This window comes from Brachycentrus maculatus, unplaced genomic scaffold (assembly GCF_059751285.1).
Source record: "Brachycentrus maculatus isolate JH-2025_06_01 unplaced genomic scaffold, ASM5975128v1 h1tg000063l, whole genome shotgun sequence".
NCBI lineage: Eukaryota > Metazoa > Arthropoda > Insecta > Trichoptera > Brachycentridae > Brachycentrus > Brachycentrus maculatus.
Window position 1 is genome coordinate 223637 of NW_028280817.1, and position 276364 is coordinate 500000.

Here is a 276364-nt window from a genome sequence, read left to right on the forward strand (position 1 = left end):
GCAGTGAGGAAATGCTAAGTTCCTAATTGGCCCACGCTAGATTATTCCTATTGTTCCCAACACAAATTTAAATGAAAACATATTTATTTAGTTAGAAGAAACAAAAATCCACCTAATGATCTATAAACCTTGTACATAAATGCAATTCCCATATTAAAAAAAACATGTAGTCTTTGTAAACTGATGGCCCGTGAAGGCAAGTACGGCCACCATATGCCAACTTGAGTGCACCAATAGCTGCACTGGTTGGTAGCTGATGGCTCATGAAAGCATATCCAGCCGCCATATGGATAATATACCATAGAAACACAAATAGTTCACTGCTCGGTAGATGATGCTCCGTGAAATTATATACGGTAAGAGCACCAGCTATTATCCTGTGCATCGAAGGTGTCCACATACCTACCGTTTTTGCATTCACAAACCATCAGCTAGCATACACTACAGCTGCAGCTGCGAACGTGCAAATATGGTTTAGGCTAATTCTTACTAAAGAATCAGCACAGCTCAACCAACTTAACTTAATAATAATAAAACCCTTATCCGCACCCCAATGGTGCATAGGGCACTGCGTCATATAAACGCAGTGTTATCTTGATCGTTTACACATGAAGGAAAGGTGATCAGCCCTCCGCTTCAGGTACCAGTCCAGGGTAATATTGAATAAATATGACAGTGAAAAAATCACTTATGTTTATTTTACCCCCCTTGGGAATCGAACCCGGGACCTCCAGAACGGTAGCCGAGCGTGCTGACCATTACACTACGGAGGCGGACAAAACTTAACTTACTCCCTTGATTTATTGAGAACTCCTCGAATATATAGTCGGTCCACCGAGAGAAACTCACGTATTTCCGCCGAAGGCCGTTCCCCCGCCAAAGCCTTTCGTTCTACCCACCGCGACGCACCTAAAAGGCGACAGTAGCGGTCTCTAGGGGTCACTGCGAGTGTTTTTGCCTAGAATTATCACTCATGAATTACATGAAATTATAGTAACTTTAAACATAAAGAGTAAATCCACTCACAAGTAGGCATAGGCTATGAAACATATAAAGTTGAAGCCTGAGTAGGGACATGATAAACGGTGTTGCATAAGCCGTAGCTAGATTTCAGAGTCACTTGGACGTTAGGTAATTAAAAAAAAAATTCTAGGGTTCAGTCGGGATACAGCTTTCGTGCCGGAATATTCTACTCGGCAAAGTAATATTTAATTCATATTTTCTGTAGTATGTATTTTATGATTTTCATTCACTATTCACATTACATTACACATACATTTAATTATAACCTACAGTAGCTACCCGCGAAAGTGAAACTGTTTTTTTTAAAGGATAGCATACCGTGTTAAATTACATTATAATCAACATGAGTTCTTTTTAAGGTGGAAACTGACCAGAACATTTCGTCGTAACGTAACTTCGTAACATCGTTCGCGGCGAGCATCCGAAACTATGGATAGAGCGCTCGGCTCGCTGCACTGACTATACGAATGCTCACATCGTAACGTGTTACGTTACGACGAAATGGCTTCGGTCAGTCCGTACCATCAGGACCACATTTTAAATTACAGCAAACTTTTTAAACTCTTATTTATATAATAATTTATATCCAAAATGGCGTAACTAACACTTCCTATCATCCCTTGAAGCGCCCTTGAGGTAGTATTTTACGAAAATGGCGATATTTAGATTAATTAAATTTATTATTATTTTCCCAATGTGGGATCCTTTGCTGCTACGACATCAGTTTGATAGTTGGTTCTGTGTAGATCTTTGAAGACCTCTAATACTTGGCGCTGCGGACTTGTCAATCTGCTCCTCTGGTCATCTCGATGATCCTTCCTCGTGGTCACTGGTTACGGGGAACAGCAGCGTCCTGGAATGACACCAGATTGCCGACGGCTAGTGAGGTGACCACTTCTGTGTTACCACTGTCTCTGTTACCACTTCTGTCGTTGAGCCGGGGCCTAATAACTCGACACTGGCTAGAACACTCAAGATGGGTGAAAAGCCATTAAAAAGAAGAAGAAGAGTTAGGGCCCTCCCTGGTGCAAATACCTTTGCACCAGAAGCATCATTCGGGATAGGGGGCATCTCGTCCATGAGATGTAGCCTTCTGGTTTATTTGATAAGAACATCAACAGCAGTAGCAGTCTCTGCACCACATGTCCTGACCCCATGTGTTTTCCACAAGCAGTATCTCCTTACATTATTTTTTGTGAACACTTAATAATCAAAATCTGGATGAGAATGGCTTTTATAAAGCAAGAGTTTACACGTATGCCTCTTATTTATCTTTTCGTACAATTATAATTATAATCAAAACACTTTTAATCTCACTCTGAACAAGAGAAGGGTTTCTCACTAGTGTGAGTTGAAATTATTTAATCATTTTCTGCGAGAGGGTGTTTTTTTACCAGTATGAGTCAATATATGTGTCTTTAAAGTCCTTTTCGCTGAACATTTATAATCACATTCTGAACAAGAGAATGGTTTTTCGCCAGTGTGAATTACCATGTGTCTCTTTAGTCCCCCTTTCACTGAGCATTTGTAATCACATTCTGAACAAGAAAAGGGTTTCTCGCCAGTGTGAGTCGCCATATGAATCTTTAAATGACCTTTCTGTGAACATATATAATCACACCGTGAACAAGAGAAGGGTTTCTCACCAGTATGAGTTAACATGTGTCTCTTTAATGTCCCTCTTATTGAACATTTATAATCACATTCTGAACAAACGTAGGGTTTCTCACCAGTGTGAGTTAACATGTGTTTCTTTAAAATATCTCTCTGGGAACAAACGTAATCACACTTTGAACAAGAGAATCGTTTTTCGCCAGTGTGTATTAACATGTGTGCGTTTAATGTGCCTTTCGATAAACATTTATATTCGCATTGTGAACAAGGATAGGGTTTATCACCGGTGTGAGTTGTTATGTGATACTTTAAATACCCTTTTGTTGAACATCTATAATCACATTCTGGACAGGAGAATGGTTTTTCACCTGTATGAGTCAACATGTGACTCTTTAAATACCATTTTCGTAAACATTTATAATCGCACTCTGGGCAAGAGAATCGTTTTTCACCAGTGTGAACTAACATGTGTGAATCTAAACTCTTTTTTAGGTAACACTTATAATCACACTCTGAGCAAAAAAATCGTTTGTTCTTTTCCTTTTTTGAGTGCAATGACTTCGTTTCCCCGACACTGTGTGAAGGGGAAATACTAGTGTTTTCCGAACTTCTATGTTTTTTAGCACTACTAAGCGAATCTGTAAACAAAAAAAAATATTGTAAGAAAAAACAACCCATATCTTTTCTTTTACTTAATTAAAAAACATTTATACTCAATCTGAACAGGAGAAGGGGTTCTCACCAAAGTGAGTTGAAACGGGATTATTTTAATATTTTTTGTGAGATTTTTTTTTAACCAGCATGAGTCCAATATGTATGGTACGATAAAACATATATTAAGTGGGAATTTGTATAGGTAGATCACAAGAAAAGTTCAATTTCCGAAAGTAGCTCACATCCTTATTGAGTTTGGAGACCACTGACTAGATAATAAAGTGTTACGTACCATAGTCGACATCAAGTGTGCTCGAAGATTGTACGCATTCCTGTTTGATGTCAGATTGATCGATCTCTATCTCGATAAAGTTCGAGGTATCGCTAGATTTAAGTGCATCAACTCCGGTCCCCGGTTCAGGCGTCTCCTCGCTCATGTATTCTTCAGCATGGTGAATGTCGTCATCACTTTCTGGTTCCCCTTTGATCATAGTATCATCTGGTTTGATAGTTTTGGAGTACAAGTCGCCATTACACTGTCGTAAATTAGAGGAATCCTCAAGAAGCGCCTGTTCTGCAGCAGAATGTTGGACAGTATCTTCTTCTACATCTCTCGGTTCATCCTTGATACGGTGTAATGTGGGCTCCATCTGTAAATTATATTCGTCCATATATATTAGTCATTTATTCGATCAAGTTAAGGCAGCAGCAGGCACCTCGGCGGTTGGTGAACTACGTGCAGCGCGTCAAGGGATAGCTGGAGAAGAAGCATTGCTTCCACAAGGGTCACAACCCTCAGTAATGAGGAATAAGACGAAGAATATATTTTACGAGTTTTGGCAAGAAAAAGTTCTATAAATCCTATAAATAAACTGAATTTTCATAATCAGTCTAAATAAACAGTCGTACTTCACACTAAAATACTAAAAACAATGATTGATTTGGCATTAAATATTTTAGAATTACAATACACATTCATATACCATATATTAAAAGAAAACATTAAAAAAATTTATTAAGTTTATTTATTTACACTACGAGTGACAGATTGTAGATAAATAATTATAAAACCATTAATATACATGTGTTTTATTTTTATATTTAAATCGATTCCAACACATTCTATTACCAAAACGATTTCAATATAAAGGTGTAGTACCCGAATCATATATCCGTTTACTTATTATATACATACTTATAATATGCATTTGGAAATGAAGAGACATCTATGGTTTCAATTTTGACAGTACGACTGGTGTAGTTAATTCTTCTCACGAATGTGGAATCATTCAGAATCATTGGAAACATTTTTTATCGAGACAACAAAAAAAGAAATATTGGATGAAATAAATAAAGGTTTTACTAACTTTCACTAAATTTCAAACTATAATAATAATTAAATGCGAAAACGACGCGCACAGTTAGTGAGAGCAGTACATAAACTATAATACTAATCATAGACAATATCGCATCAAGGTACCAAAGAGAAAATGATGAGTACCTACTTTTCCGATTCGGCCGAATCATATGGGTACTGAAAAAAAAGCAGAAACCGTTGGTTGCATTCGTAAGCATATGATAACCAATCGTTATTCACAGAGCGTCGTTAGATAGTTCAGATAGTTGCCCAATCGTTATTCACAGAGCGTTGGTCAACACCAACACCACTAAATGTTTCTGTTCGTGCACACAAGCCGTGTACCTAAATTCACGTAGCATCAACTAAACCATTGCATATATAGGTGAATACAAAATACCATATACACGTTTACAGCAGGACCCTTATAATCCAAACGCCGAAACTTTACCATCTGTTCTGTTCAGTGGAGCGTTCAGATTACAGTACAGAGTGGTGTGGCGGTCGATTCTCTCTGCCTACCCCTGCCGGGAAGTGGCGTGATGGTTAGATGGTTAGTTAGTTAGGAAACTGTAAGGTTTTTTTTTTTATCAAATAAAACAAATAAGTTTTGTGAATTTTAAATATTTATATATAGATATATATTTTACATATCTAACAATCTAACATAATCTTGTTGGTCAGCCAACAAGAACAATAAAATCGTTTTTAACCAGCGCGAACTGACGTGTCGCTTACTCCTTTCAACAAAGTTATACTGTGCAACAGATCTTTTAGGTAAAACCTGAATATTTATTCTCCATTTAAAAAATACTTAAAATACTAAATACATTTTCTGGGCATTCCGAAAACATGCATAATTGAAAATTTACTATTTTCGACATATGACGTTATTGAAAGGAGTGAGCGATGTGAACCTTTAAATTCCCTTTAACTGATCGTTTAAAATTACATTCTGAACAAGAAACGGGTTTTACACCTGTGTGAATGGACTTGTGAGACTTAAAATAAGCTTTCAGTGAACATTTATAATCACACTCCAAACAAGAGAAAGGTTTCTCATCAGTGTGAGTTGACATGTGCTTCATTAAATTACTTTTCTGCGAACATTTATAATTACAGTCTACACAAGAGAAGGGTTTCTCACCAGTGTGAATGATCATGTGTTTATTCAATGTCCCTATCGCTGAGCATTTATAATAACATTCTGAACAAGAAAAGGGTTTAACACCGTTATGAATCGGCATGTGAATCTTTAAATAATCTTTCTGTGAACATTTATACACACTCTGAACAAGAGAAGGGTTTCTCACCAGTGTGAGTTGACCATGTTTTTCTTCAATGTTCTTTTCGCAAAACATTTATTATCACATTATTAACAAGAGAAGGGTTTCTCACCACAGTGAGTCAATACAAGATACTTTAAATTTCCTTTTGCTGAACATTTATAATCACACTCTGGACAAGAAAATGGCTTTTCATCAGTTAACATGTGACTCTTTAATTGCCTTTCCGTGAACATTTATAACACACTCTGAACAAGAGAGTGGTTTTACAACAGTAACAACAGCCAAGATGTACCATTTAAAATACTTTTTCTGGAATCATTTATACTCGCATTCATAACGAGAGAATGGTTTTTCACTCGTATGGGTTTAAACCGGCTTTCCAGATACAATCATTATCACACTCTGATAAAGAAAATCGTTTATTCGTTTGTTTATCTGATTGCAATAATTTCATTTCCCAGAGACTGTCTAAAGGGGAATTATTAGTATTTTCCAAACCTGTACGTTTTATTGGACTATTATCTAAATGAAAACAAAAATATTAAGGTTTGTAAGAAAATCAACTCCTACCTACGATCTGAACTACAGAACTGATGACGGTTAACCAATAATATGTTCTGATCGCAAAGATAAATTATCAATATTTCATATGTTATTTTTGGAATTAGTGTCATTATTTAAACGTTCGTGGAGGAGTAAAATCTTCTTTATGTCGATAAAACAAAGTTTATTATTTAACAATATTTCTCTGCACAATAAAGTGTTACTTACTATAGTCGACATCATTTCTGCTCTAGGATTGCATACATTTTTGTTTGATATTAGGGTGATCGATATCTATCTTGGTGAAGGTGTCACTAGATATAAGAAGATCAGCTCTGGTCCCCAGTACAGGCGGTACTCGCTCATGTATTCTCCAGTATGGTGAATTTCGGCATCACTTTCTGGTTCTTCCTTGATATTATCTTCTGATTTAATAGTTATGGTGTACAATTCGCACAAAACACGGTCGTAAATTAAATCGAACCTCAAGTAGTGCCTCTTCCCGAACCGAATGTTGGAGAATATCTCTTTTCACAACTCTCGGTTCAGCCCTGACATGACGTAAAGCGGGATCCATCTTTGAATAAATATACAAGTCTAGTTTTAAGTCTCAAGAAAGTGGAACCATTAACACTTTTTATAACAAAACAAGAATTTCATGGAATTTAATATAAAATAGAACCAGCAAAAACGACAGAAGAGTAACATAAACAATAATACTATTCATAGACAATATCATACCATAAACTACAAACAGTAAATGATTAAGTACCTACCCAGATTTCTTGTTGGTCCACACCCTACAATGAGAAAATAAGCAGAAATAAAGGTGCATACAAGGTGATAGTTCCCATTTGGTTACCGCTCGCTCCGTAAATGATTACGGAGCGTGCGTACAAATTTCCTTATTGGTTACCATACATGCATTCACGGAGTATCAACTTATTCCTAATGCATACATACATTATACCCACATTACTACCATTCATCTATTCACAGTGAATCAGCCTCAACTCAAATCATATATGCGTGAAAAGTATGTACCAATATGGCTACCATTATGCGGTGACATGCATCAACTGGGCATCAGACTCTACACTTCTTCAACACAGTGTTTGCACAGAAGATGCCCATATGGCTACTCTACATGCTTTCACGAAGCTTCATCATCCATGCTGTGCATTTATATGCACTTTATAGTGCCCATATGGCTACCGTACGTGCAAAAATCATTAGTCAGAAACCACACCAGATATATGTACAAACAAAATTCCCATACGGTTATTGTTTGATTGAATAATAATAATAATGGCACTCATCTTGGATGATTTATAAGCGCCATTTTAATTAGATTTATATAGCGCAAGAAAATTTAAAAATATATTTATTAATGAAAAACGTCGTCAATCGGCTGAGTCTGAAGGCAGGAAAGTGGAGCCGCCGTATTGTTGCGCTTTCTTCTCGGTCTTCTTAGGCTGGAGCATGGCCAAGATGTTCGACAGGACGCCTCACAGTGTAATACAATATAGCAAGCTATCATGTTTTCACGGATCTTTTTACGCAGGAATGTGTGCATAAAAGTTTTCCGAATGACTACCGTACGTGTACTCAAGGATCATCAGCTTGCAATAAGTGCAGATATCGCTCACTCCTTTCAAGAACGTCATAAATAAAAAAAAAACTTGATTTTGCAGGAGAACGTTTTTAATGTTTAAAAATATAATACAATATATTAAAAATAGTGAACATTTACTTTGCAACAGATCTTTTTAGGTAAACCCTGAAGGTTTTTTCTCCATTTGAAAAATATTTAGTATATTTAAAAAAATAATTAAACAATACCTTTTCTTCAAAATGCAAAAACAGCACTTTCTGCCCTGTAGCGGATAAATATTAAGTTAAAAATATGCCTCTTTTGCTGGGATATAGTACATTTTCTGGGCATTCCGAAAACATGCACAATTGAAAATTGACGAATTTTCATTTATGACGTTCTTGAAAGGAGTGAGCGATATGTGTGCACACAAGGTGCCCGTATGACTACCGTACTTGCTTTCGTGAAACATCAGTCTCTACACTGTGCAACGGTGCGCGCATACAAGATGCCCATACCGTACATACATTCAAGGGATATCAACGTTTATTTAGTGCAATTATGTGTGCACACATATGAAGTTATATCACTCAAATGGCTTCCATACATGTGTTCATAAAGCAAAAGCCTCCACTTTGTGCAGCTATGTTTGAAATGTCATAAATATGAAATTTCCGTAATTGCTTAATTAGCTTATGGCTATATTTTGCAACGAATTTCCTCAAAGTGGCTCTAACGACGCAATGTCGCAAAATATTTCGACAATTTCTGAAAACAAGGAAACACGCTATGCTTTTGGGAGAATACTATTCGTCATCACTGTTTACACAACAGTCTAACTACGAGTATATACAGATTTTTCAGTTTAAATTGGACGTTTTTCAAACCAAATCGGCCAACTTACAAATAGGACATTTTTACAAACATATTGAACATTTCGCTCACTCCTTTCAACAACGTCATATATCAACGGCACAATTTTCAGTTGTACATGTTTTCGGAATGCCCAGGAAATGTATTATATCCCAACAAAAGCGGCATGTTTTTAACTAAATATTTACCCGCTACTGGGCAGAAAGTGTAGTTTTTGCATTTTGAAGAAAATGTATTGTTTAATTATTTTTTTAAATATACTAAATATTTTTCAAATTAAGAAAATACATTCAGGTTTTACCTAAATAGATCTGTTGCACAGTAAAAAGTTCAATGAGTGGCTTGATATTTATTTTTAATACATTGTATTATATTTTTAAACTTTAAAAACGATCTCCTGAAAAATCAAGTTTTTTGATATTTGACATTATTGAAAGGAGTGAGCGATTTTTCAAAACAAAACTAGGCGAATATTGTCTCCAAAGACATATTGGCGTGGCGTTCTATGCTCTAAGCGGTGTGACGGTTAGTTAGTCAGTTGGTTGATCAAAATAGCCAAATAGCCTATTTTCTATTACCTACCGTGGTAGTCGGATATCCGGCCGTGATGGCGCTCTGCAACATGGGGGAGGGAGGGGGGGGGGGCTGTGTCACGGTGACAGCCCATAGACAATGACATGTCCAACTAGACTAGCTATTTCGGGCTAGATGTCGCTTTCGGAGGCGATACCGTTTAATCGGCACGTTTGCCTAATTGGGCAACACTGTAAAGGATATGATAAATTGTTTTTCTTGCAAACACAATTTAAAACAACAAAAAAATGACTAATTATCATTGTAATCGATTACAGAAGATAACGCTTAGGGGGGTACTCCCAAACATACAATTTACTGAGCGATCGGCTGCGCAAGGGGTCAGACGAGTCGCCGCGCACTTTTTTATGATATAAGTATATGTTTTAATTTAAATTATTAGATTACATGTTCGAAACTTTTTTTTTTTTTAAAAACGCATCTATTATCTCTGCCTTCACGTAGCGACGTGATGGTTAGTTAGTTAGTTCTTCTTCATCTTCAAACCCTTATCCGCACCCCAATGGTGCATAGGGCACTGCATCATATAAACGCAGTGTTATCTTGATCGTTAACACATGAAGGAAATGTGATCAGGCCTCCACTTCAGGTACCAGTGCAGGTTAATATCGAATAATATTACAGTGAAAAAAATCACTTATATTTATTCGAATCCCCGGGAATCGAAACCTGTGACCTCCAGCACGGTAGCCGAGCGTGCTAACCATTCACTACGGAGGCGGAGTTAGTTAGTCAAAGTAATTATATATTTTTGACCAGTGAATACTAGGACGCATGTGTGACACGCTATTGGGAAATCTCTTTGTCTGCAAAGTGTCCTTCAATCTTTGTTCAAAAAATGTAAAATCAACATTTTGCATTTAAACGGAGTCATTTTTTTGTAATTAGGTACAATGCCGTCGGATTTCTATGATATTTGGGTTAGCGGTCGCCACGCGGAGGTGTCGGATTCGACGATTAGTTAGGCCAGATTTACATTGAGCCAGCAGCTGACTTGAAAAATGCAAGGCAAGTCAGTGCTGACTCGGTACTTTTTTTTTTTTTTTTTTAAGAAAAATATTTAATGTAATGACCCACCAAGCCACCTTGTTTGTCTTGTCGGTGGAGTTCTTTTTAAATATATTTTTTATCGTTTTTAACGATTTTCTTGACCTTTGCTTACATGAAGGCTAGGTGATCACCTCTGCTCTTCAGGGACCAGCCCAGGGTATTATCAAATAAATGTCAGGGTGTAAAATCATATTTTCACCCCTCCCTGAGAATCGAATCCGGGACCTCCAACACGGTAGCTAAACACGCTTTCCACGGAGGCAGATAATTAAAACTTGGGGGATATTTAAAATATTTATTGGTCATATTTATAGCTAAGTATGGAAATGAACAAAACAGTGTGAGGTTCGTCGATTATTGCGGAAATTTCATGTCAAGGATTTTGTGCATGAAGCGTTTTATGGTCTTCACGGTAGATGATCAGCTTCAGTTGCGTCATGTCCATACCTTACACATCAAAGGTCCATGCATTCCCGGTTCTGATAGACACCAAACTATTGCTAGCTCAAAACTATAATTCAAGGCAAGGGGAAGAGAGATAGGGAGTAGAAAGAAGACGGATGTAAAGCATTGGTGGCCAACCTTTTCAGCAGCTGGGCCAAATTTTAGAAATGAGATTTCCTATGGGGCTGTAAAACAAAAATACTTTTATTATTCAAAGCAAACGATAAATATGTATATCTGTTGTTTTTTTAAGAAGATATAACGAAAATATTTATATTTTATTGTATTTCAAACATATTTATTCGATCAGAGCTGGGCAATATTAAAAATAATGATAAAAAATAAACAAAATAAAATAAATTTTAGTGATAAGTCCAATTTTGTTTGTCAGAATTGTTTCGTTGATAACGATTCATCTTGTTGCAAACAGTTTTCCAAATGCTTCAAATAAAACAATTTTGGCACGGGTCGTGTGTGTTTATTAACACGGTTATGGTATATAGAAGAAATTGTCACGATAGTGAGATACTTCCATATATGGGATATGATACGAACTACGCACGATGGAATGTTCTTTTGGTGGTTTTATGTACACTTGAAGAAAAAAATGTGTGATATGCTCCGCGGGTCGCGGGTTGGCCACCCTTGATGTAAAGTTTAGGAGGCAAACATTTATTCAATGTCAAAAGGAATAAGAACCAGTATAGGACGATTAAAATAAAAATATAACTTAGCTTAAGGATCGTTTCATCTCTACGTCGCGAATAAACGAAACCGTGAATACGGAAAGACGCCATCAATTGAAAATGAAATCTTTTCTCCTATTGACGTCATTTTTGCTAAGCCAGACAACAAGATGGCGGATGTTGACTCGGCTGCGCCAACGGATAGTCAGCCAAAGGATTTGTGCAAAAAGTCGGGTTTTTCGTTCCCACAAAACAATAAAGCACACGCCATTACAATGGCTATAGAAATCCTCTCACGGCGAACAATACGACCGAATTTCGCAAAACATAGGCGGAGAGAACGCTTATGCGGCGGTGTGGGGTTTATTTGACCCCATCTTATTTCATTTCTCCTCAAGACTAAAACACGTTTAGATCAATCAGAACCTAGAATCTGGCGGTGTCAAAAGTCTGCGTGATCGGAGGGCATGTATGACAAGATGTATGGATGTGAAGGAGGCGAGGAGTGTATGTCAGGACAGAAGAGTGTAGCGTTCTAACGGCGTGAGGGTAGTAAATAGTAGTAGTAGTATCTCATTTCTTTTAGTTTTTTTAAACCTTTATCCGCACCCCAATGGTGCATAGAGCACTGTATATAAATGCAGTGTTTTTTTGATCCTCAACACATGAAGGGAAGGTGATCAGCCCTGCGCTTCAGGTCTAGGGTAATATTGAATAAATATTAGAGTGAGAAAATCACTTTTTTTTATTTAACCCCCCTCCCCTGGGAATCGAACCCGGGGCCTTCAGAACAGTGGCCAAGCGTGCTGACCATTACACTACGGAGGCGGACATTTCTTTTAGTTACAAAGTCTAATATCAAGTGCATTTCTTCTCTTCTTCTTCCTGGCTTCATCCCAACTTATCGTCTTTGTAGACTGCTGGGATCAGCTCTCCTCGTCCTCAGGCTGTAAGTCCATCTATCATGGACGACGTCACCTAGGCCATGTCTTCATATCATGTTTTCTTGCTGTAGCATCCATTAATTATTTAGTCTTCCTCGAATTCCGTTATTCCTTTCTTCCTGCGAATGGCCTTTGACCAGGCCTGCTGGTTTTCTTTGCTATTGGCAAGAAGAACAGCATTGTCAGCATACAAAAGGCAACAGACAGTCAAATTATTCATTATAGCTCCAATATTTAAATCTTTCAGTTCTTTTCAGTTAAAGTATTGTTTTACATACATAATTTTGAGTGTGTCCAAATACTTGTTCAAAAATCTGGATTATTTCTTATTTCGCCACATTCTACATCAGTGCCTCGTCGTTATAAAATTAGTAACAATAAATCATTTTTGTGAATATAAACCTAGTACTAAAATCTGTAATCTTAGTTATTTGTAAATAATTTTTGTGAATATAAACCTTTTGTTCGCCTCCGTAGTGTAATGGTCAGCACGCTTGGCTACCGTTCTGGAGGTCCCGGGTTCGATTCCCAGGGGGGGTAAAATAAATATAAGTATTATGAAGTACAATATTACCCTGGACTGGTATTTATTCAATATTACCCTGGAGGGCTGATCACCTTTCCTTCATGTGTAAACGATTGAGATAATACTGCGTTTATATGACGCAGTGCCCTATGCACCATTGGGGTGCGAATAAGGGTTTTATATTATATTATTTATGTACAAACCTTGTAGTAAAATCTGTAATCTTTGTTATTTGTAAGCATAATCTTTGTGAATATAAAACCGTGAATCATTCAAGTTAGTCTATTTATTAAATTTTCACCCATTAGTAAAATGAAACTTCTGAGGAGCAATAAATGGAGACGTGGATGCACGTAATTGGTGCAAAACACACATTTCCCCACATCTGGTAATCACGTCCTCCATAACATGAGTTATTTTTCATATTATTTTTTAACTTCGCAACATAAATAAAGAAATAATAATAGAATGAAAAGGATATTTTTTGGCGTTTCTCATGTATGTGATTATAATCCAGGATTCAGACCTCACATACAAATGACTTTTAGCTCAATGAAAAATTTATTCATCTCACCAATAAATAAAGCTTCATCTCTAGTAAAATTTTAGTGATTCAAGTACAATGTTTCGAAATTAAATCATGTATAAGTATACAGAAGTTCCAAGAATTTGAGTAGTGTGGTTGTCAATCATGGGTTGAATGTTACACGTGTGTAAAGTGACCACTTAAACCAGCCGTCATAGGCCGTCGTAAGCCCTGTAAATGCCCAGACTTCCGTATTATTATTTTACTCTTATATTACATACATTACAACCCCACGCGCCATTTTACGGTTAAACATGTAACAGCTATGTATTTGTTTCTATGTGCATTTTCAATGCATATTAACTATTCATTCACTAATTATGTACATATAATATAGAAAATCGTTTACCGCATTCAAGAAAATATTAAATTGTACAATAAATTGTACTTTTCAGCAAGTGTTTCTCACGAATTTTCCCTGATTTCCAAGGTAATTTTTTTCTAGGTGAATTAACATCCATTATCATCGTCTAGTCGAGATATCGAATCACTTTTACGCTCACCTTTTAACATCTCAACATAGACGAAGAAGGATATTGAAGTCTGTGTATTTTTTTTCTTCATTTCTTTAGTTAGCTTATATTACAACTAATTTAAAGTATTTTATTTATTGTTTGGGCATTAACTTTGTGGTAAGACATGTTACAATGATTAAAGAAAACACTTGTTTTTTACCACTTAGGTTTTATTATAGACTACATGTTACTACAGTTATTATACAGACCTGAATGATGGAAGTTTAACTTCTGAAACATGTAGTCTATAATAAAACTCAAGTGGTAAAAAAACAAGTGTTTTCTTTCATCATTGTAATTTAAAGTACAGTATTATTTACACTTAATTTACATCACATACTTATTTATATCTTCTTACAGTAAACAAAACATTTATTTTTAAAATCTTTCAGGCTCTTTTCATTCTTCATACATTCAGGCATCTCATCATACATTTTCAAACCCTTATACATTAAACAATTTTGCTACTCGGTTTTTTTAAACAATTGTGTTATTTTATCCTTATTTCTAGTGATTTGTTCATGAAAATTTTGGTAAAATCTATTTTATCTTTTAAATATTTAGGTAATTTATCGTTAATTTTTTTATGTATGCAGATCAGCATATTAAATTCCAGTCTCTTTTAATTAGATAACCGGTTAAGTTCTTCTCTCATTTTTTCTATTTTAATATATATATATTTTTCTTAAGTACTATAAGGCGAGTCTAAATGATAATTATTTACAGCATTTTGAGTATGCCTAAATACTTGCTTACAAAATCTGTATTATCTCCAATTACAGGAGTTATTTTCATTTTATTTTTTGACATCTCATCAAAGGGTTTTCAGGGAAGCTAAGTGATCACTTTACACACGTGCAACATTCACCATTCTATCCATGATTGAAACCAACACTACTCAATTTTTTCAACTACTACATATCACTAATCTCATGACAGTTTACAAGAGCCATCTATTGTTGGATTGAGAAAGCTTTTATAAGGCAAATACCCTTTTATTTAGATGTACGCAATATCCGATTATTTTACATACTGGGTGACATTATTTTCACATGTTCTTACATCTCAACATAGATGTAGAAGAATTTAGAAGATTGAGCATTTATAGGGCTTATGACCTGTCATAAGCTGGGCAAGTGATCACTTTACACATTCCACCCACGATTGACAACCACACTACTCATATTTTTGAAACTCCTAGATATTTCATTAATTTCATGACACAGTGCATGTGAGTTCTGAAAATCCATCTATATTGGATAATGAAAACCATATGTAGGAGTTCTAAAAATTGGAGTAGTGTGGTCATGTTGTCAATCATGGGTAGAATGGTGAATTTAGTAATGTGATCACTTGACCAGCCCATGACAGCCCTGTAAATAGCCAGACTTCCATATTCACTTTCAACTTTGCTGATTTGTGGAAAAAAAAAGTTTTTAATAAACAGTGGCTAAACCCAGATTTGTCAACAAGTATTGGGATACATAAAATGTTGATACAGTAAAACCTCAATATAACAGACCTCTATTCTACAAAATTCAGATATGACGCATTTTCCTAATTTTAGAGAGTTGATTGAAAAAATTATCTTAGTTCAAAAATGCAAACAAAACTTGATACCTTTTTCAAAGCGGGATTACCGAAAACAAGCGCGTCGATATCGAACAGCAACGTCACTTCACGACGAGTGTCCCAAGACAATAAATATAAATTTGTTTGTGTTTTGTATTGTTTATTTGTATCTCTTACGGAGGTTAGAGGTCAAAATAAAATATGGAATAAAGGCAAATAAAGAATACGAAAATGATCAACAGTTAATTCTATAAAAATTGTAAAAAAGTTTACATTCTTAATTTTGTCTCTCTTTTTTGTGTGTATATTAGGTTAAAATGGATTAAAACAATAAAAAATATATGTAAACAGAACACCACCGACAAGACACACAAGATGGCGCGGTGGGTCTTTGCAATTTAAAAAAATATATATATTTATAATTGTTCTTTAAATGAATTGTTCTTTAACGAAAAACATGGCACGATCAGGTATGCCAAATACTTGAAAGCGGTCAGGTTAGGAGATGCATGAACGTGGAAGAGGCGAAGAATGTTTGCAAAGACAGAATGGTGTGGCGTTCTATCGGGGGAAAACGGGGTGATGGTTAGTAAGTTAGTTAGTTAGATAGTCTTTTAATAAATGGATACAATTTGTGTAAATAAAAAATTCTGAATACAGTGTTCATATTTTCAATAAATGTTTTTTTTTTATTTTTAACCTATTTTTATACAACGGACTTTTTTCTTCCCCACTATTAGTCCGTTATATCGAGGTTTTACTGCATTGTTTGAATTAACTGAGCATTTTATGACGGCTTTATTTACTGGTAGCCTTATTCACTGATTGACCCTTGAACCATTCATTTAGCAACACCTCAGTAATTAGCTACCAGCTAACTCTTGTTTACAAAAATATATATGGCAGTGAATCATAGCTACCGCAACGGACCGTATCTTTTCCTGTTCATGATTTCCTGGTATTTTTTTTAAAGATGTTACAAATCTATTTATCCTGGCACCTGTCGCGTTGTACCGAAAGAAATTATGCAACAGTCCTTTGTAATCCTCAAGGGACCTCACCATTGCTGATATTCTCATTTTCCTACTCCATTTCCTTTCCAACAAATTAGTTAGACTTTCATTCTTCAGCGATTTCTGCATTGTTCAAATGCAGCATGTAGCCGATGACCTTCTAGAAACACCTAAATCCTTGGAATCCTAACTGTCCACAATCACATCATCCATCATTGGTTTTCATTATCTCGCCCCTCAACTCCTTTCCTGATCAAATTCTCATTGCCTTTGTTTTTTTTTATTAACATAAATTGTATACATTTATTTAAATAACAATTTTAAACCACCAAGCCACCTCAGCTGTCCAAACTTAAAACACAGTAAGGGAAATTTTTTGTAGTACGTTTTTTTCCATTTTTGGACTAAGTAAAATCCAAAAATGCAAAAAAACGTACTACAAAAAAATGTCCCTTACTGTGTTTTAAGTTTGGACAGCCGACCTTGTGTGTCTTGTCGGTGGAGTTCTTTTTACAATTTTTTTTACTGTTTTTATCCATTTTAACTTAATATACACACAAAAAGAGAGAGAAAATTAAAGATATAAACTATTTTATAATTTTCATAGAATTAACCCTTGATCTTATTTTTTGACATCTTCATCTTCATTCAATTCAATTCAATTCAATTTATTCAATAAAAAAATAATATATACATAACAAACAATATTCAAGGCGTATATATTAAAAATAAAAGTAAGCAAGAAGACTTAAAGGTGTAGAAGAATCCCGCTTCGGAAAACTCCTTCGGACACATGGAACAGATCAATATCCAATGTGATATTGTTCAACATAGCGGTAGCTCTTCCTACAGGCATAACCATCGGTAGGTTGGTCCTGTGTATAGGAATGTGAAACAATCTATGCCGACGCTGTCTTAGGTAACTATCGGGAACATACAGACCAATGCTCCGGACCATCTAAATAATATGAAAATAACTCCTGTAATTGGAGATAATCCAGATTTTGTAAACAAGTATTTGGACACACTCAAAATGTTGTAACTCTTGATAATTGACCCATTCCTTTATTTTGCCTTTGTTCCATATTTTATATATACTATAATTCTGATATAGAAGCGGTTAGCTTAAAAACCGGTAGACATTATAATTAAGTTAAATATTTATAGTGACTTTAAAACAAAGAAACATTTTAATTATAAAATGGAAAATCACAAAGTTAGTGCTTCAAATATAAATTATAAAAAAATCTTCACTTAACATCAGGTACAAAATCATTTCATCAAAAGCGAAACATTTTTCGTACATATTTTGCTTTTTTTTGTTGATAATTTTAAAATATATACAAATATAAAAAAAAAACTGTGATGTGAATTTATCGAATGTGATGCAAAGCCAGATGAAAAATTGTGTTCTAAAAAAAGTGTCCCAGTGAAGGTCAATACGGCTTTAGTTAGAAATATGATATGGATTTAATTATAAAATGGAAAATCACAATGTGAGTGCTTCAAATATACATTTTATTTTATTTAGACCTCTAACCTCCGGTATATATTTATATATTTACTGAATTATTAGAGTTGTTTCCAAAGCGGGCTAGAGAGTGTCTCGACTTCTAGCCGCTCGTCGCTCTCGGCGGAGCACCCACCGCCTCTCACCAGCCTCCGCCTCTATATAAGGCCCTCTCTCGGTCTGCCGCGGTCAGTCGGATACATCTCTCGCACTCCTCCGCTCCTGTGACTAGCTGCTCAGTTCTTCCCAGTTCTCTCCCGATATCCAGAATGAAGTCCAGCGCCGTGTTCCTGGTGGCCCTTGCAGTCGTCGCCCTGGTGAACTGCGAGGATAAGAAGAAAGACGAAAAGTCCGAGGAGAAAATCGTCGATGGAGTCAAGACTTACAGAAGGCTTATCCCAGCTGACGTACTGAGGGGTAAATATCTAACAATACTACCTTCAACATTTTGAACATGTCCAAATACTTGTTCACAAATCTGGATTATCTCCAATTATAGGAGTTATTTTTCATATTATTTTTTATGTGTAGTGTCCACCACATAAGAGGGTTTGGTATTTTAATATTTTTTTCATTTAAACCCTTTTCCGCACCCCAATGGTGTAAAGGGCACTGTGTCATATAAACGCAGTGTTATCTTGATCGTTTGCACATGAAGGAAAGGTGATCAGCTCTCCGCTTCAGGTACCAGACCATGTTAATATTTAATAAATATTACAGAGAAAAATCACTTTTATTTATTTTACTCCCTTTGGGAATCGAACCCGGGACCTCCAGAACGGCAGCCGAGCGTGCTGGCCATTACACTACGGAGGAGGACAGCCTACCTACGATTTATTTTCAATTGGTCTGGGTGTTTGTGATGTATTTTTCACATTTACCTTCCCTATCCTTACTATCCTACTTGCAGACAAGCCTCTAATAGAGGCTTTGCGGGTTATCCTTAAAAAAAACATTTTGAGTATGTCCAAATACTTCTTCACAAATCTGGATTATCTCCAATTATAGGAGTTATTTTTCATATTATTTTTTATGTGTAGTGAGTGTCACATAAGAGGGTCTGAAATGTAATATTCGAAGTTTTATTGAAGAGTTTTTGATATATTGGCAGAAAATTCAAATAAGTTATTATTTGTTCTTAAAATTAAATACTGTTTGAGGGTAAAACCGCAAATACTGTTTTGGTAAATAAATTATTTTACCATAAATTAATGGAATTTGGTGGACAATTTAATGTTTCAATTTAGACATACAATTATAATATGTATTCATTGTACAATTGCTTTAAACAATCAATCCATAGATTCTAATTTTACTTTATGGAGTGGAATGTGTACGAGGTTTATACAAGTAAAAATATTTCAAATAATTTGAGTGGTTAGAAATCCAAAAAAACCTAAATTCTAATAATCATTTATTAAATAGTATATTGTTTCAAAATTCTTCACCTTTGCTTTCCATTTTTCCTTTATTTTCAAACTCCGCCCCTTGACCAACCCCCTCCCCCTAACTTACCCCTCTCCTTATTTATAGAACAGTTATTATTTATTTTATATTTTAGTTATTATTCAGACCTGATGATGGAAATCTAGCTTCCGAAACTAGAAGTTATTAATAAACTAAAGTGGTATAAAAACAAGTGTTTCCTTAATCATTTTAACGATATTCTCACCTTCTTCTTCTTTTGGCTGCATCCCAACTTATCGTCTTTGTAGACTGTTGGGGTCAACTCTCCTATCCTCAGGTTGAATTCATTATTTTCAATTTATTCGGCTGTCATTTTGTGGCATAATTATTTAGTTTTTCCTTTATTTTCTAACAAGTAGATTATCTTGACCGTTTATTACATGACGCCAAGGTCCCGCGCTTCAGGCACCAGTTCAGGGTGACATTCAATCAAGATGAGAGTGAAACGTCATTTATATTTACCCCCTTCATCTGGAAATTGAACCCAGGACCTCCACTAGTCAAACACTCTTTTCTTATGAGGAACACAAACTACGATTTCCTTATGAGGAGAACAAAGCTGCAATTTTCGCGATTTTCCTATGAGGATGACCACAATATAAACGCAAAGATATGTAACTTATTTACTATTAATTATATTAATATTAATTTTATTATGTTTAGTAAATTTTATAATATATTCGAAAACATAATGTCGGGTTGTGGTCCCATGGCTAGTGTCGCTGACTCTTAAGTCAGAGTTTCTCGGTTCGAACCCACTCTACCACAATTTAATACCTATTTCTAATACTGATCCGCTTAAGCTCACAGAAATAGTATGAAATGGAAATATTTGTGTAAATAATAAAAAACACAAATATTTCTCTTTAAAAAAATCTTCATTCGAGTCATTTTGTGTGTGAATCAGTTATTTGTGTAATAGTAGTGCCAATAACTAGGATGAATTGATGTCAATAATTATCCTATTTATCTACTACAGTAAAAATATGTATTTTATTGACTTTTTTATACCCACCGTGTTGGCGTTGTGCGTCTTTAATGGTATTTTTTCTTAATTTTAACGTGTTATTGGCAACAATCCGAGTCAACTTTCAATTTCACTTTTGCAGTCTTTCACTTTACTTTCATTTGAATTTTACTCTCCTTTCCCGTCGATTGTTGTTCAAAGAAATAGCTTTCAAAATATTTTATTTATATTTTTAATATTTAAATAAAACTTGAGTCTGCTGAAATGTTTATTTTATTTTAAAACCATAAAAAGAATAATCCTTGTGACAACTGTTTCGCCTGGTTCAGGCATTCTCAATCTAATATTGTTAACAAGGCAATAAAATTGTCACCGGAATTTATGTTTTAATGTTTTTAAAAATAAAGTAAACAATTTGTAGACTCAAATCGGTGTTTGGCTTAAATACTTACAAAAATCTGCTTTTAATATATTAAGAAAAATTCGATAATGATATTAAAATATCATATAACATCCAATTATATTTGAAAGGCATTAAATTTTGTCCGCCTTCGTAGTGTAGTGTAATGGTCAGCACCCTCGGCTACCGTTCTGAAGGTCCCGGGTTCCTTTCCCAGGGGGGGTCAAATAAATATAAGTGATTTTTTCACTCTCATATTTATTCAATATTACCCTGGACCTGAATATACCCCAATATACCTGAAGCGGAGGGCTGATCACCTTTCCTTCATGTGTAAAAGATCGAGATAACACTGCGTTTATATGACACAGTGCCCTATGCACCATTGGGTTCGGATCAACACAACGCAGTGTTATCTTGATCGTTAATTGCATGAAGGCAAGGTGATCGCCCTGCGCTTCTTGTACCAGGCAAGGATGATATTAAATAAATATGAAATCGAAAATCACCCATATATATTTTGACCTCCCTGGGAATCGAACCCGGGACCTCCAGAATGGTAGCCGAGCGTGTTGACCATTACACTATGGAGGTGGACAAAATATGCCAGACATACTCATAGATAGTTTTTAATATATTATGAAGAAGCAGCATACTGCTTTTTGATTTTCCGGCCCTGATTTGTGCAGGGTATTTTGACCTCAAAATAAAAGCATTCATTATCCGACTATATTTTTACACTATGTGTATAATAGAATCTCCATAATATGCAGGCATACATAAACACATTCATGTCAAACAACACGGTGTCGAAAAACAATGTGATTCGCGACAAAATACGAAAAATAGCAAGTCACCATTAGGATCGACTCGCGAGCAGTGGCGAGCATTTCATATAGGCGTGTGCCTATAACCTACCCCAATGGAATGGAAAAAATTGGATACCTGTGATAATAATAATAATTTTCTAGGTTCAAAGTTTTCTCAGTTATTTTTCCGCGACAAAAGACGCATTATTATGAGTTTTGACAGATAAGTTTTTAAAAAAATATGTCAAACGCTATTTTTCTACTGCTTTCCCTGATTAAAACGTGCATACCACTGTTCACAAGGTAACATAATTCATGTGAATTCAAGTGAATACTGGGAACAATGTAAATTTTGCACTGAAATAAGTGAAATTATAGCAAATGAAAGTCTAATAGCGAAACTAAACTGATCAACCTTGTCAACCTTAATGTATAGAAGTGAAGCGTGCAGTTAGCAAAATAAGATATAAACATATGAACCGTTGCAGGATTCCTTTCGTATGTAAGTTGTGGAGGTCCTCACCAAAAAGTACATTTGAAATATTGCACAAAAATCCTTTAAATTCAAATCAGTTCTGTTTACTGTATTCTATCGAAATTTTAATTAAAATTGCGACATAACGTAACCAATCCTGTGTTAAACCAATATGAAATAATTAAATCGCACCAAAACGTAACAATTTTACAAGCTAGATTTCATGATTACTTAAAATCATTTATAATGGAAATGTAACGTATTCTCAATATTATTCATATTTAAAACATTTACTTTGTGGTTTACTTATTTATTTTTTTACAATATTTTTAATAATATTGATATATCGATGAGTGGTTATATCGTAGTCGTACAGGAGAAAGTGACCAACTAACAAAACGTAAAATGTTCAGGAGGGCCATTTAAGTCACTTTTGCTTGGCAAGGAAATAAACATCAATGCAGAAAATGATTTTTAACAAGTCAATATATTATACTTCTGAGTTTAAAATCCTTTGGGAATTTTTCAGCGCAATATTAAGCTAGTAAGACATCAAATAGTCAATGGTCACGTTTTTGTAAAACTAATATTATTAACATTTTGATAAAAAAAATAAGTAGAAATGTAACGTTTTGGTGTGGAACTCCACAGTTGTAATTACGATAGATGGGCACTGTTGTTTTGGGTCACCTTGTATATTTGCATGATTCACCAGTACGTACTGGGCATGTACATATGTAGTTGTATCTCGTGTGTGTTTCACTTCCCACACACGCTTTTGTCATCGAGCGGAAACACAGTTGAGTATACTCCATCCACACGTCAGCGCAGGTGTAAAGCTTCATGGATGAGTGAACTACATGCTGTGACCTTTCAAATTACGAGCGAAATAATTAAATTATGCATCCCATAAGCCAGGGTCTCCAAACCTTCAAAAATCCAAAAATCCAAAATCCATTTTTTTATTTATCCAACCGCAGCGGTTATAGAGTCTTGGGACACTCTTTGTCAGCTGAGCATAGAGGAATAATTTTAATTGATGTTTAATTCTTACCACTCTGTAGGCCAGACATTCTGGCCCGTATGATTCTAGTAGGCAGCTCCGTGGGCCACAATGTCTGGCCCGGCGCAGGTATAACTTTAATCACTGATTTCTCTATCACCCAACTATATTCTACCAAAAAATATTTCAGATAATTACAGTTCATCTTAATTGACATAGTCACACGAATTTCCAGACAGAGTATCCCAATATTAGGGAACCAAAATATTTATTTTAATGGTAGAAAAACGTCGCATTTTTTGATCAGAGTAGCTGATCAGTGATGAGAAAAAATGGTCAGAGTGGACAGATATTTTGAGTGTGTCCAAATACTTGTTAATTTATTTAACTTCAAGTTATTTTAAATAATTTTAAAGAAGAAGAATATGGAAGTCTAGGCACTTACGGAATACACACAAATGTTTGATTTTTTGCTTAAAAAGTTTCTTTTATCTCATCAGAGATGTCAGAATTTATTCAATATAATTAGAAGTTCCAAAAATTTGAGTTGTGTGGTTGTCAATTATGGGTAGAATTGGTGAATGTTATATGCGTGTGAAGTGATCACTTAAACCACCAGCGTATGACGTGAACTCGTAAATAAAATAAAAATGTTGAGATGAAAAAAAAATACTTACTTTAATGTTTAAACAAAAATTAAAGTTATTTCTTTAAAATAACTGATACGTCATATAAATATATATCCGCCTCCGTAGTGTAATGGTCAGCATGCTCGCCTACCGTTCTGGAGGTCCCGGGTTCGATTCCCAGGGGGGTTTAATAAATATAAGTGATTTTTTCACTCTAATATTTATTTAATATTACACTGGACTGGTACCTGAAGTGGAGGGCTGCTCACCTTTCCTTCATGTGTAATCGATCGAGATAACACTGCGTTTATATGAAGCAGTACCCTATGCACCATTGGGGTGTGGTAAGGGATTTATTTTTATTATTTTTATACTATCATATTTTTATAACATAATCACAGTCCTCCTTTTGAGATCGGTGGATATAAATAATATATAAAATAGATCGCTATTCGTGCAATAGAAAGTAGAACGAGTCGCGAGCAATTTCGTCTCAGACAAAGATATTTATTGTTTTCGTTTTATTTGCGACGTTAAGAGAACCAAATGCAAATAATGTGTTTACCAAGAGAAAATGGCAAAGGAGATGACGCCAGACGTTTCGAATGGAGAAATTAAGTGTGGGTTTGCCAAAATATTGATTTACGAGTACATATGTGTCAGAGACGTAATGTCATACGACATCTGTATTTGTCGCGGATTTCTTTTTATATCTGAAATTGATGATCGCCTATTTCTTTGTGGTAATATCCATTCCAATTCCATTAATTTAATTAAAATTTACTTGGTAAAAACCACTAAACATTTTAACGTGTTATCGTTGTTTGATAATGATGCTGAATGTATCGAAACACGTTCCATAATTTGAATAAAATATACAATAATAAAATTCAATACCAAACAATTCATACAAAACTTTTAATATTTTAATAATGTTTTTATCTCTCCAAATTTTCGTTTTATTCTTTTGTGTTTCTTTTCTTTATTTTTATTTTTATTTGTTTATTATTTTTAATTTAATTTTACAAAAAAATGTTGTAAAACATATATGGCTGACTAAGTATTGCACCACTTAGTCAAGCTGGAATAAAGAGTTATTATTATTATTATTATTAAATATTAAATGTTTTTTAAATACAAACAAATTTTCTTTAATTTTCTTAAATTTTCCTTGCTAAAAAATGAATTGAATGATTTACATGAACATGTCAATCTAAGAAAAGAAAAAGAACCCAAAAAATAATTATAATACAAATATTACCAACAAATATAAACAATAAATAATAAGTGTTAGTCCCTCTCCAAGCACAAGAGCTTAGTCTCTTTATTGGGGAGAAATGCGTTATTAATTTTAAGATGTAAAAGTAGAAATGTCTAGAAATTATTTTTTTTTTAAAATCTTTTATTACCATATAGAAAATATTTAAAAAATTTATATATATATATATATATATATATATATATATATATATATATATATATATATATATATATATATATATATATATATATATATATATATATATATATATATATATATATATATATATATATATATATATATATATATATATATATATATATATATATATATATATATATATATATATATATATATATATATATATATATATATATATATATATATATATATAGATAGCTCGCATCAAAACATATCTACGATTTTAAGACGGAACTGATAGTATTGTAGTATATATAAATAGATTATTTGGTAACATCTTCTAGATTGCAATTAAAGCATTCTAGCTACCGTATTCCGTATTTTCCCTTCTTACATTCTAGAACAATTCAATAAAAACATCGTAATTTTTCTTTATCAGGTTTGATCAGTTACCGCGCGTTGAAATATTTCCTATGGCATAAATTTCAGTTGTAAAGCTGAGGAAAAGATTTAATTATTTTTATGGTTTATTATGACTTCTAGTCTAGTCTTGCCTAGCCTCCCACAAGAATGATGGTGTCGGTAACGACGAAACCCGATCACTAGTCAAATAAAATAAATGTGGAAAAACTATATTTTTGTTATTTTATCATACAAAATGCAGTTCCACTAAGAAATGTCAGTATAAATATTACACCTTTTTTTTCCCGTATGTAAAAATAATTCGGGGTTCAGATCTTGCATACTTTCAAATAAAAGGATCTCTGCTAAATAAAAGCTTTTCCAAACAAATATAGATAGCTGTTGTGAACTCATATTTACTGTGTAGCGAGATTGAACAATATAATATGTAGGAGTTCTAAATTTTTAGTAATGTCGTTGTCCACCACGGGTTTCTACCATTCGTTGCACGTGTATAGAGTGAATTAACCAGCCTATGACGGTCGTAAGCCTTGTCAATATCCAGACTTCCATATTCATAGAATCAGCTTCACATACGGTGTTTGAAAATGATGCGGAAAACATCATAAAACTTTAATTAAAAATTTCATATTTTTCATCATAATATTTTTTGTTGAGATGTCAAAATGTAAAACTTTGTTGTAAAATTGTTGTAAAATTTTTTTGTTCAAAAATGCTGGTTTAAGTGATCACTTTATAAACGTAACATTCACCAATTCTATCCATTATTGTCAACCACACTACTCAAAATCTTAGAAGTTCTATATATGTACCAATTACGAAACATTGTTCTTGAATCATTAGAGGACTATAACTATAGGAGTTATTTTTCATATATATTTTTTGACATCTCATTAAAGATGAAGAAGAATATGGGATTTTGGGCATTTACGGGACTGACGACCGTCATAGGCTTGTCTTAGTGATCGCTTTACACACGTGTAACGTTCACCGATTTTCCATTATTGTCAATCACACTACTCAAAATCTTAGAAGTTCTATATATGTGAACCAATTTCAAAACGTTGTCCTTGAATAACTAGAACTTCACTAGAGACATCTATTGGTGAAATGAAAAGAAGCTTTTTTACTGAGCAGAAACTCATTTATTAGTATGTGAGGTCCGAATCCTGGATTATAATGACATACATGAGAAACGCCAGAAAATATCATTTTCATTTTTATTATTTTAGCTTATAATTTGACCAGTTAATTTATTTACAACATTTTGAGTGTGTCCAAATACTTGTTCACAAATCTGAATTTTCTCCAATTATAGTAGTTTTTCATATTATTTTTGAGATGTAAAAAGGTTAAACTATGTTTTATCAAAACCTGTTCAATTAAATGATTCACTTAAGAACTGGATTTTGGTTTACAGAATGTTTTAATATTTGAACAGATCTCTAGACGGTAACCGCATTCACCATCGGCTTCTGTCATAAGTCACCTCTGATCTATATTCTGGACAATTTCTCGTAAAACCGGTTCTCGGATATAGGAACTATATTGGAATCGAGAACTGGTTTTCTTAACAGCTCTTTTGGCTTAAAAAGTAAGCTCTTTATGAAATACTTGTCTGGTTTTTCCCTTCTTTTAAGTCTTTATTCTTCTTTATATTCCTTATTCTATGACGTGGGCTGCTAGATGTTTTCCAATCGCTTTCAATTGTAATTTTACCTGGTAAATACCACAATTTTTTTAGGTTATATTACCATAATAATGTTGTATTAATACAACTCAAAATTACCCACTGGCCGTCCACGATAGAGTTAAAACACGTTTTTAAAAAATAATGTGTATTGACGTTTGTTTTTGTTTCTGTTTTATGAAATATATATATGTAGAAAAAAATTGTTAATATTTTTAACTCTTAACCTTATTAAAAATTATATTTATTAAAAAAAAACTAATTTTTCAGTGATTTAAGAAAAAAAATAAATTACGTCAAACATAATAACGTGGTTTTAAAGAAAATTAAGTTACGATTTATCGTATGTTGGGCTTTGTCAAGAAAATGGTATAGAAAACAAGAAAAATGACATGATGAATACATTATTGGTGTAATTTCAGACAAGATATAATTTTTTTATTAATTGATTCGTCACTTTGTATATTATTTCGAGAAATAAAAATACTTTGTGTTCTGATCCACTCACATTTTTATTAACCAACTAGTTTCGGCAACAACCTGTTGCCCTCTTCAGGGTTACATGTAATAAATGTTGTTGCCGAAACTAGTTGGTTAATAAAAATGTGAATGGATCAAAACACAAAGTATTTTTATTTCTCGAAATAATATATCAAGATGATCCACAAAGTTAATGCTTTCAATATTCAAAACGTCACTTTGTGATTATAACTATACTATTTTTAATTTACTATTCACTTGGTAAATAACGCTATTTATTGAAATGTATTGCGACCTATGTTTCGATGCATTCCGCATTGATGTTTGAAAATAGTGTGAAAGTGGACTCAATATCAAAGGATATTGGATATTCAAAGTCCGTTAAATGTAGTTCCGTTATTTCGAGGTTTTTTTTATAGAGAAATACATATATGTGTTTTTATTTATTACAGAAATATTTCAATTTCATACTATTTCTGTGAGCCTAAGTGACTCATTATTAGAAATACGAGTAGGTATCAAATTGTAGTAGAGTGGGTTCGAACCGAGAAACTCTGACTTAAGAGTCCGCGACACTAACCACGGGATTACAACCAAATTTTACAGTACGTTCCACAAAAAATGCATAAATAATTATCAATCCCTATGTTTTTATGACCAATACAACATAAATTGTACCATCGTCGTGACCAGATAAATGTTCACATATTATGATTACTTTTAGTTGATTTTTTTATTATTTTTATATTATACGAAGATGGAGTATCGTAAAACACCGTTTTCACTGGCCAATCCCACCCGTAGAAAGTTGTTCGACCGCAAATTACTATCAAGTACATGTGTGTATATACCTATGTATATATATATATATTGAACACACACTCATATATACGTCCCCACGCAAACATACAGACAACAACCATACTATTATTTTTTTCATCGCAAAATGATTCCTCAAACCAAACGAATGAACGAAGATGCATTAACCCCTTCATGCCCTAATATTCAATTCAAATATTTAGTTTAAATATTTTTTTAAACATTTAAAACGAAACTAACTAACTAACCATCATACCGCTGCACCGTAGGTTAGGTAGGCATAGGGAACAAAACGCCACACCAGTTTGTATTTGCAAACGATCGGAAGACGAAGTGAACCCCTTGCACATTTTTGCTTTATTTTAAAACTTTTGCATTTTATAACATAATATAAATACGAGTACAAAAAAATAATATAAATACCAAAAATATCCCTAAAAGCATGGCCTGTGTGTGTGGGTATACATTATATTTTAGGTTATAGTAAAGGGCACTGGCAAGAATACAGTTGATATTATAAGAAGTAAAAATTAGATTAAAAGTGATAAAATAAATAACAAAGACTCGACTTAAACAGAAAATCAAAAATAATAAAGATGAAAAAGGAAAAAGTTAGGAAACACGTCATATATCTTTCAACGTCATTTATAAAAAAAATTGTCAATTTTCAGTTGTGTGTGCATGTTTTCGGAATGCCCAGAAAATGTACTATATCCCGGCAAAGGCGGCATATTTTTAACTTAATATTTACCCTCTACAGGGCAGAAAGTGTTGTTTTTACATTTTGATAAAAAGGTATTGTTAAATTATTTTTTAAGCATACTAAATATTTAAGGGGTATATATAGGTTTTTGTCCGCCTCTGTAGTGTAATGGTCAGCACGCTCGGCTACCGTTCTGGAGGTCCCAGGTTCGATTCCCAGGGGGGTCAAATAAATATAAGTGATTTTTTCACTGTAATATTTATTCAATATTACCCTGGACTGGTACCTGAAGCGGAGGGCTGATCACCTTTCCTTCGTGTGTAAACGATCAAGATAACACTGTGTTCATATGAAGCAGTGCCCTATGCACCATTGGGTTGCGGATAAGGGTTTTTATTATTATTTATTATATATAGGTTAATAAATATAGGGAAGGGGGGGGATTAAAGAACAAGATTTTTTGTAAATGGAAACATAGATAATAAAATGGTGAAGTATTTTGAAACAGTATATTATCAATTAACGTTTTATCTGCATTCATTTTTTTTATGTATTTCTAAATTTTCTAAATTATTTGTGACTTGACCTTTATTTGTATTGTATATATAATTAAAACTCATTAAAGTGGTATCTTCAAGTGTTTAATTTTAATAAAATAATCAACATGTAATTCCACAAAGTTAATGCCGAATCAATAAATAATACTATGAAAATGCCCGAGTCTTGATTTAAAAACAAAAGGGATTTCTAGTAAAACCTTCATTGATCTCCTCATACATACTTTTGTTTATTTATTTATTGTAAAGCCAACAGACAATTTAGTATAACATAAATATACATTCAATTAAGTAATATTTGTAATGTCCAATTACAGGCTTTAACATAATTGTTACAAATAAATACTCGTCGATTGTTCCGACTCCTGATAGTCCTGATCCGCTTTCATACAAATAGACTGTAAGGCTTATAGGGTTGCCAGAATGATTGCGAGATGCACAGACGTGTCGTGACGTGTTCCAGTCATGCCGACTCACATGCACAATAGTGCACTCTTACTTTCTGCACACACTCACTTCATGTGCAATAGTTTCTGCGTGTTATCTCTCTTTTACAAGCAATTACGAAGAAAACAAAATATTAGGTTTTTCAGTGCAACCTGTCACTTTCACTACTGTCTACATAAATTTGTTATATATATATATATATATATATATATATATATATATATATATATATATATATATATATATATATATATATATATATAACTATATATATATATATATTTATATATATATATATATATATAACTATATATATATATTTTGTCCGCCTCCGTAGTGTAATGGTCAGCACGCTCGGCTACCGTTCTGGAGGTCCCGGGTTCGATTCCCAAGGGGGGTAAAATAAATATAAGTGATTTTTTCACTGAAATATTTATTCAATACACTGGACTGGTACCTGAAGCGGAGGGCTGATCACCTTTCCTTCATGTGTAAAAAAACTATCAAGATAACACTGCGTTTAAATGACACAGTGCCCTATGCACCATTTGGGTGCGGATAAGGGTTTTATATATATATATATATATATATATATATATATATATATATATATATATATATATATATATATATATATATATATATATATATATATATATATATAATTTATTGTGCCACGTGTTCCGCATTGGTGTTTGAAAATAGTGTGCACAACTGAAAATTTACGATTTTTTATATATGACGTTGTTGAAAGGAGTGAGCCATATGTGGAGATGTCAAAAAATATAAAAATTGATATATAAATTTAAGAAATTTTAAAATCGTCTCGCAGCAGCGTTCAACACTGATTACAATAGACTTATTTTATTGTTAGTTTTATTGTGTATGGTTTTGTAAAGTAGCCACATATATTGGTCATGTCCATTTTAGAAAATCACCCCAGGAAACTCGTGGGCAGACCTTCAGTATCGCGTTATTATTTAGTAATAAATAATTCATTGAGAGAATGTCGCAATTAAGCGTTTTAATTAACTCATAAAAACCGTAATAAGTCGTGTGATTAATTTATTAGGAGCTCCAAGGATACAGGATGATCATTAAACTGTCATAACTTCCTTTCGTGAGAGCATTATTAGTGTTTTTATTTGCCATTGTTGGCAGAAAGAGGCAAAAAATCCCGTAGGATTGTTCGTGTCAACGATGAACGTGTAAAATCTTTGCAATCATTCATGTCATACTACGATTAATTTTCCGGGGTGTGAGGAAAAGCTTGATTGATATACGACTTTTGTGATTATTAAGTATAAAAATCTATACTATTTCGAGAAATAAAAATACTTTGTGTTTTGATCCACTCACGTTATTATTAACCAACTAGTTTCGGCAACAACCTTTTGCCCTCTTCAGGGTTTAATTTATGACTACAGTCATGAATTAATTATAGTCATAAATTATTTACAGTCATACAGGGCAACAGGTTGTTGCCGAAACTAGTTGGTTAATAAAAATGTGAGTGGATATAAAACAAAGTATTTTTATTTCTCGAAATAATATATCAATATGATCCACAAAGTTAATGCTTTCAAAATTCAAAACATAAAAATCTATTTTCATTAATTGATTCGGCAGTCACTTTGTGGTAAAATCTATCCATTTTAAATAAATGTTTTACTCAGCAAATACCACTATTTCTTAAAATCTACTGTGACACGTGTTTCGATGCATTCAGCATCATTTTCAAACACCGTTTGTGAAGCTAATTCTAAATTTTAGAGTTGGGTCCTTGGGACGATGAAGGTTGAAGAGGGGGTAGGACCCTTTACTTATTTTTATTTATTTATTTAATTTTTATTTTTATTTCTTATCAGTGGGAACATAGACAAAAGGGAGGAGGCTTTAGTCATTGTCATATTGTTAATTATGGGTTTATTGTTATTTATATTTTTTTGAATTTCCAATTTTTCAAAATGTTGCAGTTTATGGCTTTTCGTATTAATTATTTTTAAGATCTCCATGTTATCGTGGATAAATTTGTGATCATTTGCAAACACCGTATGTGAATTACAATAGCTTCACATACGGTGTTTGAAAATGATGCGGAATGCATCGAAACACGTGTCACAGCAGATTTTAAGAAATAGTGGTATTTACTCAGTAAAACATTAATTAAAAATAAAAAAAATCTAACGTATCATCACGTCAGTTCCTCGTAGGGGGAGGCAGAGAAGATAAATCGCCACACCACTCTATGTATATGCACACATATTCCTCCCGATTATTCATAATCCCTTTTAAATCTCGAGTATTTTAGACTAGAATTTTCACACAAAAATAACAAGAAATTATAGCGCATTTTGACCGCTTCCGTAGTGTAATGGTCAGCACGTTAGGCTAATAAATATAACACTCTCCTTACCATCCATTGTTTACTTTGTGTAATACCACCTTTTTTTTTAAAGTTGTATTATACAAAGTAAACAATGGATGGTAAGGAGAGTGTTTTATTACCATACCACAAAGTTATCAATGCTTTTAATATACAAAATATCTAATTCAATATTACCATGGACTGGTACCTGAAGCAGAGGGCTGATAACCTTTCCTTCATGTGTTAACGATCAAGACAACATCGTGTTTAAACAATGCAGTGCCCTGTACACCATTGGGTGCGGGTTTGAAGATGAAGATTTATGTTTTTTTTATTATATTTAATGAAAACTTTATTTTACACTTAATTTACTTCACAAAATATGATATTTTTAAATAAGATACCACTAAACCTGATGATACGAATACTGGGTATAAAGTGGTATGACTTCGTCAGGAATGACGATGTGAGGAGAAGAACTCAACAGCCCCTCATACTGGAAGTCCTGAAGAGAAGAAGGTGGACATGGTTGGGACATGTCCTTAGAATGCCACCTGAGGGCATCAACCCCTCATGTCTCTTCTTCCAACCCCGAGGATTCCGGCGCCCCGGAAGGCCGCTGACGACCATTCACCGACTATACTCAGCGGAACTTCGAGACGCCGGACTGACCTGGGAGGAAGCCAAGGAGATGGCGCGTGACAGAGTGACTTGGAGACGACTCGTGTTGGCCATATGCTCCACCTAGGGAGCGAACATGGAAAAAGAAGAAAAAAGAAGAAACCTGATAAATCTTTATGTCCTATTGCCTCAACAATTTTTTCTCCTTCTTCCTTATTTTTTCTTCTTAAATTGGACATATCCACACTAAATGAAGGACGTCTGGTGATGACGTCTCATCACAAAGTAGATATCATTGAATCGACTCGAGATACTGTTGCTTTTTTTTAATATTGTATTTAAATGAAACCACATTTGATTGATTCATTAAAAAAAATATAACCTTGGCTTTGACTAATGACAAAAGTAGGAAGTTGATTTTTCGTTAAAACAGTAGCGAGCTGATCAATTAGTGGTTTTTTTGTGAGTAAATTATGTAAGTAAATTGAAAAAAATGACCTTCAACACAACAACCAAGGTATAACTAAATTGTTAAGTAATATATCCAATATTTCGAGTCTGCCAAATACTTGTTCTCAAATCTGGATAATCTCCAATTATAGGAGTTATATGTGATTATAATCCAGGATTCGGACCTCACATACTAATAAAAGAGTTTCAGCTCAATAAAACAAGCTTCTTTTCATCCCACCAATAGATGCCTCTAGTGTAGTTCTAGTGATTCAAGAACAATGTTTCAAAATTGGTTCATATATATAGAACGTCCAAGAATTTGAGTATTGTGGTTGTCAATACTGGGTAGAATTGGTGAACGTTACACGTGTGTAAAGGGATCACTAAGACCAGCTTATGACGGTCGTCAGTCCCGTAAATGCCCAGACTGCCATATTCTTCTTCATCTTTAATGAGATGTCAAAAAATATATTTGAAAAATAACTCCTATAATTGGAGATAATTCAGATTTGGGAACAAGTATTTAGACACACTCAAAATATTGTAAAAAATATTAAGATGTTTTTATTTCTTGAATATTTGGCAGGATGTGTAGTCCGCTATATCGAGGTTCTACTGTACTTTTTCCGGATATTGTACCACGTGACCCTTGTCTAAGCGGTGATTCGATCTAGTTCCATCTGCGATTTCCCAAACCCACTTTCGCCGGCATTACATCATATAATTAAATAACTTGACGATTATCCAATGTTGGATTGATCACATACTGCTTAGCGCCCGCCGACACGCTTCTTGCATAACTCATGTTGCATCACACGAACAATTATCTTGAATTAATAAGCGCTTTCGTTATCCACTGACGATAATTCATAATTGAAGTAGCAAATGCATTCTGACGCAGCAGAAAAAGTTTTGCAATTAATACTTTAAAAAATTAAGCTATTGCTAATCATATTTTAGTCTAGTATGTGTTTCAACTCGAGATGAATCATCTATCATTTACATAAGAAAGTATTTTTTAAAACATATTACATACAAAAGTCACATATCACTCACTCCTTTCAACAACGACATATATCAAAAATCGTCAATTTTCAGTTGTACATGTTTTCAGAATGCCCAGAAAATGTACTATTTCCCAGCAAAAGCGGCATATTTTTAACATAATATTTACCCGCTACAGGGCAGAAAGTATTGTTTTTGCATTTTAAAGAAAAGGTATTGTTTAATTCATTTTTTAAATATAATAAATATTTTTAAATGGAGAAAAAACATTAGGGTTTTATCTAAAAAGATCCGTCGCACAGTAAAAAGTTCAATAAGTAGCTTGAAATTTATTTTTAATACATTTTATTATATTTTTAAACGTAAAAAAACGATCTCTTAAAAATCTATTTTTGACATATGAAGTTGTCTAAAGGAGTAAGCGATATGTCAGGCAGCTGGTTAATTTGGGTATAGGAAATATATTGCAAGGACTTTACTCCAAACTTTGTTGTGTTTATCGGCTCCACATGCATCTTATTATGTCCTCGTGAATTATGATGATCTCTATTATTATAAATTAGTGCAACTTAACTAAATTTTCTGATCAACTTGTGATATTTTTTTTTATGAAACCGGCTAGGATAAATTATGAATAATATACTCAACATTTGAGAGGCCTGTGTAATAATTATGCATATAGAATGGGTGTTTCTGTCACATAATTCATAAACCAAAGATTCTCAAACTTGTATCACTCAAACACATCTCAAAGGAGACATTTTAAGAGAGTTTTTTTGGAATGGAATATAAAAGTCTGTTCTTCAACTGGACTAAGATCTGTCGTCGGGTGATTTATTTGATCATTTTATACGCTGTAAAATGTTACTTTAATTGGTAGCGTGATGATATTCTTACATCATCTCTCTGAATTGTAGCAAAAAATATATATACATACAATACAAAAGTATTTATTAAAAAATACATATATGTATATGTAATAATAAAATAATAATAAAACCCTTATCCGCACCCCAATGGTGCATAGGGCACTGTGTCATAAAAAAGCAGTGTAAACTTGATCGTTTACACATGAAGGACAGGTGATCAGCCCTCCGCTTCAGGTACCAGTCCATGGTAATATTGAATAAATATTACAGTGAAAAAATCACTTATATTTATATTACCCCTCTTGGGAATCGAACCCGGGACCTCCAGAACGGTAGCCGAGCGTGCTGACCATTACACTACGGAGGCGGACAAAATGTATATATATGTACATAGGTACTTTATATAATAAAACAACTTTGTTTTAACCAATTTTTTATTATTAGTATACTTTAACCAACCGGTTTCGACAAGAACCTTGGCATCATCAGGGTTAATTAAATTCTAAAACATTACACACACAAACACTCTCAAACACATATTTTCTCTCATAAATACGTGTTCATTTGCTAGATCTACAGTAAATATATATAGTACTAATCTTTATGTTTCTGTGGTTAACTATAATTGGCTTGTTTAATGTATATCTTTTAATGTTTTGTTTTACATATGTTGCTGTTGTTAGCCCAAATTAAATAATAAAATAAAAAATAAAAGATAATAATAATAAGTAAGGTAAATAATAAATGTAACTCCCATCTAAAAAAAAGGTTGACGTCGCCCACCTTATCAAGCTGATATACCCTGGGAATATTAGAAAGAGGGGTAGGGAGATGAAAGAAAATTCTGCACAAAAAATATACTTAAATTAATTTAATTAAAAATATCAAAATTATATGAAAGCGACTGTAACTTAAACTTATCTTAAATTGCTATCTTAAATTAGCTTAAAGTTAATTAATCCTATCTTAAATTAAACTTATTCTAACCTTTGGTGAAAAAGACGCGCCATGATGCTGGGGTGGTCGTGATCCTTTGTGAAAAAGCTGCGCCGTTGGATGCTGGGATGAGGTTCTTCTTATGACGGGCCGCCGTGCGATGATTCTTGCTTCTTATCTTCTTCTTCTCCTAGTAGAGCTTCAGCTCTTAATTTGAAGGCTTATGACCCGGCGTGGGTCTGCCTTTCTCGCAGCGTTTTCTGCGTGGGATACTCCGGATGAGTAACTCCCCTTTTTTTCTATCTTCTTCCTCCCTGTGTAGAGCTCCCGCTCTTCTCCTCACTTAAGTCTTAAAACCTGGTGTAGGTATGCTCCTTCTAACTGATTTCTCCCGACTGCTCGATCCCCCTGATCTCTCCCGACTGCTGCTTACAACTCCTCGATCCCACTGATTTCCCGAATGCTCCTTCCAACTCTTCTTCTTCTCTGTGTCTTCTGACTGACCAGCCGTCCGACTGGTCGATCTCCTCTTACGACTTACTCCCTCCAACTGATCCTCCCAATTGTTGGCTTCCAAGTCTGACTTCCAAGTCCTGGCTTCTAAGTCCCCGACTTCCAAGTGATTATTCCGACCAGTCCGACTGGTCGGTCTTTCCTTTTACGACTGATTCCTCCCAACTGATCCTTCCAACTGTTGGCTTCCAAGAGCCTATTCCGACCAACTCTTTTCCGACCAACTGCTGGCTTCCAAGTCCCGGCTTCCAAGAGATCGATCCCACTGATTTCTTCCCGTTATATTCGGTTTCTCTCCTTGAAGATCACGCCCTCGAAACCATTTTTCATTGGCTGACGGTGCGCTTGTTTCCACCCCCAAAATTTTCAACGTCTAGACATCAATTAGCCTTAATTTTATTTATAATATAATAAAGAATGCTCTTAGGATAAATGACCGCCGGCAAACATCTATTATCCCTCAAAGGCCAGCGGGTTGGCGACAGTTTTTTTATGATTCAAACCTTTTAAATACATTTTAGTTTTATGACAGGTAAATTATAAAAGGTCGGAGTCATAAAAAATATTTGCGCGCACAGAAAAATTTTTTACCTAAGACTAATTAAATTAACGATTGATAATTGATTATTTTTGCCAGGCTAGAGGAGAAATGTGGTTTCACCACGTCAAGGTCTTACACATTTCTACGTAATATGTAAAATACTTTTTTATTTTATTTATTGTTTCGGCATTAACTTTGTGGTAAGACATGTTACAATGATGAAAGAAAACACTTGTTTTTTACCACTTGAGTTTTTTTATAGACTACATGTTTCAGAAGTTAAGCTTCCATCATTCAGGTCTGTATAATAACTAAAATATAAAATATAAAATTGTTCTATAAATAAGGAGAGGGGAAAGTAAGGGGAAGGGGTTAGTCAAGGGGCGGAGTTTGAAAACAAAGGAAAAATGGAAAGCAAATGTGATGAATTTTGAAACAATATATTATTTAATAAATTATTATTAGAATTTAGAACAATTTTATATTTTATATTTTGGTAATTATACAGACCTGAATGATGGAAGTTTAACTTCTGAAACATGTAGTCTATAATAAAACTCAATTGGTAAAAAACAAGTGTTTTCCTTAATCATTGTAAAATACTTGCCTATAGTTTTGTTGAAGGATTCTACATTTGAGAATCGCTGGATTATTGAATGTTGACGTATTGAAGGACATAGAAAAACGAGAATCGCCTACGGTTTTAAATTATATACCATTATACGAGACTGTGTGCATTCGATCCATTCACTTTTGCAACTACGAAATGCAGCTCAATGTTGCACCGCCTATATCCTTTGCATATTTAAAAAAAAAAACAATACAAATGCGATCTAAACATTTGTCATAAAAAGCAAAGAAAAATATCATGTACAAATGACGTTTACAGCATTTTGAGTGTGTCCAAATACTTGTTAACAAATCTGGAATATCTCCAATTATAGGAGTTATTTTTCATAAAAAAAATTGACATCTCATCAAAGATGAAAAAGAATATGAATATTTATTTTTATCTCACCATTAGTTTATGTTTAGTTTAGTTTATGTTTAGTTTTTAGTTAGTTTTTAGTTTAGATGTCTCTAGTGAAGTTCTAGTGATTCAAGAACAATGTTTCAAAATTGGTTCATGTATAAATATAACTTCCAAGAATTTGAGTAGTGTGGTTGTCAATAATGGGTGGAATTGGTGAATGTTACACGTGTCTAAAGTGATCACTTAAAGCAGCCTATGGCGGTCGTCAGCCCCGTAAATGCCAAGATTTCCATATTCTTTTTTTATTTTTGATGAGATGTCCAAAAATAATAGTAAACTCACGTGTAAATTATAAATAATTTTTCAAATATTCAATTCAATTCAATTCAATTCAATTCAATTTATTCAATAATTAATATATATATTACAAACAAACATTTAAGGCGTATACATTAAAAAAAAAACAAATTAAATTTTTTTAAGAAGACTCTTGTTAAATGTGTAGAAGAATCTCGCTTCGGAAAACTCCTTCGGACACATGGAACAGACAAGCACCCATACACAAGCCAGGCCATGCCTTTGTGGGATCTTTTTTGCGTTAATTTAATATAATATTTTGTACTTAAAATTATGTTGTTAAATGGCAAAAAATGATCTAGTAATAAAATGTACGTCTTCCGACAACGCCATCTTAGTATACACACACCACAGCGGAAATTATAGGTATCAGGGTTGCATAAACCATGAAGGAACTCGTAAAGCATTGTCTTCCTGTTTGAAAATGGGAAGTGAAACTTAACCTCAAATGGAATTGCGCAATTGGGATATGGCTTATGGCTGTAGAGCCTACATGCATCAGGGGTACTAAACATACAAAGAGAGATACTAAAAAGTAATACATACAGAGAGAGATACTAAACAGAGAGAGATACTAGAGAGATACTAAAAAGTAATACTACAGCCTTCTTCCTGGCTCCATTTATCAACTAGTCAAATAGACACCAACAATATTTGTCTTTAACGTATTAAAAGAAACATTATTGATGCCTATTTCATTAAGCATTACATTGCACATATCGCAGGCTCCATTTAAAAATGAATTTCGGTAGGACTTGGTGTGCATTTTAGGGATTTTAAATAAATTTTTGATTCGGGTCTGTGCTCCCGGGACTCTAAAATTGATGAGTGATAAAAGCTCTGGGCAATCTATATCGCTCACTCCTTTCAAGAACGTCATAAATCAAAAAACTTGATTTTTCAGGAGAACGTTTTTATAGTTTAAAAGTATAATATAATTTAATAAAAATAAATATCAAGCCACTTATTGAACTTTTTATTGTGCAACAGATCTTTTAAGGTAAATCCTGAAGGTTTTTTCTACATTTGAAAAATATCTAGTATATTTAAAAAAATAGTTAAACAATACCTTTTCTTCAAAATGCAAAAATAACACTTTCTGCCCTGTAGCGGGTAAATATTAAATTAAAAATATGCCGCTTTTGCTGGGATATAGTACATTTTCTGGGCATTCCGAAAACATCTATAATTGAAAATTGGCGATTTTTGATTTATGACGTTCTTGAAAGGAGTGAGCGATATATGCACTCACATGCACGAAAGTGCACGCACGAACCCGGGACCTCCAGAACGGTAACCAAGCGTGCTGACCATTACACTGCGGAGGCGAACAAAAAATATATACATAAATATATATATATATATATATATATATATATATATATATATATATATATATATATATATATATATATATATATATATATATATATATATATATATATATATATATATATATATATATATATATATATATATATATATATATATATATATGTATATATATATATGTGTACATATATATATTCTTATATAAAATAAATTTTATTGAAGGAAAAATGTTTTCTATGACTGGTCTGTTGTTTGAATTGTATGAAACTCGCATTTTAGTGGAAATTCAAGTTTAGCGTATAATACAGCAAGCGTGACTATCGGCCCAAAGATCAACGACACAAAGCATTGTTTATTGTGTAAATTAGTATAAAACTTCCCAACGACGAAACCACTCTGGCATGCTTTGTGTCAAAAACCAATACCAAGAAGAGAACGAACGAATAGCGAAACATGTTCGAGAAATACTAGTATGTTCATTTATTGATTCGGCGTTAACTTTGTGGAATGATATGTTTATAATTTTAAAATTTAAACACTTGTATTATATTACTTGTTGCGTTTTACCTCATTACACTCGTCTAGATTTGAAACCTGACGATGTTTTCGTCGACAGATGATTACAAAAACTAACAAGTAAAAAAATACTCAGGATATATAACTCAGGTTTATAGACAGGACTTTGTTAATGGGAATAAGACGATATTATCGTAGCCATACAGGAGAAAGTGACCAAGTGCATTGTTTACAAAAACCTGATCATCAACTATTTGATATCTTACTAGCTTAATATTGCACTGGAAAAATCAGAAAGGATTTTAAGCTTGGAAGTATGATATATTGACTTGTAAAAAAAGATTAACTGCATTGATGTTTATTTTCATGTCAAGCAAAAGTGACTTGAACGGCCCTCCAGAACATTTTACTTTTTTTTAGTTGATCACTTTCTCCTGTACGACTACGATATGTATTTTGGAAAAACATCTTGACGTTTGTAAGTGACTATATATTTTTTTTAAATAATATGAAAATAACTCCTGTAATTGGAGATAATCCAGATTTTGTGAACGAGTATTTGGACACACTCAAAATGTTGTAAGAGTCTTCTTGCTTACTTTTTAATTTGTTTTTTTAGTGTATACGCCTTAAATGTTAGTTTGTAATGTATATATTACTTATTGTTGGGGGTTTCTGGTCTGACCTGTGATTCTCTCTTGCAGACTTCCCCGGCATGTGCTTCGCGTCCACCCGCTGCGCCACCATGGAGCCCGGCACCTCGTGGGGGCTGGCCCCCTTCTGCGGGCGCTCCACCTGCGTGGTGTCCGAGGACACGCCCCCGCGCCTGCTCGAGCTCGTCGAGGACTGCGGCCCCCTGCCCCTAGCCAACCCCAAATGCAAGCTGGACACAGGTGAGCGCCTCACCTTCTGCGGATTCTGCTAGCCTGGTACCATAAACTAAGCTAGGAGACAGATATGATGGTAGCTGATGGTTCGTGAAGGGTTATCTGCAACCGATGGTGCATAGGGCACTGCATCGTATCAACGCAATGTGATATCGATCATTAATTACATGAAAGCAAGACAATTAGTCCTGCGGCTCTTGCAATGGTACAAAGTGATATCAAATAAATATATGAGTTAAAATCAATATATTTACAACATTTTGTGTGCCTTCTGCGGATTCTGCTAGCCTGGTACCATAAACCAATGCTAGGAGACAGAGATCGGCTGTCCAAACTTAAAACACAGTAAGGGACATTTTTGTAGTTGGTTTTTTTGCATTTTTGGACTTTGGCAGAATCTACTTAGTCCAAAAATGCAAAAAAAACGTACTACAAAAAAATGTCCCTTACTGTGTTTTGAGTTTGGATAGCCGAGATGATGGTAGCTGATGGTTCGTGAAGGGTTATCCGCACCTTCTGCGTCTTCTGCTGGCCTGGTACCATAAACCAATGCTAGGAGACAGAGATTATGGTAGCTGATGGTTCGTGAAGGGTTATCTGTACCCGATGGTGTATAGGGCACTGAATCGTATCAAAGCAGTGTAGTATCGATCATTAATTATATGAAAGCAAGACGATTAGCCCTTTGCGGTCCCTCAAAATTAAAAAAAAACAAATCTAGGTAGACAGTTGCATTCCAATTGGAAAAAAAAACTTTTGTCCTCTGCTCCACATAATGTTGTAATAAATTATATTAATGTTGAAAAAAAATGTCAAATAATATCGCCGTCTACCATCAATTATGCTGTCGGACCATCTCTTTGGGGTCTTCCGACGCCCTTTTCGCTCTCCCAATGTCTCCATCGTAGAATTCTTGGGGTTCATCATGTGGGGTCCTGTCTTCCAATATATATAGGCATTATATAGGAGGCGTTTGTTCTTAACTCGTTGCTAATTTTTTTTAATGTTCGTTGCAGAAAAAACCAACAAAACCGCACCGTTCCCAGTGTGCTGCCCAATCTTCACGTGCGAGGATGGTGCCAAGTTGGAGTACCCTGAGATCCCAACACCTCCTCCAGCCGAGGCGGCCGAAGAGAAGAAGCCCAAGGCCTAAAAACAAAAAGAAATCAACAACAATAAAACACGTACAAGCCAACAACCTTCAGAGACTCCTTAATCATATATAAATAAATATCTGACGAACAAACTCCTCTGGGTAAAGAAGAAATGTCAACATGATACAGAATTTTAAACGTTGATTTAGTCCAATACTGCAGTAATTTATGGCTAACTTTCAAACCATTTCATTAACATCCTTAATTGTGTCGCGTTCATCATTGTGTCAATTTGTATTCCATCTCTTCCAACATATTATACTGCATATAGCTTCAGCATCTCCAGGGTTTTTTTTTATGGAATTTTTTTACCAACACTCAGATATTCCAGAATCTTGCAGTAAGATCAAATGATGTTTTTAATGTCAAAATAAAGCATTTGATGCATACATAAACAAACGTAGTTAGAAGATTCAAGAGGGCCAAAGATGACGTATTGGTCCTGCAAAATGTGACATCTTATTTATTCCGAGGAGTCTGTTTTTCGTAATTTGTCAAATTTTGGTGTAATGATAATACAAGTATGATGTAAGAAGGATATCAAAGCGAAAAAATATAATTCCTGGCTTGTATGTGATTTTAAAATAATAATATAAAAACAATGAAATAGTGCTGTGTCTAATACAAATTATTGATCTTTTAATCGATTGATCATTTCTTCAACATTTTTTTGTTTGTAATTTGTATCTTTTTTTATATAAATAAACGCTTTCTTACTATTTTGTGTCTGATTTAATGTTTGAAACCGTTTTATACTTGAATTTGTTGTTTTCACTTGGGAGAAAGAGAAACTGGTGGTCAACAGAGCAGTACAATTTTATCTGATGTTTTCACCGTACTTTCTTGCACAAAAAATTAGAATATAGATTTAGGCATTTGGAAGTGAAACATGGACTATCGGGTAAGTAAAACGAGAGCGACTGGAGGCGTTTGAGATGTGATGCAAATATAAATTCCGAAATACAAGTTATACAAAATAGAGCTATTAGAAGTATAATAGCTCTATCTGTCCGCCTCCGTAGTGTAATGGTCAGCACGCTCGGCTACCGTTCTGGAGGTCCCGGGTTCGATTCTCAAGGGGGTTAAAATAAATATAAGTGATTTTTTCACTGTCATATTTATTCAATATTACCCTGGACTGGTACCTGAAGCGGAGGGCTGATCACCTTTCCTTCATGTGTAAACGATCAAGATAACACTGCGTTTATATGACGCAGTGCCTTATGCACCATTGGGGTGCAGATAAGGGATTTATTTTTATTTTATTAGAAGTATAATTCATCAACACCACTCATGTAAAAGACATTTATTTGAGCACTAACATAATACCTTTTGACATTCTACCAACTTATGAGATTACAAATACAATGTTTCAAATGATGTTTAAAACGACTCACAGTATACCATTACGATTTTTAACAAAGAACTTCATAATCATAATACACGAGGACATAACAAAATACACGTGGAGCCGATTAACACTACTAAATTTGGAGTAAGGTCCTTAAAATATATCGCCCATACCCAAATTAACCAGCTGCCTTTCACTCCTTTCAACAACGTCATATATCAAAAATCGACAATTTTCAGTAGTGCATGTTTTCGAAATGCCTAGAAAATGTAATATATACCAGCAAAGGGGCTTATTTTTAACTTAATATTTACCCGCTACAGCGCAGAGAGTGTTGTTTTTGCATTTCCAAGAAAAGGTATTGTTCAATTATTTTTTAAATATACTAAATATTTTTCAAGTGGAGAAAAAACCTTCAGGTTTTACCTAAAAAGATCTGTTGAACAGTAAAAAGTTCAATAAGTGGCTTGATATTTATTTTTAATACATTTCATTATATTCTTAAACATTGAAAACGATCTCCTGAAAAATCAAGTTTTTTTTTTAATTTATGACGTTGTTGAAAGAGTGACCGATTTGTTAAAAAAAGCAAAGAAAATTTTCATTTAAAAATGACGCATTTTTAAAGAAAAACAATTCAAAAACATTTGGGATTTTGATATGTTACGATTTTGTATTAGGTTGAGATGTTTACAACATTTTAAGTGTGTCCAAATACTATATTAAAAGCTGTCCCACCGCATGCCCAGATCTGATACAGAAGCATCTAGGCTTCCTGACAGATCTGCTCTTGCTGAGCAATTTTTTGTTTTTGAACTAAGCTGAGAAATTTATTGAAATGTGAAACAATATTCGTTCACAAATCTGGATTGTCTCCAATTATAGGAGTGAGCGGTATGACAGTCATCGTGAAGAAAGAGAAGACAAAAACACCCATAGCCGGTAGCATTACGCCATGCCATCTTACCCACACAGACAAAGATAAACACTCACTCGCTCGTCTGACATTTGAAACCACGAGTAACTCTGTTGACTTTTCACCGGTTGAATTGGAAGCGGTCATACTTTCAATTGGTCCGCATTGGATGATTCACCGCCATTCTCGCTTTCTTCAGCCGTTGCAACACCTTGCAACGAAATCGGGTCGACATTTTACGTAAGTGTGGCCGACATGTCTGTACAAACATACGATGCAGGTTTACTTTGTGCAGTGCCTCCCATATCGGGTTTGAGGCGTGTCTGAGGATTTGGCGACGACGTATCAGATGTTGCGCGCAAACCTGATTTCAGAGTTTGTCATGGCTGCTACATTTATTGTAACTGCCGACAGTTGGTAGAATTCCATATTGAATCGTTGGGTAATACATCCAAAATTAAACACGGTTATTGTATTGAATTCTACTTTTACTTACATATATGATATGTGACGCGTTTCGTCTTCAAAACCTTTTGATAATGTATTAATAAGACGAAACGCCTCACATATTATCAAACGTATAGCTCACTCTTTTCAACAACGTAAAATATAAAAAAAAACTTGATTTTTCAGGAGAACGTTTTTAAAAGTAAAAAGTTTAAAAATATAACAAAATGTATTTAAAATAAATATCAAGTCACTTATTGAACTTTTTACTGTGCAACAGATCTTTTTAGGTAAAACCTGAAGTTTTTTTTACATTTGAAAAATATTAATTAAAATTAAAAAAAATAATTAAACAATACCATTTCTTCAAAATGCAAAAACCACACTTTCTGCCCTGTAGCGGGTAAATATTAAGTTGAAAATAGGCCGCTTTTGCTGAATATAGTACATTTTCTGGCCATTCCGATAACATGCACAACTGAAAATTGAAGTGTATTATGTATATATATATATATATATATATATATATATATATATATATATATATATATATATATATATATATATATATATATATATATATATATCCACGAATTAATATTTTTTGTTCCTTACTGCGATATGTACGACCTAAAAAATTGTTGATTCAATTTGTTTTCGACTGTTTGTAATTTACCAAGAACCGTGGAAAGTGAAAATTAGTTGGTTTCACGCCCAATTTAACCGCATCGACCTTCGTGGCTAAGCGGTAAAGAGCGTGACTGCCAATCACAAGGCCACGATTCGATCTCTGGACACGTCAACTAGGCAACTAGAGCATCTCGTCAGTGTATGCTTAATACGGTTTTATGTGTTGTGAGAATGATCATTAAATTATTTTAAAAGGAATAAAAAAACCTGTCCAACAGATTTATTATTTTCAACACAAAAATAAAAACCATTAAAAAAAACAGCAATTCTTCACTTATTAAAGGTGAAATAACTAAGTAGCACAACTGCAAGCTAAAAGCTCACTAATTTCAACAACGTCATATACAAAAAAAAAGATTTTTCCGGAGATCGTTTTTTAGGTTTAAAAATATAATATAATGTATTAAAAATAAATATCAAGCCACTTTTTGAACTATTTATTTACAGATCTTTTTAGGTCAAACCTGAATGTTTTTCTCCATTTGAAAAATAATAAGTTTATTTTTAAAAAATGATTAAACAATACCTTTTCTTCAAAATGCAAAAACAACACTTTCTGCCCTGTAGCTGGAAATTATTAAGTTAAAATAGTACATTTTCTGGGCATTACGAAAACATGCTCAACTGAAAATGGACGATTTTTGATATATGGCGTTGTTGAAAGGAGTGAGCGATGTATAAGAAGTATCGGGAAGGCAACTGAACTGTATCAGCCTATAAACCTACTATACGCAACACTAAACATTCTTCTAGTGGAACGGAAGGTCTGCTGATGACAGTCAACAGTCCGCCTTCTCCTGAGGAGTGCAACGTGGTTTCCTTCCAGCAATGAGCAAATGCTGACAAGTTCCTATTTGACCCACACTAGATTATCCCTCCTGTTCCCAACACAGATTCAAATAAAAACATATTCAATTAGCTAGAAGAAACAAAAATCCACTCAATGATCTATAAACCTTGTACATGATAAGCAAGGTAAATAATAAATGCAATTCTCATCTAAAAAAAAAAAAACAATAAACATTGCTCATGGCAGACATCGTGCTTCTTGACAGTGCTGGCACTAATCGTTATCAAAGTTACATTGTTTTTTTTTTAATTAGTTTTTTTTTTTTAAATCTTTTTATGTTTATTTTGTTGTAATATTTTCATTAATACACAAGGATTATGAAATTAAACATTTTACAAATGAGTGCTTTTTTCTTTTCTTTTAAACCAGACTGAGCCGCAGCAGCGCGTGGTCGGGTACAGCTAGTAAATAATAAAGAATAAATTTGCACTGAAACAGGTTTTTATTAAAATTATGCACAACTAACCCCGCTCATCCTAGCAAACCCAACACACTTAAAATTGTCAAATATCAAAGTGTCAAATATCCAGAATTTATCGAATAATGTAAGTCAGGGATCGGCAAAGTATGGCTCCGGAGCCCATGATATTCTTTGACCTTTCAAGTGCGACTCCGTCACAAATATCCGTGGGAAGACTCTTCGACTCCACGTATTCATACGAACCATCTTTTCATATTTTTTTTGTATATTATTTTTATTCGGGAATTGTACAGCTTTACATTTCGTAAAAGTATATAATATAAAATAGTTACATTCATAAAAGAAAAAAGCCAATTACACAACTTCAAATTTATGTTATAATAACGATAAAAACATCACTAGTTAAAAAATAAAATATAAAAGAGCGGGAGTGTATTAAATGATGTTTGGTGAGTTTAGACGATGTGTGTAATAAAAATAAGAATACTAGATATTATTTTTTGACATCTTATCAAAGATGAAGAAGAATATGAAAGTCTGGTATTTACGCGGCTGACGACCGTCATAAGCTGGTTTAAGTGATCACTTTACACACGTGTAACATTCAGCCCCAGCCCCGTAAATGCCCAGACTTCCATATTCTTCTTCATCTTTGATGAGATGTCAAAAAATAATATGAAAATAACTCCTGTAATTGGAGATAATCCAGATTTTGTGTACCAGTATTTGGACACACTCAAAATGTTGTAAGAATACTAGAGTTGTTTGTGTTGAGTACAAGTGTAGTAGAAGTATAGGTATTTAAGAGAAGTGAGATTCGTCGTTTATTAAAAGCATTTTCTTCTTCTTCTTCCTTTCTATAGATCCTGAGATCTGTCGGTTCCGTTATCCGTCTCTTGTGATGTGGACTGTCAGCTGTCGCGTCTTTTCCTTGAAGGTCTTCAAGGTGGTCTTCTTCTTTAAGTATTGTCTTGAAGAGCGATTCGGGCCAGTCTATTTTCTTGATTTCTGTTGACATGGGTATTCTAGAATCGTCTTCGCTGTCTTCCCCATCTGACTATATCCTCTGTACTACACAATTTTCCCAATTTCCGTGTTCCTGATTATCTCTGTGTTTCAAGCAGTCTACAAAGACAATAATCTGGGATAACTCCAGGAAGAAGAAGAAGAAGATTCTTATCATATAGGTTTCCAGTGCTACTGATGCCAATTTCCTGATACTTGAACTCCATTACCTGATAAGTTCATTAATTGATTCGGCAATCACTTTGTGGTAAAATCTATTCATTTTTTTTATTATTGTTTTACTTTTTATTTATTGTTTACTTAGTAAATACCACTATTTCTTAAAATCTACTGTGACACGTGTTTCGATGCATTCTACATCATTTTCAAACACCGTATATCAATCTCCGCCACCGTAGTGTGATGGTCAGCACGCTCGGCTACCGTTCTGGAGGTCCCGGGTTCGATTCCCAAGGGGGGTAAAATAAATATAAGTGATTTTTTCACTGTCATATTTATTCAATATTACCCTGGACCTGAAGCGGAGGGCTGATCACCTTTCCTTCATGTGTAAACGATCAAGATAACACTGCGTTTATATGACGCAGTGCCCTATGCACCATTGGGGTGCGGATAAGGGTTTTATTATTATTGTTATTAGTATATCAATCTACATAATTCTAAATTTTAGAGTTGGGTCTCCTCTTCATATTTTACTATTTTATTAATAAGTTTGCCGACCACTGATGTTAGGCATTCTGATATATATATTTTACAATGATAAACGTTCGTGAAATTCGATATTCTCAACAAATTATTTTCTAGCAAAAACAATAAATCTTGCAAAGGCATTGTATCCAGTAAAAACATGGACAGGTACAAGCCTTTGGGCTTGTTTATTTATAACGATGATCATTTCGTTCTGCATGAAGTATGGTACAGCCTTAAAAAATGTACGATATATCTACCTAACAAAATTTGTCTCTTGTGTCTGCCTGGAAATTTTTTAATAACAAAATTCGCATAAAAAAACAGTTGAAGAATGATAATATTGATATCTCAACATAGATACAAAAAAATATGGAAGTCTGGGCTAAATCTGGGTTAAATTATCACTTCTCAACCTGTCATGGTAAAGATTCTAAAATATTCTACCTCAACTAACTGAATAATAGTAATAATAATATGGATAATATGTTAAGCGTCATTTTCGTAAAATACTACCTCAAGGGCGCTTATGAGGACATGGATAGTAATAATAATAATAGGATGATGATGATGATGATTTACAAAAAATAAATGGATTAAAACGTCGTCAATCGGTCTCGGGCCGTCGAGTCTGGAGCGGGGAAAAGGTGAGCCACAATTAAAACCTTAGCCGTCGAACGCGCTAATAATATATTTAAAAATAAAGAAGGTAACTTAATACTTTTTGTAAGTAGAAACTTTTAAATGGCAGAATTCAAATAAAAAACATTTAAACTGAGGCTAAAGTATTTTTCTTCGTATCGTCTCGTTTAAAGCTGCGCTGTCTTGTTTAGAGCGGGTGAAAACATGGCTGACGGCTAGAACAGCGCCAGCATTTAAAAATTACTGCTTTAGTTTATTCCTAGAAAAGATACATATTATTATCATTGTGGTTATACTAAACTGGTTTGATTTATATTCAAATCACGTCCTATCATTGTTTTGGTTCGCCTTGAACTTTTTCTGCGCCAGTGTAAAGCGATCCACATTGAAATGCAAATTAGCGCGAAAAAAAATATACGCGGGAGATCGAAATGACTCCAATTTCCACGAAGAGCCTTGTTTTTGTTTTTGAACAACAAAAAAGTTGATATAGAACGTTTTGGTGATCGTGAATTGATTAACGTTTAAAATTACTGGGGTGTGTCTATCCGACTGCGAAACTGACATAACGGGTTCGATTTCCGTCATACCAACATAAATTGATATATCGCTCACTCCTTTCAAGAATCATCAATTTCCAGTTGTGCAAGTTTTCGGAATGCCCATAAAATGCATTATATCCCAGCAAAAGAAGCATATTTTTAACTTAATATTTACCCGCTACAGGACAGAAAGTGATGTTTTTGCATTTTGAAGAAAAGGTATTGTTTAATTATGTTTTTTTAAATAAACTAGTTATTTTTCAAATGGAGAAAGAACATTCAGGTTTAACCTAAAAAGATCTGTTGCACAGTAAAAAGTTCGATAAGTGGCTTAATATTTATTTTTAATACATTGTGTTATATTCTTAAACTTTAAAAACGTTCTCCTGAAAAATCTAGTTTTTTTATTTATGACGTTCTTGAAAGGAGTGAGCGATATGTTATTTCAACTAGCTAGCATTTTTATGTATTCGTAGTATAATAATTCATAAATTAGATGGAAATATATGTTTTACTTACAGGTGTTTTAAGTAGGTATATGAACGAGTGTTTGTTCCTAGAATTTTTACTTATATTTACAACTAATACGAAAGAAATCCTACAACGATTCACATGTTTTATTATTTTTTGATTCGGCATTAACTTTGTGGAATAACATTTTTTTATTTTATTTTTTTTATTTTATTTACATGTTGATTATTTAAAAAAAAACTTAATCCCTTAAAATAAAACACTTAATGAGTTTTATTCTTATCATACACGACTTGTTTTGAAAACTTACAGATGTTTTCATCTACAGGTGACAATTAAAACTAATTAATTTAAAAAAAACTCTCCTTACCATCCATTAATTACTTAGTGTAATACCATTTTTTTTAAATAAGTGTTTTAAAAAGTGGTATTACACAAAGTAAACAATGGATGGTAAGGAGAGTGTTTTATTACCATACCACAAAGTTATCAATGTTTTTAATGTACAAAATATAATTAGTTTTGATTTTCACCTGTAGATGAAAACATCTGTAATTTTCGAAACTAGTAGTATATAATAAAAATGAAACTCATTAAGTGGTTTATTACAAGAGTTTAATTTTTTAAATATTATTCATATGTAAGTTTCTATCTTCAAGAAAATCACTAAAATCATACACCTAAGTGACTTCACTGCTAACATAGAACCACTAAACTGTATGAACAGAGTGTTTAGGCATATAATTTTCACACATGAATGACATAAAATTATAGTAACTTTAAACATTAAAGAGTAGGCAGAGGCTATAAAACATAAAAACTTGAAGCCTAAGTATGTATAAGTCATGATAAGCTGTGTCGCATAAGCCGTAGCTAGATTTCTGAGTCACTTGAACGTTAGGTAATACAAGATATGCCAAAACGTTTGAAAATTTGACAACACTCTGTGAATTTGATGAGACGTCATCACAAGATGTTACTCATTTAGTGTGGGTATGACCAATTTTTGAAAAAGAAAGATTTAAATTGAAAACAGAATTTGCAAAAGAAGGTATGCAGTTGACAAACATTGTTGAGGCCATAGGACATAAAGATTTATCAGATTCAGTTGTGTCTGTCCTATTTACAAAATATGACAATAAGACAAATAAATGAAATAAATCTTGATTGATACAAAATATTGAATCCATTGTATCTATTTTGATGTATTGTATCTATTGTATTGTTTCTAGGGAATCTAGGTATCTTTTTTATTATTTACCATACATTTTAAATAACGAGTTAGCTCTCTTATAAAGTTAAACGTACGTGTGTGTATATTAGTTTTTTTTAACCACATTTTTAGAACCCAATGAAACTTTATTTGGCTTAAAATGAACATTATCGGGACTTTTGATATTACGTTTTGTAATTTTTGTATAATTTATAAATGATAATGTAGATATTTAAAAAAATAAATACAGTTGAGACCTTTATTTTTTTAATGTAAATTAGGTTTTTAGGGTCCACGCATTAAATCCACAAAAAGTACGTATTGACTCCCTAACACCTTATGTGATAAAGTACGTATTGACTCCCTAGCTCTTTTTTTAAAGAGATATGTATGTGTTTTTATTATGCACATTAATATTTCAATTTCAAACTATTTTCGTGAGGATTATTAGAAATAGGTATCAAATTGTGGTAGAGTAGGTTCGAACCAAGAAACTCTGACTTCAGAGTCCGCGACACTAACCACCACAACCCGACAATATATCCTTCAGCAAAAAAAAATCGTCCTAACTGTAAGTTGGTACCTACCAATGACTTTTCCGTTTTCGGAATTTGGAATACTCGAAACCTGGCAACCATACTATAACACTAATCGCCTTAAAAATAATAAAAGAAGAAGACGCCGACTGCACTTTTGACATGTGTCAAATGTCAAAAAGTTTGTCTATAATCAGTGACTTCAGTTTTGTATTGATGTTTTCCCTTTAAAATTCTCAAACATGGTAAATTTTAACGATCATACTGCATATTTCATTTAAAATAGTGTACAACATTAATACGTTTACAATTATTTCACTGAGTAAAATTTAATATATTTATATTTGTATAAATGCGTGTCATTGTACAATTGACGCTATAATTGATATATTTTTAATACTGTTCAGGTAAAAAATGGCTTTAAAGGGTCTTGGTATGACATTCAATCAATAATTCAAAACTTTATACGAATTTTAAATCAGTTAAAATATGTATAAAGTTCTTTCAGTGATTAAAATTGAATATTTGTGTCATTATTTATATTTGTATAAATGCGTTTCACTGTACGATTTACGCCATAATTTATATCGCTCACTCCTTTCAAGAACGTCATAAGTCAAAAATCGTCAATTTTCAGTTGTGCATGTTTTCGGAATGCCCAGAAAATGTACTATATCCCAGCAAAAGATGCATATTTTAAGCTCAATATTTACCCGCTACAGGCTCTGGCCTGTAAAATTTTCTGAAATGTTGTTTTTGCATTTTGAAGAAAAGGTATTGTTTAATTATTTTTTTAAATATACTAAATGTTTTTCAAATGGAGAAATAACCTTCAGGTTTTACCCAAAAAGATCTGTTGCACAGTAAAAAGTTCAATAAGTGACTTGATATTTATTTTTAATGCATTGTGTTATATTTTTAAACTTTAAAAACGTTCTCCTGAAAAATCAAGTTTTTTGAATTATGACGTTCTTGAAAGGAGTGAGCGATATGTTTGAATACTTTCAATGTAAAAATGGCTTTGAGGGGTCTTGGTAAGATGTTGAATTAAAAATTAAAAACTTTATACGAGTTTTACAACAGCTTAAAATACATTAATTATTGAAAATGTTGTTTTGGCAAGTACTATGGAGGGAGTATGTTTACGATATATTGTGACTCATTCGCGAATCGTATTCAGATAAAATAACATTATTAACCGGATCCACGCGGCTCGCATAACCGTATGTGTTTTAATAAAACATGCCCCATACGCGGCTGACATAACCGTATGTGTTTTTACTTTGCTCCAAGTTTCGAACCTCAGTTCAACTTGGAGGGATTTTTTCATGGTGTTGAACTTTGGATAAAAATAATACGTCAATCCTTGGCCTTATGACATCTGTTGAAATATCTGACTAATAATTTGTAACATCACAAGGATAAATAAAAGAACAGATTCCTGATTTTTCTTGCTGTCGGTAATTAGTCCGCGCCATAATCATGCTTTATATCTGTCTCACTCTCGACGCTACGCATCGCCAGTGGGTAAGAGTGACACACGATGCGTGCTTTGATTTATTTATGTTACGATCTTATTTGTTTATATTATGACATATTTCATGAATATGTGACACAAGTGTATTATGGAGTACCAAAAAGGCACAATGAATCCCATTGAACGTTTTTGTTTAGGAAAATAAATCGTTTCTTAACTAAATACATGATAAAAGTAATCATTTTAAAGCAAAATTCCGCCATCGGGCGTCTCTCAGGAACAAAGTTGACGCGGTTAAAAGGTTAAATAAATTGACAAGTTTTTTTATATAATACAGGATGGTGCAAAATGAATCGGAGGTTGTTATAATTAATGTTATAATTTTTCCAAGTGGTGTCGTACGCCAATCATATTTAAAGTGATCATACGTCCCGTTTTTCCAACCACCAATTCTACCCATTATTGACAGCCACACTACTCAAATTCTTGGAAGTTCTATATTGTAGTCGTACAGGAGAAAGTGACCAACTAACAAAACTTAAAATGTTTAGTAGGGTCATTTAAGTCACTTTTGCTTGGCAAGAAAATAAACATCAATGCAGTTAGTCATTTTTCACGAGGCAATATATTAAACTTCCAAGTTTAAAATCGCTCTGGGCTTTTATCAGGAAATATTAAGCTAGTAAGATATCAAATAGTCAATGATTACGTTTTTGTAAAAAATACACTTGGTCACTTTCTCCTGTATGACTACGATATATATGACCCAATTTCAAAACATTGTTCTTGAATCACTAGAACTTCACTAGAGACATCTATTGGTGAGATGAAAAGAAGTAAGTGATTATAATCCAGGATTTGGACCTCACATACTAATAAAGGAGTTTCGCTCAATGATAAGCATCTTTTTATCTGTAGTGAAGATAGATATAGATGTCTCTAGTGAAGTTCTAGTGATTCAAGAACAACGTTTCGAAATTGGTTCACATATATAGAACTTCCAAGAATTTGAGTATTGTGTTTGTCAATCATGGGTAGAATGGTGAATGTTACACGTGTGTAAAGTGATCGCTTAAACAAGCCTGTGACGGTCGTAAACCCCGTAAATGCACAGACTTTTCATATTTTTCTTCATCTATGTTGAGATGTCAAAAATAATATGATAAATAACTCCTATAATAGGAGACAATCCAGATTTGTGAACAAGCATTTGGACATACTCAAAATGTTGTATTTTTATTTTTATTAAAACATTCTTAGCCTTCCTCTAAAAATTGGTAGTATCTAAAAATTACTTGGGATATGAAAGTCCGCTCAAAAATGGTTTTGAGAATATTCGAAAATCTATAGTATAGCTATCTTGCTTCCACACAGCTGTGGTGCACAGTACTTAAAAAAAACCTTTAACTTATTAACTAACCAACATAATCAAATAACATGTCATTTGTTTAGAATGAGGACGGAGGTTCTGTGCCTCCCAAACTGTGGACAATGGACGATTTACGGAAATCGTCCACTAATTGGTCGCTGGAAGGCGATGCTGCCCTCTTGGTAATATTGGAAAACATCCACAATGTAAGTTTATCATTTTTATTCTTAAGAGTTTCTGCCAATTAAAAAGCTTCTTTTATTCTCACCAATAGATGTCTCTAGTGAAGTTCTAGTGATTCAAGAACAACGTTTAAAAATTTGTTCATATTTATATATATATATATATAGAACTTCCAAGAATTTGAGTAGTGTGGTGCGAGTGTTTTTGCCTAGAATATTTACTCATGAATTATATGAAATTATAGTAACTTTAAACATAAAGAGTAAATCCACTCACAAGTAGGCATAGGCTATGAAACTTATATGGTTGAAGCCTGAGTAGGGACATGATAAACGGTGTTGCATAAGCCGTAGCTAGATTTCAGAGTCACTTGGATGTTAGGTAATTAAAAAAAAAAAAAAGTAAAGAGTAGTGTGGTTGTCAATAATGGATAGAATTGGTGAATGTTACACGTGTGTAAAGTGAATACTTAAACCAGCTTATGATGGTCGTCAGCCCCGTATATGCATAGACTTCCATATTCTTCTTCATCTTTGATGAGATGTCAAAAAATAATATGTATTTACTACAATTCGTCTTTTCAAATGAGAACATCAATATAAAATATAATAGATACGGGCTCACAATTTTTGTATTCCTCTGTCATATAATTATGTATCACATGAAAGTATTATAATATAAAGTTATTCATTTGCAGCGATGGATATATATTTTTTGTGAAAAAAATCTGTGATAAAATCACCAATACACAAACGTTTCTCAGTATGTGCGCGTGTGCCATGCTTTGTGTACACACGCATGTTGTAGCGTGTTTACTGCGCCAACAACCGTCGAAAGGCTGTTAGCCCTGTAAATGCCCAGACTTCCATATTCTTCTTCATCTATGTTGAAATGTCAAAAAATAATATGAAAAATAACTCCTTTAATTGGAGATTATCCAGATTTGTCAACAAGTATTTGGAGTGATCACTTTATTAATCTCGCCAATAGATGTCTCTTGTGAAAATTCTAGTGATTCTCGTACAACGTTTTGAAATCGGATCGCAATTTTAGATCTTCCAAGAGTTTGAGTAGTGTGGTTGTCAATCATGGGTAGAATTTACACATGTCGCTCACTCCTTTCAAGAACGTCATAAATCAAAAATCGATAATTTTCAGTTGTGCATGTTGTTAGAATGCCCAGAAAATGTGCTGCATCCCAGCAAAAGCGGCATATTTTTAACTTAATATTTACCCGCTACAGGGCAGAAAGTGTTGTTTTTGCATTTTGAAGAAAAGGTATTGTTTAATTATTTTTTTAAGGATATTAAATATTTTTCATATGGAGAAAAAACATTCAAGTTTTACCTAAAAAGATGTGTTGCACAGTAAAAATTTCAATATGTGGCTTGATATTTGTTTTTAATACATTGTATTATATTTTTAAACTTTAAAAGCGTTCTCCTGAAAAATCTTTTTTTTTGATTTATGACGTTCTTGAAAGGAGTGAGCGATTTGTGTAAAGTTATTACTTAACAAGCCTATGATGGTCGTGAGCCCTGTAAATGCCCAGACCTCCAAATTCTTCTTCATCTATGTTGAGATGTCAAAAAATAATATGAGAAGTAACTCCTATAATTGAAGATAATCCAGATTTGTGAACAAGTATTTGGACTCATTCAAAATGTGGTCTTTTATTTAGTCTAGTATTTAATATGCCGCGAATGTGTTGAATTGACGATATCTGTTTGATTTCAGAATATTATAACGCGTACCAAAAGTACGGCTAGCAAATTAGAACAGCTTAATACAGAAATGGGACGTGCTTCTGTATCTTTGAAAAATGTCAATAACAGGTACAAAATTCAACTTGTTTTAAAATTTATTTATTGATTTGGCGTTTAATAACGCCCTAACAAGGCGAAACAATTGTCACAATATAATTTTTTATGTGTTTTTGTTAATAAAATACAACTTAGTAGACTCAAAAAATCTGTGTTTGATTTAAAATTAGTACATAAATTGTTTTAAAATCACTATAAATATTTTATTATAACTTAATTATAATGTCTACCGGTTTCGAAGCTAACCGCTTCTTTATCAAGACTGATTAATACTAAAACACTATCTACTAAACAAAATTCAAAATATTTTGACAGTTATGCAATGGAGCTTGGGTAGATCATAAGTGGCTTTATTTTTTTGTCAAAATATTTTGAATTTTGTTTAGTGTATACTAGTTGTAATGTAAGCTAGTTTATCTATTATTTCTTCTTCTTCTTCTTCTTCTTCTTCTTCTTCTTCTTCTTCTTATTATAGGCCTTACGGCCTGTTTTTAAGAGGGCCTCCTGCGACGTCGATTCCCAGCTATCGGCCCATCTCTTTGGTGGTCTGCCCGGGAGTCGTCTACCATGGGGTTCGCCGTACAATGCGATGTTGGGGAGTCTGGATGGTTCCATTCTCCTCACATGGGCATACCATTGTCTTCTTCGTTGCCTTCCCCACCTAACGACCTCTTCGATCTCGCATATTTCCCTGATCTTGGCATTATTTATGTATTATCTATTATTTATGTATCTTTAATAAAACTCAAGTGGTATAAAAATAAGTGTTTCCTTAATCATTGTAAGAGATTGGTGCATGAAATTACCATTAATAATTTCTTCTTTTCTGGCTTTGAAACGAGGCCGGCGCAGAAGGTAAAAATACCCTTCCCGTCCTTAAGCATTCGACCCAACAGGTAGAAATAATTTTCCCGTCCGAGGTGTATTAATTAACTTTATAAAATAAAACAACTTTGTTTTAACCACTTTTTAAAATTTTTTATTATTAGTACACTTTTACCAACCGGTTTTGACAAGAACCTTGTCATCATCAGGGTTTATTAAATTCTAAAACATTAAAATACTCATAGTTAATTACATTATTTTACCAAAACTTCCACACTCCGTACACCATATGAAAATGTTATAATGTTTTTTAATGTTTTTCAGTATTTTAATGTTTTAGAATTTAATAAACCCTGATGATGACAAGGTACATGTCAAAACTGATTGGTGTAAGTGTACTAATAATGAAAATAAAATAAAAGTGGTTAAAACAAAAAAACAATAAACAAAAAAAAAACCTTATCCGCACCCAATGGTGCATAGGGCACTGCGTCATATAAACGCAGTGTTATCTTGATGGTTTACACATGAAGGAAAGATGATCAGCCGTCCGCTTCAGGAACCAGTCCAGGGTAATATTGAATAAATATTACAGTGAAAAAATCACTCATAATTATTTTACCTCCCTTGGGAATCGAACCCGGGACCTCCACAAAGTATCTGCGAAAAATTTTTAGAAATGTGTTAATTAAACTTATGTTTTTTTCTTTTAAATGATTATGATCATTAGCTATTTTTATTTATGTGCAGGTAGATTAAACTTTTTTATGTTTTTTTAAAGGTTTATGGGACTAAGCAACACTCAATTTATGGAGAGTTCAGTGCAAGAAGATGATACAGGAATTGAGAATGAGACTGTAAATAAAAGTGACAGTTTGACCATAAATGTAAGCAATATCTCCTAACTCCTCACACATACCCGCCAATTAGTCCGACTCCTGACCTGTATTATGCCTATGTATTTGAAATACTTGATCGTACCAAGTTTTCATCGTTCTTTCTCTGCCTCTATTATCAATCACATTGGCCTCATAAATTTGTTTTACTACATATATTTTTTTTACAAAAATGTTAGTAATATTAGTATATAACCGCTCACTGAGATTTTTATGTCTACCCGTTACAAACGTACCCGTCTCTCCGTCAGGACAATAACAGCTTGTAAAAATACTACCCTTCACTTCCATAGCACTAATTATACACTTAAAAAAAATCAAAAAACCCTTATCCGCACCCAATGGTGCATAGGGCACTGCGTCATATAAATGCAGTGTTATCTTGATTGTTTACACATGAAGGAAAGGTGATCAGCCTTCCGCTTCAGGTGCCAGTCCAGGGTAGTATTGAATAAATATTACAGTGAAAAAATCGCTTATATTTATTTTACCCCCCTCGGGAATCGAACCCTGGACCTCCAGAACGGTAGCCGAGCGTGCTGACCATTACACTACGGAGGCGGACAAATTGAGGCTGATTTTTTACTCTAATATTTATTATATATTACCCTGGACTGGTACCTGATGTGAAGGTTTGTTCACCTTTCCCTCATTTACTGATTTAATCGTTTATATATTTATTTTTTCTTTTATGTACATAAAAATTTACTTAAAATATTACATAAAACATATCGCTCACTCCTTTCAAGAACGTCATAAATCAAAAAACTTGATTTTTCAGGAGAGCGTTTTTAAAGTTTAAAAATATGATACAATGTATTAAAAATAAATATCAAGCCACTTATTGAACTTTTTACTGTGCAACAGATCTTTTTAGGTAAAACCTGAAGGTTTTTTCTTCATTTGAAAAATATTTAGTATATTTAAAAAAATAATTAAACAGTACCTTTTATTCAAAATGCAAAAACAACACATTCTGCCCTGTAGCGGGTAAATATTAAGTTAAAAATATGCTGCTTTTGCTGGGATATAGAACATTTTCTGGGCATTCCAAAAACATGCACAACTGAAAATTGACAATTTTTGATTTATGACGTTCTTGATAGGAGTGAGCAATATATTATAAGTTATTACATACACAGACACACACACACATACATACACATATATGTGTACATACATACATGCCTGTGTATGGACAGGTGGATAAAATAATAATTTAATACAGAAAATAGCTCTAAAATAAAGTGGACTGAGAGTTACATCAGAAGTAATATTATCCTCTTAAATGCATCCTCGCCGACGTGAGGAAAATATGTGTTAACTATCCAGATAAAACACTGTGTTTTTTAATAATGCAGTGCCCTATGCACCATCGGGTGCGGATAAGAGATGAAGAAGAAAATTTGGAAAAAAATGAAGAAGAAAAAGAAAAAACAAATGCCACTTGGTAAACGACTGTTTCTTTCAACTTATGGATTTTTTTTACTTAGCCACAGTCAACGCCTCCAAAGGACAAAAGCGCAGAAGAAATGGAGAGAAAGGAAGCATTGTTACAATATGTCAGCAAGAGTTGTACAAAGCTGGAAGGGCTCTGCGAGCGCATTCACATTTCTCCGGACAGTGATAGTGAATCGGACAGCGGTCCGGAAGACACTGCCCAAAGGTATATTTATTTATTTACTTACTCCCGTAATTCCTTTACTTATATAATATAAAAAATTAACTAACTTACCATCACGCCGCTTCCCCGCAGGGGTAGGCAGAGAGAATAGAACGCCACACCATTCTGTCTTTGCAAACATTCTTTGCCTCTTCCACGTTCATGCATCTCCTCATACACACCCGCCGATTGTTTCGACTCCTAACCTGACCGCTTTCAAGTATTTGGCATACCTGATCGTGCCAAGTTTTTCTCGGTCTTCCTCTGCTCCTTTTTCCAATTGCATTCGCCTCATAAATTTGTTTTACCGTTCTTTCCTCACTCATTCGTTGTACATGTCCAAACCTACTCAACACACCTTTCTTAATTATTTATAATATAATATAATAAAGAAATATAATAAAGAATTTTAATTATAATGTGATATTGTTAATATAATTGTCCGCCTCCAAATTTGAATGGCCAGCAGGCTCGGCTACCTTTCCGGAGGTCCCGGGTTTGATTCCCAGGGGGGGTCAAATAAATATTAGTGATTTTTTCACTACAATATTTATTCAATATTACCCTGGACTGGTACCTGAAGTAGAGAATCACCTTTCCTCTATGTGTTAATGATCAAGATAGCACTGCGTTTATATGACGCAGTGCCCTATGCACCATTGGGGTGCGGATAAGGGTTTTATTAATATTTTTATTTATTTATTTACAAATTTATATGTTATTTTTTATTTTTTAGATATATTTTGAGGCCCAAGGATTCGTATTCAGAAATACCTCTGCCATATCTTATTGGCTCAACAAAATGGCAAAAAAAATGGCACATTGGTATGTATTTTTGAATATGTATGCACCAATATAATGATAATATTCTTCTTCTTCTATTTTGGCAGTCATCTCTCCACTGCTGGATGTAGGCCTCTTCTAATTCCTTCCAGACTTCTCTCGTTTGGGATTTTTCAAACCAGTTACTGCCCGCGATGGGGACAATATCATCGCACCATCTTTTCTGCGGAGTGGGGTTGTTATTAAAAGGTCAATAATAAAACCACTCTGTAGAAGTTAGTATATTGGTATGACTTCCAGAAAATTCAAAACAAGAATCAGGGAACATGAATTAATTAAATAATTAAACCATATCCGCTCCCTAGGTGGAGCATACGGAGTCTACAAACTGTCTCCAGGCTTTTCTGTCGGCTGCCAGCTCCCTTGCATCCTCCCAAGTCAGATCCGCGTTCTCAAGTTCTGACGAAAACTGCCGACGAATTGTCAGCAGTGGTCGGGGACCTGATGCCTTGTAAAGGAGGCAAGCTTGACTAAGGCTCTCAGGAGGCATGCGGAGTACATGGCCAAGCCAACTGAATCGCCTTTTCTTGACGACAGTTGTGACCAAGATTTGCTGCGTCCTACGCCTTATCTCTTCATTCCTCACAAAGTCAAACCACCGCACGCCTAAAATTCTCCGCAGACACCTATTCTCAAAGCTTAGTACACGGCTGCACTGGGCCCTTGTAAGGTGCCATGTTTCACATGAATTATGTTTGAGAAATAATAATTTTTCGGAATTCGCTAACCATTTAATAGATAATGATCACAAATTTAACCACAATAACGTAGAAATTCTAGAAATAATTCATACGAAAAACCATAAACTGAAACATTTTGAAACAATAGAAATTCATAAAAATAAAAATAACAATATACATGTAATTAACAATATGACAATGACTAAAGCCTCCCCCCTATTGTCTATGTTCCCACTGATAAGAAATAAAAAAATTAAAAAAAACAGCTAATACCCCCTCTTCAACCTTCAACGGTTGGATAAAAAATGTACCAATAAAAAAGTGGTTAAAAACAAGTTTTTTTTTATTTTATAAAGAATGAATGAATATTTACCAAAAGTTAAAAAAATATAAATATTACATAGGTACCATAGAACTTGAACTTTGATGTGTTACTTGAGCCCATTACAAAAAAAATATTTAGATCGTGGTATCGATCAAAGTATCGTGACAATAAGTGTCACCTGTCAGGGAAACAATGAATCATGTCCATACGTTCATTATTGTAGACCAAATACAGATTTAAATATTTTTTTGTACTGAGCTCAAGTAACACATCAAAGTTCAAGTAGCCCCGTTCTACGGTACACAAAGTGAATGATTAATGTACAAAAAAATACATAACCTACCAACTAACTATGAGGTTTCTGAAACGCGAATAATGTGCACACCACCGCGTGTATAAGGTTTCTGAAACGCGCAATAATGTGCACACCATTGCGTGCATAAGGTTTCTGAAACGCGCAATAATGTGCACATCACCGCGTGAATAAGGTTTTTGAAATGCGCAATAATGTGCACATCACCGCGTGAATAAGGTTTTTGAAACGCGCAATAATGTGCACATCACCGCGTGAATAAGGTTTTTGAAATGCGCACAAAGGTTCACACCACCGCTTGCATATGTTTTTATTTCAGTTACCTACTTTTTTCTTGCTATTTATTTTCCCTAGGTCTCCGCGAGTGTTCGTCGGAGAGCGACACGGATGATGAGGCCAAACTGAAGCCGGAAGATGATGCGGAGTTCCTGAGCTCAGACGAAGAGTCGCAGCTCACGGAACGGACGAGGGATGAGAGGGTCGCCGACAGAAAGGGACAAATGTCTCTGCCAATCCCGAAAAAGTCTCAAAAAGATGAGGCCAGATCTTCTATGGTATATTTGCTATCTTTTTACATGGTATTATGGTTGCAAAAGAGATAGCATGGGTAAGGGTGCCTATAGCGTTATTGATAAAATTATGGAAGATGTGCTGAGATTGTTTGGGCATGTGAATGGAATTAGTGAAGAAATAACAGTAAAACAATCACTCCTTTCAACAACGTCATATATCAAAAAAAAAGATTTTTCAGGAGATCGTTTTTAAAGTTTAAGAATATAATAAAATGTATTAAAATAAATATCAAGCCACTTATTGAACTTTTTACTGCGCAACAGAATTTTTTAGGTAAAATCTAAATGTTTTTTCTCCATTTGAAAAATATTTAGTATATTTAAAAAAATAATTTAACAATACCTTTTCTTCAAAATGCAAAAACAACACTTTCTGCCCTGTAGCGGGTAAATATTAAGTCAAAAATATGCCGCTTTTGCTGGGATATTGTAAATTTTCTGGGCATTCCGAAAACATGCACAACTGAAAATGAAAGATTTTTGAAATATGACGTGGTTGAAGAGAGTCAGCGATATAGTACAGCGAAATGTAAAATAAAAAAAACCTATCTATGAAATAAATAAATAAATCAAAAAATGATAGATTGGTGTGTCATTCTATTCTTTCTGCCTACCCCTGCGGTGAGCGGAATGATGGTTAGTTAGTCAATTAGTTTTAGTGATTTTATAACAATGTTATTTTGTAATTATTAAAGAAAACATTTGTTTTTTACCACTTGAGTTTATTTGGCGACTGGTTTCGGAAGCTAAGCTTCCATCTTCATGTTTACATTTAGACCTGAAGATGGAAGCTTAGCTTCCGAAACTAGTCAGCAAGTAGAAAAAAACTATTTTTTTCATTTATAATATCAACATGTCAACAAGTAAATGCAGAAACAATAAATAAAATATGTTATTTTGTAATTTATAATAATTTTTGCTTTTCAGACGTCGACTTCAACAAATAACAGTTCTGACACGACAGATTTTGAAGTTGCGAAAATCACTTCCAACCCAAAGTCTCCATTAGACGAAGAAGGGATTAATGAAAACGTAGATGTCACACATACAAAAAAGGTAAGATAGGTAGCTTTATTTTAACCCTTTGCCCGTACCATATACGGGCAAAAAAAAATGGCTATTTGCGAATTGGCTTGTACCTAGTACAGGCACTCCGGTAAAGAAATAGAGTAAAGTGATTTTCCTATATTATTTTATGAAGTTTATGAAGTTACAGTTTATAACTGGCCTCTATCATATACAATATTTTATTGTGACGATTAGTTTCGGAAGCCATACTCCCATCTTCAGGTCTGAATATAAACTTAATAAATCTGTTTTTATTTAGAACTGAAGTTGGAAGCATAGCTTCCGAAACTAGTCGTTATAATAAAATAAACTCAAGGGGTATAAAACAAGTGTTTTCCTTTTACAATTTCAACATGTCTTGTTGTCCATGTCCATGATTTTTTGAGTCTACTAAGTTGTATTTTATTAAAAACATAAATATTAATATTGGCAACATTTTGAGTGTGTCCAAATACTTGTTCACAAATCTCAATAAAAAGCTTCTTTTCATTTCACCAATAGATGTCTCTAGTGAAGTTCTAGTGATTCAAGAATAATGTTTCAAAATTGCTTCATATATTTATATATAGAACTTCCAAGAATTTGAGTAGTGTGGTTGTCAATAATGGGTAGAATTGGTGAATATTACACATGTGTAAAGTGATCATTTAAACCAGCCTAAGACGGTCGTCAGCCCTGTAAATCTCCAGACTTCCATATTCTTCTTCATCTTTGATGAGATGTCAAAAAATAATATTCCTGTAATTGGAGATAATCCAGATTTTGTGAACAAGTATTTGGACACACTCAAAATGTTGTAAATTAATATTGTATTTTATGTGTGTTTTTTTCCCTTTTAGGCAGTCAAAACGGCTCCCAACGCATCAGATTTTGCGGCCGAATTAGCGAGAAAGCTCGGAGGTGCCATCCAACCCACGTCTAGTGTTGCCGGCTCTAAGCACGACTCCGGCAAGATACCTGGCAATACGGCGCCTGCTAAAAACAAGGATTCCCGGAAATCCACGTACGATCCGGGACTGATCCAGCAGCCTGCAAAGAGAGTCACAGGTATGTCACAGGCCGTCCAAGTCGGAGTACCTAGCTGCCAAGGTGTTGGAAATGCCCATCAATGCCTCCAGTGATAACAAGAAGACCAGCATTACCTCCGCCATCTGCAGTTGAATATCCACAATGACGGGACCTTAACAAGCTGTTCTCCGGCATTACCATTACACAGTGAGGCGTCCTGTCCAACATCTTGGCCATGCTCCAGACCAAGAAGACCGAGAAGAAAGCGCAACAATACGGCGGCTCCACTTTCCTGCCTTCAGACTCAGCCGATTGACGACGTTTTTCATTAATATATTTTTTAATTTTCTCTCATTATCATTTTCATATCATAATCCATACCTGTATAAGCGCCCTTGAGGTAGTTTTTTACGAAAATGGCGCTATATAAATCATCCAAGACTATTAATATTATAATTATGTCTTCCCTTGGACATTTTGTTACCGGGACCTTTGGGGCTACTATGCTAAAAAAACTATGATTTAACCTTTTAACCGCGTCAACTTTGTTCCTGAGAGACGCCCGTACGCGGCGGTATTTCGCCGTTTTTAAAATGATTACTTTTATCATGTATTTAGTTAAGAAACAATTTATTTTCCTAAACAAAAACGTTCAATGGGATTCATTGTGCCTTTTTGGTACTCTATAATACACTTGTGTCACATTATTCTTGAAATATATCGTAATATAAACAAATTAGATCGTAACATAAATAAATCAAAGCACGCATCGTGTGTCACTCTTACCCACTGGCGATGCGTTGCGTCGAGAGTGAGACAGATATAGGGCATGATTATGGCGCGGACTAATTACCGACCGCAAGAAAAATCAGGGATCTGTTCTTTTATTTATCCTTGTGATGTTACAAATTATTAGTCAGATATTTCAACAGATATCATAAGGCCAAGGATTGACGTATTATTTTATCCAAAGTTCCACACCATGAAAAAATCCCTCCAAGTTGAACTGAGGTTCGAAACTTGGAGCAAAGTAAAAACACATACGGTTATGTCAGCCGCGTATGGGGCATGTTTTATTAAAACACATAAGGTTATGAGAGCCGCGTGGATCCGGTTAAACGTAATTCAAATATGAAATGTGTTCAATAATTTAATAACACTATCAAAATATTATATGTAATTTGTTAAGGCCCAGCATTCGTTAAGTTGCAACTTAACTTTCTCTTAAAACGACACCGTTTTAGCTTTGAAAAAAAAATTTTTCTTCAAAATAATTAAATGTTTTTTTATATTTTTTTAAATATTATTCATTGGAAAACCAACAGAAGATATACAAAAATATCATAATACAATAAAAATTTTAAAAATAAAATTCCTTTTACAGGTTTTCACTTAAGTAATCTACAAATAAAAAATAAAATGTCATATATATAAAAGTATAACTATATAATAATAATAAAACCCTTATCCGCACCCAAATGGTGCATAGGGCACTGTCATACAAACGCAGTGTTATCTTGATCGTTTACACATGAAGGAAAGGTGATCAGCCCTCCGCTTCAGGTACCAGTCCATGGTAATTTTGAATAAATATTACAGTGAAAAAATCTCTAATATTTATTTGACCCCCCTGGGAATCGAACCCGGGACCTCCAGAATGGTAGCCGAGCTTGCCGACCATTACACTATAGAGGCAGACAGCATAATACACATTCTTACAAAAATTTGGGCGTGAAAAGATGTGACCTTTTGGTCTTCGGTGAAATGAATGCAACCTAACGAATGCTGGGCCTCTAAAGGTTCAATTTGCAATTCCAGCATATCTTTGATTCTCTTGTTTCCTTTCCCAGGTAACATATTCTCCGATGAGCCTCCCCCGATTGATAACGAACTTCCCGCTGATGATGATGATCTTTTCGGCGATGGAATTGACGAAGATGACGATGCCCTATTCTCAAGCAAACCCGTTGTCAAAACATCGGCCAAAGCAAGCCAACCATCCACTGGCTTGTTTGGCAATAAGAAATCAAATTACGGAGGTCTTTTCGATGATCTGCCAGATGAAAATTACGATAAATTTGAGAAAAAAACATCAGTAAAACAGTCGCAAGATTCTAAGAAAAAATCTGGGCTTTTCGATGGTTCTGACGATGAAATGGATAAACCAGGAACTCAGGCTAAATCGAGAGGTATTTTTGATGACTCTGATGACGATTTCTTCGGTAATAATGAACCTCGGAGCGAAAAGGTCCAAAGCAAAGCGAGTGTGCCTAAAAATACAGCTACAAAATCTAAAGGTCTTTTTGACAAAAGCAGCGGTGAATTTTCAGCAAACCAGAGCAAAGGACTGTTTGATGATAGCGAAGACGATTTCGATTCCAGCTTTGAAGTTAAAAAGAAAGATGTTGCAGCAAAAGATGTCAATAAAACCGCGAGTAAAAGTTTGTTTGATGATTCTAAAACACAAGCTAAGAGTGCACCAACTGTTCATAGAGCTGGTCAAAGCAAAGAGGCAAAGAAGCCATCTCTTTTCGGGGACAACAATAGCGATGATGATGATCTTTTCGCTTCGTTTAAAAAGAAACCAACAGCCGTGACAGCGACAGAACCCAAAACGAAAATCGAATCAAAATCGTCACTAGAAGAAACTAAGCCATCACATACTGAAGCTGACTCTGAAGACCTGTTTGCGTCCATGAGAATGCCGCCTAAAAAATTGCCAGAGTTCAAGAAAATCAATGCAGAAATCCCGGATAAGCCAAAGGAAGAATCGACTCAAGATATACCAAAGGTAAATTGATTTTAAAATTTGAATACTGTCACCATAGATTTATTAAATCGTTCATTTAGCCCTTATAAGTACCCAATGGTGTAATAGAGTATTAATTAGTCCAGGGTGATGAAAAAACATTAAATATAAATCATTAAAAGAAATAACAGCATATTTTAAAAATCTTCTTTCTGGCTCCATCCCAACTTATCATCTTTGTAGACTGTTGGGCTCAGCTCTCCTCATCCTCAGGTTGTAGGTCCTTCCGTCATGGGCAATGTCACTTAGGCCATGCCTTCGAATCATGTTTTCTTTCTGCAGCATCCATGAATTCTTTGGTCTACCTCTAGATGTCTTTCGAGGAAGATCCACGGCAATTGCCTGAATCACAATATGATCAGGTTCTCTGCATCCTATTTGCCCATACCATCTTAATTGCCTTTTCTCTACCTTACTATTGATGCCTGTTCCATGCATGCATGAATTCTTTATTTTGTCTCTAAGGGACACTCCATTTAAATATATAAATGACGTGTAAATGTTAATTTTAATGTTTTTCTTCTACAGAAACCACCCGGTGGAGTTTCGATGTTTGGCAATCATCCCGACAGCATCTCCGCTGGTATTTTAGCCAACAAAAGGAAAGATTCTACGAGCAGCGAATCCGACAAAGATTTATTCAATAAAAACACACAAAAAATCGAAAAAGGAACAAAATTCAACGACGCTTCTCAAGAAAAAATAACAATTAAAAAAGAAGCATCCACAAAGGTTGAAAAAATTACCAAAAATGACACTCTCGGTGATAATGCAACAAAACAAAGTACCAAAGCAGATGAGCCATTTGAAAATGTTGTTAAATCATCTAATAAGTCGAAATCTAGTTTATTTGATGATTTTTCTAATGATGCAGATGACGACTTGTTTGCGCCCGTAAAAGCAAAAGATACCGGCATACCAAAAGTCCAAAAAACACGGTTATTTGACGACGTTCCACCTCCGCTAGAGGACGAAATACCGGCTTCAAACGAACCGAGAAATGTCAATTCTATATTCGATTATGACGATGATGATGACTTGTTTTCGACCATTAGGAACATCACGAAAACGAGCAAAACGGCCGCTAGCGGATTGTTTGATGACGTCAAGAGCGATAAACCGGCGAGCGTCGGATTGTTCTCTGACGAACCCCCGGACTTTGAAGACACGATTAAGAATGAACAAAACATTTTTGACGATTATCCATATTATAAATCGGTGAATGTGATGAAAGATGAATCTGATGTTAAAAATTCAACCAAATTAGTTGAGAAGTCAAGTGATGAAGGAATAAATGCTGAAGATGACTTGTTTTCTTCTATCTCCAAGGCTAAAAGCGTTTCGACTGGTTCAAAATCAGCCACAGACTCGCAAAATGATGCAAACAAAATGCTATTTGAAGTCAGAACAGATCCTTCTATCAAGGTTACTGTGGATATTTCTGCAACTGATGATATGTCTTCGAAGCTCAAAATTTCAGAAACAAAGCCGGATTTTGACATCGATAAAGAAAAAACAATGACAGACAATCCAGATATGAAAGATGATTTAAAACGTCAAAGTGAACTAGATGTTGCTGAAAATGAAGACAGTCTTTTCTCTGAGATTTTGAAGCCTGTAACAGAGATCAGTGGAAACAAATCCAATACTGCAGACACTGTTAAACCAGCTATTGAAAAGATCAAACTTGAGACAGAAATGAGTGAAACTAAACCAGAAATCGTTCACTCAAAACCAGACTTCGTAAAGCCTAAACCAGAAATTAATAAACTAAAACCAGATATTGTTTCAAAACCGGACTTCGTAAAGCCTAAACCAGAAGTTGATAAACCAAAGCCAGATATTGTTCACTCAAAACCAGATTTAGTAAAGCCTAGATCAGACATTGAAACTAAACCAGAAACTGTTAAACCCGAGTTGGATATCAGTGAAACTAAACCTGTGATCAATAAACCTAAGCCAGATATTATTCATTCGAAGCCGGATACTGTTAAACCTAAACCAGAGATTGAAAGTAAACCTAAGATCGATAAGCCTAAGCCAGATATTGGTCATTCGAATCCAGATACTGTTAAAAGTAAACCTGAAATTGAAAAACCAAAACCAGAATCTGATACATCTAAGCCGGAAATTAGCGAAACTAAACCTAAGATCGATAAGCCTAAGCCGGATATTGTTCGTTCAAAGCCAGATACTGTCAAAGTTGAAAAACCTAAACTTTTTATTGATGAAACACAATCCAATATCGATAAAACTTATTTGAATTTAGATAAACCAAAGGAAGATGTTGATAAACCAAATACTGCGACTGAAAAACCTAAAATAATTTCTACTAAGCCAAATTTAACATATAAAAACGCTGATGACAAATCAGACTCACCAAAAATTGCAACTAAGCCATCTTCTGCACAACCAAAAGATGATATTTTGGCGGGTGGTACAACAAAAAACGTTGCGGAATTAATTCACAAAGCCGAAAATGAAAAAGCCAAAGACGAGATAAAAGAGGCAGCAAATATAGTCATCAGTTCTTCGATAAGCGATATAAAAGCTACGCTTTCTAAAAAAGCAAAAAGCTCTTTGGATATGAGTGAGGAAATCGATGGAGCTTTTCTTAGCTCCGATAAAAACATCAGCAAATCCGAAAACACCTCTCCCGTCAAAACTGTCGGCAAATTGCAGAATAATCTGAATATAAATGTGAAGGCTTTGATACCCGGAGTCTCTCCAAAATTGGTCAAAGAGATCAACGAAGAACGCAGTGTGACAGAACCGGCGTCCAAAGGAATAGAAGTAGTCAAGAGTGTCAGCTTTGAAGATAGACCGAATTCGCTGGATACCGTTCTGAGCAATTCGATATCCAAAGATCGGGTCAAAATCCAAGTCAAAAGAAGACCACCTTCTCGAAAAGCCAGGCAAGAATCGGCACGAAAATCGGTAGCCGATATATTGTTTTCATTTGATGAAACTGATGATGGAGATGTTGATTTTACTGCATCGCTCCCTACATCGCCGTTAGAAGTCAAAAACGATGTTGGCTTTGATATTGCCGATATATCGACTTCTTTAGACAGCAGTGGTAAAGAAGATGCAATTCAAACCATAGGAAAGTTGTACAGTGATCAAAGTAGTAACAATAATACAACTAATATTTTAACGGTTAAAAAGATCGCTGAAACTGACAGTTTTAAAACTGTCAAAAAAGATGAAAATAAGACAGAGAAATCAGCAAAAACAGATGATATTTTCGACATTTTTAAATCAGAAAGTTCTGATTTGTTTGGAAAACTGAATAGTAATCAGAAAAGTAAAAATAATACTGTTGATTCGATAGTAGAAAAAGTCACAAAAGCTGAAGGTTTTAAAAATGTCAAAAAAGATGAAAAAATTACAAAAATATCACCAGTAACAGTTGAAAAAGATAGTATTTTTGATATTTTTAAATCTGATAAATTAGCTGAGAGTCCTGATTCATTTTTTGAACCAAAGAAATCAATCGCAACTAAAAATATACCAGGTAAGACTCCGATTGTATCAAAACCAAAAAAAACTGTAGGATTATTTGGAGAAATCGATAACAAAGATGATCTTTTTTCTAAATCGCAAACAAAGTCCAAATCTCTTTTTAGCGATGGGTCTGACGAAGACCTGTTCAAGAGCAGCCAACCCAAGGAAAAAGTCGCAAAGCAAAGTGTGGAAAGTGTGAAGAGTCAAGGGGCTATTAAGAAAACTACGTTCAAAGGCGTCATAACCTATTCTGATAGTGACTCGGATCTCTTTGGAGACAAGCCTGATCAATCAGATAAGAAAACCAGGAAATTCAAAAGCGATAAACGAAAACAGACCGATGTAGGGAAAAGGAACAAATTGTTTGGCGAGAGTGATTCTGAAGATGAACTGTTCAAGCCGATGTCCCACGCCAAACCTATTGGCTCTGGAAAAGTCAAGTCCAAGTCTCTTTTTGACGATGAAGGGAATGATGACGGTGATATTTTTAAGCCAAAATCCGGTAAGTGCAATTTTATCAATGTCATATTATTTTTGACATCTCATCAAAGATGAAGAAGAATATGGAAGTCTGGGCATTTACGGGGCTGACGACCTAAATTTTTATGTGTTTTTAATAAAATCCGCTTGTCCGCCTCCGAAGTGTAATGGTCAGCACGCTCGGCTACCGTTCTGGAGGTCCCGGGTTCGATTCCCAGGGGGGTCAAATGAATATAAGTGATTTTTTCACTGTAATATTTATTCCATATTACCCAGGACTGGTTACTGAAGCGGAGGGCTGATCACCTTTCCTTCATGTGTAAACGATCAAGATAACCCTGTGTTTACATGATGCAGTGCCCTATGCACCATTGGGGTGCGGATAAGGGTTTGAATGAAATGAATGAATTAATAAAATACAACTTAGTAGACCCTAAAAATCTGTGTTTGATTTAAAAATTGATTAAAAAATACTCTATACTTTATTTTTCAGTTTTTAAAAAAAAGCATTTGATTTCATTTGCTTAGATTATTTCTACCTTTCTTGCAGAATCATAGCTTAGTGGCAAATGGAACGGAACGAATGAGAACTCCCCTTCATCTTTATAAAACTAACTAACTAACTAACCATCACGCCACTTCCCCGCAGGGGTAGGCAGAGAGAATAGAGCGCCACACCACTCTGTCCTTGCAAACATTCTTCGCCTCTTCCACGTTCATGCATCTCCTCATACATACCCGCCGATTGTTACGACTCCTAACCTGACCATACCTGATCGTGCCATGTTTTTCTCGGTCTTCCTCTGCTTCTTTTCCCACTAACATTCGCCTCATAAATTTGTTTTACCATTCTTTCGTCACTCATTCGTTCCACATGTCCAAACCATCGCAACACACCTTTCTTAATTTTATCGATAATGCTTGTCTCAGCTTTGCATTCCTTCCTTATTTCACTATTCGCACATCTGTCATACATCGTTTTGTCGCACATTCTTCTGAGAGATCGCATTTTGACTGCATTCAGTATACTTTCATCCTTCTTTTGGCAACTCCATGTTTCACTTCCATACATTAGATTTGGAACCAGGACTCCGTTGTGCACTGCCAGTTTAGCTTCCGCTGATAGGTTTTTATTTGCTATAACTGATTTCAGTGCACCGTTCACTTTGTTCCCAGCATCATCTTTATATTATTTTAAATTTGATTTAATTTTACTACATTAATTATTTTTTTGCTTTTAGGTTCAGTTACAAAAGCGCCAATATCTCGGTTACAGGGCAAAAATCAAAGTGTGACGCTGTCGAGCGCGGAAATTACCAATCAGGACCCTCTCTCCTCCTTCGGGAACTCATAAATTATAACTATAGAATAAACACGACATTCTCAGTATACATATTATCTGTTTGAGCTTTGAAGAGGATGACATACCGCTCACTCCTTTCAAGAACGTCATAAATCAAAAATTGTCAATTTTCAGTTGTGCATGTTTTCGGAATGCCCAGAAAATGTACTTTATCACAGCAAAAGAGGCATATTTTTAACTTAATATTTACCCGCTACAGGGCAGAAAGTGTTGTTTTTGCATTTTGAAGAAAAGGTATTGTTTAATTTTTTTAAAAATATACTAAATATTTTTCAAATGGAGAAAAAACCTTCAGGTTTTACCTAAAAAGATCTGTTGCACAGTAAAAAGTTCAATAAGTGGCTTGATATTTATTTTTAATACATTGTATTATATTTTTAAACTTTAAAAACGTTCTCCTGAAAAATCAAGTTTGTTGATTTATGACGTTCTTGAAAGGAGTGAGCGATATTTGATATAATTTGTAATTATTACAAAACGTTTGAAGCGTGCGTCTCTTTCGCTCATGAACACAAGTGTTGCTGTGCGTACGAGATGCAAATCAACATTATCTTGTGATTATGTGAAATTATGTATTATTTGGACAGATTTCCACAGATGTCAGTAGTATAAAGACTTGGCAAGGCTTTAAAGCCAATTTTTTTTTCGATGATAATAGTAGGTTGGGAGAAATTGAGGTTATGATTTTAGATATGCTATATGCTGAAGAAACTGTGTGTTGTGGGTACTATATCCATGGTGTCACAGACTGTGTATCATTATAGCAGTGGATACTATCAAGGTGGCACAGACTGAATGCTCACAGCGCAGTGAGTACTATCAAGACATCATAGACTGAGTGCCAACCGCGCTGTGAATAAAATAAAGCCGGCACAAGTTGTGTGCTAACTGCGCGGTGAATAGTATTTATACTATTTATAATATTTATTAATAGTATTTATAGCCTGTGTCACCTTTAGGTGACACAGGCTGTGTGTCAACTGCGCGGTAGGCACTCACAAGGCAGCATATACTGTATGCTAACCGTGAGGTAGGCGCTCTGCAAGGCAGCAAATACTGTGTGCCAACCATGCCATGAATATTATAAAGGTAGCATAGACTGAATGCCAACAGCACAGTGGGTACTATTGACACAGCATAGACCGAGTGCCAACAGTGCTGTGGGTACTATTGACACAGCATAGACTGAGTGCCTACAGTGCTGTGAATGCTATTAACGTGGCACGGACTTTGTGCCAACCGCACGGTAAATACTATAAAAGAAGTAGTTGTGTGCTTACCGCGCAGTGAATAGTACATATAAAGGCGGCACAGACTATGTGCTAACCGCGCAATTGGTCACTATTCAAGGCGGTACAAATTGTGTGCCAGGTATTACGTAAAACAGCATAGACTGTAAATCTGCATTGTCCTTTTCTTCAGCTAACTCTTAGCATATTGTTGACGCAGCCTCAATATTGGTGCTGGCACTTTTCAAGACCTTTTCTGGGAACACTACCCGCCAGTGACAAAAGGCTCCTGTGTATGTGATTCAATCATTACGTTCCATTCAAATTAATTATATATCGCAAAACATATATAAAAATTATATTTATACCTACAAGAGTGTTTTATTTGTTACCTTCCTTTAATTACAAGTCAAGAATGTATGGTCTCTGTTTTCTGATTAACACATTTCAGACGGTTTATATGTTTTATGGTCATGTATGTTTTATGACCACTGGCGACAGGATTTGATAATTATATACGTATCGTAGTCGTACAGGAGAAAGTGACCAAGTACCAAAACGTAAAATGTTCAGGAGGTCCCGTTTAACCTTTTAACCGCGTCAACTTTGTTCCTGAGAGACGCCCGTACGCGGCGGTATTTCACCGTTTTTAAAATGATTACTTTTATCATGTATTTAGTTAAGAAACGATTTATTTTCCTAAACAAAAACGTTCAATGGGATTCATTGTGCCTTTTTGGTACTCTATAATACACGTGTGTCACATTATTCTTGAAATATATCATGATATAAACAAATAAGATCGTAATATAAATAAATCAAAGCACGCATCGTGTGTCACTCTTACCCACTTGCGATGCGTAGCGTCGAGAGTGAGACAGATATAGGGTATGATTATGGCGCGGACTAATTACCGACCGCAAGAAAAATCAGGGATCTGTTCTTTTATTCATCCTTGTGATGTTACAAATTATAAGTCAGATATTTCAACAGATGTCATGATGCCAAGGATTGACGTATTATTTTATCCAAAGTTCCACACCATGAAAAAATCCCTCCAAGTTGAACTGAGGTTCAAAACTTGGAACAATGTAAAAACGCATACGGTTATGTCAGCCGCGTATGGGGCATGTTTTATGAAAACACATACGGTTATGCGAGCCGCGTGGATCCGGTTAAGTCACTTTTGCTTTGCAAGAAAATAAACATCAATGCAGTTAGTCATTTTTAACAAATCAATATATTATACTTCCAAGTTTAAAATCCTATGGCATTTTTTTCAGGGCAATATTAAGCTAGTAAGATATCAAATAGTTAATGATCACGGTTTTGTAAAAAAATGCACTTGGTCACTTTCTCCTGTACGACTACGATATACTTAAGACCTTAACAAACAGATTGGTTTATAATATTCATATAAAGCATTAAATAATTCCTTCTTTTCTGCCTTTGAAATGAGGCTGGCACAGAAGGTAAAAATACCCTTCCTGTCCTAAAGCATCAATCCACCCAACGGGCAGAAATACCTTTCCTGTCCATAGTGTGTTGATGATATGTGTGTGTGCATGCATGGAGAAATGGGACAAAAATAAGTAGTAAAGATTTACGAAATACCAACGCATTTCCGCAATGCGTTCCATCAGGCAAATTGTTATATGAATCAAAAACGAAGATGATCTATTGTCTTCGTTTTTAACGTAAGAACGTAAGGCTGGGGATAATTTAAAAGATTAACAAGAGTTCTTTAAGGTGTTATGGGCATGTGGAACAAATGGATAACGAGAGAATGACTAAGAAAGTATATTTGGCAAATGTACTAATATCCTAAATTAAATAAAGCTTAGCGTGCGTCTAAGAGGTACTAGACAAAAATCTGTATTTGCAGTATTTGTACATAATGCAAACTATGCCATGTTCTCTCCCATTCCGCGGCTTCACATGTTAGCCAATGCTTTTGAAAATATAGATTTATTAAATATATTGTTATCCACCTTGAAGTCTGTACTTTCTCAGCATTTCTTCTCCATGTTATAATGGATAAATGTAAACGTTGTGTTTCACTCTCTCTCGCTGCTCACTGATAGTGTGAAGGAGACGTGTATTTATGGTACCAGTGCTTACTATTTGTTATTTCATTATTATTGTATGTTTAAGACTTTTTGTTTCTCTATTAGTGTATTTTTATATTAGATACTGTAAATATGTATTATATTAAAGGCTTTAGCCGTTCAATAAATAAATAAATGTGAACAGGAGAATAGAACGAGTGATGGCCTAAAAAGACCAGATCAATCAGAATCTTAAATCTGGTGGTGCCAAAGTCTACATGATCAGAGGGCATGTATGACTAGATGTATGGGTATGAAGGAAACTAATAGTGTTGTGGCAACCCACACATATAATGTACATCGAATATGGCAACTCAAGCTCAACGTAGCGAGCTACCTTCACGAGACCAGAAAAGAACGGAACGAGCGAGCCCGCCACACTTCGTCGCCACCCGTCCTCAGATCGACACGTACTTCAACTGTTCTCATATTAGAGTCACGCGATTATCCTTAAGTATTTTCTTGATTGTAATTTGATAGAACTAAATAAATTTGTGTTAAAAGTAATCCGCTTTCATCTTGCTTCCCTTCTGATAAATTAAAGTGGTATTCAACTAGAAACCATAGTGTATTTCAGGACAGAGTGTATGTCTTCCATCTTCTCTGCTTACCCCGACAGGAATGGTATGATAGTAGTGGTAGAAAAAGAAAAACCTACTATATCCAGCAGTGGAGAGACGGGTGACGAAGAAGATGTTTTTATTTCTTTTATTTTTTAAAAGAATAACCAGCAAATCCTGTGCTTTTAGAGGCTTTTCTGCAGGTAGGATAGTAAGGATATGGAGGGTAGATGGGAGAAATACATCAAATACATTTTTAAATAAATAATATTTTTGTAAACTTTTGTAATATATTTTATTGATATATTAAAAATAACAATATGTCGTATCAAAACCATTCATAATTGTTAAAATCTAAGGTAAAACTACATATCACCTGATTCTATAATAGCACTAAGATTATCCACAACAAAATGTCGTAAATACAGATGGCACAAAATTAATTACCCTGTTGAGTAATTAATACATACACATGCAACCTTCAGGTTTTACCTAAAAAGATCTGTGGCACAGTAATAAGTTTAATAAGTGGCTTGATATTTATTTTTAATACATTGTAATACACCTATAAACTTTAATTAACATTCTCCTAAAAAAACTAGTTTTTTGTTTTATGACGTTCTTGAAAGGAGTGAGCGATTTGTGAACTTGACTGCTGCAGTATACAAACAGATTTATAAAACGGGCACATATGTGTATCAATACTGGCGACAGCCACATGGCGGATATCATCTTTTTCACTTTACAAAAAAAAATATTAATGTTCAAATAAAATTTTCCGTCAGTCAAAAATTTTTTTTTAAGTAAAACAATTATAAAAAAACAAAATTGGATGATTAATTTTGCGCCACTCCGAATCTGTTTGTATACTGCAGCTGCCTCGTTCACAATTCTCTCACTCCTTTCAAGAACGTCATAAATCAAAAAAGGTCAATTTTCAGTTGTGCATGTTTTCGGAATGCCCAGAAAATGTACTTTATCCATATTTTAAATTTAGTATTTACCCGCTACAGGGCAAAAAATATTATTTTTGCATTTTGAAGAAAATTATTGTTTAATTATTTTTTTTAATATACTAAATATTTTGCAAATGCAGAAAAAACCTTCAGGTTTTACCTAAAAAGATTTGTTGCAAAGTAAAAAGTTCAATAAGTGGCTTGATATTTATTTTTAATACATTGTGTTATTTTTTTAAACTTTAAAAACGTTCTCCTGAAATATCAAGTATTTTGATTTATGACGTTCTTGAAAGGAGTGAGCAATTTGTGAACTTGACTGCTGCAGTATACAAACAGATTGATAAAACGGGCACAAATGTGTATCAACACTGGCGACAGCCACATGGCGGATATCATCTTTTTCACTTTACAAAAAAAAAAATAATGTTCAAATAAAGATTTCCATCATTAAAAAAATTTTTTTTAAGTTAAACAATTATTTTAAAAAAACTACATTGGATGATTAATTTTGCGCCACTCCGAATCTGTTTGTATACTGCAGCTGTCTAGTTCACAATTGTCAAATATGATTGACGTACGACACCATTTGCAATTTTTTTATCATTTCCCGATAAGGTGATTAATTTTGTGCCACCTGTATAAACGATCTTCAATACTAAGAGTATTATACAATATATTTACTACAATACGTAAGGGTTTCAATTTAAAGATTTAATTTTTAATGCTTAAAAATAATTAGCTTGATTTCATTCAAACAATCGAAACTTAACAATGCTGTGTAACAAAAATTATAATAAATTTAAAAAAAAACAAATAATATCAATCCATTTTTAATTTAAATTTTACGTAGTAAATACCACAAGATTTTGACATTTTAATAAAGACGGAGAAGAATATGGAAGTCTGGGTATTTACAGGGCTTACGACATGTCATATAGGTTGGTTAAGTGATCACTTTACACACGTGTAATATTCACCATTTTACCCATGATTGACAACCATACTACTAATTTTAGAAGTCATAGATATATGATCAATCTCATGAAGTTCCATGATTGAGTTCACATCAGCCATCTATGATTGGATTTAGAAAGCTTTTATTTAGCGTAGAGTTAAGTAGAGAAACCCAGATTTGTGAATGAGTATTTGGACACACTCAAATTGTTACGAATACCACAAGAAGCTAAAATCTATTGTGACACGTGCTCGATGGATGTAAGAAATAGTGGTATTTCATTCATTCATTTATCTATATCCTCTCCCTGTGTGGAGCATATGCAGTCCACAAACTGCGTCTTCTGCAGAACTGCCGACAGATTGTCTTGAACTATTGCAACTGAGCCTGATGCCTTGTATAAGAGGCAAGCTCTCAGGAGTATGCGGATACATGGGCTAGCCAAGTGAATTGCCTAAAATTTTACTCTGTTAGTGTTTTTTACCCCGTAAAATTGAAATATAAAATGGATAGATATAACCGCAAAGTTACTGCCGAATTAATAAATGATAGAATTTAAAATTACCTAGTGACTGGCCTATATTATGGCGGGTTTTAGAATTGAGACTTTGCGAAAGACAAATAATACATAAACAAAGAAATACAATAAACAAAGATATACAATAAACAAAGATATACAATAAAACAGTTACTTAAAACAAATCAAATAAATGAGGTTATCATTGGAATGTTGAATAATATAAAGGTAGATAGTCTGCCGTAAACATTTCATAATTCATAGTGTTTTTTTTAGACGTATATAAATTAAAATTTCTCGCAGTAAATTGATGGTGGCACCCGCCGTGTGGCATGTTGTGCCATCTTGTTGAAACTAAAGCTTTGTCACATCAATGCCATTCAACCGATGTACAAAAAAGTCAGTAATCATGGTTCTGTAGCGCTCTCCATTGACCGTAACATTCTGGCCGGCATCGTCTTTTTAAAAAATTGGGCCAACGATTCCACCTGCCCATAAAGTCACCAAACAGTGACTTTTAATAGATGTAAGGGCGTCTCCACAAAGATTTTTGAGTTTTCTTCACTCCGAATTTGGCAATTCTGCTTCAATAAGCTGTCAATACAGCTGTTTAACCAAAAATGTGCCTCATCGGTGATCAAAATTTTGCGTTGAAAAAGAGGATCAAGCTGAATGCATATCGCTCACTTCCTTCAACAACGTCATGATTAAAAAAAACTTGATATTTCAGGAGATCGTTTTTAAAGTTTAAAAATATAATGTATTAAAAATAAATATCAAGCCACTTATTGAACTTTTTACTGTGCAACAGATCTTTTTAGGTAAAACCTGAAGGTTTTTTCTACATTTGAAAAATGTGAAGTATATTTTAAAAAATGATTAAACAATACATTTTCTGCCCTCTAGCGGGTAATTATTAAGTTAAAAATATGCCGCATTCGCTGAGATATAGTACATTTTCTGGGCATTCCGAAAATATGCACAACTGAAAATTGACGATTTTTAATATATATGACGTTGTTGAATGGAGTTGTTGGCTGGTTTATTTACATAATAATCATAAAACCAGGTTTTACTTATTTTAGAATTCAGTAGTGTCTAATATACCTACTAAAAATAATACCCTATTTTCGTATTTTTATTACTATAATTAAATAATGAACAGGTTAGCTTGTTTTATGACTCTGTAAAATATTTGGCGATTCAAAATGGTTCCGTCGCTAAAAAAAGTTTGAGAAGCGCTGGTCTCGAGGAATTGAGTTCTGAATTTCGGGCACCTCGCCATTTAAAAATGTGTGCCAAATGCATGTCGGGCATATCAAAGGCGTCACACACCGTGTGCCAACCTTTGACTAAAGACATGAAGTTGAGAAAAATTTAAAGTGTAATGAATAATTCTTCTTCTGACTCTTATCCACACCCAGTGGTGCATAGGGCACTGTGTCGTATTGACGCAATGTTATCTTGATCGTTACTTACATGAAGGCGAGGTGATCACTCCTGCGCTTCAGGGAACAGTCCAGGGTCATATCAAATAAATATTAGAGTGTAAAATTACAAATATTCAAGTCAAACCCGGGACCTCCAGCACGGTAGCTTAACACGCTAACCATTACACCACGGAGGCGGATAATGAATAATAAACAAGATAAAATAAAACCAAAATTTGGTTTTTAACCACTTTTGGTTTCGACAAGCACCTTGTTATCTTCAGGGATAGATATTTACTGGGCTCTACATAAAACCGGTTGTAGAAAAGCACCAAAAAAAAAGTGGTTGAACAATGTTTTAGTTATATTTTATAAGGTTTTGTAAAATGCGCCACAAAGTATGAGCGTAAAACTTCAAGAAAAATAAAAGACATCACAGAAACGCGTCGATTATGGTCTTACTGCGTTTTCATTAGTAATTTTTTTTGGAGCTACTACCACTGGTGTAAATGTTTGAGTAAGAAATGGGGGTAGGATTATATTTTCAACACTGACAGTAGACTTAGAGAATAGGCCCCAAGGCGGTCGGATTTGGCAATTATTCCTTTAGTAAGATTTCCTATAGCTGGAGTACTTGGTCAGCATTTCTTGCGCTTCTCTTTCAGCAACGTGATCCTGAAGACAAAATTTCATGAAAATTAGGCATATTATTTTTTGACATCTCATCAAAGATGAAGAAGAATATGGAAGTCTGGGCATGAGATGTCAAAAAATAATATGAAAATAACTCCTGTAATTGGAGAAAATCCAGATTTTGTGAACAAGTATTTGGACACACTCAAAATGTTGTAAATAAATTATCTGGTCAAATTATAAGCTTAATAATAAAAATGAAAATGGTATTTTCTGGCGTTTCTCATGTTTGTGATTATAATCCAGGATTCGGATCTCACATACTAATATAAGAGTTTCTGCTTAGTAAAAAGCTTCTTTACATCTAACCAATAGATGTCTCTAGTGAAGTTCTAGTGATTCAAGAACAAGGTTTCTAAGTTGGTTCATATATAAAGAACTTCCAAGAATTTGAGTAGTGTGGTTGTCAATAATGGGTAGAATTGGTGAATGTTACACGTGTGTAAAGTGATCACTTAAACCAGCCTATGACGGTCGTCAGCCCCGTAAATGCCCAGATGTCAAAAAATAATATGAAAATAACTCCTGTAATTGGAGATAATCCAGATTTTGTGAACAAGTATTTGGAGACACTCAAAATGTTGTAAAATTAGGCATAAATTAGCATCAGAGTGTTAGAAATGAAGACTCCACGGAGCATATCTGGCAAGAGTCTACAAGATAGAACAGCCATACTCAACCTGCGGCCCGCCAAGCTTTTTTGTGCGGCCCCCAACACATTTATTATCAGGAACATGACTTACGAAATCTGGCATTCTATAAATATAGAATCGTATATCTTGAGATTTATTTTGACTTTGACGTACAGACATGGAAACCCGAATAGGATGGTCGTTGTCGTGTCAACATCAGATCTGGTATAAGAGTGTTGCTACTGCACACGCTAGATTTATTCCCAAAAAACAAACATTTGACAGACAAATATATAATAAATTAATAATAAAACCCTTATCCGCATTCCAATGGTGCATAGGGCACTGCATCATATAAACGCAGTGTTATCTTGATCGTTCGCACATGAAGGAAAGGTGATCAGCCTTCCGCTTCAGGTACCAGTCCAGGGTAATATTAAATAAATATTACAGTGAAAAAATCACTCATATTTATTTTACCCCCCCTGGGAATCGAACCCGGATCCTCCAGAACGGTAGCCGAGCGTGCTGACCATTACACTACGGAGGCGGACATTATTATTCTGTTTTGGTCATATTTTTATAAATCTCAAATGGTTTTCCAAAAAAACGGGGGTGGTGGGTTTCACGATATTTTTTGTCATACCAGTATAGTGTTGCGGCCCGCGTAGCTTTACAAATATATGTATGCGGCCCGAAGAAAAAAAAGGTTGAGTATCATTGAGATAGAATAAGGAACACCAGGATAAGAGAAATGTGCGAGATGGAAGATGTCGTTAGGTGGGGAAGGCAACCAAGGAGACAACGGTATGCGCATATGAGGAGAAGGGAACCATCCAGACTCCCCCACATTGCACTGTACGGCTGACTCTAAGGTAGACGACTCTCGGGCAGACCACTAAAGAGATGGACTAAACAGCTGGGAATTGACATCGCAGGAGGCTGATCCCTCTTAAGGCCCAGTATCCAATAAGTCGCAACTTACAACATTTTGAGTGTGTCCAAATACTTGTTCACAAAATCTGGATTATCTCCAATTACAGGAGTTATTTTCATATTATTTATGGGTAGAATTGGTGAATGTTACACGTGTGTAAAGTGATCACTCAAACCAGCCTATGACGGTCGTAAGCCCCGTAAATGCCCAGACTTCCATATTCTTCTTCATCTTTGATGAAATGTCAAAAAATAATAAGTCGCAACTTAATTTTCTCTAAAACCAGGTACATTTTACGTAATCGATTTTTATCTTAAAACAGCGTTATTGTATAAAAACAAACTATTTTTAATTAAAAGTCAATTATATGTTTAGAAAAGAAAAGAGTTATTGAAAGATAAAGAGTTTAAAACAAATAATTAAATTATTTTTTCAATGTGCACATTATTTTTTAAAATTTTTGATAATAATAATAATAATAAAACCCTTATCCGCACCCCAATGGTGCATAGGGCACTGCGTCATATAAACGCAGTGTTATCTTGATCGTTTACACGTGAAGGAAAGGTGATCAGCCCTCCGCTTCAGGTACCAGTCCAGGGTAATATTGAATAAATATGACAGTGAAAAAATCACTAATATTTATTTTACCCAACTTGGGAATCAAACCCGGGACCTCCAGAACCATAGCCGAGCGTGCTGACCATCACACTACGGAGGCGGACAGCCAGAAATTTTTGATACAAAAGTTAAATATTTGTGTTTTTATTATTTACACAAATATTTAAATTTCATACTTTTTCTGTGATCCTTAGCGGCTCATTATTAGGAAAATGGATACCGTGGTGTATTTGGGTATCCGATCGACTGCGAAACTGGCATTGCGAGTTTGATTCCCGCCAAGTGCAAAATAAATTCAAGAAATATTTATTTTCAATTGGTCTGGATGTTTGTGATGCATTTTTCACATAAACCTTCCTTATACTTACTTATCCTACCTGCAGACAAGCCTCTAATAGAGGCTTTGCCAGTTATTCCATATATAAAATAAAAAAATTAAAAAAAGGTATCAAATTGTGGTAGAGTGGGTTCGAACCGAGAAACTCTGATTTTAGAGTCCGCGACACTAACCACGGGACCACAACCTGACATTTAAAAATGGGGTGTGGATAGACATGTTACCTCTTCGGCGGTTGGCTGGCGAATGAGTTCTGTCTTCGGAATTATCCCCTTAAAAATAGGCCACAAGGCCTACCAAGAAGAGAAAAATTGTTATTGTTTAAAATATTCATAAAATTAAAAGAAATTTTGAAGTTGCAACTTACGTCGGAGGTTATACTCGGTACGGAAACTGTCTTGTCCAGCCACTGCACGCCGCCCGCGTAGTCTCCCTTTCCTATGTGGCACTTTGCCAGCAGCAATCTGAAACAGTACCAAAAATTCCTCAGTTAGAAGCCAAGTCGAATACAACTCTACCATACGGACTCCATACTATCATTGCTACCATAAACCAAGCTAGGACACAAAATGCCCAACCCTCTTCTAGTGGTACGGAAGGCCTGCTGAGGACAGTCAGCAGTCCGGCTTCTCCTGAGGAGTGCAACGTGGTTTCCTCCCAGCGATGAGCAATTGCTGACAAGTTCCTGGTTGGCCCACACTAGATTATCCCTCCTATTTCCAACACAGATTCAAATAAAAACATTTATTTATATTATTTTTGACATCTCAACAAAGAAGTCGAAAGTCTGGGCATTCACGGGGCTTACGACTATCATAAGTGATCACCTTACACATGTGTAACATTCATATTATTTTTTGACATCTCATCAAAGATGAAGAAGAATATGGAAGTCTGGGCATTTACGGGGCTTACGACCGTCATAGGCTGGTTTAAGTGATCACTTTACACACATGTAACATTCACCAATTCTACCCATTATTGACAACCACACTACTCAAATTCTTGGAAGTTCTATATATATATGAATCAATTTAGAAACCTTGTTCATGAATCACTAGAACTTCACTAGAGACATCTATTGGTGAGACGTAAAGAAGCTTTTTATTAAGCAGAAACTCTTATATTAGTATGTGAGGTCCGAATCCTGGATTATAATCACACACATGAGAAACGCCAGAAAATACCATTTTCATTTTTATTATTAAGCTTATAATTTGACCAGATAAATGTTGTGTAACATTCACCAATTCTACCCATGATTGACAACCACACTACTCAAATTCTTTGGAGGTTCTATATATATATATATATATATATATATATATATATATATATATATATATATATATATATATATATATATATATATATATATATATATGATCCAATTTCGAATCATTGTACTTGAATCACTAGAATTTTCATTAGATACATCTATTGGTGAGATAAAGAGCTATTTTTATTGAGCAGAAACTCTTTCATTAGTATGTGAGGTCCGAATCCTGGATTATAATCGCATACATGAGAAACGCTAGAAAACTATCCTTTTCATTTTATTATTTTAGCTTATAATTTGGTCAAACTATCAGATGTTATAATTTTTACAAATGGCGTCGTATGTCAATAATATTCCACATTTGTGAACTAGACAACTGCAGTATACAAACGGATTTAGGGTGGTGCAAAATTAATCATCCAATTTTGTTTTAAAATAACTATTTTATTAAATAAAATTTTGAGTGATTTGTCTTTTACATTTTTTTTTGTTACTTTGTTCCACTTTGAAAAGATGATACTCGTCAAGTGGGCGCCGCCAGTGTTGATACACATTTCGCTCACTCCTTTCAAGAACATGAAAAATCAAAAATCAAAAATCGACAATTTTCAGTTGTGCATGTTTTCGGAATGCCCAGAAAATGTAATATATCCCAGTAAAAGAGGCATATTTTTTACTTGATATTTACCCGCTACATACAGGGCAGAAAGTGTTGTTTTTGCATTTTGAAGAAAAGGTATTGTTCAATTATTTTTTTAAATATACTAAATATTTTTCAAATGGAGAAAAAGCCTTTAGGTTTTACCTTAAAAGATCTGTGGCACAGTAAAAAGTTCAATAAGTGGCTTGATATTTATTTTTAATACATTGTATTATATTTTTAAACTTGAAAAAAACGTTCTCCTGAAAAATCAAGTTTTTTTATTTATGACGTTCTTAAAAGGAGTGAGCGATATGTGCCCGTTATCATTCACTTTACTTTCATCCTTCTTTTTCCAACTCCATGCTTCACTTCATATAAATTAGGGATGGAACCAGTCTCGGTTATGTAGTGCCACTTCAGCTTTTGTGATAAGGCTTATATTTGCTATAAATTATTTGGATGCTCCATTAAATTACGTAACCGCTTTAGATAATGAAAATTAGGATTATAATAAGCAGTATTGCATAAGAAGTAGTTATGTATAAAAAAATATGAACGGTTGAGAATTAGGATAATTTACCTGTTTTCTTTCCATTGAATTTTAGATAGTTCTTCCGCCTTTTCAAATTCTCTTAATGCGTCGTCAAACGTGGACATAGGGACTTCTGCGAATAGAGCAGCAGCAACCTTGCGCTCCAACCACGACAGGTTTGATAGCTAAAGAGTTGAAAAAAAAACGTATTGCATTAGTAAAATATATGAGTAAAACTGACCATTTAACAATGTGCTGTTTTAGTGAAAAATTGTCTCTATTTTAACACATTGTTGTCGGGCAGTTTTTTCATCAACTAGGACCCTAATTATACTCTAGCAGTCTGCCGCCCGACCCTCAGTGTACTAATCACAAGTAGCCGCAACACCCAATTCCCATCTGTACAATGTTTGCAGGCGTCTCTCGCGCTCTACCTAAAGTAAGCAAATAGAACGCTCGCAAGCGTCTCCCGCTCTCTACCAACAGTATGGAAAAGGACCCTAATTATACTCTGGCAGTCTGCCGCCCGACCCTCGGTATACTAATCACAAGTAGCCGCAACACCCAATTACCATCTGTGCAATGTTTGCAGGCGTCTCTCGCGCTCTACCTAAACTAAGCAAATAGAACGCTCGCAAGCGTCTCCCGCTCTCTACCGACAGTATGGAAAAGGACCCTAATTATACTCTGGCAGTCTGCCGCCCGACCCTCAGTATACTAATCACAAGTAGCCGCAACACCCAATTCCCATCTGTACAATGTTTGCAGGCGTCTCTCGCGCTCTACCTAAAGTAAGCAAATAGAACGCTCGCAAGCGTCTCCCGCTCTCTACCGACAGTATGGAAAAGGACCCTAATTATACTCTGGCAGTCTGCCGCCCGACCCTCAGTATACTAATCACAAGTAGCCGCAACACCCAATTCCCATCTGTACAATGTTTGCAGGCGTCTCTCGCGCTCTACCTAAAGTAAGCAAATAGAACGCTCGCAAGCGTCTCCCGCTCTCTACCGACAGTATGGAAAAGGACCCTAATTATACTCTGGCAGTCTGCCGCCCGACCCTCAGTATACTAATCACAAGTAGCCGCAACACCCAATTCCCATCTGTACAATGTTTGCAGGCGTCTCTCGCGCTCTACCTAAAGTAAGCAAATAGAACGCTCGCAAGCGTCTCCCGCTCTCTACCGACAGTATGGAAAAGGACCCTAATTATACTCTGGCAGTCTGCCGCCCGACCCTCAGTATACTAATCACAAGTAGCCGCAACACCCAATTCCCATCTGTACAATGTTTGCAGGCGTCTCTCGCGCTCTACCTAAAGTAAGCAAATAGAACGCTCGCAAGCGTCTCCCGCTCTCTACCGACAGTATGGAAAAGGACCCTAATTATACTCTGGCAGTCTGCCGCCCGACCCTCAGTATACTAATCACAAGTAGCCGCAACACCCAATTCCCATCTGTACAATGTTTGCAGGCGTCTCTCGCGCTCTACCTAAAGTAAGCAAATAGAACGCTCGCAAGCGTCTCCCGCTCTCTACCGACAGTATGGAAAAGGACCCTAATTATACTCTGGCAGTCTGCCGCCCGACCCTCAGTATACTAATCACAAGTAGCCGCAACACCCAATTCCCATCTGTACTATGTTTGCAGGCGTCTCTCGCGCTCTACCTAAAGTAAGCAAATAGAACGCTTATAAGCGTCTCTCGCTCTCTACCAACAGTATATAAAAGGAATATTATTTTCTTACTTCGAATTTAAATCGACCAATCAGATGGTAGAGACTAGCATCGGTCGGGTTCAGTCGGAGCGCTTCCTCCACATGCTCCCTGAATATGGCGCCATCTAGTATTTTTTCCTTAGTTCCTGCAAACAAGAAAATAAGACAACACTCACATATAAATACAAACTCACAAAAAAGTGCAATTTTAATAATTAGTGCAGATTTAAAAAAAGGTTTTGGCGGGACTATCTTTATCCACTTTTCCATCCCTCGAGGACATGTCTAGCCCCTTACCAAAATCTGATATATCGGTTTTCGGTACTCTAGCGAGAAATACCAAATCGTCAAATCAGACATCACGATTTATTTAAGTATCGGATACATTTTGGACAGTATGAAAGGGATTTCTTCAGGGTTGTGCGAAAAATTTCAATTCATACTATGTTTTATTTTTTTAAATAATGTTTTACATCGATATTCATAATTTAATGATTATTTGTATCTTACAAATAGTTGTAACATCAAAAAATTGAAGTTATAAAATTACCAGAAACCAGAAAAACAAATCACACTAAACCAATTTTGTTTCTGCAAAAAGTAAGTTGTGTAAAGGCGTTTGTCCACTACACAGAATCATACAGAATTTTACCATCCGGCACGTCAGTTAGCGTTTTGAAATGATGATTGGCTTGTGCTTTTGTCCATCTTTCTTCGGATCGGAGCTCTTGATCGGTGCGTGAACACGCTGCGCGTAAATACCATCACGCTAAACTGTCATAGTCGCCTTCATTTTATTAAAACCGGACTGCCGGACAGTAAAATGTAACAACGCCCTTATAGTAATTTAATAAATAATAGCTATGGTGTACAGGTCTGAATATGGATACAATTAATTCCGCCTCCGTAGTGTAATGGTCAGCACGCTCGGCTACCGTTCTGGAGGTCCCGGGTTCGATTCCCAGGGGGGGTAAAATAAATATGAGTGATTTTTTCACTGTAATATTTATCAATATTACCCTGGACTGGTACCTGAAGCGGAGGGCTGATCACCTTTCCTTCATGTGTAAACATCAAGATAACACTGCGTTTATATGACGCAGTGCCCTATGCACCATTGGGGAGCGGATAAGGGTTTTATTATTTTATTATTATAATCCCATATTCAGACCCGGAGATGGAAGCATCTGTAGCTTTCAAAATAAATCGTTAAAATAAATATAACTCAAGTGGTATTAAAAGCTCATATTAAAATAAATAATACTTGCCTACAAAATCGGACCGCAAGCCGACGAGGATAGCGTACCACTTGTGAGCTTCAGCATTTTCCGGATCTTTTTCTACGGCTTCCTTGCAATATTCGATTCCTGCAATGCATAAAACATTTTAACTCTATATTATCCTTCTTCATCTTCTTCTTTCCACGTTCGCTCCCTAGGTGGAACATATGGCCAACACGAGACGTCTCCAAGTCACTCTGTCACGCGCCATCTCCTTGGCTTCCTCCCAGGTCAGTCTGGCGTCTCGAAGTTCCGCTGAGTATAGTCGGTGAATGGTCGACAGCGGCCTTCCGGGGCGCCGGAATCCTCGGGGTTGGAAGAAGAGACAAGGGGTTGATGCTCTCAGGTGTCATTCTAAGGACATGTCCCAACCATGTCCACCTTCTCCTCTTCAGGACTTCCAGTATGAGGGGCTGTTGAGTTCTTCTCCTCACATCGTCATTCCTGACCAAGTCATACCACTTTATACCCAGTATTTGCCTCAGGCACCTATTTTCAAAAGATGGTAGTTTCTTGCTTTGAGCTTTGGTGAGGTGCCACGACTCACATCCATACAGCAACACTGTTAGGATGCAGGTGTTAAAGAGACGACACTCATTATCCACGTTTCCCAAACTGATCATACAAAAATTTCAATTGACCCGAAGGTGGGTACAGCTAACTCTCTGATACACGCTATGTTCATAATATTTCACTATATTTTTTGGATTTAGATCAAATAAAAAGAAAGAGAAATAGGCTGTAGTATTTGCTGAGACTGAGAGGGGGAGCTGCAACTACTCTTGCACGCATTCCGTCTTGATAGTCAAAAATACATCATGACTATATCAGCTACAAAGACTAAGAGCATGGTGTGGTGAATGTCCCGCCCATTTACGAACATAGCAGTGTGACGTCACCAAGCCCTTCTAAGCAAGAGCAAGCCGAGTACATTCTCTCTATTGTCACCGAAACTGCAATTGAACTGTCGCTACATCCTACACCCGTGTCTCCTTGTGACAAAATATTGTAACATTTTAATAATATTTTTGTGAATACCAGTTTAGAATTAAAACCTGTAAATTTTAAGTTAATTGTAAACCAAAATCTTTTGTGCAAATAAACGCAGATTTTCAAGTAAGTTCGATTATTTATTCTTTTTTATTTTTTCATTTAATATAAATTGCAACCTCTGAGGAGATAGTGGGCGTGTGTGCCCGTGATCTGTGCCATTGGGCCAACCACGTACCCACAATGGTGTTCTCTCGGATCCCGGTGGGATGTAGCGTGACTGTGGATGGCATCTTAGTGGAACAGGTGGAAAAGTTCAAATATCTGGGTGTGAACCTATGTGGTCAAACAGATCTACCATGTGACAGAGCAAGTAAACAACGCTGCAGCCATCTCAGGATGCCTTAAAAATTCTATGTGGAAAAATCTTGAGATGAAGATTGTCAGCAAAATCAAAATTTACAAAACTTGTGTCCGACCCATCATGATGTATGGGATTGAAAGTAGAGTGAACACAGTTGGCACAAAAAAACGCGCTTAGCTTGTCAAAAATGAAGACTCTAAGAAGCATAGCTGGAAACCATATCTGGCAAGAGTCTACAAGATAGAATAAGAAACGCCAGGATAAGGGAAATATGCGAGATGGAAGATGTCGTTATGCGGGGAAGCCAACGAAGGAGACAGTGGTATGCGCATGTGAGGAGAATGGAACCATCCAGACTCCCCCACATCGCACTGTACGGCCGACTCCCAAGTGGACCACCAAAGAGATGGATCGGCAGCTGGAAATTGATATTGCAAGAGGCTAATCCCTCTTAAAAACAGGACACAAGGCCTACAAGGCCTAGATGAAGAAGGAAAAGAAATATTATTTTTTGACATCTCATCAAAGATGAAGAAGAATATGGAAGTCTGGGCATTTACGAGGCTGACAATCGTCATAGGCTGGTTTAATTGATCACTTTACACACGTGTAACATTCACTAATTTTACCCATTATTGACAACCACACTACTCAAATTCTTGTAAGTACTATATATATGAACCAATTTAGAAACCTTGTTCTTGAATCACTAGAACTTCACTGGAGACATCTATTGGTGAGATGTAAAGAAGCTTTTTACTAAGCAGAAACTCTTATGTTAGGATGCGAGGTCCCAATCCTGGATTATAATCACACACATGAGAAACGCCAGAAAATATCATTTTCATTTGTTCAAATTCTTGGAAGTTCTATATGAATATATGAACGAATTTAAAAATCTTGTTCTTCAAATTCAAATTTGTCAGCCCCGTAAATGCCCAGACATCCATATTCTTCTTCATCTATGATGAGATGTCAAAAAATAATTAAAAAATTGTAATTGGAGACAGAGCGTTGTGGCGTTCTATTCTCTCTGCCTACCCCTTCAGCGAAGCGGCGTGGTGGTTAGTTAGTTAGTTAGTTAGTTTTCACCGGGGAGATCTCACCTTGGAATATGACCTTCTTCTTCCCCTCGCTGTCTCTGTTCCTCTCGCACACGTTGGCCGCCCGCTGGCAGCACTTGCCCATGCGCCACAGCGCGTCCGCCAGGAGCCCCCCTTCGGCCGGAGCCCCGCGGCTGCGCGTCTCCGCGGCCAGCTCCCGCAGCATGTCCAGGGCGCGATCCACCTCCGCGTCGTCGCCGTTCGATATCAGCTTGTCCGCGGCGGCTAGAATCTGGAAACCAGTACAATGTATGGAAATTTACAGTATAATGTAAGGTACCTGAAGCGGAGGGCTGATCACCTTCCTTCGTGTGTTGACGATCAAGATAACACTGCGTTTAGATGCAGTGCCCTATGCACCACATCAATGTCAGATTTACAGTACAATGTAGGGTACCAGAAGCGGAGGGCTGATCACCTTTCCTTCGTGTGTTAACAATCAAGTTAACACTGTGTTTATATGATGCAGTGCACAATGCACCACATCGGGTGCGGATAAGGGTTGGAAAAAAAACTTTAATTACATATGGATGGATTTTAGCACAAAGTTACTGTCGAATCAAATAATGTGTCGGGTTGTGGTCCCGTGGTTACTGTCGCGGACTCTTAAGCCAGAGTTTCTCGGCTCAAACCCACTCTACCACAATTTGATACCTATTTCTAATAATGAGCCGCTCAGGCTTACAGAAATAGTATGAAATTGAAATATTTGTGTAAATAATAAAAACACTAATATTTCTCTTATATAATTGTAAAAAAATAATAATAATAAAACCCTTATCCGCACCCCAATGGTGCATAGGGCACTGCTTCATATAAACGCAGTGTTATCTTGATCGTTGACACGTGAAGGAAAGGTGATCAACCCTCCGCTTCAGGTACCAGTCCAGGGTAATGTTGAAATTATATTACAGAGAAAAAATCACATATATTTATTTGACCCCCCCTGGGAATCGAACCCGGGACCTCCAGAAAGGTGGCCGAGCGTGCTGACCATTTACTACATAGGCGGACAAAAAATAAATAAATAAAATAAAATCATATAGAAATAAAGCGAATATAATCTGACCTCAACATGTCGGCTGATCTTCGCGGTCCCGTTCTTCAGGCTGCCACGCCTGTCTCCGTCGCTGTCCTCGTTCTCCGAGTCAGACAGCTCGTAGAACTCCTCGCTGGAGACGTCGTAGTCGGTGCCCAGCGCCGAGTTGTACTCGGTGCAGTCCGTGTCGCTGACGCACGCCGCCGACAGCCGGCTGACAGCCTTGGCTTCCGTGACTTCGCTGTGAGCGGATGACGACTTCCTGACGTGGTGCTTGGGGGGCCTCTTGGCGGCTTGGGCGCTCCTCTTCTTCTGTACGCTGTAATAATAAGGATGTATGATGAAAAGGTTTTATTTATTGTTTCGGCATTCACTTCATGGTAAGACATGATGAAATTCATCATTTTACCCATGATTAACTATCATACTACTCAAATTTCTGGAACTCCTACGTGTATTATTATTATCTCTGCCTGCCCATGCGGAAAGCGGCGCGATGGCTAGTAACGTTTGTTTATTAGTCAGTTAAAAATAAATGTGTTTAAGTGATCACTTTACACACGTGTAACATTCACCAATTCTACCCATTATTGACAACCACACTACTCAAATTCTTGGAAGTTCGATATATATATAAACCAATTTAGAAACCTTGTTCTTGAATCACTAGAACTTCACTAGAGACATCTATTGGTGAGATAAAAAGAAGCTTTTTATTGAGATTTGTGAACAAGTATTTGGACACACTCAAAATGTTGTCAATATTAATTTGTCACAATACCTCAACCACACTACTCAAATTCTTGGAAGTTCTTTATATATGAACCAATTTTAAAACATTATTCTTGAATCACTAGAGACATCTTTTGGTGAGATAAAAAGAAGCTTTTTATTTAGCAGAAACTCTTTTATTAGTATGCGAGATCCGAATCCTGGATTATAATCACACACATGAGAAACGCCAGAAAATATCATTTTCATTTATTATTTAAGCTTATAATTTGACCAGTTAATTTATTTACAACACGTGTGTAAAGTAATCACTTAAACCAGCCTATGACGGTCGTCAGCCCCGTAAATGCCCAGACTTCCATATTCTTCTTCATCTTTGATGAGATGTCAAAAAAAAAAAGATTTTTGGAAGTCAAATTCTTGGAAGTTCTATATAAATGAACCAATTTAGAAACCTTGTTCTTGAATCACTAGAACTTCCAAGAATTTGAGTAGTGTGGTTGTCAATAATGGGTAGAAATGGTGAATGTTACACGTGTGTAAAGTGATCACTTAAACCAGCCTATGACGGTCGTCAGCCCCGCAAATGCCCAGACTTCCATGTTCTTCTTCATCACAACACATGTGTTGATGAGATGTCAAAAAAAATATGATTTTTTTAAAATTATGACACCGAGTTAAGCATTTCGTATAGTGACCATAACACTAAAATTAGCAAGCGGACACTAATGAAAAAGTGGCAATGCGTGTCAAAAGTATATTTATGTTCATAAGGAAAACACAGCACAAAATTATAGTATTTCTTGCTTGTTTATCCTGTGGGGATAATTTTATAAATTTAAAATTTATGTTGCAACAATTAAAACACGTTTTACATAATATGTTTTACATAAAAACTACAGGAAAAACTGGTTATTTCTAATATATGATCCTTTTATTACTAGTTTTTTACCTTGATTAAGCTAATTTTCAATCTGACAAATATTTGTCCAAAAAATCACTGACCCTTCATATATCACTCACTACTTTCAACAATTTTTCAGGAGATTGTTTTTAAAGTTTAAGAATATAATAAACTGTATTAAAAATAAATATCAAGCCACTTATTGAACTTTTTACTGTGCAACAGATCTTTTTAGGTAAAACCTGAAGGTTTTTTTCTCCATTTGAATATTTAGTATATTTAAAAAAATAATTCAACAATACATTTTCTTCAAAATGCAAAAACAACACTTTCTGCCCTGTAGCGGGTAAATATTAAGTTAAAAATATGCCGCTTTTGCTGGAATATAGTCCATTTTTAGGCATTCCAAAAACATTCCCAACTGAAAATTGATGATTTTTTATTTATGATGTTGTTGAAAGGAGTGAGCGATATAATATTTTATATATTATTAAACAATATCCGCTCCGTAAGTGGAGCACACAAACTGTCTCCAGGCTTTCCTGTCGGCTTCCAGCCTCTTTGCATCCCCAGATTACTTTATTACAAAAAACAAAATTATTTTTATATGAGGATAATAATGTATGCTCCTATATTTAAAAAAAAAAATTGTTTTGAAAATGGGTGCCTGAGGCGAATACTGGATGTAAAGTGGTATGATTTGGTCAGGAATGAGGATGTGAGGAGAAGAACCCAACAGCCCCTCATACTGGAAGTCCTGAAGAGGAGAAGGTGGACATAGTTGAGACATGTCCTTAGAATGCCACCTGAGATCATTAACCTTTCCCTTCCGGTGCTAAAATAAAATGCGCGTCCCGGTGTTGCGTGGTCACTACACGATAAAAAATTAGCGATTTTAAATCGGAAAAATACGACATTCATAGCCAATCCCCTTAGATAATTAAAAATGAAGTCAAAAATTATAATAATTTAGATTTATTTGCTGAAAACATTAAAAAACCATCTGGCAACTCTCACAGAACAAGCATAGGTCCACTCTTGTCGGAAGCTCAAAAGCTACTGCCGCGGCATGCCGCTAGCCCTCTAGCCAGAGAACATTGAACTTTGAGCTCCTCACGCTTGCACAGTGCATGTATACAAGAGTGAGATGCGAATATGTCGCGGTTCCCGTACACTCTTCACGCGCTGTTAACATGCGAATTTGTTTCTGATATTCACAAAATATCTCCGATGTACCCGATAAATTCTGATTATTATTAATATTATTTGTTAAATCAATGCGTAAATATATTATGGTGGAATAACTAAAATCTTAGCCTTGTATTTATAATATTTATGGAGATATTAGAAGCAATATGTACTAGGTACACAACACCGGAAAGGGAAGGTTAACCCCACATGTCTCTTTTTCCGACCCCAAAAGGACGCTGATGACCATTCACCGACTATACTCAGCGGAACTTTGAGATGCCGGACTGACCTGGGAGAAAGCTAAGGAGATGGCGCATGACAGAGTGACTTGGAGTCGTCTCGTGTTGGCCATATTCTCTACCTAGGGAGCGAACATGGAGAAAGAAGAATAATGTACGCGTAGATCTTAAACTTTTAACCGCGTTAACTTTTTTGAGACGCCCGTGCGCAGCGGTATTTCGCCGTTTTATAAATGATTACTTTTATCATGTATTTAGTTAAGAAACGATTTATTTTCCTAAACAAAAACGTTCAGTGGGATTCATATGCCTTTTCGGTACTCTATAATACACTTGTGTCACATTATTCTGGAAATATATCCTAATATAAACAAATAAGATCGTAACATAAATAAATCAAAGCACGCATCGTGTGTCACTCTTGCCCACTGGCGATGCGTAGCGTCGAGAGTGAGACAGATATAGGGCATGATTATGGCGCAGACTAATTATCGACCTCAAGAAAAATCAGGGATCTGTTCTTTTATTTATCCTTGTGATGTTACAAATTATTAGTCAGATATTTCAACAGATGTCATAAGGCCAAGGATTGACGTATTATTTTATCTAAAGTTTCACACCATGAAAAAATCGCTGCAAGTTGAACTGAGGTTGGAAACTTGGAGCAAAGTAAAAACACATACGCTTATGTCAGCCGGGTATGGGGCATGTTTTGTGAAAACATATACGGTTATGCGAGCCGCGTGGATCCGGTTAAAGGTAAACTTACTATTGTGATTGTAGCTCTTTTAAATGTTCCAACTCCTCCCTCATGGAAGCCACTTGACTATCCAGACGGGCCAGATCCTGAGCTGAGAATGTAAAAAAATTGTTAACAAAGTCAAATATGAACAAGTTTAGTAGATCTGAAAAGGGCCTTTTATATGTATAAAGGCCCTTTTCAGGGCTACTAAACTGAGGATACTAAAGATACGGAGGGTAGATGTGAAAAATAAATAGCGGGATCGACTCCCGCCAATTGTAAAATAAATTCAAGAAAGAATTATTTTTAATTGACTGAAAAGGGTCTTTTATATTATGTATAAAGGCCCTTTTCAGGGCTACTAAACTAAGGATAGTAAAGATACGGAAGGTAGATGTGAAAAATAAATATCGGGATCGATTTTTGCCAATTGTAAAATAAATTCAAGAAAGATTTATTTTTAATTGACTGAAAAGGGTCTTTTATATTATGTATAAAAGGTCCTTTTCAGTCAATTTCAGGGCTACTAAACTAAGGCTAGTAAAGATAGGGAAGGTAGATGTGAAAAATAAATAGATCGATTCCCGCCAATTGTAAAATAAATTCAAGAAAGATTTATTTTGAATTGGTCTGGGTGTTTGTGATGTATTTTTCACATATACCTTCTATATCTTTACTGTCCTACCTGCAGCCAAGCCTCTAATAGAAGGGACTTTGTGGGTTATTCTTTTTTAAATACATATATATTTTTTTAAAAACATACTTAATAAATTCTGATATAATGGTGTTTGTTTAATATAATTCCTGATTTATTTAGTAAGTTAACAAAAATAATGTGTCAGGCTGTGGTCCCGTTGTTAGTGTCGCGCGACTCTTGAGTTAGAGTTTCTGGGTTCAACCCCACTCTAGCACAATTTGATACCTATTTCTAATAATGAGCCGCTTAGTACACAAATATTAGGTGATTGAAATATTTGTGTAAATGACAAAAACACAAAAATCCTTTTTTTTTATTTAAAAAAAAACATACTTTTAATAAATTGTAATATAATGGGGTTCGTTTTATATAATTCCTGATTTATTTAGGAACTTAAATATAATAATAAATCATATTTGAGATATTAAATGATTGATTGGCGAAATCTATTAGATAATATTGAATTAACATATTGCTATCTATATAGTCATTAAAAATCGATCGTAAAATTTTGCAATGAATTGAAAACGAAATGTCATGGTGAAATGACGAAAGAAAATATATATTATTCAAAAAAACATTACCTAAAACAACACGTCTCCTGTTATTATACATTTGCTCGATCAAAAACATCCCAGCGGCGCCGATAACCCCCATTACAGCCGCCCAAAAGAGCCCATTCGATACTCCACTGACTCCACTCATCTTGGTTTTTCACTTATTCAAACAAATCACGACACTAATCACACATTTGCATACATTTACCCGCCGCAAAACTCTACCTGACGTTAAAAGGGCAAAGTTGATTATTCAAAAAACTTTAAATCGTCCTCAGTCCGAGGTGCAAAATTCACATTTTCTCATCGGCTAGGATATAACAAGCTAATTATCACAAGTAACAACGAGCGTATAACAAGTATATACAAAAAGACGTAGAAAATTCCAGTGGTAGAAATCGTTTCATATTATGATTATTTGACAGAAATTGTCGTAACAATTTGGAAAGCAGTTGTTAACCTATAACTTCGGACCTGCCATCGTAAAAAATATTTGATGTTTACATACTATGTTTAGTTGGTACCTACTTAGAGCACTTTCGTAAATACCTAGATTCAAAAATATATTTTATTAGGAAGACAAAAAATGCAATTCAAAAGAGGTAAGTGAATGACTGAGACATTAAATACTTCAGTTGTGTTGAGTTAGGTCTGACAAATCATTTTGGAATATCCTTATAATTATAATTTCTGGAAATCAACTGTACACAAGGTAAAACATTGTATTAACAATAAAATAACATTAAAACTAGTTGAATAAAGATGAAAATAACCATTAAACCAGCTGATCGTATCTTTGGCTTGTATTTTTGTTCATCCGAAGTATGAACATCCTTTCCAACCAATTGAGCTAGAAATCTGTTTCTATATATCCCCATTACAACTATTTTTCTTTAAAATATAAATGGAATAATATGGATTCGTGAAGTCCTGAACTTAAAAGGATCGTTTGAACAAATATAAAATTGAGAAATCTACATAAAAAGTTTTCTTTACGTAGGTTATTTTCAAGATACTCGCTAAGGAACATACTACTTACCCCTATTTAATTTATTAGCGGATCATAATTGAAGAGGGTACTATAGAATGAAGATCGCAAAGCAAAATATACCAAAATCAAAGCACATCAAGCACACAAGTCAATAAATTTATATTTACAAATTTAGTTGGTTGAGTTTAAAAATAACATTTATGTTTTTAGTAACTTGTAAAGATATTTGAAAAAGTAATTAATTATAAAGAAAATAAAGTGTTGCTTACTTGGACTTTGCAGTCGTATTCTGACCAATGAGAAGTGTAAAATTAGCACTACAAAAGAAAGGCGGCTTGTGATTCGTCGAAAGTTGAACCAGGTGCTGCGTCAGTCCGAAAAATGAATGGTTGGGTCGTGAGATCAAGTTGTTTTTTGGAATCTAGTACTATGTATAAAGTTATAACTATCCTTATTTCTCCAATGTAAACCAATGGGGAAAGAAAGAAACAAATTAAAGACAAAATTAGTTTTAAGCTTATACCGGTACGATCTGTTGTTAAACCTAGAGAACGGTGCGTCATCACCATAACGTATAGTTTACGAAAGTGTGCTTTGTTGTCGGTTTTGAAGTGAACGTGTAATTTTGTTATAAATTCTAGTGTTAATATTCAAATTATTTAAATGTGTTTGAACGATGAGCTGTGCACAGAAGTTGAATTTTGACGCGTGCGACTCCGGCTATACGTGGAACCACACGGATCTGTCGACGGAGAGTTCAGGTTATGGCATGTCAGATTACCTCAACAGTTCCAACGACTGTTTGAGTCCTGTCAAGGGACCTCCGCTGCCGAGGAAACTTGACTTTTCTCAAGATGACGACAGTGATACTCCCCCGAATGCGAAAAACTCGAATTTAAGCCCTCCATACAAGAGAGTCAGAGCACTGAGGTAAATGCCGTGTATTTTTGTTGACATGCATTAAAATGTACATTTAACCGTATATCAAACAAGTACAAACATGAATTTCACCATAAAATTATATTATATCGCGTATTTTATGTAATGTTTGTGCTAAAAAAGTTGACCTGATTTTTTTAAAAAACTTAATGCACAGTAAAACAGGGCTACTTGAACTTTGATGTGTTACTTGAACCCAGTACCAAAAAAAACTGTATTTGGTCTACAATAATGGACGTATCGACATGATTCATTGTTTCCCTGACAGGTGACACATATTGTCACTATACTTCGATCGATACCACGATCTAAATGTTTTTTTTGTACTGGGCTCAAGTAACACATCAAAGTTCAAGTAGCCCCGTTCTACGGTACTTGCTTCCTTCAGAGAATCCACCAGGTTGTTTTTTTAGATTATAATTTACGATGACATTAAATTTGGCATTAAATTAAATTTGTCCTGGTTCCAACTCTAATGTATGGAAGTGAAACATGGAGTTGCCAAAAGGAGGATGAAAGTAGACTGAATGCAGTCGAAATGCGATCTCTCAGAAGAATGTGTAACAAAACGATGTATGATAGATGTGCGAATAGTGAAATAAGGAAGGAATGCAAAGCTGAGATAAGCATTATCGATAAAATTAAGAAAGGTGTGTTGAGATGGTTTGGACATGTAGAACGAATGAGTGAGGAAAGAACGGTAAAACAAATTTATGAGGCGAATGTTAGCGGGAAAAGAAGCAGAGGAAGACCGAGAAAAACATGGCACGATCAGGTATGCCAAATACTTGAAAGTGGTCAGGTTAGGAGTCGTAACAATCGGCGGGTATGTATGAGGAGATGCATGAACGTGGAAGAGGCGAAGAATGTTTGCAAGGACAGAGTGGTGTGGCGCTCTATTCTCTCTGCCTACCCCTGCGGGGAAGCGGCGTGATGGTTAGTTAGTTAGTTTACATTAAATTTAAAATAAATAAAGGATGTAGTGACAACTAGCCTGTATCTTACTCACAACATTTTGAGTGTGTCCAAATACTTGTTCACAAATCTAGATTATCCCCAATACCCGGAATTCCGTGTAATTTTACCGTCCGGCACGTCAGTTAGCGTTTTAAAACGACGATTGGCTTGGATTGGCTTGTGCTTTAGTTCATCTTTCTTGGTATCATGCTCTTGATCGGTGCGTAAACACGTTAAGCGTAAATACGATCACGCTAAACTGTCGTAGTCGTTTTCATTTTTCAAAACCGGACTGCCGGACGGTGAAATCCAGTGTAGTAGACAAACGCCCTTATTTTTAAAATATGAAAAATTGACCCAACAGTTTGAAGATTTTTTGGCTAAATTTTAGTTCGTTATAGCCGAGAAATAGCTATGTATAAATAGAAATAGTCATCGATGGGGCCCGGGGTACAATTTGGGTTCACCAGGCCTTCTCTACAGTATAATCTTTTCCCTTAAACAGTAGTCACAAAATGCCAAACAATTTTTTCAAATGCGACATTCATTTGCATGAACAGTCAATCAATATTTTTTTATATTCTCAATATTATTAATATTTAAAGCATTTACTTTGTGGTTAGTCATTTTTACTTATTTATTTTTTTACAAAAATGGTAATAAAATTAGTATATAACCACTCACCGAGATTTTTGCGTCTATCGGTTTCGAGACTTACCCGTCTCTTTGTCAGGACAATCACTACCACAGCATGCAAACAATACCACCCTTCACTACCATAGCACCATTTACACACTCAAAACTACACAAAACGTCTAAAATCGCATGTGTTAGACATTTTGTGTAGTTTAAAGTGTGTAAATGGTGCTATGGTGGTGAAGGGTAGTATTTATGTATTAATTTTAAATCAAACAGATTTTCTGAGTCTACTAAGTTGTATTTTATTAACAAAAACACATAAAAAACTATATTGTGACAATTGTTTCGCCTTGTTAGGGCATTATCAAACGAATGTGAAGATTAAATGGACTAAGGTCCTTATGTAGCTTAATATTTGATTTAATACGTCATACAATGATTTTCCACACATTTGTCTGAGGGAGCGCATTTCAACGGCGTTCACTCTGCTTTCATCCTTCCTTAGCCAGTTCCATGTTTCGCTTCCATACATTAGTGTCGGTACTAGCACGCCGTTGTGAACCGCTAGCTTAGTCACGTTCTATAAATTGGCAAAATACACTAAGTAGTTTGAAATGTCACATTTATGTGATTTTAAAAGTAAATTCAATTTTAAGTTTAATAGCGGGTATTTTATTCAGGCTAAGAGCTTTAAATAACAGGGATTATTCAAACAGGGATTTTAGAGATAACGTTTATTGCCAGTATACCCACGAAATAGTTTTTACTTTATAATTTATATTTGAAGCACTAACTTTGTGATTTTCCATTTTATAATTAAAATGAAACTTTGTTTTAAAATCACTATAATATACTAAAACGCTATCTACTTTACAAAATTCAATGACAGTAACTGCCAATCAACACAAAAAAATAAAGCCACTTGAGGTCTACCCAAGCTCCTTTGCCTAGCCGTCAAAATATTTAGAATTTTGTTAAGTAGATAGTGTTTTAGTATTAATCAGTCTTGATAAAGAAGCGGTTAGTTTCGAAACCGGTAGACATTGTAATTAAGTTATAATATAATATTTTTAGTGATTTTAAAACAAAGTTACATTTTAACCATAGTTTAATTCAGGGGTTCCCAATCTTTTTCAGCCCGCAGCGCACTTACAAGCTTAGTATTTTGTCACGGCGCCTTACTTTAGTAAGCTATTTGGAATAGATATAGTGACTATATATATAAAAGGTCTTTCAATAAAGACTTTCAACCTTTCACAGTTAATAGCGGCCATATTGTTGATGATGCATCTCTGACGCACACTTTGTTTTATTAAAATTTAAAGATATATAAAAATTGAAAGACCATGTTTATATTAACCTTTTAACTGCGTCAACTTTGTTCCTGAGAGACGCCCGTACGCGGCGGTATTTAGCCGTTTTTAAAATGATTACTTTTATCATGTATTTAGTTAAGAAACGATTTATTTTCCTAAACAAAAACGTTCAATGGGATTCATTGTGCCTTTTTGGTACTCTATAATACACTTGTGTCACATTATTCTTGAAATATATCGTAATATAAACAAATAAGATCGTAACATAAATAAATCAAAGCACGCATCGTGTGTCACTCTTACCCACTGGCGATGCGTAGCGTCGAGAGTGAGACAGATATGGGGCATGATTATGGCGCGGACTAATTACTGACCGCAAGAAAAATCAGGGATCTGTTATTTTATTTATCCTTGCGATGTTACAAATTATTAGTCAGATATTTCAACAGATGTCATAAGGCCAAGGATTGACGTATTATTTTATCCAAAGTTCCACACCATGAAAAAATCCCTCCAAGTTGAACTGAGGTTCGAAACTTGGACCTAAGTGAAAACACAAACGGTTATGTCAGCCGCGTGTGGGGAATGTTTTGTAAAAACACAAACGGTTATGCGAGCCGCGTGGATAGAGTTAAAGACGAAAGAAATAGGTACCTACAATAATAGTAGTTGGGTAGATAGGCACAAAAATAAAAACATCCACATTATGAAATTGAGTTTTATTATACAATACTTATAAGAAAAGTTCGCCTCCGTAGTGTAATGGTCAGCACGCTCGGCTACCGTTCTGGAGGTCCCGGGTTCGATTCCCAGGGGGGGTAAAATAAATATAAGTGATTTTTTTCACTACTATTTATTCGATATTACCCTAGACTGGTACCTGAAGCGGAGGGCTGATCACCTTTCCTTCATGGTTAACGATCAAGATAACACTGCGTTTGTATTACGCAGTGCCCTATGCACCATTGGGGTGCGGATAAGGGTTTAAAAAAGAAATAAATAAGAATTCAGAATTGAAAAAGAGTACAACAAAAAGGAAAATATTTGTGGTTTCGGATAATGATAGAGGATCGACTCACGGCGCCCCTCTTTACTTTCTACGGCGCACCAGAGCGCCGCGGCGCACACTTTGGGAACTCCTGGTTTAATTTTTCATTAAAAATCGAGTATAGAATAGCAATGAAATCTGGCTCATTTATTTCACTACTAAGAAATTTCTTTGACGATTGCAGATTATTCGACACGCCCGCCACCCCGAAGACCATCCTGCAGAAATCCTGCTCGACGCCCACGCAGCAGCCGCGGATGGTGTCCCGGACGCAGGCGGCGCGCGGGGCCATCCCGTCGCCTCCGCGGGCGCCGCATCACCTGCACCGCCCGCCGCACTCGGGCATACTGCAGCCGCCCGTAATGGTAATTGCGGTCATCACATTCCCACCCAAACCATTTTACTTGCTATTTTTAATTTAACTAGCAGAAAACAAATGTGATGCGGCTTCGCGACGTTCGCGACTGGACTGGAATGAGAGGAGTGGAAGAGTTGTTCCGGACGGCGCAGGAACGCAAAGCCTTTGCCTTACCTAACCTAACCTAACACACTGCACACAAAAAAGATTTTTAATCAAAGTTTTACTTGAGATATCAATAAAATAAGTAGAGAAAAACCAAAAAAAAACTTTATTTTTATCTATATATATATATATATATATATATATATATATATATATATATATATATATATATATATATATATATATATATATATATATATATATATATATATATATATATATATATATATATATATATATATATATGTATAAATATAATTAATGTCACGTACACGTGAGTTTACGGGAGTCATGTATGGTTACAATTTCATCCTTTTTTTACAGTTCAGATTGGACGCACCGCCACCGTGCGGTGACAGGATGAGGAGGTTGCTAGACAGAGAGAAGGAAACTGAAGCTTCTACGGAGGAAAGTGCAGTCAACACCAGTCTGCGCCTTTGCCAGGAAGCGAACATCAATCCCTTCACTCCGGACGGTAACTAATAAGAATAATTTTGGACAATTTGTATAGCGCCATTTTTGTAGAATACTACCTCAAGAGCGCGTCACTTTGATATCGTATGGTCTATCTTTATTCGTTGGACAAAAAAATAGTAAGATTCGCAACATTTTCTTCTTCTTCTAACCCTTATCCACACCCAATGGTGCATAGAGCACTGAATCATATTGACTTGAAATGAGGGTTTGAAATAAAAATGGTTTTAACAGGTTTTATTTTTTAACACAACTATCTACTTTATTAGAGAGGTAGAAACGTTATATTTGAAATGTATTGTATATTTAACGACTATTTTGTATTATTTAAATATGTGTTATGTAAAAAAAATATATATATATATATATATATAAATAAATAAAAATACTTGAAAGTGGTCAGGTTAGGAGTCGTAACAATCGGCGGGTATGTATGAGGAGATGCATGAACGTTGAAGAGGCGAAGAATGTTTGCAAGGACAGAGTGGTGTGGCGCTCTATTCTCTCAAACTTAAACTCTCTGCCTACCCCTGCGGGGAAGCGGCGTGATGGTTAGTTAGCTAGTTGGTTAATAAAAAAAATTGTATTTGAAAAAATGTAGTAACAAATATAGTTAAAACTATAGGATATTATTTAGAAATACAGAATTTTACCAACAAGCTTTGTTTCTGCTTATTTAAGGCTAAAGTTATTATAAAAATATATATATATTATTAAATAAACTAAAAAAAACTTATACATACATAAACTGGAAGTCGGTTGAAATGCGATTTTTCGTGCAGCATATCTCGGCTGTCCAAATTCAAAACACAATAAGGGACATTTTTTTTGTAGTATGTTTACTAAAAAATAAATTTCCCTTACTGTGTTTTAAGTTTGGACAGCCGATCTGACCCGCATTGTATGATAACCGACAGTATGCAAATAAACGCTTTTAAGCGTTTCCCGCAGATAATTTGTTAATAAGACTTCTCCTTTATGTATGAAATATCAAATTAAACACCGATTTTTTGAGTCTACAAAGCTGTATTTTATTGTTAAATTCGCATTAAAAAAAATGTGACCATTATTTTCCCTAGTTATGGTATTTTCAAACAAATGTAACATTTAACAATAAAAAATATAATAAAAACCCTTATCTGCACCCCAATGGTGCATAGGGCACTGCATCATACAACCGCAGTGTTATATTGATGGTTAACACATGAAGGAAAGGTGATCAGCCCTCCGCTTCAGGTACCAGTCCAGGGTAATATGGAATAAATATTAGAGTGAAAAAATCGCTTGTTTATTTAAGCCACCCTGGGAATCGAACCCGGGACCTCCAGAGCGGTAGCCGAGCGTGCTGAACATTACACTACGGAGGCGGACATAAATTAAAATGGCATTCTATAAATTAAACGCCAAATCTATAGATAAGACTTCTCATTTCAGGAATGCTTCTGAACAAGAAGAAGCGGACGCTATCCAAGACTTCTGTGACTTCCCCGAACCACTCCCTCAACATGTCGTCAGGGCTGGACATGTCAGCCGACTCCGACATCCTGGAGCAGCCCTGCAAGAAGCTGAGGGTATGTTGCTGCATCAGATCTACCTCTCGGTCACTAAAGCGGACTGGTTCTGTCAACAAACATCACCTTGATAAATTGTTGAAAAAAACCGAGTCGCAAAATTGTTTAATGTATAAGGGTTTGAAAATGTATGATGAGGTGCCTGAATGTATGGAGAATGACAAGAATCTGAAAGAATTTAAGAATAAATGTTTTGTTTACTGTAAGAAGATGTAATTAAATATATATATATATATATATATATATATATATATATATATATATATATATATATATATATATATATATATATATATATATATATATATATATATATATATATATATATATATATATATATATATATATATATATATATATATATATATATATATATATATATATATATATATATATATATATATATATATATATATATATATATATATATATATATATATATATATATATATATATATATATATATATATATATATATATATATATATATATATATATATATATATATATATATATATATATATATATATATATATATATATATATATATATATATATATATATATATATATATATATATATATATATATATATATATATATATATATATATATATATATATATATATATATATATATATATATATATATATATATATATATATATATATATATATATATATATATATATATATATATATATATATATATATATATATATATATATATATATATATATATATATATATATATATATATATATATATATATATATATATATATATATATATATATATATATATATATATATATATATATATATATATATATATATATATATATATATATATATATATATATATATATATAGATGATATAAATTAAGTGTAAATAATAGTTATCCGCCTCCGTAGTGTAATGGTCAGCACGCTCGGCTGCCGTTCTGGAGGTCCCGGGTTCGATTCCCAGAGGGGGTAAAATAAATATGAGTGATATTTCACTAAAATATTTATTCAATATTACCCTGGTCTGGTACCTGAAAACTAAAAACCGAGGAAAACTTGGTTATACGAGGAGAATGGTTATAGTAGGTATGTATGATCGGCTCTCCAAACTCAAAACACAGTAAGGGACATTTTTTTGCATTTTTGGACTAAGTAGATTCTATTTAGTCCAAAAATACAAAAAATGTCCCTTACTGTGTTTAAGTTTGGACAGCCGTGATGAGATGCATGAATATGGAAAGATGGACGCGAAGATTGTCTGCAAAGACCAATTGGTGTGGCATTCTATTCTCTCTGCCAACCTCTAAGAAGCGAGATGTTTGTTAGTAAGTTAGTTAATATGTTAAAAATGAATAGTCCTCCCTTCAGTTAGTAACCAATGAGTTTCTATTATTTGTTCCCTGTAATCGTTCTTCACATTTAGTGCCCTGTTCACCGGCAATATACTAATGTGTCTGTCAATCCGCCAGGAGTCCAACATATCCCGGTACCACGAGGAGTTCCTGGAGCAGTGCCTGCTGGGCCGCGGGCAGTTTGGGTCGGTGCACCGCTGCGTCAACAGGCTGGACGGGTGCGTGTACGCCGTCAAACGCTCCCTGCGCCCCGTGGCCGGCAGCGTGGGCGAGAAGACGGCGCTCAACGAAGTCTACGCGCACGCCGTGCTGGGCAAGCACCAGCACGTTGTGAGGTACCTACTTGTGCAGTAGTCTCCGTATTTATGTGGAAATCGTAGTACGCAGCTTGTAACTCGTCGCCGGCCGAGTCACAGATCCCATGTCCTTTTCAGTGTGCGACCAAGCGCCGACTAAGCGAGAGGTCGGAAATCGGATCAAAGGAAAACAGAGTAATCTAATTGTCTTGCTTTCTTCTTGTGGTAATACATCACTTATTCTTCTTCTAGCCCTTATCCACATCCCAATGGTGCATAGGGCACTGCATCATATTGTGCAGTGTTATCTTGATCATTAACACAGGAAGGAAAACTCTAATATTTATTCAATATTACTCTGGACTGGTACCTGAAGGGGAGGGCTGATCACCTTTCCTTCATGTGTTAACGATCAAGATAACACTGCTTTAAATAATGCAGTGTCCTATGTCCTATGCACCATTGGGGTGTGGATAAGGATTCGAAGAACTTACAATAACTATTTAACTAACTAATTAACTTACAGATACTATTCGAAACTAATCTTAACAATATAATACTGAAGTGGTAAAAAGTGTTAACCACTACACTATGGAGTTTGTAATACCTGGTGGTATATCTGTATTCCATCTTCATGATTCTTCTTCCTCTTCTGTTCTGTTTCCCAATGTCCAACTTGTGTTTGGTCTTGCAGATACTACTCTGCGTGGGCGGAGGACAACCACATGATCATCCAGAACGAGTACTGCGACGGGGGCTCCCTGCAGGACGTGCTGGAGGCCCGGGGGGCCCTGGGGGAGGCCCAGCTGCTGGTGCTGCTGGCGCACGTCGCCGACGGGCTCAAGTGAGTCCTTGGATTGTAGAGGAGGTTACGGCGGTATACGCAGCATGATTGTCCTGTCCAGGGCCATGTCGTGTGGAAAAAAAATCCTAATGAAATAAAAAAAAAAATTACATACATACATATAAAAAAAAGGAAAAAGAAAAAATTCCGCAGATACAGCTTCGTCCGCAGAAACTCAACTCAGGACAGAAGCGATGATATTTGGCATTTATTTATTTATCATTGTAATAATTATGTATTTTGTATTTATTATTTATGTATTTTGTCCGCCTCCGTAGTGTAATGGTCAGCACGCTCGGCTACCGTTCTGGAGGTCCCGGGTTCGATTCCCAAGGGGGGTAAAATAAATATAAGTGATTTTTTCACTGTAATGTTTATTCAATATTACCATGGACTGGTACCTGAAGCGGAAGGCTGATCACCCTTCCTTCATGTGTACACGATCAAGATAACTCTGCGTTTATATGACACAGTGCCCTATGCACCATTGGGGTGCGGATAAGGGTTTTATTATTATTATTAATAATTATGTATGGTCATATATTATCTTATGAAAAAAATATAAAAAAATAAAAACAAATAAAAAAAACATCACATCAACATTCTCAGTACAAATTCTAATAATAGTGTGAAATATTTGATAGTCAAAATTTAACTTGTTATTTTTTTAAGTATTCATGCGGTGATTTGATCAAGATCCTGCGAGTTCCCTCTATATATGTTATAAGACTGCATTCTGACATGACATGGCTCATGGGAAATGGATATACTCATTCTTCCCCGATATTAGAGTCAGATTGAAGCTAGCCCTTCCCTTACGGAGCTAAAAAATTCTGCATGCACCGGTGATATGTATTTTGCACACCATATGAAAATGTGGTTTAAAAACGTGAAAATGTGAATATCCCTCATGTTGCCTTTATTGACCATACTTGAACTTGAAATCTAACAATTTTTAATGTTAGCTCTGGTATTATCGGAAAACGAGAAAAAATATACATTACAAATAACCGCAACCATTGGCACAGCTACACGACCGTCGCACAAGACGATCTACGTGCTTATTCTTCAGGCTACTGCTTGCTACTGGCGTGGTAAACACTTTACGATATGCGTGTAATTTTGTTGATTTCGTTTCTTATATTATTAATAATTGGCTCCATATTGGGGCACGAAATTCGCTTCGCCCGTCCGGGCGTGCGCGGGTTATTATGTAGACGGTAGTTAATACAGCAATAAACTATCACTATCTGTAACTATCACTATACTACAACATTTTGAGTGTGTCCAAATACTTGTTCACAAAATCTGGATTATCTCCAATTACAGGAGTTATTTTCATATTATAATGTCAAAAAATAATATGAAAATAACTCCTGTAATTGGAGATAATCCAGATTTTGTGAACATGTAAATAAATTATCTGGTCAAATTATAAGCTTAATAATAAAAATGAAAATGGTATTTTCTGGCGTTTCTCATGTGTGTGATTATAATCCAGGATTTGGGTCTCACATACTAATATAAGAGTTTCTGCTTAATAAAAAATCTTCTTTACATCTCACCAATAGATGTCTCTAGTGAAGTTCTAGTGATTCAAGAACAAGGTTTCTAAATTGGTTCATATATATATAGAACTTCCAAGAATTTGAGTAGTGTGGTTGTCAATAATGGGTAGAATTGGTGAATTTTACACGTGTGTAAAGTGATCACTTAAACCAGCCTATGACGGTCGTCAGCCCCGTAAATGCCCAGACTTCCATATTCTTCTTCATCATTGATGAGATGTCAAAAAATAATATCACTATACTATACGTCCGCTCACTACTGCTGACAGAAGCGAAGTCACAAGTGAAGTGTATACTTACAAAGCACGCCACACGCGCACGCTCAGAAACGTTTGTATAGTGGGGATTTTATTACCGATTTTATTCACAAATCATTTATTTCCATCGCTGAAAATTAATAATTTTATTATAAAACTTTTTTTTATTTTTTTATTTTTTATTTTATTTTATTGGAAGGAAGAACAACAGTTACAATATATGATACATACAGAATACAAAAAATAAAATCATGAGTACCAATTATAGTTCTTCACAACTATACATAAGAGAGGTCTATATAAAGGAAGAGACATGAGACAAGGATGGGATAAAGAGAAAAGGAGATGGCAGTGATAGGAAAGAAAGAAAAGGAAAGGACAGGGAATAGAATTACTTTTTTAGGTTTATAAGATTTCGAACAATTTAGCTTTAAATTTTGAAAGATTGGAGTAGAACATATCAAGGTCGGTACAACATTCATTAAATTTCCCACAACTTCGATAAATAAAGGAATTTTTCGAATAGTTCTTTGTTGGTGCTGGATTATAAAAGGTATGACTATGCCTATTGATTCTAATTGGACAGTGAAAAGGTAACTTCCATGTAATATATAATTATACTGACCATAGTTGAAGTAGGAATGGAACAATATACATATATATTTTTTTAAATTAAAAGTAGTATTTGTGATATTATCATTTACTAAAATACTTCAATTTCATACTATTTCTGTATACAATTTGATACCTATTTTCAATGAGCCACTTTGGCACATTATTGAAAATATAATAATATAATAATAAAACCCTTATCCGCACCCCAATGGTGCATAGGGCACTGCGTCATATAAACGCAGTGTTATCTTGATCGTTTACACATGAAGGAAAGGTGATCAGCCCTCCGCTTCAGGTACCAGTCCAGGGTAATATTGAATAAATATGACGGTGAAAAAATCACTTATATATATTTTACCCCCCTTGGGAATCGAACCCGGGACCTCCAGAACGGTAGCCGAGCGTGCTGACCATTACACTACGGAGGCGGACAAAAAAATAGGTATCAAATTGTGGTCGAGTGGGTTCAAACCGAGAATCTCTGACTTAAGAGTCCGCGGCACTAACCACGGGACCACAATCCGACACAAAGTTTTTATTATTTTAATTTTTAATTTTAAGCATAGTTTTTATTATTTTTTTTGTCAATTTTCGAGAGTGGGGTGGTTAATAGAATAATTTAATAATTCAAAAAACGCTTGTCTTTTTTCATATTACATTGCAAATGTCCGTCCTATGACCAGATACATCCACTCCAAGTCCCTGGTGCACATGGACATCAAGCCAGGCAACATCTTCCTGTCGCACGAGCCCGGGGGGGCCCCCGACGACCTGTACGGGGGCTCCCCCGGCCAGGGGCCCGGCGGCCTGAACAAGACGAGGCGCGGAGATGGCAGCGACTACGATTCCATAGATGACGGATTTGATGATGATGAAACGCCCCCCAGTCCTGGTATCGTCTACAAAATTGGTATGTTCAATGTGGCATTTCTTTTTCTTCTAACTGTTATGTGCAGTCATCCGAAGTCACATCCTTGGAAGGCTCCGGGACTCCGAAAGGTGAAGCTCCTACCACCAAGACAGGTCGTGAGCTATATCGCTCACTCCTTTAATGAACGTCATAAATCAAAAAACTTGATTTTAAAGGAGATCGTTTTTAAAGTTTAAAAATATAACACAATGTATTAAAAATAAATATCAAGCCACTTACTGAACTTTTTACTGTGCAACAGATCTTTTTAGGTAAAACCTTAAGGTTTTTTTCTCCATTTGAAACATATTTAGTATATTTAAAAAAAATAATCAAACAATACATTTTCTTCAAAATGCAAAAACATTTTCTGCCCTGTAGCGGGTAAATATTAAGTCGCTTTTTCTGGGATATAGTACATTTTCTGGGCATTTTGAAAACATGCACAACTGAAAATTGACGATTTTAGAAATATGACGTAGTTGAAAGGAGTGAGCGATATAGGTCTTGAGAGTGAGCTATGACACTGAGCAAGTTCACAATATACCTAATTTGGTCGCAGTAACATAAGGGATCCAAGATTGCTTGACCTCATAATTAAAAAAAAAAGCCCTTATCCGCACCCAATGATGCATAGGGCACTGCATCGTAGCGACACAGTGTCATCTTGATCGTTATTTGTATGAAGGCAAGGTGATCTACGTTTCAGGGACCAGTCCAGGGTAATATTAAATAAATTTCACACTTTAAAATTACTAATATTTATTTTCACCCCCAATGGGAATCAATTTCATTTATTCAGTAAAAATTAATATATACTAGATTTGTATTGTTGTGCGGATCGTAACAAGTGTGTAATTCCAGGCGACCTGGGCCATGTTACGTGCATGCTGTCGCCGCAGCACGAAGAAGGCGACTGCCGGTATCTGTCCAACGAAGTGCTGCAGGAGGACCTGAGCAATCTCAGCAAAGCGGACGTCTTCGCTCTCGGTAAGTCATCTCGATCCGCTCCAACTTTAGCGACCCTAACCGTCCATCTTAGAGTCTGCTCCGAATTCCATGTATGTGTCAGTCTCGAAGTAATATTATATATTTGAGATTCAGAGGACAAAATTTTATAAAAAAAAAAAAACTACTACTGCTACTAGTGACTCTTATCTGCACACAATGGCACTAGGTAAAGATAGTTAACCTTTTAACCGCGTTAACTTTGTTCCTAAGAGACGCCCGTGCGCGGCAGTATTTTGCCGTTTTTTAAATGATTACTTTTATCATGTATTTAGTTAAGAAACGATTTATTTTCCTAAGCAAAAACGTTCAATGGGATTCATTGTGCCTTTTTGGTACTTTATAATACACGTGTGTCACATTATTCTTGAAATATATCGTAATATAAACAAAAAGATCGTAACATAAATAAATCAAAGCACGCATCGTGTGTGACTCTTACCCACTGGCGATGCGTAGCGTCGAGAGTAAGACAGATATAGGGCATGATTATGGCGCGGACTAATTACCGACCTCAAGAAAAATCAGGGATCTGTTCTTTTATTTATCCTTGTTAAGTTACAAATTAATATATAAATTAAAATGGAGTTCTACAAATTAAACGCCAAATCTGTAAATGATCTATGCTGTATTTGGAAGAGAAGTTGCGAGCTTCGTACAAGTTCTCATCCCGCAATTGTTTCTTGTTTTCCAGGTCTGACCATATACGAAGCGGGGGGCGGTGGTCCTCTGCCCAAGAACGGGGAGGAGTGGCATCAGATCCGGGACGGGAACATCCGGGACCTTCCCAACATCAGCAGGGAACTCAATCAGCTCATAAAGGTAGGACCGGCATTCACGGGAGCCGTTATAGCTTATAGTCAGTATAGCCCCTTTAATTTAATTTAACCGCCTCATACTTGAAGGAGTCTCGCTCGCGCGCTAAATGCGTTTCAATTTCTGCTAGCCCGTATGAAGCTCCCCTGTTTCCACTTGCAGCATTCTATGTTTAGCTTATTGGAGTAACGTTCGGCAAGGTTAGTGATGTATTTTACACAGTTGGAATATACCTGCTGTTGAGATTGTGCGTATAAGCTGTCAGGTTAGGAGTCAAAACAATCGGCGGGTACGTATGAGGAGATGCATGAACCGAGAAGAGGCGAAGAATGTTTGCAAAAACAGAGTGGTGTGGCGTTCTATTCTCTCTGCCTACCCTTGCGGAGAAGCGGCGTCATGGTTAGTTAGTTAGTTAGAGATTGTGCGTATTTTTGAGCTGCTTAACCGGATCCACGCGGCTCGCATAACTGTATGTGTTTTTACGAAACATGCCCCATACGCGGCTGACATAAGCGTTTGTGTTTTTACATTGCTCCAAGTTTCGAACCTCAGTTCAACTTAGAGGGATTTTTTCATGGTGTGGAACTTTGGATAAAATAATACGTCAATCCTTGGCCTTATGACATCTGTTGAAATATCTGACTAATAATTTGTAACATCACAAGGATAAATAAAAGAACAGATCCCTGATTTTTCTTGGGTTTCTTTTTTAGAGTGTTTGTGTCGTTTATATTTTTATTTAATTTCTCAAACCACCATTGTGTGTTGTGTTTGCAGAGGATGATCGACCCCGTGCCGGCGAACCGACCGAGCGCCTCCCAGCTGCTGAGGAACCGGCTGCTGTGCCCCGAGGCCCAGAAGACCAACGCGCAGCTGCGCAGGGAGCTGGAGGCCGCCCGGTTCAAGAACGAGCTTCTGGAGACAAAACTGCAAGAAGCGTCCAGGTATACTGGCCCTATACCTTGTGCCCTCAGATTATGAATCTAACTAACCATAATTATTATTATTACCCAACTACCTTTAACCCATTAACCCTTCCCTTATGCACCGGTGATATGTATTTTGTACACCATATGAAAATGTGATCTAAAAACGGGAAAAATGTGAATATTCCCAAATGTTGCTTTTATTGACTATAGTTGATGTTGAAATGTATCAATTTTATTATTTTAGCTCTAGTAAGTACCTAAAAAATAGAAAAAAAATACATCGCAAGTAGCTGTCATAGCTCGGCTGTCCAAACTTAAAACACAGTAAGGGACATTTTTTTTGTAGTACGTTTTTTTTGCATTTTTCGACTAGGCAGAATCTACTTAGTCCAAAAATGCAAAAAAACATCCTACAAAAAAAATCTCCCTTACTGTGTTTGGACAGCCGAGCTACCGTATCGACATGACCACCTTGGGCGACGACTTGTGCGCACACTTTACAGTGTGTGCGTGCCGCACTTTACGTACATGCGCACGCAGCTTCATAATGTTTCCGACGATCCCATTTTAGCTGCGCAGCTAAAATAGGATCGTCAGAAACATTATGAAGCCGCGTGTATGTAAAGTGCGGCACGCACGCATACTCTGAGAAATGTTTGTGTATTGGTCATTCTATCCCTGATTTTTTTTACAATTGATTTATTTCTATCACTACAAATGAAAAACTTTATATTATAATACTTTTATGTAACTCGTAAAAGTATTACAGAGGCATACAAAAAATATTAGCCCGCATCTATTATATTTTATATTAATATTCTCATTTTTAAAGTCAAGTTGTAGTCTGCCGGGAGGGGAGGGTTCAGTACTTGACGGTCGAATCTTGGCGAGCAAATTGGTCGGTGCAGGAAATGATCACCAAACAACTGGAAACAGGACAACCCGTACACTGCTCGTGTTGGTCAATAAAAACAAATACATAAATATATTTGGGTCGGGCGAATCAATACGATGAAAGTAGACTGAATGCAGTTGAAATGCGATCTCTCAGAAGAATGTGTGATAAAACGATGTATGATAGATGTGCGAATAGTGAAATAAGGAAGGAATGCAAAGCTGAGATAAGCATTATCGATAAAATTAAGAAAGGTGTGTTAAGATGGTTTGGACATGTGGAACGAATGAGTGAGGAAAGAACGGTAAAACAAATTTATGAGGCGAATGTTAGCGGGAAAAGAAGCAGAGGAAGACCGAGAAAAACATGGCACGATCAGGTATGCCAAATACTTGAAAGTGGTCAGGTCAGGAGTCGTAACAATCGGCGGGTATGTATGAGGAGATGCATGAACGTGGATGAGGCGAAGAATGTTTGCAAGGGCAGAGTGGTGTGGCGCTCTATTCTCTCTGCCTACCCCTGCGGAGAAGCGGCGTGATGGTTAGTTAGTTAGTTTGGGTCGGGCGAAGCAATACCACCAAGTTGGAATATGGTTTACCTGTAAAAAAATGTAATGACATCGCTTGCTATAGTAGCAATTTGTGTTGTCTCGCAGGTGTCTCAAGTCGATAGCTCCCAACGTGGCCCTCGCGCTCGGGGCGACCAGCATCCCAGCCGGCCGCACCTTCAAGGTCAAGACTCGGCCGCAGAAGAGCCCCAAGGCCAAGGGCGCGGAGCCGCAGCCGACCAGGACCGCCTTCGCCTTCCAGCGCCAGACGCGCTCCTACAAGTTTGGCCGATCCACCAGCAACGTGCAGTTTTAGAAGAGGAAGAAGAGAAGCCGTCCAGTGGCCGTGTATAATGTCCTTATGGACCATGTTGACCACTTAATCCTGGAGTTTTTTCTACAAAAAATCCTTATTTTAATTAATAAATTCCAATTGTAATTTTGTATTTGAAGCACCAACTTTGTGATTTTCCATTTTATGATTAAAATGTAACTTTGTTTAAAATTCACTATAAATATTTTATTATTCACTATAATTATGTCCGCCTCCGTAGTGTAATGGTCAGCACGCTCGGCTACCGTTCTGGAGGCCCCGGGTTCGATTCCCAAGGGGGGTAAAATAAATATTAGTGATTTTTTCACTGTAATATTTATTCAAAATTACCATGGACTGGTACCTGAAGCGGAGGGCTGATCACCTTTCCTTCATGTGTAAACGATCAAGATAACACTGCGTTTATATGACACAGTGCCCTATGCACCATTTGGGTGCGGATAAGGGTTTTATATATATATATATATATATATATATATATATATATATATATATATATATATATATATATATATATATATATATATATATATATATATATATATATATATATATATATATATATATATATATATATATATATATATATATATATATATATATATATATATATATATATATATATATATAATTATTTACTTCATTTTAATGTCTAGCGGTTTCCAAGTTAACCGCTTCTTTATCAAGACTGATTAATACTAAAACACTATCTACTAAACAAGTTATTTAGTAGATAGTGCTTTAGTATTAATCAGTCTTGATAAAGAAGCGGTTAGCTTCGAAACCGGTAGACATTACAATTAAGTTATAATACAATATTTATAGTTACACATAAAATTTTATTTATAGTAAAACAAAGTTACATTTTAATTATAAAATTCCAATTGGTTGTGTAAAAGCTCATATTAATTCAAAATTTAGTATCGTCCCAGCTGGGAATCGAATGCCTATTTTTTTATATTCAAACCGCTTCACCAATCCACTAAACCACTGGACAGTGCTGACCCAGCGTAGTAAAAAAAATTATATGTGATATTTGTTAAATTTGTATTTTTTTCAAATGGGAGTGCATCTAAAATATGTTGTGTTGGTACATACACAAATGTAAATATTTTTTTCCTTTTTTTTCGTATTTGTGACAGCTGTTTCGCATGCAGTGGCGCCTGTCATTGATAGCATTTTGAAAATGCGTCTTACACGCGGAACAACTGGCTACGATAATAGACCCAGAATATATTTTTTAAATTGAGAATATATTTTTTATTGATTGATTCTGCAGTCATATTGTGGTAATATCCATTTTCAATTTAAATTTTGCTTGGTAAATATATACCACCATTCAAAAAGAAAGTAACATTAAAATTTTGAAAAGAAAATCTAACGGTAGGTTTTCTTTAATGCTTTACACCCTTTTTAAACATTTAAAAAATTCTAGCGGTATTACTATATTGCTCACTCCTTTCAAGGACGTCATAAATCAAAAAACTTGATTTTTCAGGAAAACGTTTTTAACCTTTTCATAGCCGCAAATAAATTACGCGGCAGTGCTCAACAGGCCAAGTATTTTTTTGAAAAAAAAAAGTTGTCTAAAGATTTTTTTTTGTTGTTGTTTTTATTGAATTATAATTTACTTACCAAATATCATGTCCCGCATCGATTGTTAGAGTTTTATTCTTGAAGTTAAACCAGTTTCAAATTTTCAGGGTTGTCACACTAAGTCGCACACGCAAGTTTTTATTAAATTTAATATTAACACACAACTATTATTTATCAATGGAATATTTTAAAATAATAAGAAAAACACAAAAAAATTGAGCAAAATAAAAACCCCTGGCGTTCAAAACAATCGATTAAAATAATCAATATTTCAAGTGGTTTGAGTGGTAGCCCTAATGACATCTGTCAACTGTCAGCTGAAAGTGATACCGATAAATCACTTAAAAGTATTTAAAAACTTTATAAAATATTTTGTGACAACTTCAACTGATGGCAATGTATGTTCCGTTTTTGACAGATTGTCAATATGAGTTAAAACTGCGGAGTAATACGTCATCAAAAGTACTGACGAGATATCTCGTCTCTGGCCATACGGGCACTCCGCCATTTGCCGAGATATCTCGTCTCTGGCAACCATCGGGTTAATGTTTAAAAATATAATACAATATATTAAAAATAAATATCAAGCCACTTATTGAACTTTCAACTGTGCAATATATCTTTTTAGGTAAAACCTGAAGGCTTTTTCTCCATTTGATAAATATTTAGTATATTTCAAAAAATAATTAAACAATACCTTTTCTTCAAAATGCAAAAACAACACTTTCTGCCCTGTAGCGGGTAAATATTAAGATAAAAATATGCCTCTTTTGCTGGGATATAGTACATTTTCTGGGCATTCCGAAAACATGCACGGCTGAAAATTGACGATTTTTGATTTATGACGTTCTTGAAAGGATTGAGCGATATAACACCTGTAGTTATCACCTATTACGCAGTCTTATGGTGGCTTGGTATTTCTTATGGTAGGTATAACCAGAGCCATTTTGTCATAACATAACATATTACAATGCGAGCATTCGTATAGTCAGTACAGCGAGCCGAGGGCTCTTTCCGTAGTTTTGTATGGTTGCTGATGCTTGCCGCTAGCGATGTTACGACACGCTCCGGTCAGTCCCCACATTAGGTGTTTGTTGACGGATAATGTCTAATGTTCCAATCAATACCGCATCAAATGTCACACCCATGTAATGTGATTACTTTAACCAGCCTATGTCAGGCGTGCGCCCTGTAAATATCCAGACCTCCATAGTTTTCTTTTTCTATGTTGATGTATAGATGAAAAATCTTGGTTTTAATATAAATGTATTAACTATTTTGATAGTGTTAATAATTGCTTTTTGTGGTATGCACTACATAATTTTCTAACAGAATTACTGAATAATTTTTATACCTAACGGATCTTTTTTTGGTGAATTTTTATATTTATATATATTTACATATTTTGGTACAGACTGGATTAAGTTTGAGACAGATACTGTTAATTGATGATGTTTTTTTAAACTTTTGTTTTTGTAAATAAATATTGATAAATTTATTTGTTCTTTTGAGATTTGATTCTTATGTAATGTATAAATAAAGCAGGATTGAAGTAAGTGTTGTATTTTTTTAAATGTATGTGTAAATTTTTTGTTAGGTATTACGTGGATCCATTTTTTTTTCTTAAACTCATAGATATATATTTTTTTCTATAAAGTTGTTTGTAATATGGGACGGTTTTTGATGCGAATTCAACTGTAATTGCAATAGCATTATTATTATAGTTATCCATTAATTAGAAAAAAAATTAAAACAAATCTTTGAAATCTAATTTTTTTTTTAATGTTGCAAGAATGACCTAATTGCTAGTCACAAAAAAGTGGTATGGCCAAATACAGTCCCTAATTGAAGTCAGTTAGATTTCGATCTAGTTGGCATTGGAATTTTCCTATAAAAATTTATGAATCTGAGTTTATAATGATATCGAATCTTTTAAGTTGTCATTGTCTTGAAATACTTTTGTAAGACAGTAATAATTGTAAACAATTTCTAATGCCCTATTTTCCTAAAAATAATAAACCGTTTTGTGGACAATACTAACACATCATTGTCCGGCGGATATTAGTGCCAGGAGCGGGTATAATTGTCTGATTATACAATATATTACACTAAGAATAAAAAAGTATGAAAAATAGCATTATAAAACATTAATACAACACGCTAGATGACCAACATCAGACTAAAATAACCCAGAAAGTAGTTTGGCTTCAAATGATGTGTTTCCATTGGAAGTTATAACTTTAATCATTAGTTTTGATGTGGTATTTTATGCCTACATTAAAACCCGCATATATACGTGTCCCGCAAAAATCAACAGGGCAATTCAGAAAAAAAACATTCATGTGTGTCCCGCTTCCTATGCATAATTAAGAATAAACTAAGGACAACAATGTGTTAATATAAATACACATATAGATATATATATATATATATATATATATATATATATATATATATATATATATATATATATATATATATATATATATATATAAATAATTTATATTTGAAGCACTAACTTTGTGATTTTCCATTTTATAATTAAAATGTAACTTTGCTATAAAATCACTATAAATATTTTATTATAACTTAATTATAATGTCTACTGGTTTCGAAACTAACCGCTTCTTTATCAAGACTGATCAGTCTTGATAAAGAAGCAGTTAGCTTGAAAACCGTTAGATATTATAATTATGTTATAATGAAATATTTATAGTAATTTTATTCAGTTGAGAGACTCATAGACTTGTATTCTCAATCACTGTCAACTGGATCAAATATTCAAAAATGATTTAGACAATTATTTTTGACAGCTTTCAAAACCATTTGCATATTTTTTTAAAATAATTTTCGACGCACGTTTAATATAATGTATAAATAAGTATTTTATTTAACTTTTAAAGCTTTTTTTACGCTAACATGTTATGTTGGCGCGGTGCAAAAAAAGCCGGTAATTCATTTCTTGCTTTATAGATGTCTAAAGGTGCTTTGCCTGCAAAACGACTATTTGTTCGCTGTGTTTTTGCGGATATTCGCATATGAAAAATAGTCGTTTTTACAGTGGAAACAGTGTGCATGCCAAAAAATGAGCATTTCTTTGAAAGAATTTAGTCAACAATACCAATGTTGATAGCGCGTAAAATGATTACTCGTAAGTTTTTCGTTTTTGTAAAATATTCTTACATCAGCTTGTATCAATATATTTTATTATGTTAGTTTTTAAATTTCGAAAAAAAAATATTTTTAAGGCGCTAGGGTATTTGAATGTCAATTCGTACAGTTAAAAAAAGAAAACATTTTTAGAACATATTCTTCTTCTTCTATTAACCCTTATCCCCACCCAATGATGCATAGGGCACTATATTGTATTGGTGCGATGTTGTCTTGACCATTATACAGAAAGGCAAGGTGGCAAGGCATCACTCCTGCGCTTCAGGGACCACTCCAGAGTGATATCAAATAAATATTTGAGTGTTAAATCAGTAATATTTATTTTCACTTGCCCCCCTGGGTATCGAACCCGGGACATCTAGCACGGTAGCTAAACACGCTAACTATTACACCTCGAAGGCGGACAACATTGTACATTGCAATATTTGTCCGCCTCCGTGGTGTAATGGTTAGTGTGTTTAGCTACCGTGCTGGAGGTCCCGGCTTCGATTCCCAATGGGGGGTGAAACTAAATATTTATTGTCTTTGGACACTCGTCATTGATGTTTGGTATTCACGCGCTTGCCTTCGGTAATCCTGCTTTGAAAAAGGGAACAAGTTTTGTTTGCACTTTTGAAGATTTGAAACATAATTTGCGACTATCATGGCTGCTGAAAATTGTTTACTTGTGGTAACACTTTAATCTTGTAGAATATTGACAAGACGTTTTATTTTTTTAAAAATATTTTCTGGATCTTTTTGCATTATATCCAAAGTCCGTTATATAGAGGTTTTACTATACTAACAATTTTTCTTTAAACTATGTTCTAATCATGTTTTTTTTTCTTAAAACTTAACCATTATAATGTTCCAATAACATATTTTTTTTTTAATTACCGTAGAACGGGGCTATATGAACTTTGATGTGATACTTGAGCCCAGTACAAGAGATTTAAATCTGTATTTGGTCTACAATAATGAACGTATGGTGACAATAAGTGTCACCTGTCAGGGAAACAATGAATCATGTCCATATGTTCATTATTGTACACCAAATACAGATCTAAATAAAAAAAAAATGTACTGGGCTCAAGTAACACATCAAAGTTCAAGTAGCCCCGTTCTACGGTACTGTAAATAATTCAATTTAGTCTTACGGTAAAATAGTTTTGTTGTATTTTTTACTAGGCTTAATCTCTGCATCATTCCACTGTATACTTTTCTTAGCTGTAAGTAGAATTTTATAAAATAATGCTGTGAAATTATGTATTTTTAAGTTTTTCCGAATGAGGAATTAAGTTCACCAATTGTCAAACTGTTAAGATGGTCAAACCCGGATATAAGAGATCGCGATAGACTCCATTTTTCTCATATAAATGGATCGCTATTATATCCGTGTTTTCTCTTACACAGATGTAAAATGGCAGTATTTACCTTTAGACCATGGGTGGCCAACATTTTCAGTAGCCGGGCCAGATTTTAGAAATGAGATTTCCTACCGGGCCGTAAAACAAAATAATTTATATATTTTTTCAAAATAGAAACAGAATCATTGCATATATATTGCGTTGGCTTTGTTTTAAATTCCACGAAAAAATATTTTATAGTCCATCTGTCTTAAAAACTTCTCAGTTCTTCTGTTACTCTACTTTTCTTTAGTCCAACGTCTTAACTACTTGAAGCCATAATAATAATAATAATAATAAAACCATTATCCGCACCCCAATGGTGCATAGGGCACTGCGTCATATAAACGCAGTGTTATCTTAATCGTTTACACATGAAGGAAAGGTGATCAGCCCTCCGCTTCAGGTACCAGTCATGGGTAATGTTGAATAAATATGACAGTAAAAAAATCACTTATATTTATTTTACCCCCCTTGGGAATCGTAGTAGCCGAGCGTGCTGACCATTACGCTACGGAGGCGGACATTTGACGCCATTATGGGTCTTGAAATTGTCAGGATAGTGAAATACTCCCATATATGGGATATGATACGGACTACGCACGATGGAATGTTCTTTTAGTGGTTTTGTGTACACTTAAGGAAAAAATGTGGGATTTTTTCCGCGAGACGCAAGTAAACACCCGAAGGGCCGTATGCGGGCTGCGGATTGGCCACCATTGCTTTAGACGATCATGCGCCGCGTGCAAAAAGGGTAGCTCCCTGCCCAAGCATTTTTGTGAAATATTCGCGTGTCTTCTACCTACGCGTAACTGTTATAAAAATTATTATATCTCTAAAATTAGTCATCTTATTTAGCTAAAATAAAAAGCATTATCAATTTTAAAAATTGTTTATAATTTGACCGTAATAAAGCAGCTTTGTTTTATTATGGTACGCCTAATAAAACACAACGCATCTCCTGAGAGTCAACCTTGTAATGCAGGTATAAACACTAATATTACGCATCATGACCAAAATATTTATCGGAACCAAAAATAGATTGATGGATTGGTATCTCAAAGACATTATTTCTTCTTGTTCTTCTTTTTCTAGATCCTAAGGATCTGTTTGTGCCTCCGCTTGTAGCTCTTGGGATGTTGACTCCCAGCTGTCTTTCCACCTTTTCGGAGGTCTGCCAGGGGGTCTGCGTCCTTCAGGGATTCCTTGAAGGGCAATACGTGGAAGTGTGTGATCTGACATTCTGTTTACATGATCATTCCAGTATCGCCTTCGTTGTCGTCTCCACCTCACAATATCCTCCGTCTTACACATGTTCAGGATGTCGGTATTTCTTACTCGGTCTCGCAATGTGTTTCCGGCTATGGATCGGAGAGTCTTCATCTCGGAAGTTCCAAGTCGAGATTATTTATGTAAGCTTATACTCATATTTTGAATACTATTGTCATAAATCAGCGTAATCCAATGGCGGAATGCGTCACAATCACCGCTCCTGTATGGGACTGGTGGACATTGAACGACGCAAATCCGCGCTTCCGTAAAAGACCACTGGGCGGCTGAAGGTTAAATAGGTTTCTCTTTTATCGTGGTTTGACTGTACTCAGCTTTATATCTATGTACGATTTCATTCTATAACACTTTGAACTGATGATGTGGCCGAGGCGTCATCATTTAGAATTTTTGAAATATGGGAATATTTTTTTTTTAAACTACATTTTATATTTAACCCTTTGCACTTTGATTTACTTTTACTTTTGTTGATTTGATATCTTTAACCCTTTCAGCACCTCTGAATGCCTTAATTATCATTTTTTTACTAGCACAATATATGAAAAAAGAGGTCTCACATATGTTTTGTATTTGAACATTGTAGAATGTGTATTGTTATTTTATATTCTTTTAGAAATTGTACCATATACAGTTGATCCTCTCATAAAGATTAATTCGCATAACGAACAAAAAAAATGTGAAAAGGTAAATGAGTGACATTTTGCATAAGTTTCAGAGAAAGGCCAAGTCCCTTTTTCACGACATTCACTTGTGAGCCGGTACTTCCGCGCCAATCAAATAAAAATAATTCGTTTTACAAGTAAGATTATGGAACAAATTATGCTGGTTATGAGAGATTCCACTGTAATGTTGAGCCAAACTCAACATAAGAGTGGCAAGGGTTAAACTTCTGTATGAAAATTGGTATTTCACAAAGTTATCAGTTTTAAACTCTGACTCGCACTGAAAATTAGTTGTTAAACTTAAGTGTTGTATTTCATATTGTTAATTTTTTTTAAATGTAAGTTTTAGCGTATTTCATTCTAGCTGAAATATGTATCTTTAAACTGTTTAAAAAATTGCCTATCGGAGTATTTAAAATACGTATTGTTGATATTGTGCACAATTATTGAAAACTTATTTCAAATACACTACAGACCTCACTTTGCGTCATAGATACGTTCCAAAATATCACGACGCAAATTGAAACAGCTCAAAGTGAATTGATTTTTTCCATTGGAAATCATATAAGCATCAAAGATAGATTACCATATTTGTCATTCAGGCCTTTAATGTAAAAATAAAAAAATTTACATAACTAACTAACCATCACGCCGCTTATCCGCAGGGGTAGGCAGAGAGAATAGAGCGCCACACCACTCTGTCCTTGCAAACGTTCTTCGCCTCCTCCACGTTCATGCATCTCCTCATACATACCCGCCGATTGTTACGACTCCTAACCTGACCACTTTCAAGTATTTGGCATACCTGATCGTGCCATGTTTTTCTCGGTCTTCCTCTGCTTCTTTTTTAAAATATTTACAAATTGAAATTTTTTTAAAGTGAAATGACGCAAAGCAAGGTCTGAGTATACTTTGAAATTCTGTAGTTTAAATTTTGCAATGTGAGATTTTTTTTACTTGTATAAAATATTACCTTCGACATTGTGCTTTCAGTTGAAGTTTCCCGGGAAAAACGATGAATTATTCTAAAAAATAATACATTCCTCGTTCTTCCCGAGAAGTCTTCAAATGTACTCTCATGTATCTCTTAATATCCCAAAGTAAAATTAAGATAATTTGAAAAATGCTTTTCTTACTTCCAAATAATTTTTTTTCAGATTCCTTTGCATTTTTTTAACAAACGACGTATTAATGGAATGTGTTGGAATTTTTCATGTTAGACTATTTATTAAATTTTCTTTTTTTTAAATATATTAAACGGAATCATTGGTAATTTTATTTTCATATATTTATTTCAATCACTCAGTCGGTGTATACTAAACTCCCTTTTTTTTACATAATTTAAAAATAAAACTGGAAAAAAATGGAACATTTGTTTAATGGTAGGGACTGACCGGAGCCATTTTGTCGTAACGTAACACGTAACGATGCAAGCGTTCGTATAGTCAGTACACCGAGCCGAGCGCTCCATCCATAGTTTCGTATGCTCGGTGATGCTCGCCGCGAGAGATGTTACAACGTTAAGTTACGACGAAATGCACCGGTCAGTACCTACCTTTACAATGCTAGACAGTAATTTGTGTTGCTACATCCTGCAAATATAATTTCCGCTCAGTACATACTATGCGTAAAAAAAGAGAACTAGCTGAGTCTCATTTTGTATAACTTAAGTTTTTAAATAAAATTATAATACAATAAGCAATTATGAATTCTTTTTTTGATATCCTCAATTGATTTTTATATAAGAAAACCTATGCACCACATTTTAATTTTAATTTTGTAATTTTTTTTTTAGTTGAATTTTTTTTTTCACACAATATCTATTGTAAATGGGAACTCACCCATGTGGCAAATTACCGCCTTGAACATAACATAATACCATGATAAACCGCTCGCATATTAAGGTAGCTAATTAATAATTTTGCCAACAGATATCTTTCCGATCACTATAACCCATTGCTTTATGCAATTCTCATAGCTATATTGCAACTCTCATAGTATTATTTTGATAGATTTAATAATTTACTAAATGCATGTAACCTCATGTTTAATCCTGTCTGAATTTAGAAGTTGTATTTTTGAATTGTCATAACTTTATTTAACTATTAAACTTTAACCAAACTAAGGTGTTTTGTTTTATTTCATTTTATTTGTTTTTTTCAGCTCAATAAATTGATACATTATTTGTAGACGATTTGTTGATGTTTTCGGGATTTCCCGACCCTGATTATACTCTGGCAGTCTGCCGCCCGACCCTCAGTATACTAATCACAAGTAGCCGCAACACCCAATTCCCATCTGTACAATGTTTGCAGGCGTCTCTCGCGCTCTACCTAAAGTAAGCAAATAGAACGCTCGCAAGCGTCTCCCGCTCTCTACCAACAGTATGGAAAAGGACCCTAATTATACTCTGGCAGTCTGCCGCCCGACCCTCAGTATACTAATCACAAGTAGCCGCAACACCCAATTCCCATCTGTACAATGTTTTCAACTAACAGTATGTAAATGACGCTTTTAAGCATTTCCTGCTAACAATGTGTTAACTAACCTCAAAGATATTTATCCAGGAAAGGGTCCGTATTTCTACAAAATGATTTGTGATTATTATCAGATTTATTTATGGCATCCCCCAAAAATTTAGATTTTTAATAATTTTTAATTCGTTGCGAAACTTATTTCATATTTTTTGAGATCTTCAACAAAATGTTAATAACTATTTCATTCATTCGTCCATATCCACAAACTGCCAGACTCTTATGTCAGCTGTCAGCTCCCTTGTATCCTCCCAAGTCAGGTCTGCATTCCAAAATATCGGCAGATTGTTAGTGGTGGTTGTCTTGGACAGTGGGAACCTGATGCCTTATAAAATAAGCAAAAGCTTGATGGTGGCTTTTGGTAGGTATGCGAAATACATGGCCTAGTCAACTAAATCGCATCTTCTTTACGACAGTTGTGACCACGGGCATCCAATGCCTTATTCCCTTATTCCTCACCAAGTCAAACCAACGAACGCCTGAACAAGAATGCGGATGCTCTAGGCCCTTGTGAGGTGTCGCAATAAGTGAAAATAAGCTATGTAGGCGACATTTGGTCTTTGTCAAGAACAATTCTGATCACTGGATAGCCTCATACTGTTGAATGTGGTGCCTGCAAGTATATTTAGGTAACATAAAAATTCAAAATTCTGATGTTAGCACTCCACTGATATATCACTCAACAAATCAGAAGATAGAAGATATTTGATAACATGATCTTTTGAGTAACAATAAATATAAATTTATGTTCATAATTCTTATAAACAAAATCAATATGATAAAGGTTTGGAGATTTTCGCGGTTATTTATGTAACTGTTTTTTTATCTTTCAGGGTTTCAGGGGTTCAGGTTTTTTTTTTTTCATTATGTTTGCGCTATCAATTTTATATTTTTTCAAAACAAATGAATCGCTTTACGGAGAATCGAAAATACAAACCACATTTTATTTGTATATAAAAATGGCAATTTCACAATTTGTTTCTTCTAGAGAGGGAAGGAAAATATCAACTAACCGCGGATTCTGAACTACTAAAAACACATGATTATTTTTTAGTTTTCAATCATAATTTATTTTATATCTTAAGCCTACAAAAGAGCCATATAACGTACAATCTTGCGTAACATATGATTTGCCTTAAGTAGGTACTTTACAACTATATTAAGTATCTACCTGATTGATATATTGTCTATGATGCATTTTGTCTCTGGTTGCAGAATAGCCAACTATCAGATTGTTCTATTGTCATTCTGCTCGTCATCGCTGTCATTGTTGAGTAGACTTAACCTCAAACGTTAAGTGGCCATTTGCATTGTAACATTCTTGTTGTTTATTTCGTCAAATAATCTCAAACAATGAGTGAGAAACCTAAAGTTGATCTTGGCCTTTTGGAGGAGGATGATGAATTCGAAGAATTTCCCGCAGAAAGTAATATAAGTTTATATTTTCATAACTTTTCCCGGTTTGTTTTTATTATTGTGCATTTAAAGCGAATCATGTAGTCATTCTTTCCGTAATATATTATTTTGAAAAAAAATATATGGTCAAACGTCAAATATGTAATAGTATTTTTGAAAATTGTATTTTTTTCTTATTTTTTATGGGCCACACCACAAATTTGAAATAATACAATAAAGCCCTTTGATGGAATGCAGAAAAGGTCGGATCATGAAAAAATGTACACAAATACGGATTCACAGTATAATAAACATCCTCTCAACTTAAAAATTATTATGTATTGTTCTCTACATTAAAAACATTGCGATATGATTTGTAACACATCCAATTTGGTATGCAAAACTTCTAATATGGCATGCAAAACGTCCAATTTGGTATGATAAACTTCCAATTTGGCATGCAAAACGTACAATTTGAAGTGAAAAGCTTTTAACCTTTTAACCGCGTCAACTTTGTTCCTGAGAGATGCCCGTACGCGGCGGTATTTCGCCGTTTTTAAAATGATTACTTTTATCATGTATTTAGTTAAGAAACGATTTATTTTCCTAAACAAAAACGTTCAATGGGATTCATTGTGCCTTTTTGGTACTCTATAATACACTTGTGTCACAGTATACTTGAAATATATCGTAATATAAACAAATAAGATCGTAACATAAATAAATCAAAGCACGCATGGTGTGTCACTCTTACCCACTGGCGATGCGTAGCGTCGAGAGTGAGACAGATATAGGGCAGGATTATGGTGCGGACTAATTACCGACCTCAAGAAAAATCAGGGATCTGTTCTTTTATTTATCCTTGTGATGTTACAAATTATTAGTCAGATATTTCAACAGATGTCATAAGGCCAAGGATTGACGTATTATTTTATCCAAGGTTCCACACCATGAAAAAATCCCTCCAAGTTGAACTGAGGTTCGAAACTTGGAGCAAAGTAAAAACACATACGCTTATGTCAGCCGCGTATGGGGCATGTTTTATTAAAACACATACGGTTATGCGAGCCGCGTGGATCCAGTTAATATGTTTCTATCATCCTTAATTGTATATAAAAATGACTTATTATAGCTTAGCTTTGTTAAATAATGTTTTGTGCATTACATTAGTTTTATAATGTAGCAATATCTTCATTTACAAGTACAGTGGAACCTCTTATTACCGTCCCTCGAATAATCGTTTTCCCGGATGTGCTAATCCAAATTGTGTGCTAGTCAAAATTTTTTAAAATTTAGATTTATTTGCTGAAAACATTAAAAAAACCGTCTGGCAATGCTTACTGAACAAGCATAGGTCCACTATCGTCGAAAGCTCAATAGCTACTGCCGCTAACCCGCTAGCTAGCCAGAGAACATTGAGCTTTGAGCTCCTCACGCTTGCACAGTGCAAGTATGCAAGAGTGAGATGCGAATATAGTGTCGAGGTTCCCGCACACTCTTCACGCGCTGTTTATACGCAAATTTGTTTCTGATATTCACAAAATACCTCCGATGTACCTGATAAATTCTGATTATCATTAATATTATTTTTGAAATCAATGCGTAAATATGTTATGGAGGAATACCTAAAATCTTAGCCTTGTATTTATTAAATTTATAGAGATATTGATGGTTATTAGAAACAATGTGTACAATGAGTGGTGAACGTCACACAAGCGTATAAAGGGATCACTTAATAAGGCAGCCAAATGCCCTGGGATACCCGATAAATTCTGATTATTATTTTTTCAATAAATTTGTAAATATGTTATGGAGGAATACCTAAAATCTAGCCTTGTATTTATTATATATATAGAGATATAATGGTTATTAGAAGCAATGTGTACTAGGTAGACAGCACCGGGAAGGGAGGGTTAATACCGCATTCATAGTTTATTTCAATAGGTCCCTTTAAAAACGATATATAGAGGTTTTACTGTATACATAGTCCGGAGAAGCAGTATGGGAAATAAGTAAGGTTTGTCTTCTAGATTGGGGCACGGAAGATGGTGATGATGAGGATGTCTCCGTGTGGGAAGACAACTGGGAGGATGACAACATCCAGGATGATTTCAATCAACAACTAAGGTATGCAAATGGGTTTTTTATGTATGTTTTTTTATTTCATAGTGATTTTTGTATTTAAAAAAAAAAAGTGCCTAGTCTAAGCTAGACAAAGTCTGAAAAGACCGGGGTGTGAGTAACAACACCAAGATGAAGCTTGTCAGGAGCTTGGTCCACTCCATTTTACTCTATGCTGCTGAAACATGGACCATAAAAGCAGCAGAAAGAAGAAAAATTGATGCCTTCGAAATGTGGTGTTGGAGGCGCATGCTCCGAATTCCATGGACAGCTAGACGCACCAATGAGTCCATTCGCCAGGAGCTACGCTTGGATGGCTTGTCTCTGGCTAATATCTGTACCCGACTCCAGTTCTTTGGACACGTCGCGCATGGCAACGAGGATAGCCTGGAACGACTAGTTGTGATCGGTAGCCTGGATGGAAAGAGAGGGAGAGGAAGATCCTCACACGATGGACCGATCAAATTAAGGCAGCAGCAGGCACCTCGGTGGTTGGAGCGCTACGTGCAACGCAGTCAAGGGATAACTGGAGAAGAGTCATTGCTTCTGCAAGGGTCACAACCCTCAACAATGAGGAATAAGACGCAGAAGAAATGTGTAAAAAAATTAAAAACATCATTTACTTAGTCTTGAAAATCGTCGTTTGTTATTGGATATGGGAATCCTCTAGGATAAAATCAGTGGACGTCTAGATAGTCCTGTCTTGACTTCCGAAATAACGTTTAATGTACCCGGCTACCGTACCCGTCACACGTCACAATCTTTATTCAGAGTACCTGTCCTTCAAACTAATTTTGCCCGCGCAACATCGGTAAACTCCGCGAGTTTACCTATGTTTTGAATGGCTAGTGAGTACAACTCATGTTTTAGCCAAGTTGACATTTTCAATTGCGGAAAATCTATGCTGAAACGTCGAATGGTGAGCATATTGTCCTGTCAGGATCTTTAAAAACTATACTTCTCTGCATTGTATGTATGTCCCTACTGGAATCAACATAACACACACACACACACACACCCTCTTACACACTTTACACATGCACATTTTCTATCGTAAATACATGTTCATTTGCTATATCTACACTAAATATTTTGTACTAATCTTTATGTTTCTGTGGTTTACTATAATTGGCTTGTTTAATGTACATTCTTTTAATGTTTTGTTATACATGTGTTGCTGTTGTTAGCACAAAGAAATTTTTTAAAATAATAATTGCATTGTTAATTTCTTCTATCAAAATTTGTTAATGTTTCGTTTTTTTCAGGGCTCAGCTGGAGAAACAGAAAATGGAAACCGCATAGAAATGAATCTCCTACATCTAATTTGATTAATCTTATATGCCCGTGGAATGAAGTAATGTCCGAAAGATGAAAATTTCCAAATATATTTTATGATTTAAAAGGTTTTCTTATTTTTTAGTATTAATTTTTATTTTAACCTTTCCGGGAGTAAAATAATTGATGCCCGACTTTCTCTGGGAAAAAATCACGAAATCTATGTATTATTAAAATAGAAATTGTGTAAAAATAATAAAAAAATAAAAACCATCTTTGGAATATTTTCAAATTATGACAAAAATACATACAAATATCCACAGATGTCATTGCTTTATAAGTTACATCATACCAACTGACAGACGGACTTCGACGTTAACCTTTTAACCGCGTTCACTTTGTTCCTAACAGACGCCCGTGTGCGGCGGTATTTCGCGGTTTTATAAATGATTACTTTTATCATGTATTTAATTAAGAAACGATTTATTTTTCTAAACAAAAACGTTCAATGGGATTCATTGTGTTTTTGGTACTCTATAAAACACTCGTGTCACATTATTCTTGAAATATATCGTAATATAAACAAATAAGATCGTAACATAAATAAATCAAAGCACGCATCATGTGTCACTCTTACCCACTGGCGATGCGTAGCGGCGAGAGTGAGACAGATATATGGCATGATTATGGCGCGGACTAATTACCGACCGCAAGAAAAATCAGGGATCTGTTCTTTTATTTATCCTTGTGATGTTACAAATTATTAGTCAGATATTTCAACGGATGTCATAAGGCCGAGGATTGACGTATTATTTTATCCAAAGTTCCACACCATGAAAAAATCCCTCCAAGTTGAACTGAGGTTCGAAACTTGGAGTAAAGTAAAAACACAAACGGTTATGTCAGCCGCGTACAGGAAATGTTTTATGAAAACACATACGGTTATGCGAGCTGCGTGGATCCGGTTAATGAACGTGGAATGAATGAGTGAGGAAAGAACGGTAAAATAAATTTATGAGGCGAATGTACTTGGAAACAGGAGCAGAGGAATACCAAAAAAAACTTGACATAATCAGGTATGCCATTACTTGAAAGTGGTAAGGTTACGAGTCAAAATAATCGGCGGGTATGTATGATGCATGATCGTGGAAGAGACGAAGAATGTTTGCAAAGACAGAGTGGTGTGGCATTCTATTCTCTATGCCTGCCCCTGCGGGAAGCGGTATGATAGTTAGTTATATTGAAATGTCAAAAATGTAAAAATAATTCCTAATTGGAGTAACCCAGATTTGTAAACAAGTATTTGGACACACTCAATATTTTGTGAAGTTCATAATTTCTTTTGTGAAGTTCACAACGGAGTCCTGGTTCCAACTCTAATGTATGGAAGTGAAACATGGAGTTGGCAAAAGAAGGATGAAAGTAGACTGAATGCAGTCAAAATGCGATCTCTCAGAAGAATGTGCGACAAAACGATGTATGATAGATGTACGAATAGTGAAATAAGGAAGGAATGCAAAGCTGAGATAAGCATTATCGATAAAATTAAGAAAGGTGTGTTGAGATGGTTTGGACATGTAGAACGAATGAGTGAGGAAAGAACGGTAAAACAAATTTATGAGTCGAATGTTAGTGGGAAAAGAAGCAGAGGAAGACCGAGAAAAACATGGCACGATCAGGTATGCCAAATACTTGAAAGTGGTCAGGTTAGGAGTCGTAACAATCGGCGGGTATGTATGAGGAGATGCATGAACGTGGAAGAGGCGAAGAATGTTTGCAAGGACAGAGTGGTGTGGCGCTCTATTCTCTCTGCCTACCCCTGCGGGGAAGCGGCATGATGGTTAGTTAGTTAGTTAGTCATAATTTCTTTATCAGAGCACTATTTCCATCTGTTAATTTCCAGGAATTTCAACTCCGTTACCAGGACATCAGGACAAGTATGTGTAAGAATAAAAGACCACTTCGGACAATGATGGAAATATTTATTGTTCTGTAAACATTGTAAAGATAAAATACATGAATAATTTGCAAATATTTGCTGGACTGTTATAATAATAATATATTTAGTAGTATACTGAATTAATTCACTTATCATCTAGTCTGCATAAGACGGACCTGTCTATCCTGACTCCTGACTTCGTTCAATTACTAGTGTAGTACTAATTATAATAGTTTCTAACCCATTACTGCATTTAAAATTACTTGATATTCTTTTAACAGTTATTGAAATAAAACAGTTTAAAATATGAATTATCCACTTGCGTTTTAAAGCATACAATGTATTAAATAAAACAGAAACACAATTTCTTAAAAACATACATTTTACTGAATGTATTTTACTCTAAACAATATTTTCAAAGTGGGCAATAACTCCTCCTTGTCGGCGTTCTAGAAGACTTTTAGGAAGTTATAAAAGAGAGACACCGATATATTAAGCCAACATTATCATATAACTTTACAAATTACATTTTTCTTTAGATCATTGAGATAGATAATGTCAAAAGCTACGTTTTTATGTAAAAAAATCAATGGATTTTGAATAACCCGTCCTGAGAAATCGATGTTTGAATATTGGATATGGGCTGGCATAAACTCTCAAAAAATTAATATATTTAAGCCTGTATTTGTTTGAAAAACAGTAGAATTAAAAACAGCACAGAAAGACATGTCGCTCACTCCTTTCAACAACGTCATATATCAAAAATCGTCAATTTTCAGTTGTGCATGTTTTCAGAATGCCCAGAAAATGTACTATATCCCAGCAAAAGCGGCATATTTTAAACTTAATATTTACCCCCTACAGGGCAGAAAGTGTTGTTTTTGCATTTTGAAGAAAATGTATTGTTTAATTATTTTTTTAAATATACTAAATATTTTTCAAATGGAGAAAAAACATCTAGGTTTTACCTTAAAAGATCTGTTACACAGTAAAAAGTTCAATAAGCGGCTTGATATTTATTTTTAATACATCTTATTATATTTTTAAACTTAAAAAATGATCTCCTGAAAAATCAAGTTTGTTGATATATGACGTTGTTGAAAGGAGTGAGTGATGTGTGTACATGTTTGATACAAATGGTTTTTAGCAGTTTTCTGATATTTTTTAACGATGAATCGCCATATTTAAACGTGATTGTTTCTTTCATTGTTTATAAATAAACCCGGCCAAAATTCAGGAGAGACAGGAACGCTTGAATTGCTTAAATCTTGTATTATTATTGCTTCGTATTCCGTCCTAACAGTCACGGACAGTTTGTAAAATATCGTATCATATTTACAATGGTATACACTGATGTTACATTGACACAAAACTCATACGTTCGCCACCAAAAACAATTCTCCAATGACGTTCACAGCTCTAATTCTTTAGATTAAAATATTTTCAACAAGTAAAAGCTATTTTATTCATATTATAATGTACTACAATTGATCTTTGATTTCTTTTCACGAGTGCTAGAGAATTGAATTTTGTGCGGTAGATATAAATTAGCAATGGATCTATTATACTGAGAATGGCTTAACCTTTTGACTACTGACGGCTGTTGACTTTTGCCGGTCATACAAAATTATATGGATTACTGAAAAGAATTCATAATAATAACTAATTTCATTATAAGATTCATTCAGACTGGCGCCGTAGCGTAGTTGGGAAGACGTTCGACTGCAAAACTGGCGTCGCGGGTTCGATTCCCGCCAATTGCAAGATTAATTCAAGAAAGAGTTATTTTCAATTGGTCTGGGTGTTTGTGATGTATTTTTCACATTTACCTTCCCTATCCTCACTATCCTACCTGCAGACAAGCATCTAAAATAAGACACTGCGGGTTATTCCTTGAAAAAAATAGAATTATTTTCATCTATCTTTAGTCCGCCTCCGTAGTATAATGGTCTGCACGCTCGGCAACCATATTGGAGGTCCCGGGTTCGATTCCCAGGGAGGGTCAAATATATATTTAAATTAAATATAAGTGACTTTTTAGTCTAAATATTTATTCAATATAACCCTAGACTGGTACCTGAAGCGGAGGGTTGATCACCTTTCCTTCTTATGTTAACTATCAAGATAACACTGCGTTTATATGATGCAGTGCCCTATGCACCATCGGGTGCAGATAACGGTTTGAAGACATCGAAGTGAAGTAAGATATATAATGATTTTGTAACAAACTTATTTTGTAAGTTATAAAATATATATTTACTGACTGATGACAGATACAGTACACAGTATTATTACTAAGCGATGTATAATAACCCTCTGATTGCAAACAGCTATATAAGGTCTCAAACGTTTTGATCAATATCATTAGTCTTTTTATGTTTGGTTGGAAGATATCGCTTTTTAGCAATAAGACTGCCAATGTACTTATTTCTTTTCTGCACATGAAGTTCAAATAAATAACTGGATTTAGACCGTTTTATGGCAGCCAAAAGGTTAAGCTGAGAAACATTTTCTATCTTTTAATGCTCGCCTTTCAATGTGTCGAATTATGCATTTTACAGATTAAAAAATAAATACGACAGACTTAGAATTACGACCTTACAAGTTCTAGAGAGTTTAATCGAGTAACTTAGCACCTATTGTATTAATACATTTCGTATCAAAATTATATGTATAAATGCATAAAAGCCAAATACAAAACAACAACACTGACTTATAAACCCACGCACACATTTCTACAATGAACAGAGATAATTTTTCTGGCACAAATTACATAAAAATTAAAATAAAGTCGTTAATAATTCGATATCCATTCACAATTTTAATATGGCAACACAGTTTAAGTCACTAATCACATAAAAGAAAGACGTTTTTATTATTACAACACTGTTGATAAACGTTTAATTTCGTGGCAGCAGCAGACACAAATTTATGAATTTATGGTTTGTTCAATGAATTACTGTCATGTTTAGATATTGCGTCCAATTTATGGATGAGGTAAACCATTTTTTCAACTTCAAACCCCCTTATCCGCACCCCTATGGTGCATAGGGCACTGTATGATATAAGCGCAGTGTTATCTTGATTTTTAACTCATGAAGGAAAGGTGATCAGCCCTCCGCTTCAAGTACCAGTCCAGGGTAATATTGAATAAATATTAGAGTGAAAAAATTACTTATTTGACCCCCCCCCTGGGAATTGAACCCGGGACCTTCAGAACGGTAGCCGAGCGTGCTGACCATTAAACTACGGAGGTGGACCATTTTTTAGCTCACAGTATTAAAATATGTAGGATGAAATATAAAAACAATATGAAAAAAACTCTACATAAAAAATACACTTTTGGCAAGTTCACAATAATTTAGGAAGGTATTTTTTTCATTAAAAAAATACAAATCAATAGTTGACAAAACTATAAAAACTATTATCGCCAATTATTTCCCCTAACAGTAGACATAATTCATTTGCACTATGAAAATTTTCTTGTTTTTTTTTTAAAGATTCCCCGATCTCATCCCACCTCTGTAGTGTAATGATCAGCACTACTGGAGGTCCCGGGTTCGATTCCCAGGGGGGGTCAAACAAATAGAAGCATTGTTGGGTAATATCGTAGTCATACAGGAGAAAGTCACTAAGTGTATTTTTACAAAAACATGATCGTTGACTATTTGATATCTTACTAGCTTAATATTGCCCTAAATAAATCTCAAAGGATTATAAACTTGAAAGTATAATATATATACTTGTTAAAAATGACTAACTGCATTGATGTTTATTTTCTTGCCAAGCAAAAGTGACTTAAATGGCCCGCCTGAACATTTTACGTTTTGGTAGTTGGTCACTTTCTCCTGTACGACTACGATATATCCAAAATTAAACAAGATTAATAGATTGAATTCTACTTTATTTACATATATGATTTGCGATGTGTTTCCTCTTATTAAGTCGTTATTAAACACTGACAGTACTTATTAAGACATTATCAAACACTGGTCAGTGTTTGATAATGTCTTAATAAGAGGAATCCCGTCACATATCATATATGTAAATAAAGTAGAACTCAATCCATTAACCGTGTTTAATTATGGATATATTACCCAACAATTCAATATGGAATTCTACCAACTGTCTGCAGTTACAATAAATAAATATAAGCAAATTTTTCCACTCTAATATTTATTCAACCCTGGACTGTTACCTGAAGCAGAGGGCTGATAATTTTTTTTTCATGTGTTAACGACGAAGATAACACAGTGTTCATATAATGCAGTGCCCTACGCGCCATCGGCTTTGAATAAGAAAAAATCCCATTAGTATAAAGTTCTACGAGTCGGCAGGTAGGTACATTTTTACATATAGGTACATGTGTAGCAATAAGCGATACTTAACGGGTACCTACATATATATGGCCTGTGTTTACATGTTTCTCGCACTCCACCATTAATTTGTATAAAGCTTTACCCACTTTTTACCTATGATTTATATGAAGCATGTTTATATGGCTATATGGTGTATACAAATAACCCCAATTCATTGAACAAATCACCTAATTCATTTGTGAATATGATCGCCTGCTGTTTGGTGTTGCCGCTGCTAAAAAAGAACCTCAAGTTGTGCAAAAAACAAAAGAAATATTTCTTAATGTAATAATTACAATTGGCACTTCAATATTTTTATGCATGATTCAAAGCAATGAATGCATGGGTTTTATTATGACTTATTACACATAGGCCTTAACTAAAGCGATTTAAAAGGACCTCCCCTTCGTAACTAAAAAAATAAATATACATATATTAAACAAAATATACAGTCAGTCTTAAAAATAATGAGTATTGTGAAACGAAAATACCTTTGTTTGAATAGAAATGGCTTTTTTCTATGGAAATCTATTTTTAAAAATGTCTAAAATATTTGCTCACCAATAAGGCTTAATGAAATAATACATCCCAGCATGGATGATTTTATTTTATAATAATGAATTTTATCATTGGAATTGTATTTTTAACATGTCTACAATACTTGCTTGATTAAAAAAAAAAAACAAAGTAATATGTTCCATAATAAATGCTGTTATTTGAAAAGAATACCCGTTTTTCTATGGAAATCTATTTTGAAAACTGTCATTAATGAACACATAATAAAATTATACATCCCATTGTGTCATCACTAATTTTGTAACTGCTTAGTGCTTAACTATAATATATTTCGTTGACAGATGAACCATTTAACTTTCATTTCGGCGGGTATGTATGAGGAGATGCATGAACGTGGAAGAGGCAAAGAATGTTTGCAAGGACAGAGTGGTGTGGCGCTCTATTCTCTCTGCCTACCCCTGCGGGGAAGCGGCGTGATGGTTAGTTAGTTAGTTAGTTAGTTTGTTATTATTATCATTGTTTTAAAAGTAAAAATGTTAATAGTAAAAAATATGTTCATGACACAAGGTGTCTCAAGAAACAGTTGTTTTAAAGATTGGAGAGAAAGATGATGTATGCACTTAAGTGCACACACGGGGCAGCCAATTACTTGATTATAGGTATGATTTTTTCATTTGATAGCAATACATAAAATACAGTGCAGTGAGCACATATGGAATACCAAAAAATGGTGCCAATATCATGGATATATGCTGGTTAAAGAATTCATTGCGTTCCTCTCACAAATATCTAGAATGCTAAAAAAATGATTGGAGTCGAAAAACATTAAAAAAATACTTAAAAAAATACTAAAAAATAAATAAAATATGGCGTCAAATATTCATTGTTTGTAAATCATACTCCATAAAATTAGCAAAGTTTACCACTGTTTATTTAGACAATATATAAGGTTATGTATTGGTCATGCTGAAAGGCTGAATACATATTTTTTTCATCGTAAAAACTATTGTCTTATGAGGCATTTGTAATATTTTTAATACAATCACCCGAAGGATGGAATTTGTGTACATACAAACATTTGGAGAACTTCTTATTTTTCAGTGTAAAAAATATTCAAATATGCTGGGATGTAGGGTGTTATAAACAAAAGAGGAATAACATATTTACATTGCAGGGGGATATAAAAAAATATTGGTTTATTGTCTATGGTTACTCTGAATGCAGGAGGAGGGCCTTTTTACATAGATAATATTACATAATCATTAAGCAGGCTTACAACGCTGACTTATTGGTAAATTATAATCCTGCGTAGGTAATATTAGCTAGCTTTATCCTATCGGTACACCCACCTATCACAGTTTAATCCAAAATTATATGTTATTAAAAAAACAACAAAATTAAGACAATGGCAACTCGGATGCGATGAAAAATATAAACAATAAATAAAATCTCAACAACGATGAAAAAGAATGTGGAAGTCAGAGGATTCATCAGTTTTACGGCCATTCATTGGATATTTTAACTAATCACTTTACAAACTATGTAACACAATTCTACTCATGATTGACAGCCGTACTATTCAAATTCTGGAAGTTATTTTTATGCTTCAATGATTCATAGTTTTACGGCCATTCATTGGATATTTTAACTAATCACTTTACAAACTGTGTAACACAATTCTACTCATGATCGACAGCCGCACTACTCGAATTTCGGAAGTTATTTTCATGCTTCAATTGAAAAGATCTAGTATACGTTACTTTGTCAGTGTCATCTATGCTCAAAATTAGTAAGTTTATTTTAGCATAAACCTTTAATGAATGTAGGTAAGATTCCTATTTAATTATTATACATATTAGGTGGCGCTTGAAAATATTGATTATATCGCTCACTCCTTTCAAGAACGTCATAAATCAAAAATCGTCATTTTTCAGTTGTGCATGTTTTCGGAATGCCCAGAAAATGTACTATATCTTAGCAAAAGAGGCATATTTTTAACTTAATATTTACCCGCTACAGGGCAGAAAGTGTTGTTTTTGCATTTTGAAGAAAAGGTATTGTTTCATTATTTTTTTGAATATCCAAAATATTTTTCAAATGGAGAAAAAACCTTCAGATTGTACCTAAAAAGATTTGTTGCACAGTAAAAAGTTACATAAGTGGCTTGATATTTATTTTTATTGCATTGTTTTATATTTTTAAACTCTAAAAACGTTTTCCTGAAATTTCACGTTTTTTGATTTATGACGTTCTTGAAAGGAGTGAGCGATATGTATAGATATTTTTTAAAGTTTTTGTGGTAGAATGGTAAATATTTCATAGTTTATAAAGTGATCACATGAACCGGCAAATGATAGGCCGTTAGCCCTGTAAATGCCCAGAATTCTATGTTGTTATTGACATCATCTATGTTGATATTTCAATAAAAAAAAATTATATGAATAACTCGTAAGTGGAGCATATCATAAATTTGAGAACCGATATTTGGACAAAATATATTTAAATAAAATAGAAAAATAAAACAGTTTATAAATAAATAAAAATCAGAATAATTTGTTTGTTTTTTATGACAGAAAGGATTGAATATATTTTTTTTTGTTATTGTATCAAAGTAATTAACACATTGTTGTTGGGCAATTTTTCCATCAATACCAACCCTAATTAGGGTGTTATAAGCACAAGTAACCACAAACCCAATTCCCATCAGTTACAATGTTTTTAGGCGTCTCTCGCGTTCTACCAAAAGTAAGCAAATAGAATCCTTATAAGCGTCTCCCGCTCTCTACCAACAGTACGCAAGATACGCTTTTAAGCATTACCCGCAAACAATGTGTTAGTCCAATAATTATTAACATATCCGAGTTGCCGATTCGCTATAAACGAGAGTTGCCGCAAAGCTTTCACGAAATAAAACTTTTCTACTAAATTCAAATTGTATACCACAAGACGGCAACATTACCGCACAATCAGAAGACATTCGACTTACAAACCTAGCCTTAAACTACACATTTGTCACTAAATTATAATATATTATTATGACACATTTAAAGCAGATGTAGAAATCCGCTAATGACTCGCAATCTGGAATATACCTTATAACTCATTTGGATAACGCAATACAGATGATATCAAGTTGTTTTTTCGATGAAATATCACCCATATTGAAAAAGGTCACATCTGTACTCATTAAAAAAAAAAAATCTTTAAATAAAAAGGTTTATAATAACCATTCAGTAAAAAGCAAGGAATTTTGAAAAATGCCTTTGATTTGATTCATTTGTAACATTATCTAATGTGTAAAGGCAACTAGCCGTAACTTGGCTCAAAGCATTCTTATAACTGGCCTCTATCATATACAATCACAGATTTTGCTCCATCTTTTTCCTTTACTGAGATATTCATTATCCAAATAGCCGCAAAATTGTATTAATTTGATACATGTGTTGGCAAAAACATTCAATTAAAGCTGATTATAAACTTGTTTATCTCAAAACTACTGTTTTTAACTTGCGGCTATTTGCCTTTGCACATTAGCTATATTGTAAAAAATATATTTAACACGTTAAACGCCAATACTAAAATTTGTCAATTTTGAAATAAACAAAAGAGAAAACTTTTCGGTAATTTACCTATTTTAAGAATATAATATATTTAGTTTATTCAATTTTTTGATTTGACGATGGGTTCCATAGATAAAACATTTTTAATATAGCTCTTGATCAAGGTCACTGGTGCCCCTCATGGCGTTTAACATGTTAAAAATTGTAAAAACATAAACCTGCATTATTTTATTTGTTATTTTTTTTATGGTTTATTTGAAACTTGATACGCATGTGATTTTACAAGCTTACAATGGCAAATTGTTAAGTGACAATACCAAGATGTAAAACATTACAAAGATGATAAATTTACAAATATTCCATATTCAATTTTTCACTAGCAATACATGCACAAAACAACTTAAAGAAAACATGTCGTGATAAGGAGAGTTGTTTCCAAATGAGTTATTAAGAAAAATCCCGTAAAAGCACCGTTCCCGGATTTCTTAACAGGCTACATAATAACTTAGAACAAATAAACACGTTTGTACAAGAGAATTACTGGAAACAAGAGATCCGGATAAGTGAATCGATTCACATAAAGGTTATTTACTTCAAAAATGGCGGACTATAGCTACATTCGAAGCCGGCTACAGGAATCAAAGTTTATCTCAAAGCGTTACATGTTTCAAAATGAATAGTAAACATTCATCTCAGAAACTGACATTGCTGGCTTGATTCTACCTTATATCTCTTCTCAAAAGACCAACTAATATCCATACTTTCAGTGGAATTTTTAACATAAAAATTGAGACAATTTATAAGACTTTCATCAATTGATTCGGCAGTCACTTTGTGGTAAAATGTATCCATTTTTAGTAAATGTTTTACTTAGTAAATACCACTATTTCTTATTCTCTACTGCAACACGTGTTTTGATGCATTTTGCATACTTTTCAAACACCGTATGTGAAGCTGATTCTAAATTTTAGAAGTTGGGTCCTTGGGACGTGAAGGTTGAAGAGGGGGTGGTAGCTGTTTCCTATTTTTATTTATTTTTAATTTTTAATTTTTAGTTTACAGTAGATTTTAATTAATAGTGGTATTTACTAAGTAAAACATTAATTAAAAATTTATAAGACTTTAAATGTATATTTTTTTAAAACGGTTCAATTGCGGATACTAAAAAGATATCAGAACATTTCAACATCTGTTATTTACGTGAATTTAGTATAAAAAAAGACTAGCCACTTCGCAAATCAATAAGTAGAAAAATTACTCTTCATATTCAAGTTGTAATACGAAATATCTATCGTTCTTCTTTATATGAAAGAAGATAGAACTCAGAGCTTACCAGGGTTTACGATCAAGATATATTTTGTCTGATTTCATTGGTCGCTAAGATTTATTACGTTACTATACAGCCCAATGTTATTACATTACTATACAAAAGGTAATTTTTATTCAAGATTATTTCCACAGATGTCAATATCATAAAGAATAAGTTACAACATTTTGAGTGTGTCCAAATACTTGTTCACAAAATCTGGATTATCTCCAATTAGAGGAGTTATTTTCATATTATTTTTTGACATCTCATCAAAGATGAAGAAGAATATGGAAGTCTGGGCATTTACGGGGCTTACGACCGTCATAGGCTGGTTTAAGTGATCACTTTACACACGTGTAACATTCACCAATTCTACCCATTATTGACAACCACACTACTCAAATTCTTGGAAGTTCTATATATATTAATCAATTTAGAAACCTTGTTCATGAATCACTAGAACTTCACTAGAGACATCTATTGGTGAGATGTAAAATTTCTGCTTAATAAAAAGCTTCTTTACATCTCACCAATAGATGTCTCTAGTGAAGTTCTAGTGATTCATGAACAAGGTTTCTAAATTGATTAATATATATAGAACTTCCAAGAATTTGAGTAGTGTGGTTGTCAATAATGGGTAGAATTGGTGAATGTTACACGTGTGTAAAGTGATCACTTAAACCAGCCTATGACGGTCGTCAGCCCCGTAAATGCCCAGACTTCCATATTCTTCTTCATCTTTGATGAGATGTCATAAAAATAATAAGATATATTTTGTGTGATTTCATTTGTCGCTAAGATTTATTACGTTACTATACAGCCCAATGTTATTACGTTACTATACAAAAGTTAATTTCTATTCAAGATTATTTCCACATATGTCAATATCATAAAGAATAAGTTAGTTTCAAGCCAATGTCAGTTGGGAGGAATTGAGGTTCGAATATTTCGTTTGAGAGATGCACAACTCTGACCGGCAGCCGGGCTCGGAAAACTAAGGACTACTCACTAAGATCGCGACTAACTATCAAATATACGCATGGAAGAAAATCGTATTTATCCAAATCCAAAATGACTACATCCTATTCGAAACTTACTTTTGAAAAGATCAGCACTTTACTTTACATAATACATAGAAAATTACTATAGAAATGTCTCATGCTTTACGTATTTCCGTTTTCTTAATTCGTAATATATATTATAGTTTTTTTAATCATAGTCACTGGCTTAAATGTACTTCAATATAACAACCACATTGAAAATATAAATACATACATACTAAGTAATCTAGAATTATAAACATTCGACTATGCAAGAAAAAACCGAGAAAATAAGAAAAAATACAACCAAAACACATCATTTGTTACTGTTTATAATAATTATTTATATGTTTTTCAACCCTCTGATGGCTGCAATATCTAAGTTAGACAGACGAAAGCAATACATTAATTGTACCTGCCTTATTTTAGTAATTCAATCACCCAAAATATATGGAATTCAAACTTGATTACATTATGTTCTTGCCTTATAAATCAACATTGTTTTGAAATATAAGCTAAGCAGTTCAAAACAGAGTCCTGGTATCAGCCCTAATGTGTGGAAGTGAAGCATGGAGTTGGCGAAGGATGACAGTAGACTGAATGCAGTCAAAATGTGATCTTTCAGTGCAGCAAAACCATGTATGATAGTGTTTGAATGGTGAAATAAGGTAAGAATAAAGAGCGGTTGAGATAAGCACCATTGATCAAATTAAGTAAGGTTTGGACATGTGGAGGGAATGGTAAAACTAAAAATAGGAGGCGAATGAAGTTAGAAATAAAAGCAGAAAGAAACCGAGGAAAGCTTGGCATAATCAAGGAGTTCAAATACAAGGACACGCCAAGAGATGGAATAATTGGCTGATACATATGAGAAGATGAATGAATGTGAAAGAGACGAAGAATATTTCCAAAGATAGGGTAGTGTTGCATTCCATTCTATTCTATTCTCTCTGCCACTAAATATTCAAGGATTTCAAATACTTGAAAGAGGACAAGCCAACAGATGGAATAATTGGTGGGTATATACGAGAAAATTAATGAATGTGGAAGAAACAAAGAATATTTGCAAAGCTAGAATATTGTGGCGTTTTATTCTGTCTAGTAATCCCATTTTGTGAATATTGACCCCAGCATTATGAGTTCAAACAATGGATTCTACAGACGGCACATCCATATTACAGTATCCTTTTTCTGCAGTTGTACCACATGCAGTATCACAAATAAACAACTACAAACGCTCCAAGGATTTTCCTAAAAACCGCTAATGCCACCGCCCCCTTACAACCACTACTGCTAACGACCCATCTCAACTGCCATTGCCAATGCCCCCTTATAACTGCTATTGCTACCGTTCTCTTACAACCGTTACTGCTACTGCCCCCCTTACAACTGCTACTGCCACCGCCCCCTTTTGACCGCCACTGACTCCTTTCTAACGATTCAATGCACCCATCAGACGGTTAAACAACACTTACCATCTCACAAAAAGCGATATCATGAAAAAAATTGAGAGAGTAACAACTTATCTTTTAAGAATAGTCCAAATTCACAAATAAAGTATGTGCAATGCACATTTTTAGGTACATTCTAATAATAATCTATCGTATACAGTAAAACGTATTTGTAAAACACGTACAAGGTCTTTGCGACACTTATTTCAATATTACAATTAAATACATTTCATTTTAACAAACAACAAAAATACAAGATGAAGAACTGATAAATAATAGTTGAGAAATATATTCAAATAAATCAAATTTATTGACTACAGGGCTCCACGTTAAATTTGTAACTTGATTGAAAATCCATGGCAGAAATTGTCCACATAAACTAACAGCCATTTTGCCTTCTTTAAATATATTCAAGAAGTAAAGAAAAATAGAAACAATAATTTAATTTTTACTTTTTAAACAAAACTCAATGATTTAAAAAACTGCAATATTCTTAATAAATTATTATGTAATATGTAAAAGTTGACACTTTAATTATGTAGTGTAGATAACTTTAAGTTAACATGTCGCTCACTCCTTTCAAGAACGTCATAAATCAAAAATCGACAATTTTCAGTTGTGCATGTTTTCAGAATACCCAGAAAATGTACTATATCCCAGCAAAAGAGGCATATTTTTAACTTAATATTTACCAGCTACAGGGCAGAAAATGTTGTTTTTGCATTTTGAAGAAAATGTATTGTTTAATTATTTTTATAAATAAATTTAAAAATTTTCAAATGTAGAAAAAACCTTCAGGTTTTACCTAAAAAGATCTGTTGCACAGTAAAAAGTTCAATAAGTGGCTTGATATTTATTTTTAATACATTGTGTTATATTTATAAACTTTAAAATCGTTTTCTTGAAAAATAAAGTATTTTGATTTATGACGTTCTTGAAAGGGGTGAGCGATGTGTTTTTTTTTTAATGTCTGGCATTTTTAAACCGATTGTAAATTTATTTAACTGTTGAGGTCACAATTTTTTTTTATGAATTTGTTTTGTAGCCGAATAAAATGAACTTGGAGTTATCTGTTACTTGGAGTTATCTACCAAGTTATAGGTTATGGAATCCTAGCCCTGAAATATCAAATTAATATATTTCAACATTTAATTACTGAAGGCAAATATTGAAGGTGAGAATGACATTAATTGAAATGACCAAAAACATGAATAGTTTTATAAATATTATAAGTAGTATGGCATTTTTGTATTTTTTTGACAATATAATTACATTTATTCATAATTGTTTATAATTTACATGACAATTCTGAAAACAGTTTTTTTAAGTCAATCTTGGTTATAACAATATTCCGGACTAAAAGTAGAAGCCTGACACTTATTTTTCGCCTTCATTTAATCATTGATTAAGTCACAGTCTATAAATCTAAATCTGTGCTCTATGCACCATTGAAAACCGATAGAGGACAAAAAAAAAAGTGTTTTTTATAAGCAAGTTTGACCGTATTTAAATAATTATTTAAATTAAATATAAATTAGAGCTTTAAAATGGCAGGCTAGGTAAAAAATTTATTCAAATTTATTAAACCGAATACATTAATTCTTTCAGTGGCCGTATTTTAATTGCGTTTGAAAACATCAACAATTTGATATATTTTTTGTTTTAGTATACGTATAAAATTTGCTTATGTCAAGAACAAAAGGATTATTGAACACAGTAATAGTTGAATGAGACTGTTATTAGCAAATATAGAATGGAATTTTGGGAGAGCCATATTCAATAATTAGTTAATTAATGAAAAAATCAAATAAACTTTATAAATGAAAAAACGAATTGATTTTAATACTGTATTAAAAAAACTGGTGTAAAATATCCATCAATACAGGTTTTTTTTTACAAAATGGCTGAAGATTATTTTTTTAAATCTCTGAAATTCCTTCATTTCAGAATTTTATATTTGCTACTAACACCCTCAAAAGTATAATTATTGATTAAATCAATCAACTCCGGAGAAAAAATTCAAATGACCAATAAGTTTAAGGCTGTAAATATATATATACTATTAATAATTTTACAAATACAATAACATCAGTTGCGACACTAAGTATATTGAGGTATTTTTTACGTATACATGTTACTTTTATTGAATATTAATTTGACGTGCACTAATACGTATGCAGGAAAATATTAAGATAGAGAAATATGAAATGTTATTCCAAAATGAAAATTTATGCAATTGTTTGAGAAGAAAGTATTTAAATTTAAATCTTTGTTCTCCACAATTTATCTGTGGTGTTTTCCGTAATTTATCTGTGGTGTTCTCCATAATTTATCTATGGCAGCGATCAGCTGTCAACCTGCATTTTTTGTCAAGGGTTTCAGATTCTAACAAAATTGCTTGTATTTAAATGATAAAAACACATTTGATATTGCAATATATAATAATTCCCTGCACATATATTAATAAGTTATTTTCATTACTATATATATTTGTATAAAGCAATTTCAAAGAGAAAATGAAGAGTTTAGTTTAGACACAGATCAATCAAGTTAAATTTGTAATAACTTTAAAATACATATTATTGTTAATACATCTACTTACTGGTTAATGGTATACACACGTAATTGAAAACTATTTTAAAATGGTGACTCTCAAATATTACACGAGTAAAAAATACAATGTACAAAATTATTAGTAATTTAGTTTGAAATACTAAATTTTAACAAGTTGATGTTTTGAAAATCGTATCACTTCATATCGTATAACGTAATATATATAGTCGGTATACAATAGGATATTATTTGATTTAATTTCGAGTATACTTTGTAGCAAGAAATGAACTGAAAACATATGACACAAAATAAACAGTAGACTAATAAAACAAAAATTTTTAAATTAAGAAATCGTTTGGCAATTCTTTCAGTTCTTTTCAATTATTCGAGACTCGCGTCTCGGACAATCATGTATGCCGTAATAAGGTTCAAAATATCGCAATTAAATGGATATTTTTCATTGGAAGCATTACACTGACCTAGCGCATCAATCTCTCAACGGTTCGACCTTTACAATTAATTTTGGACAGAGCCATCTGTGCCGCCGAGAAGAAAACTTTTGAAGGTTTGAGTCTCGGCTTAATACAGCTTCGGATACACGGTCAACAGATGTCATGGTACAAAAATTACTCGGTATTTCTCAGATTTACAAATTAAGGCCCCTACATACATTCAATAGCAACTTTTTGTATTTGCAACATTTGATGTATTTGAATTTTTTTCTTAAAATATTGTTTTTCTATTGAAAACATGAGTTTTTATTCGAATTTATTTTCGAGTTTTTATTAATATATAGTTAAAAAAAAGACTTATTGAAAGGTAAGTAGTTAAAGGTAAAAGTATTAAAAGGTAAAATCCAATGTATATATTTTTTTAAATTGGGCTTGAAATGACGTGCGGTTCCTAGCATTGCCGAATGCTGACCGAATTCTGTGATTGCGAGTAAGGCCTTAATATGATAGAACAAAGGATACCAAGAGACATTCGCACTAATATGGTACTGACACTGAAGGTGACTCCTGGACTGGCACTCAAAGTATGAGACTGATCACCCGCCTGATTTACGATCCAACTAATTGATTGTAAAAGTGAAACACGTGTGAAACCCGTGTCTAGTTGTGGTCCTGCGCCATGAAGTGGGCCAGGGTGGGGGCGGGCGGAGGTAGAGGCGAGGACTGCTGACTGGATCCCGACTGCTGGTTCCCCGGAGGCTGGTCGATGACCAGCTCGTGCTCCGACTCCGACTCCTCGGCGTCCTCTTCTTCCTCATCCTCGGACGAAGATAACAGACCTGTAAATTAATTTTTAGATCATCCAAACGAAAATCCCGTATTGATAGTCCAAAAATTACACGTGATCTGGAGGAGGGTACCAAAAGATTCAGGTTTGTATTTGTATGGAAATTGTAGTACGCAGTTTGCAGAAAGTATCAACTGAGTCATAGGTGCCATGTCCGTCCTAACGTGCCATTAGGCGACGATTAAATGCTGCCATTCCTTATGGAATGAATGAATGACTAAATAAATGAATTAATTAATTAATAATAATAATGCTATGAATGACTGAATGCCATCCTCATTTGCTTATGCTCTCTTGCTTAAGCCTCTTGTGACCTCTTGGCCGGAAACTGGATCAAACAAAATCTGAGTAGTTTAGTTGTCACGCTCTCTCATTATGGAAGTACCACATTTATAAGAGTGAAGGAATAACATATCGCTAGTAGAGAAAAATTTACGTGCTGATATATAAGTATGTAGATCTTGCGGTACCGGCTGATTCAATACTCTGATTGAGTGACCAGATCTCGATTTAGAGTGATTCTTATTCAGCAATGCAAATCCATTTTAAAGTTGTTTATTTGATTTGATAAACCAATCCTTCATTGGTCGCTAATATGTATTTAAAAAAATCTTCTTTTGGAAGTCTCTGAAGCCATAATACTTTGAGTATTTTTCTACAGTACCACATTTGAAATGCTCTAATCTTTCTTGTGGTACCTCATATAAGATGAGAGTCCATAGTCTGCTTAAGACGTCATAGAGGAGCATTCAAAGAATCAAGCATCATACAATTCTCATGGACAGATTTTGAGGGAATATATTTATATGAATAGGTTTAATCCTTCCCTTATGGTACTAAAAACTTCCGCGTGCACCGGTGATATGTATTTTGTACACCATATGAAAATGTGGTTTAAAAAAAGGGAAAAATGTGAATATTCCTAAATGTTGCTTTTATTGACCATAGTTGAAGTAGAAATGTAACAATTTTGTAATGTTAGCTCTGGTAATTATGAAATTATTGAAAACGAGAAAAAAATACATCGCAAGTATCCGCAATAGCTAGCGTAGTGACACAACTGCCGCATAAGACAATCTGCGCACTACTCGCACAGTAAACGCGTTAAGACATGCGAGTATAATGACATGAGAAACGTTTGTGTATTGGTGATTTTATCCCTGATTTTTTACCAAATTATTTATTTCCGTCGCTGTAAATGATTTACTTTATACTATAATACTTTCATGAAATACATAATTATTAAACAGAAGAATACAAAAATTGTGAGCCTGTATCTAATGTATTATATTTTATATTTATATTCTCATTTTAAAAGTCGAGTTGTATTAAATACATATCACCGAGAAGGGAAGGTTAAATTTTAGAAGGATAAATATAAATGTTTTGAAATACCAAATAGGGTATTTCAGTAGAAGTATTGATGTATTGGTAGGTTGTTAGTTTACCTGACGCAGAGAGCTGAGGCTGCAATGAAGAAAGACTGTCGGGCCAGAACCTCTTGCTGGCTTGTCCGCCGCTCTGTTTCCTCTTAGTTGCGCCCCCTGCTGCAAAAAAAACAATCAATAAGTCGTGAAATGTCAGGGTGCTCTCAAACTTAAGGGCGGAGACTGACCTCCACATTTCCTCGTAACGTAACACGTTAAAATGCGAGCATTCAGGCAATCAGTACAGCGAGCCGAGCTGCTCGCCGCTCCTTTCGAATGCTCCATCCGAAGTTGGATGCAATTTTAGGTTAGTACAGGGTTGCCAATTTGTGGGAAATTCCCCAAACTGCGGGGAATTTGTGGGGATTGGCACTATGTGGAGAAAATGTGGGTATTTTAACATTTTACCATTTAATAATTTATCGGACGTATTGATAGTTAGTGATTAAAATATCTGTTACAATATTTTTTATCTATTGATTTCCCATGTAGCATTTCTGGCAACAAAAGTGTACAAATGGTAGATTTTTTTAAAATGTATACTTTATGTCGAATTTGTTACCAAAAGTGCTAGATTCTCGCTAAAATGACAAAAAGGGATGCAGCCCTACCCGACATATTTTCCAAAACGAAATAATTTAATATCAACCCACAACAATCGAATGAACGAGCATAATCGAACACCCAAACCGAGCTCGCACCGAACGGGAACCAGAACGTCACATTCCGTCACCACCCGTCCAGTGATCGACACGTCCTCCAACTGTTCTCACATTAGAATCACGCGATTATTCTTAAATATTTCTTGACTGTAATTTTCTAGAACTGAATAAATTTGTGTTAAAAGTAATCCGCTTTCATCTTGCTTCCCTTCTGTTAAATTAAGTTGGTGTTAAACTAGAACCCATAACATCAACTTAAAATAATTCAGTGAATCCCCTTTTCGTATCCCTTTTAGATTTTCAGATTTTTTGGTGTGACATATGGCAACACTGAGCACAAGGCCACTAGCGAGCACTGATCGCGGTCAGTTAGCAAAGCCGTAACGTCATAACGTAACATGCTCGCCGCGGGCGATGATGTTACGACAAAATGCTCCGGTCAGTCTCCGCCTTAACGCCCAGATCCCTTCGGAAGAAACCTCTGTCCTTACCATTGTCCTTCCCGTCCAGCATGGGTTGGAGGATCCTGCGCCGCGCATTGATGAACCAATTGTTGACCTGCAGAAGCGTCAGTCGGGTCTGAGCAGCGAGGATTCTCTTCTCTTCTTCAGTCGGATAAGGATGCTACGAACAGCATGAAAGAGATAAAAAATATGCATTAGATTTACCGTTCTTTAGTAGAATCCATATTTAGATATGGAATTAAGCCTTAGGGACAAGCGACAAAAACGAATTTAAAAATGGTTAAAAATCTGCAGTATTCCACAGTCAAAAAAATTGTGCCCAGTCATATATATAATCAAAGGCACAATCCAATCTTGATATATAAACATTTAAAATTACTGCCGGTACGTGGAATATTGTGGATGAGTATCATCGTTGAGCAACAAACTAGACAAAAATATCCACATCTTCTAGTACACAACCATGATACACGATTTACACACAACGAAGGTTTGATAGTCCCAAGAATTAACAGTAAATACGGGAGTCCAACACTGCAATATATCGTTCTGAACATTTTTAATTTGTTGTCGACTGATGTCGAAATAAAAATGTACTAAGAAAAAACTCCACTGACAAGACACACAAGGTGGCTTGGTGGGTCTCTGCATTTTTAAAAAAATTTTATATGTTTAAAATTGAGATTTAAATAAATGTATACAATTAATGTTAATAAAAAAATAAATAATAATACATATAAGTCTCTTCCAGATACATTATAAGAATAATAAATAATAATAAAACCCTTATCCGCACCCCAATGGTGCATAGGGCACTGTGTCATATAAACGCAGTGTTATCTTGATCGTTTACACATGAAGGAAAGGTGATCAGCCCTCGGCTTCAGGTACCAGTCCATGGTAATATTGAATAAATATTACAGTGAAAAAATCACTTATATTTATTTTACCCCCCTTGGGAATCGAACCCGGGTCCTCCAGAACGGTAGCCGAACGTGCTGACCATTACACTACGGAGGCGGACAAAACATTATAAGAAAAATGTGGAAATGTAGGTTATATTAGCACTTTTAATCTAATTTTATTTCTGCTAATATGTATCTATTGTATTCTTGCCAGCCTTTATTATAACCGTAAATAAAATGTATACTCACACACAGGCCATGCCTTTGCGGGATAATTTTTTGTATTAATACTATATATTTTTTGTACTAAATAAAGAGAGACTAAAAAGGTTGCTGTTTCGGCCAAAATTTGTGTATTTTACAGAATAATTATGTATTAAAAATAGTATTAATAAATGTACGCGAGAAGAACAAAGAGACGCTGTTCAGTAAGTTTTAAATGTTACAAATACTGTCCCCACCCCATGCAACGCCTTTAAAATAGTATTTAAGGGGTGGCGGACAAATATTTGTGTGCTCAGATTAAATAATATTCGAAACGTGTATACGCCGCGCTCGCTCTGTTTTTATATTGGTGTCGCTTTGTTCTTCTCGCCCCTTGTGTTTGGTAATTTTCGATGTATTAGTGTAATTTTGTTATTTTTACACTTATAACTTTGTGATTTTTTAATAAATAAAAGATTATCTTCATTTACGCGTTTCCGTCTTCCCAATGAAAAGTGTTCCGGTACCGTTAGCAGTAACAGTTGCTTTACATCAATATAAAAATTGGGCTGTAAAAAGTTTGAAGCTAGCTAGTTTGTTCAAAACTCCATCTCCCGCAATTTTGGGCAAGTCCCACATCTCCCGGAGAGTCTCACACATCCCTTTGACTCACCACCAGGTGCTGGAAGAGCCAGGCGCGCATGGCCTGCGTGGCGCTGCGCGGCAGCACGCCGCGCTTGCCGCCGCGGGAGCCCGAGTCGTCGCCGCCGCCGCTGCCCTCGGCGCTGCCGTCGTGCGTAGCGTCGTCGCCGGCGCCCGTCGAGTCCAAGTCCTCGGTCAGGGAGGGCGACACGGAGCCGCAGGACCCGTTACCTTGAGAGAGTCAAATTGGACATTGAATCTTCTATTGTGATGGAGTTTTGTACCCTTTGGCTACCAGGACTTACCCGATGGTGCACAGGGCACTGCATCATATAGAAGCAGTGTTATCTTGATCGTTAAATACATGAAGGAAAGGTGATCAGCCTTCCGCTTCAGGTACCAGTCCAGGGTCATATCAAATAAATATTAGACTGAAAAATCACCAATATTTATTTTAACCCTCTTGGGAATCGAACCCGGGACCTCCAGCATGGTATCCTAGCGTGCTGACCATTACACTACTGAGGCGGACTTATTTTACAAATGACCCTAGTACACGACTCGCGTAGGTCTTGGGAGAGTGAGCTATGACACAGAGGGAGGTCGCAATATAGTCGGAGTGACACGAGGGATGAAAGATCCTTTGACTTCTTATATTAAAAAAAAACATTTGAAGATCTTACCAGTATAACTATTATCACTGGAGGGTAGACTCGCAAGTCCGGCTCCGATTTGACTTATGGGCGTTGAACCGAGCACCACCAGTCCACTGCTATTGCAGTTCCCTGAAACCAATTGATTGCACCCATTAATATGCCACAGACAACTTCTTTTACCATATCCGCTCCTTGTGTGGAGCATCAGGAGTCCACAAACTGTCTCCAGGCTTTTCCGTCGGACGCCAGCTTCCTTGCATCCCTCCAAGTCAGGTACGCGACGAATTGTTCGCAAAGGTCTTGAACCCGATGCCTTGTAAAAGAGGCAAGCTTGATGGCGGCTCTCGGGAGGCATGCGGAGTACATGGCCAAGCCAACTGAATCGCCTTTTCTTGGCGACAGTTGCGAGCGAGATTTGCTGCGTCCTACGCCTTATCTCTTCATTCCTCGCAAAGTCAAACCTTCTTAAAATTCTTTGCAAACACCTATTTTTGAAGCTAAGTACACGGCTAGGCCCTTGTAAGGTGCCATGTTTCACAGCCGTATAAGAGAATGCAGGTGGCATTTGGTCTTCACTAAGTATACATCCGATCTCCAGACAGCCCTAATACTGTTGAATGCGGACCCTGCGAGTCCTTCGCGCACTCCCAATTCCTTTTGAAGGCTGCCATTTTTAGTCACGCACACTCCCAAGTACTTGAAACTCTCGACTCTTTTGATGAGCTGGTTACTCGACATCAATGCAGGCATTGTATAGTCGGCATTTGGTCTTCACCAACAACACACTGGAGATATTTGGACCATTCTCTGTTGTGCCAAACAAACCTGTCTGCTGTTGGAAGTGTGCAGGCTGCGGGGGCTTGTGGTCGGCGGGCGGCGGGTAGGGGGCGCTCAGCTGCTCCGGGAGGAAGGGGGGAGCCGGCAGCAGCTCCTGGGCATAGTGCTGCACCATCGGCGTAGACTGGACACTCTGAAATATAGCATGCGTTTCAAAACTCCGCAAACACATTTTTTTTTTTAAATTCATTTTGTGGGTCACATTGGTTGAGTAATCAAAACATTAATAAATAAAGGCTATGTTCTTCTAACCCTTATCCGCACCCAATGATGCAGTGCATCATATTGACGCAATATTATCTCGATCGTTCTCTAATAACTTTTAAGAAAACTTCTCTAATAACCCTTTTAAGAAACATCTGAGACTATTTATCATTAGAATCCTAACTCGGCTGTCCAAATTTAAAACACAGTAAGGGACATTTTTTTGTAGTGAGATTTTTTTGTATTTATGGACTAAGTAGACTCTACTTAGTCCAAAAATGCAAAAAAAACCTACTACAAAAAAAATGTCCCTTACTGTGTTTTAAATTTAGACAGCCGAACTGTCCATCAATCCTCCTCCCTTAGTTTTTCCCTCTACCTCCTTCCTTAAACTGCCTTTTTCCTATGCCCTCCTTATCATCACCTTTTGTAATTTTATAAAATTAAATTAAAATTCTTTTGTAATTTTTAATTTTGTAATGTGTAATTTTTAGTATGTCAATTTGTAATTTTTTTGTTTGTTTATGTACTATTTTCCCTCTGATTGCAAACAGCTATATATGGTGTCAAACGATTTGATCAACATCACTAGTCTGTTTTTGGTTGGTCGGAAGATGTTGCTTTCTAGCAATAGGCTTATTGCTAGAAAGCAAGCCAATCTTATTATTTATTTTCTGTACATGAAGTTTTTTTTTTTAAACCCTTATCCGCACCCCAATGGTGCATAGGGCACTGCTTCGTATAAACGCAGTGTTATCTCGATCGTTTACACATGAAGGAAAGGTGATCAGCCCTCCGCTTCAGGTACCAGTCCAGGGTAATATTGAATAAATATTAGAGTGAAAAAATCACTTAATATTTATTTGACCCCCCCCTGGGAATCGAACCCGGGACTTCCAGAACGGTAGCCGAGCATGCTGACCATTGCACTACTGAGGCGGACATGAAGTTTAAATAAATAAATAAAATTCTTATTAAAAGAAATTGTAAAAAAAACCTACCATTTTTCCAAATAAAATCATTATTAACACACTATCTTAGGGCGGATTCACATTCATAATAGAGATAAACATCTCTCAAAGGAAGTGATAATATTTAACCATACTGTATACATCCATATGAGATCAAAAGATGCCGCAAAAGTCATGCGTAAAAATAACTTACACTCAATTTACGATGAGTCGAGTGAAAAGGTAAAATTACCCTTCCCGCAGATAGTGTGTTAAAACTCATAAGTCAAAGGGTTAAAACACAGATCACGTAAATGAAAAAGATCACCTGGTATTGGGGAGAATTGGAGGTGCTCGAATGTTCCTCGCTCATGGATCCACCCATCGGCTGATTGTTATTGCTTTCTCCGGTTCCGGGGTACGCCTCACCTGCAAAAGGGTGCAATATGGATATATTAGGGGCTGGAGAGGTATCGCTCACTCCTTTCAACAACGTCATATATAAAAAACTTAAGGTAAGGTGATCAGTCTTGCGTTCGAAAGATTCTTAGAGTGAATTATATAAAAAAGGACACATAAGACGTAACCGAAGAAGCTCAGAGAGACAGATATTGGTGGTATAAGGAAATGGAGGAGGTATTTTACTATTCATTATGGATAGAATAGCAGCAAAGGCCAGTGTAAAAATGATTATGTTCATGTTATCGTAGAATCATTTGTAATCGACTAAATTAGTCAAAAGTACTTTCAACAACATCATATATGAAAAAACTAGATTTTTCAGGAGATTGTTTTTAAAGTTTAAAAATATAATAAAATGTATTAAAATTAAATATCAAGCCACTTATTGAACTTTTTACTGTGCAACAGATCTTTTTAAGTAAAAACTGAATGCTTTTTCTCCATTTGAAAAATATTTAGTATATTTAAAAAAATAATTAAACAATACCTTTTCTTCAAAATGCAAAAATAACACATTATGCCCTGTAACGGGTAAATATAAGGTTAAAAATATGCCACTTTTGCTGGGATATAGTACATTTTCTGGGCATTCCGAAAACATGCACAACTGAAAATTAACCTTTTTTGATATATTACGTTGTTGAAAGGAGTGAGCGATATATTGTCGATAGAGATGGAAGTTGCATTTATTATTTACCTTCAATTTGGGACGGTGAAGTGGTTGTTTTTGTTTGAAGCGTGAGTTCTGTCCTTTAGGTGACCAATTATTTACACATCCATTTAAATTGAAATGGGCTTCATGACTCCAAAAGATGGTGTTTACCGTACAAAATTACTCTAAAATTGTCTCGCAGAAAATTTTAAGCTTCTTACCTGAGGCATAGTCGGTGCGGAGAAGGTTTTCACTCTGCATTTTTGACTTGAGGCAGGCGATGTACCGACTGCAGAAGTCTCTGCATAGCTCTTGGACTTTCTCCAGCTCGAGCAAGTGAATCCTGAGTACCTGGATTGACTTGATCATCTGAAAAATATAAATATTAACACAATGTTTGCAGGTAATGCTTAAAAATGCCTTTTACATACTGTTGGTAGAGAGAGGGAAACGCTTACAAGCGACTATTTGCTTACTTTTGGTAGAGCGCAAGATGCCAAAAAAATTTTACAGATCGGAATTGGTTTTGCGGTTACTTGTGATAAGTATACGACCCTAATTAGCGTACTAATTAGGGTCGGAACAATCATGTTAGTGCTGCATCGATCCGATCCTATGTTGGGTGCAGATAGAGGTAAAAAAAAAAAAATAAAGGCCCAAGGAATGATCCCTGAGGTACTCCCCACAAGTGTCCTTAAATTTCAAAATCAACCATGTCACATTGGACTACCCCAGCGTAAGGATTTAGATCCAACATGAGTCTCTAATGTGTTTTAGTAAGTATTCAATGAAATTTATATAGGAATAAGTTAATTTTTTAATGATTTTCAATGGGTTTTCAAAATTGCAACTAACTTAACCTTCACGTCACTTCTACCCCAGTGTGAACATCTAGCTGTAACACGAGTTTCTGATGTGTTTTAGTAAGTATTCAATGAAATTTATATGAGAATACATTATTTTTTTAAATGATTTTCAATGGGTTGTCAAAATTTCAAGTGTTTGAAATGAAAACAGCTAAGAAAAGAAGAAAACTACCTAACTTTACCTCCACGCCACTTCTCCGCAAGGTTCAACAGAGATAATAGAACTAGAGTACTATAGCCATTGTGTGCATACACCACTGGTTCGAATGGAAACCAAGTGTGCCTATACTGGACCTTTAAATGTGGCGGAGGCGTTCAGAGTTAGCAGGTAGAATGGGGGCGGCTGGAGTCGTTTGAGTAAAGTGACCATGAAAAAAGAAGGCCAATAATCACACAGATTGTGACCGATGAAGAAGAACTCAACAGCCCCTCATACTGGAAGTCCTGAAGAGGAGAAGGTGGACATGGTTGGGACATGTCTTTAGAATGCCACCTGAGTGCATCAACCCCTCGTGTCTCTTCTTCCGACCCCGAGGATTCCGGCGCCCATTCACCGACTATACTCAGCGGAACTTCGAGACGCCGGACTGACCTGAGAGGATGCCAAGGACATGGCGCGTGACAGAGTGACTTGGAGATGTCTCATGTTGGCCATATGCTAGACCTAGGGAGCGAAAATGGAAAGAAGAAGAAGAAGGAAGAGTGTCTCACCAGGCCGTCGATTTCGGGGTCGTCTACCAGGAAGGGCTTGCGGTCTCTCTGCTGGTGCTGTACGAAGGCGCGCAGGTCGGCCGCGAAGGCGTCGCAGCCGCCCGCCGGCTCGGCGCCCCCCGTGGCCTGCTCGCAGCGCTCCAGCAGCAGCGCCAGCAGCGGGAACAGCGGGTGCCTGCGGAGAGAGAGAGAGAGAGCGCCAGGGTTAGGGTCGGTCTGTTGCCAGGCTCGCTCACACACCGCGGCTCCATACTCACTTATATTGGAAGCTGTCCCACCGCATGCCCAGATCTGCTACAGAAGCATCTAGGCTTCCTGACAGATCTGCTCTTGCTAAGCAATTTTCTTTTTGAACTAAGATGAGAAATTTATTGAAAACAGTCCACCATACTCACTTGTAGACGGCGCGCTTGTCGGCCTCGAACTGCGCCTGGTCGAGGGCGGAGGCCGCGGGGGCCGGCGCGGGCTGCGGCTGCGGCTCCGCGGGCGGCCGCTCCCCGCCCGGGCAGCCCTGCATGCCTCACCACCCCTGCAACGACACACAAACTATTTTAAACTGCTCTGGGCCAAATCTCTTTGGAATATAGTCTTTGACGACCTATTGCGACTTCCTTTTGGTGGTTTATACTGATGATGCCATCCTCTTAGTATCATATAAAATTGTCACTTTTTGCAGGCTCTTGGGAGGAAAAATGGAACACCCTAAGGGGAATCTAAGGTGTAACATCCAATCACTTCTCTTCTCGATCCCAACTTGAAATCTCAAGGAGGAAGTGCGGTATTTTCCATGGCTCCTGGCTGAACTGAACTCACGTCTTGTGTTAAACCAGCCAATGACGGTCGTGAGCCCCATACATGCCCAGACTTCCATATTCTTCTTCATCCATGTTGAGATGTCAAAAATAATATGAACGTTTACATCTTTACAACATTTTGAGTGTGTCCAAATACTTGTTCACAAAATCTGGATTACCTCCAATTACAGGAGTAATTTTCATATTATTTTTTGACATCTCATCAAAGAAAAAAAGCTTATTTTCATCTCACCAATATATCTTAGTCGTACAGGAGAAAGTGACCAACTAACAAAACGTAGAATGTTCAGGAGGGTAATTTAAGTCACTTTTGCTTGGCAAGAAAATAAACATCAATGCAGTTAGTCATTTTTAACAAGTTGATATATTATACTACCAAGTTTAAAAACGCTTTGGGATTTTTTCAGGGCAATATTAAGCTAGTAAGATATCAAATAGTCAATGATCACATTTTTGTAAGAAAAATGCACTTGGTCACTTTCTTCTGTATGACTACGATATCGCTCACTCCTTTCAAGAACGTCATAAATCAAAAAACTTGATTTTTCAGAAGAACGTTTTAAAAGTTTAGAAATATAATACAATGCATTAAAAATAAATATCAAGCCAGTTATTGAACTTTTAACAGTGTAACAGATCTTTTAAGGTAAAACGTGAAGGTTTTTTCTCCAATTAAAAAAATTACTTTATTTAAAAAAATAACTTAGCAATACATTTTCTTAAAAATTTAAAAACAACACTATCTGCCCTGTAGCGGGTAAATATTGAGTTAAAAATATGCCTCTTTTGCTGGAATATAGTAAATTTTCTGGGCATTCCGAAAACGTGCACAACTGAAAATTGACGATTTTTGATTTATGACGTTCTTGAAAGGAGTGAGCGATATGTCTCAAGTTCTAATGATTCAAGAACATATATATAGAACTTCTAAGAATTTAGTGTGGTTATCGATAATGGGTAGAATTGGTGAATGTTACACGTGTGTGTGAAAGTGATGGTGGTCAGCCCCGTAAATGCCCAGACTTCCACATTCTTCTTCATCTTTGATGAGATGTCAAAAAATAATATGAACGTTTACATCTTTATTTGAATAGATGTGAAATTGACAATTACGAGCGAAAGCAGCTTCGCACTCAATTAAAATCTACAAAATCCCAATAAAGATTGATGGAAATGAGTTTCGCGCACTTAGACACGCTTCGCGCCTAACGAGAGGACATTTACATCTGTCTCCGACTCTGATTGGCTCAATAAGGCAAAATGGCCGCGCGAACTTTAAATTATTTCATCAGATTCATTTTGGGGACTTGCTAGAGTAAATATATAATATGTCGCTCACTCCTTTCAAGAACGTCATAAATCTAAAATCGTCAATTTTCAGTTGGGCGTGTTTTCAGAATGCCCAGAAAATGTACTATATCCCAGAAAAAGCGTCATATTTTTAACTTAATATTTACCCGCTACAGGGCAGAAAGTGTTGTTTTAGCATTTTGAAGAAAAGGTATTGTTTAATTATTTTTTTAAATTTACTAAATATTTTTCAAATGGAATAAAACCTTCAGGTTTTACCTAAAAAGATCCGTTGCACAGTAAAAAGTTCAGTAAGTAGCTTGATATTTATTTTTAATGCATTGTATTATATTTTTTAACTTTAAAAACGTTCTCCTGAAAAATCAAGTTTATTGATTTATGACGTTCTTGAAAGGAGTGAGCAAAATGTGCTAGAGATGATTCGACGTTTGGCTACCGCGCTGGAGGCCTCGGGATTGAACCCCAGATGGGTCAAAATAAATCAATTACATTTTTGACTCTAATAATAATAAGGCGGGATATTTCATAGCCCGCAACTAAATTTTCTTTAACCCTTAATTAGTCGCATGGGGTCAAAGCAATTTCGCATCAAAAAATGAAGCATTTTCTGCTACGCATTTAATGTTTAGTTCATGTTATTTCTTTTAAATATGATAAAATCAATAAAGTAACGGTATATACACGGGTCTACCAAACAATAAAATGACTCGACTGCAATCAGTGTTAAACGCAGCAGCGAGACTAATTTTTGGAATTTCTAAATTCAGTCACATCACCCCACTACTTCACAAACTCCACTGGTTACGCTTTCCCTAAAGGGTTGAGTATAAACTCTGCCTACTCATGTATAAATCAATACACAATATGGCTCCAGAGTATCTTAAGGAGCTGTGTATTCCAGATGAATTGGTTGATAGACGTCTCACGCTTCGATCGGCTACAACATCTGCAATGGGCAAAGTTATCTTACCAGCTCGCAACCAACGCACTAAATTTGGCGAGCGTGCCTTTGCTGTTGCAGGACCGACGGCGTGGAATGCTCTTCCACCAATGGTTAGAAATAGTGGGAGTGAGATGATCTTTAGAAAAAGACTAAAAACACATTTGTTTGCTAAATCATTTCCACCATAATATTTTCCCCAATTCATTCACAGTGAAGCGCCCTTGAGGTATTTTTTTTACGAAAATGGTGCTATATAAGTTATCCAAATTTATTATTATTATTAAAGCACTTTAATAATAAGCAAGTTTTATTATCTTATATATTTAATGAATAATAAGCAGTTATGTATTTTCGTTCGTGCGAGTAATTAAGGGTTAAAAGTATGTGGCATTTAACTCAATTTTTTGTTGTTGCTTAAAACACTGTTTTTGTATTGAATAAATGAGTTTTTCTTTAAAATAGATATATGGTTAAAAAAAGAGTTATTGATTGGTAAAGAGTTAAGAAAAATCATACAAATATTTTTCAATATAAAATAATTATAAATTAAAAGAAATCAAATCGAAATGTACATATATTCTTTTTAAAAAATGAGCGCTAGACACATCTGATTTCTCGCGCAGCCGATCGTTTACTGCATTGTATATTGTGTTTGCGAGTACCCCCTTCATTATGAAATTAACATATTGTTTACTGTATGAAGATTTTTGTGCGTTTCAGAAACCTTATGCACGCGGTGATGTGCACATTATTACGCGTTTCAGAAACCTTATATTGCGGCAGTGTGCACATTATTGTGCGTTTCAGAAACCTATTCACGCGGTGATGTGCACATTATATTGTGCGTTTCAAAAATCTTATTCAAGCGGTGGTGTGCACATTATTGCGTGTCCAAAAAACCTTATGCACGCGGTGGTGCGCACATTATTGCGCGTTTGAAAAACCTTATTCACGCGGTGGTGTGCGCATTATTGCGCGTTTCAGAAACCTTATGCGGCGTGATGGTTAGTTAGTTATGTATTTTTTTGTATGTTACAAGCATTGTTAACTTTGTGGTATGGTACTATAACACTCTCTTTATCATTCATCGTTCTCTTTGCGTACATTAAAGTGGTATTACACAAAGTGAACGATGAATGATAAGGAGAGTGTTATAGTTATGTATTTGCCGTAATATTCATGAAACTTTGACACTTTGCATACAAGCTTTGATTGTGGCGATTTATTTCATTTCAGCGATCCCTATATCGTAGTCGAACAGGAGAAAGTGACCAACTAATACTACGTAAAATGTTCAGGAGGGCCATTTAAGTCACTTTTGCTTGACAAGAAAATAAACATCAATGCAGTTAGTCATTTTTAATAAGTCAATATACTATACTTCCAAATTTAAAATCCTTTGGGATTTTTGCAGGGCAATATTAAGCTAGTAAGATATCAAATAGTCAATGATCACGGTCTTGTAAAAAATGCACTTGGTCACTTTCTCCTGTTTGACTACGATATCTTCAATTTCGCCAATAGTCGAGCATTGCAAGCAGAATATTCTTTCCATTGTCTCAGACGCGGGAAACTTAGAAGACAATTATTAAAATATAATGGTAAAAAAAGAGGCAGTTTTCAAGGGCTGTTGCGTTCCCTCAGTAATGCCATTTTGATAGGGAGTAGAGATGGGCAGAATTTTCGGCGAAATCGACTTGCATTGTCGATTTTAATATTAATCGAAAATAAAAATTAATATAATTTATATTTGAAGCACAAACTTTGTGAGTTTTCCATTTTATAATTAAAATGTAACTTTGTTTTAAAATTACTATGAATATTTTATTAATAGATTTATATTATCCACTGACAGTGGATGATGTCGGTCTGACCAGTCGGATGATGTCGGTCACGACGAATCCCGGTCGCTGGTCAAATAAAAATAAAGTGGAAAAGCTAAAAATATTGGTTTTAATATAATAATATATTAATATTTTATTATAAATTAATTATAATGTCTACCAGTTTCGAAGGTAACCGCTTCTTCATCAAGACTGATTAATACTAAAACTCTGTCTACTAATCCGATAGATATTATAATTAAGTTATAATAAAATATTTATAGTGATTTTAAAACAAAGCTACATTTTAATTATAAAAATTAATGTCTTAGCTTAAATTTTGCGGCAAAAGAGTGTTACTTCCATTAAAAAAATTCACCGCAATTACACTTATTATCGGCACTTATTATCACTTTTTGTCCGCCATGTTTGTCCGCCGCTTTTGTTTAGCTACCATGCTGGTGGTCCCAGGTTCGATTCCCAGGGGGGTGGGGTAAAAATAAATATTAATGAAGTTGTAATATAATACTTATATGATTTTACCCTGGACTGGTCCCTGAAGTGTAAGTAACGATCAAGATAACACTGCGACAAAACGATGCAGTGCCCTATGCACCATTGGGTGCAGATAAGCGTTTGAATAATGATACGCACACATACATATGCAAAGAATGTTTTATTATTATATAATATTGCAAATTATGTACCATATTAAAAAATAAAACATGGTCTGAGTATCCCAGGGCTTACGACCTACCATTTGGTTGGCAAGTGATCATTTTGTTCGTTAACCCTCCCTTCCTGGTGTAGTGTACCTTGTACACATTGCTTCTAATAATCATAATATCTCTATAAATATAATAAATACAAGGCTAAGATTTTAGGTATTCCTCCATATTTACGCATTCATTTAAAAAAAATAATATTAATAACAGTCAGAATTTATCGGGTACATCGGAGGTATTTTGTGAATATCGGAAACAAATTCGCGTATAAACAGCGCGTGAAGAGTGTACGGGAACCGCGACACTATATTCACATCTCACTCTTGCATACTTGCACCGTGCAACCGTGAGGAGCTCAAATCTCAATGTTCTCTTTGTTAGCTAGTGAGCTAGCGCCAGTAGCTCTTGAGCTGTCTACGAGAGTGGACCTATGCTTGTTCCGTGAGCGTTGCCGGATGTTTTTTTAAATGTTTTCAGCAAATAAATCTAAATTATTATTATTATTATTATATATATATATATATATATATATATATATATATATATATATATATATATATATATATATATATATATATATATATATATATATATATATATATATATATCCTTTCTATAATCCAGCACCATCAAACAACTATTTTAAAAATTCCTTTATTTATCGAAGTTGTGGGAAATTCAATGAATGTTTTACCCACCTTGATATGTTTTACTCTTATCTTTCAAACTTTAAAGCTAAATTGTTCGAAATATTATAAACCTAAAAGGGTAATTCTATTCCCTGTCCTTTCCTTTTCTTCTTTTCCTATCACTGCCATCTCCCTTCTCTTTATCCCATCCTTGTCTCATGTCTCTTCTTATATATAGACTTTTCTTATGCATAGTTGTGAAGAACTGTAATTGGCACTCATGATTTTTTATTGTATTCTGATTTATCATATGTTGTAACTGTTGTTTTTCCTTCAAATAAAATAAAATAGAAATAAAATATGAATCTAGAAGTAAAAAGATGCATTCATATCACATTCTCAGTCCAATAATGCTAGTTTTATTTTAGCAATACAAAAGAAAAGATCGGACGGCAGACTGGCACATCCCTATCTCCTATCTAGTATAGAAGGCGCTGGAGAAACGTGCCCTTAATGTCGCCGAACAAGTTTAGGGGAGAATAAATTCAAGTGCATTATTGCACTTTTTCCAAGGGGTGGCGAATCAAATAACAAGAATTAGTGGGGCGTCTTCCTCCCTTGTACTGACTAGCTTGAATTAGGCGCAATTACCATACACTAGCGTGTAAAATAATGCAAAATGTATTAATTAAACGGCGAGGCAATATTTATACAATTAATATGTCGCTCACTCCTTTCAAGAACGTCATAAATCAAAAATCGTCATTTGTCAGTTTTGCATGCTTTCGGAATGCCCAGAAAATGTACAATATCCCAGCAAAAGAGGCATATTTTTAATTTAATATTTACCCGCTAAAGGGCAGAAAATGTTGTTATTGCATTTTGAAGAGAATGTATTGTTTAATTATTTTTTGAAAAATACTAAATATTTTTCAAATGGAGAATAAACCTTCAGGTTTTACCTAAAAAGATCTGTTGCACAGTAAAAAGTTCAATAAGTGGCTTGATATTTATTTTTAATACATTGAGTTATATTTTAAACATTTAAAAACGTTCTCTTGAGAAATCAAGTTTTTTGATTTATGACGTTCTTGAAAGGAGTGAGCGATGTATACTTTTAATATCGTAGTCGTGCAGGAGAAAGTGACCAACTGACAAAACGTAAAATGTTCAGGAGGGCCATTTAAGTCAATTTTGCTTGGCAAGAAAATAAACATCAATGCAGTTAGTCATTTTTAACAAGTATATATTCTACTTCCAAGTTTAAAATCGCTTTGGGATTTTTTCAGGACAATATTAAGCTAGTAAGATATCAAATAGTCAATGATCATGTTTTTTTTTATAATGCACTTTCTCCTGTATGACTACGATATTTAACAACGCTCCCCGCTTTTTTACTGATTATTTTCTTTTTGCATGTGAGGTCCGAATCCTGGATTATATTCACATACTCGAGAAACGCTAGAAAACGTGATATTCATTTATTAGCTAATAATTTGACCAGTAAATTAATATAATAATAATATATTAATTTGACCAGTAAATTAACTGGTCAAATTATTAGCTAATAAATGATTATCACGTTTTCCAGCGGTTTTATGTGATAAAACTTAATCACTTTTTTTATGTTTTCAGCAAATAAATCTAAATCATTATAATTTTTTACTTAATTTATAATCAATTAAAGGGATTAGCTCGGCTGTCCAAACTCATAACACAGTAAGGGACATTTTTTGTAGTACGATTTTTTTGCATTTTTGGACTGAGTAGATTCTATAAGTAGAATCTACTCAGTCCAAAAATGCAAAAAAAATCGTACTACAAAAAATGTCCCTTACTGTGTTTTGAGTTTGGACAGCCGAGCTAATCCCTTTAATTGATTATAAATGAAGTAAAAAATTACAAAAAAAACGTAAATTATAATTTTTTTTCATCCATTTATAAATTATTAATAGGATGAGCTCGGCTGTCCAAATTTAAAAAAAAACACAGTAAGGGACATTTTTTGTAGTATGTTTTTTTTTGCATTTTCGGACTAAGTAGATTCTACTTAGTTCAAAAATGCAAAAAAACGTACTACAAAAAATGACCCTTACTGTGTTTTAAGTTTGGACAGCCGAGCTATCAATGTCCGTATTTTTCCGATTTAAAATCGCTAATTTTTTGTTGTGTAGTGACTACCCAACACAGGAACGCGCGTTTTATTTCAACACCGGAAGGAAAAAGGTTAAACTTATTTTTATATAACGGACTTTCGGCTTTAATGGACACCCCCTCCCGTCAATTAACCCTTCACTGCACAATAATACAACCCTTATCCGCACCCCAATGGTGCATAGGGCACTGCGTTATATAAACGCAGTGTTATCTTGATCGTTTACACATGAAGGAAAGGTGATCAGCCCTCCGCTTCAGGTACCAGTCCAGGGTATTATTGAATATATGTAACAGTGAAAAAATCACTTATATTTATTTTACCTCCCCTTGGGAATCGAACCCGGGACCTCCAGAACGGTAGCCGAGCGTGCTGTGACCATTACACTACGGAGGCGGACAAAATTTGTTACATACGCCAAAAGTTAGTGTTGAAACGTCCTTTAAAAATATAAGCAACCATTCTTTGTTGTTACTGATTAGATACATTCATATTTCACATATCGCTCACTCCTTTCAAGAACGTCATAAATCAAAAATCGTCAATTTTCAGTTGTGCATGTTGTTAGAATGCTCAGAAAATGTACTACATCGCAGCAAAAGCGGCATATTTTTAACTTAATATTTACCCGCTACAGGGCAGAAAGTGTTGTTTTTGTATTTTGAAGAAAAGGTATTGTTTAATTATTTTTTTAAATATACTAAATATTTTTCAAATCGAGAAAAATCCTTCAGGTTGTACCTTAAAAGATCTGTTGCACAGTAAAAAGTTCAGTAAGTGGCTTGATATTTATTTTTAATACATTGTATTATTTTCTTCAACTTTAAAAACGTTCTCCTGAAAAATCAAGTATTTTGATTTATGAGGTTCTTGAAAGGAGTGAGCGATATATGGTTCATAATTTATCTAAAAGACTCGCTATGAACGCCAAAATAATAACTTCACTCGTCTCTCCAAGACGAACTGTCAATGCAGTCATGCAAAAAAAAAAGTCACGCAGTGAATGGTTAATCCGCTATATCGAGGTTTTACTGTACCCACATTTTCTGATCGTAAGTTCAGCAGAACGCACTCCAAGATGAGATAATGTGTGCGATCACGCGCCGATCGCGTAAACTCCAATTTCCAATACAGTACGGGGTAGGTACCCACCGTGTAGTCTCTCCACACTATAGGGGTGTACATTTGTTCTGTCGGAGCGCGCCAACAGGGGGACGGGGGTTGGATACAATATTTACAATCGTGTTTGTATGGAAATGCGAATAATATTTACGAATATGCTCTTCGAATGTTAAAATCTTCCAAGAGGTAGGTAGGAACTGTTTTATCTTAGCTTTTTAGGGATCGAAAAGTAATATTTTCATATATCGTAGTCGTACAGGAGAAAGGTACCAACTAACAAAACGTAAGATGTTCAGGAGGACTATTTAAGTCACTTTTGCTTGGCAACAAAATAAACATCAATGCAGTTAGTAATTTTTAATAAGTCAATATATTATACTTTCAAGTTTAAAATCGCTTTGGGATTTTTTCAGGGCAATATTAAGCTAGTAAGATGTCAAATAGTCAATGATCGCGTTTTTGTAAAAAGTGCACTTGGTCACATTCTCCTAAATGACTACGATATGTATCATAAAAAATATGTATGATATTCGTTTGAGAACTCACAAAATGCATACACTGACTACCAATCTCATAAAAACTCTAAATAATAAAACTATTTAAAAATAAAACTATTAAATAAATATTAGAGCGAAAATCACATATTGATCCCCCCTGTTAATTGAACCTGGTACATCCAGCACGGTAGCCATATAAGCTGACCACTACGCTACGAAAACGGACAATATATGTATGTACTTACATGAAATTACTCATAATTTATTTTGTATATTAAAATCATTGATAACTTTGTGGCATGGTAATAAAACACACCTGATGATGGAATGATTTTCCGAAACCGCTAGTCACAAATAAGTGTTTAAAAAAGTGGTATTACACAAAGTTAACAATGGATGGTAAGGAGAGTGTTTTACTCACAATTATTTAATAAATATAAAAAATATTGTATATAAATAAAAAAAAAATCTTTAATGATTTAAAAAAAAAACTAACTAACCACCACGCCGCTTCCCCGCAGGGGTAGGCAGAGAGAATAGAGCGCCACACCACTCTGTCCTTGCAAACATTCTTCGCCTCTTCCACGTTCATGCATCTCCTCATACATACCCGCCGATTGTTACGACTCCTAACCTGACCACTTTCAAGTATTTGGCACACCTGATCGTGCCATGTTTTAAATGTTTAATGATTTTTAAACTCCAAAATGTAATACTAAACAATTTCAACAAGACTTCAAATATTTGGGAATTAAATATTTCAATAAAATCCCTAAAGAAATTAAAAAAATAGAAGATAAAAAATTCTTAACAAACAAATTAATTCCCATTACATATAAATCTTGAAAAAAAATATATATTTTTTTTTTTATTGATTCGGCATTAACTTTGTGGAATGACATGATTATTTTATTTATTGTTTCGGCATTAACTTTGTGGTAAGACATGTTACAATGATTGAAGAAAACACTTGTTTTTTACCACTTGAGTTTTATTATAGACTGCATGTTTCAGAAGTTAAACTTCCATCATTCAGGTCTGTATAGTAACTAAAATATAAAATATAAAATTGTTCTATAAATAATATTAAAATTATTATTATTATATTATTATTAATTGTTCTTTCCCCTATCCTTATTTAAAGAACAATTTTATATTTTATATTTTAGTTATTATACAGACCTGAATGATGGAAGTTTAACTTCTGAAACATGTAGTCTATAATAAAACTCAAGTGGTAAAAAACAAGTGTTTTCTTTAATCATTGTAACATGATTATTTTATTAAAATTAAACACTTGAATAATCCACTTTATCGAGTTTTATTTTTATTTACGACTGGTTTCGAAAACGACAGATGTTTTCATCTTCTAATACAAATTAAAACTGAAATTTAATGTTTTAATTTGTACCAGAAGATGAAAACATCTGTCGTTTCCGAAAATAGTCGTAAATAAAAATAAAAATCGATGAAGTGGTATATTCAAGTGTTAAATTTTAATAAAATAAAATAAAATATACTATTATACCATTAATAGTATATTACACCATTAATTATACCATTAATTAATTAATTAATTTTTTAATTTTTTTAAAAATGAGATGATTAACATTAATTTTTTATATAATTAATGGTATATTAACTATTATACCATTAATTATATAAAAAAAATAAACCTTGAGTGTAAGTCCCTCTCCAAGCACAAGAGCTGTCTCTTTTTTGGAGAGGCACAGCGAATAACTATAAGTTTGTCATATCGCTCACTCCTTTCAAGAACGTCATAAATCAAAAACCGTCAATTTTCAGTTGTGTATGTTTTTGGAATGCCCAGAAAATGTACTATATCCCAGCAAAAGAGGCATATTTTTAACTTAATATTTACCCGCTACAGGGCAGAAAATGTTGTTTTTGCATTTTGAAGAAAAGGTTTTGTTTAATTGTTTTTTTAAATATACTAAATATTTTTCAAATGGAGAAAAAACCTTCAGATTTTACCTAAAAATATATGTTGCACAGTAAAAAGTTCAATAAGTGGCTTGATATTTATTTTTAATCTATTGTGTTATATTTTTAAACTTTAAAAACGTTCTTCTGAAAAATCAAGTTTTTTGATTTATGACGTTCTTGAAAGGAGTGAGCGATATGTATAAATGTTTAGAAATTGTATTATGTTGTACTTAAAAATGTAACTATATTAAATAATTTTTTTAAAAAATGAAATGCCCAAATTTCGTAATTAGTACGTTTGCCCTCTAAGGCAGGGTTCGGAAGAAGCGGCTCTTCGGACATAAACCACAATTTTGCCTCATCTCGGGTAGCCTTATATGAAAACTTGTGAGTTTATGAGGTACAGCCGGCGAACAAACTTCAATTCGCACTGCATACTCTCTAACAAAGATCAGAAATTACGCAAACTTCTAGTCAACACATGTCGCTCACTCCTTTCAAGAACGTCATAAATCAAAAATCGTCAATTTTCAGTTGTGCATGTTTCCGGAATGCCCAGAAAATGTACTATATCCCAGCAAAAGAGGCATATTTTTAACTTAATATTTACCCTCTTCAGGGCAGAAAGTGTTGTTTTTGCATTTTGAAGAAAAGGTATTGTTTATTTTTTTTTTTAATGTACTAAATATTTTTTAAATGGAGAAAAAACCTTCAGGTTTTACCTAAAAAGATCTGTTGCACAGTAAAAGTTCAATAAGTGGCTTGATATTTATATTTAATACATTGTATTATATTTTTAAACTTTAAAAACGTTCTCCTGAAAAATCAAGTTTTTTGATTTATGACGTTCTTGAAAGGAGTGAGCGATGTGTGGGGTTTGTCACTGTATGGTTGCGAGACATGGTGCTTATCTGGAGGAGATGAGGGTAGGCTGAATGCGTTCGAGATGTGGACCTATAGAAGAGAGTACAAAAAATCTGTATTTGGTCTACAATAATGAACGTATGGTGACAATAAGTGTCACCTGTCAGGGTAACAATGAATCATGTCGATACGTTTATTATTGTAGACCAAATACAGATCTTAATATTTTTTTTGGGGCTCAAGTAACACATCAAAGTTCAAGTAGCCCCGTTCTACGGTACGATTTATGTGAAATTATCTATTGGAGAGCAAGACTTGTGACGCTAGGCAGAGTCCGGGTGTATCGATGTTGGCCACAAGATTTTACTCCTAAAAAGAGAATACCATAATGTAGAGTGTGAGAATTTGGGTCAGATTGTGTCATTATGTGACATTATCTATGGCCATTGGCGAGCAAGACTTGTGACGCTAGGCAGAGTCCGGGTGTATCGATGTTGGCCACAAGATTCTACTCTCAAAAGGAGAATACTTTAATCAAGAGTGTGAGAATTTGGGTCAGATTTATGTGACATTATCTATGGCCATTGGCGAGCAAGACTTGTGACGTTAGGCAGAGTCCGCGTGTATCGATGTCGGCCACAAGATTCTACTCTCAAAAAGAGAATACTTTAATCAAGAGTGTGAGAATTCGGGTCAGATTGTGTGATTATGTGACATTATCTATGGGCATTGTGGCGAGCAAGACTTGTGACGCTAGGCAGAGTCCGCGTGTATCGATGTCGGCCACGAATCGGGTCGGATTACGATGATCCTCATTAAGAGCGGCCTCGGAGCGGAATGAGTAAGTCGAGGGATTCGGAGTTGGAAGTTGGAAGCGACGGGAACAGCCTCCCGGCACTCGGTGTTTCTTTCACTCCCGTAGTACTTATTTATTCGACGGCAAACGTCTCGAAACGCGGGGCGAGGGCGAATTACACAACGATAGCGAAACGCACAAGACAAGCCGTTATTTTAGAATCTGTCTCCTAAAGTAACAATACCGGGATGAAGCTTGTCAGGAGCATGGTCCACTCCATTTTTATCTATGCTGCTGCAACTTGGACCAAAAAGGCAGCAGAAAGGAAAAAAAAATGACGCTTTCGAAATGTGGAGTTGGAGACGCATGCTCCGAATTTCATGGACGGCTAGACGCACCAACGAGTCCATTTGCCAGGAACTACGCTTGGATGGCTTTACTCTGGCCAATGTCTCTCTCTCTCTCCTCACCCCAGTGGTGCATAGGGCACTGCTTCATATAAACGCAGTGTTATCTCGATCGTAAACACATGAAGGAAAGGTGATCAGCCCTCCGCTTCAGCTACCAGTCCAGGGTAATATGGAATAAATATTCAAGTGAAAAAATCACTAATATTTATTGGACCCCCCTGGGAATCGAACCCGGGACCTCCAGAACGGTAGCCGAGCGTGCGGACCATTATACTACGGAGGTGGACGCCAATGACAAAATTCCACATATTTATAAATGGGGCATTTTGGATTTACAATTATCCCTAGTTCAGCCTTGCATTTCTTCCTAATGTCTTCATTTCGAATTGTGCCACACAACGATTTACCACACATTGTCATAAACCGATTTTCCACACATTGACAAACAACAATTTTCCACACATTGTTGTACAACGATTTCCCACATATTGTTAAACAACGATTTTCAATACGTTTGTGCACAACGGTTTTCAACACATTGTTATAAGATTTGCCAAATATTGCCATACAACAATTACCAAAGATTGTCTTACTACAATTTTCCAGACGTAGTCATACAAATATTTTGACACATTGTTATACAACGATTTTCCACACATTGGTATACAACGATTTTCCATACACTGTCATAAACGATTTTCTACATATTTTCATTTTACAATTTTCCACTACTTGTCATACAACTATTTACCACGTATTTTTATACAATTATTTTTATACAAATTAAATGATTTTCGACACATATTACAATTATATTATACAATTAAATGATTTTCGACACATTGTTATACAACGATTTTTCACACATTGTCATGGAACGATTTTTCATACATTCCGTCTGATAGATCGGGGTATTTGGATTAAAAAGTCAAATATTTGAGCCCAATATAAGACACCATTTTTTTACTTTAAAAACTAAGTTTGTCTTATTTTTTGACGTCTCATCAATGATGAAGAAGAATATGGAAGTCTGGGCATTTACGGGGCTTACGACCGTCATAGGCTGGTTTAAGTGATCACTTTACACACGTGTAACATTAGGTAGAATTGGTGAATGTTACACGTGTGTAAAGTGATCACTTAAACCAGCCTATGACGGTCGTAAGCCCCGTAAATGCCCAGACTTCCATATTCTTCTTCATCTTTGATGAGACGTCAAAAAATAATATGAAAATAACTCATGTAATTGGAGATAATCCAGATTTTGTGAACAAGTATTTGGACACACTCAAAATGTTGTAAATAAGTTTGTCCTCGAAATAAATAGGGTACATACGAGTACATGGTTTTCGAAAGAAAAGAGTTATTGAAAGGCAAGGAGTTAAAAAATACGATAAAAATATATCTTTTATGTACATATATATACTAAATTAAATGTGTGAAGATATACGTCTGGCTCCTGACGCGGTGGGTAATGTTTAAATTTGAAATGATTAAAGAAAACACTTCGTTTTTTACCACTTGAATTTTATTGTAGACTACATGTTTCAGAAGTTAACCTTCCATCATTCAGGTCTGTATAATAACTAAAATATAAAATATAAAATTGTTCCATTAATAAGGAGAGGGGAAAGTAAGGGGAAGGGGTTAGTCAAGGAACGGAGTTTGAAAACAAAGGAAAAATGGAAAGCAATGTTTTCTATAATCATTGTAACATGTCTTACCGCAAAGTTAATGCCGAAACAATAAATAAAATTTGAATTCGAACATTTGAGATCTCGGCCCTAACGCCTTTTCTGAATGCGGGCGAGTGTCGCCGAATCCGACGCACAGCTCGGCTTGTGTGATTCGGCCCCAAGTCGGTGCGGGCTTATAGCAACGGCGTGATGCGCAAAAGAATGGCAACATTATAAAATAAAGTTCCGGGGGGTGGAAAACAGTAAATATATAAGGGAAAACAGCGGCGGCGTGCTCGGCTCTCTGGATCGCAACACCTCCCCACACTCATGCTACCCGGATCATATTCTTTACAATATTTTTATAATGTCTCTTTGAAATAAAACAAAAAAAAAGAAACTAACTAACCATCACGCCGCTTCTGCGCAGGGGTAGGCAGAGAGAATAGAATGCCACACTAATAAATAATAATATTTTATTTATTGTTTCGGCATTAACTTTGTGGTAAGACATGTTACAATAATTAAAGAAAACACTTCGTTTTTTACCACTTGAGTTTAATTATAGACTACATGTTTCAGAAGCTAAACTTCCATCATTCAGGTCTGTATGTTATTATACAGACCTGAATGATGGAAGTTTAGCTTCTGAAACATGTAGTCTATAATTAAACTCAAGTGGTAAAAAACGAAGTGTTTTCTTTAATTATTGTAAATAATAATATAATAAAACCCTTATCCGCACCCTAATGATGCATAGGGCACTGCGTCATATAAACGCAGTGTTATCTTGATCGTTTACACATGAAGGAAAGGTGATCAGCCCTCCGCTTCAGGTACCAATCCAGGGTAATAATATTGAATACATATAACAGTGAAAAAATCACTTATATTTATTTTACCCCCCTTGGGAATAGAACCCGGGACCTCCAGAACGGTAGCCGAGAGTGCTGACCATTACACTACGGAGGCGGACACACTATGCCACACTAGTCTGTCTTAAAACAAATAATGAGGATGTTAGAGGTCAAAATAAAATATGGAACAAAGGCAAAATAAAGGAATGGGTAAATGGGATCAAGAGTTAATTTTATGAAAATTGTAAAATGTTTATATTCTTAATTTTTTCTCTTTTTTGTGTCTATATTAGGTTAAAATCGTTAAAAACAATTAAAAATGTATTAAAAAAGAACTCCACAGACAAGACACAAGGTGGCTTGGTGGGTCTCTGCAAAAAAATGTTCTAAATATTGTGATTTAAATATAACAAAATATTCTAAAAATTGTGATTTAAATAAATGTATACAAATAAAAATAAAAAAGGCGAACGTACAGTGAATCTACAGTTAATAAATTATCTGGTCAAATTATAAGCTTAATAATAAAAATGAAAATGGTATTTTCTGGCGTTTCTCATGTGTGTGATTATAATCCAGGATTCGGATCTCACATACTAATATAAGAGTTTCTGCTTGATAAAAAGCTTCTTTACATCTCACCAATAGATGTCTCTAGTGAAGTTCTAGTGATTCATCAACAAGGTTTCTAAATTGGTTCATATACATATAGAACTTCCAAGAATTTGAGTAGTGTGGTTGTCAATAATGGGTAGAATTGGTGAATGTTACACGTGTGTAAAGTGATCACTTAAACCAGCCTATGACGGTCGTAAGCCCCGTATATGCCCAGACTTCCATATTCTTCTTCATCTTTGATGAGATGTCAAAAAATAATATGAAAATAACTCCTGTAATTGGAGATAATCCAGATTTTGTGAACAAGTATTTGGACACACTCAAAATGTTGTAAATCTACAGTTATTTATAAAGTTGTTATGTTTTTTATTCAAATATAAATCAGAGGTAAAATAAATAAGAACATAAATAAAATAAAAATATATAAATATGTATAAAGTAAAATAAAAATGAATATAAATAAATCATAGGTAAAAATTAATATGAATGGACAGTGGTTGGTGATAAAGCAGAGGATGACCGAGGAAAACTTGGCATAATCAAGTATTTCGAATACTTGAAAGTGGTCAGGTTAGGAGTCAAAATAATCGGTGGGTATGTAATGTGGAAGAGGCGTAGATTGTTTGCGAAGACAAATTAGTTGCCTAAGAAAATTCTCCTCGCCTATTATGTACAAGGATTTATAGCATATTTAGTTAATATGTCGCTCACTCCTTTCAAGAACGACATAAATCAAAAAACTTGGTTTTTCAGGAGAACGTTTTTAAAGTTTAAGAATATAATAAAATGTATTAAAAATTAATATCAAGCCACTTATTGAACTTTTTGCTGTGCAGCAGATCTTTTTAGGTTAAAACCTGAAGGTTTTTTCTCCATTCGAAAAATATTTAGTATATTTATAAAAATATATAATAATAAATCCCTTACCGCACCCCAATGGTGCATAGGGCACTGCTTCATATAAACGCAGTGTTATCTCGATCGATTACACATGAAGGAAAGGTGATCAGCCTTCCACTTCAGGTACCAGTCCAGTGTAATATTGAATAAATATAAAAGTGAAAAAATCACTTATATTTATTAAACCCCCCTGGGAATCGAACCCGGGACCTCCAGAACGGTAGGCGAGCATGCTGACCATTACACTACGGTGGCGGACAAAAAAAATAAAAAATCAAACAATACCTTTTCTTCAAAATGCAAAACCAACACTTTCTGCCCTGTAGCGGGTAAATATTAAGTTTAAAATATGCCGCTTTTGCTGGGATATAGTACACTTTCTGGGCATTCCGAAAACATGCACAACTTTAAATTGACGATTTTTGATTTATAACGTTCTTAAAAGGAGTGTGCGATGTCTTAAAAATGATAAAATGAATAAGGTTGATCCCTAGAAACAATAAAGTAGATACAACGGATTCAATATCTTATATCAACCAAGATTTGTCACATAGCTAAAATCATACACCTAAGTAACTTCACTGCTAATTATGAATAAATTTAATGTATAAACTCATGTCTCAAGCGAGATAGCGAGTGATTTTGCCTAGAATTTTCACTCATAAATTACATGAAATTATAGTAACTTTTAACATAAAGAGTAAATCCACTCACAAGTAGGCATAGGCTATGAAACTTATAAAGTTGAAGCCTGAGTAGGGACATGATAAACGGTGTTGCATAAGCCGTAGCTAGATTTCAGAGCCCTTGGACGTTAGGTAATTTAAAAAAAAAGTCACATAGCATTTATTTGTCATCTTCTATAATAAAAAATATGCCGCTTTTGATGTGATATAGTACATGTTCTAGGCATTCCGAAAACATGCACAACTGAAAATTGACGATTTTTGATATACGACGTTGTTGAAAGGAGTGAGCGATATATCGTGGGGTTAAACTCCCCGACCTTCTAACTCTTCATCTCACCATATGCATAAAGCCGCACTCAATATGCGTCGAGGACCAAAAAGAGGCAGAAAAAGTACAAATAAAGAGCGAAGATCCGCAGAATAATGCAGTACAGCACCGCGCCCCTGATTCACAGTGGGGAAATATATTTCCAAGGGTTAAATCAACCCTTTTGTCGGGACGGTGAGCATAGCGTCTCCATATCGGACGAATCGAAAAATCAAAGGTTTTGAATCAGACGACATTCAATATGAACGTAGAGACAAAAATTGATGAGGTAAAAGGACATAAAGATCAGATTTAGTGGTGTCTTATGTAGGAAATCATACACCCAAGTAACTTCACTGCTAACTTAGAATCAATGAAATGTATAAGCTCATGCCTCTAGCGAGATAGCGAGTGTTTTTGCCTAGAATTTTCACTCATGAATTACATGTAATTATAGTAACTTTAAACATAAAGAGTAAACCCACTCACAAGTAGGCATAGGCTATGAAACTTATAAAGTTAAAGCCTGAGTAGGGACGTGATAAACGGTGTTGCATAAGCTGTAGCTAGATTTCAGAGTCACTTGGACGTTAGGTAATTCAAAAGTCTTATTTAGAAAATATTACCAGACGAATACATGAACTATGTGACCAATTTAGATTGATATAAGATATTGAATCTGTTGTATTGTTGTGTCTTTTAGTTTGTTTTTAGGGATCAACCTTATTAATTTATTATGAACTATAAACATCCACTATCATTTTAAAAACATATAAACTAAATTTTCTAAGGCTACATATACACACCAGACTAGTGATGATCACTAGTCTGATGATGTCGGTTACGACGAAACCCGGTTGCTGGTCAAATAAAATGGTGGGAAAATTACATTATTAGTTGTTATTTTATTTGATAAATATTCAAATTGTCTCATTCGTGTTACGTTTTAAATATCATCAAGCTAATTGCTGCAAATTCAACAGCCATGTTTATGACATACTCGCTAATACAGATAACAAACGAAAAGTTCGTTCGATCGTCTCGTAAGGACATCATGCTTGCCCTTCCATTTGTATCTACATTCCATTATTAACGAATGGATTTTGTATAAGACGACTGTGAATTCGGGGTTTGCTTTTGGCAGCGAATTCTTCTGTACATGAAAAGGCAGGGATGGTAAACCATTAAAAATAAATTATAAAATAAAATAGCAACTAAATCTATGGATGCAAATACTGGAATGTATAACACCTACTCTAGGCAACTAGAAACTGCTGAAATGCGAATGATTAAATGGTCCATTGGGGTGTCTCTTTGAGACAAAATAAAGAGTTCACGCGTTCGTGGAAGTCTGGCTGTAACAGGCATCAATAGTAAGGTAGAGGAAAGGTTATTCAGATGGTATGGGCACATAGGACGCAGAGAACCTGATCATATTGTCAACCAGGCAATCGCCATGGATCTTCCTCGAAAGACATCTAGAGGAAAACCAAAGGAGGCATGGCCTAGGTGACGTTGTCCATGATAGAAGGCCATGTCCAAGAATTTGAATAGTGTGGTTGTCAATAATTGGTAGAATTGGTGAATGTTACACGTGTGCAAAGTGATCACTTAAACCAACCCATGACAGTTGTCAGCCCCGTTAATGCCCAGACTACCATATTTTTCTTCATCTTTGATGAGATATCAAAAAATAATATGAAAAATAACTCCTATAATTGGAGATTATCCAGATTTCTGAACAAGTATTTGGACACACTCAAAATGGTGCTGTAAATTAGTAACTCTTTTGTATTTAGGATGCTGAGGACGGTTTTAAGGACGCTTTTTCAGTTTTTTTGTAATATTTTTTTGGTATATCGCTCACTCCTTTCAACAACGTTATATTTAAAAAAAACTTGATTTTTCAGGAGATCGTTTTTTACATTTTAAAAATATAATAAAATGAATTAAAAATAAATATCAAGCCTCTTATTGTACTTTTTACTGTGCAACAGATCTTTTTAGGTAAAACCTGAATGTTTTTTCTCCATTTGAAAAATATTTAGTATATTTAAAAAAAAATTAAACAATACCTTTTCTTCAAAATGCAAAAACAACACTTTCTGCCCTGTAGCGGGTAAATATTAAGTTAAAAATATGCCACTTTCGCTGGGATATAGTTCATTTTCTGGACATTCCGAAAACATGCACAACTGAAAATTGACGATTTTTGATATATGACGTTGAAAGGAGTGAGCGATGTGGTGTTGGCTTTAAAAAAAATGTATTTTTTATTAATTTACTTATACAGAAATAGTTTAAAAGTAGTGAAAAATCCCTGTAGAAGATGTGGAGGTCGATGGCAGGTGAAACGCCGTAATTCGGCAGTTTAAATGCATCGCTGTAGAGGTTCGAGATGGGGTGGCTGGTAGCGGGTAGCTCTAGGGGATGATGCGACCTGTGGGGGTGGAAGACAGCGCTGTATGTCGAGCTGCGAGCAGCACGCATTCGTGTAGCTAAGGTTAATATATCGAGAGATGTCTGATGTCATTATATATCATAATATCACATTTGAACAGGACGACCACTGCTGACAATTCGTCGGCAGTTTTTTTTTTTGAATTACCTAACGTCCAAGTGACTCTGAAATCTAGCTACGGCTTATGCAACACCGTTTACCATGTCCCTACTCAGGCTTCAACTTTATAAGTTTCATAGCCTATGCCTACTTGTGAGTGGATTTACTCTTTATGTTTAAAGTTACTATAATTTAATGTAATTCATGAGTGAAAATTCTAGGCAAAAACACTCGCTTCGTCGGCAGTTCTTGTCAGAACTTCAGGACGCGGATCTAACTTGGGAGGATGCAAGGGAGCTGGCAGCCGACAGAAAAGCCTGGAGACAGTTTGTGGGCTGCATATGCTCCACCTGGGGAGCGGATATGGTTAATTAATTTATTATTAATATCACATTTTTCATATTAATTTATTTAAACTTTATGTACAGAAAATACAAAAGTGCATTGGCAAGCTTATTGCTAAAAACGTCAATGCAGTTGATTATATAAAAAAAATTAAACACTTGAATATGCCACTTTAATGAGTTTTATTTATATATACGACTAGTTTCGAAAACTTACAGACGTTTTCATCTTCTGGTAAAAATTAAAACTAACGAACAAAAAATATATTTAGGGGTATATAAGGTCCGCCTCTATATAGGTCTCCTGGAGGTCCCGGGTTCGATTCCCAGGGAAGGTCAAAAATATAAGTGTTTTTTTCACTCTAATATTCATTCAATATTACCCTGGACTGGTACCTGAAGCGGAGGGCTGATCACCTTTCCTTCGTGTGTTAACGATCAAGATAACACTGTGTTTATATAATGCAGTGCCCTATGCACTATTGGGGTGCGGATAAGGGTTTGAAAATATATATATATATAGGTTAATAAATATAGGGAAGGGGGGAGGGGGTTAAGGAACAATATTTTTTGTAAAAGGAAACATTGATAATAATGGTGACGTATTTTGAAACAGTATATTATTAATTAACGTTATATCTGAATTTGAATTTTTATGTTTTTCTAAATTTTCTAAATTATTCATGACTTGACCTTTATTTGTAACATTATAATCAACATGTAATTCCACAAATTTAATGCCGAATCAATAAATAACATCAATGCAGTTAGTCATTTTTAACAAGTCAATATATTATACTCTCAAGTTTTAAATCTTTTGGGCATTTTTCAGGGCAATATTAAGCTAGTAAGGTATCAAATAGTCAATGATCACGTTTTAGTAAAAAATGCACTTGGTCACTTTCTCCTGTATGACTACGATATATTCTCTTATATTTTTTTAAATAATGTAAATGAACGACACGGGCTATGCTAGTGAGGCGTTCATAAAAAAATGAATCATATGAAAAGAGTGTTTTTATTTATAACAGAATTTTCACTCATGAATTTACACAAGAGATTATGGTAACTTTAAACATAAAGAGTAAATCCACTCACGAGTAGGTATAGGTTATAAAACTTCTAAAGTTGAAACCTCAGTAGGGCCACGATAACGACGTTTTTGCTTAGAATTTTCACTCATGAATTACAAGAAATTATAGTAACTTTAAACATAAAGAGTAAATCCACTCACGAGTAGGCATAGGTTATAAAACTTCTAAAGTTGAAACCTCAGTAGGGCCATGATAATGACGTTTTAGCCTAGAATTTTCACTCAAGAATTACAAGAAATTAAAGTAATTTTAAACATAAAGAGTAAACCCACTCACGAATAGGTAAAGGTTATAAAACTCAAGTCAAAGCTATGATAAGCGGTGTTGCATAAGCCGTAGCTAGATTTCAGAGTCACTTAGACGATAAGTAATTTAAAAAATAAATGTCTGTTACACACGGCATTAATAAAAGTATATATTTAATAATAATCAAATAAAAAAATATATTTAATAATAATCACAACATTTTGAGTGTGTCCAAATACTTCTTCACAAATCTGGATTATCTCCACATCTCAACATAGATGAAGAAGAATGACCTGTTATAGGCTGGTTACGTGTCATAAGCCAGACAGATCAAAGCCATGTATACCCAGACATCCATATTTTTCTACATCTATGTCAAGATGCCAGAAAAATAACACATTACGAGTTAATTGGGACATTTTTGCCGAGAAATATATTTTCTCGGAATTTTTAACAGAAAATAATTAAATTTCGGTGTTTAATTATTGTTCCATGGTTTCCCAAAACTAAGATTGTACGGAATGGACGTTGCGAGATGCTCGTCCTCACAATTCAAAATGCGCCACCTCCACATTTGAGGTATGCGTTTTTACTAATTTGTTTTGCATTTCACAATGTAGAGGTTGATTCAATACGGTATTATCACTCGGGAGGAATATCTAATTTAACATACTCAACCTATAAAGAATTGAATAAGACTCGTTTTGTGTTTATAACAGCCGATATAATCAATATTTTCATTCATCATATTCTTTAAAAAAATTCGCCTTCGTAAAAACGTATTTTTCGTAAGTTGGTAACGAATGACGTCACATAAACGAATTCACACTACTACTATTACAGCTCTATAAAGAAGATATATAAAAGGATGCGCCGCATAACACACCCGATGACGTTGAATTTGATGACGTATAGCGGTGTGCATTTTTCGTTTTATTAAAATATCTTAAGTATAAACCTTCATATCTCCCTTAGTTCTGTGCAGATTTCAATAAGAATGCTAACGATAGTCTTGTGATTATTCATATTAATTTATTAGCCAATAATAACACACGAGAATGATCCATTAAGTACATCATCACATCGATTTCAAATTTGAACTATTTATATAAAAATTATATTTACTAAAAACTAAAAATAAAAATAAATTTGCATTATTTTTTGTCATAAATTTACAAGTTTCAGACAATATTTATGTGCTATGGTAGTGAAGGGTAGTATTGTTTACATGCTGTGAAAGTGATCGTCCTGACGAAGAGACGGGTACATCTCGAAACCGGTAGACATAAAAATCTCGGTGAGTGGTTGTATACTAATATTATTAACATTTTTGGAAAAAAAAAATTTTGCATTTGAAATTATAAGCGCAAAATGTCGGATTGTGATTCATTCCTGATACATTTTGTATTTATTAAAAAAATAGTCAGCTTTTAGTAGTTAATATAATAAAAAAATCATAATAATCAAACAATTGGTACAGAAATTATGAATGTAGTTGTTACATGCTTGTATTTCTTGCTATAGTAAAATTTGCTTGATTTTTAGGTAGGTCTTTCAAAAATTCGTTGATAAAAAGTAATTTTTTGAACTTTTGATAGTTAAAATAATAAAAAAATCATAATAATCAAACAAATTGGTACAGAAATTATGACTGTAGTTGTTACATGCTTGTATTTCTTGCTATAGTAAAATTTGCTTGACTTTTAGGTAGGTCTTTCAAAAATTCGTTGGTAAAAAGTGATTTTTTAAACTTTTGGTAGTTATTGTAATAAAAAAATCATAATAATCAAACAATTGGTACAGAAATTATGAATGTATTTGTTAAATGCTTGTATTTTTTGCCATAGTAAACTTTGCTTGATTTTTAAGGTAGGTCTTATAAAAATTCGTTGGTAAAAAGTAATTTTTTGAACTTTTGATAGTAAAAATAATAAAAATAATCACAATAATCAAACAATTGGTAGAGATATTATGAATGTATTTGTTAAATGCTTGTATTTTTTGCTATAGTAAAATTTGTTTGATTTTTAAGGTAGGTCTTTCAAAAATTCGTTGGTAAAAAGTGATTTTTTAAACTTTTGGTAGTTATTGTAATAAAAAAATCATAATAATCAAACAAATGGTACAGAAATTATGAATGTATTTGTTAAATGCTTGTATTTTTTGCCATAGTAAACTTTGCTTGATTTTTAAGGTAGGTCTTATAAAAATTCGTTGGTAAAAAGTGATTTTTTGAACTTTTGGTAGTTAATGTTATAAAAAAAAATCATAATAATCAAACAATTGGTAGAGAAATTAAGAATGTATTTGTTAAATGCTTGTATTTTTTGCCATAGTAAAATTTGCTTGATTTTTAAAGTAGGTCTTTCAAAAATTCGTTGGTAAAAAGTAATTTTTTGAACTTTTGATAGTAAAAATAATAAAAATAATCATAATAATCAAACAATTGGTAGAGATATTATGAATGTATTTGTTAAATGCTTGTATTTTTTGCTATAGTAAAATTTGCTTGATTTTTAAGGTAGGTCTTTCAAAAGTTCATTGGTAAACAGTAATTTTTTGAACTTTTGATACTTAAAATAATAAAAAAAATCATAATAATCAAACAATTGGTACAGAAATTATGAATGTAGTTGTTACATGCTTGTATTTCTTGCTATTTTATGCCAAAGTAAAAATTTGCTTGATTTTTAAGGTAGATCTTTCAAAAATTCGTTGGTAAAAAGTGTTACTGGATGTGTTCCGAATGGGAACCAAGAGTTTCTATACCGGAACTGGGAATGTAAAGGGAGCTTTCATATTGCATTTTTTTTAAGGTTTATTTTTATTTTGGACGTGGCTCATTTTGATACGCAACGGTGTGCTCAACCTTGAGCAGCACTGTGTGGGGAGGGCAGTTTGTTTGCGAATTTGGGCGAAAATAAAACAATTACACCGAATTAATTAAACTCCATTCGGATATCCGAAGAATATATTTCAACGCGTAAAAGTCAAAAGCTGACAAATCCATTTTTTTTAAATAAATAAATTTTGTTCTTTATCATCCAAACTTCATTAAAATTTTCATTTTAATATGCACCCAATGGTGACTACAGCATTGCATCGTATTGACGCAGTGCTATCTTGATTGTAACTTACATGAAGGCAAGGTGATCACTATTGCGCTTCAGGGACCAGTCCAGGGTAATACAAAATAAATATTGTAAATTGAGAGTGTAACATCACCAATATTTATTTTCACCCCCAATGGGTATCGAACCCGGGACCTTCAGCACGGTAGCTAAACAAGCTAAACAAGCGTGGTGTAATCCACTGAGGCGGACTTATAAAGTTGAAGCCCCAGTAAGGCCATGAAAAACGGTGTTGCATAAGCCGTAACTAGATTTCCTAGCTAGATTAGAGTCCCTTGGAGGTTAGATAATTTAAAAAATCATACAGTTAAAAAGTTTGATAAAAGTGATAATTTTAAATTTTGGACTTGTCTACTTTTGAATTCGACAGACTGATTTCGTCGGGTCTTATTTACAAGGGAGGGTTTTATTTAGCAGTATTTGCAGACTGTAGGAATTTTAGATATTCGTTAAATAGTGGAATACCAGAGATTTAGCTAAACTAAGATAAACATTTTATTTTTTGACATCTCTACAAAGATGAAGAAGAATGAAATAATATATGGAATTAACTTCCTGACAACCGTCATAGGCCGGTTTAAGTGATTACTTTACACACTTTTTTTTTCATTTGATTTTTTTATCAAAAAATAATATGAAAAATAACTCCTGTACTCGGAGATAATCCAGATTTGTGAACAAGTATTTGGACGCACTCAAAATGTTGTAAAACATAATACGTAATTGTTCTTTAAATAAGGAGAGGGGTAAGTTAGGGGCAGGGGGTTTAGTCAAGGGAGCGGAGTTTGAAAATAAAGGAAAAATAGAAAGCAAAGGTGAAGAATTTCTAAACAATAAATTACTTCTTAAATTAATAATAATAAAACTTTATCCGCATCTCAATGGTGCATATGGCACTGCTTCATATAAACGCAGTGTTATCTTGATCATTTACACATGAAAGAAATGTGATCAGCCCTCCGCTTCAGGTACCAGTCCAGGGTAATATTGAATAAATATTGCAGTGAAAAAATCACTTGTATTTATTTGACCCCCTCTGGGAATCGAACCCGGGACCTCTGGAACGGTAGCCGAGCGTGCTGACCATTACGCTACGGAGGCAGACTCTATTAAATTAAAGTGGTAATAAACAAAATCTTCAAAATTTCAACACGTCTTACCACAAAGTAAATGCCGATAAAATAAATAAAATATAATTAAATCCAATAACCTTATATGATTTTGGAAATATTACCCAAAAAATACAAAATTCCCACTGGCGGCCCTGGTCGGCAGGGCCGCCCTGCCCATTACGCGCAAGTGTTGCTAGTCTGGGACGCAATAATAACCGGGGGGCGAGAGGGGGCGCCCGGGGAGGCATGCAGGAGATACGGTCAAGGCGTGCTGCGAGCGGGCTTGCCGAAATGTGAAATGTCGAGATTCGGACTACGACGATTAACACGAATTTCTAACCACCAAATAATCAAGCGGAAAAAAATCAAAAATCGATCACAATCTGTTATTCTTAATATTATTAATATTTAAAGCATTTAATTTGTGGTTTAAATCATTTTTACTCATTTATTTTTTTACAAAAATGTTAATAATAATAATACATAACCACTCACCGAGATTTTTATGTCTACCGGTTTCGAGACGTACCCGTCTCTTCGTCAGGACAATCACTAACATAGCATGCAAACAATACCACCCTTCACCACCATAGCACCATTTACACACTCAAAACTACACAAAATGTCTAACACATGCGATTTTTGGTCGACCCGAAGACCTTTCTCTTCTAACCCTTCTCCAAATAGATAAAATAACTATAAATAGTTATTGTAAGTTCTTCAAATCCTTATCCACACCCCAATGGTGCATAGGGCACTGCATCGTATAGAAGCAGTGTTATCTTGATCGTTAAATACACGAAGGAAAGGTGATCAGCCTTCCGCTTCAGGTACCAGTCCAGGGTCATATTAAATAAATATCATACTGAAAAATCACCAATATTTATTTTGACCCTCTAGGGAATCGAACCCGGGACCTCCAGCATGGTAGCCTAGCGCGCTAACCACTACACTATGGAGGCGGACATAGGCGACCCGAAGACCAACATGCACTTAAGTTTTCGACACAGGCATGCCTTACGAGCCGAGGTTAAACATGCAATCTGTTCAATTTTATCCCAAATTCTGCGAACAAACATCATTTTAATAAACGAAAAACAAGGGTTTCCCGATGTCATCAAGAGTGGCATCAAACCCGATTTTTTTTAAAATAATTTTTATTTATTATTTACAAAAATGCTCTGATTTTCATTTTTTTCTGTGGACCTAAGTGGATCATTATTAGAAATAGTTATCAAATTGTGGTACAGTAGGTTCGAACCTAGAAACTCTGACTCGAGAGTCCGCGACACTAACCACGGCACCACAACCATACACAAATTTAATTGTAATTTTTATTTGAAGCACTAACTTTGTAGTTTTCCATTTTATAATTAAAATTTTACTTTGTTTTAAAATCACAATAAATATTTTACTATGACTTAATTATAATGTCTACCGGTTCCGAAGCTAACCACTTCTTTATCAAGACTGATTAATACTAAAACACTGTCTACTTTAAAAAAAATCATAATATTTTGACAGTTAGGCAAATAAGCTCTACCAAAGCTTTGTGTTTATAACAGCCGATATAATAACTATTTTCATTCATCATTTTCTTTTGGAAAATTCGCCTTCGAAAAAACGTTATTTTCGTAAGTTGGCAATGGATGACGTCACAGAAACGATGGAGTTATTTTAATGTTGGTATCATTGCTAAATTATTAGCGGCTCTATTTGTTGATGTCTATGGTCCACCCTCCAACACCCCCTCTCCCCTCATATTTGTATAACACAAATGGTAGTGTAGTGGTAAACAAACAATCCACACTACTACTATTACAGTTCTATAAACCATAGACAATAAACCATATGACGTCATAAAACGTTCGATGACGGAAGTTTGATGACGTATACGAACGCACGTTTGCGTTTTATTCAAATAACCTAAGTTTAAACCTTCATATCTCCCTTAGTTCCCTACAGATTTTAATAAGAATGTCACCGATAGTGTTGTAATTTTATAATAATTTATTAGCCAATAATCACACATCGTAATGTTTTTCCATTGGGTACGAAAAAGTGCAAGAATATTATTAATAATTATTTCCGATAATATCACGATTTCGAGTACAGCTTATTACTTTATCGCGAGAGTGTTGACTTGGTTAAAAATTGACCCTGTGCTCGCAGAATGGACCGCTTTCCAGCGTCTGCAATATTATCTCTAGCAGCCTCCCCCCCCCCACTCTTTCCTACCAAGAAACCACCCTACCCGCCCTAGAGCCCCCCCCTGGCGGGGCTACCCGTCTGCGGACAGGGGCGGACTTATCATTTCTCCTCTACAATTGTTATTTTATTTTCTTGAATGTTTTCCGCAGATACTTTGTGGCACATTTTATAATATCTTTATAAAATTAATTAACTTTGTTTTCACCACTTTTTTATTAATACAATTCAACCTACCGGTTTCAACAATACATTGTCATCATCAGGGTTTATTTTAAATCAAAAACATTAAAGTACACTTACCAAAAACAGGGTTTATCCTTTTTACTCCATAAAAATCCTAAATGTTTAGTGTGTGTAAGTTTTTGGTGAGAGTATTTTAATGTTTTTGATTTAAAATAAACCCTGATGATGACAATGTATTGTTGAAACCGGTAGGTTGAATTGTATTAATAAAAAAAGTGGTGAAACCAAAGCTAATTAATTTAATAAAGAACGCATTGTTTATATTAAAATGTTTAAAATAAAAACTAACTAACCATCACGCCGCTTCCCCGCAGGGGTAGGCAGAGAGAATAGAGCGCCACACCACTCTGTCCTTGCAAACATTCTTCGCCTCTTCCACGTTCATGCATCTCCTCATACATACCCGCCGATTGTTACGACTCCTAACCTGACCACATGTTTAAAATAATCGTATTGAAAATCCACATTTACTGCATTTTCCGACGTTGTATTTTTTTTAAAGGAATAATCCACAAAACCGCAATTTTTAGAAGCATATCTGCTAGTAGCATTCTAAGCAGTGTCGGGTTGTGGTCCCGTGGTCAGTGTTGCGGACTCTTAAGTCAGAGTTTCTCGGTTCGAACCCACTGTACAACAATTTGATACCTATTTCTAATAATGAGCCGCTTAGACTCATAGAATTAGTATGAAATTAAAATATTTGTGTAAATAATTAAAACACAAAATTTATCTTAAAAAAAAGAAATAGTATGGGGTATCAATCGGCGGGATGCGAACTCGCGACATATGACGCATAGTAATCGGTTTTGTAGGACACCAAAGACCACCCATTTACGATACGATGTGATACATAGGACACGAAGGGTCACACATTTACATGATGAGGATATTATTTTTGACATCTCATCAAAGATGAAGAAGAATATGGAAGTCAATTCAGGAATGAATGTTACACGTGTCACTTAAACCAGCCAATGACGGTCGTCAGCCCCGTAAATGCCCAGACTTCCATATTCTTCTTCATCTTTGGTGAGATGTCAAATGGAGAATATATATATTTATATATATATATATATATATATATATATATATATATATATATATATATATATATATATATATATATATATATATATATATATATATATATATATATATATATATATATATATATATATATATATATATATATATATATATATATATATATATATATATATATATATATATATATACATATTTATATAATAAAACGAATGAAAGTCTGAACTAAAGATATTTTAAAATAATAATCAATAAATCAATATTAGTTATTTAAATGGACACGTGGAGCAAATAGATAACGAGAGAATGACTGAGAAAATACACGTGGCGAATGTGAGCGGGAGAACAGAACGAAGACGGCCGAAAAATCTTTGGCGAAATTATTTTTATTATTTTTTCAAATATACTAAATATTTTTCAAATGGAGAAAAAAAACCTTCAGGTTTTACCTAAAAAGATCTGTTGCACAGTAAAAAGTTCAATAAGTGGCTTGATATTTATTTTTAATACATTGTATTATATTTTTAAAATTTAAAAACGTTCTCCTGAAAAATATATATTTTTTTTATTTATGACGTTCTTGGAAGAAGCGAGCGATTTATTAAAATTCAATTTAAATTTAATTTCGCAAGGACACATCAGCCAGTGGCGGCACGTCCTTGTACAAGTAGTAATGTGCTAGGAATTGACCTTTCCTTCTACAGGGCTGGTAATAATGTAGATACTGCGTTCGCTAACTTTTATTAAATCGCATAAAGTACAACTGTCATCTTCCCGCCGAGGCATGGGGGCGGAACGGCGACCCATCACGGTCGACGGCCAAAACGCAGTAACGACAGTGGATCTTTTCGACGCCCCCTACGTAAAGTACTCTATCTGCAAATCTGATGCTTTGCAGGAGAGAGATTGGAAGATTTTTTCAACGTATTTTGATTTATTAATTAACGGTTTTATCTGAAATTCTAAACTAGTATTATACATTCAAAAACACGATAAAATGGTGTATTAAATCATTTAAAACATTATTCTTTGTCAAAATTTAGAAGTTAGCGTTTTAGGAGTTAAGTTCATTTCAAAAATTCGATGCAGATAGCGTCTTATACGCCTGAAAACTAGGCGTAATTTATTTTATATATTTTTTTTGTTTGTTTATATTTGTCGATAACAGTTAGTTGATAACATACACCAAATATCTCGAAATTGACAAAAGTGTAGTTAGAGCACTTTACATAGGGCACGTCGATTTGTCGTTTGCAGACGAGAGGCATATCTAATTTAACATACTCAACCTATAAAAGATTGCATAAGACTGATTTTGCGTTTATAACAGCCGATATAATCAATATTTTCATTCATCATTTTCATTTGGAAAATTCGCCTTCGTAAAAACGTTGTTTTCGTAAGTTGGTAATGAACGACGTCACAGTAACGATGGACTTATTTTAATATTGGTGACAGGCATATCTAAATTAACATACTCAACCTATAAAAGATTGTATAAGACTGATTTTGCGTTTATAACAGCCGATATAATTAATATTTTCATTCATCATTTTCAATTGAAAAATTCGCCTTCGTAAAAACGTTATTTTCGTTAGTTGGTAATGAATGACGTCACGGAAACGATGGACTTATTTTAATATTGGTGACATTGCTAAATTATTTGTCATTTGCAGACGGGAGAAATATCTAATTTAACATACTCAACCTATAAAAGATTGTATAAGACTGATTTTGCGTTTATAACAGCCGATATAATCAATATTTTCATTCATCATTTTCTTTTGGAAAATTCGCCTTCGTAAAAACGTTGTTTTCGTAAGTTGGTAATGAACGACGTCACAGTAACGATGGACTTATTTTAATATTGGTGACATTGCTAAATTGTTGGCGGCTCTATTTGTTGGTGTCCATGGTCCCACCCCCCGTTCATATTATAACACAAATGGTAGTGTAGTGGTAAACAAACAATCCACACTACTACTATTATAGCTCTGTAAAGCCTCTGCTTCCCAAAATGTCTCTACATTTTGGGATACGCCGCATAACACACCCGATGACGTAAAATTTGATGACGTGTCGTTTTTCGTTTAATTAAAATATCTAAAGTTTAAACCTTCATATCTCCCTTACTTCTCTAAAGGTTTCAATAAGAATGTCACCGATAGTTTTGTGATTTTTCATATAATTTATTAGCTAGTAATAACACATCATGAAAATGATCCATTTTATCGCTTGCCGCGTTTTCACTAGCGACCCTTCGCATTATTTTTATACAGCGTCGGTTTTGACAAAACAACATCGGCGAGGGCTTCCCCGGTGCCCGTTACAACCCCATGTTTACATGGTTTTATTAGAAGGAATATTACACAACAATTTCCATACCTCGGCGCTACACATTCTTCAACGATTTCTTTCCTATGCTAATTGCTAGTCTGTGTTCGTCGGGGGGAGTGGACTAAATCGTCTTGTGAAAAATGGACCATCTTTTGTAATTTACAACATTTCGAGTATGTCCTCTAAATACTAGATCAATAAATATGCCAATTTCTAGATCTGTGTAGGCTGTTGGGGGTTAGTTCACCTCACCCTCAGGCTGTAGGTCCTTCTGTCACGGGCAACGTCACCTAAGCCATGCCTTTGTATCATGTTATCTTTTTGCATCACCCATGAATTCCTTGGTGTTACTCTAGATAACTTTGGAGGAAGATCCTTTTCTACCAAATATTTAGATCCATTTTACCAGATAGTCTTTTTTTCTGCAGCATCCATGATTTTTTCGGATGATTTTTTTTTGTCGAAAGACATCTCGAGGAAGATCCACGGCGAACGCCTGGTTAACAATATGTAGATACTTCTACTAATACCATCACGCCGTTTCCCCGCAGGGGTAGGCAGAAAGAATGGAATGTCACACTCTTCTCGGCTGTCCAAACTTAAAACACAGTAAGGGACATTTTTTTGTAGTACATTTTCTTTTGCATTTTTGGACTAAGTAGAATCTACTCAGTCCAATAATGCAAAAAAACGTACTACAAAAAAATGTCCCTTACTGTGTTTTGAGTTTTGACAGCCGTTCTGTCCTGACATACACTCCTCGCCTCCTTCACATCCATACATCTAGTCATACATGCTCTCCGATTACGCAGACTTTTGACACCACCAGATTTTAGGTTCTGATTGATCTGATCGTGCCAAGTCTTTTTCGTTCGTCCTCGTTCTGTTTTGCGCTCACATTCGCCACATATATTTTATTAGTCATTCTTTCGTTATCCATTCGCTCCACATGTCCATACCACCGTAAAGAACTCTTCCTAATCTTTTCAATTATTTCTTGTTCAGCCTTACATTACCTTCTTATATCTTAGATTTGTAGCTTTTGTTGTGGGGTTGTTGTTATGTTGCTTTATAAGAATATGTAGATAAAGATCTAAAAGCCAAACTGGCAGTTCACAGTGGAGTGTTAGTTCCTGCACAAGCGTATGGGTGGCTTTTGGCATCCTATAGAGCCGATTACTATGCGTCATATCGCACCAAATGTTGACTATGAAGAGGTCCCTATTCATGTAAATGGGTGGCTTTTGGTGTCCTACGGAGCCGATTACTATGCGTCACATGACACCAAATGGTGACTATGAAGAGGTCTCTATTCAAGTAAATGGGTGGCTTTTTTTGCCCTACGGAGCCGATTACTATGCGTCACATGACACCAAATGGTGACTATGAAGAGGTCTCTATTCAAGTAAATGGGTGGCTTTTTTTGCCCTACGGAGCCGATTACTATGCGTCACATGACACCAAATAGTGACTATGAAGAGGTCCCTATTCAAGTAAAGAGGTGGCTTTTGGTGTCCTACGGAGCCGATTACTATGCGTCATATCGCACCAAATAGTGACTATGAAGAGGTCCCTATTCATGTAAATGTGTGGCTTTTGGTGCCCTACGGAGCCGATTACTATGCGTCACATCACACCAAATAGTGACTATGAGGAGGTCCCTAAAGAAAGTACTTACACATTTATAATACGCTTCACAACACAACATGTGTAGCAGTGAAAATATAAAAAATCTATTTGTAGTAATGCACCGAAAACATTAAAAATAAACAAAATAAAAACAAGAAGCATGCTGTCCACCATGAACAAGCAATGATTAGTATAGCTCGTTTACCTGTCACGTTCAACAGATGGCGCTGCCACTGCGGTAATTTTTTTTTACCTGTCGTCTGTTGTCAAAACTATCGAAAGTCCGGCTAAACTATGCTAAGGGTCGTCAGAAAAATGTAAATATAATATTTGTTACATTACCTAGAGTTCAAAAAAATATATAGTAGTGCGGTTGTCAACTATGGGTAGAATGGTGAATGTTGCACGTGTGTTTGATAATCTTACCAGCCTATAACAGGTCACAAGCCCTGTAAATACCCAGACATTTATATTCTTCTTCATCTATTTGAGATGTCCAAAAAACGTAAAGAAATTGTGTTTTCATTTTTAATTTAAGTTTTCCTCAGTAAATACCATTTTTTCGTAAAATCTATTGTGACACGTGTTACCATACATTGTGCATCATTTTCAAACACATTGCGGTACCTACGACAGATCACAAGCCCTGTAAATACCCAGACTTCATATTCTTCTTCAAATATACTTCTCTAATTGCATTATCCGCACCGAATGGTGCATTTGACCGCAGTAACATATATGAATGAAGTGTTATATTGATCGTAATTTACATGAAAGGAAGGTGATCTGTTTTACGCTTCAGATGTCTAGCCAGAGTAACATATTATAATATTATTTTGTCCGAAGAACCTTCTTCGATAAAGGTAAGGTGATCAGTCTTGCGTTAGATTTTTTTAGAGTGAATTATATTTTTTAAAAATAGACACATAAGGCGTAAACGAAGAAGCTGAGAGAATGATATTGGTGGGACAAGGAAATGGAGGAGGTATTTTACTATTCATTATGGATAAGAGTAGCAGCAAAGGCCAGTGCACAAAAGATTGTGTGCATGTAATCGTAGAATCATTTGTAATCGACAAATTAGTAATCGATAAATTAGTCAACAGACCTTTCAACAACGTCATATATCAAAAAACTTGATTTTCAGGAGATCGTTTTTAAAGTTTAAAAATAGAATGAAATGCATTAAAAATAAATATCAAGCCACTTATTGAACTTTTTACTGTGCAACAGTTCTTTTTAAATAAAACCTGAATGTTTTTTTCTGCATTTGAAAAATATTTGGTATATTTAAAAAAAAAAATCCAGCAATAAAATTCTTCAAAATGCAAAAACAAACACTTTCTGCCCTGTAGCGGGTAAATATTAAGTTAAAAGTATGCCGCTTTTGCCGGGATATAGTACATTTTCTGGGCATTCCGAAAACATGCACAACTGAAAATTTACGATTTTTTTTACATATGACGTTGTTGAAAGGATGGGGCGTAATGCATATATATGGATCCCTTGAGTGTAAATATAAATATGTAATCAAAAATTAATGGGAGGTACAATGATTAAAATAAAAAACGCATTTAAAATAACGATTTCATAAAAAAGTTCTAAAAAATTAATGTAGTTTCATACAATGATTAAAATATAAAATAGATTTTGAATAAATAATTTTATAAAATGGCAATTCATAGTGAAGTTCCTAATTCAAATTGATTAGCGGCAAACCACATCCCAGCGGCAAGTAACATGTGTTTACAAATTGTCAGTTAAATGACAAATTACCTTAACCTCGCGGTAGACCTCGGCGAAGTGGAAATATAGGCCTTATGTCTGGCGTCCGTTCGGGCCACAATGGCTCGCATAGTTCTGCCCTACTAGCGAAGTAATATGTCTCCCGGCGTATAGCCGAGTTGACAGTTCGTAAACAAACAGGATACCGTGTTTTGACACGAGGAAAATAATGCAATTTACATTAGGGAAGAGGTACACCTGACGCGATTGCAGTTTTTTGCAGGACCCCACGGATCGATTGTGACCTTTGGATAATTACGTAAAAAAATGTAGCGATAATTTTGTATGTTTAAAGTTGCAAGGTACTCACGGTTGGTCCGTCTCCTAATCCGATCATTTCGGCATTTTGCTGGGCGCTCGTAAGCAGGAGGTGTCCGGAACTCGCTGATCGCGAAAGACAAAACAAGGTTAAAAAAAGATATTCACTAAACAGCTAAGGGGTTCTGTATACACTTTTGGACGGTTAGGCGAAATTTCGACTGCGGGTTTTTGTTATTATTTTTTAATGACACTTTTTGTGGTCCGCGAGCCCGCACGCGCTATCACCACGCTAAATAACAAATGATTTTTCACCCGCGATGTCTAGACCGAGTACTTTTCGACGTCTGTCAATATTCGTCAAATCTTGAAATGGCGACTCCCCTGTACGTCTCCACTGCCGGCGCTGCGACGTACGTCCTGCGCGATAACAATATATAACCGCGGCCATAAAATAAATCTACTCTACGCCGGCAGTCTTTGATAGATTCGCACGGCGATGAATAAGCCACGCCTTACGGCGTAAACGATCTGCTAAATTACTGACAATTTAGCGGCAATCCGTCATCTCTGCTTTTTAACAATTTTTTACCCGGCCCGTTTGCAGTCAATTAGCGACGTGTAGCCGCGATAGGCGCTAATCGTGACCGAATAATCGTGATTATCCGCCGTTCCCCGCGACCCCATGTTTCTGCGCATGTAGGCAAGTCCAGCCCAGTACTCAATAACTGTCGCAGTTTTGAATGTTTTGCTCATTTTGTGCAATGTACCGATGCGATGTGCTGACATTGCGTTATCGCTATTTTTAATTTATTTGTTTACGCCCAATATTTCGCTGCGACGAAATACGACCGATTTTAAAAATAAGTTTATTTTTTATTCTTCCGGGATGCGGACACACTGGCTTATATTGCATTTGGTGAAATTACAAAATACAATATTTCTGAATACTGATGACATCTATATCACACGAAACTGTGCGCTGTAGGTTTGGGTCTGAAAAGAATTCTGTGATATTGGTTTTGTTAAATATCATAGATGTCACTTTACTTAAAATGTTATCATAAAAATAGGTTATGATATATATTTTGTTCTCATTTATTTTTATAGTAATAATGTACATTACTTGTGCGATTCAAAATACATAAACTTTTATTCAATAAAAAAAGATGCCTTTCACGCTTTCAAAAATAAAAATAATGCCCAAATTTTAAAACATCGCAAAAAATAGATGACGCATTTGAAGCGCCAACATTTTATTAGTCATGTAAATAAGTTGTAATACGACTTCATTTCATCTAATAACGATTTTTTATTCGATAAAGTTATGTAGCTAGAATTTGTAAAGAGATAAATATAAATTTGTCCAGCCCTTTTGGCTGGGGAGCAATCAATATTATTTATGATGACTCCTTTGATATCAGATTATGTACAAGCAAACATACCAAATGTTACTTGGACGGCATTATGTTTGTAAACTAGACGAGACTCATTTTTGTTTATTTAGGTACTTATTTATAATCTACCTACATAAGTACCTACGAAATAAATATTTTTTTGTAACATTGTCACATTTTACTACACGGGCAACTCGTGCGGCCGTTGCGTTTTGAAATCATTTGAAATAATATCCGAAGTATCGCCGAGACTGGATTAATCGCTAGAGTTTTGTGAATTCTTGTGATATATTTCGCCCGTTTTGTGTTCAGGGTTCAGTTTATTTTCTTATTACGACACAGGTATTTATTAATAGGTAACAATGGCAGAAAGTCAACATAAATCTAGGCAGATGGCTTTCAAAGGAGCTGGAGCCAAAGGCTCGCAGGTAATATTTTTTTCTTGCTTAAAATAAGTGAAACTAGCATTTTATTCAAAAAGTTCAATTACTCATTCATGTAAAAAGTTTTGTGACATTTCTGTTTACATCTTTTATCGAAATAATTATTTCAACATGTGGTTATAAGTTCAGTAAACTCAAAAATCAAGATGGCTTTTTCCACACAAAGAAAAAAGGCTCGGTTATCTCTTACGGAAATTGATTCTTTTTTTATATTTTCAAGATACATTTTATTATTTGCAATTAAACAATTAATCATTCCTTTCCCCTTCCCGTACTGGCGACGACAAAGTTTAAAATATTTTGATACCCAATTCATTTTTTTACGGGGACTTTTGATCCGGACGTCTGGAGAGCTGTCAAAATATTTCCGTATGCGTTTAAATAATTCCCTGCGTAGCGCTTGCCCATAAAAATATTAGTTTTTTTTTTGAGGTGTTTTAAATTGTTTCTGATATGGTTTTCTTTTTTCTTTCAAACTTTTCTCAAATCCTCTTCATTTACCACTCTTTTCATTCAGCTTTCCAATTCTTTCATCCTTCTACATTCTAATCTGCGTTTTTCTATCCCTTCTTCTTCACCATACAGGTTTTACTACCATAGAGCACCATATACTCTGGACTCTATATACTCTTGTGTATTTTAGTAAATTTGTTTTCATTTTAATGAATACTATCAGCGAAAGCTAAACTGGCAGTGCACAACGGAGTCCTGGTTCCAACTCTAATGTATGGAAGTGAAACACGGAGTTGGCAAAAGAAGGATGAAAGTAGACTGAATGCAGTCAAAATGCGATCTCTCAGAAGAATGTGCGACAAAATGATGTATGATAGATGTTCGAATAGTGAAGTAAGGAAGGAATGCAAAGCTGAGACAAGCATTATCGATAAAATGAAGATAGGTGTGTTGAGATGGTTTGGACATGTAGAACGAATGAGTGAGGAAAGAACGGTAAAACAAATTTATGAGGCGAATGTAATTGGGAAAAGAAGCAGAGAAAGACCGAGAAAAACATGGCACGATCAGGTATGCCAAATACTTGAAAGTGGTCAGGTTAGGAGTCGTAACAATCGGCGGGTATGTATGAGGAGATGCATGAACATGGAATAGGCGAAGAATGTTTGCAAGGTCAGAGTGGTGTTGCGTTCGATTCTCTCTGCCTACCCCTGCGGAGAAGCGGCAGAGAGAAATATATATTCTATAAAAAAAAAATTGCATTCTAATTTGAAAATTCGAAATCTCAGCCTTATCCGGACTGTTACAAACTTGCCTTCGTCCTCAGGACTTGCGGCGGAAGCGCGCGGAGCAGAGTGTAGCGCTCCGGAAGGCTGTGCGCGAGGAGCAGCTGCAGAAGCGCCGCGCGCTCGGCTCCGGGGAGGGGCCCCTATCCCCGGAAGCCCCCGGAGAGCCCACCTCCCCGCTGCAGCCGAGCCCCGAGAGGCTGCCCCCCCTCGACGAGATTGTAAAAGGTGCGTAATGCTTCTTGAGATTTTCTTTTGTCAATGCAGGATCACTAGTGTGCAAGACCTGGCGATATATTGTTGTATAATAGTTGTGCCTAGCCGCATTGCTGTGGCTCAGTCTGGTTAAATGGAATGTTAAGAAAACATCATGTAAAAACATGTGGGTATTCAAATGCAGTATTGAGTCAAAATTTCAAAGGTTTCTGTGAATAGCTTTATGAGATTTAGGATTTATACCAAACAAAATTTTAATTTTTATTCAAATTTTTTTTATTTATTTAATTTAATTTAATTTATTTCATAAATACATAGATACATATTTATTTCATATATACATTTACTATATGTATTACGGCTCTTTAGGCATGGCCTGTGTTGAGCCGAATACTAACATGTTAACACGTTGTCGTCGGGACACGGCATTTGCCGTTTTTCGCGGACTGTCGGTCAACTGCGGGACACGGCAAATGCCGTTTTTGTCGACTGTCGGTTATCGGCGGGAAACAGCAATATACGGGTTTGTTATCAGCGTGAAATAAAACGCGTTGAAGGGTAATCTGCTACCCGGGTGCTAGGCGACAGTCTGCTGACGTTATTTGAGATGTCTTGTCCAGATTGGCTAGTGTGTCGCTTGTAAAGGTATCCCCAGAAATCTAGAGTTTTTATGCGATCTCAATCTCAAGTTTAGTTTGAGCCATTTCACGTATTGGACTATTTTTCATACCGCTCGCACTGTTTTGTTTACTGTTTGGTGTGTTATTATTTGAATATATTAGCATTGTATAGGGAATGATACCTCGGAGGGGAAGACTATTTTTTATAGTTTACAATGCTTCTAAAATTGTGAAATACGGAATACTTAATTAAAAATTATGAATTTTTGATGATCAAATGTCATATATGATTTCTTTGAAAATTTCAATCGAAAATATTATTTGGTTTAGAAATTGTGTCAATTTTAAGAAAGCGATATATTTTTGCGCCAATCGCGAAAAACACCCGCTATAGGCTAGAGTCTATTGTTCGAAGCGCCCGACTACAATGTGTTAATACAATTTTTATACTTATTTTTTATTTTTTAATATTATTTGTATATTATATAGACATTCTGTTTCGATACAATTCTTATTAACACACTTCAGACAAAAAAAGGTATTTCTACGCGTTGGGTGAATTGATGCTTAAGGACGGGAAGGGTATTTTTATATTACTTTGAGAAATAAAAATACTTTGTTTTTTGATTTGCTTTCTTTTTATAATTATTATTTCATATTATTTCAGTCTTACCACTTTTATATTATCATTAAAATATATATAAAGCTGTATTATAAAAAGAATAAGCATACCCTGCCTACCTCAGAACAGGTATCTTCAAATACCTAGTGAGGATAGACAGTGTCCAATAAAAAATAAAAAAAAATATATGTTTATATATAAATATGTATAACTTAAGTACAAAATTATATTAAATAATAAACGCTGTTCTGCAGCACTGAACCTGATACACTCATATATTTATTAACAACCAAGTAGTTTTGACAACAACCTGTTGCCTTCTTCAGGGTTTAATTTAGTCATAAATTAAACCCTGAAGAGGGCAACAGGTTGTTATTATGATGATAACACAAACAGAAGAAGATCACCTTCGGTGGGGGACCTATCACCTTTCTGCAGTCTTATTCATTAGATTCCGCTCTGACTCAAATTCGAGATTCATTTTTGTTTACATTCCAGCTCTGAACAGCACCGACCGCAACAGGCAACTACTGGGTGCCCGGGCGGCCAGGAAGACTCTATCCCGCGAACAGAATCCCCCCATAGACCTCCTTGTCAACGCCGGATGCGTTCCTCGGCTGGTGGAGCTACTGTCATTCCACGACTGGTAAGGGGTCTTCACATTCCATATCCTTGTCATCACCAATCCTATTGAGATGGATTCATTTACTTATTTTCTATTCCGTGTCTGTCTGCTGTGATGGTCGGGGTTGTGGGCGTCTGCGCACCGGCCAACGTCGGGTGACTAATTGAACTAAATACTAATCCCTTTCATGCCTACACTGGGTTACTTCTAGAAAACTTGGTAATGGACTTACAATCTTGTATTTATTTAGACTGGCAGTGACAGGTATATTGAAAGCTTTTAAATATAAATTCACGGTAAAATCGGGATACAATTTTATATTGTTTCACATTTTCAATAAATTTCACAACTTAGTTAAAAATATATATTGCTTAGCAAGAGCAGATCTGTCAGGAAGCCTAGATGCTTCTGTATCAGATCTGGGAATGTGGTGGGACAGCTTTAAATTATTTTCATGTTTTATATGGCCTAGTCAACTGAATCACCTTTTCTTGAAGACAGTTGTGACATGGGTTTCATGAAAATCTTTTCTTCTCCGTCTTAATCCTCATTGCTGAGGGTTGTGACCCTTGCAGAAGCAATGACTCTTCTCCAGTTATCCCTTGACTGCGCTGCACGTAGCGCTCCAACCACTGAGGTGCCTGCTGCTGCCTTAATTTGATCGGTCCATCGTGTGGGGGATCTTCCTCTCCCTCTCTTTCCCTCCAGGCTACCGATCACAACTAGGCGTTCCAGGCTATCCTCGTTGCCACGCGCAACGTGTCCAAAGAACTGGAGAATCCGTCGGGTACAGATATTGGCCAGAGACAAGCCATCCAAGCGTAGTTCCTGGCGAATGGACTCATTGGTGCGTCTAGCTGTCCATGGAATTCGGAGCATGCGCCTCCAACACCACATTTCGAAGGCATCAATTTTTCTCCTTTCTGCTGCTTTTATATTCCATGTTTCAGCAGCATAGAGAAAAATGGAGTGGACCAAGCTCCTGACAAGCTTCATCTTGGTGTTGTTACTCACACCCCGGTCTTTCCAAATTTTGTCTAGCTTAGACATGGCACTTTTGGCGATGGCGATACGACGTCTAATCTCTCCTTCACAAGTTCCTTCATTGCTGATTTGAGATCCAAGGAACTGGAACTCGTTTATTATCTCTAAACCTTCCAGTGAGTTCCCGAGATCACCAAACTTCTTAGATCGATCTATGATCATGATCTTGGTCTTGCTTTGGTTAATCTCTAGTCCCAGTGCCTTGCTCTCAATCTCTACTCGTTTAAGGAGATCTACCATCTCTTTTGGGTCTTTGGCCAGAAGTGTTGTGTCGTCCGCATATCGTATATTGGACAGCTTTACGCCACCAATGGACACTCCTCCATTCCATTCGTAGAGAGCCCTGCGCATGATGTATTCCCCATAGATGTTAAACAGGTCAGGGGAGAGTATGCATCCCTGTCTTACACCTTTCTCAGTGGGGAAGCTTGCAGTGTTTATGCCATTGATTTTTACGATTGCCTTACTTTGGGCATAAAGTCCATGGATGAGTTTTATCAAATGGGATGGGACTCCCATCTCCATGAGTACTTTCCACAGATGTTCCCACTTCACGCAGTCGAAAGCTTTTTTGTAATCAATAAAGCATAAAACTGTTGGCGTCAGGAACTCTCGGCTTTTTTCGATCACTTGGCGGATGTTGAGGATCTGCTCTCTTGTTCCTCTTCCTTTCACAAAACCAGCTTGTTCCTTTGGTATTTGCCATCCAATGTAACTGTGTAATCGTGCTTTTAGAACATATAGCATTATCTTGCTGGTGTGAGAGATAAGTGCTATTGTCCTATAGTTTTCACACTTTTTGGATGAGCCTTTTTTGTGAAGAGGAATGAAAACAGATTCAGCCCATTCCTGAGGCCATGTTCCCGTTCTCCATATGAGGTTGCAGAGATCCAGCACTGTTTTTATGCCCTTATCCCCTAGTTCTTTTAGAAGCTCGGCCTGTATGCTGTCATTGCCGGGGGACTTGTTGCATTTTAGTTTTTTCAGTGCATTTCGAATCTCTTCTTCCAAAATGTCGGGTTCCATGGTTTGATTCTCAAAGGAAGGACTTCCTGCTGTTGAGGTCTCGGCATATAGTCCGGAGCAGTAACCTCGCCATCTCTCCAAGACGCTGCCAATGTCCGTCAGAACGCTTCCATTTTGGTCCTCTATTGCCCATGTCTGAGGTTTGAAGGCACGGGTTAAGAGTTTAACCTTTTGGAAAAGATCCTTTGTAGTGACGCTATTCGCTTTATCTTCTATCTCAGCACAGATATCCGAAATTTGTTTATTTTTGTCTCGTCGGCAATGTCTTTGTATATCTTTATTGAGCCTAGAGTATTCTTGTTTCGCTTCTGCAGATGAGGTTCCTTTTACTCTCATCGCTTTTCGCTTTGATATCATATCCCATGTGGGGTCTGATATCCAAGATTTCCTCTTTTCATTTCTCGGCTCCTGATATTTCATTGCAGTCTTGACAATTTTCTCTTTGAGACTGTTCCAACGCTGTTCGACGTTTTCTGAGGAGTTTACGTTGAAATCAGCGTCTTGTTTCCTGATATCTGTGCCAAAACATTTAATTGCTGGCTCATTGAGGTTTAAAGTTTTAAACTTATCCCTTTTTATAATTTTGAACTTGGCTCTGATTTGTGCAATCAGCAGATTATGATCAGAGCCGCAATCTGCACCAGGATAAGTTTTAACATTACTTACCGATGACCTCCAGCGGCTATTTATCATGATGTAATCAATCTGGTTGCGATATCTATCACCCGGTGATATCCATGTGTATAGGCGTCTGATGTGCTGTTTAAACCAAGTATTCATGATTGTCATTTTTTCTTCAATAGCAAATTGGATCAAACGTTCACCTCTATCATTTTGGGTGCCAATTCCATAATGGCCAACTGCACCTTCGAGGTAACTGTTTGATCCAACTTTTGCATTGAGATCACCAATAACCATTGTTATTTCTTTATTGGGTATTTGAGCCAGCGTTTCTTTGAGAGCAGAATAGAAAAGATCAATAAGTTCATCTGGAGCATCGGCAGTCGGTGCATACACTTGTACAATATTCATTTTGCAGGGTTGAGTGTTCAGTTTGATGTGGATCATTCTGTCATTAATGGGGTTATATCCAATGACAGACTTACTTAACTGAGATGTTAAAATTACCGCTACCCCACTAAATGTTGCATTTGCATTGCCTGAGAAGTATATTGTATTACCGTTTGCTGTTGTTAAGTGTCCATTTTCGGTCCAATGTGTTTCTGAGACTCCTAATATGTGTATGTTATGGTTGGTCATTTCTTTTTCTAGAATATCCGTCTTTCCTGGCAGGCGTAATCCTCTGACATTCCAGGTGCCAACTCTGTGTGTATTACGCACGGATATTCTTGTATTGGAATTAGCTTCACCAGTCGCACATTTCCCACATGGTGCCTGGTGCGTCACACCGATGTGCCCGGTCACCGATTTCCCACCTTGGGGCCCGGACCCCCAGAGGCGCCGGGTGTCAACCGGATCGCTCGACGGCCTTCCTATTTGTTTGCTTGCTTTCATTGGGTTGTCTTGGGAAAGTAGTGCAGTGGTTTCCCGTTGCCTTCTGCACCGCAGTACTCCAGTCGTTGAGGCTGTTGCAGCTGCGCCTGGAGTAATCTGTTGGGCAACCGTTCTGGCATCCATTGCCTCCGCTCGCTTCCAGTTCTGATGGGTACTGCTGCCCTCCATCAGTGCAGTAGCCCAGCTAACTCGGGCTGTGGATGCCGGCTGTCCAGTTTCCTGGCAGCCACCATCCTTAGGTACACGGCCTGCACCGGGACCATCCAGGGAGCTCTTCGCCAGTTCAGTACTGATGTGAGCCCTCCAGACCCCCGTCTCCCGTCTGTTCACCTACCCAGGCTTCCAAAGGGGTTGGTTACCGCAATCTCTTCCTGGGTTGCTAGGTTTAACAGGGTTCACCACGGGTAGGTGGGAGTGGAGTTGATGCAGAGAGGCTAGTATGTACACAACTTGTATAGTTACATTGTATTGCGCATCTGCATCCACGAACCCCATGAAAATCAGCAATTTTAAAATGTTATCATTTTTAAATAGCGCTTATATTGTACACGGTTGATGCTCACAGATGGGAGATTGGGTGTTGCGCCTACTTGTGATTAGTATACTGAGGGTCGGGCGGCAGACTGCCAGAGTATAATAAGGGTCCTTTTCCATACTGTGGGTAGAGAGCGGGAGACGCTTGCGAGCGTTCTATTTGCTTACTTTAGGTAGAGCGCGAGAGACGCCTGCAAACATTGTACAGATGGGAATTGGGTGTTGCGGCTGCTTGTGATCAGTATACTGAGGGTCGGGCGGCAGACTGCCAGAGTATAATTAGGGTCCTTTTCCATACTGTCGGTAGAGAGCGGGAGACGCTTGCGAGCGTTCTATTTGCTTACTTTAGGTAGAGCGCGAGAGACGCCTGCAAACATTGTACAGATGGGAATTGGGTGTTGCGGCTACTTGTGATTAGTATACCGAGGGTCGGGCGGCAGACTGCCCGAGTATAGTTAGGGTCGGGTCAATGTGTTGAGTTGATATCTTGGTTGGGTTTTTGCGCAAGTAACTTGATAATGATTTTTGTGTTCTAGCCCTGATCTGCAGTTTGAGTCGGCATGGGCACTTACAAATATCGCTTCGGGAACGACAGAGCAGACCATGGTCGTGATTGAGGTAAACCTTTTAATGATAATTAACCTTCAGATGCAATAAGGGTAGCGCTGTGCCCAAGCATTTTTGTGAAATTTTCATGTGCTAGTTCCGTAGTGCTCGTAGTGCTTACTTACTTGCTTTATTGTCCGAGTTAGCATCGTATTTAATCAGCCCACTGGAGCGATCCTGGAGGATATTTTGAAGGCATTAAAAATATACATAGACTTATAATACATGTAAAAATAGAAAATAAATATTCACCTTTCCAGGCGTATGGATTCGGATTTTAATTCCCTTGCAATATCACCGCAACCGACAATGATTACCAGCAACATAATAAAATAAAAAATAGATCGCTAAAATTGATGCTGAACTATGAATTTCTATTGGTAATTGTCTATTTCCATAAAAGTTGTCCATAATGTATATTTTTGATGTTCACGAGTCGAACCCCCTACGCCACACCGATCCGGGTAAAGACGGTGCACAAGCTGATAACCCGTTTTTTTCACGCTAAACCGAACCGAAAAACATCGGACTGCCGGACAGAAAATTTCTGTGTAGTGCACAAGCGCTATTAGTCTTATTTCTATTTCCTTCCGCAGGCGGATGCGATACCCCCGCTAGTCGGCCTGATCTCCTCGCCCAACCCGTCGGTGTGCGAGCAGTCGCTGTGGGCGCTGGGCAACGTGGCCGGGGAGGGGGCGCAGGCGCGCGACCGCGTGCTGGCGGCGGGGGCGCTGCGCCCGCTGCTGGCGGCCCTGCGCGCGGCCCCCGCCGGCCTGCAGCGCACGGCCGTGTGGGCGCTCTCCAACCTGTGCCGCAACAAGAGCCCGCTCGTGGAGTTTGCCAAGGTCAGCGAGGCGCTGCCGGCGCTCGCCGCGCTGCTGCAGTGCCAGGACAAGGATGTTCTAGGTGAGATGAATGCTTCGTGATAGTCTCCTTACAAATGCACAGATGGAGGAAGAATATCATTTAAAGGTTGCGACATTTTATTTATCTTTAACGCCTGCATCCTAACAGTGTTGCTGTACGGATGTGAGTCGTGGCACCTCACCAAAGCTCAAAGCAAAGAAACTAGCAAGTTTTGAAAATAGGTGCGTGAGGCGAATACTGGGTAAAAGGAGAAGGTGGACATGGTTGGGACATGTCCTTAGAATGCCATCTGAGAGCATTAACTCCTCATGTCTCTTCTTCCAACCCCGAGGATGCCTGACGACCATTCACCGACTATACTCAGCGGAACTTCGAGACACCGGACTGACCTGGGAAGAAGCCAAGGAGATGGGGCGTGACAGAGTGACTTGGAGATGTCTCGTGTTGGCCACATGCTCTTTTTTAAGGAAACACCAAAACAATTTTTAAAATTGGGTAATTTTTGGAAGATATACATTTTTTTCGAGATAATGGTAAAGGACATCAAAAACACAAGTTTTTTTTGGCATTTTTCATTATACATGAGTAAAAAACGATGGCACTAGAAGGGTCAAACTGGCAGTACGCAACAGAGTCCTTAAAGATGATTATTACTGGTTCCAACCTAGTCAAGCATGGAGTTTGCCAGGGTGCCGCGCTGTATGACCTCCCCTAACTTATGTTGCATTGCAGCGGACGCCTGCTGGGCACTGTCGTACCTCACGGACGGGCCCAAGGTAGACATCTCCCATATAGATCACTAAAGAGATGAATCGACAGCTGGGAATCGACATCACAGGACGCTAATCCTTATGAAAACAGGCCGCAAGACCTACACCAAGCAGTAGAAGACTCATCTTAGCCTTGATTTCATTCCTCATAACTTGTGTTGCTTTGCAGCGGACGCCTGCTGGGCGCTGTCGTACCTCACGGACGGGCCCAAGGTAGACAACTCCCATATAGATCACTAAAAAGATGAATCAACATCACAGGAGGCTAATCCTTATAAAAACAGGCCACAAGACCTACACCAAGCAGTAGAAGACTCATCTTAGCCTTGATTTCATTCATCATATCACCTCTTGTAACTTGTTGCATTGCAGCGGACGCGTGCTGGGCGCTGTCGTACCTCACGGACGGGCCCAACGAGCGCATCGAGGCGGTGCAGCTGGCGGGGGTGCTACGGGGGCTGGTGCCGCTGCTGGCGCACCCCGCGCCCGCCGTGCAGACGCCCGCCCTGCGCGCCCTCGGCAACATGGTCACCGGCTCCGACCAGCAGGTGACGGGACATTAATTTATTGTAACTGCAGACAGTAATTTATGTATTAAATGTTAAATCAAACACTGATTTTTTGAGTCTACTAAATTGTATTTTATTGTTGAAAATTACATAAAAATCAATTTTGGGACAATCGTTTCGCCTAGGAGATTTTTTAAAATTCTACAAATACTACAAATGTTTGCAATAAGTAGGTACATGCCTACAATTATAATACGCAAATAAACATGCATCACGAGCCTACCTATGTAAGTTGCTATGTTTGATCTCAAATTCAATTTGCTACCTAACAGTATTATCACTGTGTTGGTATGCGCATGTAAAAAGAATGGAACCATCAGACTTCCCCACATTGCACTGCACGGCCTGCCCTAAGTTGGACGACTCCCGGGCAGACCACCAAAGAGATGGATTGACAGCTGGAAATTGACATCGCAGGAGGTTAATCCATCTTAAAAACAGGCCTTAAGGCCTACACACCAAGCAGAAGAAGAAGAAGAAGAATTGTGTTATCACAGTGTGTTTCAAAATATTGTTTTTGATGTAAAGCGTAATCAGTCGGTACTGCAAGTTCTACGTACAAGAGGTCCTCTACTTATGTGATTTCACATAAAATATTTTTTTAATAATTTGTAACCATATAATAAAGTTGTTGTTTTGTTACCTATCGACTCGAGCTGTTTCTCAAATTATCCTTGAATTGGCCAGACGGACCGCGTGCTGGAGGCGGGCGCGCTGCCGATGCTGGCGCGGCTACTGCAGTCGGCGCGCGGCGCCATCGTGAAGGAGGCGGCGTGGGCGGCCTGCAACGTGCTCGCCGGCACGGCCCTGCAGATCCAGGCCTTCATCGACGCCGGCGTGCTGCCGCACCTCGTCAAGGTGCTCTCCCACTCGGAGCCCAGGTTCGTAGCTCCCACTCGCAAACTAACAATTCATCAACTGAATTACACAAAACGTTAAGTTAGGCTCGGCTAGGTACCGTAACTGACTGCTGGCGAGCCTCTCTCTTTAACTGTTTCCACTCTGACCATTTTTTCTCATAACTGATCAGCTACTCTGATCAAAAAAACGCGACTTTTTCTACCGTTAAAATAAATATTTTAGTTCTCTTATTTTGGGACACTCTGTCGGGAAATTCGTATGACCATGTTAATTAAGATTAACTGTATTTATCTGAAATATTTTTTGGTAGAATATGGGTGATGGGATGATAAGGGGTGATTGAGAAATCAGTGATTTGTTATATCTGCGCCGGGCCAGACATTGTGGCCCACGGAGCTGCCTGCTAGAATCACACCAGAATGTCTGGCGTAGCGAGTGCTAAGAGTTAAATAGATTCCACAAGATATTTGCATGTAGTGTAATCTCGAAATGCAATCCCTCAAACGAATGTGCGGCATTGCGATGTATGATAGATGTTCAAATGGTGAAATAATGAAAGACGGCTGAGATAAGCATTACTGATAGTGTTAAGAAAGGCGTGCATGTGGAAACATATGAGTGAGGAAAGGAAGAAGGAAGAAGGTTAGGATCTTGTCTGAGGCCTACCGACGCTTCTAGGCCTCCAGTCAAGCACCTTTTTCGTCCATCTACCTTCAGACATACCGCTCACTCCTTTCAAGAACGTCATAAATAAAAAATTGACAATTTTCAGTTGTGCATGTTTTCGGAATGCCCAGGATATGTACTATATCCCAGCAAAACCGGCATATTTCTAATTAAATATTTACCCGCTACATGTCAGAAAGTGTTGTTTTTGCATTTTGAAGAAAAGATTATTTTTTAAAATGTACTACATATTTTTCAAATGGAGAAAAAACCTTCAGGGTTTACCTAAAAAGATCTGTTGCACAGTAAAAAGTTCAATAAGTGGCTTTTGAATACATTGTATTATATTTTTAATGTCGGAATTTTTTTTTTGGAATGCCCAGAAAATGTACTATATCCCAGCAAAAGCGGCATATTTTTAACTTAATATTTACCCGCTACAGGACAGAAAGTGATGTTTTTGCATTTTGAAGAAAATATATTGTTTAATAATTTTTTTAAATATACTAAATATTTTTCAAATGGAGAAAAAACATTCAGGTTTACCTAAAAAGATCTGTTGCACAGTAAAAAGTTCAATAAGTGGCTTGATATTTATTTTTAATACATTGTATTATATTTTTAAACTTTGAAAACGATCACCTGAAAAATCAAGTTTTTTGATTTATGACGTTCTTGAAAGGAGTGAGCAATACGTGCCACATGACCTGCCCAGTTGCACTTTGCTTCCGGGATTCTTAGAGCCCCATCTGTTACCGTGGACCATGCCAACAACCAATTCTCTACTGCCCTGTACTAAACGTATGTGTCTAATTCCAGATGCCAGCGTGAGGCGGCTTGGGCCATCACCAACATGACTCTCGAAGCCAGCACTCCTCAGCTGGGTGCTCTCCTAGGCGCGGGGGCCCTGAAGCCCTACCTCGCCCTGCTGGAGAGCTCCGACGCCCGCACCACGCTGGTCGTTCTCGACGGGCTGGCCAACCTGCTCAAGCGCGCCGAATCTCTCGGCGAGTTGGAGGCTCTCTGCGTCACCATAGAGGAGGACGGCAACCTGGACCGCCTGGAGAACCTGCAGCAGCATCAGAACGAAGAGGTCTACTCCAAGACGCTACGGATCCTCGATATGTACTTCTCCGACGATGACGGGAGGGAGAACGGTGTCGCCCCGCAGGTGGCGGAAGGAGAATTCCAGTTTGGAACCGGTTCCGGACACATTGGCGGGTTCTAAGCCCCGTTTATCTGTGATGATGAAGCCCTTGGATATTAATTATTATATGTCACTTTCTCAAATTCGCAATATTTCGAACATGTCCAAAAATTTATGTTTACTAACTAGTTAGTCACAACATTCTGAGTGTGTCCAAATACTTGTTCACAAAATCTGGATGTAGTGTGGCTGTCAATAATGGGTAGAATTGGTGAATGTTACACGTGTGTAAACTGTGATCACTTAAACCAGCCTATGATGGTCGTCAGCCCCGTAAATGCCCAGACTTCCATATTCTTCTTCATCTTTGATGAGATGTCACAAAAAATAATATGTAAAAAAAATCCCGTAATTGGAGATGATCCGGATTTTGTGAACAAGCTTTTGGACACATTCAAAATGTTGTAACTAGTTTGGATTTTTTTACATTGCAATTTTAAATATAAATCGTTATAACAGTATTTTATAAACATTCATATCTCAACATAAGTTCTGAGCACCGTTTATCTGTGATGATGAAGTCCTCGGATGTTATTATCTGTCACTTTCTCAAATACATGTCCCGATTTTTGTTTACGAATTTTGGATTATCTTCACATTGCAATTTTAAATGTATGTCATTATATTATTATTATTGTATATCGACGTGCCCTACGTAAAATGCTCTAACTACATTTTTGTCAATTTTGAGATATTTGGTGTACGTTATCAACGGACCGTTATCTTCAAATATGAAAAAAATAAATAATAATAATTATTACGCCTAGTTTTCAGGCGTATAAGACGCTATCTACATAGAATTTTCAAAATGAATTGAATTCCTAAAACTTAATTTTGACAAAGTATAATGTTTTAAAAGGATTTAATACATTATTTTTATCATGTATAGTACTAGTTTAGAATTTCAGATAAAACCGTTAATTAATAAATCAAAATACGTTGAAAAAATCTTCCAATCTCTCTCCTGCAAAGCAAAAGATTTGCAGATAGAGTACCTTACGTAGGGGCCGTCGAAATGATCCATTGTCGATACCGCGTTTTGGCCGTGGGCCGTGATGGGTCGCCGTTCCGCCCCCATGCCTCGGCGGGAAGATGACAGTTGTACTTTATGCGATTTAATAAAAGTTAGCGAACGCAGTATCTACATTATTACCAGCCCTGTAGAAGGAAAGGTCAATTCCTGGCACATTACTACTTGTACAAGGACGTGCCGCCACTGGCTGATGTGTCCTTGCGAAATTAAATTTAAATTAAATTTTAATATATCGCTCACTCCTTCCAAGAACGTCATGAATAAAAAAATGGATTTTTCAGGAGAACGTTTTTAAAATTTTTAAATTAATTAGAAAGAATACGTTGAACAAAATCTTCTAAGCTCTCTCCTGTAAAGTAACAGATTTGCAGATAGAGTACTTTACGTAGGGGTCGTTGATATGTAACTTGTGATCTAAACCATGCATGCTTTGTGTGGAAACCATCAATTCCTCAGTGTTCTGGGCGACTTGTTCAGCCCAGGTGATGCCTATGGCTGAAAGCACTCACGGCTTAAGAAGGTGGAATCTCTTTCACATTCTAAAATCATTGCTGACATATCACTCACTCCTTTCAACAACGTCATAAATCAAAAATCGTCAACTTTCAGTTGTGCATGTTTTTGGAATGCCTAGAAAATGTACTATATCCCAGCAAAAGAGGCATATTTTTTACCCGCTACAGGGCAGAAAGTGTTGTTTTAGCATTTTGAAGAAAAGGTATTGTTTAATCATTTATCAAATATACTTAATTTTTTTTAAATGGAGAAAAAACCTTCAGGGTTTACCTAAAAAGATCTGTTGCACAGTAAAAAGTTCAATAAGTGGCTTGATATTTATTTTTAAAACATTGTGTTATATTTTTGAACTTTAAAAACATTCTCCTGAAAAATCAAGTTTTTTTGACGTTCTTGAAAGGAGTGAGCGATTTCACTGACTCCTTTCAACAACGTCACATATCAAAAAACTCGATTTTTCAGGAGATCGTTTTTAAAGTTTAAGAATGTCATAAAATGTATTAAAAATAAATATCAAGTTACTTATTTATTGTGACTGCAGACAGTTGGTAGAATTCCATATCGAATTGTTGGGTAATATATCCAAAATTAAACAAGGTGTATTGGATTTGAATTCTACGTTTATTTATGTATATGTTAATACGTGACGCGTTTTGTCTTATCGAGACATTATCAGAGTGTCTGATAATGTCTTAATAAGACGAAACGCATCACATATTAACATATACATAAATAAATGTAGAATTCAAATCCAATAAATCTTGTTTAATTTTGGATATATATATTACCCAATAAATCAAGCCACTTATTAAACTTTTTACTGTGCAACAGATCTTTTTAGGTAAAACTTAAATGTTTTTTCTCCATTTGAAAAATATATATATTTTTTTAAACCCTTATCCGCACCCCAATGGTGCATAGGGCACTGCGTCATATGAACGCAGTGTTATCTTGATCGTTTACACATGAAGGAAAGGTGATCAACCCTCCGCTTCAGGTACCAGTCCAGGGTAATATTGAAAAATATTTAGTACATTAAAAAAAATAATTAAACAATACCTTTTTTTCAAAATGCAAAAACATCACTTTCTTCCCTGTAGCGGGTAAATATTAAGTAAAAAATATGCCGCTTTTGCTAGGATATAGTACATTTTCTGGGCATTCCGAAAAAGTGCACAACTGAAAATTGACAATTTTTGATATATGACGTTGTTGAAAGGAGTGAGCGTTATGAAAATGAGGTTAACAGCATATCTTGCAGAAGTGCAAATAAACTGAATATTTTTTAGTTCCTTATTTTTAGATAAGATAATTTTGTGGAAATATTGAAAATTTTGTTTATATAGAAATTAATGTTGTAATTTTTCAAATGTATAGGAGTTGATTGATATGCTTGACATCTTGTGCTCTGGACTGGTACCTGAAGCAAACGGCTGATCACCTTTCCTTCGTGTGTTGACGGTCAAGATAACAATGCGTTTATATGATGCGGTGCCCTTTGCACCATCGGGTGCGGATAAGGGTTTTAAAATAGAATTTAAAAAAAAATGCAAAAATAATAAAAATAATAGTTGCATATATATGCACTGTTGTAAGATTCCTTTAGTATGTTAGTTGAAATTTTGACAGACGTGAAATTTCTACAGCACTTATGCTATTAGTAGATAATTTAGCTTTCTCCATTTAAACATAGGTAAAATGAAAACTTTTGTCCGCCTCCGTAGTGTAATGGTCAGCACGCTCGGCTACCGTTCTGGAGGTCCCGGGTTCGATTCCCAAGGGGGGTAAAATAAATATAAGTGATTTTTTCACTGTAATATTTATTCAATATTACCCTTGACTGGTACCTGAAGCGGAAGGCTGATCACCTTTCCTTCATGTGTAAACGATCAAGATAACACTACGTTTATATGACGCAGTGCTCTATGCACCATAAGGGTTTTATTATTATTAAAATGAAAACTAATATCATATTATCATTCAAAATATTATTCTCTTGCAAATATTCTTCGAGTTTTGGGAAAAATCTATACGGACGGCGGAGTGTAGCATATCAATCAACCCTTATAATAGGTGTGGCAATCAGTCAGCCCTTTTATAGGTGTGGCATAAAAAGGTTTTTTCCCCTTTTAATGGGAGACATAATAGTGTTTTGTATATTACGATCTGAATTTTCTGCTCAGTGCCTTCTTTGTTTTACAATGAAATGTGATATTATTCCACTTTTAAATAATAAAGTTAAGATTTGTACAAAAAATATGTGTTTCATTTATTTTCATTTATATTAACACATTTTTAGATATCCGGGCCCCGTAATTTATTTAATATTACCCTGTACTGGTCCCTGAAGTGCATGAGTAATTATCTTTCTTCATGTAAGTAACGATCAAGATAACGCTGTGTCAATACGATGCAGTGCCCTATGCACAGTTGGGTGCGGATAAAGATTAAAAAGAAGAGAAAAGAAAAAATTACTTGGTAGATACCACTATTTAGTGTCACAATAGATTTTAAGAAATAGTGATACATATTTACCAAGTAAAAATTAACAATATTATGTTGGGAGCTGTTTAAATACATTTCATACAAATGACAGGAGTCTACAAAAGGCAGTTTATGCAAGAATCATTTAAATATTTATTTTTTCAAAACATATTACATACATAAGTGTCGCCTACTTTCAAAATCTGCCAGATCCATGTAAGTCGATTTTACAAAGAATGCAATATACTCCGCTTAACATTTATTTTTAAAAGATTTGTCTATCTTTAAATAAAATATTATGAAGTAGAGAATTTTCCCTTTTTTAAGAATTTTTTTAGTAGGTTTTTTAAAAAAACACGAGACGCAAATCAATAATAACGTCTTTTTAATTTTTGACCTATCCCCGCTCTCTGATAGGCCAATATGGTCAGAAGGCAAGTTTAATGAATATAAGCGGAATTTGAAATACAACTCTGTTTTTAAAGTATTTTTTAGCAGGGTATTCTAGTAGGTATAAAAATATTTTAAACAATAAAACAGTATCCTTAAGTTTAAGACTTTCATTGCAAAATATTTTGAAGTTATACAAATTGTTGTATTGAAATATAAAATAAAATGGATTCGTTCAATAACTGTCATTTTGACAGTTGGTTGTTTTTAGGGTGAATAATTTGTAATTCATGAAACTCTTCGATTTTTGACCAATATTTAATTCCAGAGAGAGTAATTTAGTAGAGAAAATTATGATTTTTTTAAACACAGGTACCTTGAACAGAAAAAGTTTGCGGAACACTGATGTAACACATCTAAAAGGATAGTAAAATTGCCTATCCACAGGCGTAATGTAACATGCTAGGAAGATTGCCTGCCTATAGGCGTAATACATCAATATATCGGTAGTGTAATGGCAAAGGGGTATATCTGTCAAATTGTTCATGTTCTAAGTTTGTTCCACAAAATGTCTAAAATAGTGTATTCCATAATCTGGAAAAAGGATATAGCTGTAGTTGCAATACTTATATAGTTTTATTAAGATATGTACATATTATTTTTTGACATCTCATCAAAGATGCAGAAGAATATGGAAGTCTGGGCATTTACGGGGATGACGACCGTCATAGGCTGGTGTAACATTCACTAATTCTACCCATTATTGACAATCACACTATTCAAATTCATGGAAGTTCTATATATATGAGCCAATTTAGAAACCTTGTTCTTGAATCACTAGAACTTCACTAGAGACATCTATTGGTGAGATGTAAAGAAGCTTTTTATCAAGCAGAAACTCTTATATTAGTATGTAAGGTCCGCATCCTGGATTATAATCACACACATGAGAAACGCCAGAAAATACCATTTTCATTTTTATTATTAAAGTGATCACTTAAACCAGCCTATGACGGTCGTCAGCCCCGTAAATGCCCAGACTTCCATATTATTCTGCATCTTTGATGAGATGTCAAATAATAATATGAAAATAACTCCTGTATTTGGAGATAATCCAGATTTTTTTTAACAAGTATTTGGACACACTCAAAATGTTGTATGATATGTACATATAAAAATACATAAAACAAATGAGTTATTTAATTTCACAAGTTTGCTTTTGCTCTCCTGTAAAATTTGGTCCGAGACAGATATACCCCTTTGCCTTTACACTACCGATATTAAGAACCCTCCTATCCAGAGAAGGCAGGCGCCCACAGGCATAAAAAACAGTGAACATCATTAAAATCATTAAAAAATGTTTGTTTTTGTTCTTTTTCCTATTATGTCCAGAAAACTCAATTGAAAAATACACAAATTTGCGAAATTTCATTGAAACGAAGTGAGTCAAAATCGTAGTTGTCTTAGAAATAATGGTTGGTACCCCATGCAAAGTCATAATAAAAAGGCTTGTAAAAAACGAAGAAAAATTACATTATTTTCTGGTCATTATATTGACATCTCAGCATAGATGAAAAATAATGTGTATGTCTTTGTATTTACAAGGCTCCTGATAAAGAAGCGTTTGTTGTGGTACAGACGCATGTTGGGGATTCATAAGTCGGAATACGTAGAGAAGAACGAGGTATCAAGCAGGAATGGGGAGTCTAGATGTTTACTAAATAAAGTAGCCAAATGAATTATGGTTGAGTGGAAATGCGATGACTGACCATTTTCTGTAAATGTCTTCGCACGGGGTTGTGGGCGTCCGTGTACCGGCCAACGTCGGGTCGGAATCGGATCTATCTGACTAATTGAACTAAATACTAATCCCTTTCACTGCCTGCACCGGGGTGCTTCTAGAAAATTTGGTGACGGATTTTCAAACTTGTTTTTATTTAGATTGGCAGTGACAGGGATATTGAAAGCTTTTACATGTAAATTCAAAGTAAAATCGGGATACAATTTTATATTGTTTCACATTTTCAATAAATTTTGCAACTTAGTTAAAAAACGCTTTGCAAGAGCAGATCTTTCAGGAAGCCTAGATGCTTCTGTATCAGATTTGGGCATGCGGTGGGATAGCTTTCAATAGTAGTCAAATGACATAATATAAGACACCCAGGCCTACTCTGATTGCGGAGGGTATGTGCGAAGGCACAAACTACAGAGGACGACCGCTTTACCTACACGGACCAAATTATCTCCGCCACGCGCTGTAGCGGGTACGCCAAGTTAAAGAGAGCAGCGGAGGATAAGTAACTAACTAACTAACTAACTAACCATCACGCCGCTTCCCCATAGGGGTAGGCAGAGAGAATCAAACGCCACACCACTCTGTCTTTTCAAACATTCTTTGCCTCTTCTACATTCATGCATCTCCTCATACATACCCGACGATTATTACGACTCCTGACCCGGCCGCTTTCAAGTATTTGACATACCTGATTGTGCCAAGTTTTCCTCGGTCGTCCTCTGCTTCTTTTTCCAACTACATTCGCCTCATAAATTTGTTTAACCGTTCTTTCTTCACTCATACGCTCCACATGTCCAAACCATCTCAACACACCTTTCTTAATTTTATCGATAATGCTTATCTCAGCCTTACATTCTTTCCTTATTTCATCATTCGAACATCTATCAAACATCGTTTTGCCACACATTCGTCTGAGCGATTAATTCTTTATTTTACTTTATTTTAATTTTTTTATTTGGGTTAACAGCAACACATGTAAAACAAAACAAATAAAAGATATACATTAAGCAAACCTATTATAGTTAACCACAGAAACATAAAGATTAGTGCAAAATATTTAGTGTAGATCTAGTAAATGAATGAATGTGTGTGTGTCTGTGTGTGTGTGTGTGTGTGTGTGTGTGTGTGTGTGTGTGTGTGTGTGTGTGATGTTGATGTTAGAAGGGACATGCATACAATGCAGAGAAGCATAGTTTTTAAAGATCCTGAGAGGACAATATCCTCACCATTCGACTTTTCAACACAGATTTTATTTAAAATATTCATAAATAACGGAGCAGATGATATAAACCATGAAAATAAATAAAATAATAAATGTTTTGAATATTGAAAGCATTAACTTTGTGGATCATATTGATATATTATTTCGAGAAATAAAAATACTTTGTGTTCTGATCCACTCACATTTTTATTAACCAACTAGTTTCGGCGACAACCTGTTGCCCTCTTCAGGGTTTAAATTGTTACTAAATAATTCTAATAAAACATATAATAATACTAAATATAAAGTAATAAATTAAACCCTGAAGAGGGCAACAGGTTGTTGCCGAAACTAGTTGGTTAATGAAAATGTGAGTGGATCAGAACACAAAGTATTTTTTTTTTCTCGAAATAATAAAAAGCTTCTTTACATCTCACCAATAGATGTCTCTAGTGAAGTTTTAGTGATTCATGAACAAGGTTTCTAAATTGGTTCATATATATAGAACTTCCAAGAATTTGAGTAGTGTGGTTGTCAATAATGGGTAGAATTGGTGAATGTTACACGTGTGTAAAGTGATCACTTAAACCAGCCTATGATGGTCTTAAGCCCCGTAAATGCCCAGACTTATTCTTAGACCATATTCTTCTTCATCTTTGATGAGATGTCGAAAAATAATATGATAATAAATGTTTCGGAACACAAGGTTCGGTTTTCCGACTGTTTTAATCAAACCCTCGACAGGAAATAAACATTGGTAGTGGTATTAACATACGTATTTGTGTAACATGTATAATATTTCAAATAACATACATAATGGGCGATTGAGGGTTAAATCATTATTTGAACAATACCAATCCTTAGTTGAGATGTTTCCTCCAATCCTGGGGAGGTATTACAACACAAGACATCGTAATAATTCCACTGTGAAACATAGAACATTATTTGTTAGTAAATACAGTGTGAACGCTCTCATACCGCTTTCGGTATTTGAACATCAAGTACAGTGCGATCCAAAAGGACGTGACTATTTATTTATTCGTTAACAGATTTTATTTCGATTTTTCATAAGACGTAATTCATATTATTTTTTGACATCTCATTAAAGATGAAGAAGAATATGTAAGTCTGGGCATTTACGGTTCTGACGACCGTCACAGGATGTTTTAAGTGATTCCTTTACTTTGATCTCACCAACAGATGTCTCTAGTGTAGTTCTAGTGATTCAAGAATAGTGATTCGAAATTCCAAAATTTGAGTAGTGTGGTTGTCAATAATGGGTAGAATTGGTGAATGTTATACGTGTTTTATTTATTGTTTCGGCATTAACTTTGTGGTAAGACATGTTACAATGATTAAAGAAAACATTTCGTTTTTTACCCCTTGAGTTTTATTATAGACTACATGTTTCAGAAGTTAAACTTCCATCATTCAGGTCTGTATATAATGTATTTATTATACAGACCTGAATGATAGAAGTTTAACTTCTGAAACATGTAGTCTATAATAAAACTCAAGTGGTAAAAAACGAAGTGTTTTCTTTAATCAATGTTATACGTGTGTAAAAAGTGATAGCTAAATCCAGCCTATGACGGTCGTCAGCCCCGTAAATGACTTCCCTGTTTTTCCATATTCCCCGTAAATGACTTCCATATTCTTCTTCATCTTTGAGCAGATGTCAAAAATAATAATATGAAAAATAACTCCTATAATTGGAGATAATCCAGATTTTTAAACAAGTATTTGGACACACTCAAAATGTTGTAGACACAATTCATAATAGAGTTATGTTTTCTAAAGATGGAAGGATTGATAAAGATATTGATAGTAGAGTGAATGCTGGGAAAAGAGTAAATGGTGCACTAAAAACAGTTGTAACAAATTAAAGCCTAACGAGAGAATTAAACTTGCAGTACACAAAGGAGTCCTTGTATCGATTCTAATATTATATGTCCGTTTGTGATTTTTATTGTAGTACATACACCCTGAGGATGACAAGGTTCTTGTCGAAACCGGTTGGAAAAAGTGTTCCAATATAAGTGATTAAAAACAAAGTTATTTTATTTTATAAATTTAATTTATTTACTTAAACATATTAAAAATACACGTATAATATTTCCGCAAAAGTAAACCAAATAGTTTACAAACTTTTGTACTACCCTGTACTTAGGGGTTTGAAGTATTGATACAAGAAAAGTAAACCTAAGTAAACACGGAAAGCTTGTTCAAAACATGTCTTCGCTAATTTTATGGTCATACAATCCCAGATCATCACACCGATTATGACAATACGCAGAGCTTCCACAACGTTTTAAGGCCCAGATCACAAACGTACAAATAAAATCACATTTAAAAATAATTTATAATGAAAATACCGATGAAACCTTGATGACACAATCAGGTATGTCAAATACTTGAAAGTGGCCGAGTCAGGAGTCGAAATAATAGTAGGTCAGCACGCTTGGCTACCGTTCTGGTGGTCCCGGGTTCGATACCCAGGGGGGAGTTCAAATAAATATAAGTAATATTTTTTTACTCTAATATTTATTCAATATTACCCTGGACTGGTGCTTGAAGCGGAGGGCTGATCACCTTTCCTTTAAAACGATCAAGATAACACTGCGTTTTTATGATGCAGTGCCCTATGCACCATTGGGGTGCGGATAAAAGTTTGAAGAAGGAATGTATGAGGAGACGCATAAATGTGGAAGAGGCGTATAATGTTTCCAAAGACGTATGTTTTGGTGTAGCATTCTATTCTCTCTACCTACCTACCTACCTACCCCAGGGGGAATAGTCACCGGTTAGTTTGTTAATGAAAATATGTTTTTTTTAGAATACATGTTGGAAAAATATTTTTAAACTCCTAAACCTTTCTTCAATAACTCTTTTCTTTTCAAAACCATATATTTATTTCGAAAAAAAAACTCATTTTCTCAATATAAAAACGACGTTTTAAGCAAAAAATTGAATTACGTTAAATGTTACGCGGGTTTCAATAAAATTAAGTTGCGATTTTCCGTGTTTCGTCTTTAATGCGCAATATCAAAATCCACATTGATATTAAACGATTTTCAAGCAATTTTGTAGTCGCCCACGTATAACGCCTTTTATTATTACAGAAGTTTTATGAAAATTATTTATTAACATACTTATTACTAACTGTACCTTGCGGGCATGCGTTGCTGCGACTCAGTCTGGTTAAATGGATGTGAAAAAAATAAAAGCACGTACAGTGGAACCCCGTAAATACAAACGAATTGGGGCTGTGGTCTGTTCGGATTTGAAAAAGTTCGTATTAGCCGAGTTTGATTGAAAAAATGTAGTATAGTGTTTGTGTGTATTCCTTTTTATAAAGTATTCATTCAGCTTTAATGTTAATCAATTACTATATAACGTTGTTTCTTTTAAGGCCCATATAGCTCACTCCTTTCAAGAACGTCATATATCAAAAAACTTGATTTTCCAGGAGAACGTTTTAAAGTTTGAAAATATAATACAATGTATTAAAAATAAATAACAAGCCACTAATTGATTTTTTACTATGCAACATATCTTTTTAGGTAAAACCTGAATGTTTTTTCTCCATTTGAAAAATATTTAAAAATATAATTAAATAATACGTTATCTTCAAAATGCAAAAACAACACTTTCTGCCCTGTAGCGGGTAAATATTAAGTTAAAAATATGTCGCTTTTGCTGGGATATAGTACATTTTCTTGGCATTCCGAAAACATGCACAACTGAAAATTGACATTAATATGTGCATTATTGCATTATTAGTGCATTATTTTTAAATGCAAGTTTTTACATTTCAATCTACATCAATGGACATGGTTGGGACATGTCCTCAAAATGCCACCTGTGATCATTTACTCCTTGTGTCTCTTCTTCTGACTTCGAGAATACCTGACGACCATTCACCGACTATACTCAGCGGAACTTTGAGATGCTGGACTGACCTAAGAGGAAGCCAAGGAGATGGCGCGTGGCAGAGTGACTTGGAGACGTATCATGTTGGCTATGTTCTCCTTCTAGGGAACGAATATAGAAAAAGAAGAAGAAGAATTGATTCGGCAATACTTTGTGCTAATTATGCTTGAAAATACCACAATTTCTTAAAGTCTATTGTGTCACGTGTTTCGATATATTCCTCGTCATTTACAAACACAGATTTTTTAAACTTTATAAAATAAAACAACTTTGTTTTAACCACTTTTTATTTGTACACTTTATCCAACCATATAGTGTACGGAGTGCGTGGAAGTTGTTGGTAAGGGAACGGTAATTAACCATGATTATTTCAATGTTGATAAACTTTTCACCACCTCCGTAGCGCAGTGGTCAGCGCGTTTGGCTACCGTGCTGGAGGTCTCGGGTTCGATTCCCAGAGGGGTCAAAATGAATATGGCCGATTTTCATTCTCATATTTATTTAATATCACCCTGGACTGGTACAAGAAGCGCACGGCTGATCACCTTGCCTTTATGCAATTAGCGATCAAGATAACACTGCGTCGCTACGTTGCAGTGCCCTATGCACCATTGTTAAGGGTTAGAATTTCAATGTTTTAGAATTTAGTACATAAACGCTGATGATGACAGGGTTCTTGTCGAAACCGGTTGGATAAAGTGTACTAATAAAAAGTGGTTAAAACAGAGTTGTTTTATTTTATAAAGTTTATAAAATGTGCCACAAAGTATCTGCGAAAAATATTCAAGAAACAGATTTTTTACGCAATGAAAAGTTTTGAAACGCCTGCGCCGTAAACACATGTTGTTTGTGTAAACACATCCCCACAGGATATTGTGGGACTGTTATATTTCGTTCTTTGCTCGGTGTATAAACAAAAATGGAAAATACCATTCCTTCTTCTAAAACAGCTATAAAACTTGTTAGTTATAAATGTGTTAGCGGAAGGCTTTATACTCGCATGTATATGACAAGTCTATTTGTTTATTTAAACTTTATGTACAGAAAAAAGTACACATTTGGGCTTATTGCAAAAAGCAATATCTTCCTACCAGCCAAAAAAAGACAATTGATATTGGTTAAAACGATTAATACCATATTGTAGTCATACAGAAGAAAGTGATCAAGTGCATTTTTACAAAAGCGTGGTCCTTGACTATTTGATTTCTTACTAGCTGAATATTGCCCTGAAAAAATCCCAAAGGATTTAAAACTTGGAAGTATAATATATTGACTTATTAAAAGTGACTAACTGCATTGGTGGTTATTTTCTTGTCAAGCAAAAGCGACTTTAATGGCCCTCCTGAACATTTTACGTTGTATTAGTTGGTCACTTTCTCCTGTACGACTACGATATAGGGATCGCTGAAATGAAACAAATCGCCACAATCAAAGCTTGTATGCAAAGTGTCAAAGTTTCACGAATATTACGGCAAATACATAACTATAACACTCTCCTTATTATTCGTCGTTAACTTTGTGTAATACCACTTTAATATGCCGTAGAACAGTGCTACTTGAACTTTGATGTGTTATATATTGACTTATTAAAAGTGACTATCTGCATTGATGTTTATTTTCTTGCCAAGCAAAAGTGACTAAAATAAGTTCAAAAAGAACATTTTGCGTTTTGTTAGTTGGTCTCTTTCTCCTGTACGACTACGATATATAGCTATTTGCAATCAGAAAATGATAGTGCTTGAAAAAAAAACAAAGTTGATGATAATTAGGTAGACAAAGGAGAAAGGGAGTTTAATATATATATATATATATATATATATATATATATATATATATATATATATATATATATATATATATATATATATATATATATATATATATATATATATATATATATATATATATATATATATATATATATATATATATATATATATATATATATATATATATATATATATATATATATATATATATATATATATATATATATATATATATATATATATATATATATATATATATATATATATATATATTATGATCATAACATGAACTCTAATATCTATATAATATTCCCGATGAGTAATTTCTATTACACATTTTTTATTTTTTATTTCTATTTCAAGACTGGAACTTAAAGAATAAAGTTAAAAAAGATTTTATAAAAATTAACCACAGCTAATACATGTATTCAGGTATAATAAATAGGCATGAAAATCATATTTAAAAGAAAAAAATAAGAAAAACATAAGGTAAGAAGCATATTTAAAAAAAAACAAATGAGAAAATATAAAAAAATGAGAAAATACAATAAATGAGAAAATATAAAAAAAACATAAGGTAAAAACAAAATAAGAAAATATGACTAAACACTACATATATATTTTTCCATAAAGTATTTTTTCAGATCATTCATTTTGGATCCCCGAATTATTTTGAATGGACGATTGTTTAAGTACTGAGGGTGTAATTACTGGCAAGCCCATACCTATCAGCATTGCCCGCCAAAAGTGAATAATTAGCCAAAATGGCGGCGCAAGATGGCGCCCGCGAGGGCGGTTCTCTGTCCCCGAAACGGGACAGAGGAGGCCCCGAACATCTCCCGGCAATACGCGTCGGTATTCCAGACATCCCCGTTTTAATTTCGACCGGGAGAGACGTTTTGCGGAAAGCAATTATCGACGGCGGTGAGGAGAGGAGGGGGTTACCATTTCTGGCAAAATTGAGATCAGTCTGAAGGTAGGGAGAGGTATACAGGCAGAGCTACAATTACAGCATGCTACTAATTAAGTATGCTTATGAACAGAGGCGTGCACTCTACATAGGTAAAAAAGCAGTGCCTACCTTGGATTACTCGCGTTTCATATAGAAGCACGACCTACTATGCCTTATCCTTCCACAACTACTTGTGAAAGGGACCCGAAATAGAGTGTCGAGTGGAAATGCGATGACTGACCATTCTCCGTAAATGTCTTTGCACATTTTCCGTGTCTGTCTGCTGTGCTGGTCGGGGTTGTAGGCATCTGTGTACCGGCTAACGTCGAATCGGAATCGGATCTAGCTGACTAATTGAACTAAATATTAATCCCTTTCACTGCCTACACCGGGGTACTTCTAGAAAATTTCTTGATGGATTTACAAACCTGTATTATTTAGATTGGCAGTGACAGGCATATTGAAAGCTTTTAAATGTAAATTCACTACTGTGAATTTACATTTAAAAGCTGACAATATGCCTGTCACTAGGCTTCCTGATAGATCTGCTCTTGCGAAGCAATTTTTTAAAACTATGTTGCGGTTTTTTATAACTAATAATTGAAAAGTGAAACAATATAAAATTGTATCCCAATTTTACTAAATTGGGATACAATTTTATATTGTTTCACTTTTCAATTATTAGTTATAAAAAACCGCAACATAGTTTTAAAAAATTGCTTCGCAAGAGCAGATCTATCAGGAAGCCTAGATGTTTCTGTATCAGATCTGGGCATACGGTGGGACAGCTTTCAATTATATCCTTACACAACCTTTCCTGCCTGATCCGGCTTTTTTCTAAACAATTTAAATAAAATCATGCTTTTCAACCCCTACCTTGTTGTGTATATAACAAAGAATTTTGTCTAGCTATCCGCCAGTTTGATGACGTTGGTAACGATGAAACCCGGTCACTAGTCAGATTAAAAAAATGTAAAACAAAACTATTTATGGCTCACTCCTTTCACCAACGTCATATATAAAAAAAAACTAGATTTTTCAAGAGATCGTTTTTAAAGTTTAAAAGTATAATAAAATGTATTAAAAAAAATACCAGCCACTTATTGAATTTTTTACTGTGCAACAGATATTATCAGGTAAAACCTGAATGTTTTTTCTCCATTTGAAAAATATTAAGTATATTTAAAAAAATAATTAAGCAATACTTCAAAATGCAAAAACAACACTTTCTGCCCTGTAGCGGTTAAATATTAAGTTAAAAATATGCCGCTTTTGCAGGGATAAAGAACATTGTCTGGGCATTCCGAAAACATGCACAACTGAAAATTGACAATTTTTGATATATGACGTTGTTGAAAGGAGTGAGCGATATGTAGTTGTTATTTTATTATTTATTTATATTAAGTCTAAAACCATCTTTTTTTCTCTTAAAAGGGATACAAACGCACAATCATTAACTATAATTAGTTTTATTCAGGTATTAGTTTTATCATTAAAATTTCTAATGAATGTCTTTATTTCGAACGACATTTTGTTTTATCTAATTTGACATAAGACTGCGCGGGAAATTTCGACTTACTAAAGTGATACCAGTGCGCAAACATTTTATTCCCATGGTTTAACATAAACAATAAAAAAACGTCACTAAGATAATTATTGCATTTAAACTGCGAGTAGGTACCTCAATTCCGAAAATGATTTAATTGCAAGAAGCTACCTCAGCTATAATCAGAAAATAATTAAAATTATGCTTAAGTACCTCAAAATCCTGAGAATGATTTAAATTGAGCTTACGTAGGTACTTCAATTCCGTAAACGATTTGAAAATCGTTTCTTAGAAACGATTTTAGTATACATATTTAAATAAATATATATATTTATATATATATATATATATATATATATATATATATATATATATATATATATATATATATATATATATATATATATATATATATATATATATATATATATATATATATATATATATATATATATATATATATATATATATATATATATATATATATATATATATATACTTAAATATATACTAAAACAAACCGCATCGATCTTTTCTCTATCACCATTTACCGCATTTATCGTTCGAATTAAGCTGCATATTTGAAACATTTTGTCTGTTTTCATTACATTATTTCCAATTTTCTTACATTCAACGGCAACATATGGGATAGAAACTATCAAAAGCTTGTGTAACCGATAGCAGGAGAGGTCGATATTGATGAAAAGCAGTCGCTGCCTGTACCTGCATTTCTAGAAGCGTGCACACGAAAAAAATACTATTTGCAAAGCCGAAAATATACTACTGACTTACGAAAATAAAAGAGCTAAACAAAAGTTTAAAAAAAATTTTATTCAGGTTTGTATTTTTTGAAAATAAATACATCTGTATCTGAAACATGTATTCTTCTTAGAATTTTAGCCTACGAATGGTTATGCAGATTGGGAGGACGGTATCTTTACTTGGTCGTGTCTATTTGCATCCTGACCTCTTAATCCCGCATTCATAGTTTATTTTAATAGGTCCCTTTAAAAACGATAGATAGAGGTTTCACTGTACATACATACAAACATACACACACAGATACGCATCATCCACAATATAATGAAAAAATAAATATTAAACATCCGTTTGCGAAACATCTCAAATTTGCAAACACTCTGTACAAGCAAATTCATTCAATAACGCATTTTCGCAAATTCGCAAAATCGTTTTTGTGAAAAATCCATTAGCTTCAATCAAAATTTACGATAATATTTTGCAATATCGCTGATTGATTGATAATTATATTTGAAGAGTCTGTACGATAGCATCTGGGAACGACGATCATCATGACTTGATGGGACATCATTTTTTATGTTGACTGTTTTGCGTTTGAATAACTTTGCTCGATAGTAGCAGTGTGCGTAGAAATCAATATATGATAATTAAATTATATTATAATGTATAAAATAATTTGGTTATACCGTTGCAATGCCTCAGGCTTCAATATTACCACAGCGTCAATTCGCTAATCCGAATGTGCATAAATCGTGTAGCGGGTCGTTCGGATTAGAGTATCGTTCGGATTTAGTTATTTATTTATTTATTTCATAGATACATACATTTCTTTTTTACTTAATGTATTTGGCATGGCTTGTGTTGAGCCGAAATACTTACATTTCAATACAATTTTTTTATTCTATTACTATTTGATTTTTTTTTATTATTAGATTATAATAATAATAATAAATTTGAGTAACTTATATAGCGCCATTTTTGTAAAATAATACGTAAAATAATATAAGTGCGTGTAATATACATTACATACAATAATATTTATTCAATATTACCCTGGACTGGTACATGAAGCGGAGGGCTGATCACCGTTCCTTCATGTGTTAACGATCAAGATAACACTGCGTTTATATGATGCAGTGCCCTATGCACCATTGGGGTGCGGCTAAGGGTTTAAAAAATACATTACATGCAAATGATTCGATAGCAAATTACAGTATAAAGGTTTTACAGTAAAATAGTTACACCTTTATGTTAAACAAATTAGGTTAGGTTAGGTTAAACAAATTAACGGCGCGAATGTAGTTGGAAAAAGAAGCAGAGGACAACCGAGGAAAACTTGGCACAATCAGGTATGTCAAATACTTGAAAGCGGCCGGGTCAGGAGTCGTAATAATCGTCGGGTATGTATGAGGAGATGCATGAATGTAGAAGAGGCAAAGAATGTTTGCAAAGACAGAGTGGTGTGGCGTTCGATTCTCTCTGCCTACCCCTGCGGGGAAGCGGCGTGATGATTAGTTAGTTAGTTAGTTAGTTTTAGTTACACCTGGACTTTAATTAACTCACTTACTGAGTGTTTTGAGAAAATAAGAGAAAAAAGGATGATTCGGTTTTTATTTTTCTTGATTTTAGAATTAGAAATTCTTAATTCCAGATTATAGATAAGGGGCTCCAGAGCCGTTCAGATTACAGCGCGTTTCGTATAAGTGGGTACTCACAAATGTATAATTCAGTACGGGACCGGCGGCGCAAGAAGCTCCACGTGTCTCCGTGGACAATTTTGTTTTTAGAATATATATTGGAAATATTAAACCCATGGTGCATAGGATAATCTTCATATAACCACAGTGTTATTTAGATAGTTAACACATAAAGGAAAGGTCATCAGCGCTCCGCTTCAGGTACCAGTCCAGGGTAATATTAAATAAGTATTAGAGAGAAAAATCACTTATATATTTGACCCCCCATTTGAATTAAACCCGGGACCTCCAGTACGGTAGCCGAGCATGCTGACTATTACACTACGGAGCCGGAAATATATAAAAACCACTTTTAAATTCGGTAGTATTAATATATTATGCAAAAAGTTGCTGCGAACGTATTGAATGGTTCTTAGTAATGGAATGTTTTTTTATGGAAATATAATTTTATGCAACGTGAAATATAATTAAAAATACTAGAAATTATATATGATATTTCCTTGAAATTAATTGATTAGGATTGATTTGCACACCTGTTACCTTGAGACGAAATAGTATTAATTTGAAGTGTCATTAAAATGTTTAAATTGAATTAAAATCATTCAAAACACTTATCATCGTATTCTATATGACATTGTTTGTCAATATTTACTATTTTCTATCATTATTCTGAAATATATTATACCTGCTACCCTGATAGTCTTTTTTAATTTATTTTTTAGATGAGAGTTGCATTATTATTTAGCTTGCTTATTAAGTACAACGTTTATAGATCATTAAGTGGATTTTCGTTTCTTCTATCTAAAAACACGTTTTAATTTAATCTGTGTTGGGAACAGGAGGGATACTCTAGTGTGGGCCAATCAGGAACTTGTCAGCATTTGCTCATTGCTGGGAGGAAACCACGTTGCACTCCTCAGAAGCCGGACTGCTGACTGTCATCAACAGGTCTTCCGTTCCACTAGAAGAGGGTTCGGCATTTTGTGTCCTAGCTTTTGGTTAATGGAACCAATATCCTTTACTAGTTTTATCGTGTATGATACCACTTCTCGTGACAGTTCCTTATGAACTATGACGGATAGGTCCCCAGGATCTTGCAACGCGCCTCCAGGGGCGCTGATCTTTTAAGCTGTTGCTGCTACTTGCAGGGTTGTAATGAGTGAACTATGGTGGCTGAAGGGTTGACAAGGGTGATGAAGGAAGTAAGGGTGGCAGGCTACCCCGACTCTCTAACCGGTGCCTAGTAACCTAGTAACTAACCGGTAACTGGCGGGGTTCTAACGGGTGAAGCAAGGACTGATAAACAGAGCACGGTGGGGAGGTAGAAGAGATGAACGAAGAGAGAATAGTAGACTTTTGAATCTCTACTCGGTGCCCGCTACTAGCGGAGCTCTAACTCGTTAGTGAAGCACTGAGGTTAAAGGGATGCCCGGTGCCTGCTACTACCAGGGCTCTAACGAGTGGAGCAAAGCGGCTGAAGATCAAGATATGATGAAGGAGCAGAGGGTGGCAGGCTACCCTCTACCCAGTGCCAGTTACTAGCGGGGCTCTAACGGGTGGAGCTAACAGGGGTGGAGAGTGGAGCTCGGTGGGATGGAGCGGCGGCGGAGGATGCGAGGGGGACCCGCTACTTGCGGGTTTTTTACCATTGCGAATTTAGCCGTCTCGGCTGGACCACATTTTACTAATAAAAGGGACAATCAACCATTTAATTAAATTAATTTATGCGAAAGAAAATTAAAATACTTGATACACAAAGTTACTCTCATTTCTGAGTGAGTTATTTAAAATTAATTATATATTTTTTTGACATCGCAACATAGATGAAGAAGAATATGGAAGTCTGGACATTTCGGGGCTTACGACCGACTTGGCCTGGTTTCACACACTTTATCACTTTATACACGTGTAACATTCACCAAATCTACCTATGATTGACTACCACATTACTCAAATATATATATATATATATATATATATATATATATATATATATATATATATATATATATATATATATATATATATATATATATATATATAATATATATATATATATATATATATATATATATATATATATATATACTTATATATATATATATATATATATATATATATATATATATATATATATATATATATATATATATATATAAATATAAATTATAAATATATATTTCGAAACAAATTGCTTGATTTGACTAAGATTTCTTTAGAGACATCTATGGTGAGATGAGTAAAGCTTTTTATAGAACAGAAACTCCTTAATTTGTATGTGAGGTCCGAATCCATAATTATAATCACACTCATGAGAAACGCTAGAAAATAATCTATTTCATTTTTTCCTTTTTCAAACACGAACATTTTAAATTGTTGCAATGTGCATATTTGTCTCTGTGGCTGATAAGAAGAATCTTCTTCATCTGTGTTGAGATATCAAAAACTAATATAAAAATAACCCCTAATTGGAAATAATCCAGATTTGTGAAGTATTTGGACACTCAAAATGATGAAGATATGTGTTGTAATAGGAAATATTTCAACGCGCGGTAACTAATCAAACCTGACAAAGAAAAATAAAATTTTAATTGATTTGACAGTCACTTTGTGATAATACGTTTAATTTTTTAATTTAAGATTTTTAATTTAAGAAGAATGTAAAACAAAACGATGAATGATAATTGTTCGAATAGTAAAATAAGAAAGGAATGCAAAGCTTTGATAAGCGTTATCGATAAAATTATGAAAGGTGTCTTGAGATGGTTTGGACATCTGGAACGAATGAGTGAGGAAAGAACGGTAAAACAAATTTGTGAGGCGAATGTAATTGGAAAAAGGAACAGAGAAAGACTGAGAAAAACTTGTCACGATCAGGTATGCCAAATACTTGAAAGCGGTCACGTTAGGATTCGAAATAATCGGCGGGTAAGTATGAGGAGATGCACGTGAAGCGGCGTGATGGTTAGTTAGTTAGTTAATTAATATGGTTGTGTCACAATAGGGTAATTAGATAATTAATAAATAGGATAAGCGCAAGATTTTTTTGGGCAATGTGCACAAATAATAAACTCATTATTTTTTAAATTTCCATCATGCATGCTTACGCATCACGGATTTATTTTATTTTATTTTATTTGTTCGGAAATTGTTTAGCTTTACGTTTAAAAAAATAGTTACATTAACAATAATAAAGCCAACATTTTGAGTGTGTCCAAATACTTGTTCACAAAATCTGGATTATCTCCAATTACAGGAGTTATTTTCATATAATTTTTTGACATCTCATCAAAGATGAAGAAGAATATGGAAGTCTAGGCATTTAATAAAAGATTTGTGCTCAATAAAAAGCTTCTTTCCATCTCACCAATAGATGTCTCTAGTGAAGTTCTAGTGATCAAGAACAATGTTTCGAAATTGGTTCATATATATAGAACTTCTAAGAATTTGAGTAGTGGGGTTGTCAATAATGGGTAGAATTTGTGAATGTTACACATGTGTAAGGTGATCACTTAAACCAGCCTATGACGGTCGTCAGCCCCGTAAATGTCCAAAAATCTATATTCGTCTTCATCTTTGATGAGATGTCTAAAAATAATCAATAATAATAAAGCCAATCAAACAATTCCACATATATGTTATAATTAATTGAAAATTAAGAGATAAAAAACAGAGGGAAGAGAGGGTGAGTGTACGTGTGTGTGTGTGTGTGTGTGAATAAAAGGGTAAGGGTATGGTATAAATTAACGCATGCTCAAAGTGACTTGTCGCCAGGCATTTTTGCCCATGCACCAATGGTTGCAGACTCCTGCAATCAAGGTCCAGATAGCGACATCACTCATAACAATAGTGGCAAAAACGCACGTGCATATTTCGTGAGTCGAGTGGGAACAGGTACCCACTACGACTGCCCACTGCCCACGGCAGGTCCGCTCCTGCTCTCCTTACTCCTTACTCACTCAAACCAGGACCGCATTCGGTATCCAAAATTATTTATTCACAGCTCTAGCAAATCGTCATTTAAAGTGTAAATTATTTATTGAATAATAGCATATTATTATCATTATTGACTTGGTAGTCATTTTGTACTTACATCAATTGATTCGGCTGTCACTTTGTGGTAAAATCTATCCAGTTTTAATTAATGTTTTATTTAGTAAATACCACTATTTTATTTTGTACTTATATATTTTTTTCACTTAAATTTTGACCTTTCCCTTTTCGTCTTTTCCTCCCTCCCGTCCTTCTAACAGGTATTTATATTGAATAACTTATGTGAAATTTTGTAAATGGGATGTTACAAGTACCTGTTTTATGGTTTATTATTAGTATAAATGTATTTATGTAGTAAGTATCTATCCATTTTTATTTAAGTTTTACCTGATTAATACTACAATTTATTAAAATCTATTCCGACACTTTTTTTTATGCATTCCGCATAGTTTTCAAACACCGTATACCGATGGAAAGAAACACGTGTCACATAAGATTTTAAGAAATTGTGGTATATACCGAGTGTTTCGATGCATTCCGTATACGGAGTTTGAAAATGTTTTAAATTGTGCATATAAAAGTTGACTTGAAGTTCAATTTAGTTGGTCCATGCCTCTAGCGAGATAGCGAGTGTTTTTGCCTAGAATTTTCACTCATGAATTACACGAAATTATAGTAACTTCAAACATAAAGAGTAAATCCACTCACAAGAAGGCATGGGCTATGAAACTTATAAAGTTGAAGCCTGAGTAGGGACATGATAAACGGTGTTGCATAAGCCGTAGCTAGATTTCAGAGACACTTGGACGTTAGGTAATTCAAAAAAAAATTGTTGGTTAGTCTTTATAAGTTGCTTTGATTATTTCTTATTTTCAGAATGTTTCTTATTGGGTTTCATTTGTCTTCTTTCTCCTTGCCAAAATTTTATTTTTTAATAAATGTCCGACTGTAATAATTGTATTTAATGACCTAAAGATGGAATGATTATTCCGAAACTGGTAGACATGAATTAATTTTGTATTAAATTGGTATTACACAAAGTGAACGATGATTGATAATGAGAGGGTTATAAAAATTTATGTTTTGTATGCGTAAACCCTGTAAATGCTCAGACCTCCATATTCTTCTTCATCTTTGTTGAGGTGTCAAAAAAAGAACATAAACCAATAACACCATGTAATAATGCATGTCCACCTCCGTAGTGTAATGGTCAGCACGCTCGGCTACCGTACTGGAGGTCCCGGGTTCGATTCCCAGGTGGGGGGTCAAATAAATATAAGTGATTTTTTCACTCTAATATTTATTCAATATTACCTGAAGCGGTTGACTGATCACCTTTCCTTCATGTGTTGACGATCAAGATATTACTGCGTTTATATGATGCAGTGCCCTATGCACCACCGGGGTGCAGATAAGGGTTTGAAGAATTTAGAAGAATAATGCATTACTCGTATCTACCACCCCAACCAATAATCCCATACTGTAGAAAAGACTGATATAAAGCCAAGATTTTTTTTTTACTGATAAATTGAAGAGATTTGTGTTGGTTTTGATTTGTTGATTCTAACGACTTTGGTCCATCGCTCTTTCAGTTTGTTAATTCGGAATTTGACTTACAAATAATGCAGATGATGTCAAAAGATCGTAAAAACTAAACACCGTGTGTGGTCGGGGTAAACAAAGGTTAGTTTTTGTTCAAATTCGACAATTCTTTGCAATTAATTTGTACAGGGTTCCTACAAAGTATTACTATGTTGTAAAATGGTAAGGTTAGGTTAGGTTACCTATTTATATTAAATATAAAAAGGGAACCTAACCTTCTTACATTTAATTTATATATTAAATTAAGAAAGGTGTGTTGAGATGGTTTGGACATGTAGAACGAATGAGTGAGTAAAACAAATTTACGAGGTGAATGTAATTGATGAAAAAAAACAGAAGAAGACCGATAAAAACATGGCATGATCAGGTATGCCGAATACTTGAAAGTGGTCAGGTTAAGAGTCGTAACAATCGGCGGGTATGTGTGAGGAGATGCATGAACGTGGAAGAGGCGAAGAATGTTTGCAAGGACAGAGTGGTGTGGCGCTCTATATTTTCTGCCTACCCCTGCGAGGAAGCGGCGTGATGGTTAGTTAGTTAATGTTGATAATATTAGTATATAACCACTCACTCACTTTAACGATAGCATGAAATTTACTCTTGAAACTGAAAAAGACCCTAAACTAAATTTCTCAGACTTAACTTTAACAGTAAAAAGTCTGCGTAATCGAAGGGCATGGATGTATGGATGTGTAGGAGGCGAGGAGTGTATGTCAGGACAGAAGAGTGTGGCGTTCCATCCTCTCTGCCTACCCCTGCGGCGAAACGGCGTGATGGTAGTAGTAGTAGTAGTAGTAGTAGTAGTAATAATAATAATAATAAAACCCTTATAAAATCCGCACCCTAATGGTGCATAGGGCACTGCGTCATATAAACGCAGTGTTATCTTGATCGTTTACTGATGAAGGAAAGGTGATCAGCCTTCCGCTTCAGGTACCAGTCCAGGGTAATATTGAATAAATATAACAGTGAATAAATCACTTATATTTATTTTACCCGCCTTGGGAATCGAACCCGGGACCTCCAGAACGGTAGCTGAGCGTGCTGACCTGCACTACGGAGGCGGACATAACACTACAGCCTTTTATATTTTTCTTACACAGACAAGGTCATTATTAATAATATTTCTAATCATCCAATTTCCCACAAACATTCCACTTTTCACACAATGATACATCGCTTAGTGAATGTCCAGTTATCCAAATCTAACTTTGATACGGTGAGTGGTTATATACTAATATTATTAACATTTTTGTAAAAAAAAGTAAAAATGACTAACCAAAAGGCTTTAAATAATAAAAAATCTTGAGAAAAGGTAAAATTAGGTTAGGTTAGGTTAGGTTAGGTTAGGTTAAGTTGGGTTCTGTCTAGAAAGACCGGGGTGTAAGTAACCAAACCAAACATAGATGTCTCTAGTGAACTGACATATAAAGCGTCATGAGATTTATGATAGATTTCATACTATTTTTTTGAGACATCTCAACATAGATGAAGAAGAATATGGAAGTTTGGACATTTATGAGGCTTACGACCGTCACAGGCTCGTTTAAGTAATCACTTTACACACGTGTAATATTCACTAATTCTAACCATTATTTTTTAATAGATTTATATTATCCACTGACACTTCGTGATGGAATTGCATATTTAATATATTATTAGATTTAAACCAATATTTTTAGCTTTTCCACTTTATTTTTATTTGACCAGCGACCGGGTTTCATCGTTACCGACATCATCAGACTGGTCTGATAATAATATATTACTAATAATATATTACTAACCATTATTGACAACCACACTACTCAAATTCTTGGTAGTTCTATATAAAATATATAAAAATATATGCTCCAATTTCGAAACGTTGTGAATCGCGAAATGAAGTGATGCATGGAGTTGGCAAAAGAAAGATAAAAGTAGATTGAATGCAGTCGGAATGTGATCTCTCAGTGCGGCAAAACGATACATGATTTATGTTGAAATGGTAATATAAGAAAATAATGCAAAGGTAAGATAATTATTATGAAGAAATTAAAAAAAAAGGAAAACATGGTACGATCAGGTATGCCAAATACTTGAAAGTGGTCAGATTAGGAGTCGTAACAACCGGCGGGTATGTATGTGGAGATGCATGAACGTGGAAGAGGCGAAGAATGTTTGCAAGGACAGAGTGGTGTGGCGCTCTATTCTCTCTGCCTACCCCTGCGGGGAAGCAGCGTGATGGTTAGTTAGTTAGTTAGTTAAGAAATTAAAAAAGGAGCGTTGAGATGGTTTGGGTGTGTGACAGGAATGACTGAAGAAAGAACGGTCAAACTAATTTACGAGGAAAATGAAGTTAGAAATAAGAGCATACGAAGACCGAGGAAAACTTGGCACGATAAACTATTGTAAATAGTTGAGGGTGGTCAGATTAGGAGTGGGAATAATCGTCGGGTATATTTTGTCCACCTCCGTAGTGTAATGGTTAGCGTGTTTAGCTACCGTGGAGAGGGCTGCGTGTTTGATTCTCAGGGGGAGTGAAAGTAAATATTTTATACTGAAATATATTTAATAATACTCTGGACTGGTACCTACAGCGAAGGAGTGATCACCTTGTCTTCATGTAAGTAAAGATTTAGATAATACTGCGTCAATACGATACAGTGCCCTATGCACCATGGGGTGCGAGTTCTAAGAAATAAATATATGAAAATACACATGAATATGTTATATAAAGCCAAAGATTGTTTGCAAAAACAAATTAGTGTGGCATTCTATTTTCTCTACCTACCGGATATATTTTGTTTTGTGTATGCTTTCTTGCAAAAGGAATTAGTCGAAGGGTGAGATAAGGCGGGGTGTGTTTAGAATTTTCCTGAAAGAACTAAAAATGTTTTGTATTTGCGTGCTGTTCACAAAGAGATATGTTTGGATACAAAGAAATTTGGGATAAGCCCGTATTTAGGGGATTAAGGACGCCTTGCTGAAACACTTTTGTAAGGACGAAATGCAACAAAGGAAGAAATCAGAGGCTTATTTCACACATAAACATATTTGGGGGTAATGCGTGATAAAGGTAATACTATGAAATAAGAACTCTATTCATTATTCAATACACGATGTGAATAAAAGACTGTAGAAAGGAATATTTGTATATTCACAATATTTTTAATTTTTATAGAATTTACTTTGTGGTTAGTCATTTTTGCTTTATATTTTTTTACAAAAATTATAGTTATATTAGTTATATAACTTTTATAAAATTAAACAACTTTGTTCAAACCAGTTTTTTTATTTATTATAAGTAAACTTTAATCTACCGGTTTCGACAAAAACTTTGTCGTCATCAGGGTTTATTAAATTCTAAAACATAAAAAACTTAAAAATACTCATAATAATAATAATAATAATAATTTGGATAGCGCCATTTTTGTAAAAAAAACTACCTCAAGGGCGCTTATACAGGTGTGGATTATGATATGAATATGATAATGAGAGAAAATTAAAAAAATGTATAAATGAAAAACGTCGTCAATCGGCTGAGTTTGAATGCAGGAAAGTGGAACCGCACTGTGGAAGTTTTTGGAATGGGAATGTAATTAATTATGAGTATTTTAATGCTTTTAATGTTTTAGAATTTAATTAACCCTTTTTATTATTAAGCTTGTAATTTGACCAGATAATTTATTTACAACATTTTGAGTGTGTCCAAATACTTGTTCACAAAATCTGGATTATCTCCAATTACAGGAGTTATTTTCATATTATTTTTTGACATCTCATCAAAGATGAAGAAGAATATGGAAGTCTGGGCAACCCTGATGATGAAAAGGTTCTTGTCAAAACCGGTAAGTTTAAGTGTACTTATAATAAAAAAACTAGTTAAAACAAAGTTGAAAAAATAAATTAAAGTTCTAAAAATAAATGTAAATTGTGATTAAAATAAATGTATTCAAATATTTTTTTTATAAAGTTTATAAAATGTGCCACAAAGTATCTGCCAAAAACATTCAAGAAAAGTTATATAACCCCTCATTGAGATTTATATGTTTACCGGTTTAGAGATGTACCGTCTCTTCATCGAATATTTGTACATGTAATATGGTTCTTTAATATGCGGTTTTAAAGACAAATTTCTCTCTTTAAAAAAGAGCTGAATATGAATATAAAAGAGCTGAGACTTTTCTAAGTCCGTTTGGGATGAATCCTAAAGTTTTTCGAATAGATCGCCAGAAGAAAAGTTGACAAGGTTGAAAAGTCAATGGCCGTGGAAGAGTTTGAAGGTAGTAGAGGTCTTCATAGCTGAACTTATAGAATATCGAATATGTAATAAATTTGAATATATAATATGTGGAGGTCCTCACTAAAACGTTACATTTCCATTATAAATATTTTTAAGTAATCAGGAATTCTAGCTTGTAGAATTGTTACGTTTTGGTGCGATCTAATGATTTTATATTGATTTAACACAGGATTGTTCACGTTTTGTCGTAACTTTAATTAAAATTTCGATAGAATACAGTAAACAGAACAGATTTGCATTTAAATAATTTTTGTGTGTAATATTGGAAACGTAACTTTTGGTGAGGACCTCTACATATATCGTAGAAAATTGCTGTATGAGATGGCAATGGATACCTGGGCATGTGCATCTTGTATGCACCCATAGCTGCACTAGTTGGTAGCTATTGGCCCGTGAAGGCATGCATGGTCGCCAGAGTGCAGCATGTGTGCATATGAGCAGCCCGAATGGCTACCGTTTATGCTTACAAGGTGCATAACTTTCCATCCAGTGCAGAAACGTGTGCATACATTGTTCCCATAAGGGTTCCGATAAAGTATTCGCGGTGCATTACTCTCCATTCGTCCAGTGCAGAAATGTGTGCATACATTGTTCCCATATGGCTACCGATAAAGTATTCACGATGTATTACTTTTCATAACAAACTAACTAACTAACCATCACGCCACTTCCCGCCTTCTTCGCCTCTTCTACATTCATGCATCTCCTCATACATACCCGAAAATTATTACGACTCTTGACCCGGCCACTTTCAAGTATTTGACATGCCTGATTGTGCCAAGTTTTCCTCGGTCTTCCTCTGCTTCTTTTTCAACTTCATTCGTCTCATAAATTTGTTTAACCGTTCTTTCCTCACTCATACGTTCCACATGTCCAAACCATCTCATTACTCTTCATCCACTGCAGAAATGTGTGTATACATGCTCCCCAAGGATGTGTGCATAAAAAAATCTTTTATGTTTTATTTTCATGCATTTGAAGATCATCACTGTTTTATTTGTTTACCGTTATTGCATTTTCATTATTTAAACAAATACTTATAAAGCCTTCAGTAACATAAGAAATACATTTTATTTTAGAAAATGTTCCGTTTACATATCGCTCACTCCTTTCAACAATGTCATATATTAAAAATCTTCAATTTTCAGTTGTACATGTTTTTGGAATGCCCTAAAAATGTTCTATATCCCACCAAAAGCAGCATATTTTTCACTCAATGTTTACCCGCTATAGGGCAGAAAGTGTTGTTTCTGCAATTTGAAGAAAAGGTATTTTTTAATTATTTTTTTGAATGTACTAAATATTTTTCAAATGGAGAAAAAACATTCAGGTTTTACCTAAAAAAACTGTTGCATAGTAAAAAATTCAATAAGTGGCTTGATATTTATTTTTAAACTTTAAAAAAGATCTCCTGAAAAATCAAGTTTTTTTTATATTTGAAGATGTTAAAAGGAGTGAGCGATATGCTCCCAATTGATGTGTACATACAAAAAGTCTTTATGGTTTATTTTCATGCATTTGAAGATCATCACTGTCTACCATTAGACTCGTATGTGGGACAAGGAACTTATTTGATAACCGTTTTTTTCATTTTTATTACTTTGAAAAAATACTTATTAAGTCAGTTATAAAAGAAATAAATTTTGTTTTAGAATATGTCCTTTATATATCTGGGAAAAAATCTAACAAAATTTCCTAATTTATTTTAAAAAGAAACCTTTACTATTATTATTATTAATTTTTTTTTTGACATCTCATCAAAGATGAAGAGAAGAATATGGAAGTCTTGGCATTTACGGGGCTGACGACCGTCATAGGCTGGTTTAAGTGATCACTTTACACACGTGTAACATTCACCAATTCTACCCATTATTGACATCCACAGTTCTCAAATTCTTGGAAGTTCTATGTAAATGAACCAATTCAGAAACCTTGTTCTTGAATCACTTGAACTTCACTAGAGACATCATCTTCATCTTTGATGAAATGTAAAAAAAAATAAATTATAATATGAAAATAACTCCTGTAATTGGAGATAATCCAGATTTTGTGAACAAGTATTTGGACACACTCAAAATGTTGAAACCTTTACGGTCATAAATCATCCTTACTTGAGGGATGTTTTGTCATACTTAGTTAAATATTTGAACAGTACGTTATTAAGTTGTAAATTATCTTTCAGTATAGAAGAAGGCATGAGTAGGTTGGTAAAAGATTAAGATAATATGGGGAACATTGATATACTACTCCAGTGGCCCTTAAAGTTACCATATATTAAATAGCCCATTACACATTATGCATTATTGTGATATGTGTTTCGATGTATTCCGCATCATTTGCGATGAAATTTTAATTAAAAAAGTATACATACTATCACTAAGTGACTACCCAATTATTTAAAGTTTTATTTTTCTTTATCAGAAATTTATTAAAACGATCCCACAAAGGCATGGCCTGTGTGTGGATACATTATATTTTAGGTCATAGTAAAGGGTACTGGCAAGAATACGAAAGATACTATAAGAAGTAATAAGGGATTAAAAATGAAGTTAGATTTATATAAACTACAAATAAACTTGTCTTAAACAGAATACAAAAAATAAAAAAGATGAAAATGAAAAAAGTTAGCAAATATGCACTACATGAGTGATACGTCTAAAAGAAAAAGAAACTTATAGTTTTAGAATTAGCTTCCATCTTTAGTTTACATTTAGACAAAAAGATGCAACTACAGTTACCGAAACTAGTCGTTATAATAAAATATTCTCAAGCGGTAAAAAAACAAGTGTTTTTCTTTTAAATTTCTTTATCGGGTTTTATCAGTTACCGTGCGTTGAAATATTTCCTATTGCAACAAATATTTACCAACAAAATTTTGAGTGTGTCCAAATATGTACTTGTTCACAAATCTGGATTATCTCCAATAAGAAGTTATTTTAATATATTTTTTTGACATCTCAACATAGATGAAGAAGATTCTTCACAAAATATCTAATACTCCGTAGAAACAGACGTGGCCAGGTCAGTAGTCACAACAATGGGGAGTTATGTATGAACGTATGAGGAGAAAGAATGTGGAAGAATCATAGATTATTATTTTTTGACATCTCAACATAGATGAAGAAGAATATGGAAGTCTTGGCATTTCTGGGGCTTACGACTTCCATATTCTTCTTCATCCATATTGAAATGTCAAAATAAATATATGATAAATAACTCCTATAAATAATTGGAGATAATCCAGATTTGTGAACAAGTACACACTCAAAATGTTGTGATTCAAAGATTGTTTACAAAGACATTCAACGCTCTCTGCCTAATCCTGCGGAGAAGCAGCGTGATGGTTAGTTAGGCATAATATAATTTGCAAAAAATACCGCATGGTACAGTATTAGGAAGCTTCCATATTTTTTCTGCTTAAAAACGACAATACCAGCGACGCGTTTTTTTCACAAATTCCTTAGGGCACTAAAAATGTTTGCGACAGAAATTATGAGGGGTTCTTTCGGGAAATAAGGATATGATAATGTTTCTGTTGAATTTCATTTGGACAGGTAAATGCCGCCCTCTGTCAAAAGGTCCTCGCAGCTGTCCCATTCGCACCCTTGCGAGAGATAGAGAAAGAGAGAGAGGCAGTAGCCAAATATTGTCACAAATTTACAATTCTTGGTAAATTGTGTTTCGGTGATATTTAAAACTGTCTTCTACCGTTTGTTCTAGAGGGGTCTTCAAATAATAATGATTTATTTATTTAAACTTTATAAAATAATACAACATTGTTTTTGTTGAAAAATATATTTAAAATAAGACAAGGTTTGTTGGTTTGAATTGTACATTTATTTATGTATATCGCTCACTCCTTTCAAGAACGTCATAAATCAAAAATCGTCAATTTTCAGTTATACATGTTTTCGGAATGCCCAAAAAATGTAGTATATATCCCAGCAAAAGAGGCATATTTTTAACTTAATATTTACCCGCTACAGGGCAGAAAGTGTTGTTTTTGCATTTTGAAGAAAAAGTATTGTTTATTTTTTTTTTTTTAAATAAGCTAATTATTTTTCAAATGGAGAAAAAACCTTCAGGTTTAACCTTAAAAGATATTTAGCACAGTAAAAAGTTCAATAAGTGGCTTGATATTTATTTTCAATAAATTATATTATATTTTTATACTTTAAAAATGTTCTCCTGAAAAATCACGTTTTTTGATTTATGACGTTCTTGAAAGGAGTGAGCGATATGTCAAACACAACACGTGTTTCATAATGTCCTAAGAAGACGAAACGCGTCATGTATTAACATATACATAAATAAATGTAGAATTCAATCCAACAAACCTTGTTTTATTTTGGATATATTACCCAACAATTCAATATGGAATTCTACCAACTGCCTGCAGTTACAATAAATAACATTGTTTTTAACCACTTTTTTATTTGTACATTTTTTCTTCGACAGGTTTCGCCAAAAACCTTGTCTCTTGGGCAGAGAGAATAGAACGCCATACCACCCTGTCTTTGCAAATATTCTTCGCCTCTTCCACGTTCGTTCATCTCCTCACACATACCCGCCGATTATTACGACTCCTAACCTGACCACATTCAAGTATTTGGCATACCTGATCGTGCCATGTTTTTCTCGGTCCTCCTTTGCTCCGTTTTCCAATTAAATTCACCTCATAAATTTGTTTTACCGTTCTTTCCTCACTCATTCATTCTGCATGTCCAAACCATCTCAACACACCTTTCGAAATTTTATAGACAATGCTTATCTCAGCTTTGCATTCCTTCCTTATTTCACTATTCGAACATCTATCATGCATCATTTTGTCTCACATTCTTCTGTGAGATTGCATTTCGACTGTTTATATTTTATTGTTTTAAAAACACTTTTTTCCCAAGTACAATTATTTTTTTTAAATGAAATATATTAGTTAAATTGCTTTTAGGAAGCCCCTCCGCCATAATATAGCCAAATGAATCACCCAGTTGACAGATTACGTCTCTGCTTACCCTCAAGGGTGGTTTCAGATGAAATATACGTCACCACTTATCTCCTTTATTCATTTGTCTTCGACCATATCCGCTCCCTATGTGGAGCATACGGAGTCCACAAACTGTCTCCGGGTTTTTCGGTCGTCTGCCAGCTCTTTTGTATTCTCCAGTCAGGTCCACGACTCCAAGTTCATCCGGGAATTCACCGTTAATCTCTACGACTTATTGGATCCTGATTAATCCTGACCTGACAAAGGAAAAATGGAAAGCAAAGGTGTAGAATTTTGAAACAATATATTATTTATAGAACAATTTTATATTTTAGTTATTATACAGACCTGAATGATGGAAGTTTAACTTCTGAAACATGTAGTCTTTAATAAAACTCAAGTGGTTTATACCACAAGTGTTTTCTTTAATTATTGCTTAATAAACACAATATGTAATACCATATATTATATATAAATTGGCTACTGCCCATATAACAAATGTTAATAAAGGAAGATACACGTACCCTTGGTACGGGAAAACTCAATGGGAGCATATGATTGTAATTATTTTTAAGACGAAAAATAAATAAATATACAAAGTTTTACACTAAAAAGTCCGGAAGATGAGTCAAAGGCAGGAACAGCAGGAGGCGAAAAAAAACTTCGCTTGGAAATGTGTCTCGAAATTGAAAATATGTCCTCATGATTAATTTGAATGGTCTACCTATTTAGGCCAGAGAGCTTTTGTAATATTTTACTTTCTGAACTTTTGTTATAAAGAAAAGTTGTTTTTTTTTACTTTTCAAAATCTAATTGTTCTGGTTAGTAAAACCCTTATCCGCACCCCAATTGTGCATAGGGCACTGCGTCATATAAACACAGTATTATCTTGATTGTTTACACATGAAGGAAAGGTGATCAGCCCTCCGCTTCAGGTACCAGTCCAGGGTAATATTGAATAAATATGACAGTGAAAAAATCCCTTTTATTTATTTTACCCCCCTTGAGAATCGAACCCAGGACCTCCAGAACGGTAGCCGAACGTGCTGACCATTACACTACAGAGGCGGACAAAATTCGGTTATGTTCTGGTTAACTGTTTAATAAATTCTCCTTCTTCTTCTTTTTCTTGATTAGGGCATTTTGGTCTGTTTTTAAGAGGGATTAACCAATACCTTTTCCGTGTTAAAATTACACAAAACACTTTTTGTGAATGTGATAAGACGTTATCACAGGATGTTTAATTTTTGTAAAAGAAAGATTTAAATTGGACACAGAATGTGCAAAAGGAGGTATGCAGTTGACAAAAATTGATGTGGCAATAAGGTATAAAGATCTTTTAAATTTAGTGGTATCTTATTTAGAAAATATGACAAGACGAGCCTTCTTAGGACATTCTTAGGAAAAAAATGTAATATTGTTATTACAGCCGAAATATATTTTATTGATGGTGGGTCTAATTCTGTGAGTAGATACTGTATAAGACCTGCATAAGACCGATCATGTCATCATATATTTCAATATTTCATTCTAGAAACAAGACACAACGAGATCAAAAAGCCTTCTCAGAACCACCGAAATGAAGACTCTACGACCCATTGCAGGCCTAACACTTCGCGACAGAGTAAGAAACTCAGATATAAGAAAAATCTGCAATGTTGAAGATGTTGTGCGATGGGGAAGAGAAAGAAGACGTTTCCGGAGAGATCATGTGAGAAGAGCGAGTTCGGATCGAGTGGTAAGGGTGGCAGTGGACAGCAGCATAGGTGAGATCAGACCCCCAGGAAGACCACCTAAACAATGGAAGGATAGCTGGTCTTCCACCTCCCAGGACCGACCCGAGAATGACAGGACCTAGTCCTAAAAGAAGAAGAAGAAGAAGAAGAAGAAGAAGACAAGACGAATAAGACAGATAAATGAGCTATGTGACAAATTTTGATTGATATGAGATATTGAATCCTTTGTATCTATTGTATTGTTATTAGGGATTAAAATCATAAATTAATTAATTACTATACATGTTCACATTTATTTTTAAGATACATTAACTAAATAAAATAAAATAGGTAAGGAGAATTTTCTTCGGCAACTTATAAATATTATTAAAAAACAGGGGATTGAAATCCCCTATATACTACCTTGATCAAAAATTCATTTTTATTTTTTATAATTTTTAGTCATTAAATGTTTTAAAATATTATTTTTATAAACAATCAGTCGGTGCCGCGAGCTCTACGTACTTATATATCAGCACATTAATTTTTTATCTTCTAGCGACATGTCATTTCTTTACTAGAATAATGTGGTATTACCACAAGGAGAGAGTGAGATCGTTAGAATACTCTAATTGATACGATTAATGGCATATTTAGCTTTGGTAAGAATTATTTTCTTAGACAACTAATAAATGTTACATAAAAGAGGGATTAATCACCAAAACGATGATTCACTTGGCGAGAATCGAACCCGTGACGCCAGTTTCGCAGTCGAGCGTTGACCCAACGAAACAGCACCTGTCAATCACGATATTCAACTGCGTGCGAGAAAGCAGCGTTACTGTTTACCCACTCGACTAAGAGATAACAATCATTCAGTATATCATGTCTGAAACCCAATGACTTTATTCCAGTGTTCCTAGATAGCTATGGTGGCATCTAGCTACCACCTACTACCTACCACCGTGTTGCTATGGGTACCTACCAGTACCTACCAGATCTTGAACCCCAGGTATATCTCTTATCTTCAGTCTTTCGCTGCCTATTCGTTCCTTCTTCTTGTGTATAACACACAATCTTCTTCTTCTTTATTTAGAACTAAAATATATAATGTTATTCTACGGTCCGCTCCTGAGGTGGAAGACCAGCTATCCCTCCATGGTTTAGGTGGTCTTCCTGGGGGTCTGCTACCTCTTATGCTGATGTCTGCTGCTATCCTCACCACTCAATGCGAACTCGCTCTTCCAACATGATTTCTCCAGAAACGTCTTCTTTCTCCTCCCCATCGCACAACATCTTCGACATCACAGATTTGTCTTATTTCAGAGTTTCTCACTCTGTTATATAGTAAGGTATTAAGTTTAAATTATTATCTATCTGAGCATCTATATATATTTTTTTGAATTACCTAACGTCCAAGTGACTCTGAATTCTAACCACGGCTTATGCTACACCGCTTATCACGACCCTACTCAGGCTTCAACTTTTTAAGTTTCATAGCCTATGCCTACTCGTGAGTGGTTTTACTCTTTATGTTTAAATTCACTATAATTATATGTAATTCATGAGTGAAAATTCTAGGCAAAAACACTCGCTGAGCATCTATATTGGTCGTCCACCCTTTATACACTATTTTAAAGAAGTTACATGTGTTGGGAAAAATATTGTAAGCATTTAAAAGTCAATGAAATACATCTGTTTGATCTTCTCGAATACATTTATGAATACTATATTATGATAAAACACACACAAAATCTTGTAAAAATAAATCTTTTGTTTTTATTTATTCGTTTGATAATGCCCTAACAAGGCGAAACAATTGTCACAATATAATTTTTTATGTGTTTTTTGTTAATAAAATACAACTTAGTAGACTCAAAAAATCTGTGTTTGATTTAAAATTAATACATAAAATAAATCTTTTGCATAAACTAATTTGGAAGAAACAGGCGCCGACGGGTAATGCAGTGATCTGGAGCGAATAGTGGGGAGTGTGCAGCCGAGAACATGTGACATGTGCCACACAATAAGCGTATGCTCGTGAGTGATTGTTATGACTTTGCAATACTTACATTAGTTCTCACAATACTGCGAGTGAAGCGAAACCAACGCAGTGCACCGAGCTCCAATCACGTTTGCCCAGAGATGCATTCGCGGAGTCTGTATGCATTTTAATAAAATAAAATAATAAGCTTGGACGCTTATAAAACCAAAAAAGACGTCATTGAAATCTAATTGGTTATTTTACAAACCAAATTAAAACATTGTGAATGTGTCGTCAGCCCCGTAAATGCCCAGACTTCCATATTATTCTTCATCTTTGATGAGATGACGAAGAAGACGATGAGACGCGTGGCAAATGAAATAAGACGTTTCAAAAAAAATTGGACGTTATACATGTCGGATTGTGGTCCCATGGTTAGTGTTGTGGACTGTCGAGTCAGAGCTCCTCGGTTCGAACCCACTCTACCACAATTTGATACCTATTTCTAATGATTATTTTCTAATTATTTCGAATAGAATGAAATTGAAATATTTGTGTAAATAATAAATACAGAAATATAAATACAAAAGTGTTTTTTGTAAATAATACAAACACAAATTTTCTCATTAAATATATATATATATATATATATATATATATATGTATATATATATATATATATATATATATATATATATATATATATATATATATATATATATATATATATATATATATATATATATATATATATATATATATATATATATATATATATATATATATATATATATATATATATATATATATATATATATATATTATATATATATATATATATATATATATATATATATGTATATATATATATATATATATAAATATATATATATATATATATATATATATATATATATATATATATATATATATATATATATATATATATATATATATATATATATATATATATATATATATATATATATATATATATATATATATATATTTATATATATATATATATATATATATATTTGTATTTGATAAATAGGTTTATTTCAATAATATATTTAAAGTAAGTACTCGTGATTCAGAGCAATAAGTATAGAAAATCTTGTCTGAAAACTTGAGTACATATCGCGCGCTATGACAGACTATGACAGCGCGCCACGCTTGCCAACTGACTTAAAAAATGTAAGATTTCTATTTTTGAAATACTTGAACATTTGGCCAATTTTTCACAGTCCTCTGCTTCTACCACATTCACCCCATAAATTAGTTTTATAATTATAAAATGAAGTTCCACCAAGAAATATCAGTTGAAAATTCTAATCTTTTTTGATATACATTTTTACCATGGGATTTCATTTTTATTATGATATAATTCCATGACAATACCCATGGCACTTTGAGCGATAACACATCCACTGTTTCCGAGATGATGTATCAGCCTTGGCGTACAAAGGAAGGATAGAAAGCCTAATGTGTCATGTAACAATGATATTTCTTCCGAGGACCTAATCCTGACACGTCCTTTGTCAAAGGAACACCTCAAAGCGGTCCTTTTAGGGACTTTTCGGATACAGGATATTCAGGATTTGTCTTCTTTATCACATTGTTGTCTTCTACGCTGAAGGATGCTTGTTGAAAAATATCGAAGTAATTTCTCTTTTTAACATTTTAAGTGCATCCGAATACTTGTTCACAAATTTGGATTGTCTCCAATTATAGGAGTTATTTTTTTAAAATTATTTTTTGACATCTCAACAACGATAAAGAAGAATATGCAAGTCTGGGCATTTACAAGGCTTACGACCGTCATAGACCGGTTTAAGTGATCGCTTTACACACGTGTAACATTTACCAATTCTACCCATCATTGACAACTACACTATTCAAATCCTTGGAAGCTATATATATGAACCAATTTCAACACTGTTCTTGAATCATTAGATCTTCTCAAGAGACATCTATTGGTGAGATGAAAAGAAGCTGTTTATTGTACAGAAACTCTTTTATTAGTATGTGATGTACGAATCCTGGATTAAAATGACACACATAAATGAAAAATACCATATAATATCATTTTCATTTTTATTATTTTAACTTCTAATATGAATATTAAATTTACTTACAACATTTTGAGTGTGTCCAAATACTTATGATTTTGCATGTCATTAAAATAAAATTATTAAGATTTGACATTTGCATAGAAATAAAATTTTCAAAGAGCCAAAGAAGACAAATGAATCACAATGGAATATTTTTAAAAGTAGACCCTAAATTAAATTTAGTCGGTTATTTACTATGGGTAAGTCTAAGTTATAATCTTGATTATCTAAACAATATATATATATATATATATATATAAATATATATTTATATATATATATATATATATATATATATATATATATATATATATATATATATATATATATATATATATATATATGTATGTATATATATATATATATATATATATATATATATATATATATATATATATATATATATATATATATATATATATATATATATATATATATATATATATATATATATATATATATATATATATATATATATATATATATATATATATATATATATATATATATATATATATATATATATATATATATATATATATATATATATATATATATATATATATATATATATATATATATATATATATATATATATATATATATATATATATATATATATATATATATATATATATATATATATATATATATATATATATATATATATATATATATATATATATATATATATATATATATATATATATATATATATATATATATATATATATATATATATATATATATATATATATATATATATATATATATATATATATATATATATATATATATATATATATATATATATACTGATTACTGCTATTTTCTGACCACCGAGTTACGCGCAAGAGGAAGGCATAAATCATGTGTGTGAATAGAGTGACATAAGAGAATACCTGGGGACATATTGTCCGACGATGTCCGTTGGGCGGCAAAACCGGTCCGGAGCGTGTTTGTGCGAAATAATCGCTAAATAGACCGACTCTTCCGCTCACGGCGACATTGTTGTAAAAATATACAATATCCTGAATGGGAAATAGGTTTACACGGGGAATTCGTATGGCTATGGGGGATGGGTACCTAAGAGAATCATACCCACTATACGTGTTACAGAATTTACGCATCCTCTAAAGTTTTCAACATTTGAGTGTGGCCAGATACTTCTTCTAAAAAACATACTAAACTCAGTATCCTGCTCAGCGGTACAATGGATTTTTTAAAATTACCTTACGTCCAAGTGACTCTGAAATCTTGCTACCTACGGCTTACGCAACACCGTTTATCATGTCCCTACTCAGGCTTCAACTTTATAAGTTTCACACCCTACGCCTACTTGTGAGTGGATTTACTCTTTATGTTTAATTCTAGCCCTTATCCGCACCCCAATGGTGCATAGGGCACTGCATCATATAAACGCAGTGTTATCTTGATCATGACCACATGAAGGAAAGGTGATCAGCCCTCCGCTTCAGGTAACCAGCCCAGGGTAATATTGAATAAATATTAGAGTAAAAAAATCACTTATATTTACTTAACCCCCCCTGGGAATTGAACCCGGGACCTCCAGTACGGTAGTCGAGCATGCTGACCATTACACTACGGAGGCTGACAAAATTTATGTTTAAAGTTACTATAATTTCATGTAATTCATGAGTGAAAATTCCAGGCAAAAACACTCGCATTAAGAGCAATGGAGAGAAGGATGCTATTACAACATATTCCTTAGGGATCGAAAAACTAATATATGTATAAGGGAAAAAACCAAGGTAACAGATGAGGCTACAAGTATTTTTTTTTTTAGATGGGAATTGCATTTATTATTTACCTTGCTTATCATGTACAAGGTTTATAGATCATTTAGTGGATTTTTGTTTCTTCTAGCTAATTCAATATGTTTTTATTTGAATCTGTGTTGGGAACAGGAGGGATAATCTAGTGTGGGTCAAATAGGAACTTCTCAGCATTTGCTCATTGCTGGGAGGAAACCACGTTGCACTCCTCAGGAGAAGCCGGACTGTTGACTGTCATCAGCAGACCTTCCGTTCCACTAGAAGAGGGTTCGGCATTTTGTGTCCTACTTTGGTTTATGGCTCCAAGTGTAACGGAACTAAAGTGGACCTGGGCAGGTCATGTGGCACATATGTCTTGATAATAGATGGACGAAGCAGGTGCTTGACTGGAGGCCTAGAAGCGTGGGTAGGCCCCAGACAAGATGGTCCGATGGCATTTGGAAAGTGACTAGCCTGCACTGGAAGAGAGTTGCGACCAACAGACAACTGTGGAAGAGGGAGGGCTTTGTTCATTACTGGACCCAAGAAAAAGGATGAAGTAAGGATACTTCTCCACAAATCTGGGTTTCTCTACTCCATCCCAACTTATACCGCAAATTATGAAAATCTAAATAAAGGCTTAAAAAACGTATGGGTTTGTTCTAAGGATTTCAGCAAAATACAATAAAAAATGAATAATTTGTTTGAGTTTAACTTTTATCATATTAATAAACCTTCTTTTCTCTCTTCCTACCTCTGCGGGGAAGTGACGTGATGGTTAGTTAGTTACTTAATAAAGCCTGAAGTGTTTGAAAACACATGTCTTGATTTTAAGAAATAATAGTATTTAAACAAGTAAAATTTAATTTGAAAATCCTAAGTCACGTTTTGATTTTTGAGCAATAATGGGATTCATAAAAAAAAACATAAATTGTCATAGAAAATTTGGTTTTAAAATCGGATCACTACCAGGAGTATATGAAGTAGGAAGATGTTGACAAAACGTTCGATTACCTTAATACGTGGCTCTCTTCAATGGAACACGACGCGTCGGCACACACCCATTGTCGACGTCTCGTCTCCTGTTATCCTAGTATGCAGTATATTCCTGCATTCTAATCTAATCTAATCAAGGTGAAATAGCTATCATGAAAAATAAATAAAATGGTGTAAACTTAAGTCACGTTTTGATATTTGAGCAATAAATAAGATTTATAATTTTTTTACTTATTATTTCGGCATTTTGTGGTAAGACATGATGAAATTCAAAAGAAAACGCTTGTTTTTTACCACACGAGTTATATTTGTTTTATTTTAACGACTAGTTTCGGAAGCCATGCTTCCATCTTCAGGTGTAAATATAACTCGAGTGGTAAAAACAAGTGTTTTCTTTGAAATTTAAGAATATTCAAATATAACGAATATATCGTAGTCATACAGGAGAATGTGACCAAGTGCATTTTTAACAAAAATGTGATCATTGACTATTTAATATCTTACTAGCTTAATATTGGCTTGAAAAAAACCTAATGGATTTTAAACTTGGAAGCATAATATATTGTCTTGTTAAAAGTGACTAACTGCATTGATGATTTCTTTTCTACAAGCAAAAGTGACTAAAATGGCCCTTCTGAACATTTTACATTTTGTTAGTTGGTCACTTTCTCCTGTACGACTACGAATATGAATATTCAAATAAAATAATTCATGAATGGTAAAATAACTATTACGAAAAAAAAAATGAGTAGAATGCTAACTCACGTTTTGATTTTTGAGCAATGAATGGGATTCATAAAAAAACATAAAGAAAAATAGACGTAGAAAATTTGGTTTTAAAATCGGATCACTACCAGGAGTACATGAAGTAGGAAGATGTTGACAAAACGTTCCATTTTGTTAATACGTGGCTCTCTTCAATGGAACACGACGCGTCGGCACACACCCATTGTCAACGTCTCGTCTCCTGTTATCCTGTTATCCTAGTATCCTGTATATTCCTGTATATTCCTGCATTGCATCAGATTACTACGCCCGCCTGACGTTTCGGTGTCCTTGTTTAGCTCTTCTTCGACAAAGGACTCCATGAATGGCGAAGGAGACAATAGATCTATTTGTATTTTCACAGATGTCCCCGGATTTTAAGATGCGACAAAAAAACGAGTGGTGCGATCTCGACTTTCCAACACGGAAGAAATTACATAGTATGCGAGCAAGCGTCGTGAAGCTTAGTTAGTTAGATAAAATGCTTGCCGAGTGGTATTTGGAAGTTTTCATATTTTTTCTACTTACGGTGTTACTCGAAAAAGCAGAATTTGGTAAACTTAACGAGTATAAACGAGTATATATATACATATATATATATATATATATATATATATATATATATATATATATATATATATATATATATATATATATATATATATATATATATATATATATATATATATATATATATATATATATATATATATATATATATATATATATATATATATATATATATATATATATATATATATATATATATATATATATATATATATATATATATATATATATATATATATATATAATGGCACGATCAGGTATATACTTGAAAGTGGTCAGGTTAGGAGTCGTAATAATCGGCGGGTATGTATGAGGAGATGCATGAACGTGGAAGAGGCGAAGAATGTTTGCAAGGACAAAGTGGTGTGGCGCTCTATTCTCTCTGCCTACCCCTGCGGGGAAGCGGTGTGATGGTTAGTTTATATATATATATATATATATATATATATATATATATATATATATATATATATATATATATATATATATATATATATATATATGTGTATGCATAAATTATAATATACTGCATTTTATTTGTATACGTAAAGTACTCGATCTGCAAATTTGTTACTTTACAGGAGAGAGCTTAGAAGATTTTTCAACTTTTTTATTAACTAACGGTTTTATCTGAAATTCTAAACTAGTATTAAACATTCAAAAACACGATAAAATAATGTATTAAATCGTTTAAAAACCTAATGCTTTGTAAAAATTAGGTAGTTAGCGTTTTAGGAGTTCAGTTTATTTCGAAAATTCGATGTAGATAGCGTCTTATACGCCTGAAAACTATGCGTAATTTATTTTATATATATTTTTTTATTTGTACACAACGGTCAGTTGATAACATACACCAAATATCTCATAATTGACAAAAATATCGTTAGAGCACTTTACGTGGGGCATGTCGAAATATGCTTATTTTATTTTTTATTTTTTAATATCAACATATTTAAGAAAACTGAATAATATAATTTTTAAAACTTTCTATTACATTTAAGTACCGAAAGTGAGATAAATTTTCATCTATGGCAAAACGAAATTTCATTCCAAATTTGAACAAAAAACCCGCGTGCATTTAGTGGAACACGTTTTTTTCCCGCCGAACCATCCTTCATTTCAATTTTGGAATAAAGAACACAATTTGAAATCGCATCTCTCACGGTTCACGGGTTTTGAATTTGGAATTTGGAATTGTAAGGCGTTCGATAATTTGAATTGGAAATAAAAGTCATAGATATTTGGGGTCGCCATACACGTCGGTCGCATAGAGCGGCAACGCAAAAGGTACCTACCTACCTAGTACCTACCCACACATAGAAAATAATGACAATACATTTTTTTTCGAAAACGACTTTCTGTATTAATTTACAGAAGCGGTTATTTTTTTTTATTTGTAAAAAATATTTATCCGTAGCTCAGGACTTGAAATTTATGATCAATTTAATACTGCGACTATTTCATGACTGGCATTATGAATCATTTTGACATCTCAACATAGATGAAGAAGAATATGGATATCTTTTTTTATGTCAAGGGATCTTGCATCCCTTATGTCACTGCGACCATATTAGGTCTATTGTGACTTCCCTCTATCACAGCTCACTCTCAAGACCTACATGAGTCATGAAGCTCACAGTCTTGGTGGTAGGAGCTTCACCTTCTCGGAGTCCAGTAGTGGTCCTTCAAGGATAGATGTCTCTAGTGAAGTTCTAGTGATTCAAGAACAAGGTTTCTAAATTGGTTCATATATATTGAACTTCCAAGAATTTGAGTAGTGTGGTTGTCAATAATGGGTAGAATTGGTGAATGTTACACGTGTGTAAAGTGATCACTTAAACCAGCCTATGACGGTCGTCAGCCCCGTAAATGCCCAGACTTCCATATTCTTCTTCATCTTTGATGAGATGTCAAAAAATAATACAATAATTAATAATATACTGTTTCAAAATACGTCACCATTATTATCTATGTTTCCTTTTACAAAAAATCTTGTTCCTTAACCCCCCTACCTATATTTATTAACCTATATATACCTTACATATATTTTTGTTCGTTAGTTTTAATTTGTACCAGAAGATAAAATCATCTGTCGTTTTGGAAACTAGTCGTATAAATAAATAAAACTCATTAAAGTAGTACATTTAAGTGTTTAATTTTTTTAAAATTAATGTTTTACTTAGTAAATACCACTTTATTTATTAAGTAAAACATTAATTAAAAATGGATAGATTTTACCACAAAGTGACTGCCGAATCAATTAATGAAAATGTTTAATTTTAACTAACTTACTAACCATCACGCCGCTTATCCGCAGGGGTAGGCAGAGAGAATAGAACGCCATACCACTCTGTCTTTGCTAACATTCTTCGCCTCTTCCATGTTCATGCATCTCCTCATACATACCCGCCGATTGTTACGACTCCTAACTTGACCACTTTCAAGTATTTGGCTTACCTGATCCTGCCATGTTTTTCTCGGTCTTCCTCTGCTCTTTTTTCCACTAACATTCGCCTCATAAATTTGTTTTACCGTTCTTTCCTCACTCATTCGTTCTACATGTCCAAACCATCTCAACGCACCTTTCTTAATTTTATCGATAATGCTTATCTCAGCTTTGCATTCCTTCCTTATTTCACTATTCGCACATCTATCATACATCGTTTTGTCGCACATTCTTCTGAGAGATCGCATTTCAACTGCATTAAGTTTGCTTTCATCCTTCTTGTTTAATTTTAATAAGGAAATATTGTTAATTAATACAAAACGAGTCGAAATGGATTATCACCCATTCGTCGTCAGTCCGTTGGACACTTCGCTACCGTGTCACGTCTCATCTTGGCAGCATCCAGTCCTCTGCAGGCTGCAAGAAAGAAGACTCGAGAGACGACATTCAAATGTATGGGTAGGCGCATTCTACCGGCTGACTGCGAGGCAAGTTTTTGTGACCTATGAGGCCCGTCCAGAGATCTGGGAGTCGAGAGGAAGGATGCAACGAGGGATGCTGTGGATGTCACGAGAGAATTTGCTTAAAAATTAGCCATTACCGAAAATAAAACACTTCTACAAAACTACTTCAAAACTATCTTGAGAAATGTTTTGAATTTAATTTAATTTTTAAAGCATTAACTTTGTGGATCATATTGATATATTATTTCGAGAAATAAAAATACTTTGTGTTCTGATCCACTCACATTTTTATTAAACAACTAGTTTAGATATAAATTTGAAATCGTAATAACAGAACTAGTCAAATTAATAATTTAGAGGTTTTAGAAATAAAAAAAAACGGTTAAACAAAAATTAAATGTAATTAACAATCAAATAAACGTATGTCAAAGTCCCATTTTTAATATTTTTCCCATAAAATCAAACCCAACCTAAACAGAGTTATCCCCTTCCTTGCTCTTACCCCTCCTTAAAACACCATTACGCCCACCCCTACCCCTTTGAAACCCAACAACTTGTACGGTGTTTCTTTTTTATATATATGTTTAGTAATAAATTAAACCCTGAAGAGGGCAACAGGTTGTTGCCGAAACTAGTTGGTTAATGTGAGTGGTTAACATGTGAGTGGATTAGAACACAAAGTATTTTTATTTCTCGAAATAATATATCTTGAGAATGACCAAAGAATTTATGGATGTTAAAAAAAAGTAAATAAGCTTAAATAATAAAAAAGAAAATGATATTTTCTGGCGTTTCTCATGTGTGTGATTATAATCCAGGATTCGGAATGTATGAAGAGATGCGTGAACATGGAAATGGTTAAGATTCTTTGCAAAGACAGACTTGTGTAGATTGCTATTCTCTCTGCCTACCACTGTGCGAAGCGGCGTGATGGTTTGTCTGTTAGTAAGTTTACAACATTTTGAGTGTGTACAAATACTTGTTCATAAAATCTGGATTATTTCCAATTCCAGGAGTTATTTTTATATTATTTTTTGACATCTCATCAAAGATGAAGAAGAATATGGAAGTCTGGGCAATTTACGGGGCTGACGACCGTCATAGGCTGGTTTAAGTGATCACTTTACACTCGTGTAACATTCGCCAATTCTACCCATTATTGACAACCACACTACTTAAATTCTTGGAAATTCTATATATATATGAACCAATTAGGAAACCTTGTTCTTGAATCACTAGAACTTCACTAGAGACATCTATTGGTGAGATGTAAAGAGGCTTTTTACTAAGCAGAAACTCTTACATTAGTATGTGAGGTCCAAATCCTGGATTTCAATCACACACATGATAAACGCCAGAAAATACCAATTTCATTTTTATTATTTAAGCTTATAATTTGACCAGATAATTTATTTACAACATTTTGAGTGTGTCCAAATACTAATTTTATACTGTTTGAAATACAAAAAATAATATGAAAATAACTCCTGTAATTGGAGATAACCCAGATTTTGTGAACAAGTATTTGGACACACTCAAAATGTTATAAATAATTTCAACTTACCCCACGCGCCATTCTTCCCCAATCTTCCCCCGAAACACCACGAGACACGTTTGTGTCATGTCTCCAGTAATCAGCATTCGACAAACGTAAGCATTTAGCGATTCTGCGACCCCCTCCCTCCCTCCCTCCCGAGCCCCTCATAAACAGTGTCATTTTAACCACTTGACCCCTCGAAATTGAGACATTTCGACGAAAGAGTCAAATGGCTCACGAAATACGAAATACATAGGCACGGGAGTGTGCCTATTTTGTATTTTATGAACTATTTTGTAAAGTACCTAAACCTATCAGCGGAAGCTAAACTGGCAGTGCACAACGGAGTCCTGGTTCCAACTCTAATGTATGGAAGTGAAAAATTAAGTTGGCAAAAGAAGGATGAAAGTAGACTGGATGCACTCGAAATGCGATCTCTCAGAAGAATGTGCGACAGAACGATGTATGATAGATGTGCGAATAGTGAAATAAGGAAGGAATGAAAAGCTGAGATAAGCATTATCGATAGAATTAAGAAAGGTGTGTTTAGATGGTTTGGACATGTAGAACGAATGAGTGAGGAAAGAACGGTAAAACAAATTTATGAGGCGAATGTAAGTGGAAAAAGGAGCAGAGAAAGACCGAGAAAAACATGGCAGGATCAGGTATGCCAAATACCTGAAAGTAGTCAGGTTAGGAGTCGTAACAATCGGCAGGTATGTATGAGGAAAGACAGAGTGGTGTGGCGTTCTATTCTCTCTGCCTACCCCTGCGGGGAAGCGGCGTGATGGTTAGTTAGTTAGTTATGTGGGATGAAAATATTGTACAGTAAAGGAATTAAAAATCATTAAAAAAATAATTCTTTAAAATATATTTGTTTTAAAGTTATATTCCAATATATATATATATATATATATATATATATATATATATATATATATATATATATATATATATATATATATATATATATATATATATATATATATATATATATATATATATATATATATATATGTATATATATATATATATTTGTAATTTTATTTTTCTTTGTCCGGTTAGTTACCGAGCGTTGAAATATTTCCTATTACAACAAATATCAACATCATTTTGAGTGTCTTCAAATACTTCACAAATCTGGATTACATCGAATTAGGGGTTATTTTTATATTATTTTTGATATCTCATGCTTTGCATTCCTTCCTTATTTCACTGTTCGAACATCTATCATACATAGTTTTGACGCATTCTTCTGAGAGATCGCATTTCGACTGCATTCAGTCTACTTTCATCCTTCCCTTGCCAACTCCATGCTTCACTTCCATACATTAATATAGTATTGAAAGAGTGAGAACCAAAACAAAGGCAGCTGGTTAATTTGGGTTTAGGCAATATATATGTGTAATATATATGTTGTGAATATATATGTTCGTATCTCTGTATTGTCCGCCTCTGTTGTGCAATGGCCAGCGCGCTCGGCTACCATACTGGTCCCGGGTTCGATTCCTACTGAGGGTCAAATAAATATAAGTGATTTTTTCACTCTAATATTTATTCAATATTACCCTGGTCTGAAGCGGAGGGCTGATCACCTTTCCTTCATGTTAATGATCAATATAACACTGCGTTTATATGATACAGTGCCCTTTGCACCATTTGGGAGCGGATAAGGGTTTGAATGAATATTTCTCAGGTGATAATTTTATTTTTAGTCCGCCTCCGTAGTGTAATGGTCAGCATGCTCGGCTACCGTTCTGGAGGTCCCGGGTTCGATTATCAGGGGGGTCAAATAAATACAAGTGATTTTTTCGCTCTAATATTTATTCAATATTACCCTGGACTGGTATCTGAAGCGGAGGGCTGATCACCTTTCCTTCATGTTAATGATCAAGATAACACTGCGTTTATATGACGCAGTGCCCTATGCACCATTGGGGTGCGGATAAGGGTTTGAATGAATATTTCTCTGGTGATAATTTTATGGCTAGTGTGATGATATTTGTGCAATATTTTCACCCCACATCTGAAGCAAATTTCCGAGTAGCAGACTTAGCTTCATTATCGCGATTGCTTGCATCGTTGGACGAGAGTAATCAGGTAAGCATGCCTTTTTGCGGGTTGTTTTACGAACTGCAGACTTGAAGAAACGTCCAGCTCTTTGCTGAAGAATAATTGCCATAGTTTCCTCGTCATCGCGTTATGACAGCGGAGTAGAAAAAAACGATCAAAGGCGAGAATTGAGAAAAGCTCCCAGATGCGTTTGTCTCTCAGCGTTGTAATAAACATTTAATGTTCATTTCTTGAATGTTTTTCGCGAATACTTTGTGGCACATTTTATAAGCTTTATAAAATAAACCAACTTTGTTTTAACCACTTTTTATTGGTACATTTATCCAACCGGTTAAGACAAGAACCTTGTCATCATCTCTGCCCTTGAGATAGTATTTTACGAAAATGGCGCTGTATAGGTTATCAAAATTTATTATTATTATTATTATCAGGGTTTATGTACTAAATTCTCAAACATTTTAATACTCATTACCCTTCCCTTACCAAAAATTTCCACGCACTCCGTAAGCCGTATGAAAATACAATTTAAAAAATATGATTTAAAAACTCCTAAATGTTGTTTTTACTGCGCATTGCATATACGTCAACTCCGAATGACTTGTGAGCTACGAAAAAGGTTTTTAGGTTCTTAGGTTATTGTCGAAACCGGTTAGATTAAGTGTACCAATATAAAGTAGTTAAAACAAAGTTGTTTTTATTTTATAAAGTTTATAAACTGTTCAACATGGCAAAATGTAAAAGGGCTTAGAATAAGGTCGTAACACAGTTAAAGGACGCGTTAAATTTGAAGCGTCAGTGATTTGATGTAGCAGGAGATTGATATATTTTTGGAGCAAATTCGTCTTTTATTTGATTATTCAGTCATTTTAGACAACGATTTGGAACGAATTAAAGCTAGAAGATTGCTGTACCTCCAAAAAGGTGAAAAGACAGGTGGGAGTCAACATCCCAAGAGCTACAAGCGGAGGCACAAACAGACCCTTAGGATCTATAAAAAGAAGAAGAAGAAGAAGAAGAAGAAGAAGAAGAAGATTGGTGTATTTTTATGCAAATGTGCCTTTTGTTTGATTACTGAGTCATTTTGGGCAGCGTCCAATGGTCGAGGGGGTTTCGAATATAAACAAGACTAATACAACAATTTAAAGATAAAATACTTGGTTCTTACTTAGAGAATCAAACATAGACTTAGAGAGCTTTTTAATTTTTAATTTTTATTTTAATCATACAACCACTGAACTCCGTAGAATAAACTATCATAAACAATTATTTCCGTAATTAAAGAGCTTTTGAAAACTGAATACCTACTAGAATGATATTATTTATTTATTTATTGAACGGTTAAAGCCTTTAACATAAAATATATATACAGTATCTAATATAAAAACACACTAATGAATACACTCATAGAGAATCAAAAGTCTTAAAACATAAAATTATAATAAAATAACAAATAGAAAGCACTGGTAAATACACGTCTCCTTCACACACACTACCAGCGAGCAGCAAGAGAGAGTGAAACACAACGTTTAAATTTATCCATTATAACATGGAAAAATGCTGAGTAAGTACAGACTTCAAGGTGGATAACAATATATTAAATAAATCTATACTATCAAAAGCATTGGCTAACATGTGAAGCCGCGGAATCGAAGAGAACATGGCATAGATTGCATTATGTACAAATACTGCGAATACAGATTTTTGCCTAGTACCTCTTCGACGCACTTAAAGCTTTATTTGGTTTAGGAGATCATATTATGATGTCTAAGTCAACTTTCGTTGCGGTATTCTCTCTTAAAGTTTCTTTAAGTGCTTAGAATAAAGTCGTAGCACAGTTAAAGGGCGAATTATAATTTGAAGCGTCAGTGATTTGATATAGCAGTAGACTACCATATTTTTGGAGCAAACGCGTTTTCTTTGATTCGTTCAATGGTCAAGGGGCTTTCCAATTTCATTCCATGTCCAAGAACGACACAATTAAAAGACAAATTATGATTTTGAGCGAATTAAACGTCGTATGAAGACATGACCGCGGTCATTACCTTTTTGCCGGAATCCCGGGTCTTAATGGTCCTAGGAAACGGCCGACGCAGAGACATCCCATAGACGACGCGACGGCTTCGCGGACGGTTTGCAAATGCGAATTCCGGACATTCCCGACAGGCCTTCGGCATCCGTCGGTTCTCGGAAGCCCGGCCCGACAATGGAGGAGAGACATCCGAGGGGGTGGCAAAAAACCGCATCGACTCGGGATTCCTACGCTTTTAATTACCCGGCAGCTATGCGCGATGCTCTCATGTCCGATTCGATTATTTTGAGATATTCCCCGGCCTAATTTGAAGCGCCCGCTGCAGCGAGGCCAAATTGAGACTTTTGGGCTATGCTTTGAGGCGACCGATCGCCGGAATTGCAGTTCACATTCGTGCATCGATTTTACTGCATATTTTTAATATACTTCGTGCTTTGAAGCGGATCGTCCCGAGCTAACGTCGCTGATGGGAGTCGCTACCGATTTTTTGTCAGCATCGAAATTATTTTATACGTAGTAACTATGTAAATCGTTCATCAACAGTCAAATTATCTCAAAGCCTAGTATTCGTTAAGTCGCAACATAATTTTCTTTAAATCCAGGTAACATTTTACGTAATTGTTTTTCTTCATGAAGTTTCTCTCTTAAATATATATACGTTTAAAAAAAATAGAAGTTGAGAGGTTGAAATTATCATAAAAAATGGTAAAAAAATATTTTGTTCAATTTAAGTTTTACTTGGTAAATACCAATTTAAAAAACAACTATCGTTACACGTATTTCGATGCGTACTGCATCAGAACGTAGAATCTAGTGGTGTCAAAATCTACGTATTTGGAGAGCATGTATGACTAGATGTATGGGTGTGAAGGAAGCGCTAGGAGTGTATGTCAGGACAGAAGAGTGTGGCGTTTTATCCTCTCTACCTACGGCGTGATGGTAGTGCATAGTACATAGTACCAATTGGAGTTAAATTTACCCTTCATACATACATACCATTCATCAGCAAATCACTTTCCATGCACACATTATTCAGTTCAATTCGATTTTATTTCAATCAAATTTATATATTTTCGATCAACATATACATTACGAACTAAAAAATTGAAAGCGTATACATTATATAATAATAATAATAATAATAAAACCCTTATCCGCAACCCAATGGTGCATAGGGCGCTGCGTCATATTGACGCAGTGTTATCTTGATCGTTTACACATGAAGGAAAGGTGATCAGCCCTCCGCTTCAGGTACATGGCATTTTTGGCGATGGCGATACGACGTCTGATCTCTCCTTCAGTGCTGATTTGAGATCTTATCTAGATCATCAAATTCATATTATTGTTTAATGTATAATGGTTTGAAAATGTATGACGAGATGCCTGAATGTATGAAGTATGAAAAGAGTTAAAAAGAATTTAAAAAATAAATATATATATATATATATATATATATATATATATATATATATATATATATATATATATATATATATATATATATATATGTATATATAATAAGTGTAAATAATACTTTATATTAGTTGTAATATTAAATAACTAACCTAAGAATTTTTTTTTATTAAACATATTATTTTTAGACATCTCAATCAAGTTGAAGAAGAATATGGAAGTTTGATGAGATGTCAAAAAATAATATGTATAATAACTCCTATAATTGGAGATAATCCAGATTTGTGAGCAAATATTTGGACACACTCAAAATGTTGTACATATTATACGTTAAGTCTTCTGATTTTTTAAAAACCTTTTTTGCTCTACTCATAGTTTTTCCTATCCTAGCTCTGAGGACGACACGTGTAACTATTTCGAAGCGTCTATACACGCGTATACATTACCATAAACGGATATATAGGGACATCTGACCATACACAGAACAGTTCGCATACAATGTAAGCTGATTTCATTATAGATTTATATTGAATTTTCCGATATTATCATACAATCATTTTAATTAAAATTATTTTAGATTCGAAAATAAGTTTCATTGAGGACTGAAAAGGTCTTCTAGGGAGAGTCCATTACAGACAGATAGGAGGGGTTGAAAGTGGGCAATAATTTTTCTCGGAAGTATTATTTTTAATCTTGAACAACAAACATATCGCTCACTCCTTTCATGAACGTCAAAAATCAAAAATCGTCAATTTTCTGTTGAGTATGTTTTCGGAACGCCCAGAAAATGTACTATATCGCAGCAAAAGAGACATATTTTTAACTTAAGATTACCCGCTACAGGGCAGAAAGTGTTGTTTTTGCATTTTGAAGAAAAGGTTTTTTTTATTATTTTTTAAAATATACTAAATATTTTTCAAATGGAAAAAAAAAACCTTCCGGTTTTACCTAAAAAGATCTGTTGCATAGTAAAAAGTTCAATAAGTGGCTTGATATTTATTTTTAATACATTGTATTATATTTTTAAACTTTAAAAACGTGTTTTAGAAAAATCAAATTTTTTGATTTATGACGTTCTTGAAAGGAGTGAGCGATATATGATACACGATTTACACACAATGAATAGTTGATAGTCCCAAGAATTAACAATATATATTTGATTGTTGGGTAACATATCCAAAATTAAACACGGTTATTGGATTGAATTCTGCTTTTTAAACTACGTTTCATCTTAATGATTAAACACTTGTTTCATACCACTTGAGTTTTATTAAAGAATACTTGTTTCGGAAGTTGAACTTCTTGCGGTCTTGTTAGTAATTATTTTTCCGAATATGCAAATCACATAATAGATACATATCACTCATTCCACTCTCATAAATTAAAATTATTACACCTTGTTCCACATAAAGGCCAAATTATGAATTATTTAGAAAATTTATAAATCCAAAAAATCATAAATTCTAATAATAATTTATTAAATAATATATTGTTTCAAAATTCTTCACCTTTGCTTTCCGTTTTTCCTTTGTTTTCAAACTCCGCCCCTTGACTAACCCCCTCCCCCTAACTTTCTCCTCTCCTTATTTGTGGAACAATTTTATATTTTATATTTTAGTTATTATACAGACCTGAATGATGGAAGTTCAACTTCCCAAACTAGAAGTCTTTAATTAAACTCAAGTGGTATAAAACAAGTGATTTCTTTTATCATTGTAACATGTCTTACCACAAAGTTAATGCCGAAACAATAAATAAAATACGTTTCGTCTTAGAAGAACTTATCAAACACAAAATTTTTAGATATTTTAAAAAACAATAAAAAATTTACGTAAAAAGAATTCCACCTTCAAGAGTTGGTAGCTTGGTGGGTCTCTGTAAAAAAATATTTTAAATATGTTCATAATTATTGTTCTTACAAGGGCCCAGAGCAGCCGTGTACTGAGCTTTGAGAATAGGTATCTGTGGAGAATTTTAGGCGTGCGGTGGTTTGACTTTGTGAGGAGTGAAGAGATAAGGCGTAGGACGCAGCAAATCTTAGTCAGAACTGTCGTCAAGAAAATGCGATTCAGTTGGCTTGGCCATGTACTCCGCATGCCTCCCGAGAGCCGCCATTAAGCTTGCCTCTTTTACAAGGCATCAGGTTCCCGACCACTGCTGACAATTCAGAACTTCAGGACGCGGATGTGACTTGGGAAGATGCAAGGGAACTGGCAGACGACAGAAAAGCCTGGAGACAGTTTGTGGACTCCATATTCTCCAACATTATGCATTAGATTAAATACAGACTTCCTTATTCTTCTTCATCTTTGATGAGATGTCAAAAAATAATATTAAGAAACTCCTATAATTGGAGATAATCCAGATTTGTAAACAAGTATTTGGACACACTCAAAATGTTGTTAATAAATTATCTGGTCAAATTATAAGCTTAAAATGATAATAATGAAAATAATATTTTCTGGCGTTTCTCATGTGTGTGATTATAATCCAGGATTCGGACCTCACATACTAATAAAAGAGTTTCTGCTCAATAAAAAGCTTCTTTTCATCTCACCAATAGGTGTCTCTTGTGAAGTTCTAGTGATTCAAGAACGATGTTTCAAAATTGGTTCATATATATATAGAACTTCCAAGAATTTGAGTAGTGTGGTTGTCAATAATGGGTAGAATTGGTGAATGTTACACGAGTGTAAAGTGATCACTCAACCAAGCGTAAGACGGTCGTAAACCCCGTAAATGCCCAGACTTCCATAGTCTTCTTAATCTGAGTCAAAAAAATAAATCTTGATAATATTATCAGTGGATGCGCGATTATAGAGGAATCGCTGTCTGTACTAGCCTTCATAGGTGTCGGAAAACCTATTGAAACCGGTCTTATTTCTTCGTAATGCCTTTAAATGGATCCTCACACGGTCTTATAAAAAGTAGTTCAAACACTTCGCTGTAATTCTCATCCCACACTACTTTAAAGTTCCTACCTTTTCCTACAATTACTTTTAAAAATAAAAAAAAGTTGTTTTTTTCTAGTGATGAATAAGGTACTAAGTTTAATTGATAATTCATCACATTTTGATATTACATTTATTGTTTCGGCATTAACTTTGTGGTAAGACATGTTACAATGATTAAAGAAAACACTTCGTTTTTTACCACTTGAGTTTTATTATAGACTACATATTTCAGAACTTAAACTTCCATCATTCAGGTCTGTATAATAACTAAAATATAAAATATAAAATTGTTCTATAAATGAGGAGAGGGGAAAGTAAGGGGAAGGGGTTAGTCAAGCGACGGAGTTTGAAAACAAAGGAAAAATGGAAAGCAATGGTGAAGAATTTTGAAACAATATATTATTTAATAAATTATTATTAGAATTCAGGTTTTTTTGGATTTTTTAATTTTCAAGATAATTCATAATTTGGCCTAAAGGCCAAATTATGAATTATCTTGAAAACATATAAATATGGAACAAGGTGTAATAATTTTAATTTATGAGAGTGAAATGAGTGATTAGTATCTATTATATGATTTGCAAATTCCGAAAAATAATTACTAACAAGACCGCTATGATGTTCTTTAATTCTAATCTTTGAATTTCTCGCAGTTTGGCCAATATATTTTTTATCACAATCTCCACACGAAAAAACAAAACGAAGTTTTTTCTTTAATCATTGTAACATGTCTTACCACAAAGTGAATGCCGAAACAATAAATAAAATACTATTAAAAATATAAAAAAGTCGTTTTTTCTAGTGATAAATAAGGTACTGCGTTTAATTAGATGAAGAAGAAGAATATTTTTGGATATATGAACACTGTATTTAGACATTCTTTTTCGTCTTCAAACTTTGCATAGAGCACTTTATCATACAAGCGTAGTGTTATTGTATCTTTCCAGTTAACACACGAGGGAAAGGTGATCAGCCCTCCGCTTCAGGCACCAGCCAAGGGTAATATTGAATAATATTTGAGTGAAAAAATCACATATATTTATTTGAACCCCCCTGGGAATCGAACCTGGGACCTCCAGAACGGTGGCCGAGCGTGCTGACCATTACACTACGGAGGTGGACTTTGTGGTGGATTTAATGAAATTATTAACGTAAAATTAATGGATATGGTTATTTTCAATTTAATATAATTTTTACTTCGTGTTAATATACTTTAGCGAGTGAGTTGAAGTGTGGTTGACGTGATTGCGAGTGATCTAAAGGTCTTGCGCTCAATTCTCGGAATAGGGGACAAGGCTCAACGGGGAACGTGCTTGAAGTTGTGCAGAAAAATTCTGATATTACCTAGTTGAGATTTAACATGGAATGAGTCGTGTGGGGTTTATAATACCCAGCGATTTTCAAGATACTGTATTCCGAAATCGAAGCCCCGCGATCGAATACTTCAATGTTTATTGAATAATTATCCTGGACCTGAAGCGGAGGGCTGATTACCTTTCTTTAATGTGTTAACGATCAAAACACCACTGCGCTTATATGATGCAGTGCCCTTGAAAGCTGTCCCACCGCATGCCCAGATCTGATACAGAAGCATCTAAGCTTCCTGACAGATCTGCTCTTGTTAACAATTTTTTTGGAACTAAGTTGCGAAATTTATTGAACATGTTAGTATTTCGGCTCTACACAGGCCATGCCTAAAGAGCCGTAATACATATAGTAAATGTATATATGAAATAAGTATGTATCTATGAATGTACCTATGTATCTATGAAATAAATAAATAAATAAATAAACAAAAAAATAAACAAATAAATCTAAATTTCTAATTTCTATGTAATTTTTTGTAAAAACAGTAATGCCATAAATAAGTAAATAATATTGTGACAGTCATACAGGGTTAACGACGTACTATTTCTTCGTAAGTTGGCAGTTGACTGGGAATTTTTTCCCCCTTACCAAGAAATCAATAAGCGTTTGCTCGGTAATTACCGTCAAGTATTCCCACCTAATTACCACCTCTTCGCACTGCGATGCCAACATCTGTAGACCAACAGAGCGATGAAACGAGGGTGTTACTGTGGGTGGACAAGCTCTACGATGTGATGAAACTTACACTTCTACATCACACTTAGAACTTGACTTATTAATGAATTAAAGAAAACACTTCGTTTTTTACCACTTGAGTTTTATTATAGACTACATGTTTCAGAAGCTAAACTTCCATCATTCAGGTCTGTATAATAACTAAAATATAAAATATAAAATTGTTCTATAAATAAGGAGAGGGGAAAGTAAGGGGAAGGGGTTAGTTAATAATAATAATAATAAAATTGGATAACTTATATAGCTCCATTTTCGTAAAAAAATACCTTATTTGACTTATTAAACTGGCCGATATAAATGGATAACTAAAGCATTTTCGTATGTACTTTTGGCTACGCAAAATACAGATATAAACAGTTTTTTGGGAATTCTACACATCGCTCACTCCTTTCAAGAACGTCATAAATAAAAAAAATCGTCAATTTTCAGTTGTGTATGTTTTCGGAATGCCCAGAAAATGTACTATGTCCCAGCAAAAGAGGCATATTCGAACTTAATATTTACCCGCTACAGGGCAAAAAGTGTTGTTTTTGCATTTTGAAGAAAAAGTTTTGTTAAATTATTTTTCTAAGTATCCTAAATATTTTTCAAATTGGGAAAAAACCTTCATGTTTTATCTAAAAAGATCTGTTGTACAGTTAATAGTTCAATAAGTGGCTTGATATTTATTTTTAATACATTGTGTTATTTTTTTTAACTTTAAAAACGTTCTCCTGACAAATCAAGTTTTTTGATTTTTTATGTTCTTGAAAGGAGTGAGCGATAAATGGATAATTAAAGCATTTTCTTATGTACCTTTGGCTATACAAAATACAAATATTAATAGTTTTTTTGGGAATTGTACACATCTGAATTTTTTTTAATAATATTTTTAGTTCGACTAATTATTTTTCAATTGGTCTGGGTGTTTGTTTGGGTCTACAAAATTATCAATGTATTTTGATGTAGTAAAAAATCGTCAAAATTGGCAGTGTGTTTTAATAGAAAACAAAGTCCACTAAATGTGCCGGGTCGTAGTCCCGTGGTTCGTGTCGCCTGAGTCAGAGTTTCTTGGTTCGAACCCACTCCACTACAATTTGATACCTATTTCTAATAATGAGCCCTTTTGGCTCACAGAAATAGTATGAAATTGAAATATTTGTGAAAATAATGAAAACAAAAATATTTCTCTTTAAAAAAAAATTGGTAATGTTTATAAAATAAAACAACTTTGTTTTGACCACTTTTTATTGGTACACTTTTTCCATCCGGTTTTGACAAGAACCTTTCCATCATCAGGGTTTATGTATTAATTCTAAAACATTGAAATACTCATAGTTAGGATATAGTTAATAACCCTTCTCTTACGATACCAAAAGCTTCCAAGCACTCCGTACACCATATGAAAATGTGATTTTTAAAAATGGCAAAAAACTCCTAAATGTTGCTTTTATTAAGCATTGCGCAGTGAATACGTCCATTTGTAGCTCACAAGTTGTCGTCCAGAGTGGAAGTTTATAAAATGTGCCACAAAGTATCTGCGGAAAACATTCAAGAAATTGTTAATGTGTTTTAATAGAGAGTAAAGTCCATTCGATTGGCACTGTGTTTTAATTTACTAATTTACTGTATACTATTTTTGGTACAAATTAGATTGGCAACGTATTTTGATTAAGAACAAAGCTTATTAAATTACTGTTGTGTTTTAAAAGGGAGTGAAGTCCACAAAAGTGGCAGTGTGTTTCAATAGAAAACAAAAAAGAAAAAAATATCCATGACATTTCAAGTATACGAAAAATGAATTCAGAATTTGAAAAAAGGGCGGATGTTTATAAAAGTACTAAAAAATAATTGAGATAGTTTATATTCTGTTGGCAAATAATGCAAATTTGTAAAACCGAATAAGGGTTAAAAAAATACCATAAGGGTCGTTCTAAGAATCTTAGTAAAAAAAGGATGAAGCATAAATTAAATCATTTGTCCCCTGATTTAATTTTTATCATTGTTAAAGTCAAAAGTGTTTTAAAATAAGTCAAAACACGTCTCACGCTAGATTTTAAGAGATAGTGGTATTTAGCAAGTAAAATTTAAAATGAAAAATACAATAAATTCACCGACAAAATGATAGATTTTTATTAGTCATAGTAAAAACATATTATTGTACTTTTTCTACTCTACTCATATTATCAAGCAAATGGTGCAAAGGGCACCGTATTCAAATACAAGATATATATATATGTTGATATAATTTAATAATTTATGTCCGCCTCCGTAGTGTAATGGTCAGCACGCTCGGCTACCGTTCTGGAGGTCCCGGCTTCGATTCCCAAGGGGGGTAAAATAAATATAAGTGATTTTTTCACTGTAATATTTATTCAATATTACCATGGACTGGTACCTGAAGCGGAAGGCTGATCACCTTTCCTTCATGTGTAAACGATCAAGATAACACTGCGTTTATACGACACAGTGCCTTATAATAATAAATAATTCGAGGGTTCGTTTTAAATTTATCTGCTCTGAATAGATTTGACATTCCCAAATTCAAAATACATATACATACGTACATACGAGTATACATATAAAACAAACATGAATAAAAAAATATGATTTTTGACTTTTTTTACCAGTTACCAGTGCATCGGACACTATTTAAAGAAGATCTAGTTTTAAGGGTAGTCCTAGTGACAGGTCGTAAGCTAAGTATGCACAAGCAGTAAAAATGAATGTTCTTCTTCATCTTTTTAACCTTTTCGGGAGTACAAAAATTGATGTCCGACTTTCTCTGGGGAGTGGGTTCTTTTTACATTCAATTTTGTTTTTCTTTATATCAATGTAAAAAGACAGAAATTATGTTCAAATATTTTTTCTAAAAAAAACACCTCTTCGAAATATTTTTCAATCATGTCAAAATTACAACATTTTGAGTGTGTCCAAATACTTGTTCACAAAATCTAGATTATCTCCGATTACAGGAGTTATTTTCATATTTTTTTTTTAACATCTCGTCAAAGATGAAGAAGAATTTGGAAGTCTGGGCATTTACGGGGCTGACGATTATAATCAATTAAATTAAATTAAATTATTGTTGTAAATAAATTATCTGGTCAAATTAAAAGCTTAATAATAAAAATGAAAATGGTATTTTCTGGCGTTTCTCATGTGAGTGATTATAATCCAGGATTCGGACCTCACATACTAATATAAGAGTTTCTGCTTAGTAAAAAGCTTCTTTACATCTCACCAATAGATGTCTCTAGTGAAGTTCTAGTGATTCAAGAACAAGGTTTCTAAAATTGGTTCATATATATATATAGAACTTCCAAGAATTTGAGTAGTGTGGTTGTTAATAATGGGTAGAATTAATGAATGTTACACGTGCGTGATTGACAACTTAAACCAGCCTATGACGGTCGTCAGCCCCGTAAATGCCCAGACTTCCATATTCTTCTTCATCTTTGATAAGATGTCAATAAATAATATGGAAAATAAATCTCCATATAAATAACTCTCAAGTGGAGAAAATTCGTATTTTAAACAAAAAATTGGGCAAATAAAAATATCTTAAATTGAATTAAATTAATTTGTAATGTAGGAATGTAAAATGTAAAAAGTAATATTGATTGTTAACTGCCTACCCTCACGGATACAAGGCTGCATGGTGTAATATATTATGACGCGAGATGTTGAGCTATATACGTTATGATATGGGTTTCCGAAGAATGACTCATTGAGGAGCAGTGAAGTGCTTCTCAAACTTTGCGCTTTTCTCGATATTTTAATTGTGCCCAAAACGATGTATGATAAATGTTCGAATAGTGAATAAGAAAGGAATGCAAAGCTGAGACAAGCATTATCGATAAAACTAAGAAAGGTGTGTTGAGATGGTTTGGACATGTAGAACGAATGAGTGAGGAAAGAACGGTAAAACAAATTTATGAGGCGAATATAATTGGAACAAGGAGCACAGTAAGACCGAGAAAAACTTGGCACGATCAAGTATGCCAAATACTTGAAAGTGGTCAGGTTAGGAGTCGAAACAATCGGCGGGTATGTATGAGGAGATGCATGAACGTGGAAGACGCGAAGAATGTTTGCAAGGACAGAGTGGTGTGGCATTCTATTCTCTTTGCTTACCCCTGCGGGGAAGCGGCGTGATGGTCAGTTAGTTAGTCAGTTTTACTTTTTTTTGAAGTGCCACAAAGCCATCTTTGTGTCTTGTCGGTGGAGTTTTATTTATAAACGTTTTATTTTACAATCTATTTTAACCTACATATACACACAAATAAAGAAACTATTTATATTGTCATATATCGCTAACTCCTTTCAAGAACGTCATAAATCAAAAACTTGATTTTTCAGGAGAACGTTTTTAAAGTTTAAAAATATAATACAATGTATTAAAAATAAATATCAAGCCACTTATTGAACTTTTTACTTTGCAACAGATCTTTTTAGGTAAAACCTGAAAGTTTTTTCTCTGTTTCTTGAAAAATATTTAGTATATTTAAAAAAATAATTTAACAATACCTTTTCCTCAAAATGCAAAAACAACACTTTCTGCCCTGTAGCAGGTAAATATTAAGTAAAAAATATGCCTCTTTTGCTGGGTTTTTCTTGTATAACAATTTGAAATTATGGTTATGGCGAAATTAAAATAAATAAACTTTAAAAAAAAAAATATTGGGCATAGGTATCCACTGTTTGAGGGCCTGTGGAGCCTTCTATGGATTAAAAACATGAAACCACAGCACGCCGCTCTATAGGGTTTCCCATAAATAACATCAACTGACAGAGTGACCCCCAATACACAGATTGTGGGACCTTTTTGCAAACAATTTGTATAAAAGATCTTACCTCTGTCGTTTTGTGAATGTGTATTAAAATATTTTGACCCGTGCAAAATAAACAACCTCACAGCGACAAGCGAATATCGAAATTATTTATTGCATTTTTTGCAAAAAAACATGTAGATGTGTCCAAAGGTATGCTATTTTATTTTCCCAGCCTATTTTTATATATATGTTTCTTTATTTAAACAAATAAAATTATTTGGCATCTCCACATAGATTATAGGCATCATGTCTTGTCCGCCTCCGTGGTGTAATGGTCAGCGTGTTTAGCTACCGTGCTGGAGGTCCCGGGTTCGATTCCCAGGGGGGGGGGGTGAAAATAAATATTAGTGATTTAACACTGTAATATTTATTTAATATTACCCTGGACTGGTTCCTGAAGCGCAAGAGTGATCACCTTGCCTTCATGTAAGTAATGATCAAGATAACACTGCGTCAATTTGATGCAGTGCCCTATGCACCATTAGGTGCGGATAAGGGTTATTATAATATATATATATATATATATATATATATATATATATATATATATATATATATATATATATATATATATATAAATATATATATTAACATATTTTTATATATATATATATATATATATATATACATATATATATATATATATATATATATATATATATATATATATATATATATA

At 34.8% G+C, this 276364-nt stretch overlaps 7 protein-coding genes and 1 long non-coding RNA gene across 13 annotated transcripts; 5 read left to right on the forward strand and 3 right to left on the reverse strand.

Annotated features, from left to right (window-relative positions):
- Window positions 1-1155: 1155 nt before the first annotated feature.
- On the reverse strand, window positions 1156-7142 carry LOC148311489 (uncharacterized). Of its 4 annotated transcripts, none has more exons than XR_015837241.1 (3): window positions 6709-7142; window positions 3584-3941; window positions 1156-3275 (listed from the first exon to the last, which is right to left on the reverse strand). It is a non-coding gene; the product is annotated as an uncharacterized LOC148311489 (long non-coding RNA). The 4 variants fall into 4 exon arrangements; XR_015837239.1 differs by lacking the exon at window positions 6709-7142 and adding an exon at window positions 4487-4743; XR_015837238.1 differs by lacking the exon at window positions 6709-7142 and adding an exon at window positions 4659-4740.
- An 11436-nt stretch (window positions 7143-18578) lies between these two features.
- Window positions 18579-43902, forward strand: LOC148311490 (uncharacterized). 2 transcript variants are annotated; one of them, XR_015837243.1, is made up of 4 exons: window positions 18579-18804; window positions 41847-42035; window positions 43046-43306; window positions 43337-43902. XR_015837243.1 is itself a non-coding variant. In XM_088256558.1 (3 exons), the coding sequence occupies exons 1-3, from the start codon at window positions 18657-18659 to the stop codon at window positions 43180-43182; spliced, it is 474 nt and encodes a 157-aa protein (XP_088112684.1). In that variant the 5' UTR covers window positions 18579-18656; the 3' UTR covers window positions 43183-43902. The 2 variants fall into 2 exon arrangements, 1 of the variants encoding a protein (XP_088112684.1); XM_088256558.1 differs by having other exon boundaries at window positions 43046-43902.
- Window positions 43903-53128: 9226 nt separating this feature from the next.
- On the forward strand, window positions 53129-74310 carry FAM21 (Family with sequence similarity 21). Its single transcript, XM_088256556.1, has 12 exons — window positions 53129-53220; window positions 55905-56027; window positions 57742-57839; window positions 59434-59539; window positions 61042-61214; window positions 61948-62036; window positions 63727-63926; window positions 64872-65000; window positions 65852-66059; window positions 67871-68811; window positions 69358-72838; window positions 74058-74310. Exons 1-12 carry the CDS (start codon window positions 53218-53220, stop codon window positions 74168-74170), a joined length of 5664 nt encoding a protein of 1887 aa, XP_088112682.1. The 5' UTR covers window positions 53129-53217; the 3' UTR covers window positions 74171-74310.
- A 6156-nt stretch (window positions 74311-80466) lies between these two features.
- LOC148311492 (regulator of microtubule dynamics protein 1-like) lies at window positions 80467-99648 on the reverse strand. The gene is made up of 9 exons (XM_088256557.1): window positions 99192-99648; window positions 97938-98019; window positions 94133-94421; window positions 93067-93295; window positions 90595-90693; window positions 89357-89472; window positions 87660-87796; window positions 85525-85621; window positions 80467-82612 (listed from the first exon to the last, which is right to left on the reverse strand). Exons 1-9 carry the CDS (start codon window positions 99310-99312, stop codon window positions 82544-82546), a joined length of 1239 nt encoding a protein of 412 aa, XP_088112683.1. The 5' UTR covers window positions 99313-99648; the 3' UTR covers window positions 80467-82543.
- Window positions 99649-100492: 844 nt separating this feature from the next.
- On the forward strand, window positions 100493-127344 carry LOC148311493 (wee1-like protein kinase). Of its 2 annotated transcripts, XR_015837244.1 has the most exons (12): window positions 100493-101085; window positions 105239-105419; window positions 105902-106052; window positions 107486-107622; window positions 109096-109313; window positions 109969-110118; window positions 113242-113468; window positions 114333-114458; window positions 115171-115298; window positions 116070-116236; window positions 117772-118033; window positions 124645-127344. XR_015837244.1 is itself a non-coding variant. In XM_088256559.1 (11 exons), exons 1-11 carry the CDS (start codon window positions 100832-100834, stop codon window positions 117977-117979), a joined length of 1947 nt encoding a protein of 648 aa, XP_088112685.1. In that variant the 5' UTR covers window positions 100493-100831; the 3' UTR covers window positions 117980-118172. The 2 variants fall into 2 exon arrangements, 1 of the variants encoding a protein (XP_088112685.1); XM_088256559.1 differs by lacking the exon at window positions 124645-127344 and having other exon boundaries at window positions 117772-118172.
- Window positions 127345-129869: 2525 nt separating this feature from the next.
- On the forward strand, window positions 129870-133553 carry Sem1 (Suppressor of exocyst mutations 1). Its single transcript, XM_088256554.1, has 3 exons — window positions 129870-130061; window positions 132061-132157; window positions 133417-133553. Exons 1-3 carry the CDS (start codon window positions 129989-129991, stop codon window positions 133451-133453), a joined length of 207 nt encoding a protein of 68 aa, XP_088112680.1. The 5' UTR covers window positions 129870-129988; the 3' UTR covers window positions 133454-133553.
- Window positions 133554-150867: 17314 nt separating this feature from the next.
- Window positions 150868-198544, reverse strand: LOC148311495 (homeobox protein PKNOX1-like). Its single transcript, XM_088256560.1, has 11 exons — window positions 198224-198544; window positions 161489-161622; window positions 161094-161268; window positions 159738-159885; window positions 158731-158831; window positions 157237-157381; window positions 156439-156540; window positions 155787-155986; window positions 154032-154164; window positions 152900-152998; window positions 150868-151443 (listed from the first exon to the last, which is right to left on the reverse strand). The coding sequence occupies exons 2-11, from the start codon at window positions 161608-161610 to the stop codon at window positions 151265-151267; spliced, it is 1404 nt and encodes a 467-aa protein (XP_088112686.1). The 5' UTR covers window positions 161611-161622; window positions 198224-198544; the 3' UTR covers window positions 150868-151264.
- A 1228-nt stretch (window positions 198545-199772) lies between these two features.
- Window positions 199773-213413, forward strand: LOC148311496 (uncharacterized). Its single transcript, XM_088256561.1, has 8 exons — window positions 199773-199996; window positions 201291-201477; window positions 203206-203353; window positions 207988-208069; window positions 208654-208963; window positions 210067-210242; window positions 210951-211144; window positions 212610-213413. The coding sequence occupies exons 1-8, from the start codon at window positions 199931-199933 to the stop codon at window positions 213016-213018; spliced, it is 1572 nt and encodes a 523-aa protein (XP_088112687.1). The 5' UTR covers window positions 199773-199930; the 3' UTR covers window positions 213019-213413.
- The last annotated feature ends 62951 nt before the right edge of the window (window positions 213414-276364 follow it).

What these genes read in the sequence shown, in the direction of transcription:
- LOC148311495 (XM_088256560.1), bottom strand. Translation starts at nt 161,610, where the DNA reads ATGCAGGGCTGCCCGGGCGGGGAGCGGCCGCCCGCGGAGCCGCAGCCG. An exon ending in GGCTCTTCCAGCACCTGGTG is followed by an intron (nt 154,165 to 155,786) that starts GTGAGTCAAAGG and finishes TGCTGTTCGTAG; the next exon opens with CATCCTTATCCGACTGAAGA. An exon ending in GCTGGACGGGAAGGACAATG is followed by an intron (nt 152,999 to 154,031) that starts GTAAGGACAGAG and finishes TTTTTTTTGCAG; the next exon opens with CAGGGGGCGCAACTAAGAGG.
- LOC148311496 (XM_088256561.1), top strand. Translation starts at nt 199,931, where the DNA reads ATGGCAGAAAGTCAACATAAATCTAGGCAGATGGCTTTCAAAGGAGCT. An exon ending in CTACTGTCATTCCACGACTG is followed by an intron (nt 203,354 to 207,987) that starts GTAAGGGGTCTT and finishes TTTGTGTTCTAG; the next exon opens with CCCTGATCTGCAGTTTGAGT. An exon ending in CCAGGACAAGGATGTTCTAG is followed by an intron (nt 208,964 to 210,066) that starts GTGAGATGAATG and finishes GTTGCATTGCAG; the next exon opens with CGGACGCGTGCTGGGCGCTG.
- Sem1 (XM_088256554.1), top strand. Translation starts at nt 129,989, where the DNA reads ATGAGTGAGAAACCTAAAGTTGATCTTGGCCTTTTGGAGGAGGATGAT. An exon ending in CGAAGAATTTCCCGCAGAAA is followed by an intron (nt 130,062 to 132,060) that starts GTAATATAAGTT and finishes TTTGTCTTCTAG; the next exon opens with ATTGGGGCACGGAAGATGGT. An exon ending in GATTTCAATCAACAACTAAG is followed by an intron (nt 132,158 to 133,416) that starts GTATGCAAATGG and finishes CGTTTTTTTCAG; the next exon opens with GGCTCAGCTGGAGAAACAGA.
- LOC148311493 (XM_088256559.1), top strand. Translation starts at nt 100,832, where the DNA reads ATGAGCTGTGCACAGAAGTTGAATTTTGACGCGTGCGACTCCGGCTAT. An exon ending in AAGCACCAGCACGTTGTGAG is followed by an intron (nt 109,314 to 109,968) that starts GTACCTACTTGT and finishes TTGGTCTTGCAG; the next exon opens with ATACTACTCTGCGTGGGCGG. An exon ending in AAACTGCAAGAAGCGTCCAG is followed by an intron (nt 116,237 to 117,771) that starts GTATACTGGCCC and finishes GTTGTCTCGCAG; the next exon opens with GTGTCTCAAGTCGATAGCTC.
- LOC148311492 (XM_088256557.1), bottom strand. Translation starts at nt 99,312, where the DNA reads ATGAGTGGAGTCAGTGGAGTATCGAATGGGCTCTTTTGGGCGGCTGTA. An exon ending in AGATCAGCCGACATGTTGAG is followed by an intron (nt 93,296 to 94,132) that starts GTCAGATTATAT and finishes ACTGGTTTCCAG; the next exon opens with ATTCTAGCCGCCGCGGACAA. An exon ending in GAAGAAGGTCATATTCCAAG is followed by an intron (nt 90,694 to 93,066) that starts GTGAGATCTCCC and finishes TATGCATTGCAG; the next exon opens with GAATCGAATATTGCAAGGAA.
- FAM21 (XM_088256556.1), top strand. An exon ending in GTGACAGTTTGACCATAAAT is followed by an intron (nt 59,540 to 61,041) that starts GTAAGCAATATC and finishes TTTTTTACTTAG; the next exon opens with CCACAGTCAACGCCTCCAAA. An exon ending in GCAAAAAAAATGGCACATTG is followed by an intron (nt 62,037 to 63,726) that starts GTATGTATTTTT and finishes TATTTTCCCTAG; the next exon opens with GTCTCCGCGAGTGTTCGTCG.
- LOC148311490 (XM_088256558.1), top strand. Translation starts at nt 18,657, where the DNA reads ATGAAGTCCAGCGCCGTGTTCCTGGTGGCCCTTGCAGTCGTCGCCCTG. An exon ending in CCCAGCTGACGTACTGAGGG is followed by an intron (nt 18,805 to 41,846) that starts GTAAATATCTAA and finishes TCTCTCTTGCAG; the next exon opens with ACTTCCCCGGCATGTGCTTC. An exon ending in CAAATGCAAGCTGGACACAG is followed by an intron (nt 42,036 to 43,045) that starts GTGAGCGCCTCA and finishes TGTTCGTTGCAG; the next exon opens with AAAAAACCAACAAAACCGCA.